Raw genomic sequence first — 219,235 nt, 5'->3', positions numbered from 1 at the left:
GAAGCGGCAAGTCAAGTGATGCCGGCATGACCCCGCAAATAGTGCTGTCCACAATTATATTATGCTAGAATATATTTTGAATATATTCGAATAAATATGATTATATTATGCCCTTTGCATATTCAGACCCATTGAATATGAGTGATTATGAATATGAATATATTATGAATATAATATATTATACCTTGGCCATAATTAATTATATTCAAATACACCAGCAAGCCCTTCAGCCAGAGGTACTAGCTCTGTAGCAGGCTACTAGCAGCAGTAGCAACATCTTCAAACTCAGTCTTTACCATATCAATGGCTTTTGGCAGTAAATCAGCCCGGACAATATCCATATCCAGCCCTGACAGAAGGCTGAAGTTGACCTTTATATTGCTACCCTGGACTTTGATGATACTCTTCGCTGGTGAAGGTATCATACTTGACCTAGGCTAGAGTTTTGTTCAGCTTAATATCTTGTTGTAGAATATCCAGGCTATGTTACCAATCCTGGTTATGGCTGCAAAGAGCATCTCTGTAGGGCACCTGGTCTCCAGACTCCAGCATCAAGCATAGGATGACAGATATGCATGCCTCAATGACTGCAAAATTGGCCACAGAAACAACCATAACCAAGGAGTGGTTCAATAAACCATGAGATAAGGTGGATTATATGCACTATGTGCAGACTTGTGAAGCTTGAATATAATTGAATATATTCATAATATATTCATATTCTGAGCCCAATTATGATTATGAATATGAATACAATTATAATATGCTCCAGCAGAGAGAATATATTATGAATATGAATAAATTATGAAAATTTCGTATTCATAATCATAATTGGACAGCACTACCCGCAAATTTCTGAGCTATTTATGGTTCCGGTGTTGTTGGCGCGAAAGCAGTCATGCCACGTCTGCGTGCGCCGTCTCTTGGGCTCTCGTCAAGATATAGTCTGCCGGCAATCGATGTTCTGGACACAGTGAGAAAATGGAAAATCCTGGATTGCAGCATGTATGGCGCTCGACAAGGGGGTGTCACGTGTCAAAAAGTGACAACCGGGATGGTCGGTCGGTCCCCCCTCCGGACCCTTAAAAAAATTTTTTGGTAGAAACTTTTTGGCTGAAATGGTAAGTCAAAATTGTCTTAGGATGGGTTACAAGTACTGTTTGGTGCACTATACATCCATAATTAAGTATCAACAATCTCACAAGTGGTTATTTTTCAGTATCTCATCATCAGATGGAACATTGTGACAAATCAGAACATATGGGGATGGATATCTGTACTCTGGAGTGAGATTTGTAAGACAATGACTATATCAGGACTTTGTCTACAAGATATATATATAGCTAGAAGTCTATGTTTCTATCAATGTTCTTGGAAATTCAGAGGACTGACTGAGTTTGATGCTATCAGATCACATGACTGTGTGAATTACCTTCCTAATATGGTAATGTCACGTCACAGTCACGGTCGGTGGTTCCCCTGGAAGGGCTTAAACAAAAAGTCCAACGTATGTTCCATTATTTTTTTTCTGATACCCCCTTGGCGCTCGAACTTGAAACGGGGAAAAATTCTCCCAGGAGAGACACCTGCATCCAAGAACTCACCTGTCACACTTTGTGTACATCCGAGAACCTTGGTCATTTTATGCTACTGGTCTTTGTCCATAATCATATCATTGTAAGGGCAACCCCGGAGGCCTGAGATCAAGGTCCTAGCAGGGGAGGATCCAAAGGCGTGAACATTGGTAAGCGAATACAAATGAAGCTGACCTAGCAGGGGAGGATCCAAAGAGAAGAAACTCTAAGGGTCCGCCTACTAGGTAGCTGACTATATACTGCTTGTCCGTAGCTGCCGCTGTCGGGCACAGAAGGCTTGGGCGGTGTCGCAGGCGAGGTCCCAGGGCGACCGTCGGGAGGGCGTTGACGGATCGGTGATTGTGCGGGCGAGATGGAGGGCCGGACCGGAGACGGAACCGGAGTCGGACCGGAATCGGAGGCGTCTCCGAGGGGCCGAAAGGGAGGTTCCCCTGACATCACCCCCCTTTGAATGCGGCGTCCCGACGCATAGACCGGAACGGAATCGAGTCGAAGGTCGCGGAGGCGATGTGTCGTGGCTTGCCAGGGTACTTACGATAGAACTCCGCAATTTTCTCCGGGCGAAGACGCGGTCGAAGCGGACCCATTGGTCGTGCGATGCGTCGTAGCCTTTCCATCTGACGAAGTAGTTCAGCCGTTTATACCTCACCCTTGCGTCCAGGATTTCCTCTACTTCCCACTCCGGGACTCCGTCCTCGAGGTCCGGAGGGGGCTGGTCGTAGCCGGGGCGTCCGTCGAAGGGGTCGTCCTGAGCGAGCTCGAGCTTGACGACGGGGAAGACCGGGTGGAGCTTCGAGTAGCGCGGAGGGAGGTCGAGCTTGTAGGCACCTTTGCTGATCTCCTGACTATCTTGAACGGTCCAAGGCGGCGATGGGAGAACTTTTCCGAGGGGCGAGTCGTCCTGATGTCAGAGGCATCCAGCCAAACACGGTCGCCAACCTTAAACTCCGGAGACGGAGTCCGTCTCCGGTCGTAGTAGCGCTTGTACTCCTCTTTGGCCTTAGTGAGCGCGGCCTTGGCTTCAGCAACACCAGTGGCGATCCGGTCGCGGAACTCGTTCACTGACTCCATGGCGGAACGGACTCCGGGTTCGAAGCCCATGCGCGGGAGCCGTCCCGTGTCCGTCATGAAGGGGACCTGCTGTGTGGAGGAGTGAACGTGGTTGTTGTAGGCGAACTCCGCAGCCGGAATCAGCTCATCCCAGTCGTCCTGCTGGTAGTTGGTGAAGATCCGCAAGTACTGCTCCAGCTCCTGGTTGACGCGCTCTGTCTGACCGTCTGTCTGCGGGTGGTACGCGGTGGACGTGGCGGGCTTGATGCCGATTAGACGCCAAAGTTCTCGGGTGAAGTCCGCGATGAACTGCGAGCCGCGGTCGGAGACGTACTTCTCCGGAGTCCCATGGTGCCGCCAGACATTCCGGTAGTATAGGCGGGCTGCTCCTACTGCATCGACCGTCGTATGACACTCTGAGAAGTGGGCGCGCTTTCCGAGGGTGTGTTAAGTGCCGTGTCGACCAGAGGGACGGAGACGGAGACGGAGACGGAGTCGAAGTCGGAGACGGAATCGAAGTCGTAGAGCACTTGGGGCGGAACACCACAGAAGGATGATTGGGTGACCGGGGCTTCCAGTTGACCAAGACAAGACAAGAGGAGAAGAGCGGAGTCGAGACGACGCTGGGAGATAGAGACCAGCAACGTTAATTTACAAACTGAAGTACGTGATAATACATCAAAGTATTTATAGTACGAGAAGTAACGGAAACGGAATAAGGTATAACAAAGTAAGTAACAAGATTAGAACAAAGTCAAGTAAAGTAGAAGAGGAGTTGCATACGAGGAACAAGGCATAGATGATTGCATAGATCATAAGTCGGAGTAATTGGAAACGCTCAGTAAATCTTCATTGCGTAAAAACCAAATACCGGAGACGAATATCGGAGACGGATGCCGGAGTCGGCACGGATATAACAGTATCCCCCTCTTGCGTTTCTTGCCCACAAGAAACAGGAGCAATGGTCGTAGAGGTTGGAGTCGGAATCAGAGAGATTCGGAGTCAGAGTTGGACTTGTGAAAATTTTGAGTCGAAAACCGGAGAGGCCGAGATCACCGAGGAAGCCGGTGAGAACGTGATAATAGCAAGGAGGACGAAAAAGGAAAGGGGTGACAAGAAGCACGTCACCAATTGACATCAATCTTTTCATCTTTACCCACACCCACCATGTCGCCAAAACGCCACTCCAAGAAGAACCCCAAGAACCTGTTCGAGTCCGAGGTGGAGCGGGTAGATGAGCTGTCGGAGACGGAAAGGGTTGAAGGCTGGGTTGGGGAATCGGATAGGGACCCCTTGGCTGACGCGTTACCGTCGGGTAACAACCGACGCGTAGACATGCGGAGGGAGTTGGAGGAGCTGGAGCGCAGGGCGCAAGAGTTGCGCGCGCGACTGGCGGAAACGGCTCCGCGAGCACCGTCACCGGGTGGTCGGTCGGAGTCGTACGACCCTGACGACCCGATCGACAACGAGCCGATCAACGAGGAGGAGTCGGAGCACGGGTCCGCGGTGGCTCCGATGGTGTGGACACCAGCGGATCACGACGCGCTGCTAGCGATGGCAGCCGAACAACAGCGGCGTCGCGCAATCGACCAGCAGGCGGCTCTGGACCAACGCCAGAGAGTCGAGGCCGAGGGCAAGAGAAGAGAGGCCGAAAAAGCCGAAAACCAGAAACAACGGCGCCGAGCCCAAGCCGAAAAAGCCAGAGAGCGGGTCAACGCACGCCGCGAGCGCGGACTCGCGCCGCTGACGCGTGCCGAGGAAGCCGAGGCAGATGCCCGAATCGGTCGCCGAATCACGAGGCGTATTGATTCGCCCGTGGAGCCCGATTCGGCCGATGTCGCCGAAGAAACCCAGAAGGTGGCGGATATAACCGAAGCCGCCGAGAACGCCGACAAGGCCCAGACCGAGGAGCCCGATGAAGACGGCGATGCAGAAGAAGAAAGTAAGTGCAAGAATTATTCTCGGTTATGAACCTGACCCGTTTTGGCAGAAAAATGCGCCAAATGTATCAAGACGGGGAAACCCTGTGTGTGGAGCGAACCCAAGCCCAACACGACTTGGCGCGGGCGGCTTTCCTGCGACAATTGCCGCAAACTCAAGGTCCGTTGCGAGGACGGAAACCCGCCTCTTCGCTATCGCAAGGACGAGAAGGAGGCAGGGATGGCCAAGAAGGGCAAAAAGAAGGCGGTTGCGGGAACACGAATTGTGGTGCCCAGAGCGGTTGAGACGAGGGGTCCTGCGGAGACGTCAGCGGAGACGCCAGCGGAAACGCCAGCGGAGTCGTCAGATCCGACGCTCAGCAACGCGGGCGTTGTCGCCATGATCGGCAATCTGCTGATGCGTCAGCGAACTGATCACCGGCAACTCAACCGCGTGATCATGGGGCTGCAGAACCTTGGTCGCGAGTTGCGATTCAATGTCGGCGCGATCAGCTCGGCGACCACACCCGAACAGCTGGACGAGCGCATCCAGGGTATCGACAAGACCCTGGAGCACTGGGATGTTTTCATCCAGCGAGAAGGCCAGAAGTGCCGGGATGCAGACGAGTCGGAGTCGGAGGACGCAGAGGGCGAGCCTTACGAGGAAGAGCAGGAGGAGCAAGAAGAGGTCGAAGAAGAAGACGCGATGGATGTGGACGAGGAGCCCCGGCAGGGTCGACAAAGGGAAGGGTAGAGCCGAGTAGCGGAACGGAGACGCCTCGGAGACGAAATCGAGAAAACGACAGAATTAGAGTCGTAAATGTAAAATAGAATTAATTTTCCTTATCTCTGCAAATCCGGTGTGACGTTAATCCAGTTTGGGTTTGTTGGGGTATTGACGATGGAAGGATTCGATGTATTCTTCAGCTTCCAAGTCAGGTGCACCAACCCAAGTGAATTGTTCATCAGTGTTTTCGTAACCCAGCCATTCGACCAGGTAGCGGAGTCGAGCCGGACCCTTGAAACGGCGATCAATCTTGGAGTCAACAATCTGTTTGATTTCGAAGTGTTCTTCTCCATCGACTTCAATTGCCGCAGGTGGTGGCTCTTCGCGACCAGGGAACTTGTTGGGTGTGTGGATTTCGATTTGGGAAACGTGAAAGACGGGATGAACTTGAGAAAGGGATTTCGGGAGACGGACTTGATAGGACGCAGCACTGGGCTTTCCGATGACCTCGAAGGGACCAAAGTGCGTTTCCGAGAACTTCGGAGTCGGACGCTTGGTCTTGATGTACTTGGTCGAAATAAAGACTTCATCACCAATAGACGGAGACGGATCCGGAATGCGTTTCCGGTCCGCAGTCTCTTTGTATTGCTCCTGAGCGTACTTGATCTGTTCCTTGAGGAACTCGTGCAGCTCTTGGAGATCGACGACATAGTCCTTAGCATAAACATTAGCCACATCACGCTCTGGATGAATCGTAATAGAGGGATCGTAGCCTTTGTTCGCGAAGAAGGGTGATATGCCAGTAGAAGCGTTAGGAGCATTATTGAGTGCGAACTCTGCGATCGGCAATAGCTCGTGCCAATCATCCTGTTGGTAAGAACAATAGATGCGAATATATTGCTCAACAGTTTGGTTCATGCGCTCCGTTTGCCCATCAGCAGAAGGATGATAACCCGAAGTGTAATGGAGTTCCATGTTGAGTAGTTCTCCAAGGGAACGGAAGAAAGAGGACACGAATTCCTTTCCGCGGTCAGAAGTGACGTGGGATGGGACTCCGTGTTTCGAGAAGACGTGAATGAGGAAAAGTCGAGCGAGCTCCGGAGACGAAATGTGAGTGTCGCACGGAATCAAAATGACCTGTTTGGAGGCACGATCAACGATGACTAGAATGGTATCGAATTCACCGGATGTGGGGAGCTGCTCAATGAAGTCCATAGAGATAGAATCCCAAGGACGGAGAGGAACGGGGAGAGGCTTTAGCAGACCATAAGGTCGATGCCTTGGCTTCTTGTTGCGCTTGCACGTGATACAAGATGCACAGTAGTCCTTGACGAAGGTTCTGAGTTCTGGCCAGGTGTATTCGCGTCGGACAAGAGCGAGAGTACGATTTTGGCCAAAGTGACCGGAGAGGATATGGTCGTGATGGTGTCGGAGTACAGTAAGTCGCAACTCCGGAGACGTACCGGAGACGAGTGGTACCCAGATTCGATCGTCATAGCGTAAGAGACCAGTGTCATCGAGTTTCCAGCGGATGAGTTGCCAGATTTCGCGGCGGAAAGGCCGGAGACGGCAGCGGGATCGTCATTGATATGAGCGCGGATGTCGTCGTGAAGCTTCTTGACATCCAGAATGACGGAGGCGCGAAGCACAGGTTCTTCAAGGAAGGTAGCGGAGAGAGGCGTTGAGTTGTTCAGACGTGAAAATAGGGCGAAAATTTTGCGGATTCAATTTTCCATAGGACTTATCCCCCTCTTTTGGGTAGACGTCCCATCGTCTAGTTAACGCATCAGGCTTACCCCCAAGTTTACCTGGGCGGAATCGGATTGTCATGTTGAAACGACAAAGATACTCGGACCAGCGGACCTGGCGCCGAAGTTAGAACCTTGGTAGTAGAGAAATACTCAAGGTTCTTGTGATCAGTGACCACATCGACCGGAATCGGGCGCCTTCAAGATATTGACGCCAGTGAGTAAACGCATCGAAGATAGCGAGTAATTCCTTATCGTGTGTGTCATAGTTGAGCTCTGATGGCCCCAGAGAGCGACTCCGGAAAGCCACAGGATGGATTTCACCATCATCGCCGGAGACGGAAAGGATAGCGGCGATAGCATAGTCGGAGGCGTCCGTTTCTAGGGTGATTTGGCGGTCTGGGACCCAGTGATGAAGGATCGGAGCCTCGACAAAGGCCTTCTTGAGGTAATCGAAAGCCTCTTGACACTCAGTGGACCAGTTCCAGCGGACGTTGGCACGAGTGAGACGAGTGAGCGGAATCGTGATGTCGGAGTAGTTGAAGATAAAACGTCGATAGAAGTTACAGAAACCGAGGAAGGATTGAATATCCTTAACCTTTCTAGGCGAAGGCCAGTCCGTGATCGCGGAGACCTTCTCCGGAGACATGCGAAAACCGTCAGGGGAGAGAATGTAGCCCAGATACTCGGTAGTCGTGACGCCAAATTCGCACTTTGGCAACTTACAGTAGAGTCCGGCCTCGCGGAGACGCCGTAGGACTTCCCGAACATGCTCGACATGCTTCGACTTGTCGTCTGAATAGACTAGGATGTCGTCAAGATAGACGATAACTGTAACATCCAGTAAGTCGGCGAAAAGACTATTGAGAAATCTTTGAAACGCAGCAGGAGCATTGGTAAGACCTTCAGGTACAACCCTGAACTCGTAAGAGCCGTAGCGAAGTGCGGAATGCCGTTTTGGTTCGTCTCCGGGTGCGATGCGGAGAAGATGATAGGCGTGACGCAGATCGAAGTTTCGTATAGATACGTGCCTTTCCCGGTCGTCAAAGCAAGTCCGAGATCAGCGGAAGCGGGTAGCGGTCCTTCTTCGTGATGCGATTGAGTCCGCGATAGTCAACACAAAGGCGAAGGCTGCCATCTTTCTTCTTGGCGAAGAGAATAGGCGCACCATGACTAGAGCGCGAAGGATAAATGAACCCGGAGCGGAGATTCTCGTCGATGAACTTGCGGAGAGCTTCCAGCTCGTTCTGAGACAGAGAATAGACGTGTCCGATGGGTGGTTCTTCACCATCAACGGTCTCGATCTTGAGATCAAACTCGCGATGGGGCGGAAGGTTGAAGGCTTCCGTTTCCGAGAACACATCGGCATAGTCTTGGTACTCGGGTGGGAGACGATTAACCTCAGGCTCGGCTTGAGCTGCTCGAGCAAAGGCTTCGTCAGAAGGGACTGCACGAAGAGTGTACTGATACGTATCTTTATCCGCAATAACACAGCGATAAGCCGCAGCAGAAACAAGAGAGATTTGGGGCGCGACAAGAGGAGTCTTGCGCGTGAGAGTTATGGCCGGAGACGGAGTGTCAACCGGAGACGGATCGTCCAATACAGGACCAAGATTTGTTGGCGAAGGGGGCGATATAGGAGCAACCGGAGAGGGCGGAATCGATTCCGATTCCCGGAATGTCCTCGCTCGTAGAGGAGCTGATCGCAACAGGAGCAGGCGTGATAGTAGCCAGTTTTGTCGACAAAGACTCCCTAGACGTGTTGGAACGGAAAGAGACGGTGGCTTCAGACCAGTTAATCAACGGATTAAAGCGGTTGAGCCAACTATATCCAAGAACCATTTCGCAAGGAGAGTCCAGATGGGTAACATAGAATTCCACAAGGTGGACTTCGCCAGACGGAAAGCGGATGAGAAGACGGATTTGTTGGTTGATGGTTGATGAGGAGCCGTCGAGGTACCGTAGCTTGACAGGCGAAACAGCATAGGGCAAAAGATTCTTCATTTTACAGATAGAGGCAGATATAAAACAATGAGATGATCCAGAGTCGATAAGAGTCCTCAAGCGGGAGTTGAATCCCGCCGCTATGCGTTGTACGACGGAAAGAGTTGGGGTTGAACCAGACTCTATTCCTGACAGGATCGAGTCCGGGACCCCCGGAGACGGGACGAGAGCGGAAACATGAAGATCGAGAAAGAGGGCATGAGAAGAAAGAGCGGACGCGTTGAGACGTACCTCCGGTAGCAACCTGGAGTCAACGCGGCTCGGTTCGGCTGCAAGAGGGACCGAGTCGCTGACTATTTTTTTGACTCAGTGTTGTCGACCGGAGTGGCGACCGCCGGAGACGCAGCCACCGGAGTGATGGTAGTGGCGCGTCGTCCAACATAGCCTTCTTCTTTCGACATTCGTTGGCCATATGCCCAGACTTGCCACAGAAGAGGCAAAGCTTGTTCTTGATTCTGAATTCGCGTATTTCTGGCTTCAACTTCCCATCAGGACCAAGAAGGGAAGCGTGCGCTTTGGCTGTCTTCGTCTTGTCGTTATTGTTGGAAGACGACGAGGAAGCCTGTTGCTGAGAGCTGTTGGAGCCCTTGTTGCCAGAATTGAATTACCACCGGAGACGTTTCCGTTTCCGGAGTTGTTGCCAGAGGAGCCAGAAGAGCCAGACGATTTTTTCGAAGAGGAGTCCTTTTTAGAACCCCCAGACCCAGAATTCGAGCCACCGGAATGGCCACCGGAATGGCCAGAGCCCGAACCAGAACCAGATCCACCACCATGAGAATCTCTTAACTCCCGCTCCCTCTGCTTCTCCGCTTCACGCTTCCAATACTTGCCGTCGATGAGACGGGCAGTTTGCTTGACTCCGTCCAGCGTATTAGCGTGAGACGTAGTGCATCATGTCGTCCTTGATACGTTTAGGAAGACCGGAATAGAAGGTGTGTCGGAGAGCGGAATCACCCCAATTGGTGATGAGAGCGAGGGTGTCGAATGGATAATGTAAGTGGTGATCTTATCACCGGACTTCATCGTCACATTCCGGATTTTGTCCTCCGCGTCGCCAACCGGGTCCTGAGGACCAAAGTTGTCCTGGAGTTCCTTGATGAACAAAGGAAAATTGCCGTCCCAAGCCGGAATCGCAATAGCCTGGCCCTGATTCATGGCATACAGGTTAGGCGTAAAATACGCCAATGCGTTTCCGCGCAGATACGAGGTGATGTAGATTATTTTCTCGTCATCAGTAGAGAAATCTTGCTCACGCTCGGCAAAGTGCATATAGCACTGGGTGAGGAAAGGGACGAGCCACGGGATCGGAACCGTCGAACGTGTCCGGTGCCCGGAGAAGACTCCGATTGGAACGGGGCGCAGTATTGTTGCGCTGAGGAAAGTTGGTGAGGAAATGTTGGAAATTTTGGAGAGCGCCAATCATAGCGGTTGAAGATCACGGCCCGGAGAGCCAGCTCGAGGTACTCCGGCACCACCACCTCCACCAGGTGGCCCACCACCTCCACCTCCACCTCCTCCGCCTCCTCCGCCACCACCACCTCTAGGGGGACCCCAGAATGGATTTCCAGATCCACCAGGGCCGCCACCAGGACCACCAGGTCCACCACCACCAGGTCCGCCAGGTCCACCACCACCAGGAGGTCCGCCTCTGGGAGAGCCAGGAGGGGAGTCAGAGGGCGAAGTCAAGAATGGACTCGGCTTGCCGCTAAAAGTCGGAGAGGGGTTGCGGTTTGGTTGACCTTGACCGGAATCGTTTCCGTTTCGGGAGCGACCTTGAGCAGGGCTCATGGGCCTGCTAAAAGCGTGCCGATACATCGGAACTGGCTCGCTTTCTTCTTCGATGTCGTGAAGGCGTGTGGGAGTGAGGGGTCGGTAACGCAAAGTAGGAGAGACGGGAGGGGAACTGACGTTAGAAAAACGACCCGTGTTTGGATGCGGAGTCGTTGGCATAGGGATAGTACTTGGATCAGGATCCTGCGGAGACATGACAAAACCAGGTCGGAAAGGGTTGGTCGTGCCAGTAGGTGTCCGAGGAACGGGAACAGGAACCGAAGTGACAGGAGCGCCAGCGTTGTAGGTGAAGTTCGCCATAGGCGAAGTGAGAGGAACCATTTGTTCGTAGAAGCGGGATGAACGCCGTTGACCAGTATTGGCGGGGTCTATGTTGCCAGAAGAGAGGCGACGTTTGACATGGTCAAAAGGAAGTGAGTTTGTAAATACTGTTAAGTGCCGTGTCGACCAGAGGGACGGAGACGGAGACGGAGACGGAGTCGAAGTCGGAGACGGAATCGAAGTCGTAGAGCACTTGGGGCGGAACACCACAGAAGGATGATTGGGTGACCGGGGCTTCCAGTTGACCAAGACAAGACAAGAGGAGAAGAGCGGAGTCGAGACGACGCTGGGAGATAGAGACCAGCAACGTTAATTTACAAACTGAAGTACGTGATAATACATCAAAGTATTTATAGTACGAGAAGTAACGGAAACGGAATAAGGTATAACAAAGTAAGTAACAAGATTAGAACAAAGTCAAGTAAAGTAGAAGAGGAGTTGCATACGAGGAACAAGGCATAGATGATTGCATAGATCATAAGTCGGAGTAATTGGAAACGCTCAGTAAATCTTCATTGCGTAAAAACCAAATACCGGAGACGAATATCGGAGACGGATGCCGGAGTCGGCACGGATATAACAGGGTGTCAACGACGACCATGATCGCGTCGTACCCATGGGCTTTGGGAAGCTCTACGATGAAGTCGACAGAGACGGTATGCCAGTGTTCCGGGGGCGTTTCCGTGGGGTGCAGTTCTCCGTGGGGCAGTCTCCGGAGTGCCTTGGTGCGACAGCACAAGTCACAGGTCGCAACGTACCGGCCGATATGGCGAGACATCTGAGGCCACCAGTAGTTCCGGGAGACCAACTCCAGGGTCTTGAAACGACCTGCGTGTCCGGCGACTCGGGTGTCATGGCAGAGCTCGATGATGCGTCTCCGGAGGTCCTTGTCTTTTGGTACGACGATCTTTCCTCGGAAATGGAGAAGACCGCCGGAGACGGCCCATTCGTCAGAACGTGAGGAGCGGGGGGCCTCGAGCTTGACCTTGAACCTTAAGAAGTTGCCGGGCCGCTAGTGCGACGGGCTCCTCCAGGTCAGGCTCACCGGAGAGGGCATCACGGATGTCACGGAGGAGTTCAGAGCCGGGACCGGAGACGGAAACGCCCTCGAGTGCGCGGACGTGGAAGAGTTCAGGCCGCAGAAGGACGACATCGGAGTTGTCGGAATCGACTCCGTGGTCGGGTCTCCGGGAGAGGGCGTCAGGCCGACCCATATCGCGGCCAGGCTTGTGGTGCAGCGTGAAGTCGAACCGGGAGAGGTACAGAGACCACCGGGCCTGTCTCCGGTTGAGGTGTTGCGTCTTCCTGAAGTACTCCAAATTCTTATGGTCAGTCCAAATCTCGACAGGGTGCGCGGCGCCCTCGAGGAAGTGTCTATACTCCTTGAGTGCGCGGATGATCGCGAGCATCTCCTTGTCGTGGATTTCGTAGTTGCGCTGGACATCATTTAAGCTTTTGGAATAGAATGCTACAGGGTGCCACTTCCCGTCCGGGGCGGATTGTGAAAGAACCGCCCCCGTCGCATAATCAGAGCTGTCCGCCTCGAGTCGGAAAGGCCGTGCGTCGTCCGGAATCGCCAGGACCGGTTCCGAGGTGACCGCGTCCTTGATCGCTTGGAACGCGGAGGCCTCCGCGTCGCCCCAAGTCCATTGCTGGTCCTTCTTGGTGAGCACGAAAAGAGGGCGCGCAAGGGTCGAGAAGTCCCGAATGAACCTGCGGTAGAAGTTAGCGAACCCAAGGAACTGCTGAATGTCCTTCTTGTTTTCCGGAGTCGGCCAAGCGGAGACGCCTGCGACCTTGACGGGGTCCATTTCGACGTGGTTGTGGGAGATGATGACTCCGAGGTACTCGATTGACGATTTTTCAAAGTCGCACTTCTCCGCTCGAAGGTACAACTTGTGCTCCCGGAGTCGCCGTAAGACCTCCTGGACAATCTGCCGGTGTTTGCGGAGGTCGGAATGGGCGATCAGGATGTCGTCAAGGTAGATCATGACGTCTCCGGAGAGGATGAGATCCTGGAAAATGTCATTCATCATCGTTTGGAACGTCGCGGGAGAGTTTGTCAGGCCGAAATACATCACCAAGGGCTCGAACAGGCCTCGGTTAGTCCGGAAAGCCGCTTTCCACTCGTCACCTTCCTTGATCCGGACGTTGTTGAAGCCCCAACGGACGTCGAGTTTGGTGAAGTAACGAGCGCCTTTGAGCCGGTTGATGAGGTCGTTGATCAGCGGAAGGGGGTACCGGTTTTTGACAGTCATCGCGTTGAGAGCACGGTAGTCCTGGACGAAGCGGAGTCCGCCGTCCTTCTTCTTGACGAAGAAGACCGGAGACGCCATCGGAGACTTGGAGGGCGAATCCGGCCCGTCGAAAGCCCTTCCTCGATGAACGCGTCGAGCTCGCGTTGCTCGAGGGGCGAGATGGGGTACACCTTGCAGTTGGTGGGCTTAGCGTCGGGGACGAGTTCAATGGCGTGGTCCCAGGCTCTCCGCTCCGGTAGCGTGTCGAAGGACTCCTTGTTGAAGACGTCCCTGAAACTCCTTAGCCCAGTCCGGGATCTCGGAGGGCGCAGGGGCGGAGTTCCTGGCGAAGGCTTCGGCCAGGCGCTGTGAGACAGTACTGCCAGCGCGTATCTCCTCCGAGGGGCGGAACGAGGTGTAGAAGATGCGGTCACCATCTTCAAGCTGACCATCGTCATCGTCGTCGTCGGAGTCCGGCGTCAGATCAGGCAGGCCGGAGTCGTCACCGGAGACGGAATCGTCTCCGTCATCAGACCCAGAAAGGTCCATGGCGCAGACCGAGGGGAACGGGCCGGAGCGGAGATGCTTCTGAAGCGACCGGAGTCGCCGCAACTCGGTCCGTTCGACCCGCTCTTCCTCACGGCAGGTCGAGCAATTGCGGGGGGCACCGTGTCATCTTGACCTCCTTGGTTTCCCAATTGATCTCTGGGTTATGTTTCCGCAACCAGGAATACCCCAGGATGAGGTCTTGCTTGCCAAGATGGGTGACGGCCAGCTGAACTCGTTCGGCATGGCCCTTGTAGCGCAGGACCAAGTCCGCGATCTGTTTGATGGAGCCAGCGTCATTGGGGGTGCCATCGACATTGAAAACCGGAATCGGCTGATCGAGGGTGCGGACCGGAATGCCATTCCGAGCAACATAGTTCGTGTCAATGAAGTCGGAGGTGGCACCACAGTCGACAAGCCCAGAGAGTGAGAGCTTCAGCGCCTGGTGGTGGACTCGAGCTCTAACGGGAGGTGGAGGGAGTTCGCCCCAGGGGCAGCGGCAACGGTGTACTGCTTGGGCAGTTTCTTTTCCCAGGCAGTGAGGTGGCGGAGGACGATGACCGGAGTCGCGGGCGGAGTCGGAGACGGAGTCGAGCGGGGGCAGGAGAGGGTGTGTCTTTCGTTTCGGGCTCATTGTAGGGCAAGGAACTGCATTCATCATACAAAGAGGCAAAACGATTTATAGACGCGAACGAGGGCACACCAGTCACTCGTCGTGGGGGACAAAATCCTCTCCGGCCATCGACTCCGCTGCCGTCTCCGGCAGGGCAGCTGTGTCCGTGTAGCGGGCGATCAACTCCGCTAACATCTCGTCACCGAGTTGTTGGATCACCTCGTCGAGGATGTCCATCGAGCGGACATCGGCGGGGAGGGGCAATCCCGGGCGAGATGGTTTGGGTCGCCGCACCTGAAGCAGGCGCGGCGAGGGGCACCCCGAGCCCTGGTGCGATCCAACTCCATAGGGACGGGAGCTGGAGGCGCCGGGCGGGGCGCGGGCCGCGGGTGGCACGACCGGAGCCACCGGGCGGAAAGGGGCCGGAGCCGGGATGCGGTTGACCGGAAACGGAGTCCGAATCAAACCGCCAGGCGTCTTGGGGGCGGCTGACTTGATCAGCTTGGCCCGGACCAGGGCCTCGTATTGACGGAAGGCCCGGGTGCGCCAGCTAAGGTAATCCCGGAGGTCCGGGGGGTTGTTCGAGGACGTGATTCCGTTATTGATCAGGGGGTCAAGTCCGTGGCGGAACTTGGTCACCTTGACCAGCGCGTCTTCGAATCCGGCAAGGTCCATCAGGTCCTCGAAGTCGTCGGTGTACTGGTAGACATCCTTTGTACCCATGTGATAGGCGGAAGTCTCCAGCTTGGAGAGAGCGTGATCTTGCTCATTCTCCTCGACGAACCGGAGTCGAAACTCGGAACGAACAAGCCCCAGGACGGAAACGGAAACGGGGCTTTGCTTCCGTGGCGCTCCGCCCATTGCTGAGCGGGTCCTTCTGCCATAAACGACATGGCATAGCGGACAGCCTTTTCCTCGCTCGCCTCTCCGTTGACCACGAAGGCCTCAGGGGCAAGGCGGGCGTAGGTGCGGACCGCGTAAAGGAACGCGCGGCCGCGTTTCCGGTCGCCGTTGAAGGTGAACGGGGGGTTTGGTCGCAAGACCAATTTTGAGGCGAGGTTGATGTCGCCAAAAAGGGCTTCGGAGTCGCCCTGGACCGGAGTCGGAGTCGGAATCGACGTCTCCGGCGATGGTGTTTGGGGTCCGCCAGCATTATTAGCGGCGGCAGCGGCAGCGGAAGCCTGGTTGGTGAGTAAAGCAAGGGCCTCAGTTAGGCTATCGATTTTCGCCTCGAGTGAGTCCAGCCGGGCGTCTGCGGTAGGAGTGACTCCGGACGGCATGACGGGTGCGGGGACCACAGGAGTAGAGGAGGAGGGGACAAGTGGCAGGGGCGGTGACGAGGGCGGAACGGACTCGTACTCCGAGCCTGAGTCAGCGCCGAACCTGGCAATCTTGTCCGGTTGATCCCGTAGAGAGTTTCTTCTGCTGTAAGGGCAACCCCGGAGGCCTGAGATCAAGGTCCTAGCAGGGGAGGATCCAAAGGCGTGAACATTGGTAAGCGAATACAAATGAAGCTGACCTAGCAGGGGAGGATCCAAAGAGAAGAAACTCTAAGGGTCCGCCTGCTAGGTAGCTGACTATATACTGCTTGTCCGTAGCTGCCGCTGTCGGGCACAGAAGGCTTGGGCGGCGTCGCAGGCGAGGTCCCAGGGCGACCGTCGGGAGGGCGTTGACGGATCGGTGATTGTGCGGGCGAGATGGAGGGCCGGACCGGAGACGGAACCGGAGTCGGACCGGAATCGGAGGCGTCTCCGAGGGGCCGAAAGGGAGGTTCCCCTGACAATCATACTCATAATCATTGAGTATATATTTGATGATACTCAGAATATAATTGATTATTTTAGGCCCACTTGTAACACTAGAAATGCATGTCAATTAGCTGAGATTAGACTTTTTACCTATCCATGATATTTTACAATGGCTGGTATTCATAAACACTGCAGGAGTTCGGGAATAAATGGTGCCCCTTTCGATCCATTATACACCTAAAATCAGTGTACCAAAAAAAGAAAAATTTTTATACCTCTATTTGCACCCAAAAGAAATTGTTCCAAATTTGCCTGCTTATATGAGAGATAGATGCTATAAACAGACTCAGTTTTGTCCCCCGGTTTGGGGGCAGATCAAACAGCCTTTTCTAGACCAGTTTTTGTATCAAAACATAAACCTAAAAATATGGTCCAGGGCCCTGATATATATCATATAAGTGAATATGTGTGAATATTTTTGGTTCATGTTTTGATACAAAAACTGGTCTAGAAAAGGCTGTTTAATCTGCCCCAAAACCAGTTGACAAAACTGAGTCCGTTTATAGTATCTATTTCTCATATAAGCAGGCATATTTGGAACAATTTCTTTTGGGTGCAAATAGAGGTATAAAAAAATTCTTTTTTTGGTGCATTGATTTTAGGTGTATAATGGATCGAAAGGGGCACTGTTTATTCCCAAACTCCCGCAGTGAAAAGGTTCATATAAGATGATGTGTCATTGAACTATATTAATCACATGATCTGATTAAATCCTGCCAACTTGACCAAATTTACTTCTCACTGCTTCTAACTGACTGGAGAATATCAACAGTTTTTATTCTCACATCTTGAATTTCTTGTGAAAAATACTGAAAATGGTTGATTTGTGCACCTGTGGATTCCACATATCCTCTCTAATTAGAATGACCATTACCCCCCCACTGGTCATTCTAATTAGAGAGGATGGCTCTGAAACCCCTACGCTGTGATAAATACTCCAATAAAGCTGCTATAAAGTGCATAAATCCTAAGCTTTAAGGTAACTTGGGTTCTATAGTATAAGACTCGGGCTTGAAATTTGATACTGGTATGTGACGTCGCAAAGGGGTTTTCTTACAAACTCTAATATGAGTGTATTGTGCTATAGATAATTACACCCTTAGGTAACTTGTGCTTATTTCAGCGCCAGAGTCACAATGTTACATAGTGACACCTAGTGTGACCAAAAAAGGAAATTTCTGCCATCTTATACTATAATCATCAGAAAATGTCACACATCGTCACACAATCAAAGTTGTATATTTTGTCTATATGAACAACTTTTATTGAGTAACATAGAGTAGTAGCTAAATAGTTGTGCCAGCACTAGCCAATCACTAGCTGATTACAACTCATAAGATGATATCTTAGTAACTGGACAGGCTACAGAGCTGATTGAAGTACTACTCAAGAAATATCCCTATCAATATAATATTATCTGTGTGCTGCACTACCTAATAGATATCTATCAGATGTCTTGATCTCGCCATATCTCCACGAGTTCTCGATGGATTCAGATGATTGTCTTACTAGGAGGTAGGCAGTTACCTAGCCTTTATATGTTCTGAAGTGATCATAGTCCCATAGCTTTAGACTATCCTAGTATACCACTTATCTGTAGTTTTTTCTGTTTCAACTTTAATCAAGCACAATAATGTCTTGATAGCTGGGTCAAGAATGCATGGATAATCATGATCCAAGTTGGGTTATACATTAATGAATGTCTATCATAGCTCTGAGAAACCCATTCATTTTTAGACATCCCATACGTCTATATATGTGTCATGCACTCTATAGGGTCAATCTCCTAATAACTCTATGGATTTAAGGTAGGAAGTATACAGGGGGGTCCTCTGATGAGATAATATCCCTCAAATCATCTTGTATGCATGTGTAAGGGCAACCCTGGAGACTCCGACGAAAGCCTAGCAGGGGAGGATCCAAAGCGTGAATAAGACTACAGGAAATACACGGAGGGACCGACCTAGCAGGGGAGGATCCAAAGAGAAGAAACTCTAAGGGTCCGCCTGCTAGGGCGCCAACTATATACTGGTCGTCCGTAACTGCCGACGTAGAGCGCAGAAGGCCTGAGCGGCGTCGCAGGCTCTGTCCCAAGGTGATCGTTGGGAGGGTCTTGACGGATCGGTGATTGTGCGGGCGAAGGAGGCCGTGGACGATGGTCGGGGTGGGTCGGAGCGTCCGAGGGGGCGCCGGTCGGATGCGCCTCGGATGCGTTCGGAGGGTCCGAAGGAGGCCGAAGCGGGGGTTCCCCTGACAGCATGTAATCTGCTGTTATTGCCCAATATCCCCATGAATTGTATTGCACATCATATTGACAATACAGCTATCACCTTGGTAGTTGATCATAGATCCAAATATCTAGAATTCAGTCACTGAGGAGTTTAGACCTTCCCACATACATTGATTGATCTCTGAATGCCTGTGGAGGATGAATTGGGGTCAACAATCAAAGATAGGTTGGGTTCAGAACTAGTTTACATGAATAGTAGGGCCTCTAAACTGAGTACTGGACATTGAGGTGGGTGTGAGGATATTTGGATATCTACTAGGACCCTGTACTATAATCAGTTGTGGTTCTAGCATGCGCCACTGAAGGTACCTGAAGAGAGGGTAGGTACCTATAGAGCAAAAGAGTGTGTCTTCGCTATTACAACTGGTCAGAAAATAATTTCAAGTATGATCCAAGACTTGAATGTAGGATGGTATAGACCTTCAAATTAACCCGTCCAGCACTTAAATTAACTTTATAGGTATTGTGGATCTCTCACAGTACCATTATCAGTGTTATCTAGCCCAAAAATGATGAGTTCACGATGGCATGACCTTTATGAATCTGGGGGATCTGAGTATACCTATCAGTAGGGATGTAGTCCACCTCCCAGACAGTGGTGCCCTTGCCCCTATAGCATATCTCTATCCTGGGCTATATAGCACCTAAGGTCTCTAAGAATTGAATGACCCTAGCACTGACTGTGTGGTCAAAGGTGGGTAGAGGTGTAGTGGACTATCATATGTCACTATATTAACTTGAATCATGAGATTCCATGGATGCAGTCCCAAAATATCAGCAAAATGCTCCCTAACTCAGTATTTAATTATACTTGGCAGTCCATAGGTCAATGTAATCGTACTAGATGAGATGGCTAGATAGATGGGATAATGGTATAATGATATACCTTTCAAATGAGCACTCTCCCAGCTTTCTCTGCCCTGACTAGCTTGAGATCCATAGTTATCTTCCATGGTTGATGGAGATCAAATACTACTGATGTGTGGATACATTGCCTTGCTAGTATCATATTCACTCAGGTTCTGAAACTGAAATATCAGAGCCCTGGTGGGAAGTATCTGAACATATAAGTCAACTACCACACATTGGTTTAAGTACCAGATATTCCCTGTGTTATAACTAAGAGCCAAATACAGTCATCATATGGTATGATATTAATCAAATAGCATGATTTATTAATGGTACTGCTCAAGGGCTTCCTGGTAGTATTCAAATCATGTCTTTACCTCAAGTTGCTATGGAGATAGAGGCTCATCAGTTGTAGATCAGTTAGTGATTGGCTAGTGCTGGCATGACCATTTAACTGGCGCTATAGGTTACTTAATGAAAGTTGCTTGTATAGACAAAATATACAACTTTGGTTTTGTGACAATCTGTGACATCATCTGAGGATTGTGCTGTCAAATGGCAAAAAATTTCCTTTTTTGGAAATTTGTCACCCTTGTCACACTATATAATTCTGTAAGCTAGTGACCTCAACTAGCCTAAGTTCCTCGATGTTCTCATTAGCTAGTATTCTTCCTTATATAATAACCTTGTATTCTAGTTTCTAATTAATCCCCTTGTGATGATGTGATGTCACATAGTGTCTAAGCCCGAGGTTACCTTGTGAGGTTTCAGCCTGGGATTTATTCACTTTATAGCAGTTTTATTGCAGTATTTATCACAGCGTAGGGGCTTGAGAGCCATGCTCTCTAATTAGAATGACCAGTGGGGTGTACTGGTCATTCTAATTAGAGAGGTTATGTGGAATCCACAGGTGGATTTGTGAGGAGTTGATGGGCCAGATACCATCACAAATATGATATAAAATATGACCTTGGCATAATGTAATTATAATCATATTTAATCATAATCATATTTTCTTGAATGATTATAGAGAAAGCATATTATAATCATATTTAATTGATTATACTCAAAATATAATCTGGCATAATATAATTGTGGACAGCACTACGTTGGCCCACCCAAGGCACCGTGTGCCGCCCGCTTCACGCTCGACGGCGGCCCGCACGCAGCGCTCGTTCAGCACCCGTGAGACGTATGCCAGCACCAGGGGGTCCGCCAGGAGCGAGATCACGATATCCCAGAGCTCTAGCGGAAGCAGGTCGAGCGCGGGGCGTGGGGATTGCATGGGCAATGATGTCCCATTGGGACAGTCACCCTGACAACTGAGAAGAAAACTGGAGGATCTTTTTAAATTTTAATGAAGGTAATAATGGTTGAAAAAATGGTGACCTTTATTGATTAGAAAAAAAGGTTGAAATAATGTCAACTAGATAGGTATGGCGGTCAAAGTGGGTAAGTATTAATTTTACACACACTTTGTAAAAATTCCAATTTTCCGCAACATTTCGAGCAAAAAACTACTTTCCGCAACTTTATTTTCTAAACTTGACAAAAAGTTGCGGATCACAACCGTTCCCAAAATCCGCGAAATATTTTCAAAAGTCCATATTTTCCGCAACTTTTATTTCTTGCAACATTATTAATAATCAATCCGCAACTCTTCAATACCAGTCATTCCCACTATCTGCTTCAAGTTCTCGCAAGAACAGCCAAATATTATTCCATATATATTAATAGCTAAGTTAAGTCCTATAGCCACCGCTGCTCATCTCCTCGCCGGGCGGGGGGGCATCTGGGACAATGCCAGTGACCGGCCGGTCGGCGATCGCTTTTCGGCCACTTGCAGACAGCACCGCGATATAGATGGTTTGGGCGTGCTGCAGCGCCCGGGACTCCCCACGTCGACCGCTGAGGCGGGCAAGGTGGGCCGGATGCCGATGGTGGGGCCGGACATAATAGGTTGGACATACGTGAACTGCCTCCGCTGCCGGAGGCCGTCGAGCCGTCGCCCCGTGTGCCACTGCTAGTAGCACCACCACTCTAGGCACATTCGCAGCCCCCCCGCCCCTCCCCCCCCATATCGGAATCGGCGTTCGCGACGGCCCGGGAGCCTGCGCGGCCGCAGTGCAAGTCGGCAGGGACATGAGAGCAGAGAGTACTGCCACGGTGGACCCGTGGGGCCAGCCGAGGCCGCTGAGAAAGCAGGACCAAGGACCGAGGCCAGAACAACAACGTGTTCGCAGTGGCCACACTCCTCTCTCACTCTCTTGCGTTCGTCTTTGAGAGGGCAAGCAGTCCTCTCGTCTTTGAAGCAGAAGAGAGCCGCTGGCGGAGGACAAGGCTGTTGCTGGCTGGTTACACGCTCCTGCATATCCCAACTCCAGAACGGCAAGGCGGCCTTTTTTCCGTCTGAGATGGTGCTGGAGGGGAACAGGGGGTCATAGATGGCGAATTGGTTGGTCCTCAGTCGAGTGAAGCAATAGAGAGGGGGACGGAGATGCTCTTGAGGAAAGCCAGACCGGTTGGGTGTGCGCGGAGAGTGCGTAGAGACTAAGTAGAGTGAGAGAAAACGATCGCCGGGTGTCATGTGCAATCGATCCGGAGCAACGCCGTGGCTAGGGCGCGCGAGGTTGGCTGAGTTGGCACAAAGCCACCACTCGTCGCCAGCGGGTCGGAGCTGACCAGACAGAGCCACCCGAGTCGCCGGCGGAGTTTCGGAGGAAAATGTTGTGCCGAGGCAAAGTCGCGAAAAGTGTTGCGAGAAATAAAAGCTGCGGAAAATATGGACTTTTGAAAATGTTTTGCAGATTTTGGGAATGGGTGTGATCCGCAACTTTCTGACAGTTTTAGGAAATAAAGTTGTGGAAAACAGTTTTTTGTTCAAAATGTTGCGGAAAACTCCATTTTCTACAAAGTGTGTGCAAAATTAATACTTCCCCACTTTGACCGCCATAAGATAGGAAGAAAATCTGACCAGAAAAAATGTTTCTCAGATTGTAAGAGAAAAAGGGTGCATATGTGGGAAAAATGGAAGATATCTGGGCATAAGAGGCTTTTTTGTATAACAATGTTGATTCCTTTTTTTCTGATAAGATTGCTGTTCTACTTATTTGGTCTTTTTAAATCCATTTTTCCCAACAAATAAAGGTGTCCCTTTTTGGGGTCATTATTACCTTAATTAAGATCAATATCTCTTTGTGGTGTGACACAGTCACCCTAATTACATACCGAATCATCGGCCTGAAGAAAAGGATTTTTATCTTAATGAATATATTATTATATCTGTCATATTTGATGTTTTTGACTTCTTTTTTAGGACAGCTCTATTCTATGCAAAAGATTCCTGGACTCAGGCCCATATTCTATGTGAAATCTTGGGTATAGAGGGTGGCAATCCATACCGGGTTTTATACTTGCTGCAACAGAGAAATACCCACAGGAAACGTCAGCAACAATAGACAATCGGACGTCTTTTTGCCTTCTTTTGTGGGAGATACATGGTCTTGTCGCAAGGGATGGCACCGCGGGTTGGAACAGCAGCCAAGAACAGATTTGTGAGCGGTTTTGCGGGGTCCAACGTCGGATTGTCCATAAGCATAGGCAAAATGTGCTGATGAGAGACAGTCAGTGGAGATGAGACCAGTGGCGCTGTAGTAGATGGTCTCAAAGGGAGTGGGTGTTGTTTTGACACAGTGTAGGTGAAGATGTATTATCAATGAAGCAATGATGGAGGCCGCTCGAGCATGGTCGTCAAAAGTAGGCCACGTCACGACTTAGTCATATGTGATGACCACATGTTGGCCAAATCTTCCCTCGATGCATTCCGGTGTTACGGGCATCGCAGGCAGCATCAAATACAGTGCACAGACAAGACCAGCAATGGCAGCAACCCATATATATGGCCGTCACGGCTGTAATTCTACGGCATCAACAGGCTAGACCCGGACCGTAACCATCCTGTTGGCGGGGCAGCCAAACACCTCATCGGTACGGTAACACATAGCTGTAAGCCGTGGCCGTCAACCCGTGGGGACGGCAACGGGCGGTACTGTAGTATTTTACTCATTTCGAATGTCACATGTCACACTGCTGAAATTATACGAAATTTTTTTGTATGTCACAGTGGTGCCCAAATTCATGCGGAACTTTTGGGCTGCAGCCAAAACATGTCCCATGACAGCCTTAAAAAAGTAAAAATGGAATTTTTGTTTAGCTATTTAAATTACGCCAATATAAAAGTCACTTGTCGCTGACATCAGAGTCATCCCCGTCAAAATGCCGATAAAAGAACTTGTCCTGATATCGCGTGTTCTGACGCCGCTTCCGTCTTCCCCTGCCTTCTCCATCTCCCTCTTGCTCTTCACTCTGCATGAGCTCGGACACAGCATCTGACGACAGGCCACCACTGGCTTTCCTCCCCACCCGCGCCTTTTTCTTTCCCGCAATATCTGCCGCAACATGGGCTGGTAGGACGTCGCTGTCGTCGATCCCATCGCATTCATCAAGGCTGACGTCAGGGAGGATATCTTCGACAACCTCCACATCGTCACTCGGAAGTCCAACCTCATGGCCACGTTTTGACTGCAGCTCCTGCCAAAAGCTGGAGTTCTTGTCACGCTCGTCCCGCAGACGAGCCCTGATTTGCGGTGATGTTAAGGTTGAATATGATAGGTTCCAGTTGCGAACCTCACAGCGTCGGAATGCCTACGTTATATGATAAAACCTTTCAAGACTAAAGCATAATCACATACATTCTTGACGAGTTCCGGTTTTTGGATGAACTCAAAGGCGTTAAAAAGCCACGCAACACTTGACTTGCGGAGAGGGCCAATTTTGGTGTCGAAATGGACATCCTCGTTGCGTTCCAGTTGCCCGAGTAAGTCGTCGACCACCGCAGGCTGGTAGGATGCCTTCATCGACTGCTTAAACGGGCGGTTGATCCCCACGTCAAGAGGCTCTGCATCGGTGGGCTTCTGCGAAGAGAAGTAAGTGTCGATGTCTGTATGGTGAGTCGAAGCGCGTTGGAATGGCAGCTTGGATGCCAAGAAGGTCTTGACATTCACATTGTTGTCGAGAAAGAGCTGTTGATAGATGGTGGAGTGTAACCGGAGTGATTTGAGACGCTGGCTTGTCAGCGGCATCTCGTCTTGGGCTGGAGGATGCCACGTATCGATGGTGGAATGTGGTGGGAAAATTACGAAAATTTTCGCATGTCACGTCAAGATGTCGGATCATACGAATAGATATTTTCGTATCAAATGTCACGCTAAAATTGGCATTCGAAACGAGTAAAATACTACAGTATCCCTAATCTGAGTCCATACCCCCATCATCACTATCAGTTGAGTGTTCAGTCTCTTGTGACCTAGATACTGTCAGACAAGCAGTTTCACAGGTATTTCTCTTGGTTCTGCCAGCTGCTAAGCTTGTATTGCCAGTGAGAGCAAGAGAGACAGTAGGAAGGGTGCTGGAGGCCTTTTTGGGTCTTGGACGACCCCATTTTCAAGGAGGTGCATCATCAGCAGAGGTTGGTGAGTGTCAGTGTTTGGTTGACCATGATGAGTAAGTAAGATGCAGGTCCACTGCTACGACTATGTTTGTAAGTGGCACCACGACCACATCCTGACCTGGCATGTGTGAAGCCCTGGTATCATCATTAGCCTCAGTGTTGTCCCTACCTATCCCATGGCCTGGCAGCTTCTTGCTTCCACCCTTTGATTCCCGCAAATGCAGGGCAAGTTCATCATGTTTCAAGGAAAACATGATGGGATGGTTTTTCGGGCTCCAGCGTGATGTTTGAGCCCTGTGCAGCAGGCAGCTGAGCTTGCAGACGTGCAATGATTATGTCCTTGTCGCCGTCCGCGTTGGACGCGGACATGGCGTCAGCAGAGGGAAGCTTTCAGTGTGTGACGTGCCGCATCAGTCACTAAGCTTAGGTAATAACTTTTGCCTGCCCATTGAATAAAACTTGCCCACTGAATTCCAGTGTGCAGGGCAGAAAGATATGTATATTTATAATTTCTTAATGTTTTGCCCGCTGGTTTGCCCACCCTACCGTGAACTCCCCTAATGCACCGGCACTGCAGCCTGCCAATTGCCCACCATTCCAATACGTTTTCCCTACAAAAACAATTGGGTTAATCTTTGCTATAGCATGCGGCATTCAGTCATGGACCGAACACCGGGGCTGAATGCTGCACCAATATGGGCTCCAAGCGGCCAGCGCCCTTGCTCATGCAGAATGATAATACACAAGCAAAAATATAAAATCGACTGCGCTCATTTCTGAACACTACACCAAATAGTGTTTGCATGCTGGGATGGAGCTTAGAATACATCCTCCCCACCTAAAATTTAAAAAAATCCTCCACTTTTGTTCCCATTCCTCGAGGTGAGTATTTAACCGCCGCTAGGTTGGCGGGTCTCCATAGCAGCAGCCATCACTGTCGGCCTATTAATATTTAGGTATTTGGCGCCGGCTAAGCCATTCAGGCCCATTCTTAGCAAGAAACCTGGCCCAGATTCTACCGTGTGGCGCGCACTGAGCCCGAGGGCACAATCTTCCTGCGTTCATCCCAATCATCCATCCTCTCCAAACACACCTCAGGCTACCCCCCCCCTAATGTCTGGTAGGGCTAAAGTACCCCCCCTGTCCCGGACCCTAAGAGGTACCTTCTCCATGGGGTTACTCCATGCAGGCAGGGTTTACCCAGAGCCTGGGCAAACCCAGGGTATGTCACGTCACACCAAACAACGCATTTCGACCCGGGCTCGGTGCAGCGCGGGCGCGGGAAACGCGTCGTCCGCAAGGAACGCCAGGAGGCGGCACACCCACGCGTGCACCTCCATGCCCATCGGCCCGGAGCGCGGCGGCCACGGGCCACCGCATCGCCGGCCGCGCCTTGCGGGAAGCAACGCACCTCGCGCACACAAGACGGCGGGCCGGTTCTGACGAATTGCACGAAAGACGAGTTGAACCAGATTAGAGCGGTGGCGGTAATTCGAGATAGGAAGGATAGGTACTAGTAAGTAACAATTTATAAGAAAAAAGGCCCGAGTCCACACAACGAAACCCACACTGCCGTCAGTCCCGGCTATACCCCGGCGGCAGCTCCTCCACTACGACGGCCACCTCCGGGGACACCCCCGGACGGTAGCGCACGCCGCTGTCCTGATGCTGCTGGACGACGGTGACCACAGGGGGCGACGCCGCGCGCTGCGGCTCGAGCTTCGTATTCCCGGCGGACGACAGGCGTGAGGCCGAGGGCGTAGCATCGGAGCGGCCGCTCTCGCTTCCAAATGGAGGAGAGGAGTAGCCTCTGGCCGGGCCGTCGTACAGCCGGCTTGGCGTGCCGGCACTGCGCACGCTCGGGCCGCTTCCGTATCCGCTGGCCCGCGCGCCGGCGTCGCTCATCACCCACGGTTGGGGCTCCATCTTGTCCCTCTCTTCTCTGGCAACGTGGCGTCTACGTCGCCAGCACACAGTACCCAAGAGGAACAACAGAAGGGCGCCTACACCGCCCGCGACGCCGCCGGCGATCGCGCCGACTGGACTGGCTTTGTGTAAAGCGGGCCCGGGCGTGGCCGTCGCCCGGGCGCCGGCGCCGGATGAAGACGACGACGGGCTGGAGACGACCGCGTTGGTGACGTAAAACGCGCCGACGGGGAGCGGCGCGTGGCCCGCGTCGCCCTTGTACGTGACGACGAGGTTGTGGACGGCGGGTGTGAGCCCCGTGGCGGACAGTATGACAGCATTGGCACTGGCATTGCTGGCCGCGAGCGCAAACGTCTGTGGTGGGGAATCGTCGATGGTGTACGTGCCCGTCGTGGGGGTGCGAGCGAGCTCGTTGGGGATGTAGCCCATGAGCACGACCTCCGTTCCTTGCCTTAGTCAGTCTTAGTAAGCGTTGAAGGGAGCAGCACACACCGTGGAAATTGATTGCCACCTGCGCGCCCTTTGTCGTTGTGAGCTGCTGCGCGCCCCACGCCTGCCAGCCCGTCCCGAAGCTCACACTCGCGTCCGTATTTGGATACTCCACCACCGCGCCGTCCACGTCCCACGCCCCGTCCGCTGGCGCGTACAACACGCTATCCACATAAACCGGCGTGCCCCGCGTGTGCACCGTCAGCGCGAGGCTGTGCGGGCCGGGGCCGCCGACGACGTCGACGCTGCACAGCGTCCACCCGTTCTCGACCGCCGGCGTGCCCGAGGCGATCGCGATCCCGTCGACGGTGCACGCCCAGCTCGGGTCACGCGTCCCATCCGCCAGCGTCGTCACTTTCGTAGGCCCAGCCACCGCCACCGACGTGCCTGTCTTACACGTCAGACGACAAAACAGGCAGGCAGGGCACGCACCGTTGAACACAAAACTCAGCCTGCTCCCGTCCGTCGTCGTCACATGCGTCGTGTTCCTATACACCGGCCCAAAGCCCCCCTTCGCGACGTTCGCGGCCGCCCAGGTCGCGGCATATTCGATAGCGGCCGAGGCATCGTCCACTACTATGCGGCGCGCCATTACAGGTGCATCGAGGTGGGGAGGAGAGAAATAGTCGATGAATGGGCCGTGTCGTGTGATGTCGTGCCGCGTGGACGTGGGCGCCGTTCGACATCTCAGCAACCCTCCAGGCCCAGCCCGTCGGCGCGTCCCATCGCCCGTCCCGTCGCCGGATCGCCAAGCACCGCGCAGCCCGAGGCTTCGCGGTTGGCCATCGCGCGGGGAGGCAGTGACGGCGGGAGGCAACCCGCTTCAGAGCACGTGCATCAAGGATGGTCCGTGCGGCTGAGGACGAAAAACTGGATTTGTCACATAAACTTACACAGCTCATGAATATGACATCACGCATAGCCTCAGCTAGCAGCCTGCAATGTCTGATAAAAAGGAACCACCACGCATACGTATTGGCCGAATGACAATGACAGGGAACGCCAACAAAGCCAGCAGAGCCATCTAGCCTCATTTGAACAGAGCACCTATTACCCGTACCCACGTGCCTGGGCCTAAGTACCCGCGCCACCTATATATACACTCCAGAGTTTACTGTCAATTCAGCTTCCGAAAGTTGATAAGAAAATTACTAGTTCTTGCACAAATTTTTATTTTGCAGAAAACAAGTGGTTTCCGCAAAGCGAAAACTGTATGTAAACTGGTTTCTATAAGTTTGCAGAAACCACTTGTTTTCTGTAAAAATGAAATTTATACAAAAACTAATATTTTTAGATCAACTTCCAGGAACTAAATTCATGGTAAACTCCGGAGTGTATATGCATCAGATACCACAGCGCAAATGGTTCATTTTGCACAGCTGCAGTCAGAGCTTGATGATGAAACATCAGAAATAAACAATCCAGAGGTGTAGTCTCGAACCAGACGTTTATGGAAATCGGATCACCTAATGTCAGTAATTTGATGGACGGTGACCTCACCAGAACGTCTGGGGCAATCTAATTGATGACACCCCCCATCGAGTCACACCCTGCAAAATCACACTTGGAATTTGAGCTCACATTGGGGGGGTGGCCATCCAAAAGTTCATAGAGAGGTAGCTAATTGTGAACCAAAGTGTTGTCCATAAAAAAATGTATCATGCAATGTTTTGGGGGGGGGTGAAAACCTAATGGTTGTGATCAAACTGTGACTTGATGGGGGGTCTTGTGATCGAACTGCCCCAGGCGTTCTCAGAGAGGTTTCATCCATCAATTTTTACTGATTTTGTGATCTAGCTACCAAATATGGACGAAGGTCACGCTCTCTGAGAACGCCTGGTTCGAGGCTACAGAGGTGTGTACTAGTAGAGCGAGTATAGAGACTAACAAATACACTGATAATAATTTCCTTTCCCAGACACTACTAAGCCCCAAGGCCATAGAGTGCTTGTTCTGACAGTGATGGACCCAAGGTCTCTAGGGTCCTATCTGGTAAGGGCCCTAGAGGCCCTAGAATAGGGCCCTGCACACCAGCCAGTCATAGCTAGGGCCCTAGGTATGGCCCTATCCCTTATCTTATCTAATAAATAAATCAAATGAATCCTATCAAAATTATTTAGTGCTCTCAAAATAAGACAGTCCTATTGCTATATAGCTTCCCAGTCCAAACAAAGAGCTATATAAGCTTTACAAATTGTGTTTTACTCAGCTGATGTGTCTAGAAATGGCTCTCAACCATGACTATACTATGATATTCAATTATTTTTGAGCCATCAAAGTGTTTCCTTTTTGGGGGATAGGGCCCTAGCAGAGGCCCTATTTCTAAGGTGATAGGGCCAGTAAGGGCCCTGCAGGGTCTGAGGTACCCAAATAGGGCCCCTAGGGCCATCACTGTGTTCTGAGGGTTGTCAGTAAGGGCTCCAAGCCTTCACTGTCAATCCGACCGCTTGTGCCATCTTATCTTATAAGTTATATTATATTTGTAACTTTGTTGCCAGTCTAAATTATTGGATATATATCCAGAAAGTTTTTGTCTGGCCCTGGGAGCCCCTCCCCCCATCTCATGGGAAATTCAAAGCGAGAGTAATGGGACTGGGACTGGGACAATCTTACCAAGCAACCATGAGGCCCTCATTCAAATGATCTGGAATTTCTCTCGACAACTCACTGACGATTCCCGAGACAAGGTCGCTACTAGGACGACTGGGCAAGCACCCGCACGAACACCTCCTCGGTATGCTTCACAATCGCCCGCACCGCCACGTCCGACGGGCTGTACCCCTTCATCTGCGTCCCGTTCAGCACGCCCTACGCCAATCTCTATCAGCTCTCCGTCCTAAGAGAGCAATTTGCACGCACCTTCTTGTCTCCCTCCCCAATACCCTCGCCCTCCATAAACGTCTTGCGACTGAGCACATCGCCGTACCGGTCGCGCAGCTCGAAACCCAGCTTCGCGTCAAACAGCGCCCAGACCATGTGCTCGCCCGGCCTCGGCGGGCGGGACGGCGTTGATGAGGCACGGATGCCGCCGGACGAGGTAGTTTCCGAGCCAATTCAACGGCGCGCCAGGGAAGGTGGGGAGGTCGAACGTGAGCGCGGAGGTGAGGACGGTGCCCGGGTGCGCGTGGATGAAGGATATGGTGGGATGTTCTGCGGCGAGATGCTAAAGTAGCTTTAGAATCTGGTAATGAAAGAAGGGGACAGACACACAGCGAACCAAGCGTCGGTGTATGCATGACTCGCCATCATGCCCTTCCAACACGTGCTAAACGCGCCCTTGCGCGGCTTGACCGTGTTGCCCAGGTCGGCGAGGTCGACGGTGGCGGTGAACCCCGCCCCGAGAATCGAGATCACGCGTGCAGGCTGGGCCGCCGCTTTTCGAGGAGGGGCATAAGCGTCGGTCGTCGCGATCAGCGCGCGGTAGTAGTATCTGCATTAAAACTCAGCAAAAGGTTCGGTATGAATGGACAAAGACCACACACCGCACAAGGGGGGTTCAAGATCCGAATCACGGATATAGGGTCGGAAAGTTTTTTTCCGACCCTCCGGGGACCCCCCCCTCCCCCCCTCCTGCCATATAGGGTAATATGTTCCCACGATTAGCATCATGTGACCACTGATGCGATCAAAAATTGGCATAAAAATTTAATCTTTGTGAAACTTTTTTTTTTTCAAAAAAATTTATGTATTTGTATATGTATATGTGTAGGTATCTATATACCTGGAACCCTTAAATACATATGGCAGGCCATATCACTGTTCAATATGTTCACCTCTCATCCATTACCTGATGATGGGCCTGTGATAGGGTGTGCTATCCAGGCTCATGGGCCCGAAAGTATATAGATATAAGTATGGGGGTTGTGAACTATAGAAATGAGAGTGTATGCACTATATTTTCAGTGTCTTTACACCCATATAAGGCCCAAATCTTTTATATATAAAAAGTTTTTTTTACCCCCTGGGGACCCCCCCCCCTCCCCCCTACCCCATGTGCCTGATAAGGATCTTGAACCCCCCTTGACACCGCATGTGCAAATGCAGATCCAGCCCCTCGCTCGTGACCCCCGCCTGCGACAGCGAGTTGTACCCCGCATTGAGCACCAGGTACTCGATCCTCTCCAGGCCCCTTTCCCTCAGGAGCGCCGCCACCGCCTCGCACGCACGCTTCGTGCCCGCCAGCCGCGAGACGTCGCCCTTCACAAACTCCCGCAGCGGCTGCGGGTCAACATCTCTCGGGCGAGTCAAGCCGGCAAGCACACCCTTGTCGTCGCGGCCGACGATGATGACGTGTACCCGCCCGGCCAGCCGCGCGCAGAGCACCTCCGCGATGCCCTGCCCGATGCCGGACTCCGAAGACGACCGCTACCGGTGATGAGCTGTCAATATGACAACTGGTGAATAATGCCAGGAGGGCTCTATAAATTCATTTTGAAGCACAATAATCATGCCATATATATAGAACTTCCAGTAGAATTGTTCTAGACTTTAGATCTATTCCAGAAGGGACCAGCCGAGCGGTCTACACAGTTCTAGACCTATTCTAGACATAGACCTGGTCTAGAAACTGAACCGAATAGGTGGTAACATGTCTATATTTGGCAACTCTGAACCAGGACCTATATTAGAACATTCCAGAAGTCAGGACTAGAACATTCTAGAGGCGGATCAGCGGATCAGGTCACGGTGTCACACATTACATAATTATTTCCAGAGCAGTATATAAGGAGCCCTGTAAATTAGATAGAATAACAAGGAAACCTCTGGCGGACCTCCTGATTGTGACGGCTACCAGTGTCACATCAGTTAGGTTTAGAGGGGAAAGTTTCAAACCAATACAATCAGTGTCTCCTGATTGTGACACCACCACCGTCACATCAGTTGGATTTCTTTAAGTGCAAGTGCAAGTGCAAGTGCAAGTGCAAGTGCAAAGTGCAAAGTGCAAGTTCAGGTTTAAGTGCAAAGTGCAAGTTCAAGTTCAAGTGCAAAGTGCAAGTGCTAGGAGAGTAGAGCCATATTGCTCCTCTCAAATATCAACTCCTCACCCAACAACTGCTATTGTTCTGTTCATCACAGTGAAAACCTCAATACAAGCTTTTACAACATCCAATTACAACTGATATCAATAAGAACATCTGAATCTGTTAGCCGTTTCCTGCGGCTCGAACCCCGAACACAAACCGCACAAAATTAGGATTTGATTAGTTAAGTTGAAGGTCCTGGTGATCTCCTTGATTGCTCATTTTCTACGTGTATTATCTGGAGCCCACCGCGAGGGGTTCATTCAGATAACTACCATTGAATCAGTTCCCAATTGTTGTCAACTTGTTGTTTTCACTTGCTTCTGAGTATCTACTCAGAAGTCCTATCCATAGCTCAGTCAAATATCAGTGGGCTATCAAACATGTGTAACAGATCTATTGATACGCAAGTTAACACTGGAGAGACCAACATCTCCATGTCCGCAACAGAGGCTGAAATAGCTCAAGAATCTGCTTTTGCCCAAGTTGCATCAGTACCAGTTTCAAATGATTCACGAAGTCAAGAACCTGAAGCATCTGAAACCATCTCAATTGATTCAGATAGAGTCAAAGATGACTTGAAGATCAAGGCATTTCATCTTCTAGCTGAATCTAGTCAATTAGGTTTTCCACCTACCCTAGTCCCAGCTTTGGTTCAACCCAAAGCAAATATGAGAAAACTTCAGGCCCAAAAGTTTACACAAAGATGTTATTATTGTGAGCACATAGGTCACTTTACTAGAGAATGCCCTCAGAAGATTCAACATATCCATAATTCCTGGATTAGATTGGATCACAGAGGAAAGCTTCAGCTTGGTGATGGTCAGTACTTACCATCTGGAAATGAACCACTGGCTTGGAGAGTCCAACATTACTGGACTGCTCACTGAAATATGCCTATCTTGACCCTTCTTGAATATTTAATTTATTTCATTTATTCTTTACTGATTTAGATGATTTATGTATGTTTCCCACTTTTAGTGTCTTCTTGACCCTATGCAATTGTAACTTACTATGGACATATGCTTCTCTTTTCCTATGACATACTTATGTCTCACTACAAAGTTTTGAATGGAAGCAAGGAGATAGGTGAAAAATGTCTTAGCCACTGGCACCACACAATTTGTTTAACAAACTAGTTGAGTTAGATGCATTAGATTTCAGAACTCCGGGCAATATAAAGTGACCACATCACAGTTTTGTACACTTTAAACAACAAAGATGCATGATCCCTACTTGAACTCAAACATCAATCAAGCAACCCAATTGCTTGGATGAAATGAGTATGATCGTCTAGTTGTGACTTCAGAGTCAATTGCATCTAAAGTCCTGGCAAGACAGTAGACAATGTAACAAGTTGTCCGTGTCTGAAAAGAAAAGGTATATATATGGTCCCAAGGGGTTGATGGGAACGGCACTGAACGTAGAGGAAAGTTGGCCCTTATATAGGGCAAGCGAATGTGCTGACTAACAAGCACGGGACTCGCGACATGAGTCAGACAGAAGGGTCTAGAACAAGGCCCCGAGCTTCGGAGAAGAACTCGTGGGAAGACAGGTCGGAATTCGGAGCGACCGCCCGGACTAGTCCAGAGACAAACTGGACAACGAACGTCCGCGATGGCAGCCACTGTAGCACCAATATATTGAAAATGTTGATGTACACAGCGTAGCTATGACCTGTCGTCCGTGACGCGCCCGCGAGTGCAAACGGTAGTTTGTGCACAACCGTCAACGGCCAGCATATTGGGATCGACCTGCGACCACGGTCCATCCCGCCCTCAACCCCACAAGCCTCGCAGCGAACCAACCGAGAACCAGCCGGATCGCGAGTGGCTAGTCAATTGAAGAGAGCTGCCCAGAACGGCGGAAATCGCAAGAAATCTTGCGCGTCACGGCCGAGCGATGACGAGGCCATCCAGCCACGAGGAGCGCCGGAAGCGAGACGCACCACAACCAATGAGTGGGGCCACCGGTAACAGACAGCCGAACGAGCGACACGAGGCTCGTGCTAGTGGTACAGGGACAGGGACAACGAAACTCACCTGAATCCCCGCCACAAGCTACACCAAACAGCGAGGAACCGCCGTTCCCCGTTCCCCGCCTCCAGCTCCTCCCATCCCACCCTTCAAAGTGCACCCATTCAATAGATAGGAAGCTTGGACGATGAAGCACCGTCAGGACGACAAAATACACGAGTAGTCACGCGCGCTTCAAGCGATGACGCGTCGAACAATGACGCGTCACCCAAGTGCCGAGTGGAGTGGGCCAGCGAGAAGCGCTGCCCGACGCGCCAAGAGAGGCGCGAGGTCGTCGCCAGAAGAGCCCAGAACTAGCACACGAGGCTCGTCGAGTCGCAGGGCAGGGGAGAGGTCCTCGAAGAACAGTGTGGTGGTGGTCAAAGAAGCAAGTGTGAGAACGTTGATCGCAAACGGACCGAGTCCGCCCGGTGACCGACGATCCGGTCGGATTAAACCGAGATCGCCGACGAGATTAGATAGACTGCTGTATGGCAGACGAGGCAAGCCGATAACGACGATCTCTGGCTTAGCCCCAACGAGATAATGACGATTCAGCAACAATTGAGCTTAGATAAGGAAGATAAGGCTCAGATAAGCGAGAACAATAGAAATAAAAGGGTAATAAGCCAACAATGGCAGCGGGGAACGTGATCAAGCATGGCTGATAAGTCGGACTTAAGTCAGAAAAGGACGATAAAATTCAAGAAAACTGTGGATAAAATTCAGAAAAATCCAGGAAAGTTCTACAAGCTTGGTATACACAGAAAATATATATAAGTCCAAGGAATTCAGACTCTATTAAAGAACATATGGTTGTGAAGAATTATAGATCTGGAGAGAAGAAGGAACACAGATAGTCAATCATCACTGTAGGGGACTGGAACTCAAATGTTCTTGCATGGCATAAAACAAACCCAGTGAAAAATGTAGCTGGAAGTGAAAAAAAATGTAGTCAAAATATTATTGCTTCAGATGACCGAGGACGGTCAATATTTATAAAAAGGGGAGATGATGAGCTGTCAATATGACAACTGGTGAATAATGCCAGGAGGGCTCTATAAATTCATTTTGAAGCACAATAATCATGCCATATATATAGAACTTCCAGTAGAATTGTTCTAGACTTTAGATCTATTCCAGAAGGGACCAGCCGAGCGGTCTACACAGTTCTAGACCTATTCTAGACATAGACCTGGTCTAGAAACTGAACCGAATAGGTGGTAACATGTCTATATTTGGCAACTCTGAACCAGGACCTATATTAGAACATTCCAGAAGTCAGGACTAGAACATTCTAGAGGCGGATCAGCGGATCAGGTCACGGTGTCACACATTACATAATTATTTCCAGAGCAGTATATAAGGAGCCCTGTAAATTAGATAGAATAACAAGGAAACCTCTGGCGGACCTCCTGATTGTGACGGCTACCAGTGTCACATCAGTTAGGTTTAGAGGGGAAAGTTTCAAACCAATACAATCAGTGTCTCCTGATTGTGACACCACCACCGTCACATCAGTTGGATTTCTTTAAGTGCAAGTGCAAGTGCAAGTGCAAGGCGTGCAAGTGCAAAGTGCAAAGTGCAAGTTCAGGTTTAAGTGCAAAGTGCAAGTTCAAGTTCAAGTGCAAAGTGCAAGTGCTAGGAGAGTAGAGCCATATTGCTCCTCTCAAATATCAACTCCTCACCCAACAACTGCTATTGTTCTGTTCATCACAGTGAAAACCTCAATACAAGCTTTTACAACATCCAATTACAACTGATATCAATAAGAACATCTGAATCTGTTAGCCGTTTCCTGCGGCTCGAACCCCGAACACAAACCGCACAAAATTAGGATTTGATTAGTTAAGTTGAAGGTCCTGGTGATCTCCTTGATTGCTCATTTTCTACGTGTATTACCGGGATTGGGGAGTCCGCGGGAGCGCTGGTGTGGGTGGAGTTGAGGGTCTTGGCTTGCGCAAAGGAAGGCATAACAGCATAGATGCACTGCGCATAATTATACGAGACGCGCGGAAGGCAGCCGACAGGATGGACGGAGGAAGCAAACGCTGATTGGGGGATTGGTAATACGATCATGCCAAATCATGATCACTGCATACCGCGACGGGCGAACGCAGTGCGTGGCAGTAATCTCCCCTGAATCTGGTACTTACTCAGTCACACTCATCTCCATGATTCTGCCAGCTGGGTAGCAAATGTGGGAGAGTGGTAGCGGTACCACTCGTAATAACCTTGTCATAACTAGTCACATGGATCTCAATACCCCGAGAAACTCGTCTGCGCATCCCACACCCGCCCAGCCACCTCCGACCACTCCACCCTCCCCGGGCCCGCCCCAGACGGGAAGCGCGCCCAAACCGCGGTGACCCACGTCTTCTCGAGCCCCACCGCCCCAACAAACACGTCCGCGCCGAGCTCGAGCCGGTCCAACTGCGGGAACGCGGCCATCAGCGCGTCCCCGAGCTTGCGCCGGTCGCCGGGCCGGGTGAGCTTGAGCGGCGCCGGGGGCGGGGCCGGCGCGGGTGCGTTGCGCGCGCTGCGCCGGGTGGGCTCGGCCCGGGCGGGCGGGTCGGGGTCTTCAAAGAACGTGATCTGCGTGCGGTGAAATTGGAGCACGAGTTTGCGCAAGCTGGGGAAGCGTGACATAATATGGTGGAGGGACGGCTCGTCGCGCCGTGGCTGGCTCTGTCACGATAAATCAGACGAAGGTTACGGTAAAATGTCGACCACGCACGGTGCCAGTCTCGGTGATACACAGCCGCTCAATCCCGGGCACCCACTTCGCGATTGCGGTCATCATGTCGGCGGTCGGCACGGCCGAGCCGGGGTCGCGCACCAGCGACAGGCTCGTCAATGTCGCCACGTGCTGCGCTAGGAAGCGCAGGCGCTGGACGTCGTTGAACGTCATGTATAGCTGCACGTTCTGCAGCTTCCACCCCTTCACGGCCGGCTGCACCGCCTCGAAAGCTTTCGCCGTTATGGACAGCGAGACGACGCTGGGCAGACAAGACAAGTCCGGAGGGTGTTTTACGCTGCAGTTCGGGAGGGATATCGCGGTCAGATTTTGTGTGGCGAAGAAGCGCACAGCGGCGACGGCAATGTTGTGGGAGGTAAACGGCGCGACGACGGTGAAGTGGGTCAGGCGGCAGGAGAGCGCGGTGAGGAGGGGCCATAGCTGTGGGTCGTCCTTCACCGTGATCACTATAGTATAACAAGGTCAGTCCCATTCACGAGCGATGCAAACGACGCACGGTAATCCCCAGCTTGCAACACGTGCAGTTGCCTCAGATTCCCGCATCGCTCCAGCGCTGACTGGAGTCGTGCCGCATTCGAGGCCGGAATCTGTCCGTTCGGCAGCGCGATAGTCAGAACACGCGCCTCCTTCCCCTTTTCCGAGCCTATAATGGCACTGCACCACCCCTTTAGTCCCTCTGCCCCAACCGACGCGCTCCGGTACAGCGCCGCCTCGGCCACGCCGCGCAGCGCCTTGGACAGGCTGCACAGCGCCACCAGCGTGCGCTGCGGGACCTGGGAGAGGATGAGCAGCGCGACTTCGGGCGGGAACACGTCCATGGTGGTGGTTGAAAAAAGAAGGTCGGCTGACGTTGTCGATCATTGTGATCCGCCGATTAAAAGCGTGATCGCTGACGCATTTGTCAGCGCCGCGCCACGCCGTGAGGGATCGGCGGGGCGCTCAGGCGTAAGCTTGTTACGGCGACGAATCAGAAAGGCATTCCAGCGCTAGCGCTGCTGCACGTTGGCTGCGCGCTGCCCGCCGCATGCATTGCTTTGAGTTAAGCTTTGAGTATGCTGCACAAGCTCCTAATAATAAAACCGACTTCGGCCCACAATATCAGGCTTATGAACTAGAGAAGTCCGTCTGCGCATCCCACACCCGCCCGTCCACCTCCCAATTCTCCAGGATTGCCCCCGACGAGAAACGTGTCCACACAGCCGTGATCCACCTCTTCTCCAAGCCGCCGGATACGTCCGCGCCGAGCTCGAAGCGCCGCAGTTGCGGGCCCGCGGCCATCAGTAAGTCGCCGAGCTTACGCCGGCTCGGCCCGATCCTCGAAATAGGTGTGTTGAGAGCGGTCGAACTGGAGTACGAGCTCGCGCAGGTTCGGGAAGAGTGGGAGAGCGGCGATAAAGGCCGGCTCTTCGCGCTGTAGTTGAAAAAATGGAGGACCGTTCACGCACCGCACCGACATCGGCGACACACAGCCTCTTGCAAGATGCCGGGGACGAACTTGGCGAGCATGTCGGCGGTCCGGACCGCCGAGCCGTAGTGATGTACGATCGAAAGGGATGCGAGCGTGTCGGCGTGCGTCGCGAGGAAACGCAAGCGCTCCACATCGCCGACCACGCTCATATGCAGCTGTACATCCCGTAGTTTCCACGCCGCCGGCGCGGGCTGCACCGCCTCGAAACCTTGCGCTGTAATTGCGAGCGAGGTAATGTTCGGCAAGGACTGCCATTAAGATCTTTGGGCTAGTGAACAAGGAGCTGAACGGCGCGACGGTGGTGAAGTGTGTGAGCTGAAAACTTGAGGGAAGCGCAGCGAGGAGCGGCCACAGCTCCGGGTCGTCCTTGACCGTGTCCACTTGGGAGTAAGGATAAGTAAGAAATCCGCCGGCGGGTGACGAGTGACGCACGATATTCCCCGGCATGCAGCACGTGCAGCTGCTTGAGGTTCGCGCAGTGCTCCAACGCCTGCTGTAGACGGTCTACGCTTCGCAGCGGTATCCGGCCATACGGAAGTGAGAGCGTTAGGGCATGCGTCTCCTTTCCCCGGTCCGAATCGGTAATCGCGCTGGCACCACCCATTTAGCGCTTCCGGCCCGACGATTACCGGCGCGTGGTACAGCGCCGCCTCCACGATACCCCGTAGCGCCTTCGAGAGGCCACATAGCGTCACTAGTGTGTGTTGTGGCACCTGGTAGAGGATGAGCAGGGTGACTTCCGGTGGAAATGCGTCCATGTCAAGTGGTGGTGTCAGGAAAAGAACGTGAAGTGTTGATCATTGATTCATTCTGATCCGCCTTTCGTAGCCGCTGCCTCAAGGCAATTGTCACACGGGCAAATACAGCTTCGCTTCTACCATTGCATCTCCTTTCCCCTGCCTCATGGATACCCAGCCACTCAGCTTATCCGCGCCAGCTACCATCCTTCCGCCGCCGGAGCCAGCGCTAGCGCCGTCTGAATCGATACCGGCCTCCGAGTCGTCGGCGCAAATCTTCTCGCACGCGAGCAACTTCACCGTGACCGGCGGGAGCTTTCACGCCGTTAGCAACACATCGTACCACACCCATATTTCAACGGCGGATCTTGACGACGGCGACGAAGGTGCGCACCGTTTGCCTCTGATCGCCAGCGATCGTTCCCGACGCACCTTACAGATTATCGGCGGATCCGATGGGGCGATATCAATCTGCGACACCTTCTCCTGCGGTTCACCCCAGACACTGACTCTGAGTCCGTGGCGAGTGTTACCAGGTCCGGCCCGACGACACGCTCAATGTACGCGGCCAAGGTGTACGGCTCAACCTCGGATATGTCCGTCGCTATCTACGAGGGTGGCGACGCACAGCAGGTGTGTGGACCTGGGCTTTTCCTCTCACAGACAATACTCAGGCAAGAAAATATGTCAGAGGTGGATCAAGGCTATTAAAGAACACAGTGCTATTTGGTATGACTTGCCCTTGTTACCCCTCCCATTTTTCATAGCCTTCCAGTCACCCAGCTGTCTTGCAGTTGTTTGCAGTATCGAGTCGCAAATATGGGGCTATCTATGCAGCAGTGTTCCATGATGGTATGGAGAATGCAAATTATGCAGCTGGAAAATATGTGATTTTGTTCTTAGATCTTGTAGCCCCAGAGCATATGTTTCATCTTGCAGGATCATCTATTTGTGCCATGGTTTACTACCAGTGCTATCTGGTAGGTTATGTCTGCCATAATTCTATCATTGCTTTCTTAATTTACAACATAGATAAGGGAATCCCAAGTAAGTTTATTATATAATACTTTTTCTTCTAAGACTAATATATAGAAACTTCTACATTATATATATCCAGAGCCCAACTACTACCGCAGAATATTCAGGGAGATAGTATGTATACCCTTTTTCTTGTCATGTACTTAGTCAAAGTGCTATTGTTTAGCCGTCAACCTGGTTTACCTATTGGATACGTCTCTCAACACAATGTCTAACAATCGAACTATTTCCCACAAAGCCCACCAAGTTGATGCCATGTCGTTACATGTCATATCCTGCTTCAACAGCTTACCCAGTAGTTTATCCAGTTGCCCTCAATCTCCCAGACATGGTCCAAACAATATCTATTGAATCTTTTTTGCGTAACATGATGTGGAGACTTAACCAAATTGAACAGCCACTTGATATATCTCAACTAAGCAATCTGCCTTGGCCCCCTGCACAGCTTGTGGTGTTAGAGGCTAGTACCAATAAATACAGAGCTATAGCAAAATTACCCTGTGTATATCAGCAGGGGGAATGGATTAAGGGCTCCTTCAGATGCCCATGTTGGCAACCCCTTGACAAAAGAGTGGGATGGTTACAGTTAGTATGGCATATGGTCCCTGGTATTCATTTCTAATTTATATTAAATCAGGTTTGAAACAAGTAGCCCATGGCAGCATGACATACCTTTTAAAGTGAACTTTGGTACTGAAACTACACGGATTAACTGGTTTGATGAGGAATCTTTCACATGGCTACCCCAGGCACTCTATATTTTTAAGGAGCTTGGAGTATCCAAAAACCGACATGAATACAGTATGTAACATTACTTGACAAGATTATATATACTTATGCTAACAAAGTGGTTTGGATATGTGTCACATGTACAGTGGAACTCAAATTTGATGTTGAGAATCCAGGAATCAGAAGAGAGGACAAAGCATATTTGAATCTTTGTCCATACTCGGCATTCCTTGATGGTTCCAAATTCCAGATGCCTGAGTGCATTGCTTATTGGTCTCTTGATCCTGACGGAGAGCAGCCAGTAGATACAGCTACAGGGGGGCTCCCTGCACTTGAGATTACATTTTCTTCTACAACCATCTCTTGGGATGATGAGATATATGATACCCTTACCCAGTTTTTCACTTTAAAAGGATTTGATCCTTATTCATTGGAGGTAGCAAACCACCTTGGGATAGAGCAGTGTATAATAGTGGATCAGCCCCAAAGAGAGTCTAGTCTCATCTAGTATCAAGCAAATAGCAAGGATATCAGTGAAACAGAGCTATAGTATGTTATTATAAGCACAGGAAGCCAACTGGGATTATATAATCATGTTGGAGAAAGGGAACAAATTGACAGTATTTACCAATTTCCATGATTTGTCTATCACTTTTGTTTAAAGTAGAAAGAAATACTTTAAAACAAGAGTGTTCTTGATTACAGCCATATTGCCAATATGATGTGTTATAGTTGTGTGTATAATGGAGAATTCTTAAGTGCTGTTGATAAGCTATAGTCTGGGACAGACTAGGAAACAACCAATTTTGTTGATTTTATTGCTCAGCATATGTCTCGGAGTTGACATGAGTCCTGAATGGTCAACTAGGGAAAGAACCAGTTGAAGTATATTAGATCATACTCTGTGATTGTGAAGTCTAGATTAAGAAAAGTTTGCAGAGCCTGTTTCTCGCTAGGAACTATCCAATCCTATGCAAAATACCTAAAGGTAGTGTATGACAAAAGGCATATTTGGTTTGGCACATGTTAGGGACTTGAAATTTACTTTTCTCAGATAAGGGAAACCCTATCTTCACTGTTATTGGCGACCGACATCATTGGAATACTGTAGTGATAGTATTTAGCCTAAAACTAGGAGATATACTTAGGAAATATATTTCATAGTGCTTCTTGCTTGCCTTCACTCGCCAACTGGCATCCTCTGAATTGGTGTTGTTTATGACACCTAGGCTACTAGGTATAGCCAGGAGGCTATGTACACCTAGAACTTTGGCCTAGCACTTCTCCCTAGGCTAAAGCATTATTTTTATAAATATATACAGAAAACCACTTTTTTGCTCGTTTCATGGGTACAGCACACATCTAAGAACTGGCATAAGTCCCAAATGGCCGGTTAGGGAGATATCTGCGAGGAGGCATTTCGACTCAACCGTTGTTGATAGCAACTGGCTATTTAGAATGATCCCTAGAACAACCAAAACAACAGCAGAGCCCAAGCAAACATAGAGGATCTATCCAATCCTTTATATATACTAAAAGGGAGTATAAACCAAAAAGGCATATTTGGTTTGGCGCGCCTTGGGACTCGAACTCAGAACGCTCCAACAAAGGTTCAACCAGGCTTCGAATGGATCAATCCCTGACAGTATTGGAACACGGTTTTGGAGCTTATGCAAGGATAAGAGCATGTGGAGGTGCGGTTAAACGGGAAACATGACTCAGTGGAAACGAGGGGCTTGGCTGCAGATTGCGGCGACCTTAACCCGCAATCGTCCAACCAAATGACTCAACAATAGATTGTGATTCTCTTGTTGTAGGAGTTGCCCAGTGGTGTCTAGTGGTTAGCCTCAAGTTATGGGTATCAATGGAAAGCTAGGAGGTGGAGCAACACGATGATAACAACAATGGTTAGCAGACCGTTCATAAAAACGCATAGACGGTTGCAAGAAAGGAGGATTTACAAAGGTCATTGACACCAAACACATGTTACCGGTCATCTAGACCTGGATTTTCGACTCTAGGCCTTATGACGAAACGAAACCTTACAAATTATGCATATGGACCATCATTCTGTTGTGGCGATTTACCTGATCTTATCATTTTCTGTTTAGTATTTATATCTCTGTCCTGTATTGGAGTGATTCACGGATTGCCCCGCATTACTAGGTGCATCTGGAGATCTAGCTTGTCAATATCATCTTGCTAGCTCTTTCATTCAGTAAAAAGGCATTGTGATTGAAGGGTTAAGGGTTCCGGTTGCCGTATAAAAGAGTTTTGGTTAGCGTACACTTGGTTTCGGTTGGCGGTCGAGAGTTTAAGGCAGTTTGTTGCTGATCCAAATGAGTATAAACAGTTCTGGGCATCGTATTAGCGTTTTCCTATTGTGGGATTTCGTCTATAGTACACTTAAGAACAACCACAAAATGAATGTTTAACAAGATTTCATTTGATCTACCCTACAACCTTGCACATCCGTGTACAGGCTCTGTTCCCAGGGTTCTGCACTTGTATTAGGAGACGGTTATTGGTGGTTATCGGAATGGTGTTGCGCAGTTATAGCTTGAGCAGAACGGCTGTTCGTCTTTTTGTTTTTGGGTTTTAGTTGTGTAGTGTTGGTCTCATCTTTGGCCTCCCACCTGTCATCCACCCTCATCAACGTGTCACACCAGCCCTCTGGCACCGAAATATTTCGGTGTGTCACAACATATTATTCAAATGCCAAATGTCAGATGGCCATCAGAGTATCAAAATTTTTCTAGTGGCCGCTGAATATACCAAATTTCTTCAGCAGTCACACAGATTACCAGGCAGCGCTGAAATTTTCATTTCAGCACCAATATCACACAGTTTTTCACCACCGAATTGAATAAATTATTACAGTATCATCTGTTTTAGGCTGCTGGAGTATATTATCCCCCTTATTGACTCTCACACCTTCAAGTGTTCACTTATCCATGGGTATCATGGATATAGAAAGTTCTATCTGTATCTGTATCTATACGGATAAAATCCGTGTATCCGCATGGATTGCACCTATCCGTGCCATTCCCTAATTATTATTAATATTATATTATGTATTACATAACAGTTTATCACATCATTGATGCTATATTAATCTAGATAATGTCATGGTTTGGGTCAGGCTGATCGGGTTGCGGGCCGCGCGCCCGCGTGGGGCTATTCAGGCCTGACGCCCCCCCACGCTCCTCGAACTCCCCATTCCTCCAACCCCTTCCTTTCACCCCTATAAGTCCTACGTAGTGCCCATCCAATCCGCCCTGGGACCTGGCACCCATCCGATCTTATCCCTAACATTACAGTGTATAAAGTTGTACCTACAAGCTGTAGTTGCTAGGCTAATATTGTCTATTGTCTGGGCTAAAACCCACTCTTTTGTGCTCCTCAAACCTCTTTGAAGTTAAACAACCCAACGACCCGATATGGCCCGAGCCCAACACTGACAGATAAGATGATTCTAGTCTAGATTACTGGGTACACCTAGGCTAGCTACATTTACTATCCTAAGCAATACATTTCCTAGGTGCACCTAAGCCAGGAGGCTAGTTCTTATAGCTATAGGTGATAGATAATCAGTGGCAACTCAAAAGCACTACCAAGGAACTGGGAATCTGAACACTTGATTTGTGCCAGGAGAGTTGGGACAACCACTGCTGATGCTAATTAAATGCACAAGATACAAGTTATGAGTGTCATTATAAGGGCAACCCCGGAGGCTCCCACAAGAGTCCTAGCAGGCTAATAATTGTATTCTCAAGTGGCAAAAATTTCCCTTTATGGAAATCTGGCATCACTCCATATTACAGTATATACAGTATGGCATGGGTACTGAACAGTGGCTATTGATAAAAGTTCCTTATTGGAATCCATATTATTCACCTTTATTCAACCTCTACCTATTTGACTTAGCAGAAATTTGCCTTGAAGTTCAGAATTATTCACCCCCCCCCTTTTCCATACATCATTCACCACTTAGGTAATTCTGAGAACACTGGAACTAAATTTTTCGATACATTCTTCCTAATTTGGACCAAAGGAAACCCCAAGTACTACTGCAGAGTTATACAATCATATGCTTGATGCATACTCCATCTGAAAAGTTTCTCTAGGAAAAAAATTGACTTTTGGATATCATATTGAACTCTTCTGGACCCTGCAGTTAGACACCTATTTATGATTCAATCCGATGATTCGATCAAAATGACGTTGACCGTCGGCCTTCTTTTTTCACCACCATGTCTGCGTCGCCGCGTTTCCCGCAAGAGGTCGTCCGGCTCATCCTCTGCCACCTCCCACAACAAGAGCTCGCGACGATGTGCACGCTGTCAAAGACACTGCGCGTAGTCGTGGAAGCGGCGCTGTATAGGACGGCGGTGGTTGGTCCGAAAGCGCTCGCGGGCTGGTGTGGTGCGATTCTCGATTCAGAGCCGGACTCGGGGCGGGCACGGGAGACGCGCGTGCTGACGCTGGCGATGGCGGACTGGCTGTTCACGGGGAGCGCGAAAGAGCAGCTGCAGCGCGCGCTGGGGGCGTGTGTGAATTTGAGACAGCTGCACGTGGTGTTGCAGGCGGGGCAGTATTGTGCGTGCGTGGCCAGTCTAGCAGATTCATAGATACTCACCGTCGCAGTCATCACGGCCAAGGACGACCCGCAGCTGTGGCTACTCTTCGCTACTCTGCCTTGTCAACTCACACACTTCACCGCCGTCGCGCCATTCATGTCCCAAGCCATTTCCGTCGCCAGCACGCGTTTTTTCGCGTCTCCCGCCGCGCAAACCCTCACCGCGCTCTCCCTACCCAACTGCTGCCCGGAAAACACTCCCGACTTATCCTGCCTACCCAACATCGTCTCGCTGACCATGACGGCGAAAGGCTTCGAGGCCGCGCGGCCTTCAGAGAAGGGGTGGGAGTTGCAGAGTGTCCAGCTGTATCTGACGTTCAATGACGTCGCCCGCTTGCGTCTCCTCGCGCCACATGCCGCGACACTGACCAGCCTAGCACTCGTGCGTGACGCGGGCACCCCCGTGCCGACCACCGACATGCTGGTCGCCATCGCACAATGGGTGCCGGGCATACAGCGGCTATGCATTACGGAGACAGGCACCGTGAGTGCTAACTTGCCAACCAGCCTATTCTCACTCATTCTTGCCAGATCCAGCCCCGGCGCGATGAGCCGGTACTGCACACCGCCCTGCCACTACTCCCTCAACTCCGCGAGCTCGTGCTCCAATTCCACCGTGCCCAAGCCACCTTCTTCGTGGACCCCGACCCACCGGTGCCTCGCCGGCCCCGCGCTCTCCCAATCCGGCGCAGCACCCGGCATACCTCCGCGCCGCCCGATGCTCCGGGCCCGTCCGGTCCGGCGCCGCTCAGGCTCACGCGGCCTGCGGACCGGCGAAAGCTCGGGGCCCTGTTGATGGCCGCGGCCCCGGGCCTGCGCCGCTTCGAGCTCGGCGCAGACGTATTCATCGGCCCGGTCGACCCGCGGCTCGCGCAGAAGTGGCTTACGGCGGTGTGGGCGCGATTTCCGTCCGAGGAGGAGAGTGTGCAGCACTGGGAGGTGCGCGGGCGGGTGTGGGATGCGCAGAGCAGTTTTTCGGTGTCTTGATGTAGATGCAAGTCCAATGGCTAGTTTCTTTTGGGATAGTGGTAGTGCTTATATTTATGCCCTAGTATCCAAATCAAGACCTTAGCGAGATGATGCTCAGTCACCATCGGTCCCATGGTGCAGGCGTGGATGTCTTGTTCACGACTGATCAAGCCATTACGCCTTACCAGCTTCTTTGCAGCTGCGGCAGCACGACGCGTCGCCTCAAGTCTTCTCGTATGCGAGGGGGCATCACGATAATTGGCGGGACCTTTCAGGCGGTAAGCACGTCGTGCAATATGCACGTTTTCACGCAGCTCATGTAAAGGTCGCAAACACAAATTTCCCCATCTGCTGACTCAAGACTCGCCCGGGGTAAGTGCAGCTGCCATCCCTCATGGCGAGGGTTCTCTCCCTGGGTTTATTGAGAGCTACTGGTAGTAGCGCCCGGGCGTCACCGGAAGAGGATAGTGTCAGACAGGCAGTGAAGAGTACCCGAACGGCGTTGAGGCCCGCGTCAAACCCAAGTATTTTAATATTTATCAACTACAGTAGTTAGTGGTATTGTATGTACTTGCTTCAACTTGGAGTTGAAGTGACTTCTATGTGTTCGACAGTTCAAGTGCCAGGGTTTGAAGTTTCCGGCGCAGTTCAAGTTGCAATTGAATCACTCGATCGAAAAGACAGCACTGATCGGCGAGGAGGCGTCATCCCTTCAAAGGCCGGTTCTTCAGTAGGTTCTTCTTCATCGTCAAGGGTTAGCCCTACAAATTGACTATATTTGTAGGACTTCTGCCCAAAATCCTCGTTTTAGCCTATATGCGGCAATCACTGTTACGTGACCACACTTGTTTCCCTTGCTTCCTCCGCCCATCATAGCTGGCTATTCGAGTATCTTGTCGACTGTGGCAGCGTCCTGTCGCCTTCCCGTTCCGCAGCAATATCATACGATGCCCGTGTCCGATTTAAACGTTCGCGTTTCTCAAGGTCCGACGAGACTGCTACACTAAGAAAACGTCAAATCGAAGCTGTAGACTCGGAACCACAACTCGCGCGCCCACGGCCGGTCCAAACGGCCTTTAGACTCCTACCAAGCTGCGCAGAAGCGAATAAAAAGTGTGGGCGGAGTTGGGCGGAGGTCGAACGCCTGAGCTGGACATGGTCTCCGACAACTTGAAGTTGCACCTGTCGGCCTTTTTGTTAGCCTTTTGTGGGGTTTCTACTGCCCAGGACACGTTTAACTGGTCGAAGGTGAGTTTTATTGTGCTCATTCCTTGCCAGCAACGCTAATAAATGTTTTTTTCTTTTATCCAGCTCACACCCAGCACGAATCTCTCTTGGGTGCCCTGCGACTCTGGCTTTGAATGTGCGCGCCTGTCCGTCCCGCTGGACTACTCCTCGCCGTCCGCGGGCACCGCAGCCATCGCGGTCATCCGCTTTCCTGCCCAGGTCGCACCTACCGACCCCGCATACCGGGGACCTGTCTTGTTCAACCCGGGCGGCCCGGGAGGGAGCGGCGTGGACGGTCTTCTCAAGATTGCGCCAGCTTTTGCGAGCATCGTAGGCCCGAACTTCGATTTCGTCAGCTTCGACCCGCGAGGTAATTCTCCTCCCCATTTTTTCTTCTCCTTGAATTTCTACTAAAATCCACAGGCGTCGGCGTCTCCACTCCCGCTGTATCCTTCTTCAAGTCCGGCGTCGAAAATGCATTGTGGACCGCTGGGGAGCTGCCGGCCTCGCTCAATTCTTCCTCCGACTCGACGGCGCTTGCGCGGGCTTGGGGGCTGGCGCAGATCCAGGGCCAGGTCGCCGCTGACAGAGATTCTTCGGGAATTCTGAAGCACCTCACGACGGACAACGTTGCGCGCGATATGCTGCTGATGACGCAGAAGATGGGCTTCGACAAGCTCAAATTTTACGGACTCTCGTATGTGACTTGTCTGTCTCCTCAGGCAGACTCAAACTTATTCAATGCGGTTGCTTTAGGTATGGTAGTGTCATCGGCGCAACCTTTGCGGCACTCTTTCCGGTAAGCATCTTCGAGAAAACCAAGTTTTTTGATACTTAATTTGGAGGACTCGGACAGGATAAAATCGAGCGCATGATTCTAGATGGCAAGTATTATTTTTTTTCTACTCTCCTTCCTATCCTGACCACGGACGGTTTTGCAGGCGTTCTTGATGTAGACAGCTGGTATCAAGGTACTTACTTCAATCCCCGTTGTACTCTAACCAATACCTAACTTGCATGTAGCCAATCTTACCATTCAATCGACTTCCACCGATGCCGTCCTGGAGACTTTCTTTGTCGGGTGCGCCGCCGCTGGTCCCGCTGGCTGCGCCTTTGCCCCCCTCATCAGCCAGCACGTCCCAGCAAATTTCCGACCGACTAACAGCACTGACCAACGCGATCCGCAAGCGGCCCGTTCCGGTCGTGACGCCTGCGGGCTACGGGCTCGTCGACTACTCCCTTCTCCGAGCGACGATCTTCAACACGCTCTATACGCCTTACGACTCGTTCTCTGTGCTCGCGCAAGCCCTTGCCGACCTCGAGAAGGGGAACGGCGCCCCGCTGTTCGCGATGCTGGCACAGCCGGTATTCCAGTGCGGCGACGATACGAGCGCCGCGGAGTCTGAGACGGGTGTGGACGTGGCTGTACAGTGTGGCGATGCGGTGGAGGTGACGGATACGTTGGAGGAGCTGGAGGCGTTCTACGCGAACGCGGCGAAGGTGTCGCAGTTTTCGGAGTTCTTGATTGGGCAGAGCAGGGTCACATGCAGGTTCGGTGTATCCTCATCTTGATTTGCTAACTTTAATTCATTCAGTGGGTGGAAAGTATATCGAGAAGACCGGTTTAAAGGACCGGCCAGAGCCGCAAATACAAGTTCGCCGATTTTGTTTGTCTCGAACACAGCCGGTATGCAGCCATGAAACAAGATAAGCTATACTGATGCATTTTGAATCTAGATCCAGTAACGCCAAAGGCGGGGTAAGCCTCCTCTTTCCTGATAAATCATTCTTGCCGATCTGCTTAATAGGGCGCTCAAAACACTGGCCAACTTTCCCGGTTCGGCGATACTGACTCAAGACTCGCCTGGAGTAAGCACTCTTCCTTCGAAACCCAACACAACTTGAAAATACTAATAGCATACCTCGCTGACCGCGACGTCCTTTTGCACGCTGGGCTACCTTGCTGCATACATGGTCAACGGTACCCTCCCGCCGCCAGGAACGACGTGTTCCGTAGACGAGACACTCTTTGGAGACAACTCTGATGCGGGGATTGGAGAGAACGCTGTCAGCGGAGGAGCAACAACTCGTGCGGTTGCTACTGCGCAACAGGAAGATCTTCGAAATATAATCAGGGATGCTCGGGAGGCGTTGTGGCCAATGTCCCCTCGCAGGAGGTTCTAGTAATAAGACTACACAATGTCCGTGTAATATGTACATTGTACATGTGCTTCAAGATACTAGTACTTGTACCGAAGTCAGCGCTAGCCTGCTTCAAACATCTTAAGGGCCATAACGCATTCCTGATGATACTTGTCGACGGTCTGCTACGAATTGGCAGAAGATATTCAGTGCTAAGAAAACACCGACAACGCCAATGCTTAAGAAACATTCAGTAAAGCAGAATGAAATCGGAAAGTGGACCCACGTTCAACGTCTCCCCTCGCCTTTCTTTCCACAAACACATCGGCCTTGTCCCAGTATGTTTTCCTCCCTGCAGCTGGGAGCATCGCCCCCTCGAACCACCAGCCATAGTCAACCAGCACGAGACGCCGATCGCGCAGCGGGCTGGTGCTAGGCGGCGAAGGGTATTTGAGCTCGAGAAGCATTGCCAGCGCGCGAACCTCGGTTTCGCCCGGAGAGATGCAGCACAGCACGCGCAGCTGCGGACACGTGCGCCGATTAAGCAGCGCAGTAAGAAGGGCATCTTCGGCAGCCGGGGAGTGGTGGTTGAGCGCCAGATGAGTCAGCGCCGGGAACCCACCAACAAACGCCGCAAGGCGGGTTGTCTGGGTGGGGGCCAGCTCGTCAAGGAGTTCTAAATGTGTCACATGTGGGAGGTGCGGATACGCCTCCGATTCGTCTGGGAACGCGTGGGTGAAGGATAACACCAGTCGCTGGAGCCGTGGGAGCTTCTGAAGTAGGAGAGGAAGCCCCTGTCCATACCCACTTCCAACTGGTGTGATTGCTACGTGCGTCACACGGACACAGCAAGACAGGAAGGAGGCTAAGTCGAGTATGGCGTCGGGCTCGTAGACGATTATTTGGCGCACTGCAGCGATACATGGCGGGGGGCGGGTGTGTTGGAGGTTGTGCAAGACTACCGCGGAGGGTTTGTTGATTTCGATGGATGTATAGAGTAGCGGCTCTATCCTGTGAGCATTGTGAGCAGAGCCCACATAAGAAGGATTGTCCAGACCAGTCGCAAACGTGGTGCGCAACGCGCAGCAAAGCCGGGATGTCCCGACGATTTGCCAGCGCTGCTAGCTCGAATATCTCGCGCTCAAGCTCCAGTGGTAGACGCGGGTTGCCGATTATTGTGCCCTGCCCTGCTGGGCGGAAGAAGGTCTGCACGAAGCTGCCCAGGTACATCATGGTCACAACCAGAGTCAGAAACGGTCAGGTGACGAAACCAAATTTTATCACATCAAACTTTAAATCAGTACAGTATTTCAGGGCGCCGGCGTGCGCGTCGCGTTCAACGACGCCGCGACATCCTCAGTAAACGTCTCCGGCTGATGTGGGTCCCCGCCAACGTTCCACACCTGCATTGCGGGTCAGCTCAGCGTTAAACGGTGATCATAATCAGTGAAGGACTGACGCAGTATATCTTAGCTTGCGCTGAGAACCCATTAGCACCACGAAATGTAAAGCTCCTCGCGCTCACTATCTGTGTGCAGCCCGTGGTAGTCGCCGGGCTGCACGTTGAAGCCCTGGAAAGTCAAGCCGGCGGCCACGGCGGGCGCCCACTTGGCACATGTGTTGCCAAAGCTGGCGGGGTCAGTGAGCTTGCGCAACGTCGGAGGACTTGAGGCCATACTGAACGATGAACGTGACCATGTCCATGTCGGCAGGGAGCGTGTATAACAGGCGAAAGTCGTATGCCTGTACGCTGGCGATGGAGGCGGCGAGGAGAGCGGTATGTGTGAAACCAGGGAGACGCATTGGCAATTGCGATTGGGATTTGTGTTTTTGAGCAATGGAATGCGCGTTTATATGTGCCCCACATTGGCAAAGGTCACCTGCCCGGTGCGGGCACCATATGCCGCGCTGCAGTTCCCAACTGTCCGCGAAAGAATAGTGAGTGCGCAAGCGCGGCAGCGCTTCAGGGCCAGACGCAGGTTTGGTATTCGGGTGGCAGGCGATGGCAGATTCTGGCCCAGGAAGTGATATACGATGAAGTCATGAGCTCCAGTTCTCAGGTACTAGTACTGGTCAAGCAGACGCCTAAGGAAATCAGGCACCGGGAGACTATGAACACAATGAAGGACCAGGAACTTGAAGATGCCACGTAGCGACACTGTGCAGAGGCGTCTGTGCGTCGAGGGGAGAGCGAACGGGACGCGTGCTGAGAGTCGTGGAGGTGGTTTTTCGACAGCAGATCGATCGAAAAACTCACTGGTGACCCGACTGATGGCGCATCTGTCCCAAATTCCTCCTCTCTCCATCGACTGTTACCACGCCTATGATAGTCTCCCGCAAACCCACTGGCAGCTCGCGCCGTGTCAAATATTGCCGAAGATGAGGACCACGATGCGGCCCGGGCGCACCGCCCGAGCAATCCAACTCAAAAACCCCGAAACTCGATCCAAGGCCATTGAGCTTCGACATATGATGCAGGAAAAGGGAGGGTTTGAGTGAGGCGACTTGAGCAATATCTCACGACAGAACACAGGTTTGAGAAGGCCCGGGATACCGCTCGCTTTCTGCAGGCATGTATCTCTTGTTCCTCACGTCGCGCCGTTTTCACTGAAATTAACTATTAGGACTTATGCTAGCCCTTGGTTTCAAGTCGCAACTCGCCTTGTCGTTGTTGGTGTGTTTTAACACTATATTATATGCTTAACTGCTGAGCACAATACAGTGTCTAATAGTACACTCGCATGGCTTTACCCTGAAACGGATGATATATATCCCTCCCATTTCACTGTCCCCAGAAGTCACCTCCAGCGCCCCATCTCGCTCCATGCGTCTTCCAATGCCTGTGCAAGCCTCTCGTCGCGCTCACTCTTCACCACCGTTCCTCCTTGCCGAATCGAATATCGTTCCTCGAACTCCTCATTTCCCAGCGGCAAGTCAGCGCTTACGGACTTTTTTGCTTCTTCCTGAGCAAGGGCACTATGAGTCCCTTCGAATCTGCAAGGGAATGTGTTTGGTGCATCTTCCGCATTCAACCTCTGCGTCAGGAGGGTCGGCAGGCGGCGTTGACCATGCAAGGGCGTTTGCAATGCGTCGTAGCCGGGAGGGAAGGCCCATACATATTCCCCATACCACGGACCATGTAGTTCGGTGAAAGCGACGCCGAATGCATCCAATCTCAGGACAAATTCGGGTGAGGCCAGAGGATATACGGGTCCGAGTGGTGGGTAATCCGGGACGTGAGGAGGTATAGCCTCCAGCTCCATGTGCTGAGGGTTCTAGCGGGGAGGACGTTCGGAGGTGCGAATGCTCTCTCTTGCCAGACAAACTCAGCAGGGAATTTCGATTCAGCAATGGGGGCAGAGACAAAATCCAAGGCGGGGGTGGCTTTGGAATAACTTGAAGTCGCTGCAGCTGTTTCAAGCTTGCCACTCTCCACCGGCAGGTCCGATTCGTCTGGATCAAACATCCAGCTTGGGATAAACGCGCGCCCGGCGTCTAAATCGTCCATCGTGACCTGTGGTTCATTTGCCGGTGGGGATGGGCACTAGACAGCAAACTGAGACGATCGGCCATCGAAATGAAGCAGCACACGCACCAGCCAAGTATCAGGGCGCCCGACGTATAACCCCTGCGAAAAAGCACCTTTGTGGAGGATTCCCGTGGAGCCGGGACGATGCACTAGCGGCGGCGCGTTCGGAGGCCAACGCTGTTTGGATGTCAGTTCCAACCAAGAAACCGCAAAGTATCACCTACTATGAGGCTGATAAGGTTCTCCATATGGGGATTCATAACCTGAGCACGGTGGCAAGACGAAAAGAGGGTAGTTGGAAGAGGTGTCTGGTTACCACCCTCTTATAGCTCGTCTTCACAGACCTGCACAATGCGTCGATACCCGGCCACGAGGGAAAATTGCGACAAAGCTCTCTGGCACGCGCTTGGTCCGGTGCGATTGCGATGTCGGTTCCGCATAGTAGCTAAGTTCTGCGAACTTCTATCCAATTCTCTATGGTTAAAATGATATGTAGTCTATTTACTGAATGCTATCTAAAACGATTTGGATTGACTAGAAATGTCAGAGAACTTGCAACACGGATCGCAGGCCGAAAACTCACTGGTTCCGGTGGCCCGCGCGCGTTCATCCAGAACATCTAAATATTCACATAATATTCCCGCCTTTGTGCAGCGCTGGCAAGATGCGTCTCCGGACTTCTTGCTCTCGGCGGGTGTGCACTATTAAAGGTGCGTAAGCTACCAGTCTTGCTCAAAGAAACTTGGAGATCAAACCTTCACATGACGCCGACGACATTCGACGCATGCCATGTAAGCTCTTTCCGGCTGACAGTGGTGCGCTGTGCCGTTTTGGACCTGGGCTTCAAGCTGGGATTGGTGCGACATTCCGGTCCGCGCTCGATTGAGCTATTGGGAGATGACTCAAGTGCAGAACCCTCATTGACCACACAACATTTATGGGCTCCAACCTGGTCATGGTAAGCAACTCAAGCTCGCCAGGCAGTAGTGAGACACTTGGTCTCCTGCACGACCTTGACGGCGCATATACTTACTTCAAACCTCAGGCTTACTACCCACTAAATTGCGTATTTGCTTCTCAATGTGGGAAGATATTAACATCGGGGCAGGGCCAAGCAGCACTAGCAGATGCGACTCGTCCGATCGCGGGCCATGACCGTTGATATAATATTTGTCACAAAGTCGACGAAATTTAAACGTTGGCCCTTCCAGTTCCGGTTCAAATTGGCATGCACGAATGAGCAACTTGAAATCAATCCATCATGTGAATGGCGACCAGCGCAGCCGGACGCGATCTCTTTCCTTTGCGAGCCGAATCCCGCGAGCTTACTTTTCCTCAAACGTGTGCGTGGCTGGGACACCGTGGATGAAACTGTTTCCAAGCTCCAACTTCAAGTTGTCATTTGCTATAACAACGAGAATCAGGAACGTCCGAGTACATGGACGCAACAACATCTCACGATGCTGCGCGATCGTCGCCTGCCAGTGGGATGACAGGAGCCTTGGAGTTGGAGGAGCTTCGAAATATTGTCATCTCTCACCATCCAGTGGCATTCACAAACCATGCGACAACTTGGAGATGAACCATTGAGTCGGATTGACAACACGTCGGCGAAAGGGTTCCCGGAGATTGTCGAGTTTCTGGGGATCCTGGCCGGAAATCACTGAGTAGATAGATGATTTGCATCCACTCGCAGCAATCTAATCAATTTCGGCTTGATTAGGCTTGATCCTTCCGGATCTGTGACTTGCCGTCACAGCACCATGTTTCCGAGTTTCTCTCTCATCCAGAACGGGTTCGTCCAATATCGACTCAGAGCTCTGCCTCAGGAGTCTGAACTCCGTAGATTCATCAAGAGTCGACCTTCCATTCCAGAGCTGCCTAAGACTGGCCTCGCGGCAGCGCCTATCATCATGCCAACAACTTAAGTAACAGCGTTTATATTCAATGAGGCATTCTTGTTGTTCTCCACTCCCTCTCTCTTCTCATTCCTCACTTACATGTCCACAGAAGACCAGCTTTCAACTCCACCGCCCTTTGACGGCGCCACAACACTGGACTTACAAGCCTCTGTCGCCAGCAAGATTGCATCAGTCAGCCTCTATTCGTCGCGAGCGGAAATAACACGCGTCTTCCGGCTTGCGGTCAAAACAGGCCTGAATCAAGTCAACATCTCGGGCTTGCCAACTGTTCTCGAGCCGGAGTCACTCAGGTGTGTCCTTGATGTTCCTAAAGGATACCCAAGTATTCTGAAACCTCTTGAAAGAATTGAGGGCCAAGGCTCAGTTGTCATACAAGATGTGTCCATTACCACTGCGAAGCAAGAACGCCAACAACGCCGCGATGGCTCACGTAGTACCTCGGCCGCCCCTACTCCGGAGCTCGAGGCGCTTTTTGCGAAACTTGCATTGGCAGAGCAGGCGCGCCAGCGTGTGAAGACATCCATGACCGCAGTCCTGAACTATATCAACACCCTCAATGTCAAGGATATCGGTGCATCGAAACTATCCGAGGTGGTTGGGGAATACGATAAGACGACCGAAAAGCTGGAAGCCCGAAAGACAGAGCTGGAGTCGCAGATTCAAGTGCTCGATGCCGAAATCCTCCACGAGACCGAGAAGGTTGACCTTGCCAATAAAGGCAAAGGTGTGGAAGCGCAGCTACAAAAGCGGGTTTCTCTCGGCGTCTTTGCGGAGAGTGAGGGCGAGGTCGAAATTTCTCTGATCTACGGTGAGTGGGCATCAGAGTCATTAGAAGGGGGTGAAACTGACCGTATCCATTTAGCCGTACCACGCGCAACTTGGAAGGCCATATATGATCTCCGTGTTGATATGTCTGCAAAGGAGCAAGCAATGACACTTGTCTACAAAGCGGAGGTCCAGCAAGACACGGGAGAGGTAAACTCGCTGACCATACCGTTGCAAACATGCCTCTGATACGATCCACAAGTCCTGGAACGACGCTCTTCTGACTTTGGAGACTACTACACCTACATTTGGAGTCAATATTCCGGAACTTGGACCTTGGCACCTACAGGTTCATCATCCACGGCCTCCATATCAGCCTACACCCATAGTACCAGCAAGCTATGCTGGTATTCCGGTCATGTTCCAACGAGCACCGGCACCCGTCATAATCCAAGCAGATCGCTCGCGCGAATACTCGCGCTCCAGGTCTCGATCTAGTAGTCCCCTTTCTCGTCGGCGTCGGCGGTCGCGGTCGCGGTCGCCACAAGCCATCCGATTTCCTACGGCCCAGGTAACGTCCAAAGGGAACGTGAGCGCGACTTTTCGAGTTCCGGGCACTGTCACCATTCCTAGCGATGGCGAGCTTCATAGCTTTACGATTGTTAAGCTGGCCTTGGAGGCGGAATTGGAATGGGTATGTGTTCCGAAAGTGGATACCCGGGCCCATATTACTGTGCGTTCTACTCCCTGCCCTCGAGATCAGTACTGAATCAATATTGAAGGCAAAGATTGTTAACAACTCTGAGTATATGCTGCTTGACGGAATGGCGAACATGTATCTGGACGGCAGTTTCGTCGCCCGATCTCGGATTCCCTCCGTCAGCCCTCAAGAAACCTTCAAGTGTCCCCTTGGGTGGGTTTGGTTCATCAACCGTTTCCACCACTGACGCAGGCGGTTGTAGTGTCGATGCTTCCTTACGTATAACCTACCACCCAGTCCTCAAGAAAAAATCGCAATCTGGATTCTACACCAAATCCGCGAACCACGTTTTCACTCAGCGAATCTCGGTCCATAATACCAAACGCGCGATTATTCCACGACTCAAAATCATCGACCAGATTCCCACATCAAGAGATTCTCGAATCGAAGTCAAGTTGGTGAACCCCGCGCTCAAGGTCCCTGAAATACAACAGACCGCACCCACGAATACTGCTTCGACTGACAAACGTAGCAGTGGGAGTAGCAGCACTCTTCTCGGGAGTGTCGCAGGGAAATCGAAGGCGATTGCCGGCATCTCGATCCCTGGCAGTAGCAACTCCAACTCGGTGCCAACCAAGCTACAGCGAATAGAAGTCACCCGTGGTATTGTGGCACAATGGGATGGCGCGGATGATCCCGAGCGGGTTGCGGCCGGAGAGACGTTGGGTCTAGATCGCAAGCTGAATTGGATCTGTTCTGTCCCACCCCAAGAGAAGATTAACTTGCAGTTGGATTGGGAGGTGGTGTCTCCGGCAGATGTCGAAGTGATGGGGTTATGAAAGCACGGAAATGAGTCGGTACAATGTATCCCGCAAACTGCGGGTTACAGTAAACGCGTACCAGGTGGCTAATTTTGAAGATAACGAGCGGGAGAAGTTGTGCGTCATCCATAACGTAGATCATCAGAATCCAAACTCGGAAATTGCACGTGGGCTGTCAGACTCGTTCGACTCCGACAACCGACTGATTGTATTTTCCCTGCCTAATGACCGCCGTGCGCCAAGGCCAGCGTATGGCTTATTCGTCAGCTCAATAATTCTCGTGAACGAATCAACGAGGCATCGAAGGCGGATAGACGGAATTGAATGCACAGCCATCGGTTGACTAGGATCATCACATCTGTCAAAACGTGACGCCGCGCGCGCGTGAGGGACCAGTGAAAAGTGAATGGTGGTACAAAAGTAGACCTCGGGAGAGTGGGTTCCTAGCCAACCACCAAAGCGCAGCTTTGGCCACGTACCCCTTCGGTTTTCGTAGCTCCCGACAATTCCTCAGTGTTAGAAGGGCGTCACCTCAATCACGTCCGTGTCAAGTCACAAAAAAGTCTACCACTCTCTCTCCACCTCCCGTCACCTATCTTGTCCAAAAATTGCCGCTGGGGTTAGTCTTGCTTATATACGGACCACCACAATGCTGCAAGCGCCGAACAACGAGCTATCCTTGCCTCCCCTCCCACTCTCGCTACCTGTCGTTGTGAAGAGAGAAGAAGACGACCGATTGGGTGCCGAACAAAACTTGTCTTCGATTTCAATGCCGCCACCGCCAGCCCCGACCCTGTTCGCGCCACGGGAGGAGATGCCGCCGTCATTGCCCTCGATGCCCATCCTGAGAGGCTACTGGAATGACTCGCATGGTGCGTTCTTTTGTCCGCCTTGCACAATGACATCTGACCAGTGCTATTGTAGAGCGGTCACCGTACGGTAGAATGGACGGGATGCCCGCTTCTCCCGTGGCGGGCCTTGTTGGGTTACCGAACGGCCACGGCAACGGGCGGTATTCTCCTCCCAGTGGCCACCATCGCGCTCCCATTGGCAACCCCAGACCCCATTCAAACTCGGCAGCTGCCACCTCCTCCCCAAACGTTGATTTTTCTGGTCTTCTTACGATGCACGACCTGACGTCAGCCTCGGGCACTACTCCCGCTCATGGGAATCCCTCATCGTCGTCTGCCGGCCGGCATTTCCGCCCTTCAGACGATTGGCTCACGAATGGTGGCCCCCACGGGTCGCATGGCTGGCCGGGACCAAACCCTAGTTTATACGATGACAAGTGGTCGCGTTATGAACGCTCTTCTTCTTCGACGACAACGCCCTCCGATTCTGCCTCGCCATCCTCCTACTTCATGTCGCCTATGAATGGAACTCCGACCCTGCCCCCAATGATCATGCCCCCTCATCCAAATCCTCCTGCTCCCCGTCGCCAGAGCCAGAATGGCCAGACAAAAAAAGAGTGTTTCCATTGTCACGCGACCTCGACTCCCCTCTGGCGACGAGAGCCACAAACTCAGCGACCGCTATGTAATGCGTGTGGTCTCTACCTCCAGCAACGAAACAAGCTTCGCCCTCAAGAACTTATTGACGCTGACAGAGACGACTATGAAGATAATCCCGTTAACCGCATCCCAGATGAGGAATATACGGGGCCCAAATGCAGTCATTGTGGCACTAGACAGACGAGTGTTTGGAGGCGGAGTAAAACAGGACAGCAGGTTTGCAATGCCTGTGGAGTGTACCAACGTCTCAAGGCGAGCACCCTTTGCTTTCTGGTGCTCTTTTCGTTAGTTTCTGATCTGGAAAACAGGGCAAGGAGCGGCCGCTTAGCCTGCGGAGGAACAAGGTCCGGCCGAGAACCAAGCACACTACGCCTAGTTCATGAGATTGAGAGGTGTGTAGGTAGAAATATATACTTAATTATCGTTTTCGTGTTTGCAGTCTCTTCGCTCTGATATTCATCTTGTTAACTAGCATCTTGGACCCACATCCTTGAAGAGATCGTCAGTGAACGTCCTCCGAGTCGGAGGTTTCTTTTTCCTTTCGTCCCCCCACTCAGGGTCGGTCTGCTGCGGATGCTATACCTGGCCCAGTATAGTCTCATCCATTCATGCATTCATTCAGGCCCATCTTCTCACATTACCGCCGTCAGTGCAAGTATCACGCGTCCCGCCACGGCCGTCAGCGCCAAATGACGCCAGAAGCTCTAACCTGAAAGACAGCAAGGACAATCTGCCAAATGCGAATCCCGAGTCCCGCGGCTTCGAACTCGGACGGTAAAAATCTCCGTGGCTTCCATCTACCAAATATAGGTTCCGCTGGTTGCACTCGACGCGATGGCGCGTTTATCTGAGTAGCTGAGCCTGTGCGCGACCGAGTTATGATTAGCATGGGCGCTGTTAAGCTTGCAACGTCAATATTAATGGCAGCACAACTTGAAATTCTTGAAACTGGCATGAAGAGTCACTCGTCAGAACTGACGGAAACACAGGAATCCAGACCCCGGTCCGCTGAGTCAATCCAACCCGAAGGCTGGCCGACCTACTGTACTCGCGGAGCTAACTGTCCGCACCGAGTATTAATAGGAAAGTGCATTGACTCCTGTTCCATACTTCTGAATCGTCCGCCTCGAATGGATCTTTGGAGTTTGACAATCGATAGAAGTTGAACTGGTTGACCTCTGACGGCAACAAGTATTCTTGAAGCTACTACTGGGCGCCCAAGGGCAATGCCGACTCCACTGTCTCTTCTGAAGCCAGTAGTTGTGTCGCTCGTTTCGTCCCAGCGTCCGGCGCCACCGCTTGCAACAGCGTGTGGCAGACTGGGATCCGTATTGATTCTCTCCCTTTACCCATTACATAGCTGAATACTTGAAACCTTGTAAGTCTGTTTCGCCGCCTGATTGCACATGGGCTCAGACTCTGCCTCGCAACCATTGAACCATGCCAGGGTATCAGCATAGTTGGCATGACATAACCTCCCGCGCTGGACAATATCATCCCGAGATGAAACCACAACACCGCGTTTAAGTCACCGGCCCGAGGAATTCTCCAGCTTCAGGTGGGAAAACTTTACAGCCAAATCATAGACATAACTGTAACCCATATTCGGTTTCCGTAGCCAAGGTTGCATAATTGTACATATGAATGTTAATCTGGTCTCATAAGGGGAACGGAGCCAACGACCACAGAGAAGAAACGAGTGGTGAAAAGAACAAGACCACCGTCCTTGGTAGGTCATAAGTGGAAGCACATAACAAGCAGAACCTCCTTTCCCGAGCCATCAGGCTCCGCGAAACCCTCCATCGCCGCCACCGATGCCGACACCGCGGCCAGCAATCAGTGTTCGATATAGCGCATTCGCCTCTTCGAATCGCGCATGAACAAGACTGAAGTGGGTCATCGCCGCAGTCTCGACATCGTTGGTAACATCGACAAGGTTGAGCTTGCAGAGAGAGTGATAGAACCGGCAGAGCTGGACGAGCAATCAGTTGACAAGAACAACAGGATGGGAATACACACATGCTGAACGCCTTGAGCGAACAAGTCGATGCTGACCCTGCCTTCCCTCTCCGCGCGCTCTGCCATCTCGAGGGTGTTGATGCTCTGAGCTATGAACACCCCAAGCACTTCGGTCGTCACCAAGGCACCGACAGTGAAAAACGCTGGGCCAGGGCCATCAGCACTGAGAGGAGTTTCGTCCCGAAGGAGTCGACCAAACAAATCAAAAGTGGGTAATGTCGGTGGGAGGTCACATAGGGCAGTCAATGCAGCATGAGTTCCGGAAGCCGGACCGGAGAGAAAAGCTGCGAATAGTGGCGCAGCTATATTGGGATTGTGGGCGGACAAGGAGGCAAGGTCGGATTGTGTGATGAGCGGGGTTGCGACGAGGGTGGTGAGGTGGGGGACGAGTTGCTAGGAGTGGTCAGATTTGACGAGGGGTGTTATCAGACGATCGCATACTCGTTGTTCAGAGAGAGTAAGTACACGATTACGTGCTGCGAGTAAAAGTCGCATGGCCTGGGCTATTGCCGCATTTTCAGCGTCCTTTTCGGTCGAGATGAAGGGTGCTGGTGTTCCTGGGATTGGCGTCATTCGGTGCATTTGAGTGTCGTACAAGTTATCTCTGTTCGTCCAGATCAGCAAGAGCGAATGAGAACAACAAACACGCAACATGTCATTGGTAGAATACAGGCTTTCGTCCAGAATTAAGTTACTTGCCCGGAGGTCGGGAGGGAGAAGAGAGTGAGCTAGAGCACTCGGAGAGTAAGGGCCGATCTATAACTCGGTCAGATATCATACTTGAGTGTCGAATTACGCACATCATCGCCGTCGCCTTTCAAAATCTTCCAAAGAACCCATACGAGGGGCTCATTGTCGGCCACAGAGCCAGTGTTGGATTGGACAAGAGACTTGTCTCGCTCGACAACAAAGGTTGCGATGAGGGCAGACTTGAAGGGATTGATTGCGATTGGATGTGGCGCGTAAAGCGCGAAGAGGATGAACGAGACTAGAATCCTGTCAGAGACCTATATGAGCTGTTGAGAGCTGTAGAAAGCAGTATGAGAGAGCCAAACCTCGCCCTTCTGAGTGTCGAGAATGGGGAGCAAGGCATCGAGTGCGAGTTGGAAAGTGGATGAAGTGTTCTGGGCGAGACGAGAAAAGGCGGCGGGTGCCGCAGAGCAGGGATAGGTACTCGCCCTAGTGATGAGGTGAGCAACCGCACCCCGCGCGTCGTTACCCGCAGGCGCCCCGACCGACGGTGAGGTCGACATGGTGGCAGCGGCCATACGCGAGACCGGCTGACGCGTCACAAATTGATTGATAGTCACCGCCACTGTCACGGCTCACACCTTTTTCTCGTTCAGTCAACTTGGCAAACAACTTGGTTCAAAACACAGAGCAATAAGAATAAGTTACGGAATATGTGAGTATATTTATTTGCTACGAATATGAACGTGGCAGCTCGGACAGACGACGACACCACTTTCCGCCATAGGAACCGGCTCATCTCCCCGCAAAGCGTCTTCGATAAGGTCCAACACGTCAGCCGCGCAACCAAATGACAAACTCCAACCCGATCCTCCGTGCCCGTAGTTGTGCACTATCCTGCTGGACTTGTCTGCTCCCGGTCGGCGGCGTATCTCCCGCTCAACCCGAACATTTTTACCGCGGCATGGTCGCAAACCTTGCGCTAAGGGGTAATCCTCGTCGAGCCGGGCATTTTTAAGGGCGGGCAGGAACTTTTCTGCGCGCTGTCGCATGCGAACGATTGCTGGGTCGTCGAGGGTCATGTCAAGGGTGCCCTTGTGGGGTTGCGCAACACCGCCGATGAGGAGAATGTTGTCGTTGCGAGGAACAAGGAAAATGATCTCTCCGTCGAGAGCAGCATCAGCAGAAATAGTCAGAGCAGCCTCGACCTTGGGGAAATCTTGGCCGTCGTTAATCACGCGGATCAATGCTCCACGTAGAGGATAGCATGTTTTGTCTCCAGCAACGGTGCTTCCGCTCAGGCCAGTCGCGTTGACAATCGCATCCGCCCCGAACCGCTCCAATAAACCCTCCTCCAAATCCAGTAAATCATCCGCAATGTTCTCTGTCACTGTCGAAGCGCCCTTCCCGAGTACCAGGCTTGTCAGCCATAGCATGGCCTGGTCAGTGTCGATGATTGGCGACAACACCTCATACGCGTCTCCGACCTGATAGCTCTTTTCCACATCCCGCTCGCCAACAAGTCCGGTTCCAACATGTCGGAAGCCACGAACTCCGCTGTCTCTGATCTCCTCCATCTTAGAGAGTTGGGTCGGATCTGATGCAAGCGGCACGGGGAAGAAAAAAATCGGCCGGGACCATTCGGACTCCAGCGGCTTGGCCGACAATCGGGTCGGCGGCAATTTTGTCCCAAGCGTGATATGCCGTCATGCACCAACGTTTCGAGTGCGCCAAAGAAACTGTGTCCGTATGCGATCCGCAAACCGCTGGAGGGTACTCCCATAACGCCCCCGCAATTTGCGAAGTCAGGCGCTGTTTTCCGAAATTGGCAAAGCCATTTGAGAGGATCGTAACCTTGAGGTTTGTTTCAGTTGATGATGAACACCGTTAAATTCCGTCATACAGACACACCTTGTATCCTCGATCGAGCAAAACCCATGCAGTGACAAGTCCAGTGACGCCTGCGCCAACGATGAGGACGTGTGGTGAGTTGGGAGTCGATTTAACGAGGCGTTCAGGGTATGGAGTAAGGTCTCTCCCCATAACAAGTTTGTCTACGGCATCGCGAGTTGCTACCATGATGATGGTGGAAGAGAGATGGCGTTGGGGTGTGTAAGTTGGTTGCGGGGCGGGGTCGCTCGGTGAGACTCTGCTCTATTTTCACCCTCGCTCTCAACTCTCTGCTTTTAAAGCAGATCCTGGCCGGCGCTTCCGTGGATCCAGGCAAAGTACGCACATGACGAGATTATGTATCCCCGGGAGGCACATGATTTTATTGGTAAGTAAAAACCAACAAACATATTGATTTCTCAAAATCGGGAACAAGGAACGACGGCGACAGGGCGACGGACTGACCCACGTCGCATGGGGAAGAAAGATGCGATGGAGATGCACGACCGGGTGCGGGCCAGACTAGTTGTGTGTGTAGGTATCTGTCCACCCCATTCATTCCTTTCTATTCCATTGTCACAAGTTCATTGAATACAGCTGCCAGCGACCTCACGTCGAAGATCGAGAATAGGTCAGAGTTATTCAGCACTCATTCAAAAACAAGCAGAGTTCGATGTGGGGTGGGTATTTGTTGGTACGGAATTCTTTACCGTTTTGGCGTTGTTGTAGCTTAATGTAGGCATGGTCTCAAGATGCCACTAGGAATCGCATCTTGAAGATCTCCAGCTTGTCGTAAGTTTAACCAAGATTGCCGAACAATCACAGAGAGATTTATCCAAGACGGCCGCGGTATGCTCAAGTATTGTGCATGGGAAGAATGGAGCGTTGCGCGCGGAAGTGCACTCAATTTACCCGGGACCAACGGAAACTTTTAGCTACCCATGCACTCCTACCGATGGGTATGGACTAGCCAAATACGTTTTAAGAGACCCAAGCTATCAGGGCCAAGACCCGAGAAGAATCATAAGTCGCAGTGATCGCGTTCCGTGGACACCGTGAAAACTTTGCGCTCAGAATTGCTCGCAGCGCTTCAGGTACATGTCAGTTATCATGAACATCTAGACATCCGATCATTGTTCAATTCAACAAACTGTTTCCGTTTCAACAGCCGTCTGTGTTGTTCCGGCGAAGCTCAATCCATTTATTGACGTGCCATTGACAGTGAAACTGCGATTAGATTCAAGTTGGACAAGATTAGATTAGATATAGATTTTCTAAGTCCTTCAGTCGCACTGGCAGTAAGTCGTGTGAAGCCCAATTTTGGCCATGGATACGGTATCTGGGGAGGCCTGGACTGGTGGCTTTCTCGTTTCATCCGAGAAAATTCTGTAGTAAACACATGAGGAGGCGGGCACTCAAATCGCGACCCATCATCTACACTGACCACATGTCTCAGCGCTGCCTCGGAATATTTATTCCCTCAATCACGCAAGTAGTGCATTAGATGGTCGGTCATTTCAAAAGTGATTTTTCCGCCAATGCTGCTATCACCGCCGATACAGACGCGTCAAGCATGGCCCTCCCAAAAAAAACAAAAGCAAATCACATCTGTCTGAAGCCACCCGAAAATCACTTTGTTCATCAGCGGCTCTGCGCGGCGAGATCTCGGCCTTGTACGGCGTTCTCGAAGGGACCGAAACGGATTCCGATACTTGTTGGAGAATATCTCGGCATTTGTTTCCTGCCCGAGATCAACAACCCATAAGAACCGATTGCGATCGAGGACTCACGACAACGCACCTATGAATTCTGCGGCAACAGGCGAATGCCGTTTCCTCACTGATCTTCAGCGATGAGATCAATGATGCTGATGAAACGTCAAGGCAATGTGGAGATATTCGGGGTCGGAGCTCGCAGGTAAACACCGCCGACGTGGCGAATATCAAGAGCGTCCCGGCGGTGATTGCCCTGTCACGTTCGGCGTCAGCCTTGAACCTGGTCCTAATTCAGGCCTGGGCATGGTCCACCCCTGTCTCTTGTCTGCAGTGCCCAAGAAGATGATGTCAAATGTACAGCCTGACGCAAGTCGCAAGGAGAATTGCGCGCGCGATGCAGATGGTGACGGCAGAAGACCAAGAGGCCAATTGAAAGTGAGCACTCAGCAGTTCAGAGCATCAGCAGTGATTCACTGTTGAAACCCAGCGCTCCACTAGGATTAGAAAATGACACGGCGGAGTTTAGTGTTAGTTAGCCTGAAACGACGCGTTGACATTCACGTGACCGTGTACCTAATCTTATCTAGTTATCAGAGCAGTCAGGTGTATCACGATGATTGTCTGATTCGTACAAGATAAAGTCTATTTAATTGCGATCATTGAAGTGCTATCCATCCAAGTTCATATCGTCAGTTGACATTGAAACCAACTGGAATTATAATATCTGGGATATTTGGTTGTCCATAAAATACCAATAATAATACTAATAAGCGGACTCGAATCCGAGTCATCGTTGAGTTCACCGCTTTCGTGAGCTACCTCCCATTCAACTTGAAGTTGGCGGAGGCATTAGTCCACGACTAGCGCTCCAAAACCATCCGGTACTTGGATTTCTCCAAACTCCAGGAAAATTTGAATGCCTCTCAGTGAACCCAGAGGGGACCACAACAGGCTGGGTGGAGAGGGTGTTGTAGTAGGATACGGCGTTGGGGGCTGAGTGTGGATTGCCGTACACGCTCGTGTTTGGTCCCGATGTTGCGTAGAGCGTGGTGAACGTTCCTGGTGCCGCAGGCGCGTCGTGATAACTAGACGGCGCGGGGCTCGAGGTTCCTGACAATGGAGGAGCAACTGGATCGCTACTAAGCTGTCGCCATCGAAGGTAATTTTGACGATGAGTCCAATAACTTTGCAGGTTAGCCGCTGCAATGGGATTGATGCTAAACGATGTGTCCCTGTGCGCTAATTGAAAGAAGTCAGTCATTGTAGGTAGGTGTACATGGTCTCGACTCGACTCGACTCGAATACTTACGGTGCATTAGTCTGGAGTCGTTGAGAATCATCTTTGTCATGCCTGGCTTGCCGACCCATATCCAGCCGTCGGAAACCCTCCAGGTGATGGCTGGCGGAGAATCGAGCCGAACCCACTTGCGCGTATCCCTTGGCTACGGGCGAGTGAGTCAGGCGAGAACAGGGAGTACAAACTGACCGTGGATGCGTTCATTCGAGCGACTTGCAACATGCCTTGTTCGTGATCGACAGCGACGACGAGACAAGGCTTCGGCGCGCGCGCTGTTCGACGGTCGTACTCCTCTCCAGTGGGTAATGTTGAGATTTCCGCATCGTAGCTGGACGGATCGCACCAGACGATCAGACCAGCATAGAACTGTGTGTAGCTAGTAAATGGTGGAAACATGGGCCTGAAGAAGTGGAGGATTTGCATGACTCTTTATACGATAACGTAGACGCTCGACAGCGACTCTGAGTCACTTGAAAATCTCTTGATGGCGAACGTACGCGTGTGCCATTGAAAGCCGGTCTTCGAGACGTGGGACAAGAGTCATTGAAGTTATGGATGCTACGAGTACCAGTGGGCGGGAACTGTCGGTGTTTTATATTGACGCAACGGGACCGTCTAGCAAAAAGCTGTAAAGAAGGCTGGCAAGATGTACATCCTCCTCCATAAAAGGCAAGCGGGTCCCAAAAATAACGGATTCGTCTGAGTCATACCTCTTCGGCAGGCTTCGGATCAGCAGAACTTTGTGAGGAAATGACCTTGTTCTCGAGTGCGAACGGGCGGCAGTGCTGCATTTGAGTCAGGGAATAAAGCATTAGACCGCAGTCTATGATGATGGGAGTCGAGCGCAAAGAGTGTCACACAGTGACTACTTTCTAATCAACCAATGATCAGCAATCAAAAGTGCTTTCTCGGCCGGGCTAGGCTTTCTTGAAATCTAAAAACGCTACTTTCAAGAAGTTTTCTCGCTGCCTGCAAGCGGTAATGCAACAGGAAGATAAACCCGATTTTCAAATGGGATTATTACAACCACAACTTTTTCGTCGCAGAGCATACAGTACAAGTACTTATGTCACAAATATAAAAGTACACAAATCTCATAGAAGTCGTGGTTGTGGCGTTAGGAAACTTGCATGGTGATGGCTTGTTTGTGTCAAGAGTCGAAGACTTGAAACAAGCCACAAAACTTTGATCAAGGGCGTCGATCATCTTGTCTTATCTTGTCGCCGATCAACCACGTGTCGTCCATGTGGAATATTTTCTCATTGCAAACGATGACGACGGGTCGGTTCGACCGTTGTCCGGGTCCCGTACTCATCCCTTGTCGTCTACCACCATGAATAGCTGTAACCCACTCGACGCTCCCCCCCAGCCCACCCTTCGGGTTCGAGATTTGTGGTTCCCTGATGCTACATTGGTCTTCCAAGCCGAGAACACCCAATACCGGGTCTATGCTGGTCTGCTTGCCGCCAGAAGCTCGGTCTTCGCCGACATGCTCTCATTTCCGCAGCCTACCGACACGATGGAGGACGATAGAGTGGACGGTTGTCCCCGCATCATTCTTCAAGATTCAGCCCACGACGTGACATGTTTTTTCCGCGCTATCTTCGACTCTAGGTGCGTCGCTGAGCCGTCTGTTTCCCTCTACTTAAGCCGTCGTTCCAGCTTCTTCGTGCCCTCGTTCAGCTCACCACCGCCCTTGGCTACTCTTGCGGCCATTCTCCGTCTCTCGCAGAAATACGATGTTGAGTATCTCCGCCAACGCTGCCTGGCTCATCTTTCGTCGCTTTACCCCACTTCGCTGGACGCGTGGGACTCTCTCAACTACGCCAAACACATTCTTGGCCTCCATTGCCGCCAATCACCCCCAACTGGGACCTACCCGATTCTCCCCGTCCTCGAGTTAGCGAAGGAGGCCATGGCCCCATGGATAGCCCCCGCCATAATGTATCTCGGTCTTTGCGCTGGGGTGGAGGGTATCTTGGACGGGACCGCATTAAACTGCCATCCTGGTCTCCAGTCTGGAATGTCCCCAGTGCCGGCGTCCGCGATCACGTTGACAACGGAGCAGCGGATGCTTATCGTCGCCTATCCTGCTCTTCTCTCAGCGACAGCCGAGAGCGTCTCGTTTCTCCTCTCCCCCCCCCCCAGCCACATGTGCTTCGCCGACAAAGTGTACCAACGAGTGCTTGTCACTGAAACGTTGGGTAGACTCCTCTTGGTCTGCTTGCCATTTCCCGCTGGAAATATGGGAGGAGCAGGACTGGGATGCCGTCCGAGAAGACGTCTGCGATGTTTGTGTCAAGCAGGCAAGGAGGCTTCACGCAGAATCGCGAGAGAAATTTTGGGACGCCTTGCCCAAGCTGGTTGGCGTGGGTCACTCGTGGAGCGAGCTGGAAAAGCTGAAAGAGACGGCGTTCAGCTAGAAGGTGCTCTTATTTCGATTCTGTATCATGTTCGTTGTCTCGTCCCCGTTTCTAATAATAGCAAGGCTGCATTCATCAGCAGACATACTGTGGTTCCCAGTGATTGGGTAATTTCCCGATGACTGGGTAATCGCAACTTTCCTCCATCCCGTCTCATATTTTGACTCCGGTATCATCCGGATTTCACTCACACTACTCTCATATGTATATGTACTCAAAATTGGAATATTCTGTTCAGAGACGATGGAAAATCTTGGCTACCGGCACATCAAGTTGGGTAATCTCAGGTATGGTTGGCCGTTTTCCATCGTTTATGACCTCGGTCGAGCCCGAAAAAGGCTGGGGCATTTCAAGAAACATTACCCAAGTATACCTACATCTTCAGATTTTGTTCCCGGGGAAAAATGAAGGAGCATCCAGCGGATTTGCGAAAAGGTCACAATCCGTCACATTTTGCCGTTGATGGCCTTTGCGGGACGGTGATTTGCACTCGGCATCCAACAAATGGCTGATTATAGGATTATATACTGAACAAAAGGGAGTGTATGTACATTAGACTGTGTTGTAGCTATGAGCGAAGTAATTTGCATTATAATACTGTGTCTGATTAGTGTTATCGAACAACTCGGAAGCACCATACGTGGCATCAAATTGGGATGGGTAGCCAAAGTCGTGGTTGTGGGAGGGGTATGTTGGGGCATTTATATGAGGTATGGGCGGAAAATTAGGCAGGTATAGATCTTGTTGAGCGGGCAATGGGTGGTTGGTGTGACCGACAAGCTGTGACCAAGAAGTCAGGCACAATGACGATGAACACTTGCGAAACTCACTTGATTCTCCAATCCTGGAGCAAGACGCGAAGGCCCTGCTATAGCATTAGTGCTTGGCGCAAGGACAGCAGCTGCACGGCGCCCTCGTCCACCAAATAAGCCCGAGTATCGCACATTTTCTTTTTGTCCTTCGTCCCAGCTTCTGTCGCAAAATGGGCCGTAATTGAGTCCAAGAGTACTTCCTTGGTCGCTTTAGTGTCGACTTTGAGCTTCAGTGCATGCACCAAATCCCATAGATCGTCCTTGTTCTTAGAATTGAGTGAGCCAGTGAATGGAGCGTCCGGATTCTGTGCACGACGTTGGTCCCGTTCCTTCTGCTTTTCCGCACGGAGACGAGCGGTTTCAGCCTTCTTCTGTCTCTTTTCCTCTCGTGAATCCTCCTCTGCTTGCGCCAATGCACGACCTTCGGCTGATGTCAGAACTCTCGCTCCGGTTTTGATTCGTCGGGCGTTTGTTTGGGCGGGTTGCAGTATTGATTTTCCGTTGGTAAGTAAAGAGTTGGTCTTCTAACAGCCGCATATGGCTGCAGACAGTTTGTAGCTGAGCTTCGAGCCGGTTGATCTGGCTGTAAACACGTGGATCATAATAGAATTGTTGTGCGCTACCGGTGGCGGGTGATGTTTGGAGGCCTAGCTCAGACACCGGAGTGGAGGCGGGAAGAGACGCTACAGCAGGAGTTGATGCACAAGACGATGCACATATGATGCGGTTGCTTGCGCGCGTTGGCAGAGGTCTGATAGGCCGAACGGTAAGCTCCCCTTGGTCACTTGCGTCAGCATCCGACTGTGTGTCCGAATCATCTGGATTGCTGTCGTCATCGTCGTCATCTGAACTACTGGAGTCCTCGTCATCATCACCATTTGCCATTGCTCGGAATGTTCGAAGGGCTTCGGAATTGGGAGGGAGAATGTCATCAATGGAAATGTTGGGGCGGTCCGGGGTCTCAGTTGAATATGGAATACTTGGTGCGAAATCTTCATCAGTGAAGATGGTGCGGTCAACAGGCCACAGGCCACTCTTCTTGAATGCAGCTTTGATGACGTCCGGTTGGAAAGTCTTTTCTCGCACCGCCATGTACTCTTTGACGAAGTCTGCAATATCCATCGTTCCACCCGTCTCCTGCGCAATTTCATCACACCGTTTAAGCCAGGCATGGGAGAAGGGGCCGAAAACACCAACATCGGCAGGTTGAAGATGGTCGGTGGTTTTGGAAGGGAGGATGATAACATAGCAATTATGGCTTTCTGCATAGTCGAGGATTAATATTGTTTCGTGCGACCCATGCCCATCCATGACCAAGAGGATTTTCTTGCCGCTTATATTCCATTTTGTTGCTTGCGGAATGAAACATTTGACAAACCAGTGGTATCCGATCTCATTGTCAGTCCAGCCTGTCGCAGATGTCCCAATACTATGCAACTCTGGTCAGAAATGCCAAGAAAACAATGGAGCAATGTTACCAAATCTCATCGTGAACCGAGAACCAGTCCGGAAAGCAGCCTTCTCCTGGAAAGACAAAGGTGGGATACATCGCCTGACCGGGCGGCATTGAATGTCTCCAACATTGTGATGAGTTGGAGACTGTCGCTACTACGTGACAAGACGATATCAGAACTGTGTGAATAACAACAGGACTTGATTGAGTATATACCTGACAAGACGATATCTACATAGAGTCATAAGCATATGTAAGATAGAGGAAAGCATGTAAGTAACTCACCAGAACTGTGTGAATAACAACAGGACTGGAGAGACGACGAGCTAGACTACTCAGTATATATACTCAGGCTAGCTATGCTGACTACACTACGTTGACTACGATTTATAAGTACGATGAGTAAGTAAAGGTAGAGGATGACTGAGCGAGTATTCAGTCCTTACCAAGCGCATTGGTTATTACCAAGCAGTCATGTGCAAGTATGGTAAGCGGATATGACTTCAACTTCAACACACCCCCCAGAAGACATATACGTCTTCAACCAGTATACTCAACGATCCCGAGCAAAGGAACAAACTTTGAGAACTTGTCATAACTCAAAGACTTTGTCAGGATGTCAGCAACTTGATCCTCTGACGGAATATGATAGAGCTCGATAACACCGTCTTCGACTTTTTCACGAATGAAATGATAGCGCATGTCGATGTGTTTGGTACGGCGATCATGAGTAGGATTCGAGGCCAAGAATATAGCACCCTGATTATCCACGCACAGCGGGATAGGTGGAGGCTCGAACCCAAGCTCTGTCAAAAACATCTGCTGCCAACAGAGATGACGAGAAGCGTCACTCTCAGACATGTATTCCGCTTCAGTAGAGGAGAGGGCCACAGTGGCCTGGCGGCGGGAGACCCAAGTAACTGCACCATTGGCAAGGAGTGTAACATAACCGGTTATAGAGCGTCTATCGTCTTTATTTTCCGCCCAGTCTGCATCGGAGAAACCAATCAAACCACTTTTGGATTTCCCATCATACTTGATATTGTAATCAAGTGTGCCTCGGAGATACCGCATTATATCCCGGGCTAACTTTAAATGATGTTCAGACGGATTTGAGCTATATCTAGCTAGACGTATGACGTAATAGGCGATGTCTGGTCGCGAGCCAAGCATGCCATATAGAAGAGAACCGATCATCTGTTGAAACAGAGTGCGTGTTTCCGGATCACAAGTTTCCTTGTTCTCCGTAATAACAACTCCTGGTGCAAAGGGTGTATCTATGGGGATGCTATCCATCATATCAAAGCGTTCTAGGACACTGACTAGGTAGCGACGCTGATTGATGAGAATTGAGCCAGACTCTTTATCTTGGACAATATCCAAACCAAAGGAAGTCAAGTTCCTGGCCTAAGTCAGTCATTTTAAAACGACTCTTGAGCTCTGACTTCAATGTAGCGATAGATTTCGAGTTATTCCCCATAATAAGCATGTCGTCGACATATAGCAACAAAACAACACAGTGATGCTTATATCTCCCTCCTGTCGACGATATACGTAGACACCCCCATCAGAGTATGTCCTGAGGAAACCAAGTTCAAGCAACGCCTCATGAATCTTCTTGTTCCACACACGTGCGGCTTGATGAAGACCATATAAATGACTTTTTGAGACGAGCGACTTGATCGGGTAAACTGAGGAAAGGACGGTGGTAGTTCAGGCAATTCCATGTAGATCTCCTCGTCTAAGTCTCCATGGAGGAAAGCGGACTTGACGTCCATGCCATGAATTTCCCAACCTTCAAGTGCAGCAATAGCTAAGAGTACGCGAACAGCCTCAAAGCTAACAACAGGAGCGAAGACTTCGTTAAAATCAACGCCGTGAATTTGTGTATACCCCTTGACAACTAACCGAGCCTTATAGCGACCATCCCGTTTCTTCGTAAATACCCAACGACATTTGACAGTGGAGCGACCCTTTGGAATATCTTTGCGATTTACAACTACCCAAGTGTTATTGTCCTCGAGTGCATAGAACTCTTCGCCAACCGCAATGATCCACTCAGGGGCCTCATCACTATCCAATGCGTCTTTAAGATGTTCGGGTATTCCATCTGCCCTCATTTTATTAAGATAATCAGACAGATTAAAATCGGGAGGAATGACTTTTCGCATAAGCTCGTCAATTGAATCAACTTTCCCTTCAGCACGACGACGACGTGTCTGTGCGTCCGGGTACTCGGGCCATTCCTTTTCAACAACTGTCCTCTCCCTATTGCTACGACGCAAAGGCGGAGCAGGAGGAGGAGGTTGAGGAGGTGGCGGAGCATCATTATCAAGGGGAGGAGCACCCCCATCAGGCTGTGCCGGGGGTTGCTCATGCTGCGGAACTGTCCAATCCATGTAAACAGGCTCAGGGACATACCCTCCTTGAGATTGTATCCGCTCTTTGGCTGGGAATACTCCTTCATCAAAGACAACATTTGAAGAAGTAACAACCCGTTGTTTAAACGGATCCCAAAAACGATATACACTTCCTTCGGAATTATCGTAACCAATAAAGATGACGAAATTATTGTGAGCGTCACCCTTAGTAGCATATTGGTTCTGATTAACGATGGAAGCTTTACAGCCAAATACGCGGAAATATTTGATCGATGGTTTATTACCGACCCAAATCTCATAGGGGGTACGCCAACCAATCCTCGCCATTGGTTGACGATTGTATATGTGGGTTGCGCATTCTAATGCCAACTGCCAAAAGCGCTTAGAGAGGCCTGCGTCTAGACGCATTGACTCGGCCTTCTCTTGTAAAGTCCGGTTGATCCGTTCTGCCCGACCATTCTGCTGGGGTTCGTATGCAGCAGAAAGATTGTGCGTAATGCCATGCTCAGCCAAAAAGGCTTCAAATTCCTCGGAGATAAACTCCTGAGCACGGTCAGAACGGAGAGCTTTGATCTTTCTCCCAGTTTCAAGTTCAACTCGCGCCTTAAAACGTTTGAAGGCCTGCAGAGCTTCACTCTTATGGGCTAGGTAGTCTTGGTTGGCGACCGAAGAATGATCATCCAAGAAGGTAATAGCGTAAGCCTTCCCTCCTTTTCCACTACCATATTTGAGAGATTCAACCGGAAATGGTCCCATGATGTCCATATGTATGAGGTCTAATACATCCTCACTACGAGACGTGGACTCAGGGTAGTGGCGCTTATGCTGCTTCCCGAGCAGGCAACCATCACAAATGGGATGACCTTTGTCTTTAAACAGAGGAGGGACGCCATCGACCTGTGTAGGCAGGCGACGAACAGCCCTCTCAGACGCGTGGCCAAGACGCTTATGCCAAAGATAAGTAGACTCTGGCTTGGATGCAACATGGAGAGAAGGTGGTTTGATGATCTCATCTGGTATAAACCAGTAGAGTCCGTGAATATTACGACCCTCCATAAAAACTTTGCCCGAACGGCCACCAGAAGTAAAATACTTTGCATCCGTAATCTGGCATAAACCGTTCCTAATAACCCAAGTATAGCCAGGCGTGGTCCATGGGCGATGCGGATAAATAGCGACCTTTGACATGAGGATTGTATATAACATCCTTAAATTCAAGGACTTCACCATGGTTTCGGACTTTTATGGTACCTACGCCAAGACTGGCATGTCTCGAACCATCGGCTACGGTGATATGTCCACGCATTGGGTGATCATAGTCGATCTCGTAAAAATCCTCAGGATAACTAGACACATTGTTCGTACATCCAGAATCCTGAAGGAAACCTCTCTCTGATATAGCCACAAGATCATCAATATGATCGTGGTTTGCTACTGCTTCACTTGCGCTCACTCTGATATAAGCGGAGAAAACAGGTGTATTGGTACCGGAACCAGAAGCAACAGCATTGTTTACATTTGAACTACCCCCATTGGCCTTTCCTTTGCCCTTGCCTTTACCCTTTCCTTTGCCCTTATGATGCTTAGGGCGCTTCTCAGGGTACTTGACCCAGCATTGGTTCGAAGGATGATTACCCCCACAAGTTTCACACTTCTTCTTGCCAGGAAGACGAGTGACTGTGGAAATATTATGGGCTGATCCTTCACCCTGGGAAGTGTTGAATTTGACTGTGGTCAAGATCGTCTGCTTGACCACACCAGGCTTGAGCTTGTCGGCTGCAGTGTTAGCAAGGTAGGAAGTTACCCAGCCTTCAGAAGCAGGGAGTGCCGACAAAAGCATGAGAGAATATTGAGTATCAGTCCATGCCAGCCAGCTCATTCACTCAGAATTGCTAGCAAAATCTAGGCTACTGGTCAAGGGTGTTACTCACAAAACCTGGGGGACTGCCCAAGGGTCACAAATGTCACACTTTTTGAAAACTTATTTTATTCATATTTAGGTGTTAGATCATGATATTGATGATGGAATTGATGGCATCTAGATAAAGTAATTGATGTGGAACGATTTTTGATTGACATCAGTGCTTTTGATGGCTCTGTCAAGATACATCAATTTCAACCCAATTAGGATGTATACCTTTGCCCTGCATTACAAGCCTACCTAGATGTTTATCCGGGTCTTCGGCCTGAAGAAATGGTGATTTGCCTTTCCATATCTGGTAATAGCTTAGTCATAGCTATCAAACTCATTGACATATTCACAATTGATTGAATGTCACATTTTCCTGTCACAGCATCCCGTTTGGGCTTGCCCAGTTTTGTGAGTAACACCCTTGACCAGTAGCCCAGGTTTTGCTAGCAAAACTGACTGCCTATCCTGTGCCAGCAGTGATAGCAGAGTTACGAAGGGTGTCCATCTGGTCGATTTGCTTCTCCAGAGTCTCCCCCGCAACAAACTTGTAGGAGTTGAGCAGCTTCCAATGCAAAAAGCCTTCTACTGCAGCTGTTTTGCTAAAAGGCTTCTGCTAGAGCATCCCAAAGCTCCTTGGCATTTCGCTTGACCTTGGTAGTGCCGCTGACCTTGGAGCCGTATTCTCTCTGCAAGGTATTGGTCATATGGGCCTTCATGAGACCAACAGCGACCCAATTGGCTTCGTCCCCATTTGGCTAGGGCTTCTACCTGGTCATCTGCAGGGCGATGAATGGTTCCTTCAGTATGCCCCCACACTTTCTGGATCATAAGGAGGTTCAAATACTCTCCTCCCAGACCTGATAATTGGTGCCATCCAACTTTGGGATGACAGTTGAAACAGTACCAGTAAGCGACATTTCTAGCGCAACTAGTTCCTGGAGGGTTGGTGGGATTGGATAGTAAGGAGTACCAAAGAGTCGATGAAGTTCAGGAGAGTAATTTTCGGCGTAATCGTCGAAATCTGGATTTTCGTGGTCTCCTACAGCGTAAAGCTCAGCAGAGTTATATCCTCCACTGGTGTTCAAAGAGTTGTAGTAAGAGTGTTCTTCGTCGTAATCACCGGGTACCAGTAAAGAATTGGTGTGGACGATGGATCCAGTTTAATCTGATACTTCAAAGGAAGTCAGATCGGTTGTAAACAATAGAGAGAGGTGGATAGTGCTCTGTGACCCTACAGTCAACAGAGTGCCAAGTACTAAAGGCCTAGCATAGTGTGCCCCAAATATGTAATGCCCCAGAAGAAGAGTAAAATCTATCTATCCAAGGGAACCCAGATGCCCCATGCACGCAGTTGTATTGCCCACATGGTCCAGTTCGTCCAAGAACTGTTTTAGGTGGCTTGTCCCAAGGACTACGTAATTATCTAAGTATAGTATATGCCGCCGAAGGGTGTTTATGACGACCACAATGGGCAATCATTCCCTTTTGACACATCTGCCACACGAGGACAGAGGTCCACCCTTTTCTGTTCAGGACAGCATCTCACAGCCTCGCAACTCCCTAAGGAGATGTCCCCAACAATCCCTTCTGTGCAGAGGTCTGATCGAGTTTGACATGCACTGACAGGGCCTGGTCGCTAGCCAGAATGATCGGTGTTGAACCGTCATATTGCTGTTATGAATTTACCCCACTGGGGAAGGACTGGCTATGCGCTTGAACCTGAAGTGAGAGCAGGGCCGGCAATGGCAATACTAGGTTAAGAAATGATAGGTAAAAAGAGGGGGCTTTGTGTAGGTAAAGGGGCAACACTAGCCTTGACACAGAGTGCCATGCCATGTCCAATAAAGGACAGTACAATAGAGGCAGCACCGATCCGAGCAAGAAGGACTTGCCTTATGCAGGAGAAGGGGCGGGGCCCATAACCTGACAAGACGATATCAGAACTGTGTGAATAACAACAGGACTTGATTGAGTATATACCTGACAAGACGATATCTACATAGAGTCATAAGCATATGTAAGATAGAGGAAAGCATGTAAGTACTCACCAGAACTGTGTGAATAACAACAGGACTGGAGAGACGACGAGCTAGACTACTCAGTATATATACTCAGGCTAGCTATGCTGACTACACTACGTTGACTACGATTTATAAGTACGATGAGTAAGTAAAGGTAGAGGATGACTGAGCGAGTATTCAGTCCTTACCAAGCGCATTGGTTATTACCAAGCAGTCATGTGCAAGTATGGTAAGCGGATATGACTTCAACTTCAACACTACGCTTAAGCTTGCGAGTTTGGGTCCGCGAGAAGAAGTATTTCTCTTGACTAATCTTCCGACCACCGCCCAGCTGGCACCCTTTCTCATCCATGTTATAGATGTTCTCGGGCGGTATGTCGTACTCGCGAATGGCATTCTCCAGCTTGTCGAAGTATTCCATGACATTGGCACGATGGAAAGCACGTTGTCGTTGAGGAGCGATGGGAGCGGATTTCACCAGGTTAATCTCAGGATGTCTATTAAGAAAGGCATAGCAGTAGTTCTTCCCAGGTTGCTTCCCATCTGACCGAAGCATGCCTGCACGAAACTTCAGCCCTTTCTTAGAGACTGGGTCGCCAGTAATGCCCTTGTGTACAATCCACTTTGCCAAAACATCTTCCGTCGCAGGATTGAGGAATTGCTTCTGTATTTGGGCCTCTTCAAATGCGACGCGCTTGTTGCGAAAGCGGTTGTTGAGTGTATTGTATGGCAACTTGAATTGACGGGCTGCTTCCGCAACGTTTGGCTTAACTGAGTTGCTGGCCTGCCGAGAAAGATAGGCACATGCTTCCCTAATCTTGACCTCCTGTGCTGCCAGCCGCTTGGTCTTTGCGGAAGGCCCCGCCATCCGCGACCGCGGTTTGTTGACTCGAGATGCGCAGCACGTGGTCTCTGGTTTCAAAGAACACAATCAGCGGAGTATGAAATGTCACGCTGCAACTTCGGCGGCCTCAGGCAGATTCATTTTTCCCCGGGAACAAAATCTGAAGATGTAGGTATACTTGGGTAATGTTTCTTGAAATGCCCCAGCCTTTTTCGGGCTCGACCGAGGTCATAATCGATGGAAAACGGCCAACCATACCTGAGATTACCCAACTTGATGTGCCGGTAGCCAAGATTTTCCATCGTCTCTGAACAGAATATTCCAATTTTGAGTACATATACATATGAGAGTAGTGTGAGTGAAATCCGGATGATACCGGAGTCAAAATATGAGACGGGATGGAGGAAAGTTGTGATTACCCAGTCATCGGGAAATTACCCAATCACTGGGAACCACAGTACCTGAGATTACCCAACTTGATGTGCCGGTAGCCAAGATTTTCCATCGTCTCTGAACAGAATATTCCAATTTTGAGTACATATACATATGAGAGTAGTGTGAGTGAAATCCGGATGATACCGGAGTCAAAATATGAGACGGGATGGAGGAAAGTTGCGATTACCCAGTCATCGGGAAATTACCCAATCACTGGGAACCACAGTATGGACACGACAGGATTCGAAGATGATCGATGATACTCGATCAACTCATTGAACGCTGTTCTAAAAATATCCGCCTTAAACACTCATTTGTCGATGAACAGAGGAGCCATTTCCCTTGATTTTCGTTTCGACTCGCACCCGCAACGCTATCGCACGACATCGATGCCCAATTTGACACCTTTATACATACGAACCGGCCACCAAGCGCACCAACACAAGTACCTCGGTAGTATCATCACCCTGCCGCCAAACAAGCGCCAAATCTATCAACAACAAGGGCTCTTCACATAAGGATCGTTGTTGCCCACGCCCGTCGTGCTTGCTTTCCCCCACCATCCCTTCACGTCTCGCTCGTTTCACCCCTTACATTATGCGGAGCTCAGTCTTCGTCCTCCTCGCCGGCATAGCGGTTGTTGCTAATGCTGCCGCTCCCACCACCGAACAGGAAATGGCAGGAGTCCTGGGCCATGGTGAGTTACAGCGTCGTTCGTAAGAAAAAAAAAGTTGATCAACTAACTGCAGACGCCGAATGTGTGGCCTATGGTCTTCCCCTCACAAGCAACCTCGGCACCGCGTTCCCAGCGACGGACGCCCCTAGGACAATCACGGATGTTCGCAACGACACGGAGGGCCTGAAAAAGTTCCAGTCCATACAAGGAAGCATCCCAAATATCCCGATTAAGACACCCGGCATCGCATACGACAGCGCGAAAGATCCTGACTGCTGGTGGACGACCTCGAACTGCGTCACGCCCAAGCTGGCCGGCTTGAAGCCTGACATTTATCAGGCGCCGGAGGTCAGCGCTCCGTTTGTCAAGACTGCGGATTTGAAGTTCTGACTTGTTTGCCCCTGCTAGCCCCGGACCCTTGGGTATGGATTTGACGACGGCCCGGCTTGCGACCACAACGAGTTCTACAACTTTTTGGGCAGCAAGAACCAGAAAGCGAGTAAGTGCCCGATCTGACTGCTATCATCTTGTGCGCGGTATGGTATTGACGTCCTGCTCAAAGCCATGTTCTATATCGGCATCTACGTCATCTGGTTCCCGCTGCAAGCCCAACGCGCTGCCGCCGACGGACACGAAATCTGCGTCCGTGAGTGCCTTCATTGTTTTCTCCGATGTGGCCCACTTATCTTGCTCTAAGATACTTGGTCGCATGGAAACATGACCCAATTGTCGAATGAATCCGCGTTCGCTGAGCTCTGGTACACCATCAAGGCCATCAAGCTTGTGACTGGACTGACCCCGACTTGCTGGCGGGTAAGTATCCTGTCAAAATTATACAAGTTCAGTTCAATTAAGACCTTTCCAAGCCTCCCCACGGAGACGTGGATGACAGGATCCGGTTCATTGCCCAGTCGCTCAACCTCGACACAATCATGTGGCGATACGACTCGTTCGACTGGGCCAATGGCCAGCTGGGCCAGACTCCTCAGACAATCCAGGGCAATTACGACAAGCTTATCAACGATGCGAAGAGCGGGGTGCTCAACAACGTTGGTTACCTTTGTCAGGGCAGTTCGTGATCTGACATGGCTCGTTCCAGAACGGCGCGATCATTCTCACCCACGAGCTTAGCAACTTCACCATGCAGTTAGCCATCGACAACTACCCCAAGTTCGTTGACGCGTTCGACGTATGTCATGCCGCTCTCTGTCTTCGCGATAAAATTTTTTAATTGGTTACTAGCACATCGTTCCAGTCGGCATCGCGATGAACAAGACCCAGCCCTACGCCGAAACAACTGTAACGTTCCCGTCCTTCAACGACTGTGCGGTCCTTTTCCCCCTTGACAACTACGACTTTCTGACTTGGGCTTCCTTTCCAGATGTTGCCCAACGTGGCGGCAAGACCACGTCGACCAACTCTACGGGAACCCCCAGCGGCAACACGTCCAACAATACCGGCAACAAGTCGGGGGGCAGCGCTTCCCAATCCGGTGGCGCCAACCCGACAAAGCCGTCCGGCGCAAGCGCCGGCCTCGCCCTCCGCCCCAGCCTCGGGCTGGCTCTCTTCGGAGCTATCATCGCGGGTGTCTTCTCCTGCTAGTGCAGGGCCTTCCCGCCCTCTACATACCCTTCCCGCGCGTTTGCGCAGCAGCCGTGCCTTTTGAGTGCTGCCGTGGGCACCGGAGCCTGCGTCGGAAAAAACTCAATAACGATGGACTTCATTACCGCACGTTAGTGCAAAAGTACGACCGTTTGGTTACCGGATTATACCTACATGTAGAGTCAACTAAAAACTTGGGTTTATGTCCTCGGGTTCAATGAAGACTGTGATATCAGTTTTCAACGCTTAAATACACAAGTAGTAATAAGTACACGACAGTTGCCCAGGCTACAGAATGTCCAAATAACAAATGCTTTTTACAAGACAAGTCGTGCTCCCGCACCAGCAGCAAGTACAGAAACCCATCCACGTTCAATGCCTTCTTCCGTCAGGTACACCGAACCAGTGACAAGTTCTTCTTCATGGTCGTCAGTGTCCTGATCTTCCTCTCTTGTCCCCTCGACTGCTTGTGAATCTCCTTCTGCCGCCGTTGCGACCAATGCAGGCCCATGATAATGATATTCCACCTTCCGTAAATCTCCTTGACGCTTAGGCTCCCGCACCCTTGCGCTTGCGCCTGACAACCTGAAATGGCCTTCATATTCAACGGGCAAACGCACAGTTGCAGCACCATCAGTGGTGACCGCTCGCAACCGAAGATAGAGTGGCGGGTCGTCGTTGGTGTTGCTCGTTAACGATGATATGTTAAGCGAGAGCGAGGAATTCGACGTGTAAGCGTCAACGCCGCCGAAACCAGGCGCAAGGGATACGTCGGCATTTATGGGGGCATTGCCCGTTATGAGACGCAGGTTGTTGCTCTCGTATCTGCCAGAAATGCTGGCATTTACGTGGGATGAAAAATGGTCTGAACCAGTTGAGACATCGAGGGCGGATGAACGCGCCAGCTGCAAGACGTAAGCTTTGGTTCAAGGGATGGGTCAATCAATGTCCACATACACCGACGGACACGCTAGCATTCCAGGTCGATAGCAAAAGTCGACTGGGAGCCGAAATGGACTTGAAATGGGGGTGTCAGGCTATGCGCATGAGGGAGATATGCATGGCGCACCTTGACCATTATGGGTTTCTCGCCACCCGTGATGAAGGCAGCACCAACAAAGTCAACCCCAGCACCAATCAGGTCGTCAATATTGTATGCGAAATTAGGCAGTGTCGTCTGCAGCCCCGCGAGATTCGTCGATGCGGGGAGAATGAGGGTCATGTTAACGTGCTCCGAAGCCGCATCTTCAGGGCCAGTCGCCTAGACAGTGAAATGTGGATTAGTAGCGAAAGGGGAGGACATCCCAGTCACTCACGAAGACGCCAAACGCGGCTGTGCTCGTGTCGCTGCCCCTCTTCGGCGCCAGCGAACACACCGTCGCATAGCCCAATGAGGCTGGCACGACCACAATGCGGGCAGAGTTGGACGGAAGCTTAGTCGATGTCGTTATCCGCAAAGTGCCGCCGACAACTCCTTGGGGCCCAGAGAGGTGGTATCGGGAAACGCTGATGACCGTGTTTGCCTGCAGCGGCAGCGCGAACTGGTAGCTCCGTATCGTGGACGGCTGGTCTGGGTTGCCTGTCAGACAGCTTTTCACCTGGAATGCTTTTGGAATGGCCTCGTTTATCTAGAGAGCGTGAACAAAAAGTAACAACACGACAAAGTAATGCACGCACCCTATCAGTTAATGTCGGAGGAGTCGGCCATAAAAATGCCACGACGACCAGAGCGGCAAACGCGAATACGAGAAAGAGCAGGACTGCGCAACAACAGCGACAGCAAGAACATCGGGATGGTTGGCGTCTGGAGCGAGGAACGTAAACAGCGTAAGGGGCAAGCGTCTCTGTAGCGCTGTATTGCGGAGGTGATGATGAAGAAAGCAGAGGTTGCTGCTGCGCCCCCCCTCCATGATGGTGGTTGGAAGGAATGCAGTATGATTAGCGCCGTCGCGACATTCAGCCCCATCAGTCATTAGACCAATACTTTGCTCAATTACAATCGTACAGTTATTCTATTTGTTCTACGCTTTGCTCTGCTCGATCACAAGACAACTATCTGTAGCACCATAGGTAAGTTTTTAGGTATCTGCATGCAAGGGTCATCATACCTTGCCCTCTCCCATAAGGCGCCGCCCTTCGACAAGCTCGTGTGCGGCTTCTTCCCAATCTGTCCTCAGAATCCGCCCAACCCGCTCCTCGATAGAGGGCATGCGCATGGTTTCGGGGACAAAGCTACGAAGAAAATTTCAGCGACTGCAAGGAATCGGATGGGCGAACCCACCTCTCTATAGGATCATCTATTGCGCTTTTCAGCGCATCGACAAAGCCATGTGTATCTCCGACGAAGATGTTGTAGACATATGGCGGGTCAAGAAATTTCAACGTTTCGTGCTGGGCAGCCCAGCCCAAGCGGTTGGATGGGTCAGCGTGGTCCCACTGTTAAAGCGTCAGTGAAAAACTTGGTCCATGCAAGAATAATATCGTACAATGTGGATGGGGTTAATGAACGGGACTCCAAGACAGAGTGCATCATATGGCGTCGGGGAACTGGTGGCGGTAAGTTATCACAATGGCATTTGCATGAGGGGACCCACGTTCCCGGCGCACCCATGCCCACCAACGCGACAGACTTCGCAAGCGTGTCGTAAAATTTAGTCGGGGTCAAATGTCCTAAATTTCGCATTATCCATTCTGAGCCCCCATTCTCGCCACGGATAAAGTCGTCAGGCAATTCGTCCTCCCGTAAACCAGCCAGGAAAAGCACTTGACGCGCGTCTTCCTGAGCTTCAGGCGAAACGATGCTTCGCTGTTGGATAGCTGCAGCGGCGAGTTCAAGCTCTTGGGGTTCCCAGGCACGGTGGCCTGCCGTGAAATATCGTCCATTCTTGCCCATTACATATATTTGGGGATGTGCACGGCGGTCTTCATGCGGAACAAATGTTCGAGTCTCACAAGACGTTTCAACGCTATAGCCAAAGTAGGTGTGGTTTTCACCGAGACCACGGTACTTAAAACCATAGTGAGCTACAATTAGGCGTCAAAACTGGAAACAGCTTACCTTCTCTGGGCTCAAAATCCATCTTTCATCCAGTAGATGAGAACCAACCGTCCACCAATTGAAGCTGAAAATCTTCCAGGCGGGTATGCCTTCAGGATTATTTGTTGTCTTGTGGCACATGATGTTGGGGGAGTTGAAGCAGCGGTCAACATCGTCGGGATTGAGAATGACCATTATTATAAGGGTCGGAAAGGTACGATAGAGTTGGATAGTGCGCTGGAGGTCGACAGCGGAATACAAGATGCTGTAACTAAGGGAATTGAGAGCGAGGACCTGCGAGCGTAAGTCTCAAACGAAGAGTCGGCAATAGAAGACACACTGTAGACCGCGCCCAAAGGTCTTCTCCACCATCCCAGCCAAGAAGGGCTCCGCGAAAGTGAAATGAGTCCAACAGTACAACTGCAAAAGTCTCAACCAGAAGAAGTATGCCCGTGGTATACTCACCCTTAGTCTGGTTCTCTGCGCAGTTGGATTCTTCCAAGCACGTAAAAAGCGCTTGCACTGTTCGTCGGTTCTCTAGCTCCCATATATCCGCATGCTCTGGGTCGTTAACAGGAAAGAGGTAGTGGGCGAAGGAAGCCCGGGATTCGTTGAGATGTCGGTCGTGGCCGGGTAGCTCTGGTGACAATAGTGCCTCAGTCTTGTCCCTCCCCGGTAAAAGTGTTCGTTCAGCACGATCAATCCAAAGGAGCGAGAACAGAACAACGCCAACGACGAGGGTGGTCAAGGACGTGCGCCCTCGTGGCGACATGGTGGGCAAACAAAAGGATTAAGCTGCCGTACTATGTCAGGCTGTCGTTGGAGTGGGTCAAATTCTGGTGGAGCTTCAGAACATGATGATTGCAAAGTTGAAGGAAATCCACTTGAGCTGTGTGTGATATTACATCTCCAGCCATCCTGTACCAGTTTTGTGATATCGATATACCGACCGCTGCTGGACATGCTTGGACGATAGTCGGTAGCCTGAGCGGGCCCGGGGCAAATGGAAAGATGGACAAGTGTGACAAAAATGTGACACATTTGATCATGGACCAACTCGAACCTAGTTTGCCACCTGAACTGGAACGCGAAGTGTTCAAAATAGCGGCCTGGACATACCCATCGACGATACCCGCCCTGCTCCTTGTCTCAAAACGCGTGTTTGCTTGGTTATTTTGCCGTGTTTCTTCTAGACGCTCCACTGAAAACAAAATACGACACAGGACAGAGGCCCTCCTCTTCCACACTGTTGCCGCCACAGATGAAGCGCAAATACTTGCTCTCAAAACTAAATCACTGGAAATTCTCCGTACCTCGATTCGCAACCTCTGTTTGGACGATGGCCCAAGCCAGTGGTCCCAGTCAGAAATCTTGACCACCCTTGAAACTTGTGTTCAAGTCCGGCGGATCGCGCTGGGCTCCATGTACTGCGGGCCCCAGATTCTCCCTTACCTTTCACAGATGCGACTAGACCACCTTGCCGTATGCCTGCATGCATTATTCGGTGGACATGATCTGCCCTACTGGGACGTTGATTCTGCTCTATTTGCAACCGTGACGCATCTGGACATTTCCGACGACATTAATGTCTGCTCGGCCGCTTCGTCAACCTGTGGATCTCACCTCGTTCAGCATCTCGTCGCTCTCCCCAGCCTGACTCATCTGCGTCTACCAGGGATCCTTCCTGACGACATAGCGGAATGCTTCAGGACATGGTCTCAACTTCAAGTCCTTCTCATCTCACATTCGAACTCTATCCGTCGCAGGATACGCCTTGCGCGCTGGCTTCGACAGTCGTGTTTATATGATGACTCCCGTGTGGTTCTGGTGGTCCGGGCGTCTGGACGGAACGATTGGGAGGATGGCACTCGTGGACTCAGAGACCAATGGGCAAGAGCAGATGAACTTGTCGCGCATCGAACAAAGTGGAAAATAGAATGTATGTCTTTCTGCTGAAGCTCACGTTTGTCCAATAACTCTCTTGGCAGGGAAGAGGTTTTGCCTCGATTTTATAGGCTAGGTATCACGTAGAAACTTGCCAATAAAACGTTTTTAGGGTACACGTCCAGGCAAGGATACTCGCCACCGACGACTCGTGTCGAATACGTTTTCTTCATGCCTCACGACTCTACCGGGCCCTTATCTTTGCCCATGCGTCCCGCATCCTTTTGCTGACATGGGTTTATCTTCACTCGTCCACTCAAAAATCATACCGAAAGCCAGTAGCTCACGTTGAAAATGCCCCGACGCACAAGACAAAATTGGCGCGGAGTCAAGTACGTATTTACATGTGGCTTTCATTTCGCTTGCTAGAAATGACACTTGACAATGCAGACTTCCGCCTTATCGCATTGTCCTTCGAAGAATCGACTGTACTTGCTCTAATCTCCATGCCAAACGCGGTCCATACTTGGAAGAAAGTTATGACGCGACTGTCCCTGCCCTGTAGCACCTCCTCAAATGGCCGGGGCCGACAAGCGGGTACTTGCGTTGGATTTTACTCCGGTTTTTCGGACCGTCATCAAGTTGCCACAATACATTTTTGAAGCTTTGCCGCGGCCAACAACCCCCAGCATAATGACATCCGATTCCGCGATTCTTTCCTCGACAAACCCAAACTTGACCCAAACCCAAACCCACCGACAACAGTCAGAAGTTAGAAGTCGGCTGGAGCGTTAGATCAACCTGAGGTATGATGTGCATCTTCAAGTTTACGATTCCAGCCAAATACTGACTGACAATGATTGGGTTCCGCAGAATGATATTGAACAGGGAACAACTATACTTATTATGCTGCTGTTGCCCACGGCACTTATCTGGTGTATGCCAGACACCAAGTTTGTGCCTAGTCGAAAATACCTTTCCCGTCTAATCCTCATGCAGCGTGGGAGTAGATTCATTTTGAGACGTCCCAAGACAAAGACCGAACTTGTGGATCACGACGTACGAGAAGTCGGGATGTGCAAACTAGCCACGCACAACACATGCGGTTGTCTTAGCCGAAGGTAAACTTCATATCGCATCGTAATGTTCTCTTCTTACTTCGGGAGATACTAATCCAACAGCCCACAACGACCAGACCTTCAATCACTGGCAGTACAATCTCCGAACTGAATTGAAGCAGACATGGTGTACGGTTTCATTTTCGCTTCGACGGTCTTGTTGACCAGAAGCATCTATCCAATCTCGTCAAGAGCGCATTCAAATTTTCTCTCCTCCTCTAGTCACCTTCGGCAAATTCTAAACTTGAACGCAAGAAAGGCATTGAATGAGTAGTACATTGCAAAAAGACATAACTTATGGTATCAATTCTCATCTACTTGTGGGTGCTTCTAAACAAACCTCTCTCAGCGGACTTGCGAGCCACGCGCAGCGCGCTCTTGGGATGCTCTGCAGGCCCAGCAAAACTCGTCCACCCTATCCACGTCGCGTTGAATCTCGGGACCGAAGTTCTGCAGGAGAAGTTAAACGGCATTACGGGACTCCGGATCGGTGATAACGCACTCTTGCACAGCTGGTGGATCGACACCCTCGTGGGTGGTACACCGACCTCTCGCATCGTGTTGTGTTGCAGTCTACAATGGCAATGACCAGGTGGCGTTGAAAGTGCTGCAGCCAGTGCACGTGAGTCTACTGCGACACCCTTGGAACTGATAAACTGACACCGCATCGCGCCCATCTCGTTCCTTCGCTAGAAGCCCCTATCAGTATAGGACAAGAAAAAGCAAAAGAGCACGACGACGTACGCAATTCGACGACACATTCGCGCAAAAAACAATGAAAACTAGGTGCTGGCGACTCGCGAGGTTCCAACGAGCAGGGGTGGACAACTACTATAGACTGAGATGCAGAGACGTCCGGTATTTAAAGGCCCGAATGGGTCCAGGCATCCGGGATGACGAATGCTTTGAACCCTTTCATAAAATTAATAGATAGAAGTCTGCGCTTCAAATACAGAGATTACGGAAGAGATTAAGGAAGCAAGAAGTCAAGAAGCGGCCCAAACTTGACCTTATCGCCGTTCGCTGAGCCAACTTGAAGTGCCTGACGCGCAACCATCAGAGCATCGCATTTCTGCGCCAACTAGTTGACTCGGAACAGAGATAACAAGATAAGATGCTACACGTGTCATACCACTGGTATAACAACGCAAGAGGGAACGAACAATGGTGTGGACGAAGGCTCAAACTCTGACAATTTATTATTTACTGATTCTGCGGTAATTAATTGGTGCAGACGCGATCACGTGATCGTGTCGGCGTTTCAAATAACGAATTTCTCATCGAGAATCTCTTCGGTAATGTTCCAAAGCTTGTTCGCGGTGACCTTTTGTGCTGTCTTACGCCGAGTTGCGGACCAAAATTGGCAACTCACTGGGTCTGTCGCATATGGTGTGGTCTTGTGCGGCGCTACAACGCAGTCGAACAAGTAGGCGCTAGGTTGATCTAGGCACCAATGTGACCATGGAGCTTCCGCCGCTTTATACCGGACTAATGCTTACCGTTGAGCTTGGGATCGAAAGCTGCAACGAGTGTCCTAACGCAAACATTGGGTACTGTTGGGAGCCGTCTATTGGTTAGGTTGAACTCACGTCGCAGCGCCTTGCTCGATGGTTTTCCAATTGAGAGCGGGATTGTTCTCGTTGAACTTCCCGTCAGCGGTCAAGATATCTGAAGAAGGGTGATCATGGTCAGCAGGGAGACCAGTCAGAACAACGCATGCAACCTACTGAGCTGCTTCATCAGTGGCTGTAAAAAAATCATTTTCGAACCCTTTAGTCTTGACAGCTACCGAGTCGAGTCAGAAATAGACGTTTGACGAAGGAGAGTGCATACTGCCTGGATGCAAACTATACGCATTCAGCCTTCCGCCAGCCCTCCGCGAAAGTTCGATGCCCATCAGGACTTGTGCGGTTTTCACCTCCGCATAGCGCTTGAATATGCCCGGACCCGTTTTGGCCTCATCAGTTCCGTCTCCGAGGCGAAGCTTGTCGACGGTGAGATCAATGCCTTGGCTCTGCATGTGAGCATTACTCCCGACAAAGACAACACGAGGGACGAAATGCTCGGTCGCGGTCGCGAGCAGTTTGGCAGAAATGAGTTTGGTGAGCAGGAATGGTGCGAAATGGGCTGTAGATATCTGGGCCTCGAATCCGTCTTGAGTGACCGAGTATCCTCCTAGCGCGGCTGCGTTGTGGATGAGGACCTTGTTTCTCAGTGTCAAAACAACCAGAAAATTCAAATTCAGGCATAGGGACAAAGGCTTACATGGATTGGCTCTGACCAGCTGTTGACCTCCGCCGCAGCCCGCCGGACGGAATCGAGCGAGGTAAGATCAAGCAATAGCGTCCTCACAGATGCTGACGGAAATTCTGTCTCGATTGTCTCCTTGGATAACTTGAGTCTACCATATCAAGGGGTCAGCAACCACTCGAAGTTGGAAAACTTGAAGATATGACGAGCCTCTCTGCGTTATAGCCAGTAATGACAGTCAAGTTCGCGTTCCCCACGCCAGCGATGACGCGTGCTGCCTCGAATCCGATACCACCGATAGATGTTCCCGTTATCAGCACTATCATTCGGATCAACTGAAATTGGCCATCGCAAAATCCAAGTCCGCACCGTTTTTCCCGGTAATCTCGTTCTTCAGACTGTGTGCGACCTCCGTCGCTGTTGTAGAAGAGCCGAAGGTCGTCATTCTATGTGCCAGGATAGGTGTTCATGATTCACTGGCGGTATTTTATACCTCATATTTTCCGAATTCATCGGCATATCGAGCTTGTATCGTCTGCAGTTCCGATCTCGAACGGGAATTGCCTGCTGAAGACTTGACAGCAGTGGAGCATGCACCAAACTCAAGGAACTCTTGCCATGACGGACTATGAGATAATGTCATGAAAATGATTGTTAACTCGAGCCAACTTGAAACAACAAATCCAAGTATTGGACCCAGTTATACCGCAAGAGATGTAAGACTTGTCGAACTTGAAATTTGCTTCAGCATCAACCCTTCCCGCTCCTTTTCAGCACTGAGAAGAAGACCAGGATGCGCGATGTTGATCGTCCAGATCGCCACAATAACCATCCCACCATCAAACATATCTAGCATCCAATAAGCAAAAAATCAAGAAACCATGAAAAGGCTTACTGAACCAAAATTCCGTCGTAATTACCTCCCCCGTCCAGCCATCTGCGAGTTCAATTGTGCGGTACACGCCACGAATAAGTAACACCGAAGTCGAGACGGTCAAGGCCCAAAGCATTAACCGAACCCGTTGCGTGAGTATTCCTCGCTCAGCAGAAGAAATCATCGGTCGAACAGGACGAGATGCGCGGTAGTTTCGGATGAACTGGACACCTAAGAAGCTATACACGCAAAGTGCGACGAGTTGGAAGATGATGCCGACAAGCATGATATGTCCGCCCAACTCTTGGGTTTTGGTGGAACCTGTTTTCCTGGGGTTGCTCGAAGCAGCAATGCCGCCTCCGGCACCTTGTATTAGCAGAGCAACAAGATCCTATTGGATTTGAGACCAAAACGATTGGACAAGAGAGAACTGGACATACACAGGAGAGGAAGATCCGCGTATAGTTGCGTGGACTAAGGCGAGAGTAGCAAGGACCAAGGCGGCGAATGATATGTCCGAGTACAATGAAGTTGACCGCGATTAGTGGAGTCGGCGAAATGATAGTTGTCGTTATTCTAGAGGGACAATGAGCCACATAGATAGTTCCTCCTCATGAGAACGGGACGTACTGCATCATATATGGATTGGCCTCGCGTGGAGAGATGCTACTCCACAACCTCCCGCTCCATCCGGTGAGCTCGCCCAGGCCACACAAAAAAGCGGTGGGAAAGAGCCACCACATGCGGTACATTATTGCTTGCCCCAGATGAGCAGCTGGAATGGTTGGTACTCGGATGGATATATGAATAGGTGGACTTACCCGTGCTAAGACCAAAAAGGATGAGAAAGATGACTGCAACGCCCCTGGATGGCACGTAGCCATAGGGAGAACTAATAGGATGGTCAGAGTCTAGAATAATAAGTGAGAATCTAGCATGCCCAGGCAACTTCAAGAGTGAACTCACGAATGGTGCTATTGGACATCGAGTCCGAATTTAGGATTTCGTGTTGGGAAGAAAAGAAGAAAAGAGGCGCGAGACAGAAAGGTGATAGAGTCCTGCTGCTAAATAGCAACGCTTTTAAAGCCCCGACGAACTGTTTGGGATGAGATTGAACGTCTGTCGGTTGTGTCATTATCGCTCACGTTGTCCGCCGTTTGGGCTGTGTAGCTACGAGATCTGCGCGGAAAACGACGCAAAGGGCACATATTGCGACACGAGTGATCCCAGCAAGCGGCACAAAACAGTCTGAGGTAACTGGAGCGTCAAGCAACGTGAGTGGTGGTATCCGACTGCTTACATAGCCTCAGTGTCGATACATTGTCACAATTATGAGGAAAAGGACGATCTTCTGCACGACGCCAAATAGAACGCCGTCTGTCGGTGTCTCCTGCTCTTCGGGAAGATAAACCAAGTGTCGAAGCTGAGGTTGGTCGAGGTCAACATGGAAAAGACATCATGTGGCGAGTCTGATCTGCGTCAATTCCCAAATTTCTGCTACAATTCAGTCCAAATCCGGAACCGGTCAGTACAATAAGTATTAAACAATCGTACTACGTTATATTAAGTCGTCCTTGATATATAGGAAGAACTGCAGGTAGCTGCAGTTCACATGTTATAGTAATTTCGCCAATTGTTGACCGCTCGTCGGGCGGCTTCACCGGTCAAAGCCTCGACTTGAATGCCCATGGACCGGATCCTGTGAGCAGCACCTCTCAGTTTGACGAGGTTTCCGTAGACACTAAAGCTCTTGAGATAAGCACATCTGCCCTCGATAACATACGGCGCTCCCTCCATACTGCGGGTTCGCACCATCTCAACGAGTGCAGAACGGAGCTTGACTTCGACGAGCAAGTCGCCAAAGTCGCCCAGCGAAAGCGAAGTAAGGAGAGGACAGAGAATGTCGCTCTCGGGAGGGCTTGCGACCAGAGCCGCGATGAGATCCTTCATGGAGAACATGGCCTCATCGTCCCCGAAACCATCGACCGCGAGTGTGCATAGATTAGGAAAATGTCGGAGAAACGGGACGAGCTGTAACAAGGTTGACCGGATGTAGCGGATGACCTTGAAGCTGGTGAGGTTGAATCCCGAGCGATTGAAGAAGGAAGTCAAGGGATTGAATGACTGGAAATGCCCGATGCACAGTTCAGTCAACGCAGGTGTTTGGAAACAGCCCAATAGCTGCTCATCCATAATGACCAAACGGCGAAGGTGTGGAAATTGGATTACTGCACCCGTGTAATTGTGGTATGCAGGAGGTCGCCTAAAACTGAGGTCAAGTTCAACCAATGAGCCGGCCATATCTTGGAGCCGCTGGTGGGGGACACAATCGTAATGGAAGGCCTTGTAAGTTTTGAACTGATTCAACTGAGGCCGGGGTAGGTCAATTTGTGGTGCAAAATTCGAAGGTCCTGGGCCGGGGTCACCGAGTATTGCCTGTCGAAGTCGAACGGCTCTACGTGCGAACATCCGCCAAGGACTGTCAATGCCGTTCTCGATGAACTGGGCGCCTTGTCCAACTAACACCAACTGTTCAAGGAGTGGCAGGGTCCCGGTACTTACAGCCGTTTTCAAAATAGTTGGCCACGGCCCGATTTTTCGTCACACATCAAAATTTGCACAAAATTTGTGTCCGAGATTGTGGAGGCTCGTTCTCATTCAAAACTATGTATTTCTCTGTAAAATTTAGTATATTCGGAATCTACTCGACGAGCTGGACCCAATGGTGTGGCATACACAAGGATATGGTGAGACACGACTGATCTCTTGCCTTGCCTGATTTTCAGCATGCTTTTTTTCATTGCTCTATAACACAATAGCTTTTGACCTAGAAAAGGCTGATATATTGTTTATGAGTGAGCTTGGAGTTTCTCCCACCAATTGTGAGCAGTAGGCTGGCCTTATCCAGTCTCCAAGAACAGCGCTGCTGTCCCTCCTCTTGAGCTTGATCCATTTCGACACCTTTCTCACCTGTCCATGGCGGCCAACATCCTTGAAGCTCTCAATTCACGCACTAGAATCTCCTGATTTGCTGTTTGGGCTGCCAGTCACCCTGGTTTTGGATAATACAAGTATTTGGTCCCAGCATCGATACTGGTCAAACCTCCTCAATTTCCACATAAAATCCTCATATAGGCCACACCATTGGGTCCAGCTCGTCGAGTAGATTCCGAATATACTAAATTTTACAGAGAAATACATAGTTTTGAATGAGAACGAGCCTCCACAATCTCGGACACAAATTTTGTGCAAATTTTGATGTGTGACGAAAAATCGGGCCGTGGCCAACTATTTTGAAAACGGCTGTAAGCAATTTCCAGCGAGCGCAGCATAGTGTAATTTGTGCGATAAATTTGTTGAATGCATCTGGCGGAAGGCGGCATCCTTCCACGAACCAAACCATTACACTAAGGGGCGCCTCCCGGGTCCACCTTAGCTGGCGTTCCAGGAGCGCAAGGTCGGCAGAATGCATGGATGTCGAGACAACGAAGGAAGACCACAGAAGCGGATAACCAACAGCAAGATCCCGCCACTGACGAGAGACTTGTGTCAGAGACCAAGGACTGTCGGGGATCTTGTCTTTACTTGGATATGACCAGCGACTGTCTGGTGCAATGAGTGGTATCGGTGCAATCTCGGCTTGGGCCATTAGGGGCTGGCGTGTGTGCATGAATATTTCGAGTAAGAGTTCGGGAGGAAGAATGTGGATGCCTTCAGAAGGCGAAAGTGGACTCGAAGACCGATCTTGGAGCATAGCAAATAATGTGGGTTGGCCGCTGAAGGCAAAAACAGTTGACCGTGACGATTTGTCTTCCTAACCATGATGATCTCTCCATCTTCAATTCTGCTGTCTTCAAGTTCTGCAAGGATGGGTATACAAGCACTCACTCGTGGTTCAAATTCAATTGGGAGGAGAAGTGCGTGTTCATGCGAAGCCCTCATTGCCTCCCAAAGTTTTCCTTCGTTGACATGACATTGGAAAGGCCTAAACACCTCTTCTTCTAAACACGTCCAACAACTTGAAGAACAAGCCAAGGAAATGCAACGAGAAACTCTCTCCACTCTGTTGGTCAGATAATGATTGTCATTTCCGCCGAAAACGCTCGCCATTATCTACGTTCCACCAAGAGTGATGCGATTTCGACAACGTGAAGAGAGCAAACTGGCCAGACTTGGACGAGCTCGCAGACGGGTATCAATCGCATACTTTTCCGGTCGCCTCTCTCAACCTCGATCCACTTTCCTACTCAGTAACTCCACGGTCCAGACCGCAAGATCCTTGCAATTGCTACACGGTCAATGGGCGGCCCTACCGGTGAGAGTGCAGTCCAAATTGTTCTTCGACATTTCACATAACTCTAGTGATTTCTTCCAAAGTCTCCGATTAAATCAAGCATCAAGTAGTTAAGATTGCGTAGCATTCGCGGGACTTCAATATATCTAGGATTCAAATCAATAGTGCCGCCAATCGTCGACCGCCTGCCGAGCAGCCCGACCTGTCGAAGTTTCCACTCGAATACCCATAGAACGAATCTTATAGGCTGCAGCTCCTAGTCCAACGCGTTTTCCGTAAACGTCGATTCTCTGCAAAGAAGCACATCTACCGTCCCGAACACACACACCCTCGGGGCTGCGGCTCCTTGCCATCTCGACAAAGGCCGGACGGAGCCCACCCTCGATAAGCAAGCCCTGCAAGTCGCCCAGCGACACCGAAGTGAGCAGGGGGCAGAGAATCCTATCATCGTGCGGTTGTGCGACCAGTGCCGGGATAAGTTCTGTCATTGAAAACAGCGGCTCGTAGTCCTCATCGTCGTCCTCAAATGTTACCTTATAACAATGAAGAGCGAGTGTGCGCAGATTAGGAAGTTGCTTGAGGAGGGAGATCAGGAGTGGAACTGTCGTCATGTATTCGATAAGCTTCAATGTTTCGAGAGTAAACCGTTCAGAGCGACGAAGGAAAGACAGTATGTCCTCAATCGTCTCGAGATATCCAGCATGTGCAATGCAGAGCTCAGCTAAATTGGGGGCTGTGAATGAGTCCAAAAGCCCTTGATCCATGACGACAAGACGGCGGAGGCATGGGAAATGAATTGCTGTGTTTCCATAGATGGATTCTTGGTAAAAGCTGAGGTCAACTTCGACTAATGAGGGAGCCATAGCATGTAGCCAGTTGAATTTTAACTTATGGTTGGCTTTGTACATCGTAAGCTGAGGCCAAGGGAGGGAAACTTGAATTTGTGGGTCACTAATGGTTGGTTCGCCAAGTACGACCCGCGTAAGCCGAGGGGCCTTTTGTGCAAAAGCGTGGTTATTGTCAGTAGTAATACACGATGCTCCTGGTCCGACCAGCATCAGCTGCTCGAGGAGTGGCATGTCTGTCGAGCTGAGGCTGGCGATGAATTGACCAGCTACCTCTTGTGGGCTGTCCTCCCACCCAGACCTAGAGTCCGAGTCGCAGCCAACAACGATCTTGAGAAGTCTCCAACGGGAGGCGGAGAGTGATATTTGTGGGAGAAGCTTCTGTAAATGTTCCCAGTCGCTGCGCCACGTCCTCGAGAACCACAGCATCACGCTGAGAGGCGCATTTTGAGACCACTCCATCTGGCATCGCAGAAGTGGAACGTCGGCAGCATGAATGAGCGGCGAGAGGACCACAGAGGACCACAGAGGCGGATATTCAACAGCAAGCGTCCGCCATTCGTGACACACTCGTATCAATGACCAAGGACTGCCCCGACTCAATCCTTCCCAAAATCCTGCTCGGTAATACCGGTAGCGGCGGCGATAGTTCTTGGGCACGATGACTGGAACAGGTCGAGTGCTGGAGTCCGCAATCAGGGGTTGGCGCGTAAGCATGAATATCTGCAGTAAAACTTCAGGTGGAAGCTTGTAGATGCCTTGAGGAGACGGAGCAGAACTCGAATCGAGGAAATGAGATATGTGCATATTGTGGTTGGAGTTCAACTGTTGTGTGTGCGTGTGTGTGCCATGTGACAGTGACACGACGCTTCCGAGTCTGACTATAGATGAAAGGGCTACTGTGAGTGGTATCTCAGCCTCATTCGCCGAACGATACTGATTACAATACTGTACAGTGTACATTCTATTCCAACCTCAAGATGCAGTAAAAATACATGACGCCCTACGAGCTTCCCTTCTTCATTGTGCCGCTCGACACCTCAAAGCACCATTATCTCCGAGTGAACCCAAATTCCCCAAGTCTCCTCCAACACCTGAGCAAGTTTTTCGTCCTCAGGCCCCTCCGGATAGTCGCTACTCATCGGAGTAATCGTTCCTTCATAACGATTCGCGTATCGCTTCTCGAACTCCTTATTTCCCAAAGGCAAACTGCCCCAACCATGGCTTTCTGGGCGGGTCAGACGGGCCGTCAGCGCCTGGACGAAAGCAGCTTCTTCTGTCTTTTCTCCTAGCTGCCGCATCCTGTTATTGTCGCAAGTCCAGTCGTCATCGTCGTCGCCCAGCTCACGGGTCTCCCACGTAGCCCAATCATCATCGTCACGGTATACCCCGCAGCCTTCGTCATCGGACTCGTCATCCTCGTCGAATCTGGTGCTGCTAAGATTTTCAATTTCCGCGACGCTACAGTCCCCGTTGCGTAGGCGTGGAAATCGCTCGAGAATGGAGGGGATGATGCGGAACGGCTCGTTTTGGTCATCGTTAATTCCAGATGCATATTTGGATGTGGTTGGCCGTTGGCCAAGCTGGTGGCCAATAGGTGGCGGACGAAATACTCGTGGACGGGTTTCAAGTAGTTTTGGTCCAGGAGACAGGGTCCATCGGTCCGTATTTTCGTGACGGACTTGGTTATCGGACCGAGGAGGCGGCGCATAGAGTGGCATCTCTATGTCCGTGGCGACTGGTGCAGCCGGGGCGCAATGAGGCCAGGGAGGAGTGATTCCATTTGGGACCGCGTTTCGTTGGGTCATCCGCAGGACGGGAGGGTGATTCTGCCACGCAGGGGCAAGTTCTTGTGCTTGCTTGTCATGAATGGGCGACGATCCAATCGCCACACTCCTCTGTTTGACCAGCTTGTGTTTTTCACTGGTAGCTGCCGCTTGGGCTTCGAAAACAGAGGGAGGAACGAATTTAAATGGAACTGTCTGCATCGCAGCAAGTCGCGCAATGCGTTGGCTGGGCTGAGCAAGCCGTCCTGAAGAGATCGCGCTGGAGCCTGGGAGGCCAATGGGTGGCAAATGCAAGCCAAGCGGAAAGTTGTTGAGCTCGAGGTCTAACGGTTCCAACCCCGCGTTTGTGGTCGCAGTCTGGAGGGGCACGTTAGAGAATGCACCGGAGTCAACGGAACACGCACCAGCCAGCGATGGGGTGGCCCAGCATATAAACGTTGTCCAAAGCCAGCGTCAATCATGCTGGAACGGTAGTTTTGTCGTCGTTGTGATGACCAGAGCTGTGGGATGTTAGTCGCGTATTCAATATTGTAAGGCCCGGCCCAGGAATGGACGCACTTGGAACTCCAAGTTGTTAATCGCGTTGGGCAGCATCGTGGTCGTGGTTGATCAAGAGAGAGAAGGTCACGAGAGAGTCGTGTGTGGTTGTTTGTGTTTATATCATGCTGCCACAGCGGACAATGGGATATCAATATGATCAACCCAAGATCAATCTAACAAGGCGCGGTCACGGGATTCGTCGCGCTTTGAATTAGCAAACACATCTAAGAACATTAATTAATTAATATTATAACGCCTATGTTTCCAAATGACACAGTACTGCAATAGTCCACGTCAACTATAGACCATAGTCCCATTAAATGTAATCGTCTCTATCCTCGGAGCATGCTCCGCGATAGCGAGACCCAATGTCACCCAGTCCAAAGGTGATGCCAAGAACCAAAAATTCACCTTTTTGTACATGTTCATCCGTCGCAGCGAAGGCAGTCGCGCGACGACGGCCAACACAACACGCGTCCGGAGCTGATTGTCGGCATTACTGTTGACCCCGCGTTCCGTCAGGTCGAGAGACTCGATCGGAGGAAAGTCACGATCCCGGTCAGTGGAAAAGCCGCCGATGCGGTCCCACCACGCAAACGTCTCTTGTAGTGTCGAGTAAGCGACATCAAGGACGATGTTCAGCTGCTTGTGAGGCTGATCGATTGGGGGAGTCCGATGGGTAACCGCGCTTAAGATTCCTGCGGCGCTCCAGCCTTCCGGAAACGGATGCCATTCGCTGAGGACAAGCACAAGCGTCTCCAAGACCGGCAGCGGCGCGTTAGCCGGGGGCTGCCGGGGCGAGTGTCCAAGTAGATGGAGAACCACTGATGGTGGAGCGCTAAGATGCTTCAGGTGAGCGAGTTCTGGCGCTGGGAGCCCAGTTGCATCGTCAATAGCGGGCCATGCTCGAGGAAGGACAAGTTTTTCCAACAAGGGAAGGACATTGAGCAGGTTAAGTAACGTCGCGGGGAAGTAATCGCCGCCATGGGTGATCGTGAGTTCTGATAAATTCGGCAGGAGGGCGCCAACAAGTGTAAGCAGCTCTGACTCCGAGTCCCGTGGGGCGGAAATAGTGAGTGCGCTTATATTTGACCGGCGGAGAGCAGAGAACATCCAACGCAAGCCAAACCGCGAAAGTCGGCTGGTATGTGAGAAAGAAAACGAAGAAAGGCTGTTCGTCTCGTTCGAAAGGTGCATCTCTTGAGTTTCTGATGACCATATCGGTTCGGCACCGCCTGGACGGGCTAGTGGCGCGCCACGAATTGACAGGTCAACACAACCCTTGGAAAGAATAGTGTCGATAAGGTGGCCGATCTGCTGGCGATACAAATCCCGCATTTTGTCATTCACTGCTGCGGCCTCAAGGTGCTCCAGGTCGACGAGGGTAAGTGCAACAGCAGAAACACTGGGAAACCGCGCAATGAAAGATCTAAGTCGCTCGATGTCGTGCAAGTACCAAGCCATCGACTGGCTGAGCTTGAAATTGCACGTGATGTCGCGGATGGATGTGATAAATAACGCTGAGTTTAGGGCTGAGAGCATATCGGCGCCATTTCTGGGATTCCGCAGGTGGAATGACATACCAAGGCTGGGTTGGCTTATCCCGTGCCTTGCGAAATACTCAGGCAAAGCCAGAAAGTGTAGCCGTTTCGACAAGCGGGACAACGAATATAATTCGGAGTTGAGATATGGGAAAATGAGGAGCAGAAGCTCGTCGGGAAAATCCAAAAGGTGGGGTTGCTGTTTGCTCTGGTTCACGTCTCTCTTCCACAATGCCTGCCCAAAGTAGATGTTTTCCACGTGAGACCCATGCAGAATCTCTGTCGCGAGGCGGCTTTTAAATCCGAACGGCAGATTGTCGTGATCCACAAAGACCACTCTCGTCAGCCTAGAGAAGAGCGCCAGCCATTTAGCCAATGCGGTCGCACCTTGCGATGTGATATCCATTTGCCGAATGCGGCATTCTCTGAACCTTGCAACTGCGCTATCCCAAAGAGGTCGGTCCATAACCGCAAGGTCAAGTGATTTGCACATCATCTGAGCGGCTTGCCAATGCGGTTTTGATGGTGAATTTACGGAAATCGAGGGATGAACATCTGGGTGTGATTTGAGGGCAGCCATCAAGCTAGAGAGGGGCAAGATTGAATATGCATCACATAGTTCATGGAGATGAACACAGACATCGACCTCCAATAATGCAGGCAGAAGCACCCGCCCGAGCAGCGCCGCTAGATGCTCCAGACGCGCCGAGATAGCCGTCAAGTGGCTTAGCTTGCGCGAGGCGGAAGGTAAAAGTTGGGAAAGTTTTGGCCAGTTGCTTGGACTGGGAGGAGCTAAGCTTCTCTCCCTTTCGTGCGTGAGTTTCACGTGCGCCATTGATAGCTCTAAGAACCCGAGGTCCGTTTTCAGCGTCCGGAGCATCCGAAAACGTGAGATAACGGCCGTAAACTGGGTCTTAGTGACGTTGACGCCAATGAGAGTGAGTTCAGGAAGTTGTGGGAGTATGTTGGCAATCTCCTGGAGGAGGAACGACCAATCCGACGGAGATAGGGTCATTTCAATGTGCAAGGAAGAAATCGCGCGCGAGGAGAGAAACGCTAACGTGGATTTGAAGTATGCGGGTAAGACGACAATCGCCGAGTTCATGCGATAGTCCAAGGGCTGCGTAATCGGGTTGTTTCTGGTGAATAGCGATTTGGCCGCATGCGGGATCGCGGGACCAAGTCTGGCTGGGCCCAATGAAACAGGTACATTAATCGGAGTGTTAATCTCGAGAGACTGGAGATGGGGCAGTCTTGCAATCACAGAGAGTAGCTCGTTGAAGGCAGCCGAGAAGGCTTCGTCTCCAAAGTGTTGCACGTTGCCAGTGTGGTCGGATGAGCACGACTGCCACGACTGAATGTCCAAAGTCAGGGAAAGGACGCGAATGCTGGGAGTTTTTTCGAGGACATGTGTAAGCCTCCGGGTGTTCGTCCCTAGGCTGGCCATTTCTTCGGCGGTCGTCAAAGAAAACTGGACCGTAAGAGAGGACAACCAGCTCGTATCTATCGAGGATTGAAGCGCCGCCAGGACACCAAAGTGTCCATGTACTCCACGGTCGTCGTCGTGAATGGTGCAGTTTCCGGCCGAGTCAACCGCCCCGCTCTCCGTGAGTATGCTTGAGATAAGCCTGCCATTCAGACCACGCGAAACCCTGAGCAAAGAACGCAGGTCGTCAACCGACAGCTGAGGGATCAAGCATGAACAGACGGTGAGAGGAAGTTTTTCGAGGACTTCTTCTGTTGCACTACTCAGAGCCTGAGGTATCGCAAGACGCGCAACAGGCATACGCACGAAGACCCATAGTTGGGGGTTGTGTGGAACATATGGCAACAGCCTCTGGACTGTCCGGATTTTTGATGTCCGAGGCTTGATAGCTGATCGGCCATCAATTTGGACCCCAGAAACTAGATCAAATGAGCGCACTTGCCTTTCTGTCTCTCAGTAGACCTCTCTATATACAAACCTGTAAAGCTTTTAGACTGAGAGATTATATATGTCTTGTGGGTGTTGCAGAGTGTGGAAAGGGCAGAGTAATATGAGCAAGAGCATTGAATTCATCGAGACTGTCTCTCAAACCCTTGCCCTGGTCACGTGACCTTGCCAGCGATGCATAATTTCACTGTCTACTGCACAGGGAGTGGAAGGGAGAGGGTATGGACATATGAGGAGGGTATAAATGAGAGGATAGGAGAGATGTCCAGTGAGGATGATGATAGAGCAGGAGAGGGTGAGTGTAGGGAAGAGATTTGGAGCAGAGTGTGTCGCTACAAACAGAAAGAGCCCATTGGATAACTATGGTAGGAGAAACACCATGCGACCACACACTGGAGGTGGGTCCTCATAGTCTTCTTGGTGTAGCGACCACATACAAAGATGGGTCCTCCACATCAAGGATATGTATAAAAGGCCAGAAAATTATAGAAAAAGGGTACTAAGCGACCACACACAACGGTGGGTCCTCATAGTCTTCTTGGGACAGTGACCACATGCAAAAATGGGTCCTCTGCACCAAGGATATGTAGAAAGGAAGGGAGAAAGGGTAGAAAGTGTTGGAGTGCCTTGTTGATGTGACCGCTCTCACAAGACTTGTCATTAACCATGGATGCAACCACATCCAGCTCTGCTCCCTCTGATGCTCAGAAGGTTTTTGCTTGTAATGGGGCATAGCTTCCACTAATCACAGCTTATCTAGAGGAGAAATAAAGACAATCGTCAAGCATTCAAGCAACGGCAGCGAGAAAAACCAACGACAGCAGCTTGAAGCAGAGCGAGCCGCTAAAGAGCTACACGAGAAGGAAGAGAAGTTGAAACAGGAACGAGATGCGATAATAGCTGCAGCTTTGAAGGAGGCAATGGCTGAGGTAGAGAAGATTCGTGAGCAAGCAAATCAGCGCTCGAAAGAGGATCATATCCAGCTGCTCAAACAGGTCTGTGTGTTCAATTTCTCACTGGAGTATCTGAATTCTTTGCCTAATAGGCAATCTCACTTCTTACTGGATTGCCTATGGACGAAATTCATCTTCATTTCCTTTCTGCTGATGAAGAGTTCTTTGCAAAACTAGAGAAGCGTCAGCAGGAGAAAGGAGCACCCTTAGAGCGATGTGATATTGACGAACATGGCCCCGGCTTCGTCTGGATTACAGAGACTGGGCTCCATCTTGGATTCAATATTGACAATCCGACTGAACTTATACTCGCTGTTCGTATAACGTGCGCTCTTCTTTTCTATTTGGTCTCTCAAGCTTACTCTATTGGCTTCTAGTCCATGGACAGATTTTCCTGTCGAAACTCGCCGTCATATTCAAGAGCCTCTCGAAACTCTCATGCGTCTTCCTGAGATTCAATACAAGATTCTCAATAATGCGGTAACTTCTCTTTTGATCTATATACTGATCTTATCGTTTTGAGTATAGATATTGGTATTGCGCTGAGGACCCAATTGCGGAACACGGAAAGAGGTCGAAATTGAATTGCTCTGTGTTGTTTTCTGGGTGCTTATGCTGCTAGTCTTAGCAGTATAGGTTTTTGCCACTATGTGTGAGGTCAACACAAGAAACACTACTTGGAAACTATCACATACCTTGCGAGTCACGTAACATCTGGCTTTTTTGCTTATAATAGACGTAACAGGATGGGCACAACATAGGACCATTTGCTTTGAGTTGTCGGATTGGTGTATCTGGAGGATAGTTCCCATGACCAGGACCTTTGCACTGAGAGCCACGGTCGCATCTGACAGAATCTGTCATTGAGAAGCTGGACTATAATCAGCTTCTTTAGCTTGGAATCCAGCGTGTAACACTACCACTGAGTCTAAATATCATGTAAGATGAAAGGAATGAACTTCATGAGCACTCAACCACGTACTTGAACGAAGATAATGCAAGCTGGGCCTTAAAACCTCTTCTCTGTTGTTGTGAGCACAGAACTCAGAATGTCACAATTTGGTCACACCTTTGATTTCAAGGTGACTGGTGCTAAACTTTAGACTACCTCGTTACATATCGTCTTCGTCATCAGTAAATAACTGAGTTAGCAGGTTTTCCGTTTCCTCCTCACTGTTTCCTTCCCCATCACTAAACAAAAGATCATCCGACATTCCATCATCGAGCTCGTCGTTAATTTCACCCTCCAACTCAATATTTTGCTCGAAGACCTGTTGCCCTGACTCAAAGGCTGTTCGAAACTGCTGGTGTACAGGTTGCCCAACTCGGTTAAACTGAGTTTTCAGTGCATTGAATGTTGGCCAGAATGTAGTAGTCGAAACAATAGGTGAGCCCAGTGCCTCATAAAATGGGCGAACAAAGTCTTCGAATGGAGGGCAGGTTAACTGGAAGACAGGATGAGTGGGAGGGGACCAGATTTGTTCCATCTCATCAAACAGTTCCCCAGGAACATGAACCTATTTGCATCATAGGTCAATAACTCGAAATCAAGAAGTAGTCATACCATATAGTTCCTTGCATTGAATCGTTCAGGGTTTCGATGAATCTGACTCGGAATTCCCTGTGGTAAAATTTTGTGTCGGTTTGAGCGACGAGGACTGTTATTGAATCGGTCAACCCAAGCATTGAGCTCTGCCTGCAGCCAAGGAATAGCAAGCCATCGAAAGAGATATCTATAATAAGCAGATATTAGACGTATTCAAAATGTAGACAATCATACGTTTCAACTGGAGTCGGTGTCTTGAAATCGATATATCCCAACGCTTCACCTTGGTTCATAAGTGACTCGAATCCTGGAGCAAAATTTTGTCGTATTATAGACCAGCCAATCTCAGATTTGATGTTCATTTTGTCAAAAAACCACTTGTGCTGAACCGTTCCTTCAAGTGACGGATCAAGACGCTGGCGAATTGTTGAGTGCACATTGGCAATGCCATTATTCTCCCGTCCTGGATCACTAAAAGTGAGGAGTGGAACACCTAAAGAGAAGATAAGTTTCGATAACATCAAGAATTAACAGTACCTCTATCCTTTCGCATAGCCTCAAGATAATAGCTTGTAATTAGGACTGGGTTGCGATTTGTCCACCATATCTTGACCCAAAGAAACTCGCCAGTGAAGGGATCAAGACCCAGATGAAGAAATAGACCATAGTACCGCCACTTATCATGTTGGTCGAAGCTAACAATCTCGCGAGGTCCAGCACTATAAAACCGTCCACGGACAAATTTAGCACGATGTTTGCGTGATTTGACTGCAGCTGGCTCAAATTCATGCAGATATGCCAGAATGGTACGCCTTCAAGTCTGGTTAGACCTGTAATTATCCACAATCAGAATACGTACTCAGCAACCTTGACTTTATGTTCACGACGGAGTGTGACGACAAGTGTGCGAGCACCCATATGAGGGTAAGATACACGAATGCTTCGGACAAGTGCTTTAAACTCATCCCCCAGCCCAGCTGCCTCTCGTTGCGGACGTTCAGTAGTTGTAGTTTATTGCGTGCGCGAGAGACACTTTTGTAGCTGTTGAAGACTTAGTCTCAGGTGTTCTCCAAGTTCACATCTCTTACTCACCTCACACTATACTTTTCACAATCAAGCTGAAGTTCCTTGACCATATCCAGCTCAATCTCCTTTGCAATCTGAACGTCATTCCAGTTGAATAGCCAGTAGTACTCGACTTTCTTATGGAACCAGTCTTCTGGGGCTAAACAGGCTAAGAACAATATATTGAGGGTGGTCCACATACGTAGCTTGGTTTTGGGCATCTTCGTACACAAGTGTTACAGGCTAAGATGTAGGTAGCTGGGGTCCCTGATCACACCGCATCAATGTTCCGACGTCAAAATTTTGATAGTCCAGAGGCTGTTGCCATAGGAACAAGTGTTTGGTGACAGGAGATGATGTCAGCTGTTGACCAGTTGTAGCCTGTCGACCAACTGTAGCCAGCTGTCCACCATTTTTTTCACCTCAGCAACTCAACCAGTAGTAGTATGAGCCACTACTTATGCAGTAATGCAAAGGAGCAAATGATTCAAAGTTTGTTAATGTGCACTTATGAGTGATATCCTGCCATGCAATACTTCAATGTCCTCGAGTAAGCAGAATCTGCATTTTAGCAACCTACTACTCGAGGCCGCCAAACTTCAATAGCTCTCGTATTTGCGCCACCGTCTTACTGCATTCCTCCCGGCCTTCCCCCTTAAATTCTCTGTCCTTAAAACACCCAATTTCGCCATGCGAAACGCAGCGCTCCCCAGTCGAACACGTTTGCCATAAACGTTGACCTCCCTCAATGCAGCACACGTCCCCCGTTCGGCAGCCTCTGCGCGGGAGCGGACGATGTCCACCAGCCACTCGCGGAGGTCCGTTGAATCAGTCTTGTAGCAGATGAGCGCGTCGGTCCGATCTCCGAGAGCAAAGCAGACAAGTGAGGGGCAGAGGATCGCCACGGCCTCAGGCTGGCGGGTTGAGTCGACGATGAGCGCGCGGACCAGCATCGACAGCAAACGCCCGCTTTTATCCGAGTTGTAGTCGATCGCAAAATACCTGAGTGCCGGGGTATGTTCTAGGAAGCTCGGGATATCGGCTGCTTTGGAATTGGAGCCTGCAAGTATCAGGCCTGTGAGGGTACAGCGGGAACGATGCAAGAAGGGAACGACATAGTTGTATTCGGCATAGGGCAGGAATAGTTCGACCAGCACTGGCGCGGTGAGAGTATCGAGGAACTTGTTGTTGGTGACGACCAATCGGCGAAGTTTAGGTAGAACAACTGCAGTTGAAGCTTTGACCCGGTTCAAGCCATCATTACTTGTGCCAAAGTCGATATCTGCGTCAACGAGCGATGCGGCAGCCTGAGTGAGGAACGCCAAGTGTGTTGCGCCCCGCACGTAACAAGCTTTATAGGTGGTGATTTGGTGCCAGGGCAGCATAGGGACCCGGGAAATGGCCGTTGACGACATATCACCCAGCACAACGCACGTCAAACGCGGTGCATTCTCAACCAGGAAGCTCTTCTCCGAGAGCCCACCTCCGCTAAACACAATCTCCTCAAGCAACGGCATGTCCTGGATCGCATCATCCAAAACGGTTCCCTTCAACACGTCCAGCCTGACCGCCAGCCGCTTCCACCGCGAACGCTCTCCGATGAGCCGCGCCATGAACTTTTCAAACTGCGGCCGTTCCGAGTCCGAGTAATGTGTGCTGGGCGTGTACCAGACGAAGATGCTCAGCGGAGCAACGCCAGAACGCGTCAATTGGAGCCGGAGGAGCGGGATGTCGCGGTCCATCACAGAAGTGGTAATGACAAATGAAGACCACAGCGGTGGGTAGTTCAAAGCCAGCGACCGCCAGCTGCGACAGACTTGCGCCAGCGACCACGGACAATCGAGATCCCACTGATCGCGCCGGGACCAAGACCGCCATCCAATAACGGGTATTGGTGTTGTGTATATATTGCGCAGGGGAACAGTATGCATGAAGATGTCCAGCAGAATCTCAGGCGGGAGCGAAGAGAGGGATGTTGCTGCCATAGTGGCGGGAGTCAAAGAGTCCGAGTCCACGTGATCAAACGCTTGCTACATAGTTACTACTAAGTTAGCAGTCATTGGGACTCAAATCGCCATTGGATTCATTCACCATTTTTTTTACATGTAGCTGAACTCTTACTTCTACACACTTGTTGTTATTATTCTCTTCGTCCTCCAATAAATACGTCGCCAAATAATTTACTAGTCAGTGCCAATAACCCCAAAGGAGAAAAGAAGGAAACTACAGCTCCGAAGCCGGCAACGCGTTGTAGATGGGGCACAAGTCGTTCCACGCCTTCGGGATGGACTCTTTGCGGATGGTGGGAGCATCCTCAACCAAAACCACAGCAAGTCCACTGTGAAGTACGCGTTAGTGAGCCGTTTTCCGCCGAGCAAGGAGACCTACGCGTTCAAATGGAAATCGACATGGCAGTGCAAAATCCCTAAACACACGAATCAGTGCTGCCACATTTAGCAAAAGGAGAACAAACATGGTCCGTCGTTGTCCGTGGCAAATCGGATCGTGACATTATCCTTCGCGGCCCCGGTTCCGATGTTGACAACGTCTCGGACTGGCGGGTTGATAAAGTTGTAGTTAGTGGTACCCGCACTACGGATAACATGGAAGTTGTGCTGGAAGATTGAGCAGGGTGAACAAGGAGGCGCAACAGGTCAACGACTTACCCCGTGGAGATGGAATGGATGTTGAGAAGCCGCTGGGTCAGAGGCTCCTGGAATGGAGATTTCGATGACCTTGTTCTTGGGCAATGTGTAGAAGCTGCCTTTGGGCAACAGTTGTTGAGCGGTTTGAGCTCCAGAGAGGATCTGCAACAAAACCGGGACGCTCGGCGGAGTGAATGTCTATTATTATTGAGAAAGCGGCGATGCACAACAGTGAATCTGGCTTACAGCGCCGCCGATCGTGTAAAGTTGCGCAACCACATCGACATCAATGGCAAGGTTCAACGAGACGTCTGCAGCGCCGAGTTTACGCACGCCAGGCACAGGCGTGGGGATGAATGGAGCGAGATCCGCTTCCTTGAGTGGCTTATTTGAAGGGAGGAGAAGATTTGGGTTGGCAGGGTCCTTAACGGGGGGCGCCAGCATCTAACGCAAAAAAGACTATTAGCCAATGGATCAGCAAAGAAAACAAAAACACCAACAACGAAGGATAGCACTATTTGTGCCATTGACGACGCCGGTATTACCATAGTTGGGGATAGCGCGAATCCAGTAGTTATCGATCTTCTGGTCGGCATTGAGGACAAATGAGTACCGCTGTCCAACGTGGATGTGGATGGAATCGACAACGCGGGCTTGGGTAAGAACACCGTCCGCTTCGATGACGGTCATACTATGACCCTGGATGCCGAACACAAAATCGGGGTCGCAGGCGATATTGAGTAGCCGGAACCTGTACCGAAGCCCCTTCTTTACGCTGATGACTGCCAAGGGAGAAAGAGGTCCCCCAGCGAAGCGACCAAGACCGTTAACGAGAGTGGTGTCGAAGATGGGTGGGAAGGGTAAGTTGCGCGATGTGAAATGGAGCCAATCGCCCAGGGTGACAACGGTGCTCTCTACCCCATGATCAGAAAACGATTAGCATATCCCACAACAAGCTCACCATCGTCAACATCGTATAGACCTTGGTAAGGATCCCGAGGATCGTAGACTAAACTCAGTTCAGCATCGAGCAGGATAATAAACAACAAGACATACTAATAAGTGGTCCGCGAAGACCATCGCAGTACTAGGTAACAGGTTAGTTTCACTCGATTTAAGAACCAGGGTCTGACCTGAAGTTCTGCGAATGAGCGAGTATGTGAGCAGAAGAAGGTTTGGGGGGGCGTACTTACGCAAATGAGAATGATACCAAAAGGTTCCTGCCTGACCCTTGGGGGTGAAATCGTATGAAAAGGAATGGCTGGGTGAGATGGGGCACTCTGGACAAGAAACATCAGATCATGGTGATGAAGCAAGCGGGTCATACGAGTAACGAATGCTGCGCCGTCCGCCCAGCTCGTCTGGTCCTGTGTACACTTTGAGCCTCGAAGATCGGAAGCCGAAAGGATATCCTTTACCATGAACAGTCCGTGAAAGTGCTAGAATCTTTCAATGAAGATGAATCCAAAAGCAATAAGCACGCACAACACTGGTTGCCCGAGGTATGTTCTTGTCGGTGAGCTTGTTCACGACGTTTATTTGGAAGTTGTCTCCCTAAAATTTTTCAGCGGACGCTTAACAGCAACTTGAAGCTCTAGGACCTTGTTCGCCGAAATAATGGGAGAAGGGAATTTGCCGTTGACGGTGACAGCGCTGTGGAAATGGGTGAGTAGCGGATAGCGCGAAGAACAACAACCACGAACACCCTAGAAAATCCATCCGGACTAACGACCTTGTTTTCAAGAACGAGGGAGCTCCGGCTTTGAGAAGGAACGATGAATGCTGCTCGCGTACTCGATACCGCCAGAAGAACCGCCGAGAAAAGTGGGAAAAACGGCATGATAGAAAGAGAAACCAAGGGACGACAAAAGATGCCGGTGCTCAAAACTGGGTTGGGGAGAAGAGCAGCAGAAACTGGTTCTCTGCACCATCTGCAGGGTTTTATTTTGTGTCCGACGCCGAGACGGTTACTTGACGTGCGAAATTGGTGCGAAACATGATGAAGACGTGGGCCACGCCGTTCGCTCAATCACTTTGATCGAGGCGTTTTCGCGGCCGTCCGAGTCTCGGATTCTAGTGAGATTCTGGGCATCTCGTCATTCAGTGGTTTGAAGCAACAAAGTGGTTTTGCTGTACCTCTCGTCAGTCATACCATATGCCTCCCCGAGCGACTCAATGTGCTTCCCCCACCCCCGTCCACTGGACCAGTTGCAAACCTAATGAAAACCCACTAGCATCACGACACACAGCTGACAACCATCGCCGGCGGGGTCGTTGTATGTCTTCGAAAGATCAAGAAAGATGGTGAATGTGGTTGCAATTGATCTGCAATCGATCCATCTCCCTTTCCAAGTGGGTCATGAGGGAGTATCTTGCCACTGCCAGCGTTCCGCTGTAGGGGGGAGGCATATTGACATTGCTCCCATAGGTGGGCAACTTGACAGGGTAGCGAAGGGTAGCAACCAGACTTTCTTCCTGCTTGGTACTGTCTGCCGACTTAGAACAGGAGTCAGAAGACTCAAGAGCACGAGAGGATGGGGAAGTACTTCGAGGTGGAACAGATTCGACAGATTCAAGATTGTGGTTCTTGGCTGACGCGGACAACAGTCACAGTCACGGGCCGACGTCCTCTTCCATTTGGGTTCTTCCAAAATTTGTGCAGCTTCAAACCAGACATATTGAATGTATATTGAATCTGGCTACCTCTCATTAGAGCATTAATCAATACCTACGATGCCTCCGAGTCGGTTCTGAACTCTGCTGAGTCTGCTTAACCTTAACCAGTCTACACTACGAGAGCCTCAGGCTGCAGGGCGCCGCCGCATCTTCGGGTTTATCCGCAGATTTGCCGCTGCACTTCAAGTTCTTGAAACTCCGGGTGCCTTTACACTTTCGAAAGTTTCATCTGAATCAAGGCCATGCTTAGAAAATCCTTGGAAAATCCGTCCCGCCTTCGGCGCCGCTACTTCTCGTCGCAGCCCGTCAAAAGAAATCCTATTGATCCCAACAAGCCAGCCGTATGGTGCCTGTTTCGGTTCGCGCGATTGCGACTCGGAGTACTCGGATAGGCTTCATTACTTATTCGATATTTTCAAGTTCTTGTGGACTTGATTCCACCTCGCAGATCTGTGCAAGAGGCAGCACAAAATACCTCTCGTCGACTGATCACCTCTCCCGCGGGAAAGGGAGGCAAAGCTTCTCCGGGAGATCTGCATGAGATGGAGATGTCATTGATCTTTTGCGATTACGGAGTTGACAAGCCGTTCATGAGCCAAGGTGTTTGACCATGATCGCCCTGACAAGCAAGATGCGCGTAACCGCGTTCCAAAGAGCTAGGCTCGACTTCAGTCGTGCAACAAAAGTATATATTCACCCAGTATTAGAGGCAGTAGTAGTATAATCACGTGATCGCGTCAAGACTCAAGTGCCTCCATAATCATCTCTTTCGCCTGAGCGATCCGGGGCTCTATGACACAGGAGAATGCTACAGGATGACTAAATGTTCATGAGCACTATGATCGACCGTCTGAGTGAGTGAACGAACCTTAGCAACCCATAATGCATCTTGTTCTCAGGGACGATTTCCCTCCCCCGCCAAGTCTCGGGCTCGTTTGATACGACATGTCGACAAGACGGTCACGACTGCTATCCAAACGCTGCTGTCGGCGAGATGCTGGCCCGTGCAGATACTAGCACAAAGCTGAGGACCAGTTAGACAGTTGAAGGAAATAACCCACCGTCGTCCAAATCCGTATTTTCCGGTAAAGAAAGGCTCCCCACGTCCTTCGGGGGCAGGCAAGTATCGGGTAGGATCGAATAAAGTTGGGGTTCGATAGATTCTCTCGTCGTGGGACATGGCCCTGATGAATACAATCGTCAACTACTAGTAGAAAGTTCGCCAATAAAAAATACCTTATGTTAGGAAGAATCGTAGTTCCTTTCGGTATAAACATTCCACGATAAATGTCGTCGCTGATAGATCGATGAGGTATGCCTGACCAGTCAAATCCTGAAACTAATCCATTGAAGAACATACCGAGAGGAGCCCCCGTATTCCATCTGAGAACGGGGTCAGACGATGAATCATCTGCTGCCAGAACAAGCCGAACTGACCGGAAAACTTCGTTGTACAAACACTCGACATACGGCAGCGATTCACGATCCTGGAATTCAGGGAGACGATTCCCAATAACAGCATCGATTTCTGTCTGAGCTCGAGCCTGACATTGGGGATATAAGGTCATGGCCAAGAGGAAAACCGACAGCGCGCTCCAAGTCTGATGAACGGTGGTCAAACATGAAGCACCACTGAGCTCAACTTACTGTTGCTTCACCAGCGGCAAACATGCTCGCAGCATTTGCTTCTAGCTCGCCAACCAAGTCCACCCCCTCCTCCGTCTTTGGCGTAGATTCAATAAACTCTAGTTGCTCAAGTAGGAATGACGGCATAGCGCTTCCGTCCTTCTAATGATTGGGTGAATAAAAATAGCAGGGACCACTCCACGGTTGCTCACCCTTTGTTGTTTGACGGTCTCGAGCGGGAAGGTATATAGTTCGCGTGCAACTGGCCTCCACTGTCGGGCAAAACCGGCGTAGTGTGCGCCAGGGAACCACCCCGGGAAATGCTTCACTGTAAGGGTTTCGTGAGATCAAGCTCATTCCTAGTTTAAGAGTTTTTACTCACGGAAGGGAAGGAAATCCAATGGGGTGACTGCAGGTACTTGTTCCATCAATGTCGACACATGGAGAACCATCTTCGACATTCTCAGATAATTATCCTCTGCAGAGACGATGCGATGCCCAGAAACAACTTGAGCGATGACACCCGTCGAAAAACTGGACAGGAATGAATGGAGGGTTTGGCGGAAGGTACTACTGAGCTACTTACCGGTTGAGCATAAGCTCATGCTCCCCTTCTTTACACTCCAACAAGTTCTTGCCCAGCGTTCGTGCCTCCACTGTCAACATGGGTCGAAGATCGGAGGTCTTCGTCTTATTCAAATAGGAGTGGTGGGCTTGGCGCAGACGCATTAGTTGTTTCCCGTATGGTACAGCAGAGAGAGCGTTCTTGAAACCGAATCTAGTAAAACTCGTCAGTGGCGATAGGGCAGAAGGTGCTAACGACACACAGTTCATAGAGGGTGAAAACGGGCCGGTCGCTGTGAATGGCGCTATGCTTGTCTAAAAGTTCTTCTGCGGCTTGCAGCGAATTCAACACGACGATGGTGCTTCCAAGAACGCGAAGACATATGACATCCCCTTAGAATAGTGTAAGAGAGGTCCGTCGTTTGGACAAGTAGACCAACGCACCGAATTTTTTCCCCATTTCCTCAAAAACGATCGCCGCATCGTGGCCCGGCAATTGACGGAGGTTTCCTATAATCGGATCACCGAGTGGACCGGGAGGGTAAGGGGTGCATGACGAGCGCCGGCGAATGAGGAATATGGCGACGACGAGCCCAGCAACGAGAATTGCAGCCACCACTAGAAGAGAGAGTGGCATGGAGGGAGATTCCAAAGGAAGGTATTTGGAAATAAGCCGCCCACCACGGCTCAATCGCATGGATGAATAATAAGTAGGCCATTGGGCCAATGTAATCATGGCATCCGGTCTTCCTTCTCAGATGATGAAGATATATCACCTGCGCATAACAAGCACAGTCCACGCTAGCTCAATCTCTGCCTCGATAGACAAAAAATAGCATCGTGGCATCGCCTCCCGGGAGCTCATTGAAGTCGTTGACGGGTCTAAGACTAGCTGCAAGCTGGGCCAGGAACGGTCCTAGCCTCACATACGCCGGATTGGGTCTCTACCGCAGCCTTATTGCAGCCTTAGGTACCGAAGCAATTTGCATGATAGAAGGATTCGAGTTGGGTGAAGAAGAGGAAAAAAAGAAGATCATCAGGTTGTGACGTCACGCGCGTGATCCGAGTTCGGGTCGTTCCACAAGTTTTTACCGATCGACCGATGTGATGAACGCTGCTATTGGACCATCTAAAACCTAAGTACTCCGAGCGTGAGCCGAGTGAATCCGAGTGCTATGCGCCTACTGATATGGAACGCGTCGAAGCGCTTGGGTCAAGCTTGGGTTTGCCAGTGCATTTCGATTCAGGTCCGAATCGGGAAAGCATTACACATTGCAGAAACGCCTCCAGGTACTTACGTACGGGCCTAAACATATACGCGTAGAATGACACAGAATTGAACTGGCAAGTAACATTCGAATACCTCATTATACAGCTAGTTTTACACTAAACAATCGACAAGACCTGGCTAACACTAGGCTTGGCACCTGCAGTGGCAATTCTGATCAGAGCCAGAGCAAACGATGCTAGAATGAGTAAACTCACAAGTCAATATATTCCTGGTGGCCATCTTTCAACTCAAAGTCAGTCTTCAAGTTGATATCCCAGCTGTGTCGTGAACTGGAGTAAGGGTCTGCATCTCGGTCCCACAAGCGTAGGTTCATAGTGAACGAAGAATCCGAGTCATCGCTGAAGCTACTCGCCGTATCCGACCGAAGAGAGAATTCATCATGATTGTCTGGAGGCGGAAAGTACGGGAGGTAGTGCAGCGCTGGCTCAGGCACCTGGTGCTGAAACGGAGGAAGATGGTAGGAGCCTCGCGGTCCATATTTCTCCTGATAGACTGAGTAGTCGAATTGTGGTTGGTGAATGCCAGGGTTTTGAAGGAGGAGCAAGGGAGGGGTCTGTCGAGGGGAACTATGTGCCGAGTTTGCGGCGTCTAAGTCGCGTTGGTCGTTGATGGTGGTGTAGCGACACTTGAGCCCGCGTTCCTCGCATCTCTCGCAAGGATTTTCGGGGAAATCTTCAGTACTGAAGCACTAAAGTGAATAGCATCAGCGACATACGCCTCAATGTATAATAGTACTCAACTCACCCGAGTCTTTCGTTTGCGGCAATTAGTGCATGCAATGATTGATCGGCGGCGAGTGGTGAAAACGGAGGGTAGGTCAAAGGTCGAGCGATCTGGAGAGCGGTGGGGACCCATTTTGAGTGTGAAAGTTGCGGATGAGGTGAAGGAGGGGCGAGGAAGGAGGTCTTTATATGTGTGCATACCTTGGATGACATCGAAGTTCTCGTGAGATATGCAGGCGACAAGTTTAGAACTTCTGCAACCGTGATGATTGAGCACTGGAGAGGTTGTCCGTAACAGCTCAGCATCACTTGCCTTGGTTACTTCGAGCGCTCGTTTGGACATGATTCCACGCCATTTCCGGAGCGACTTGTCCTGTATACGACCCTCTAGACGAAAAAGCATTTGGAAAGCATGTCTCAGTAGTCAACCAGATGGATAAATGACTCTGTGGAGCTTTAAGTATGAATCACGTAGGCGAAACGGCCCGGGCAATTGGCTACCATACATTAAGGTACCGCACCGCAAATCGTGTCCACATAGAAACCCGTGTCATAAACCGACTGAAGCCCAACTAAGCCGAAGAACTGCATTATTCTGCATGGCAGTAGCACTCTTCTGCGGAGCGAAGTACTACTACCTGGAGAATAGACAAGCTAAAACATGAGTGAAAGCCGCCGTCGAGGGAGTTTCCAGGGATGAAGTCGAGAGCCTATTCTTGCGTCGCCTCGTGTAAGTCCTTTGCGGGAGAACAGGCTGTCGATCGAGACATTGAGTTAAAGCGCTGTTGCTGTGCCGATCAACCGAAGACAAGAAGGCAGGAAAGACGCTGCACAATTAAAACCAGACTTGCAGCCATAGTTCACGCGCCGCCAGCCTGAATACGAAGGTCAGCGTTTCGGCAGCAGCATATGCATATGGACATGTTTTGCTACATACAACCACGACAGCGCTCGATGCTCAGCGGGGTCCAGCAGCATTACTTAGTCCACGGGCTCGGGCATCTTGGTCAGGCCCAGAATTTTGATCGGGAAGCGATCCGCTTCCACTGGAGCCGAAACGGCGTCAAGTGCCGCAAAGACAGGTGGAGCAGGAAAGGGTCTGATTGGACGGATTTTGTCGTTCTGGCACTGGCATGTACTTGAGTTGTATTAAATTTAAAACACTACGTGGTTGGAAGGTTGATTGCTATTCAAGTTCCCAGTGGCCCAGACGTGGCATCCGAGGTATCGGTCGACAGCGTCGCTGAGTACTGAGCACTGGATACGGGGGCGATCAAGAGTAAGTTGTTGCCAGTGAAGTGAAGGCAAAATACTATATTTGTCTTGTCTAGCACGAGATTCACTGGCACTTGACGAGCTTGGTTGAGAAAGCTGTCGCCCTTGGAAGGGGTGGTAGATAGAATCCAGCAATTTCGCGTGCGCGAGCGGTGGTGCTTTCTAGCCGTGGCCGCAGTGGTCGTTGTGGTTGAGGTGATGACATAATCACTTGTCACAGTGACCGTGACTTCAGGGATTCTGCCAGAACGACGATTCAATGGCTTGTTCGAGAACAAAGTCATGTTTGTGGGTATAGAAACTAAGCTAATCTCTGATTTACCCAGGTCCGCAATGTCCGCTGTTTGCTTGTTTGCTTGTTTGTTTGTAATACAGTGAATGCATCCATCGGAGCTACTGTTGCCGCGTGTGTTGCGGTGACGCTTGTGGAGCTGCAAAAATTAGGCAAAAAACATTCTTATGCTAGTGGAGTTTGGAGCACTGAACAGATATCACCGACATCCCCGCATTCCTCAATACCTCCAACGCGTCTCTCAAAATCCACGTTTAAATGCGTCAATTCAATGCGTAGCAAGAGCGCCGTTCCCTCCCTCCCGAGCGCCCGCACAAACGTGGCCGACGATCAACAAATTTGGCCCCTCTCTGACTCCCTCCAACAACTACCGCCTTTTGCTCACTACGGCGCTTAACAACTTGAACGACAATATGCGCAGGATTTACACACTGGCAATCGTTCGGTCTTGCCCTTGATAAGTAATTTGAATGTCATTATCCGTCATTGTCAAGTCCTACCGCATTTAGTTGACCATGCATAGATTCAGAGTCTTGTACTGGTACTGCAAAGCCTCAGACTAAATCAGTCCCCAATTTCCGCTCTGTTACATATGCATTACGTACCAAGGATGATCGCTGCTCAAGGCAAGTCTGCGTCTGTGCGACCTTGATGATTATTGGGACTCGAAGGGGTCATCACGGAGACTTGAAGTGACTCGGAGCCTTGCTGGAGGAGTATTCTCAGCATGGCGCACGATGTAGGAGAAACTGCGGCGGTACAGTGAGAAAAAGCTGTGCGAGCCAGCGACGGCTTTTTTGCCAGTGGTCCACTGTACGATCATCGGTATTGTGTCAAGGGTGAGTAGTGAGGACGGGAGGATGTGCATGAGATTGATGAGAAGCTGGCGCGGGACGCTCGCGAGACGCCACGAGCGATTTGGGAGTTGCTCTACTTAACGTCAATCTGATTCCATGACTGTAGAGAAAATTTCAACTCAGCAGTCGTCTAGAAAAGGCCTATTTACTGGGACCGCTGTTTCCTCCAAGGGCAGGCAAGACCGGTAGCTGCCGCGGCAGTGCTGTCGCTACCAGCGATGCTGTTGGAGCTAGTGGTTGCACGGCGGCTTGCGGTCTTGAGACTTGAAGCCGCACCGGTAAAGTAAAGGTTAGGTCGTAGTATCTTGAGCACTTTGAACTTATGGCGGTTTTTGGTCGCCGTCGTGTCGGTTGAAGGCGTTCGCAAGGGTGGGACATAGAGTGCAGCTCTTTGCGGTATGAAGCCGGGGATCTGAACAATTGAGCGCATGTAGTTCTTCTACCGTATATTGAGTTCATGAGAGAGAAGGAAAATATTGGGTACATACCCGAAATAGTCCTGATTTGAGGGTGAAATCATAATTTGATTGCGTCGGGACGGCGCCACCGTTTCGCTCTTTCTGCGACATCTCAACATCTCCTTTTCCCTCTCGAATTCGGCGCGTACCTCCTTGAAGACGCGGGCAGATATCGGAAACATGTTTTAACCAACTTGCGCCCACTCAGCGGTCATGGATGGGCCTGACTGGCTGCCAAGGCCGTTGTCACCGTTCTACCATCCAAACTTCGTAGTGGCGCAAGATGGACTTGCTGAAGAGAAGGCCTTCGTTGAGCACATGCTCTTTTTCGTGGTGAGCAATTCAGTTTTGAGTATGGATGATCTTGACCAGTAGTAGCTGCCACTGCAACGCAATCCACGTCGACCATCCAGTGAGATCCAGTGCATAAAAGTCTTCAAGTCGTTTTCAGCCTTAGACTGAGCACCGGTTCATCGAGATTGTCGCATCTAGCCCTCTGTTGATCCGGATGTCCTTAGACCCACAAAACATCTCCTTGCAAGTGCAAACTCTTGGGCTTGGCGGTCTGGGGTAGCTCGACAACGAAGTCGCCAAATGAAGCAGACTCGAACTAGACTCCTCGAGACTTGTTGCGCTAGTCCACTGTCCCAATCACTTTCGTATAACACAACCCGGGCCGTCTCAAGGCGACAACTTGAACCTCCCGTCTAAAGGTTATCCAGATGGGATAGTATTTTTAGCATGGAATTGAAGTTACGAATTTCAAGACCCATCGTGCGCCTCGTTGTATCCTCCTCTGCGCTACTCGAGTATCCCTCCACAACGACATTCTCCTCATGTTGAAGTTTCGAAAGCTTGTCAGCTTCAACGGTCAACAAGCTCAGGCTCGGTTTTCTAGCCTAGCTCGCATCCACGGGAGGACGGAGACGGGTTTGACGCGTGCCGTGATCTTCCAGAAGTCAAGAGAACAAACAGAGCACCGAATAGAGGGACACACTACTACTTAGCGGTCACGTGAGTCACATGGTCCTCCAACCGCTCTCCTCCTCTCAACCTCTTCCAGCCCAAAATCCCGATATTCAAATAGCTACCATTCGCCTCAACAATGCAGGCTCAACGACGCGGACATAGTTTGCCCATCCAGGCAGGCATTGGCCCTATTGTCAACGTTATGGCCAGCGCGACTGGTCCACGTGCGGGCTTGGGCCGCGACGCGACTAACAATCGTGTGAACGCTTTGGACGCATCCAGGAATCATGCCACCCCTTCGAATACCAAGAAAGACGAGGAAGACGACATGCGAGGGCTTTTTGGCAGTGACGACCTCACCCTTGACGCGCTTGACCAGGCCGATGATGATGATGAGGGCTCAATCCAGGAGAACGCGCAATGCGCTCCAAGAGAGCCCAATGACGGCGACTTCAACTTCGAAGAGTTTGAACTTGCCAAGGACGACCAGGCCAACGAACGCGAAACAAGAGAACTGGACAGCGATGATTTTGACTTTGAAGACCTTGTAGATGCTGAAGGGGAGGAAAACGAGGAAAACGAATGTTTCAAAGGCGATGGCGCTACCACACACCCACCTGCTTTCGTTTCTGGCGACACTTTTCCGTCAGCCATTTCTGCGGTCCAAAACCATACATCGGTCATGACGGGCCCCAACCTCACAGACCCAGTTTCGTCAGCCAACAACAGTGTTTCATATGAAGACCACGAGGCTCAAAGGCAAATGTTGGCGATTCTGGGCGGTCAACGACTTTTCCAATCTCAGCCTAACGGCGACCATCTCCTGCGCGGACAGTTGTCGGGCTTTGGCACTCCAGTCAACGAGACCCCACAATACTCCGCGCGACAGGCCTCGATAAATGGCGGTTTTCTTTCGCACCAACTGCCGGACTATGGCCGGCCAGTGGACAACTCCCAACAATACGCAATTCATCAGCAGTCTGTTGGTGTGGCCGCACCTAATCAATACGCTGTTTTCAACCATCCTGGCCTTAATCTAGCGGCGCCACAAAATTACAACTCTGCCTCCCTCTATAATCCTTTCGCTATGCCTCCCCCAACTGCCTATTTCCAACCATGGGCCGCGGCCAATGCATATCAGCCGTATCCGTATCCTGCCCCGTTGGCGGCTAGAGGGCAGTATGCTGCACATGCTCCGGCCGCTGGTTCGTCTTACCGATACAACAATGCAGCTCTTCCGACCTCCTATCCTATGCATGCCCCCTCTTTTCCCAACAACGGCCTCCATCAAACGAACGAAAATTTGTATCGACATCATCAGCCGCAGCAGCAGAATGGTTCCGGCTCCTCAAGGAGTGCGATACCTCTCCAAGAACCATCCCGGAATGCGAATACTCGAGGATACCGCTTCAAGCAGCATCAGCTCAAGCCTAATGTCCGCTATTCTCCATATCCAGCTCAGTCCTCGACTGCCGCAAAAAGTGGGGATCACAGGTAAATGTTTTTCTTCATTGACCTTGTGACTTACATAGTGCTGACTTTTTCTAGCTCTGTCAACCGTGAAAAAATGCCAACGGTTACCCCGCAACCAAAAAATGCCCTGGAGCTGTAAGTCCAATCCCGCTTTTAATCCTGACCCTTGCTAATAGTCGACCCCTAGTCATTGGGTCGTTAATGGCACCCCCCAGCCAGCAAGGGCTGAGGCCGGTCCGTCCTCCCAGGCTTCCGGAGAACGGTAAAGTCTTCGGTTTTCACGCTCAATGCGAATACTGACGACTTCCCAGTCACGTGCCACGCGAGACGGAGACGCCGATACCCGAGATGGCGGTACAGGTGCCACAACCACGCGCGCCGCGTAAAAAGCCAGTGCAGCAGCCCCGGAGAGTCAAAACTTTGAAGTTATCCCCTTTGATGGTGGCCGCCGCGCGCGCGAAGTTGTCTGCTCAAACAGTGGCAGCCCTCGACACTGTGGTCTCGCTCGGGGATTGTAATGAGTCTGCCGACTGCCGGATCCCAATTATCGGCGCTAATGGCGAGGGGGAGCTATGCGGGCATACATTTGCGGACGGGCAGCACAGCAATAACGCGACGGCCAAGACAGTTCGCGACCACCTGATCGCGGTGCACGGATTTACGGACAACCGGCGCGGGGGGCGGCGCGGAACCGGGCCAGAGGCGCCCCGGACGATGGAGTGCGGGTGGGCGATGGAGGACGACGGGGAACCATGTGATGTCACGTACGATGATGTTGGGAAGACCTCGGACCATATGTGCCGTGCGCATGTCCGTCGGGATTCCTATTTTCGGTGCGTAGGCGATTCGACCTGCCGGCGGATCTTTCGCACCAAAGACGAGCTGACAGTGCATCTCGTCGACTGCGAGGCGGAGGCCAGACGCAAGCAACAAGCGGGGTGGGGGCACGTGCTCGCGGCAGCAGAGGCGTGATGGGGTGGCCATAAACTGTATTATTATTCCTGGTGTATCGATATCTTTTGGACAGTATTTGTAGTTAGGTATTTCTGATCTGTACAAGCCAAGACTCTGTTTATACCATCTAGATGTTTTTTTGAGAACACTATATCCTCGTTGGTCGAAAGCTGAATCGTGATGCTATTTGAGAAATGCACGTGCTTGTGACCCAACGCGTCAGTGTCACTGTGACTTAACGTGTCTGCTCACACCATATGGTCGAGATCCAAGTTACAAAGGTACTTCTACACGAATCCCCTTTCTCTTAGGCCTAATTACTTAGTTGGACTCGCTACCTCAGCCTCCAAGCAAGCTGCCAGCGCCACTCCCACCTTTGGAAGATGAAGCAGCTTCGAGAGCATTTTTGGTTGCATGGGTACGTTTTCATGTTTGTTCGACTCAACGACTGCTTAGGGGGGTCAGGATCCTATATTGGATTATGCTTCTGCAACTTTGGCTTCCCAGATGAACATTCCCACTTTGGCCAGTGAAGTGCGAGAACAGCTCCGCAGCTTCGATCTTGAACAGCTCAAAGTGCAAGCATTCCATATCAAGGGCGTGTCAGTCACGGGAGTCCACCTTCTCGCTGTTGGTGGTGGTAACTTTGTGAGTGATGATTCTTATATTATTAACATGCAGTGTCGACTTTCTTCAAGGTGTTCCTCGTTGCGCTAACCGACAAAACAGATTTCATCGCTCGCCTCCGGATACCCACCGCCGGACTATCTGCTGAGAGTGTATCTGCCGAACTCTTATCCGAGGTTGCAACAATGCAATTCGTTGCCAAGCATACAACTATTCCTGTTCCCGCCATCTTGGGCTGGAATGACACCTCTCAACCGGTCGGGACACCTTATATCTTCATGGAACGAGCTTTGGGCGTGCCCCTCGCGCAGGTCTCTCCTCTCTTTACGACTGAATCCTGGCGCAGACTTACTGCGGAGGTTGCCGATTTCGAGCAGCAGCTTGTTGACCATCCTCTGGAAGCCATCGGGGTGCTGACTGATGCTGACGGTACCGTCGGTCCGCCGCTACACCACTACATGCTCCTTCCGCCGAACTCTCCTCGTTTCACGTCCTCCCGCGACTACCTCATGGCCCGTCTGCGTGGCGCACAAGAACGCATTCCCGACCCTGTCGAGTGGCAAAAGACGCGGGCGCTCTATTCTGAAGACAGCGGGGGCAATGACGCAAATTTTCTCACCAGGGACGAGTTTTATAACTACCTTGAGCGACTACATGCCCACGCAACGACGATGAAATCCATACCCGAACTTTTCCGTCTCGCCCACAATGATTGGCACTCACTCAATGTCCTCGTTCGATCCGCCGAAGACCCTACGATCGTGGCCGTCATCGACTGGCAAGGATCTCACGTCCGACCCTTCTGGGATCATCTTTACCAGTGTTTTATGTCCCCACTTTTCCAGCGCGACAACTACGACGTGGCCATTCCCGAGGAGGAACTTAGCAAACTGTGGATCTCTCTTCGGAACAACATGCCGTTCCCGGAATCGTGGTTTTGGGTGGATGCTCTTCGTCTCATCAATAGTGATCCCTTTGAATTGACAAAAACGGCCGTAGAAAAGGTTCTGGCTAAATATGAATCAGAAAACCAGTAATATTTACCGCGCTAGAAATGCTGTTGTCTTCTGTGAAGATACACTAGAGTGGGATCTCAACTCAGCAGTCCCGCATAGAGAACGCTTGAAAGACTCACTGGGACCCGCGGACCGTGACCTGTTTTCTCCAAGGGCTCAGCCTGAGACAAGACCGGTATCTGCTGCGGCTTGAGGTCTTGAAAGCCGCAAAGTGGAATTAGGTCGTGAAAGAAAAGAAAGAAAGAAAGTGTATTCCCCGCTGAAGTCGTCGTTTCTTGAGCACTCTAATTTGTTGTGGTTTTGAGCTGAGGTCGAGTCAGTGTCCAAGTCAGATTCAAGTTGTAGGTCAAGGTGTTCGAACTTCGCAAGAGTAGGTCGCGACGTCGACGTCATAGAGCGGGGCCCTTTGCGCTATGAAACCGAGGACATGAGAAATCCAGCGCATGAAGAGTTTTTCTACATAGTTCACGGAAGCGGGCAAGAAGCGGGAAGGAAAAAGAAGTCGCGCTCCCGAAATGGGCGTGATTTGAGGGTGAAATCATAATTTGATTGCGCAGGGACTTACCGTTTCTGCGACATGTCAACATCTTCTCTTCCCTTGCCTCTTCCCTCCTTCTCGAATCCGGCGCATACCTCCTTAGAAGCGGGCGGAGAAAGATGTTTTGCAACGAGCTTGCGCCCACTCGGCGGCTAATACTCTGTGCGCGAGCAATCTGAAGTTGCGCTGTAGCCTGTCCAGGTGCCCAGAATTGGCTCAGATTCGCTGAATGGTCGTCGTTGAGCACATGCTGGTTTTTCGCAGTGAGCAATCCGGTTTAATGACATTTTTGTTCCAAGATTCACTCACAGTATACGTAGTAGTCGGCACTGCAACGCAACCTGCGTTCTCTAGAGAAGGCATGAAGACCTCCTCCACATCCACGCTACTCGAGGTTATCGCACCCGAATTCTTGTCTAAGAGGATGTCTCAAAACCTCACAACACCCCCTTTCCTCGCGCGAATCATTTGACTGGGCGACATGGAGTTCAAGAGCTGGCTTGATGGGGGAGTATCCCAACAAAGTCGACAAACGAAGCAGACTTGGACTGGAACCTTACGCGGCATACTTGTCACTGTACTGATCGCTGTCGCGCAGCACAACCATCCTACTGCGACAATGTTTCGCGTCCAAAGCTATCATGATGCGATATTATTATAGCGCATTATAGACCAAAAGTTGCAAGACTCATCCTGTCTTCGCTGCTTCTTCTCCTATCGCACCACTTGGCTATCTCACTACACCGACGTCCTCCTCAGGACGTGGTTTGCTTGCCAACCTCAACGATCAACGCGTCAACAAGCTTAAACCCGTCCTTCCAGCCTACCCTGCATCCATGCAACCGGAGGAACGGGTTCCAGCAAGTCCTCGACGCGTGCGGTGGCCTTGCGGAAGCGGACAGACCAAACAGAGCATCACACAGAGGACCGCTCGACTATTTAGCGGTCACGTGAGTCACATGATCCAGGAAACGCTCTCTCTCTCAACCCTCTGTCGACCACAGCCCAAATCCACAAACCCCCAGCCAGTATAATCAACTACAACTATGCAGTCGCAACAACACTACCACAGCTTGCCCATCCAAGCCGGCTTGGGCCCGATTGTCAACGTGAGGGCCAACGCGACTGCCCCACGTGCGGGCTTGGGCCGCGACACGACGACCGATCGTGTGAAGCCTTTGGACGCGTCTGGGCGTTTTGCCACCCCCTCCAATTCCCACCCCAACTGTCCTTCTGACGAGGAGGACGATGTGGACGATACGAGAGGGCTTTTCAGTGACGCTTTCGACATGAACGAGCTCGAGGAGGCGGATAACGAGGAGGGTACGAGCGGGAAGAGTACGAGCGTCGAGCCGGGGAAGCTTCAGCCCGAAGACTTCGATTTCGAGGAGCTCGAGCGTCAGCTGAATGAGGAACTCGGGGGCGAAGGCGAAACGAGGGAGTTAAGTGGCGACGATTCTGAATGGGGAGATCTCGAAGATGCTGAAGGAGAGGACGACGATGACATGAGTCCCGATGGTGCTGGCGCCGCCACCGCCCAACCTCAGGCTGATGTCGTTCCCATTTCTGGCGGCACCTTCCCCTCACCCGCCACTATCACTTCGCTCGCGGTCCATACACCACCCACAACTCGGACAGACGACTCTGCACAACTACTCGTAGAGCCACTTCAACTGGCTGCCACACAAAATGGACTCGGGCCTCAAGAAGACGAGGAGGTCCACAACTTCGACAGGCACTCGGAGCCCAACTACGAGTATGTCCCAATCCCGCAACAAACAGGCTATGGCGATCTGGAGACTGGCAGCAGCCAGCCGCAACAGCACAATCAATATGCTCACTGGCCACAGCCTGGACCAGTACCCTGGGCAGCGCCATCGCAACACGCGCCACTGCCGACTTATGGATGTTATGCTTCTTCTCAGCCAAACTATTATGCTATGCCGACTTCTTATGACGCTTATTACGGACAACCCCCGCTTCCTGCTGCCCACGGAGCGGTTAACCCACACCAACAACAGTATCCCTATCCCGCCTACTATCAGCACCAGCAGCCGCTTCCAGTTGCTGCCGGACCACAGTATGCCCATGCTGCCTCAAACTATCCGCCTCCGCCGCCTCAGCGTTACGGATACAGCCACAACAATGCGGTCGTTCCGAATGCGGGTCCTCAAAATATTTACCCCATGCCTCCCCCCTCGCACGCGTACGCGCACGATGCCTACCCACCGAACCAGCGATTATATCCCCACCAACAGCAAGCTGCTTGGGCCGCAACACCGAGAGCTGCGCTCCACGTTCCTTCGCGAAACGCGAACACCAATACGGTCTTTAAGCATTACCAGCCGAAGCACGCTGGTAATGTCCGGTTCGCTCCGTATCCGGCCCAGGCCGAGACCGCGAAGAAAAGTGGGCATCGCAGGTAGATTTGTTTTATCGCTCGGTTTGGTATTTCGCGCTTACTGGTCATACTAGCCCCGTCAAGTCCAACCAAGGACAGGGCTCGACTATGCCACAGGAGAACAACGCTCCGGATCTGTAAGTCCTGTTGCGTTGTTAATGTTGACCAGTGCTGACCGCTCGTTTAGTCTATGGGTGAATACTGTGGCCATGAACGCCGAGGCAGGCCCGTCCTCCCGGCCCGCTGTCACCAGAGAACAGTAAGTCGTCCTTTTTCTTGTCTGATATAAATGCTCATGAAATCGCTAGTCGCGGTCATGTGACGCCGGTGCCGGTGTCGGTTCCCAGACTCAATACGATTACCACCCAGCATCCGCCCGCTGCTGTACCACGGAGGCGGCAGCAGCGCCGGCGCGCAGACCCCGCAGACTCCGTAGTGGAGGCTGCACGTGCCCAGCTCTCGCGCGAGATACTGCTGGCCGTGGAGCGCACGGAGACGCTCGACATGCGCGGGGACGCAGCCGAATGCCGAATGCCCGCCGGGGCCGGGGCCGGTGGGGTCACGTGCGACGCGGCGTTCAGGGTCGGGAAGATGAAGGAGAAGGTGACGCCCGAGTCGATCCGGGACCACCTCGTGCAGTTCCACGGGTACCCGAAGACGCGGGGCCGGGCCGGCGCGGGCGCGGACCTGCTGTGCCGGTGGGTGATGGAGGACGGGAGCACGTGCAACGGGCCATTCAAGAACGCGCTCGCACTGGGGACGCACGTGCTCAAGATGCACGGGAAGCAGGACTGGGTGCGCTGTGTGGGCGACCCAGAGTGCGGCCGGCTGTTCCATTCGAAGAAGGCGCTGATCGTGCATCTCGTCGAGTGCGAGGAAGAGTTTAAGCGCAAGGCGCAAGCGTGTTGGGGGCACGTGCAGCCGGAGACCCAGGAATAACGATGGGGCATGTACCTGGAAAGTGTAGCTTTTTTGGATGTATCGTTAGGACATGGACTGTATCAGTAGTTACTTACAAGACGAATTTTGTATAATATAATCACCTACTTCTGCTAGAAACGATGTCTGTCGCCGGCCCGCCGTGTCTCTCCACAGCTGCAGCATGTCTTTTGTCGATGTGGATCCGCTTCAAGTTAACAGCGGGCGGACACTGGAAGGCCAGTCTCACTTATTTTTGCTTGCCAGTCAGAGCTTCTGTGCTTGCATGCAACCTAGTTCGGGTGGAGAAAACTGCCAGTTGGAGCTTTTCAAGTTCTGCCCTGCTTGATACTTGTTTTGCAGATGCACGTGCACGTGCTTGTGACGCGACGCGACTTCGACCCGGTTGCCGCGTCGATCGTGTGCTCCCTCGGGGCAGCAGGAGAGAAGGAGGGGCGCGCTGGGGACCGGGGTGCAGACTACTAGCACGGTCCTGCATATCCTTTGTCGATGTGGATCCGCGTCAAGTTGGCCGCGTGGAGGAAGGCCGCGGCGATCAGTCGTATTTATGGCAAACCTCAGGCAGGCTCTGCGCTTAAATACGACCTGGTCCACGGGCTTCGTTCTGCTCCAACTCTTCTTCAGCAAGCATGGACTCGGACCAACCGCCCGCTCAGGCTGGCGAACACACGTTACATCATCATCATGACTCGGAATCCTCCGCGTCGTCAGACACAGGGGCGAGTCGCGTGAGGACCGAGCACGGAAGTTTGTTAGCGGACGAGGAAGCAGACGAGCAGGGGCACACCGCTTTCCTGCGCCGCTCCCCTTTCATCCTCATCGCGACTCTCCTCTACACCGTTCTGGCGCTGTACGCCTGGGTCCTGATCTGCATCCTGGCGCACCGGCCGATCGGCGTCAAGCAATACGGCGTGAATATACGCAACAAGGACAACAGCGGCTGGGGGTGGCTCAGCGCCCAAGCGTATCACGGGCTCTATGTCCGAAGCGAGCGGTATTTCGAATCTGCGCGTCTAGTGCAGGCCGTCGTCTCCCTGCTGACGATCCCGCTGACGACGGCGGTCTGCAAGCGCGCCGCGGTCACGTTTTTGCAGTCGCACCGCCACCGTCCCACGATGCGGCAGGCGATGGCCCTCGCGGACGGCGCGTGGACCGATATTGCGGTTGTAGGCCGGCTGGCAGTGCCCGGCGCGGGCGGCTGGAGGCGCTACGGCTCTTGGCTGTTGCTCTACGCCATCTTCTTGCATGCACTAGGTAAGCAACCATCAATCTCATGTCGAGCGGAGGCTGAATACCATTTAGGCATTGTTATCTCGCCGCTGCGCGAGGCATACCTGACGACAAAAACCATCCGCACACCGACTTCTCCCCAAATGATCGAATTTCTCGTCGACATCCCGGATCAGTTCGACCCGGTCACGGGCCGGAGCGCCGTCGACGACGGGTACATCGCCGCCCTGCTGCGCTCGCGCCTGGCGTCCACGACGAACGCCCAGGCGCAGATCAACCTGTGGTCACGCGCGCCGGACTGCAGCCCCGTGACCCAGCCAAACAACTCGCTGCTGTGTCTAGTGGACGGCAGCCAGCACATCCTCGCGAACATGTCGCTGCTGCAGGACCCGTTCTTTGCGCAGCTGCCCACCGGCTTCTCGACCGGGCTCATCAGGCAGTTCGCCCCGCGGATCAACTCCACGGCACAGCGGGAGAACATCTCCGCGGCGGCGTTCCCCGCCGGCTGCGCCGAGATGCCCGACGCCCTCTGGCTCCGCTACGCGAACGGCCCGGCCTCGCCCGGCGTCTACGCCGTCGAAGTCTGCATGCCGGGTAACATGACCGCGTCCCCCTGGCAGCCCACGCGCGCGCGCCAGGACTTCCGGGAAGAGCTGTACCTCAACATCACGTTCTCCGCGTTCGACTGGCTTGACCACGGCCCCGCAAATGGCTCGTATTACACCAAGATCACGCTGGACACCACGGCGGGGTACTTCGAGCTGCCGAACGACATGAACGGCGGCGTGGGCGGCCCGCTGATCGATGGCGACCCGAGCGATTACTGCGACGACAGCTGCGCGAGCCAAGGCCCGGGGGCATCGGGCCCGGGGGGCCAGCCAGACCCCATCGCAGACTACAACCTCACCCGTCGTGCGCCGCAGACCGGCTTACCAATCGACGCCGCCCAGCAGCTCCGCCACACGCGCAACAAGGGCCCGCTCCTTTTCGTGGCCCTGGCCCTCTTCGGGATGGGCTCCTTCATCGACAAGGCCCAGAGCTACGAGTCCTACTTCGCCACGGCGAAGGACAACAACGGCACGGGATCGATCTGCCTCGACGCCGTCCCGTTCATGCCGCTGCTCCACGACTGGCTCGACCAGCGCAACATCGACAACGCGCTGGACCCCTGTCTCACGCTGTACGGCCCGAACCTCACCGCCAACCCGATGCCGAGCCAAGTCGTGTACTACCTCTCCGCGTTCCTCGAGAGCCCGGCGGACAGCCATCCGGGCGAGCGGGTGCAGAACGCGTTCGCCGCGGCGGCCTTCCTCGCGAGCCAGACGTGGATGTCGTCCATCACGACGGGCAGCCTCTGGGTGTCGTACGATTCCGGCGCGGACACCCCGGTGCCGGCCATCTCGGACGCGGCGATCCGCTTCCTGTCCGTGCTGCTCGGCGTCTACCTCGGCGGCCTGCTCGCGCTCGCGGTCTACAGCACGCTGTCGCCCCACTGGACGCCCCGCCTCGACGCGTTCGCCATGATGCGCATCGGCGCGGCACTCGCCGACCGCTTCCCGTTGGCGCTCGTAGAGGACACCGCGGCGCTCAGGGCTCTTGACAAGACGCCGGGCTGGATCGGGGATGCAAGCGGGGGAATGGGCAGCGTCGGGGAGCTTGGGGTCGGCGCGGAAGCGCCCCTGGTGGCGCGACGGAGGTATCGGTGTCTGGAACCCGACCGTGACGATGCAGCGAGCACACAGACTGGTAAGCCTGAGGCGAATAACCGATTAAACGACACACCTTGACTACCCTTTGTCCACCACAAATTGCATCAATCCAAAAGTAAGTATTATCAAGTCGGCCTACATGTTGTACAGTACTAGTAATTTGTTAAAATATATCCAGCACTTACTTGGTACGCTGAGGTTACATCCTGTATGGGTAGGATGAGTTGCTTTTGCCCCACGCCTTAGCTCCGGTACGGAGAAACAGTGGGCCTGCGAGTGTCGAGAAAAGTTGAGGAAGTCCCGTCGCGTTGCGTCACAGGCACGTGCCAGCCTGACGCTATGCTAGTCATTCAAGTTCCTGATTTGAATTCTGCTGGACATTTGTCGCGTCTTGCACCCAACAGACATTCCAAATGTTAAGCCTAGTGTGCAACAGAAACAGAGTGTTGGTTTACGTCCGGGTCCGCGTCGAAGCCGGCATACTTGAAACTGGTCCGGCTCGCCCCGGCCTTAGCAACCTCCGAGCCGATCAGTCGTGACGCCGCTCTCTAAAATCTTGTCTCCTACTCCCATGTCCTCCTCTCTCGCACATCTCCCGCCGGAGCTGCTGCTCTCCATCTTCACGCACGTGCTCCCCGCGCATACCGTCGACGCGGCGCCGGTGCCGGTGATCGGGCGGCGGACGGGGCGGAAGGGGCAGAAGCACGTGTACGCGCTCGTCGGCGTGTGGGCCATCGCCCAAGTCTGCCGCAGCTGGCGGTCTCTGGCGATCGGCTACGGCCCGCTGTGGGCCGCGTTTGTGCTGCCGACGAGCCTGACGAAGAACGCCGTCCCGCTGCTGGCGGCGCAGCTGGACCGGGCCGGCCCGGAGGCGCCGCTGGACGTGCTGCTGTGGTTCACGGGCGGGTATCATTCGAATGACCAGATGTCGTGGTTCGCGCAAGCTCTGGCGCGGCTTACGGAGCAGCGCGCTAGATGGCGGAGACTGGTGATCGTCGTTGCATCGCTTGCGCAAGTCCCGGACGGCTTTTTTGAGGCGGGGATACGGGATGTGCCGCTGCTGGAGGAGCTGGTGTTTAGTGGCGAAGGCGTTGCGTATGTGGACCCGGAGCTGGTCGTCGAGAACGCGCCACGGCTGTCACGTGTTCTCCTCGGCGACGCGTGGTCCGCGCCGATGACGAATATATCCCTTCCCTGGCACCAGGTCACGCGTTACAAGGCGTGCGAGGTCGTCCTCCCCATCGAGCCCGTGAAGCACCGCGAATTTCTGCACGCGGCGGCCGGGGCGCTAGTCGATGCGGACATTGGCTTCGATGAGGTGGACCCGGAAGTGCTTGCTGCCAAGGCCGGCGGTGAGCCGATTGTGTTGCCGCGGCTGCAGCGGCTGGCAATCGCCAATACAGGATTCCTCGCAGCGCTGACGACGCCTTCATTGACGGAACTGTACGTAATCCAGGACATCGACCCCGTTGCGCCCTTCCTTCTCCGCTCACAATGCACCCTCACCTATTTAACCCTTGAGTCCCTCACAAAATACACGGACCCAGCTGACATCATCAGCCTCCTCGAGCACGCCCCCGCGCTGACTCACTTGGCCATCGACTACACAGCCGACTGGGAAGAAATGCAGGCCCTGCTCGCCGCTTTGACCGTGCACCCCGCCGACCCGCTCCTCTGCCCCCCGCCTCTCCACGTTCTCCCTCGCGGACCCCGCCGGCACACTCGGCCCGCAGCGGACCGGCGACCTCCGCGCCGACCTCGTCGATTTCGTCCGCTCCCGGTCCGCCGCGGCCGACAAAGGCTTCTGCGCCAAGGTGGTCGAGGTGAACGTGTATGGGAAACGTTTGCGCCTGCGCACCGCCGCGCACCGCATGCGCCAGCACGGCGTGCTCCGGATTGACAACCGGATGGGGAAGGAGGGGCGGAGGGCCGTCGAGCGGTGGCGGCGGTACAGGGAGGAATACTAATTACATATCTGTACATGTGCCGTTTACTGAAGAGGATTTATGTCACGGCGCTGGCCGAAGTCGCGTCGCGTCACGCGCACGTGCAGCATGCCACGCGCATGGAAGTAAGCAAGTGGTCACATTCGTCTCCTCGTAAGCCCAGAAACTGCACCCCAAGGCCAGCGGGAGACGAAAATGACGTGCGGAGCCACGGCCGCCGGTTTCTGTGTATGTATACAAAGACTCTTGTAAGGCGGCCTAATACTATCGCGCGTCTTTTTGTGCTTTTCACGGTCATTTGGAATATGAGTAGCTGCCCTTTCATAGCCCTCTCAAAGACAATTGTCGTGTCACCATTGGTCTCGTCTTTCGCGTGCACTGAAAGAAAGACAAACAGACAAAGATGCTGTTTCACTGCAGAAAGAGGTGATTATTCAATACAAGCCCAGAGTTCCGAGTCACTATAAATACACGTCCCCCCAAAAAATACGCAACGATCACCCCTCCCCCCTCAGGCTCACTGCTCTACCCGCGCATTCCCCCACTCCACCTCCCTCTTCCTCCCCGCAGTTCACTAACTTGAAATGCTTCACCATCTCGTGCTTGGTGCGGAACACCGCCCGACACTCCGCGTCCCCTGTGTACGGCTGCGAGCTGCGAAGTCTGATGACTTTGTCGTTGGCATTCGACGGCCGCTGGCGCCGGCTCTCGGGCCGGGGCCGGAGGTGGACTCTGGAGTTGGAGTTAAAATTGGTCTTGCGGGACTGTCAGAGCGGCCCCGCACAACGCGACTTCAGATTCTCTGGGTTGTTGTTCTGTGGCACGGTGGCCGCCGGGCCTTGTATTTGGTGGGCAGAGCTGGAAACGGGTCAGCGCAAAGTAGCGAGCGCAATGGGAAACGAAACCTACCTGCGATGCCCGGTCGGCGGTCATCTGGGCGGCAGCAGTCGACGGCTGCGACGGGTACGGCGAATACCGAAACTGGTTCTCCCTGCCCGCGACCGCGACGGGGATGGTGTTAGCATTCGCATTTCGCGAAGGAACTTGGAGCGCAGTTCGAGGCGTTGCGGCCCAAGCAGCTTGCTGTTGCTGGGGATATAATTGCTGGTCTGGTTGGTAGGCACTGTGCGCGTCCGCGTGCAAGGGGGGAGGCATGGGGTAAAAATTTTGAGGACCCGCATTTGGAAAGACCGCATTGTTGTGGCTGTAACCGTAACGCTGAGGCGGCGGAGGTGGATAGTTTGAGGCAGCTTGCGCATACTGTGGTCCGGCAGCAAGCGCCTGCAGATATTGCGGAGCGGGATATCGGTACTGCTGGTGCGGGTTAACCGCTACGTTAGCAGTATTTGGGAGTTGCGGTCGGTAATAAGCGTCGTAGGAACGCGGCATAGGCATAGGAGGTGGTGGAGCATAATAACTTTGCTGAGAAGCATAGTTGGAGTCGTAATGCGGTGGCGCAGCCGGATGATGTCCCCCAGAAGGGAAAGCATATTGCGCGGGTGCTGCCGGCGCAGGCTGCGGCCAGTGGGAATATTGCTCGTTGAATGGCGGACCAGTGGGAGGAGCATAACCCGCCATGAGTTCGGGTGAGACATATTCGTAGTTGGGCATTGACTGACCATGCCCAGCGAATGATTCGACCTCGTCGTCTTCTCGAGGCCCGCCTATATCGTCTGTCGCGGCCAGTTGGAGTGGCTCGACCAATAGTTGGCCTGAGTAGTCTAAGTTTGTTGTTGGGGGTATCATGATATCGAGCTGGGAAGAAGGGGGTGCGGGTGGTAAAGCATCATCAGAGGGACTGGGTTGGGGAAAATCGGGCCCGATGTCTTTGTCGTTCTCCCCTTCAGCATCCAACAGATCCCCACAGTCAAAATCGTTGCAATTCAACTCCCTCGTTTCGCCTTCGCCTCCGAGTTCCTCGTTAAGGCGACGCTCGAACTCCTCGAAATCCAACTCGTCGTGCTGTAGCTCCCTCGTCTCGACGCTCGTGGTCTCCTCGCCCGTACCCTCCTCGTTATCCACCTCCTCGAGCTCGTCCATGTCGAAATCGTCGCTAAACAGCCCTCTCGTATCGTCCACATCGTCCTCCTCGTCAGAAGAACGATTGAAGTGCGAATTAGAGGGAGTGGCAAGACCCCCAGACGCGTCCAAAGCCTTCACACGATCGGTCGTCGTGTCGCGGCCCAAGCCCGCACGTGGGGCAGTCGCGTTGGCCCTCACGTTGACAATCGGGCCCAAGCCTGCTTGGATGGGCAAGCCGTGGTCGTATTGTTGCGACTGCATAGTTGTAGTTGATTATACTGGCTGGGGTTTGTGGAGTTGGGCTGGGATCAACAGAGGGTTGAGAGAGAGAGAGCGCGTTTCCTGGACCATGTGTATCACGTGACCGCTAAATAGTCGAGCGGTCCACTCGTTGGATGGTGCTCTGTTTGTCCTTTCCGCCGCTTGTGGAAGGTCACGGCGCGCGTCAAGGAGCCTGTTTCGGGCTGGGCTGGAAGGTGAATTTGCCTCTTCGTCGGGGGATGTAGTCAGGATGGGTTTGTTTACTAGTAATCGAGTGGCGCAACGGCTAAGCAAGGCATGATAAGTCTTGAAGCTTGGGACTCAAATCAGGCCAACGCCGCATCCAAATCAGGGCCACAAGCTCCATCAAAATAGCCCTGAGGTCGAATGTCGTCGGTTGTGCTGCACCACGGGCCAGTGAAGACCACAACGACTCTGGAAGATTGCTTGTTGACCTCGTTATCGAGCGACTGGGCATCAATTCAGCTTTCGGAGTTCGTGCCGCTGAGCCATCTAGCTGATGTGAAGCAAAAAGACACGGACATCCTGGATAACTTCGAGGAACAGGGACGGAGACGGCAAGAGCTTCATGTTTTTTCTGGAGAACGCGGATTGTGTTACGGCTGCAGCTACCACGAACATAATCAAGACTCGAAAACGGGATTGCTCCCACCGAAAAACCAGCATGCGCGCTAACCGAACGTTACTGCTGCTCATGAGAGATAGAGAGACAAAACGCGCGGTTGCTTACGGCGACAATAGTCACGACAAATTGCAGTGAACAACACGAGTGCGAGGGGATGAATATGTTGCTGCTAAAGCCTGAGAAGCCTGAGCGGAAGGGCAAGGAGGCCAGCAAGTCTAACCTGGGCTATTGGAGTTTGGACTCTCGAGCTTGTCTTGAGCTATCTACGACAAAGTTCTTGCGTTATGTGGTCCGCTTTCGAGGAGGTACGCGGCGAACTCGAGAGGGAGGAAAGAAGGGAGATGTTGACATGGCGCAGAAACGGCCAACTCCCTGCGCAATCAAATTCTGATTTCATCCCCAAATCACGCCCATTTCGGGAGCGCGTTAATTTTCCCTCCCTCTCCCGTGGACTGAATATAGAAGAACTCTTTCATGGTTTACTCAGATCCCTGATTTCATAGCGATGCGATAACCGCGCTCTATGACCCACTCTTACGAACGCCGCCTGCGACCCCACACTGACTCGCTCAGGCTCAGGCTGACAACTACCGACGATGCATGACAAATGTGCTACTGCGACCTAGCCCTGCTTTGCGGCCTTTGCCACCTCGAGCTGATGCGCGACGGCCAGCTCCCGCAGCATCGCGGGTGGCGGCGGCAGATACCGGTCCTGCATCGAGAAAAAGGGCGCTCCCGGTGGGTCTTTTTGGCTATCTCGGGAAGGCAGGCCCGGGGTATATCTTGCTGGCGGGCCTGGCGATAGGCCCAGCATAGCGTGCGGCGGCCGCAATCCAGGAGAAACAGAGGGTGTTGTCGCGGCGGAGTTTGAAACGGGGTTCAAATGCCCCTCAGCGAATTGAAGGGGCTGTGGATGTGGATCTGCCCAATACCTAACCGCGCCACGAGGGTATATTGCGCTCTTTGGCGGAGAGGGCGTCCGATGTGCTTCCGCCATTGGCGACTCGTCTGCGACATTGATGTATTCACAAACCAGGCCCTTTTTCTGGCAGCGCTCGCACGGGTTCACTGGTGGGTCTTCGGAGACGTTGCACTATGGAGAAATCCTGACCATGATGGTTTCCAATAACAAGAGCTATGTCGGCTTACGCGGACTTTGCGGCGGCGGCACGTTCGACACGCGATTGCGACCCTGTAAAAAAAAACTGGGTCAGCAGAGTCGTACGAATTTAAACGGTGTTGACCTCGTTCTTTGGGATGTGGACATCGCAGACACCGCCTTTTTTATCAATTTCTTCTCGAGCTTTATATACGCAAATCTTCTCGGATCAGATCTAAAGGTACTCCCGCACCAAATGTCCACGGGCGCTAACAGACGGGAGGTCATCACGACGCGAAGACCACTCAATCATAACGCTCTCAGTTGCGTCGTTGCAACATGCGTCGAAGCCTACATGAAACGGGAGTTGGGGGGTCTTTTAAACGCAGTCTCGTTAATTTACCGGATAGATGGGCGGGAGAAGACAGTCGCTTTTAGCAAGTGCTGATCTTAGGAAACCCACACGGCCGAGTGCATATCATCAGCCTGTGAGGTCTGTCAATAGAGCGGTTGGGTACAACATGTTAGATTGTGTTGTTAGCACATAATTTGGCGAGCTCCATGAATGAGTCGACAACCACATCAACATCTCCGCCTTCAGCCTTGGACTTGACTTGGCCGACCTCTGCTGATTCTTCACCGGGACGACGGATATAAACAGTTCGCATTCCCAGTGCCGCTGCCGCTCGAAGATCGTAGATATGGGCCGCAACCATAGCACATTGTCGAGGTGCCAATGACAGATGGTGGGCTGCTCCAAGGTAGACCTTCGGGTTCCTGGAAAAGCAATTCAAAATTCCATTCGAGACAAAGTAAAGCTCATACGGTTTAAAGGAGCTGAAAAGTTCGGCAGAAAAGACGACATCCCAAGGAAGATCGGCGAACTTGGCCATGTCTGCGAGTAGACGAACGTTTCCATTTGAAAGCGTCGCAAGGATGAACCGCTTCTTGAGCGCATAGAGACCGGGGGTTGAATCAGGCCACCCTGGTTGTTGTTAATGAACGCGTCCCGAAGGTAGTATCGAAGTAGTACCGTGGAGACGGTGCCACGCGAGGTTGAGCTGGTCGCGGCCACTGCCATCAAGTTTCGCAGCAAGGCCGTCCCATTCCGGCTCAGAGAGGATGGTTTCGAGGATCTTACTCGTATAAGCGATAGAACCAGTATAAGGCGGAAAATACAATACACCTGGCGGTGCATCTCGTCAACACTTGCTGGGCCGACCCCGCCCTGTGCGACTTGTCGCCTTCCAAAACGAGTTAACCGTCTGCCAGGGCTGCTTCACGGTGAACAAACGTGGTGTCAAGGTATCCTTTGCGCCATGTCTGGGCAAAAGACGACCAGTCTCCATCTGTATAGTACGCATTAATCAGCGGTGTGGAACTCCTCCTGATTCACACTCACCAACTCCATGAGTCTTTCCCAACTCCCCAAGCTCCGCCGTCACCGATCCATGCCAGTCGACCACCGTTCCAAACACATCGAAGAGAAGGGCTTGCACATCAGGCAACGGGTTCTCCGTCATGGTGGAAGAAAGCGTGGAAGGGGCTCCGACGCATGTGAGAGGGGAGAAAGAAGAAAATAGTCCAGGTCACGTTCCGCAAAGTGAGCCGCTTTTGCCGATCAGGTCCTTGCAGGTAACTGAACTTGGAAAAAGTATCGTATCGTTGATTGGAGAGGACTGTAGGCTACTCCAACATATTAGCTACTTATTCTAAGGCTTTCAAGTTTCGAGAAATGTGCTCCAGTCTAGAACCATCATCTCTGGTAGCAGAGACACTGGATCGCTCGCGAACTGACCACCAACGTTTGGTTGAACGTAGGGATCCGGTATCAAATGACTATGCAAACGCATGTCCAGCGGCTGCTGCATCCAGCCCAAGTTGTTGTGGATATGGGGCATTGTCTCGGTTACTAAAGACAATTTGGCGGGCTCAACAACAGTTCTGGGCCGAAGGACAGCGCGAGATCCTGCCAACAGCTCGAAATCATTTTCATCTGCCAGATCCCCAACATCTAAATGAGCCTGGCTCGGTAGTCCGCTATCTTGCATGTCTAAGGTAAGAGCAGCGGTGTTGCGCAGTCGTTGAAGAGAAGGCTGGAATATATCAATGGAAAATATGAGAGTGCGTCGCATTCTTACCAAGAAACCCTTGACCAGAAATGACTGTCTCGCTCCAATCTCTAGATTTGCCAGGGCCTGGTCCAAGGAGCGCAGTGCGGTCGATGCAAAGTCCATTTTTGGTGCTTTACACGCAATGGACCCGAGAATAAACTGAATTTAGATTATGAACTGCTGCCCCCGGTGATGCGAATGTTGACCTACTGCGGCATTGCTAACTGGTGAAGAGCATAAGATATACGGTGGATGGTATCATCAATGACGACTTACGACTCTTGTATATAACCCACCAGCGGTGAAATCTGGCAGGAAAAATCTCGAAGCTGAGCGAATCAGACTTGACGATCATCAACGCGCCGCGATAAGCAGCAAGAAACGAGCTGGCAAATGGACTGTCAAGGGGATTGTCGGGGTTGTCCTTCAGTGCCTGCACAAATGCAGTCCGATGAATGTAAAGCAGCACTAGTAGAGTCTGAAACTGCGACCAGCCAGTCAAATGGAGTCACTCACAATTACCGCAAAATCTGGGAATCAGATTCACTCGAATATATGTGCGAAAATAAAGCGGTCGGTTGGACTGTGAAGGTTGTGTTGGCGAAGCCTCGGTCGCATAATGCATCATGGTCTCGCGGGTGACTTCAATGAATCGACGAAGCTTGCGGTCCATTTCCATCACTTGCTCATATTTTGGACTTGAAGCTTTAGAATAAGTCATTGCGATTGGCGCTGTAATCTGCAGGAATGCCTTCAGGACAATATTCGCTCGATGGCGAGAAATCCACCTCTTTCGTGAATCGCCATTTGGTTTGATAGACTGTTGGGAAACAAAGCGTCAACTTGAAAAGATATGGCCAGTAAATAACCCACAACCAGGTACAGTTTGACCATCTGACGATACACTTGATTCCTTGTCCTTTGGGAATTCACAATCAACTTCACTTGCGGAGATGCTGAGTGGCCGGGAAAACGACAAGGCCTATGGATTGATTTCAGTAATTTATTTGAGACGGGCAGGTTTGAATGGACCTGATAGGTATCCAAAGAGTACAGCTCCCAGAATAGTGCCTAGCAGTCTCATCTGGGTCAATTTATACTTGAATTCGCGCATACTTACTCTCCGCATGTCCCCAAACTCTAACTCTGATTCCTGGTGTGTGTTTTCCCGATCTAGGGCTTATATCAGTTCCGATTCGACTAGAGATAAATCATGATGCAGCCTACGAAGTTTCAAACGCATAGCTATAAGCATCGCCATAGATGTCATTGTCCACGAGCTGTCGGTGCTATATCGGGGTCCGCCAGTCGCGTGGTAGAGGCCGGCGAGCGCGAGCGCTTGTGCTGTGCGCACATCAGCACCCTCAAATATGGATTCAAGTGCCAAGGCAACCCGTCCCGCGTCGAAGAAGGCATCGGCCAATGTGTTGTAAGCCGGTAAAGCAAGATCCACCAGTGCTGCATGGGCAAATACAAAGAAAAGCACGGCAATTGCGTGGGGCGAGCGATTTTGTGAGGAGTAAATGGCAGCAAGAAGGATTTGCAGGTCTTGGGGCATTACAATTGCGGCGTAGAAAGACGCGTCAGCGATGTATATGTCACAGAGCTCCTTCGCTTGGTTGACATCAGGAAGGGAAGACAGCAGTGTTTGGAGGGAAGAGTCGATACCCCATTGGATTCCATACGTTGGGAAGGGTATTGAGTGTACTAGATGGTCGAAATAATGTGCATACTCAGCACGGTCACTGCCACTGCTGCCCTGAGACAGAATGCGCCCAATCCTGTGCACATGCCCATGGGCATTTTCCCATGGTAATTTGATGTGGGCATAACCTACAGGATGGCTCTATATATCCTATAGGATAGGTGGACTTATCCTACAGGATGCTTGAACATCTATCCTACAGGTTAACCAACCAGTCCTGTAGAAACGGTTCTCTATAGGATATGTAGCAGATATCTGTCCTGTAGTATGAATATGTCCTGTAGAATACTTATACCAATCCTATAGGATAGCTATCCTATCTGTCCTGCAGGATAGTAATATACCTATCCTACAGGATAGATACACCTATCCTACAGGATAAAGGAGACCCATCCTGCAGGATACATGAAAGGACCATCCTGCAGGATAATTGAAACAGCTATCCTGCAGGATGGTTGGCTCTCATTTATCCTGCAGGATAGAATTATGCATCCTACAGGTTACATTATGTGACAATCTGATCAGAGAGACCGCTACCATCTTGATCTTATCCACCATCTTTCCCTTCATTCTTACAACTATGGCCAGCCCACTTGCTGACATAGCCAGAAATACCGTGGCTACTCCAGTACTCCAGCATACTGTGCTGCTCTATATCTCAGTTGTTCGGCGTCTCTGGGACTACATTAAGCTGATGCATGTTCCGTGCTACCATGGAGAGCCTTTACCCTTACCACAAAACGTCATTTCCTTTCTTGCCTTGCATATTCTCCCTGCAGATGGTCTCAACAAGGAAGCTGAAGTTCAACAACTCTGGGAGATACTCAGAGACCATATTATGGAGTGGAAGGGGGTTAATCTGGATACAGAGATTAATGAGCTCTTAAGACAAAATGGCCCTGAGCATGACTTAGGTACATTATATATCCCTTCATTGATATGATAACTAAACTTTTCAGGTGCTTATATGCTATTACCCCCATATCGAACGTGCCAAAATCCAGTTTGCGATCATCAAGGTGCCAAATTAGGAAATACCTACAAGGTCCTTTGCCGGTTGTATACACTTCACAACGGAGTTCTTCCTGTCTATGATGTTGCCCTCTACTGTAGATGTAGGTATTCTATCCAACTATAGTCATATTTCTAAACCAACCTATAGACTGTCATACGCGCTACAGATATGCATACTCAGTCTCTCAGGCAATAGATGGCAGCTCTCAGAGAAACTATTATGAAGACTACAAACCCTATATCCATTCTCAAACCACCTCATTTGTTGAAGATAAGCTCTGTGTCTTCTTTGAAGATCTTATGTGCTCCTCCCAGTGAGTCTAATAAATTTATATATTTTTATATCACTACTCAACTCTATACAGTGTCTCTACGACTAATCTGGCAAGATCTTATAACTCTAGCCTTGGAATTACAGACACTGTTCTCCAAACCCGTCTGTCTCCATAAATACTTCAAAGTGCAGTATTAGATGCCTTCTACCTTCATGCTCTTCTGAGAAGAGCCCGTATGAATGGAATCCAATTGGTGACCTCACACCATGGAGAGCAAGATCATCGCTTTGATGATACACTGCATAGCTTTAATACTCTAATGGCAGCAACTGGTCAGCCCCAGCGTCATCATGGATGTCATGGGTGTTTCAAAATCATCCCACCAGAGGACTCTGCCAATGGCACTGCTCGTATGTCTGTTATCTTAGCTATCTATCAGTTCTCTTATTATCTTTCTAGAGTGTATTCATGGTGTGGTTACTGATGGCGTTACCATTGGTTATCCTCCTTGTTGCCGTGTTGTCAAGTGTCAAGTTCCTCTGGCATCAATCAAAGATAAATTCTGTCCAGATCATGCTGATCTGATTGATCGGTGTCTTGTGCGGACATGTACTGATAAAGCAGAAGTTGGTCATATTACGTGTGGTAATCCCTCTCATCGTGCAAAGGAGGAGGAGCATAGCAAATCTATGGAACCTGCACTGTTGGATCTGCAACGCCGCCTTGTGAAGGGCGGTGTATCAACACACTCCCCACGCAAGCAAGCAACATCATTGTCTAGTTTACACAGAAATAACGACAAGAAAACGGGAGGTGGTCTCAAGCTTGACCTGACACGCTAACAATACCCACCATGACCAACTTGCTGTCCTGCCCTGCGGTATTATTGTCGCCCCCAAACTATGTTTCACAGTGAAGGAGTATCTACTGTCAAGGTGCGTAGACAAAGTCTATATGATATCTTTTTATATTTAAGAGTTTGTAGGATTTCTTAAAAGGGATCTTTCCTCACCCATGGCTGCAGCCTTCTCACATCTTCTATGATCATGCATGTGGTCTACTTCAGCATATACAAGCTCAGAATGACCACTCATTTGATCATGTTCGGTTTGTTGTAGATGTTTTCCATGCACGTCATCATCATCAAGAAGACGGAGATACCTTTTGCAACCAGAACACCAATCCAGCACTCTGTCCTGAACTGCGTTTAACTGATGGTTCATGGATGCTCAATTCATCTATAGCAGAGCAAACCAATGTCTGGTATGGAGCATTCCAGGCAATTACTAGAGAGATGTCTATGGCAAGGTAAGTATTTTTTTTCTCTTATTATTCAGAACTTCATTATCATGACTAGATTCAATTTTTTCCTAGATGAAATGGTCTACCTGCGCAACGAATGGTTTCTTAGAGAACTGGAGCGCAAAGGCAACCAGCCTTTTGTAATTGATGTGGAGCATGCAAAGGCTATGTGGTTAGCTTCACATACAGAACCATCTCAGTAGCTCCATAAAGATAGTTGATCTATTAACTAAGTGTATTCCAATACTGTGTGCGTGAAACATAACTTCTACGTGCCGACTCCCGCATCTTGGCCGCATTGAAGTCCTTTGTCCGAATAGTTGTATGGATTCCTCGAGAGCGACACTTAGCATAGGTAGATGCTCTAGGAAGTACTGTCCCATGAAGCTCGTCAGGTCGGAATATCCTACAGACCATTTCAGTATCAGCCATCATTCAGACAAAACGAACCAGAAAGCATTTTCCTCCGTTCGGATGATAACACCCCAGATAGCATAAGCAAAATTAAACTCGTCATCTGCTGCTTGCTTTTTGAGTTGACAACATAGAGACCAGGTAGCATCGCTATCTGGGTGCAGTGGCGCTCCATATTCCCAGCAGTAAAAAGCATTCATACTGCTTTTACCGAATGAGTTTAAATCCTTACCTACCGCATTTATTTCCCTGACTATATGTGGTGCTATACCTTTTGGCGGCAGCTAGCATATAGTCGTTTACCTAGTATGGAAATTTCAGAACAGGTATAAAACAAATGTGAAACAAACCCGAGCAGCGTTCAAATATGTTGTTGCAGCCTGAGGAGTTCTGGCACTCTGGCAGGCATAGCTGCCATAACCCTCACCAGGTGCACCACCAGATGCGAGGCGATTACCGAGTAGCTTCATATTTCCAACGGCCTGTGTCTTGCTCCCTCTCTTCTTCGCATTTGCATACTCTCCAACCTCTGCATGATTTACACAGAGCTCCTCATACACATCTGGAGTAAAGGCCTGATACTGAACTGCGAAGCGCTTAAATGTGTTGTTAGATTGAGTGGTTTGGAAAAGGCCCACTCACAAAGGTACCGTCCGATGTCTGAAACTTTGTAATGTCCCGCCCACATGATTCGAAGACCTCAGGACGGCTACCGTACTCGGCAAAGTTTTCGATATGTGGGTTGCGAATCTTCTTCTATAAGGTAGGTGAGACTTGACCACAATATCAAGATAACGTCCTACCCCTGCCTCATAGCCCACCACATCCTTTTCACTTCCATAAGTAAAAAGTGCACCTTGAAGTCTGTCGACTTGGGCTTGTGTCCGCTTGTTGACAGTGATAGTACGGATACACTTTTGGTCAGCGTCCTTGAATTGACATCCAGGGCAAACTCCCCGATTCTCTGAATGCTCAGTGTCTGCAGCCTCCCCGTACGAGAGATCTTCCCGATTCTTCCTTTGCTTCTTCTTTGGTGGCTGAGATGATGGTCCGTCACGTTCAGGATGGTGTACACGTCGGTTGAAAGCATTAAGGGACTGGCGCGATTGGCGAGAGACAACAAAGATGGCATAGAGAACTCCAGTTCGTTCAATGTTGAGCTCAGCAGGGTTGAGTTGGTTTAGATTTCGCCAAAGATCGACCAGATCCCAGTTATCATCAGCAGAAGGTATTCCTGCCAAGTTCTGAATCATCATTAGCACTTTCAAAGTAAGTAAGTAAATGCCTACCAAGGCCCGGACTGTCGACTGAACCCAATCGATCCAACCACTGCGAAAGTTATCCCACGACAAAAGAAGACAAGAGTTGCTGGGTGTCGACGTGAGCTGGTCTACAAAACGTTCATGACTCATGACGTTTTCGATAAACAGTTTTGCTGAAACTCTATGACCCTAGGAAAGAAGAATATAAGTCGAAAATACATAGGTAGGGCCAGCACCATACCGTATTCCAACTATAGATATCATCGTTTTCAACTAGGTGTGGCAAGCACCCACTGGCTGGCGGGCAGCCGGCGACGAGCCCAAGAGAGCCCGTGCCTGGGCCTGCAGCATTCCCCATCCCATCGGCCGTCCGCGAGCGCGAGGGGCCGGCAGCGGCCGGGCGAGCACGTGCTCCCTCGGCGAGACACGTGCTTCCGGGCCGGGCGCCGTGCCTGGGCGTGCAGGCGCTCCCCCAGCGCTGGCAGGCAAGCGCGAGGGTTTGGGGCGGGTGGCGGGTGGCTTTGCCAAGTGCCCCGCCAGCGGGCAGTGGCGAGCTTGCCAAGCGCTGGCGGGGCGAGTGGCCTCGCGCTGGGGCGCGCCACCGCCTCGCGCTGGCGGGCAAGCGGGGAGTGGGCAAGCGGGCGTGGGTGTTGCGCTGGCGGGCGAGTGGCTGTGGCAGGCGGGCGCAAGCGGGCAAGCGGGGAGTTGTTCGCGGGCGTGCTCGCGTGTTCGCGGGCGTGGGTGTTCGCGGGCGTGTTCGCGGGCAGGGGAAGACGCGCAGAGGCTGGTGGTGGTGTTGGATGGTGGGAGAACTGGCGGCTGTGCTATGAGTCACATCGCTCACACGCGATCGTGCGGGGCCGCCATCTATCGAACGGGAGGAAGTGGCGGGGGGGGAAAGAGGGGCTGTGGGCTGTCGTGTGAGGTGGCGGCATGGCGGGGTGGGAAAGAGGCGGCTGTGGGCCACATCAGGCGCTGGGGTGATTCAAGAGTGGTGGTCTGGGGGAGGGTGGGGGTGTGGCTGGGCGAAGAGGGTTGAAGCGAGGTGGTGGTGGTGGTGGTTGGGGAAACAAAAACAGGTGATGACGTCCGCACGCTGCTCCCCTTTGCCCTGTACCAATCGCGGTAGGTGGCAGCAGAAAGCAAAGCATCAACAAACTCACCTTTGGCCTTTTAAACAGACACGACCTGTAACGCGTTTGTAACGCGTTGTTGACGCGAAAACGTTGCTGGTGAACGTTTGTTGACCGAGTGACTAGCGTGACGCTCCGTGTGACACGAAGTGACGACAGGCAATCCAAGCAACACCCACACCAGCTGCAAGTCTAAACCCACCCCACCGCAAGTCATGACATGTTTGTCGGGCCTTTCCTCTAGTTCAATGGCTGACTGCCTCTTTTTGCAGGGCACGAGCACAGGCGACGCAACGACGTCTAGTAGAAAGGAACCAGCGACTAACCCAGCGCATTCGCCACCTGCGCCGCAACTTGCAGGATATGGAGCAAGAGGAGCATGCAATGCTCAAATGCATATTCAACTTGCGAGTGCAGTTGTCTGAAGCATTGGTTGTACCATATGACCGCCTGTTTGTGCGTGTTTCTTCATATTTGATGTTTATGCTTAGAGAATACCTAGGGCTCTGGCACCAAATTCGAGCTTGACGAACCCACTTCGGACAGTGATGAGATCGAGGAGCGGCAGCATGCTATCTACGACCAATACATGGCCAAACTGAAAGCAGAGGGAATCGTATGTGTCATTCGACTTATTCTCTCCACTTTTCCTTATATACTTCTTTAGATGGATTCAGTGCCTCTCTACCAGTGTCTACCCCGTGTAAAGTAGTCAGTTCTAGCGTATTTCTGCATTGTTTTTTGGTTTCTTTTCCTAACACCTGCGTGTGACATTTATGTGACATCATCTCTTGGCTCCGTCCGACTTCATGTCTGTGCGTCGACCACAACTAGACCCTCAAGAGAGAGAGAGACTTGTAGAAGCTGCCAAGGAAAGACCTCTAGTCACCTGGGAAAGCTTCTGGCCTGGCACAATGTCTACTGAAATGGTCAAGTCAAGCGGTACAGCCCACACTCAGGCGGCCAGGTTCTGAAAACCCCAGTCCCACCCGTAAGTTGCTGGCACAATGTAAGCTTAATCGACATATATTGTTTCTTACTGATATTCTACATAGGCCGCGAGTCCGCAACTTGTTGCATATGTTACGACGTTGCTCGACAGCCTATATCCGCATGGTGAGACGATCTGCAAGCTACTTCTTACTCTGACATATATTTCAGTACAGAGTGCCGAAACTGTTTACTATGCACTCCATGTTTGACAGAGTATCTGCAAACTCTGTACCGCATGGCCCTGCAACGGGATTATGGTCAACATATTTATGCTACGTTCACATGTCCCTACTGCAAGGAGGACGTTGCGGTGGATTCAATTCAGCCTCCGGATCGACGTCTATGCGAAATTGCTCAGCTTTTGGGGGAGACGGTTTGTGGTGACTGTGCAAAAGTCTTGGGAAGAAGAGTTGAACATAGCTATAGAGCGCTACAAGCAGGTTATGTTGAACGGCTTTATGGACATTGACGACCCAAACGATAGTGATTATGTTGATGATATGTAGACCGTTACAAAATGCTATGCTTTATTTTTGCCTTTGCCTTTGCCTTTCACCGCTGTCCTTCGCTTTAAGATAGGCAGGTCTAAATCCTTGGCAACACGCTCGTCGACATCCGACATTTCATCCAACGAAGGCTCTCCAAACTTTGCATACAGAGCCTCCAGTGTCAAGTCGACAGAGACAGATGTCTTGCCTGAATCTTTCTTGAGTGTTCCTTTGCTACGCTCCAGGTTAAGCGTGTCACGGAGATAATCTGCATAGTCTTTCATGAACTGGGAAAGGTTAGGCACTTCCGCGTTACTGATGATTTCGCGTTGAATGACTAAGCCTATACTTCGCAGAGTGCCAATCCACTCGCTTTGCCGTTTCATCACATATTGCCATGCAGCTAAAGGGAAAGGTTCTGGAGAATAGTCAGTGAAGAAAAGGATATAACAATTCCATAAGTTACCGTGTTCCGACTGTGGTCTTTTGTCCCGAATTTCTATTCCAGCATGGTACAATGCATGACCCAGGAGTAAGCTCTTCTCCAGATTAGGGTTGACTGGTTTAGTTTGTTTACCACCACACATCTCTTCCCACAGCGCATTTCCCTGGAAGTATACCTTAATAAGCTTCTCGGCATGCTGATATGTCGCAGCGTCCCCAGCCCGCAAGGGTAACTCATAGCGCCCGCGTGATCTCCTGGACCGTGACGCCGAGCTCTGTGTCTCGTCTAGCGTTTCACCCTCCCTGTCAGTGTCCTCTTTCTCTGACTTCTCTGACTTCTCCAACGTCTCCTCCTCTTCATTGTCCAACCTCTCTGCCTTGCGAAACACAGGATGAGGTGTATTGCGTAGAACAATAACCTCCACGGTAGCCGTATAGGTAACTGTGCCGTCCTTCATAGCATCTGGTGTATTGCTGATAATGGCGATTTGAGGATCAGAGTCTAAGGTCGAGCCTTCCTTTGTAGACGGGGTGTGAACAGAATGCCAACGGAATTCGCCGTAGCGTGCGTTTGAGTTCTCGAACATAGTTGTGGGATAGAAAGATGTAGGGGCATCTTCCGGAACAATTCTGCCTGTACAGTTGGGACTACAGTTCCGAGAGCATCGGTCAGCAAATCCTTGAATACTCTGAAGAGCTTCAGCAAGATTTGGTGATTGCATGAGAGTGAGGTTGTCGATGACATGATGATGCTTGTAAAGGGTAACAGTTTCTAGCCCTGTAGTATTGTGTGTCAGTACTATTCAAAAGTGTGGTGAACAGAAAAATACCAAGAGTAATTGGTGCCTCGGTCCGGATAGATTCAAAGGCCGCGTAAGTAAAATCATAGGGCACATTGAGTACTCCACTCTCAACAGCGGGAGTCCAATCTGGATCACGCTGTTGCTTGCCACCATGGAATATGACAGGTTCACTAAGGCCATTAGACTCGGCATACTCAAAAACAAAGTCAACTGTTCATATTAATCAGAGCATTTGTAAAACCGGAAACAGAGTATTACTTGTGATGAATACACGCTTGATTTCTTCTTGGAGCATATTTGACTCGTTGTCTGATAAAATCGAAAAGCTTCGCTGATGAGGTGGTTTCTCTGAGTCGGTTGAGCCTTGTGAGGTTGTCTGATATAATCAATAAGATATAAGAGTAGATGGAGAAGGCACACCGTATGGCGACGTTTGCGTTTAATGTTTTCCTGTTCAACAGAGCCTTTATCCTCATCTCTCCCGCCGTCTGTGCTCTAGGGGCAGGTTTAAGTCAAGTTATAGATCTAAATACTAGCTTCTTACAGGCAGTGTATCCTTCAAATGATCGTCCTTTTTTGGCTGGTCGCCAACGATTTCAGGCTTATCAGATGTAACAACCTAGTCATAGTTTTAGCATCTTCTAAAACTTGAGAAGAGCAGAAGTACTCACCAGAGGAGCCTCAGGCATCTTGATGAGAGAATGCTTAATGGCCTCCCAGATAACCTGCTCGACATGGCTCATCTTGCTGTAACCTTCTGTACCAAGAGCCAAGATATCGTAGTTGTATGGAAACTCCTGGCCTTTGAGCTGTGCAACAAGACGTTTCATCTTAGCATCTCGGGTTTCTGTATTTCCTGCTGCGCGACGTCGTCCCGATCGACCAAGATTGGCCACAAGGGTCTCTAGATGATTCATCGGCAGCTTTTCACTAGTACTTCATATTAGTGTTATGAAGGGCTGACTGTAACATCAAGCACTTACAGAACATCTTGAGAAAAGGTAAGGGTAGGTAGGGACGGAGTCATAGGGATGTCGACTTGGCTTTTCGAGAGAAAGTCACACTGGTGTGACATTACAAGAAGCTAACTAATTTTATGTCCTATAGGATAGTAGAGTATATAGTATCTATTTGCGGGCAGCCTTGGGGAGATGCTTAATGCCCTGTGAGTATACTATATTCCACCGTCCTGTCTCACTATGACCTGCATCCAAACTTGCCTGAAAGAGCCGTTTGATTTCGTCAATATTTTCGCGTGCGCATTATAGGTTGTAGTGACGATAGAATGTCGTATCTGAAACGGCGTATCCAAAAACGTCCTTAACGACAGCTAGGCGCGACTTGATAGCAAGCTTCTGAGTGTATTGTGTAAATTTTGTGTGAACGTCGAAGGTATATTTGCCCGGAAATCTACAATTATTTCAGGTCATATTGACGAACTAGCAAATACTTACTTCAAGTCAGTTTTTATCTTGGGAGCACTGAAGATATCTTCATCTTCGAATCGGTAATAACAATTATATCCCTATATATTGAAAATTAACTGTTTTTTTCAAAAATAGTTTTGTTATTACGCACGAGTGTTCAGCCTTGATTTTTTTAGAAGGTGACTCCTCCAATACCATAGGAGGGGCAGAACGTTTGTTACGTGTGCTTGAGAAGTCTAGTCGCATTGCCACGCTGCCACACCGTTTACCCGAAAACTTGAATGGTCCAAGAATAACTTTCTGACCGGATGACAGCCCAGTAAGCGGCATATCACGACCCACCCAGATATTATTAGTCAGAACAGCGTACGCCACCAGCTCTTCAGCAGAGAGATCGGACATAAGACGAACAGATATAGACTCTGCTGGGTTGAAGCTGGGAAGGTTTGGTGCGGCAGCCGTACAGAATATAGGTGCATTTGCCTCGTCTAATTCCTAAGGATAATATTAGACAATGTATTCAAAAAAGGAAAGCGTAAATAAGCTACCTTGCACCATGCGACTTCAAGTTGTGGTGCCTTGGCTGTGGTAGGCTTCGCTATATCTTTCGTTCTTGAGACTGAATTCTCGACAAAGCCTGGGGGCAAGCTACGCCAGTATGGAGAAAGATTATGGCCATGGAGAGGAAGCGACCGTGGCTGTTCAATTTGTATTTCAGATGCTGAAAGAACATTCAGTATTGGAATATATTAAAAGGGAAAAGCTTGACCTGGAGCTTCCAGGATACGCGTTTGAGAGGATATAGAAGGTGCAGAAGGAGTCAATGTAAGTGTAGGTTCAGAGGAAGGAGTCCAGAAGGGCATGGTAGCAGTATGACTTGGTGTATTTCCTAGGGCTAGTTTTAGCACGTTGAAAAATATACAGAATAAATCATACCTAGTAGGCCCGAGTTTTTTTCTTCTTAGGAGTGGTCACTGTTGCTGTAGTACGGTGTGTGGCAAGGTTACAGCAATGGTAGTCGACCCCATACAGTCCCATATAGCCTGTGCAGCATAACTTACATAGCCAATGAGTACAATTGGCATTGCGATCACCGTCGGCAGCGCAATAAGGTCCTTGACACTTGGTGGAACCATTGGGCTAGAGTTTACTTATAGTCAGCCAAAAATTTACTTCAGGAAGGTCGACGCACCTTGGCATGAACGCCATTTGCTACCCACCAGAAGCCACCACACTTGCCCTCTACTGCCGTTGTTGTGAGCCAAGATGGCAGGTGTCCTCCACCATAGTCATAATAGTTATTTGAGCACTAAGAAACTCAGTATTGCTCGTGCCAACAGAAACTACATTATACCTTGACGAACAGAAGGCCTTTGTGGTCTGGATGATGCCGTCCAGATGACCTCTTGCTAAATAGGATAGTTCCCCGTTGACAGCTTAGGCATGTAGAACCAAGAGGAGGTAGAGGAGTGGTAGTATCTGTGTCCATAGTCTTTCCTCGGAGGTTATGGTAGCAAAGGAAAAAAATGTGACACCATTTGGTTTGGTCGACGCGTGTCTCAGACGCGTCCTGTGAGGACATCAATATAACCACGTGATGGTGCCATACCTACAGTATACATTGGCGGCTACCTATAGGATAGATATGATATCCTATAGGTTGCTTAGAGAGAACAAACATCCTACAGGATATTCTCATATAAAAATATGTAAATCTATCCTATAGGTTGGGTTTATCTATCCTGCAGGACAGTCTACGCTACAGGATGGATTTTGCCCTATCTATCCTACAGGATAGTCTATCCTGCAGGGTAGGTCGATTCATCCTACAGGACAGGATAGGTCTGACCTATCCTGCAGGACAAGATAGGTCTATCTATCCTGCAGGATAGGCCCATCCTGCAGGATGGGTATATGGTCTATCCATCCTGCAGGATAGGTACATATCCTGCAGGATAGACCCATCCTGCAGGATAGATAGACCCATCCTGCAGGACATGCCCATGGGCATATGCCCACCCGCGATACCCATGGGAACCCGCACAGGATTGGGTCCGCTCTCCCCTGAGACTGTGGAGATGAATTGAGATTTCAAGCGGAGCTTGATCGCGCACAGAAAGGAATGCCTGGGGGGACATAAGAAAAGAATTGGAAAAGTAAGCATGTTATAGTTCGACTTACAGAATGCCCAGCCGTTGGTCCAAAGTATCTTGAAGAGCCCGTCGTGCTGATAGCCAACACACCAAATGAATCCGCAAGTTCAGAAGCTGTGTCCGCGTCGTTGCCAGCGCCGCCGTACGAAAGTTGGCTATATTCTTTGATTTTTACAAGGTCTTGGCGAAGAAGAGGATGTGCTTGTCCGGAAGGGTGTGCCTTCTCCAGGGCTTCCTCCAGCTCTCGAATGCGAGCCCCCATGTTATGAATGATGGTGCCCTGTTCCAAAGAGCCATAACGTTGTACGCTGTGAGTAGAGGAGAAGTAGACTTAAGATATGCAAGTCGAATAAAGCGTACCGTCTTCCCCTACTCAACGGGCCCGCGTCACCTGAAAATTTCCAGTACAAACCAAAAAAAAACTTGAAAACCAACGAACCTGTGGGACAAACGTGTGCCTTGCCTCTGCGAACTAGTCATGACGCGTCAATACATGAAGCGAGAGTCGATGAACCAAGTGCTTGCCACACGAAGAACACGGGAACTTCTTGTCGCACTTGAGCTTCCGCCTGGCCAACGACATGAAAGAAGGTCCCGAATCAGCGTGGCAAGCATCCTTGCCTTTGGCATTCAGCACAAGCGACCTTCAGAGTGGTCAGTTTGACTAACCATTCTGCCTAGGACACAACACACACCAGTCCACGAGAGCGTTTCATGTTTAACTGCTCCTGCTCTGAATACACGGAGAAGATTGAAGTCCATGACATTGTCGCGGTCTCGAGTTATGGGAGACGTATCAAAAATGAGCTTATGAGTTGCAGAAGTGGCCAGTGGCAGCTCAGCAGCCAGACAGCGAAAAATTGAAGTTGGTGGAAAGAGAATGAGTCCAAAGCCCGATCATTGATCCGTATCGACAGATCCGCAAGCAAAAGTCGATCCTCGACCTTCATGAGTACGGTAACGCAGGGTTCTACTTACACACTTGCTTCCCCAAATTCTCTAAAATGGCACAAAATATGTCGGAGCCACTGGCAGTCCATAATCGTGACACATAGGCGATTCAGACACAACTCATTGTGGAGGTTACAGAAGTGGTCTGTTGATTTATACGCGTCGCCACAACGGAGAAGAGACCTGATAGGTGGTTATAGTCGGTAGTAGAGCAAAGAATCCAAATCCACCGCTCTTAGAATGCAAGCCTTACCACGGACTCTTCATCGAAACGGCGACGCTGTCGTAGAGTCTAGCGAAATCATGATGGTGAAAGGGGATAGCGAGTCGGATTGCTAGGCGGACCAGGAAAGTGGAGCGAGGGACGTCCGTTGAAGCCAAGTTTCAAAGTTTGCAGTCGGGACTTGGGGCGTTTGTCGATTGGATTGGCGCCAATGACCTACGTGAATCCCGTGAGCGGGTAACTTTGAAGAAGCTCGGCACGCGAGTAAGTAGTCCATTAGATACCAGCACCCTGTCGTACAAGATCATGTTTTCAAACACTGAGTAGCTGATTCTCTGCCGAAGTATTTAGTCCCACTGTTTGGTAGTTGAAGCCTTGAAGAAGCGTGATAAACACACAATTTGAACGATGGCATGGCCCGTTCCGCTGACCGCCACACCTCAGCAAACTCGATCACCTCAATGCGATCCAAACCTTCGCCGTAGAATCAGGAGCCTTCTCTGGGAATCGTGCTCTTTGGCGTCCTTTGGTAAGAGCAGCTTCAAGTGCGTAGTCCATCCGATCTATTAAGTATTTCTGCCCGTTGGTAATCTGAATGTCGTGTTCAGGCAGAACTGAGAAAACCGACTTGAAAGTTGGGTTGAAGCAGGTGAGCTTGAACAAGCATCGTGAGTGTGCAGTGTCACCCTCCCTCAGCCTGCATTTGAGTGTACCAGAAAGAGAGACGCGCTATGTCGGCAGGTCGTCCGACTACGCATTATCGTCTCAGAGGGAGATCTTGCTTGTGGTGGTTTGATGACCAAGTGATTATTACGTCACTCTATGGCTTGTCTCCAACCAGCATCAGGAACATGCCTCGGAGAAACGGGCCAGCCTATATCTTGGTTGACTCTCACGAGAACGCTACTTTCCCCCCCGCCGATGGACGTCGGGATCGTGCCGTGGTGCTTCTTCAGCCGGAGCCGTCGAAAATCTGAAAATGATGCGGTTCTGTTACCAGAGATTTCTGCATCGTCCCGGTCCTGAGGGGTGGACCATGATGAAAGTCAAAGAATAGGACTGACACAGTTATAAACCTGTCCTCATCGGTCCCCTTCTCTCAAAACTTTTGCCCACTCGACAATGAACACGACCAGCTACCAAAACTGCTGCATCACTCATCCTGCTCTTCGTAAGCCTCTCCTCTTCGTTGTGAGCAATGCATTTGACGCTTTGCAGATATTAGAGATATCAACGATGCTCATCGCGTTCTTCAAGCCGTTCGATTGAACATTCTCCCACTCGTGAAACGACGTTTGTCCCCTTCAGAACGTATGGGCCTCCAGAGCGGCAATGTATTCGTTTGGGAGGAATCTGACACCGACGACGGTCTTGTGCGGTGGACAGAGGGAAAGAGATGGTACAGTGCTTTAGGGGAAATGCTGGGTCGTTCACCTCTTGTCCAGGTCTCAGAGTCGGATGCGAGGAGACTGCCTGATTTATGAGGAGAAGATCGATACGACAGAAGATGAGAGGCGAGAGAAAGCGACACGAAGGTATAGCAAAAACTGTGTGTTTGAAATTCAAGGCTAATCTCCATCCCAAGAGCTTTCAAATGTTTTGAATCGCCGGAACAGATGGTCCCACCTCCACCAAAACGCAAGGACCGACCCTCAAAAGTAGATGGTCTCACCAAACATGCCTACTCTGTTACTGTCAAGCTACCAAACCACACCACAACGAGAAAATGGCATCTCGTAGCCTACTTTTCGGTAATTCTTTTTCCGATTCTGTGATGGACAAAACTCTTATACGTACTTGAAATAGGCTCGAGAATCAGCGCTCCTTCCTGTTGTGGAAGACTACCCTTATCTGCGTGCTATCGAAATACCGCGGGGAGTTTTCGGTGGACACAACGGCAGATCATACGGCGGGTGTATCGACCTCTTTCCTCGTCCGATCGAGCCACCAGATGCGTTTGCCCATCATACGATCTCGCCCAGCCAGCCGCGCGAAAACTACGGGCCTCCGTTGGCACTACAATCACCGCCAACTCAGCTTTCTTCCACAACGGCCAACACCCTTCCCCCGATATCGCCTAACGTCTATTCGGTGCCGCTTCCGCCGCTCTCCTCACTGGGCCACTTCTTCCCTAAGGCACCTGATCACTACGTCGCGTCAGCCGCGCTGTCCCAGGATGACCGTCGTGTCCTTGAAAAATTCCGTGTTATTCTTTGAACTTGGAACGATAGTCAAGTGCTCATTGTATCATGCGTTATCGATCCAGACATCTGGGATATGGTGCATTTATTTCTACGCGTGAGCCTGAGAAACCCGCAAGATTCGACCAACATACGGTGGTTCGCAAGGTCGAAGGCTCCGAGTCGGTACCGGCGAAGTTTAAGCCTCAAGGAGGGAATAATCTTTCACGCAACTGGCTGTTGTGTGGGAAATGACATGTTCGATGGACGGTGGTGTGAATCTGTCGCTCTGAGCCCAACCCCTCAGGAACAAGCTCATTTCGCCGCGAAGTCACGCATCGGGAGTGCGGTTCAGGCGCCACTAGTCAACTCTTGTCGAGCTTAACTGCCCAATAACGATGCGAGTGATATCACCACTTGCCGGGGCCGTTGGGCATTCAATTGTCTCATTGTGGCTGGTGTACTGTGCTTCTTGACATGGGACATCTTCTCTGCGCACCCATGCATACGGATGCGCGACCCAGTGTCTCGAAATTCGGGCACTAAAAATCATTTTGCTGGCTAAAACACCCCGAAACTCGAGTTTGCCTCATTTAAAGCCTGAGCCGGCCCTGAGGTGTTCAGTAGCAGAACATTTGCAGTTGTAACACCCCTGCTGACCAGCGTCGTGCACGAGTATTCAGAGGGCTTGAAAGCTCTAGACACTGGCGGCATCTTACAAAGAGCCCGCCGAACAGCACACCAACCCAACGCCCGCCGATATGACACGCTTTTTGAGCTCCACAATTTCTACCCACCGAAGCATGAGTTCGAAAAACAGATGACCTCCCAAACTGAGTGTAATCAGAACTCCTCGCAACTTCCTGACGATCCCAATGTCAGCGGAAAAACATTTCTTCCTTGCCAGACCTGGGGTGAAATGCGATCTTCTATGCGTGGGGAGAGCCTTAAAGTGTAGCGGGACATCGTTGACGCGTTGAGACGTGCGTTTTTGGTGTCGCCTCTAGTCACGTGGTCGTGTTATGATTCTGCTAAAATTATCTTACAAACGGCTCCGTGCTGCATATCCAACTCGTTTAGGAACCACCCCATACGCAGGGCCATTTCTTCCAAACATCTTGCGCAGATCATCAGCCAACAGCGCAGGAGCTTCATATGCCCCAAAATGCCCGCCCATCGGGTGTGCCGATTCGAATACGACGTTCCCGGTGCGACGAACCCAGCTAAAAAATTGAGAATATATTTGCTTAGTGAATGACCAAAAACTAAGAGGAGTAACTCGCTTGCGCGGCAGACCGAATATCTCGCCGGGGAAGTAGGTGATACCCATAGGAATGCTTGGTTGTGTCGTGGGGTCGTAAACAGAGGGAATAAGTCCGCGTTCCTGGGCGATTTCGTAGTAGATGCGGAGCGAGGCCGCTGGACCGGCACGGGAGAACCAATAAATCGATATCCATGTTAGGACTGCAGAAAATAATTGCTAAGCGAGTCATGATAACAAGAATGGAACTCACCCTCATCGTCGTCCCAGGGATACTTATCCGTCCAGCGGACGAGTTTCTCGTAAATCCAAGCGAGCAGGCCAACAGGTGAGTCAGCAAGAGAGTACCCCAGCGTCTGAGGTTTCGTAGTTTGCATCTGGAAGTACCCCAGTTCGTGGCGCTGTGTGCTCTGTGCCTGTTGAAGCCCTGCTTTTTCTTCTGGTGTCATCCAGAGAAGGGCAAACAGCATCGATGCAGAGGTGAAAACCTGAAACGGGTTCCAGCTGAATCGCGGAGGGCCAACACTAGGCCTGCGTCAAAATCAAGACTCAAAGCAGTTTGAAGCTCACACAGGGAAGTTCGTATGCCACGCTTTGGCGTGTTCGCCGCCATATTCAACAGCGAGTTTGCGAGTAATCCAGAGAATCTATCAGCTTTGGTAGTGCATATGAGGGGAAAGCTCACAATGCCGCCCCAATCTCCGCCTTGGGTGACTGAAGTTCTCTCAGTCGCCGGACATCGGACGACAAACAAAAAAGGGGAGGTAACATACCGTATTCGTTGTAACCCAGTGCAAGCATTAGTTTGTGGCAGACCTCAGCATACTGCTTGCTATTGAAGCCTTTCTTCTTTGGTGCCTCAGAGAATCCATAGCCCGGCAGACTGATCGCAACTACATGGAAGCTGGGGTGGTCGGGATGGACTTGTGCAAGAAGTGGCCCCATTTTGCGTATTTCGAAAAAGCTGCCTGGCCCTAAAAGCCATTGTTAACTCATGAAATGCTGAGTTGTATAGCATACGCACATCCATGGACAAACAACAACGGAATAGCATCCTCCAACCCGCTGCGAATATGGACATAGTGGATATTGAGCGACCCAAACCCATCCACCTCAATGTCCCGTGTGAATTGGGGTAGCTCGTCGTTCAACGCCTTCTCGTGTTTGCGCCAGTCATAGCCGTCCTTCCACCGCTTCACCAGTCGCTTCAGGTCCGTCAGTGGTGCGCCATACGCCCAGCCTGCCTCGTCAAGCTCATCAGGAAACGCAGACAAGTCGAGTTTCGCCTTGAGGAGAGTGAGGTGCTCGTCGCTAACGTTGATTTGAAAGGGTTGTTCTCCCATGGTCGGGGTTGGGAGAGAACATTAACCGGTCGTTTAAGTAAGCTCAACCCGGCTTGATCGTGACGCGGCGTGACGACACGCGAAAATCCGTCTCAAGTTTTCCTTCAAGCTATGCTTGATGTGAGTGAATGGTCTATCTAGTTGTGATTATTGGAGTTGAATATTCATCGGTATTCCGACTCGATAGATGCTATCTCATTCGACAGCAGCAAGTTGACAATCTACCAACACGATTCATGTGCGCTAATGATATCATTCCACGGCAGCGTCAGCACGATGGCAAAGCAATTTTCTGATTCGAGCACTCGTTTGTACAGTAACACGACAGGTCGAAGCCTCTATTTCCTTCAGGCTCAGGTTGTAAAACCATGTCTACGTCCAAGTTGAAGTTGTTATGTGCGTTTGCCTTTCTTTCCACTGGCATCACCCTCCAGATTCAAGCAAACGAAGGGTTTCATTGGTCGAAAGATCAAGTATTCAGTCGAGAACTTGAAAGGACTCAGGACTCGATCAATTCTGTGAAGCATTCATTAGCTCAGGTCTGCATCAAAGACAACGCAGCAATTCTGACATTCGTATCTTGCGCCGTTCCGTTTTCAGTCATTTCCTGCTTGACACTTTCTCGAATTCCAACCGCCTCTCCCGCTGCATCACCGGCATACCCATCTTCAACCCATCCGCGAATACATTGAACGCGGTCTCGTTCGCGTGCTCCCATTGACAGTGCGCTGTGATGAGATTTAAAACCCAGCGGAGGCGGGGCCGGACCGGATGCCGGGACAAGACGGCGTCAAGGAGAGGGAGAAGGTGGTCCCGCGCGATGTAGGGCGGGCAAGAGAATGGAGTGTAGGTCGGAATATATGCGATTGTGGCGTGTCTAAGTGACGGTGCTGTACTTGGAGAGAGAATGGCAGTGGCAGTTTCTTGGAACCAGGACGAGCCGCGATCTTGAAAGCGGAGGAAGAAAGTCACATGAAGTAGCGTAGGGAGGATGGGAAGGGGACGGGGAGGTATGTGGGTTCCTGAAGCTGGGAATGCATGAAATGAGAATTCAAAACAAAATTGAGAGATAAAACTCACCAGGAGAGTACATGAACGTGAGGCTCTGTAGCGTCTCTGCACAGTTCTCAACAAGCTTAAATGCATCCACATTGATGTCTGCATTCACATCGAGTCTCAAACGCACGAGCTGCGGCAACCTGGCGTTCGCGAAAAACCGACAAATGGGATCGGTTAACGTCCACAAATTGAGTTGCTCCACGTCATACTCCTTCTCCGACGCACGGTGATCAGCCAGCAAGGCGGTGGAGAATGATAGTCGTGGCGCGATTCTAGCCAAACGCTGGAAAAGGCTGCTGGGGATATTGCGTAGTCGGTGAATGTGGAGTTCTTGTGGACAGAGTCGTTCTAGCTGCGACAATATGAAGGGGTTGTCAACCAGCAGTGTCGGTACATCGAATGAGCCGTCAAGGTAGCATTGGCGGACCGACCCGAATCGCGAGAGGATATGTGTTAGCTGCTTGCCATATGTTTTGGTATCCTCCAATGACAGATCGATGACACGGAGCTCAATGCGGAGGCTCGTTATGTAGCCCACAATATGTGGTGCGTCCCGCAGAAAGTCATCGCAAGCGGCAGCTCGCAAGGTAGGTATTTTGAAGTCGGTGAATAGAGCTTGTTGGGCTGGAATACGGAGGTGGGAGGAGGCAAGGGAGCATGATTGGAGCGACTGGATGTCCTCAATCTGGTGCAGGATTGCCCAAACGAGCTCGGTTGGTAATGACATGGGGGAAGGTCATGAGAGGTATCGGCGGGTGACAAGTGATGGTCGAAGATTTCAAGTTCTCACCATTTTGCCATCACCACCCCACTCGCTCGTCCCTCTGTGGCTGCCCAATCGCAATCAAATACGGCCTCAAGGAGTCGATAACGGTAATTCTATCGCTGCCTATGATTGCAGCACTATCTGCTGCTCTAAATTGCTATCAAGCTGAGAACTTTCTCCGCCATCATCCAGAAATCTATGTCTTGTAGCCCACATTGCGCACCCAAATCCATCTGACGTCTCCTTCGAATCTCTGTCAACACCCCTCGCCTTCTTCCCATTCGGGCCATCCGTTTATTGCCTCTGACGCGCACCTTCCCCATCCGGCCATGCCCTTCAAAGTAATTCCCAAAACGGCAGTGCCCTTATGCTGACGCCTGGGCAGCCTGAATATAAGGACGAAGATGACGAGAGATGCTCTCCATTGAGCCCTCGAGCCCGCCCACACAGACCGGCCTAAATCCAAAAAGCCAATCTCCGCGACACCTCTCACCCAATTAAAATGCGCTGCTCATTCGTCTCTGTTGTCGCTTTCTGTATGTCCTTTTTTTTTTCCTTCTGCTATTCACTGATGTAAATCAGGCGCTCTCCTCGTTGCTGCTGCTCCTATGCCAGCGCCAGAGCCCGTCGCTCGCGAGATTGTGCGTCGTTCACTTCCATTTTCATTCCCTCGATGCTTATAATGGTGCAGGAACACGCCCCATTCGTCGGCATCCAGGATGTCGCTCGCGCTGTACCTGCCCTCCAGCCAAAAGCTGTCGAGGCTGAAGTAGAGACGGAGGAGGCCCGTTCATGCAGGATGTACTCGTGCATCTGGTTAGTAGCCATCTGCTTTCTTTTGTTTTATTGGTTGCCTAACAAATGGTCTCAGATGCCCCACACTGCCTGTTTATTCTTCGTCGTTTGGCTGCGCCGTTGGTCGCGCTCGTGTATCCCTAGCCTTCGCCTTCGTCTTCTTCGTGTCTATAGATCTAGACGACTTGTACCTCATCTTGGATTGTACCACTATTGTACCAACACAACAAAAATTACTTAATAATTACCCCACCCGCCTGATGGATTTCCCCACCCAACCGGCGAATAGCGCGACCCCCGCAACACCGGCGGCGCGTTCTCTGCTTCCCTCTGCCTCAATGCCTTCAGCTCCGCTTCCCGGGCCGTGACATCCGCCGCCCACGTGCCGACGTCCCGAACCGCGCCGGCTGGATCCTGCTTGAACCCGAGCAGAAAGCCCTGTATCTGCGCAAGCGAGTATTTGCCCTGCGGAATTGCCTGTGCAAACGCTTCCGCCAAGGCATCGACATCTATCCCCGGGCCGGGCCGGAACGCCATCTTGGGCAGGTCGGGGCCCGTTTTGTCCGCGCTGGGGTAGAACCGGTGGAAAACGTCTTGCAGCTGCTCAGCAGTGGCGAGGTTGTATTTGATCTGAAACAATTCAGTGGTGCAACGATGATGGGCCCAATCTGGACACACTTGCATGTCTATTCGCCCGGGACGGATAAGCGCAGGGTCGAGCTGCTCGATGTGATTTGTCTAGGCAAGTCAAGTCAAGATGCAGAAAGCAACGAAGAGGAAAGAGCGTACGGTGGTGATTAGCACTCTGCCCTCCTGGCTTGCGACCGAGTCCAGAATGTTCAGAAGACCTGAAAGCGTCACAAGTGAACGCGGCTTGAGCACCTCTGTCGGTTGGCCGTGCTCATCAAGTTGGGTGCTGTCGAGGATACGCGACGGAAACGCGCAGTCGATGTCTTCGATGAGCAGGATGCTATGCGGCGGTGTCGAGTGGAAGAGCTCGCCGAGGGTGTGATTATCGATACTGACAAGCGAGAACCAGATGGTTATTATAAATTACCAAGTTTGTAGAATTCAGCTTACCCGGGGGACGCAAGGGAGATGAAGTAAATCTCCATACCTAATTCTCCCGCCTAGAGGAATATTAGTCAGCTTAGAAATTGGCCGTCAGAAATATAGGCAGCTACCAGAGCATGCACAGTCGTACTCTTCCCAGTCCCAGGTTCGCCATACAAAAGATACCCACGGCGATGTGGATGTTGAATTAGGTACGTGCGCGGAGGCTCAAGCTCTCAAAGCTGGAACGACGGGTGAGGCAAGACGGATTGTATTCACTACGACATACCTGGAACGACGGGTGAGGCAAGACGGATTGCCTCACGTGGTCGTCCCAGTAACAACTTGTACTACGCTACGTCGCTAGTTCCAACAGTGGAACCCCAGCAAAAGTATACCACTCTTCATTATCCAGAAACTCTCTCACGTCAGCAAGTAGATTCTCCTTGATGCCTTCAGGGAGAATCAACGTCGAATATGCGCGGCGGCTTTTGGTGACGACACGTCCCCAGTTGCCAAAGTTAGTCAAATGCACGTTCACACGGGACATAGAGGCTGCAGCGTAGTGCGCCCGTGCAGCCTCGATGAATTCGAAGATGACAGACTTGTCTGATGTGTGAATGAGGATGGTGATTTGTGGGCCCTGACAATGATTAGATTAGATCAGTCAAGTAAAAAGATGTTAACTTACTCCAGCGATGAGGTTAGCTTGCACCCAGTAGTTGCGCCATCGGAATCTAACAATGAATCAAACTTGAAAATTAAAAGATATCGTTTTGACCGACCTATGAGCACTCCCAGCACGCATTGGTAACGCGTGAATCTGGTTTGCAGTGCTTGGCGTTGAGTTCCTTGCACGGCGGGACCATCCTGCATCTGGCTGCCTCGTCGATATACAGAATTGGGCATTCTCGCTCATGATGCCGTCTTGCGCTTGAAGGTACTCGAGAATCCACGTGTAGCTGAAGTCCCCACCTTCAAACCACGCGGTTACCAGCGATCCAGACTAAACAAACTAGGGTTATAAGATCAAAATATTGCTTTGAGACACCTACGGTATCGTTCAATACGATAGGCGGAGGAACCGTGCGGGACTGATAGAAATTCCGTGCCTCCTGAATGAGCTCATCGAGAACGCCGCGTTTGAGGCTCCAGACCTGCAACGTCAGTCCGTTGTCGTCGACATACACCGTAATCCAGCGGCGGCGCCAGAAGAAGAGCTCTGGATCCCATGCCTGCGTATAGACTGCATCGAGGTAGCCGTCGTGACTCCGGAAGGGCACCTCCCGGTCCGTGATCCGAGTGGTGTCTTTGGCAACAACGGTAAAGGTGCGGAAGCGAGACCCCCGCCAGACGTTGTGGTGCTCGATATATGTCGAAATCTGGCGAAATATTGGTGAGATGGAGGGCACATAGCAGATGGTTGTCACTTGCCCATTCATGTGAGATATCTGCACGAGGAAAGTGGGCCTGCGACGTTCACAACTCCATAAGCAACCTGTCTGAGTCTTGGATCATGACACTTACATTGACCTGGAAGACTGCAGGCCGGTTAAGTGAGAAGGAGAAGGGAAGAGTTGTCACGAACAGCTTTTGACGAATTCAGGCACTTTGAGAGCCAACGCGCGTCCACTTATTATCAGTTAGCCTCCATTCTGTTCCACACTGGAGAGCCAAACCACACGTTTCCATGACGGTCCCGAGGAAAACAAAGCGCAGCAGCTCCCCGCCTTGTGGATGGCTGAGGACATACTCGAAGAATCGTTTGAGGGACAACGACGAGCGGACTAGCAGTCGGAGGAGGAAAGTCAGCCGGTTGTGTTGGTGGGCGATGGTCGTCGTGGGCATAGCAGTTTAAGCACCCGAGTCATGCCAACACGAGGATGCGTTCAATAACTTGAATAAGCGCATCGAGCGCTGGTCTCTGACATACAGGCGCTTCTACTACCAGCGCTTTGCCAGCGCTTAAGTTACCTTTCGCGTTCCGTCACACCCGTGTCACGCCGGCAGTTGTTTTTTTACACCGAAAAAACAGACACCGGCTAATGCACTCTCTGCCCTGACCATGGGAGAACAACCTTTCCGAATCCAAGTCAGCGACGAGGATCTCGCTCTCCTCAAGGCAAAACTCGACCTGTCCGCGTTTCCTGACGAGCTTGACGAAGCAGGCTGGGCATATGGTGCCCCACTAGCAGACGTGAAGCGACTGGTGAAACGGTGGAAAGACGGCTATGACTGGCGCAAACACGAGAAGGCGCTGAACGACGAGCTACCTCAATTTACACGGGACATTGAGGTGGATGGGTTTGGGTCGCTCAACATTCACTATGTGCATATTCGCAGCGAGTTAGCGGATGCTATCCCGCTGTTGTTTGTCCATGGGTGTGCGTGGTATACATCCTCTATAAAAACATCTGACGAGTATGATTTAGGGCCAGGCAGTTTCTTTGAGATACGCAAACTGGGACCGCTTCTGGCAGAAGTTCAACCCGACCACCCTAGCTTCCATGTCGTTGCGCTCAGTCTGCCGGGTTATGGATTCTCTGAGGCGCCAAAGAAGAGAGGCTTCAAAAATAAGCAGTACGCAGAGGTCTGCAACAAGTTGATGCTTGCCCTGGGTTATGATGAATATGGTGTGTCATTTCCTCCTCTCACGTTCGGCCGCTCACAGAATTGTAGTCACTCAAGGCGGAGACTGGGGCAGTATTGTAAGCTTCCTTCTGCTTTACAATCCATAACGCATTCTCTAGATTACTCGCAAAGTCGCCGTCGAATATGGCGGCAAACACACCAAAGCGTGGCATACCAATATGCCAGTGTATGCGTTGCTGCAATTCGGCTTCATTATTTTCCCTCTCATGCAATTTCAGTGTTGGTCCACCGGAACTCAGCTGGAACCCATTCCACCTGTTCACCTCCGCGTCGATGTTGTTTGCTCTTTTCTCGATGACAGCAGAAGAGAAAGCTGGTTTACAACGGGCACAGGAAATGCAGCGTAGTGGTATGGGATATTTCCATATGCAGAGCACGAAACCACAGACGCTGGGGTACTCTCTTGCTGACTCACCTGTTGGGTTGCTTGCATGGATATACGAGAAGCTTGTAGGCTGGACAGACAAGTACCCTTGGGATGACGACGAGGGTAAGCTATCATTACATTCTCGAATTTCACTGACTTGTACATGGCAGTTTTAACCTGGATATCGATTTACTGGTTCTCTCGCGCAGGACCAGCCGCGTCGATCCGCATCTACTACGAAATTCATGAAGAACGCGGGCTCATTCCCTCTGTTTACGACCCCACAATACATCCGAGCATCCTGATGGGCGTTACCTACTTCCCGGGCGAATTGGTCGGCCTGCCTCGCAAGTATGCTGTTTCTTCCTTGTCTTTCCTCAATACTGATTCTGTCTCAGCTGGATCCGTCGTACGGGCAAGATCGTGTTTGAGTCGTCTCATCCAATGGGAGGGCATTTTGCTGCCCATGAAGTGCCCGCGCTTTTGGCGAGTGATTTGCGCAAGATGTTTGGAAAGACTGGGCCCGCATTCGGCGTGGTTCCCAAACGAGTGGGATACCCATCCTGAAGTCGTCCTTGAAATATGAAAGCCATTCGTACGATATTCATCTGAGTGAACCAACGCGACCACGTGATTGCAGCGCCTGAAGAATCGCGCGTCACGGATAAATGCACCCTCAAGTTTATCCGTGTGCGAGATTTCTCGCATGTCTAACGGTTTTCCTAGCGGCGTCGACCGATTGCCAAGTGCGTCATTCGACGCGGGTCCGAAGCCGCAACGGAGTTCTGATAGTCTGGCACGGTATCTGCTTTTATGATCTCACATGATCTCACGGTTCAGCGAGTCAGCTTTAAGTTCTCAAGCCGTATTTTGAAATTTCGTCTCATGCTCACATGTTGCTCGATCCAGGACGACCCAACCTGCTGGGCTCGTCGGCGGGATGCCGCAATTATGCACAGGCACGAAAAAACGAGTTTCAATGTGTGTTGAGGTTTTCAATTGTGATCAACTTCATCGACATCATCTAGCTAAGGGTCAATTTGGTCTCTCTGGGATTCCCACAAACCTACTTGAAGCAAGTTTCAATCAACTTGAATGCGATTTCGCTTGGCCATAAATCCATATGTATTGGGGCATGAAGAAAATGACCCATGTCGCGGACAAGCGTGGGTGGTCGAGCATTCGACGGCCCCGGCAACTATGCCCCGGCCAGACTGAACAATAGTTTGCCATGCATATGGTCCAGGCTCAGAACACTGGTTTCTGAGTAACGCGCGTTTGATGTCTTCCCGTTTTATATCCACACTGCCGTTGGCGAACGTGCCCTTTCCCCACACAACAGCCATTTTCGTGGGCAAAACATGCTTGCTTGAGGTTTAATTAAGCCACCGGCACCGACTCGGGGCCTTCGAATTGTGAACTCGTGAATAAACATGGGAACTAACACTGCCAGACCGTCCGCTTCTCCTATGTTAGCGTGTTGGGATTTCTCAGGCTTCCGCCCACAAGTCTAGGCGACGATCCTCCATTCCAGATGTTTGGAATCAAGAGCGCACGCCAGCGGTTGCTTAAGCTCAGATAACAACTCGAAATTTCTCGAGGACACGACGGTCGTCTTGAGACAGACCGGGAACTGATGCGATAGAACAATCTCGTGGCTTAGGGAGGAAGCAGCCTAGTGAGGAGAGTGGTGGCAGTGGCACCTTGAATGTTATGGTGGGCGACATCGGGGGAAGGGTGATGGAGTCTGTGGTGTTATAGACTCGCGTTGGAGGTGATTGAGGAGACCGTGACAACGGAGGCCCGCAACTGTCGCGCGAGACCGCGCGGTAGTGAAATGCATTTGGATGCTCGGTGGGACGGGGAAAGACGTCCAGGCACCCGCCGCCGGCGTATGATCTGCTATTGTGTCCCCCAAAAACGTTCCGCGGTATTTCGATCGCGCGCAGATAATTATAGTCCTCCACAACTGGAAGCAATGACGCCTCGTGGGCCTATTGCGAGAGTTAGTACTCTCCGGTCGCATTGAATCTTGGGCGGTACCGAGAAATAAGCAACAAGATGCCATTTCTTTATCGCAGTCTGGTTTGGCAGCTTGACTGTGACTGAGTAGGCATGTTTGGTGAGCCCATCTATTTTCGTGGGTCTGTCTTTACGCTTTGGCGGAGGTGGGATTGCCTGAGATAGGTCGGAATACTTGAAAGCCCTTTACAACGTCAAATTAAGATGAATTTGAAAAACATGGTTTTACTGATCATTTGTACAAACCTTCGTGTGGCTTTCTCTCGCCTCTCTGCCTCAGTTGTTTGGACCTTCTCTTCATAAATGAGACAGTCTCCTCTCATTCGACTCTGCGACCTGAAATATATTTAGCGCGTTGTAGGCCTGGTGTGCTGCCATGAAACTTGCCATCGTCGACCTTCTGTCCATCGCAACAGACCCTCCTCAGAGTCCGATTCCTCCCAGACAAATACGTTGCCGCTGCGCAGACCCATGCGCTCTGAAATTGACAGACGCCGTTTCACAATAGGTAGTATGTTCATTCGAACAGCTTGCAAAACGCGATGAGCGTCGTTGATGTCTCTGATGTCTGTAATGCGTGAACTTCCTTCTCACAAAATCAAGAGGATGCCACCTACGAAGACACGGATGAGTGACGCTCATGTTGCTGGCGCCTATTTCCCAGATAGATTTCTGAGCGAGTTCGGTCAGCGAGGACTAATATCACTGAGCTGGATGAACTTACTTATATCCGAACCTTCTATTTTTGTGTCAAGTTGGTCGGGCTTGCATCATGGACGCCGCTCCTTAGAATTGGGACTACGGATAAATCTTCGGTAGCCATATGAATTCCTGCGGCTCCGTTTGGAGAAGCTTCTACGGCGCGATGGCACCGAACGGTGAGGAAAGTAGCAACTGCGTGAGAAATCAATGCATTTTAGGGACTGAGCTTTGTCCGAGGAGTGTCGTTCCTGGTTCAATTTGCGGGTGACTGGGTCGCTGCTCATTGGCATGCAAATTGGCGTGCCTGGGATGGTTTGGGAAGGAAGACCATCCGCTGACATAACACAGCTTTGTCAGCACACTGTTTGACGATGATGATCATGATCATGAACCTATGAGGACCCGAAGTACTTAAACGAGACACAACTGGCTTCATGCCCAACGACAGTAATCGACAGGCCACGGCATCCGATGCAAGACAGGTTTTGGCCAACAACAAAAGTGTTGTTTGCTCAAGAGCCGCCTTCTATGGGCCTTCTCGCTCTTTCGGATTTCTCAAGCTGATGGCTCTTCAAGTGTGCTTTTGAATATACCAAGGTTTCTCAGGCGCTAGTGGGAAAGACTTCGCTGTTGATGCATCGAATGCGAGGGCGGAAGTTGTGTATAGAACAACTTGAAGGGAAGAGAAGAAACATAGCTGCGTTCATATCTTTTTCCGCCTTTCCGGGTCTCTCAAGTTCTGACTATACTTACAACCCTGGGTTATATCTAATCTGCGAAGAAAATTCATACAGTCGATTTGGCTGCTACTTGAGGTTTTCGTACCACACCACCCAGCATTCATTTCTACCCACTAGTCGCGCCTGGTCGTCTGTTGTCTCTGTCTTGAATGCGTTGGTTCAGCTCCAAGAATTGAGCTAGTTGGCAAGTCAACTGTCCTGTGTCAACCTTCTACCGGATTCCTTCTTGCTAGTGGCATCTCTTGAAATGGCCGCAAGCCCAGAGCTCAACGACAAGTGGGACTCCTTCCTCCAGAAAATACCACAACAATCACCCACATATATTGTCGACTCTGCCTCTAGTCTCACGGCTCCACGCATTCTAGATATATGCAGTCAGGACAGTAATCCTTGCACCTCCGACACTCTACGAGTTCTCCTGCTTTAGCTAACCGGATTTACTTAGTCTACAAGGGTATTCAAGCGAGGGACCCAGTCACCTTCCGTCTGACGACGAACAGAGCCAGAATCACACGGTTTCACTCTTTCTGTGTTTTGATGTCTTTTTCTCGGATGGCATGATACGGCATTGTACCACTGACTATCTGGGTAGCATTTTATCATTTGCGCTAATGCCTTCAATTTCGACCTCGTCAGGACCATAGTCACTTTTCAATATTTCTCCTCTGGACTAGCATTCAACCACCGATCGACTACATAGATGCGTGTTACAGCATGTGCACTAGGAGAAGACTTTTTCGAAGACGAATGTATATATTTAGGCTAAATCTATGTTTTGCGAATCAAACTACGGTGATTTTGAGTGGGCTGGCAACAGGCTACGACACTCCTTGCTACGCTAACTCAGCAGAATCTTTCTTCATCTTAGTCACACATCAGTCACGCCTCACTTTTTTTCCTCCCCCATATCGTTGTCAACATTCACTGTGACTGTTTCGTGCATGCTGTCTTTTCAGGGGAGCCCGGGAGTACAAGTCTCCGCAGATGCAGTTCATGAGACTTGAATGTGTCAGCAGAGCCAAACTTCTGAAAGGCGTGGCTTCGGCGTGTTCATGTACTTAGTGCGATCGCAAAATCGTGTCTCCACCGGCACGCCTCCAGGCCCCAGGTCGCACTTATACCAGCCCCCCTGGCCGCAGCGCCGGTCATTCCTTCGCTCCCACCTTCTTCGATGTCCTGCGATTGCTGCAACGCATTGGACCTCCCGCAATTCGGCTTCCAGTCCGACTCGGTGGAATTCCGCCGACTGGTCGAGCGGAATCCCTTTATCTTCCGGGTGCATAGTCCCAAGACCGACATATCGCCTCTGGAAGACGCATTTATCGCTCCAAAATTTGACGCCCGCTACTCTGATATCAAAGAAGAGCAACTCCGCGATCCACCGGCTGCGACATATGTTGAGGTCGCCAAACATCTAGAATGGACAACACGACATGCCTCAGAGTACATATCGACGTCGTTCAGCTTCATGTGGGCTATCTGGGAGGCCTTGCGCCGTTATCATTTTGGCGTCAAGCACGATGTAGAGATTGCCATCATCGACGCGACTGCTTCGGTTATTTCTCAACGGGCCATAACCGCGGTCGAGGTTCTTCGTTCGGTATCACCTGCTGTGTGAGTCTTTCTGTTTTGATTCTTGCTGATATTGACCACAAAGATAGACGACATCCTGACCACTGGAAATGGTACCATCACGCAGAGGAATCGCAAAGCGTCCTCGTCTACGGTTCTATTCCTCAATATGCAGTTCTCGCATCGGTTCCTCTGCTAAAACTGCTTGACGCTCTCCCATCCTATTGTCTTCGTCCTTTCCCGCTTTCTCCTCCGACATTTCCCATTCCCATCGCACGTGTTGCCTGGTTCTATCCCCGTCCACCGAGCAAGGCCAGCTACCATAACTTCTGCGCCGTTCAGGCCACTTTCTTCGCTGCTCTTTCTGAGGATGCTCGGAAAGATGATGCTACTCGTGGTGCTGTTGGGCTAGCCATGGCTTTCCTTGGTGGATGGGCTGCTTGGATGGTGAAACTTCTTGCCGTTTCCGAAGATGTGCAGACTGGACTGGAAAATGCTGAAGATCGGAACATGTTTTCTAATGCGGCGCTGACAAAGGTCCTCGAACTTGCCAAGGCAATAGCGCGGTGGCCATATTCTTCAGACATAGCCGAGAAACAGCACGAGCAGTGGACTACCATTGTGCACGAACTGGGTCGGCTGGTTACTGAAGAGATTAGAAACATGGAAACAAGCGGCAAGGTCAAATTGACACCGGTCCCAGTACGAAGCGAGAACAAAAACAATGGTCTTGTGTTACAAAGCGGATTCGATCTCCCTTCGCCGCCATTGGAGTCGCCTGTCGACAAGAATACAACTCCCTGGCTTGAACGAAAGACCCTCTATCCATCTGATCTTCCCCTCTGCTCACCGATCCAACGCGATTACTCCCACCTGCCTACACCACCCCCAACACCACCTCCCTCGCTTGTTTCAAGGTCTCCTTCCAGTGTCGCTCCTGTGCCACCAAGGCCAGGCAATGCTGACAAGTGCCTTGAATGCGGTCTCCGTACCCCCACACAAGCATCTCACCGCAAAAACTCTGAGCCACTGGTGGAACAAGTCGATGCGGCGCTGGAGAAATATATCTATTCGGAACCCGAAGGGCATCAGACCCAAGCACCGTTGACACCACCGTCTTCCCCTGTCTTGCGGCCAACGATACCGCATCATTCGGAGTCGCCATCGTCGGAACCTCTTGTTCTTGCGCCGTCGGAAGCAGACACGCGTGTGGAGCCCGTGAAGGAACAGAAGTCAGAATCGGATGCCCACTCTGATATGCCAGCAGCTGAAGTTGAGCAATTGGAAGCAACACCGGTCAACCCATTCTCGTATTCGCTCGCCGAAACAGCGTCCTGTCTCATCACGGGGTTCATCTTCGGTGCCCTCCTTGTCGCGGTCTTCTCGCAGCGTCAGCCCGCTAGGTTGTACGTGAGCTGAAGGTGTGGGTTGTCCTGGTGACAGTCGGTGTAGATATATGTCTATTTGTGGGTACAATTAGCGGGGTCTAGTGGCTGGTTCCAACCATGTATGCGTCTATGGTCTTGTACTTCTATGCGACATATGCACTTCCTTCTCTTATTTGATTTGCTATTTATAAACAGTAGTTGGCTGCTTGAGAGCAGAGTATCACGAATGTCCGATGTTCAGTGTCCAAATGTCGACGCTGACAATGTCGTCGGTCCCAGTGAGAACAATGAAGAGCATGTCAACCTTGAATGAGGCTTTGACTATATATCATTACTCGTATCCTTCAGACGACTAATAGAAATTTTCATTGAAATGGCTGACTTTGCAACTCAGACCCAGGTTTCATGATCAATGGTTCAATAAACCAGTCCTTACTACACATGCTGTTAACCTCTAGGGCATAGCAGAGCCTCTATAACTCCAGTGAGAAAGAATATTGCCGAATTGCCGGCCCACATAATCACTGTACTTGGATTTGGTCCGTGTCGCACCGACAGGCCCCTCTCCATGTGGTACCAACACTGGGTTGGTGTCGTCTGTCAAGGCGCGGGATTGCCTAAATATCGGGCCACCATGGAGCACTCTAAACCGCAATGCCTTCGGCCCCACCCGAAATCTGGCGACTCATATTCCGCTTCGTAGCTAGATCGGATGAGTCTTTTCACGCTGGATATCGGCCATTCGAGAAGACACAGGAATTATCTGACACGGCGAGGGTGCGGGAGAACGAAAGGACACGGCGCAGCGCTTGTCGGTCACTTGTAGTGGTGTCTCGAGCTTTCCGGGCACTGGCGACCGAGTTGCTTTATCAAGACGTACGCGTGGGGGATGCTACAGCGTTGGAAAGCTTGATGTGCGGTCTGACACGGTCAGCAAAAGAGGACGGCGAAATTACACTGGGCTCTTACATTCTGCGCCTTGAGCTGCCTACTTGTTGCAGCGCTGGGTATGTCAAGTCAACTGGCCCACTAGAACCGTCGCAACTTCTATCACCCTCTCAGCCTGCTGGTGGTTCCGACTGGATCCAGTTGGCGAATCTTCTCTCCTATTGCACACATCTGCAGGTTTTCGTTCGACCATCGCTTCCACTAGATGGGGCCAGTATCGCGTTTTGGGCAAGCCTTGTCCAACGACCTATTTCCCAGCCACTCAAGCACCTTCAACGACTCGAATGGCACGAAACAGAACTAGACCCGCGGTTCTATGGGGCAAATAACAGTGCTCGCCTCCGCGACATTATCTCCCAGGCACCCCAGCTGCGTTACCTGTTCCTCTCCTCAGACCGGGCAGGTGCGCTAGACGAGCTCGCTCTGCCGAGTAGTGTCCGCACCATCCATCTCCATCGCTCTCATTTCCACGCGATCACGCCCCATCACCCACCGAGTTTCAGCCGGGCTATTCGGGCGGTGAGTCGTTCGCCAACGCGAGAAAAGGTCGCAATCCCGCAAACCTTGCGTGTCCGCCATTTGGTGCTTCACTCAACCCTGCCGACAGCACTCCTGGATTTTGTCGCAAAGGTTGGCGAACATCTTCGCGTGCTTGAACTGGCGTTCGCTCCCCAAATGACCTTCTCCTCTGGCCAGCTACAGCGGATATTATCCCGTACCCCTGTTCTTGGAGAGCTGGCGTATTATCTTGCCGCACCAGAGATAGCCCCGCTGGGAAAGGGCATACAAGCAGCTAGCATCAGACGGATAAGACTCAAAGTCAACCCAGACGACTGGAGCCCTTCAAAGCCGGCGTTGCGCAGTCAGCTAGAGATACTCCTGGGCGATTCATTTCCAGGCCTGAAGGAGGTCGTTCTACATGGGCCTGCAGAGTGGTTTTTGAAGCGAGAGGTCGTAAGGCAGATGCTGAGTCGTTTGCACGTTCGAGGTTGTACCGTAGTGGGCGAGGATGGTACAGCGTTGTGACTTTGTAATTGTTGCGCATAATCAGAACCTCGTTGTGATTCAGAGTCACGTGTGTTTCCCTCCTTCTCCTATCCCTTCCGCCAGGGTACACCATCTTTTACAGGTACAATTTTTAAATTACACGCAAATTCTTTTCCTAGTTCGGCAGTGCGACAATATGGCTCAGCTGCGAGCCCGTGGTGTGGTGGACGGAAGTGACCTTCCAACCACCAGCGGCAAGAACATCAACAAACCCGGCAAGCGTGCGCTCTCCGCCTCCAAGCATAGTGTGGACCTACGAGCAAAGTAATCAGCTACCAAACTAGCGTTAAGCAACAGCACACACCGCCATGTCGTACAGATAGAACTCAGCCGTGCCAACACCCCAGTTAGGCAATAAGGGAGCCGGTGCGGAAGGTTTCTGGGCTCCGGGAATGTCGGTGGCGGGGGCAGCAGATGCAAGGGAGAGGATCTTCTCGATGATGATGAGTTTGGTGGTCGGTTTAGCTGAGTCACGCAGGTTCTTCAAGATTTTGGTGAACAGGCCATCATTCCAGTTATGGGCGATGTAGCGGAGCATGAAAACGTCGGCATCCTTGACGGGTTGCGGGTTGAAGAAGTCGTAGGCTGAGGAGAGTCAGTATAGCGATTACGACAAGAACAAACTGCAAGTTACCTTGGAATTCGACCAAGTTCTTCTCGACGTGGGCTGGGAAGCTATCCTTCCAGAGCTGTGTATGCGTGAGCTACAAGAATTCCTTCAGATCCTTCAAATCAACTTACCGTCTTGGCTCCCTCAACATCGAGGTCCTGCACAATCACCTTAATCTTGGGGTGCTTTTGGGCAATGGTCAAAGCTGTGAAACCGTTTCCTCCGCCGACATCGATCAGGACGCCGCCCTCTGGCAACGAGCCCCACTCGAAACCTATGCATTCTCAGATCCCGATACTCCCGGATCCACAGCAGAACGACTGACCAGTGAAGATGGCGTCTGGAGATTCGGTCGCCGCCGTTCCTTGCATGCCGAGGCCGAAACGCTGTAGCCTGTACAGGTTCTCTGGCTTCTGCATATAGTAATACAGTGGCAAGTCCGTTCCGAACGCCTTGTTGTACGGAAGTTGGCCTTCCTTGGGCTCGAGAATGGTATCAGCGAGCCATGCGGAGCTCTTGAAAATGTCTTCGGAGCTGGGCGGTGGTGTCAGTTTGGTTAAGATGGGCTTGCGATTGGGACTGACAAGAACTCTGCGAGCGCCGCAACACCGTTTGTACCAAGAAGCCGCTCTGGCCGGTTGGCGTAGAGCGCTTCTGATGTCTTGCCCTTATCGAGCGCGGACGACACTCGGTTGTTGGCAAAAACATTTGGCGACACTTCACGGAAAATGTTGTGTGTTGCTAGCAAACGTAGAAAACGTGCTGTAAAGGTACGTCAACAGGCGCTCGCCGGTTTGATATGCGACTCACCGAGCAGGGCAGGATCAGCTTTACTGGGAGCCGCGATATCTTTGACGTTGAGGCCCTGGAATGACAAACGTTTTCTCCCGCGCCAATCTCGCGCAACAACAAACGTACCTGCGATCCGCCCTCGCGAAGAATCTCAACTACGTTAAGCTCCGATGCGACGCGAAGGCAAGCGGAAAGATGGAACTGGTGAAGATCGCGTGAGATCGGAAATTGTCATAGAGAAATTGGGCTGCTTACAGCTTGAGAAGCATCGAGAACGGAGGCGGCTGGGGCGCGAACGGTGGCAGCCATTTGCGATGTTGCCGCCATGATGTTCAGGATCGCTGTGGCCACTGCGGGCTCATCGCGGACTTTCTCGGCCGGGTTGCTCGGGTCAAACGGGGCGTCGAGCGGGGGCAACGGCTGGCCAGCTTTGGTATACGCGGTCTCAAGAGTGTCTACGGACTCGTTGATAATTTTTGCGAGAGCGCGCAACGTTTTCAGTCCATCGGTGGTCATCGTACGGTCGTGGAGGAGGCGGGAAGAGAGAAGTCAAGTTTACCACACCTCGCGATTATCTGTGTGTTATAGGGCTGGAGCTTACGACGCCACGCGACGAAGGGGGGTACTTCTACAAGTTGGTTGCACAAGGAATTGTTGGCCCAGGAGATGGGGATGCCGTTATCGTGTGCGAGATTCTGATTTTCGATCGCGGCAGAAACTGTCCTTTTGTTTTTAGTCTCGTCCAGACTCTTTCCGACGAGCGTGGGTCGCTCTTTTTCTCCTCAACAGTTCAAACGCAATTGCCGAACTGGTTTGCATCTCCTCGGAAGAAAACTCGCAGACAACCATGACGAATTTCAACTAGGATAACGTTGCCGCTCTTTCCCAGCAGACTCTCTCCGGCCACGCTGATGCAGGCTGTGGCGACCCTCCCGCGTGGCGGCTTTGACAATCCGGCGTCGTTGGTGGCTTTCGTGGGCAGCCCGGAGTTTAGCTTTCAGGACGCCGCAGGATACCATTTTTTGATCTTATCATGGAATCAGATCGTCTTCGCTTAGCCCTACCCGCTGTCATGGGAAATGTGGACTTGACGCTCGCGACAAGAGGGACGAGTACTCAGTTGGCGACGAGGCTCCCATGGAACAGAATTATCGTAACAGGAAAGTTCCGACCATACGCAAAGAAGAGCGACGGCAACCCCGTTGCCACTCGGGCTGGCTTCCCATCGGTCAAAACGACTCCAATATTTTTCTCTCCTTGTTTGCCACCAACTCCAGCGGAGACGGAGTGTGGCGCACTGCCTGAACAATTTGGTCTAAACTTGACCCAAAACGGTTCACACAAGAAGCAATCATCGAAGGTACCCGGCAACTATAAGCGAAGACTAGCGTGATCTCCGCACGACAGGCTTCTCAAGGGTCTCGTTACTGCTCCAAATGTCCCATCACAGGTCTGAAGGAGATTTCCAGGAGATATAAACACGTCGCCTCGGCAGCCGCTAAAAAAACCCTTCCCCCCTCTTTCTATCTATCTCGTCGTTCTCTCCAGCATGCCGACCACTTTCGACAAGACATTCGGAATCTGGTTGGTCGCCCAACTCTTCCAGGCCATGTTCGTTCTCCGCCGCCCGCCCCCTTCTGCCGCTCGGCTAATTCATTCCCTTGCAGTCTGTACGGAATGGGGCTCCTCCAGGCTTACCTGTAGGCTTCAATTCCTCCTTTCATGATTATATTCGTGTCTGAACTAGGGTTTCACAGCTACTTCTTCTGGTATCCTAAGGATGGCTGGTGGACTAAGGGCACGGTAAGTCTTTGGGCGTCTGTTTTGGTATCGGACCTGACGATTTCCTCTTCAGGTTACACTCATCACGTCCGTCTCTCCCGGCTTGCGAACTCGGTCCGAACGCTGACGCCCTGTTTCGCATTGCAGTGTCCTGGAGACTCTTCAGACGGGCTTCTTCTTCGCTGCCACATACAGGCTCTTCATTACCGACTTCGGTAACTTCGAGGCCCTGAGTGACTTCCCCTGGTTTGTCGCCCTTTTTTGGATGCGAACTTGCTCTAATATTTTCCAGGCAAGCATTAGCTCAATTGCTTACCTTGTATGCCTCGACTTTCGTCGCTCAATGGTCCGTCTTGTGTTTTAAGAAAGTTCTCCAAAATGTTCAACTACCACCAGCTACTTCGCGTTCTGTATCTATCAACGTATGTTTCTCTTCTGTGGCTTCGATGTGTTTCCGTTGACGCGCGCCTACAGTTTATAAACGCAATTGGTGGTATCCCTCGATCGTTTTCGTTCTTTCCTTAGTTGGATTCGGCGGAGGTGTTGGTACGTCCGCATTTGGCTCTTGCTAAACTGTCCGCTCACTCCAAACCAGCTCAAATTTTCCTCGCGTTCGTCATTGAATTGCTGCAGCCGGTCCCGCTATTGATACTCTGCACAGTGTTAGGATCCAGAAGTTCGCCGAGCTCCCGTCTACTTCGGTGTGTAGCAACCGTTGACCATACGCGGAAGTGCTAACTTGTTTCAGGCTGCCTCCAACACCCAGGCCGCTCTGTCTCTCGCCGCCGACATCATGATCACGGTCGGACTGATCTGGCGTCTGCACGAGACGAGGACTGGCATTCAATCGTATGGCAGATTGTGTGCTTCTCTTGACGACCAAACTGACTTCTGTGCCTTCCAGGACCAACAAGCTTCTCAACTTCCTCATCATGACTGCCATCAATCGTGGTGTGTTGACGATGATCACTGCTCTGCTCAACATGGTCCTGGTAGGCCTGGTCCTTTCTCCTCTTGTCCTATTCTGATGAGATCCGCCCTAGTTCTTGACCCAACCCGGAACCTTCTACTTCATGCTTATGATTCTCATCAGTGGAAAGTGTGAGTTGCAACCATGGAAGCGCATTGCCTTGTGCTGACGGGCTTGGCAGTCTACATGAACTCAATGCTGGCGATGTAGGACCCACCCCATTGAGTGTGCTTCCAGCGGATACTGATGCCGATTCTTCACAGGTTGAACACGCGCCAACACGCCCATTCAATAGGTGCTGTCGCGGTCAACACCAGTACAGTGGATCATATCTCAATGCCCCACTTCAATACGCGGACACCCAACGACGCTCTCAATGTTAACATCTCGGTAGCGCGGGAGATGCACAACGATCGGTATGTTTTCGCTCATGCACCGACTCGTTTCTGACTAAGGCAGTGGCAGCGTCAATGACCACGACGGCAAAGGCATGTTCTGAGGCACTCCCAAAAACTCACCATCGCCGGCCCCACCCCCCCTGGCACGGCCGACCAACGCTCGTTTGAAACCCAACAGACTGGCGCAGAGTCCTTAATCTTATTCCTATCCTTCCCTTATTTTCGCCATCGTACATATCGAGACGGATTATAGATTTTGCGCCATCGTCTTTATTTTTTACGAGCTCGATTGTCGTGTTCGTGTTGGATTTTTCTTTTTGTGTTTTTGTATCGCTATCGCCTAGACTCGGAAGAACGGAATATTTGGACTAACACGATTGCCACACGGCCCGTCCCTCGTTGAGTTGCCTGGAGGAGATTAACTGAATGGCTCGGGATGCCTGTGAATCTTCTCAACACAACGTAGCTACCCGCTGGGAAGTTCGGAACTGTGTACGATTCTCGCGACGGCGACAATAATGCATTGGCAAACACTGGCAGGAACCGATAATAATCTGAGTTATCTGAATCGAAACCTGAGCTACAAGTTCGAATTGGTTTCGCTTTCCTGTGACTGCCGTAGTCACACTATCCCTTTTTCCTCATCGTCGTGGACCTCTCCAAGGCCTCGTCGTTCCCGCCGTCACCTCCGTCCCACAAGCCATCAGTCGGTGTACCTGCCGAGATACGTATCCTTACGTTACTCTTTCGCAGAAGCTCTCGAGACACTCGGATCAATAGGGCAAGAAACGGACTTTGACGAGCCTCAGCCTGTACCTAATAATCGCGGCGCGCTGTTGCGCCACCCGCCGCCCACCGGATCTGGCGCTTTTCATTATGACTGCCAGTCGCCCGTCGCGGCAGAGAAAGAAACTGCAGAGCGAAACGAAAAAGTGCCATCTTGATCCCAAGACGGGTGAAACCCCGGTAACCGTCCTTTCGGGAGTGTGATTCTGGATACTTACCCCCCCCCAGCAGCGCGCCGGCATGATTGAACGTGTTTTCGCGTCGACGAAGAAGAGAAGAGAAGGCCGTCGTGCAAACCTTGTTTTCGTCGTTTTAAGCAGCCTTCTCGAGCTCTTCCATCTCTTCTCAGCAGAGTCTTCGTTGCGCGCTTTCAAGTTGAAAAAATATTGTACCGAAGAATATTGCGATTTCCAATTCGGTTAGTTGGGGGTTCCATTCCAGCGGCCCTGAGCGAAACATGGCGACCGTCGACGAAAGAGTAGTAAATAATTAACTCGACCCCCCCACGACGCGGCGCATTTTTACAATAGGGGCGCCTCAGCGCTGATGGACAAGGATTTTCCATAATTGGTCCCGCGCCGTCGGGACGGCTGTATACCCCCGTGGAGAAATAAGTACCACTCTTTCACCATTTTATAACTACCACCTGGACATTCTCTCTTAACTCCACTCCCTTTCCTTCCTTCCCGCTCACTGCAAATGGTCGCCGCCGCGTTGCCTGCCGCCAACTTCACGCCTTTGGGGGCGTATGCCTCGATCCACAAGCCCCAACGCAAGGCACCTTCATCGCCCACCGACCCGACGTATGTCGTTTCCCAGCGAAAGCTTCCCTTGTTTTGGTACAAGCTTACCCTTTTAGCGTTGTGCTCATCTTCGGTTGGATGTCGGCCTACCCAGTCCACCTTCACAAGTACTGCTCAATGTACGCTCAAATCTACCCTGGCGCGACCATTATCCTCGTTCCGAGTCACCTCTCGATATTCTGGACGCCATACGCCGCTTTGGTCTGCATCCGCGTTGTTTTTTAATATAACAAAGAAGGCTGATTGGGTTTTTGCCTTTTGTTGTTATAGCGTAACCGGTATGCGGACCTCATCGATGTCCTGGCGGCACATGGCTACAGGGAGGGCAAGGCGAGAATTCTAGCGCATACGTTCTCCAATGGTGCGTGATCAGCTTCTTGATGTCGCCCAGATACTGATAGATTTATCATTACAGGCGGTGCATTCCATCTTGTCGCGCTGAACCGCGCATTAGAACTGGCCTTCCCGTCCTCCAAACCCATCCCGCGCTCCCCGTCGCTGTTGGTGCTCGACTCGAATCCTGCCGCGGAGCGCTTCGACCGGATCTTCGGCGCGATCACCTCGCCGATCAAAAACCCGATCACCCGGCTCCTTGTCGGTGGGTTTGTCAGCACCGTGTTTGGCTACATTTGGCTGCAGAAACACGTCCTCCGCCGACCGACGATTGTCGACAACATGATGGACGCGCTCAGACTCGCTAGGGCGATGCCCTGGATGGATAAGAAGACCCCGCGGCTATATATCTACTCCAAGGCGGACAGCGTGATGCCATGGACCGACGTTGATGCTCATGCCCAGCGAACGGAGCGAGATGGGATTGATGTTAGGTCCGTGTGCTTCGAAGACAGCGCGCATGTCTCACATGCTCGGACCCATCCCGAGGAGTACTGGGCCGCCATCCAGAACGTATGGAAGGAGGTTTAAGGAGGAAAGTTTCTAGTTGAAATGGACAATTATTTAGTCATTGACACGTAAAATACCTTAGCACATATATGCGCCGTACCCCGCCGCTAAATTAAAGCTTTCAAAAAGTTATCGCATCGAAGATGTCTGCCAGTGTCTGAATAAGGAACATTCAAGAAAGTCCACACGAGGCATGGCCAGGTACGCGAAAGTCGTGGAGGATTACAAGTTCACAAATGCAGTATGTCAACCAAGTAGGCAAAGATATGTAGATGAGACAAAGACCGAGCAAAGCGACGAGATCCGTGGAATCAAGATTAGACTTCACTTTGGGGGAGGCGTCATGCGACCTAACCAAATGCGTATGAGGAGAGAAATAAATGATGGATTAAACACGCACCAAATATGCCTGGTCTCTGTGGGGGAGGCACAACAGTGTGTGCTGGCGGCCCGGCGGCCGTGCCTGGCGCAAGGAGTGGGTTTGCTGTTGTAAGGCATGATCAAATAATGTGCTGACGATTAGATAAACATACGTCTCCACTGGGCCCAAGCAGGCATATTTGCCGCAGGAGGGGCGGGGGTCGGCGCCGGGGCGGGTGTTGGGGCAGCAGGCAATGCAAGTTTCTGCTTGCGCGGCTTGGGCACGTGAGGAGCATGGATTACCCTCCAGCCACCTGGTGCAGGCGGGGGTGGCGGGGCGGGTTCTGCAGGTGGCGGAGGCTCAATAGCTGCGGGTGGCTAACGATGACGATACTCAGTTGTAGAAAAAGTGAGATCAAGGGAAGCACGCAACTGGTGGTCTCCAACCGGTATACATCCCCTCTGCACTGCTGTGTTTCGCCTTGATGCTCATGAGCTCCGCGATTTCGCTGTCCCTCGGTTCAACAAACAGAAAAACGGACGAAAAAGCAGATTGGACACACAATTGCAACGCCCGTTTCTCATCTCTCAACTTTCCAACTTCTGCCAGCAAGATTTTTACTTCGTTTGCGAGCGCCTTGCTGAAGTCATTGATGTATCTGCGATTGGCTGCTTTTCAGTTTTTGTGGTCCCGTTCGAGGGAGTCCCAGATACATACTTGGGTGGCTGGGACTGGCCACCGCCGCGCCCGGGCGGAGTGGATGTCATGGATTCGCTTTCGAGGTGAAGGAGGGCTGGAAGCCGCGTGCAGCACGGGACCGGGCCGAGTAAATGATGTTATCACGGCAGTGATGATCCGCTAGATAAGATACGCGGAGATACCACAGACTGCACAAGTCCGAAGATTTAGAGTGCTCTGGATGGGGATTTTTCAATTGTAGGTGCCACCATATAAATTTAGATACTCCACGTCGTCGCTTACAAGATTATCGAGCTGTGAAGAACTGCGGCCGCAAACAACTGCGCCTTGCTGAAAGACTCGAATAACCTCAAGTTCGAGAATCGCTCGGACATCGGAGTCTGACCTGCTTCAGGGCTGGATTGCTCGCTAGATTGGTCAGATGAACGGAATGGCCATAACTGACTTCTTTCGGTTTATGTGCTTCCGCCGCTAGTCTGAGCTGACAAGAGCTGACTGCCAGTGGCTCCAGCGCAAAGGAGAAGATTGCTGTTCAAGCTTATAGCCAAACTGCGACTGAAACTGTATAGAGTGGGTTTAGGTAGGTATGCTCGGTCTGCTTCTGAAGTAATCTCGTTCCACTGATGATGGAGGGACAGGGACGATTGTTTTGAGTTCTTATTTCTGGATGCTGTCGGCAAATATGACGAGCACTAGCATCATCCGAGTCGGTCTACGGACGGCAAGAAACATGCATCTGGGGTATTGGGGGACAAAGTGTGACCCGTGACCCCAGTAGTCACCGCCCTTCTCCGCGAGATTCGAAAACGGCATCACATAAGTAACATGTCAGACCACTGTTTTCCAACCCAGCTCTGACCATGTTGACTTCGCTTCTCGATCTCCCCAACGAACTCATACTCCATATCTCCGACTCTTTGCCCGATAATGCACTGCTGGCGCTCGCCACAAGCTGTAGCCGGACCAACCAACTCTTAATCGCCACGCTCTTCCAACGAGCTTACCTCCCCGGAGAATACCTCGACTCCGGACATGTTGGGTCCATCTCGTTCAAAGGGGACGATATTCTGGGCCTCCAAGCCCTCGCCGCAGCCCGATGCATCACATCCGTCCAGCATATAAGCTGTGACCTGTATTCTTCGCGGGTCATTAGCACCTGGCAAAACTACCTCCTGGCCATCGAGGCGCTTACAACGCTGGCTACCCGCCTCGGGCACCTCGGAGAGGTCGAATTCAATCCCTATTTCATCAATTCCCGTTCCGAGGAGGAGATTAAGCAATGCGTGCATTCGTTGACGCGGTTCGTCAATACCATCGTTCGGAGAGAAGAATCCGCCTTGACAATGTTTGGGACGAACGATGACCGGACGGGTGGCGGAGGCCCATTCGTGCATATGATTCGTCAGGTGGTGCAGGGCGAAAGCGTTGTTGTCTTCAGCAACTTCGACACTCCAGTGCCATATCATCTACGCAAGAAAACACCGCCGGCATCAGCCCCAAGCCATAAATTCACGCTGCGCCCGCTGCTCAAGTCGTTGGTCAATACTCTCACCAACCTACTTTCCCTTCCACGACGCCTTCTCTATACCCCGCCACCGACACCCCGTTTTAATTCACCAAGATTGCCTCCCCCACAAACGGAAACGACATTCACCTCTTCCCCGCGTGTTAGTCCGCATTCCACGTCCCTTTCGACGACTCTACCACCTTCGTCTCTCCTCAGACTTACCACTCTCAACCTGCACTCATCATACCTTCTACGAGCCCACTTCCTACCATATACCACCGAACTTATCAACACTGCCCCTCTCCATACCCTCTCCCTGGGCGGCGGCCTCTCTCCCGAGAAAATGACAGTTCGGGAGCTGGGATTGGCCCATTACGACTGGTCCCTGATCTTGCCGGCCTTTTCGTTGCACCAACTTTCGACCTTGCGCATTGGTGCAGGTGTTGATGTCGCTGTTCCCGACCTAATGTCGTTCATCACGCGCCATGAAATGACGCTCCGGACACTAGACCTTGCCTGGCACTACCCTCGCGGTGCGCTCAATGCGTGCTCTGCCCCATTGCTCCCTGTCCTCAGTCATATTCGAGCCACACCGGAATATATCCTTCATCTACTGGCCTCCCATGAACAGGAGCATGCGCATGAACATCTACAAGCCGTCACTATAACCTCGGACGACGTCACAGCCTACGGCCAGGCGACGTTTGCGCGCCTGATAGCGTTCCTCGAGACGCAGTACATTTCGAGAGTAACTCTGCCGACTGTTGATGCATTTGGGAAGATGCGGGTGTTGGTGAAGGAGGGCAATGCCAAGATGCCGGTTTGGCAGCAGGCGGAGTAGCACTTGCCTTCGTACGGAGACATCGTCTTTCATACCTCAATGCAACAACATATTTGCTCCAGAAGTCAAGTCGACATCCATCATAATCCTTGCTCGAATCAACCACAGAGAGGGTCTATTTTTTCCTTGGACGATGGGATAATTGATAAGATGAGATTGATCGCGCAATGAATCACGTCATCTGTCCTCTCTTTCAATCATGGCGGAATGGCTCGAAAATTCCGCATAAAATAGTGAGCTGTTTATCTTCTCCAGGAGAGCTGTGAACCTGAAACTCTCGTAGATGGCATGGATGCTTTGCAGACGGGTACCTTGGGTGGTGGTAAGTCAAATGCTGATGGTATTCTGAACGATATACATACTGATTGACCCATGATCAGGAAAGAGTATTTGACGCACCTCCATCTCTATGGGTGCTTTCCAGAGTAATGAAACCAGGCTTCAGGATCGATAGTGGGAACCTGGCTTTTGAATTGACTCTTCCTCCAATGGGTATTTTGGTATCGGATGACTGATTGGCAGGCGATTGACTTTCAAGACACCAGACATGTGCTGTGTCTTCTTCCCGGCTCCGCTTTGCTGCTAGACTACAAGGACATTTGCTTTCGCTGTTTTACTTTCGAACGACCCCGCTTGAACGATATGGCCGCTGTGGACATGCTACTGCTGCTAGTGTGACCCCGACCTACGCAGCAATTTTGGTTCGGAGCCCTCTGTACTAATGACCTCATTTGAGTTTCTTCACGGATGTCAGCGCTTTTGGACTCAGCAACCATCAACAGTTTCGACCACCAAAACGGCTTATGACACCGAGCTTGCTTTTGCGAATCCAGACATGTCATCTCATGCCGGATTGTCTCCACCAAAGACCCGCATGGAACCTCTTTCCTAGTGGCGGAGGTGTCGTCCGTGACGTGCATCTGACCGCGATAGGCAGCGTTGAGCAGATATGCCCACCACTTATATACGGCGATTAAGGAACCTGTGCGAGGAGGCTGCGTCCCTCGTTGCCACGCTTCTTTATGGCCACATTTTCTTTGCAGGGTTTCGCGCCGCTGGACGCTGAAAGTCAATGTAAGTAGGGATTTACCGCTGGTTCGGGTTGACCGGGTTATCAGTGGCTTTCGCGATCACCTCTTCGACGGCCTTTGCGCTCGTTCTTTGGGAGTTGTACGTGTCATTAATACTCAGTCTCTGGGTCTACTTACTGTGATCCAGCATCATACTCCTCCCCCAGGAGATACAGTTGTACCGCAAGGCCGTTTGGGCGACGGTGCCACCCTACGCGTATGTCCCTCGATTTTTCCTATCGTTCATGATTGTGATATTTTCCAGGTTTATTTTCCTTCGTTATAGCAGCATCCTAGCGACGCTCCCCAATGTTTTCCTCGGCGCTGTTTCTAATATTTCCTGCCAAACGGCAGCGTCACTTTCCCAAGCTGGCATGATTTTGGTCGTAGTATCCACCGCAATAATTTTTACATTCCGGACAGCCCAGCTGTGGGCTCATAATGGGAAACGCAACACGTTGTTGATGTCATTGGGTGGACTGATTCTGGTGGTCATAGGCTGCTGTGTGCGCTTTCATGATTTAACTTTAGGTCAGCAGTGTTTGAAGTTTTTGATAGGTCGCACCCGCCATCCAATATCGCGTCGCATCGGTATCCTCGACACGCAGCACATTCTCGCCATCTAGTTGTCGCGTCCTCCCCACTCCACCCTACCTTCCGCTTGCGCCGGGCGCCGCTCTCGCCTTCCTTTTGGCCGTCCTCATTCTCAGTCTCCTTCAAATCAAAGCCCACGACCCCCGCGAGGTGTCCCAGATGACCTACCGCCTCTATCGGGCCCATGTTCTTTATGTCTTCGGCGCAACGGTCGCTTGCGCAGCGACCCTCATCATTCTTTGCATGGCACCTCCAGCTAGTGGGCTCGCCATGTGTGTCCAACCGCTATTTGTCTTCTTCACGAGTGCGTTCGGGACCCGTGATTTCAGGAATTACATGCTGGCCAGGGTGTTGGGCGGAGACAGTTCGGGAAGAGGCTCACCCGTACTATATCCCAGCTCCTCGCCCATCATTTCCCCCGCAAACGAGGCCCGATATGGATATACTTATGCTGACACCCAAAAGCCGCCGCCATCGTCGTTCACACCTGCCCCGAATAGAACCCAACAACCGCCAGGGCGTCCCAAAAAAGACGCCATCCAGGCGCGACACCAGCCCTCGGGGTCCACCGCCCCGCTCATAAACGTCGCAGGCAACACGAAACTCAGCCCGAACCCTTACACGTCTTTCCCGTCGCCCCCCGCCTCCTACGACGGACACTCGAGCCTGTCCGTCGCTTCAGCAGCACTGAACCACCCTGCCAATCGATCGGCAATAAGTGTCAATGCCAGTACGCCGTCGAGCTCTCCACACTCCCCTCACACCGCTGCGGCGGGGAATGGTGCGACATCACATGCCCGATGCTGCGAAATCAGGCTGGTCGGACTCGTAGTATTATTTACAGACCTATTGTGGACTAAGTATGTCAGGCACAATTTTTACAGGACGTTTTTGTAATTATTTGAATATGAAAGCCTTTGTAGTAAATATCGCGATTTGCAGGTCGCTGATCATGATTAGAACTTTTAAACACGTGATCGTGTCGCTGACAAAATGTGGACTTATGTGCTCAGACCAGTTACAAAGCACATTCAATGGACACGAGCTAAAGTTCTAGCATGGACACCTTCGGCCTCCCTCGATAGCAGAGGCACTTCCTTATATTGACCCAGCGTGGCAGTGCTGGTGCCCACATTCCTGCCATCCAGCAGGTCCTCCGGCTTTGCGAAGGCATAGCGTCCGTCGTAACCTCTCAGCATTCCATACTTTAGTCTCACTCTCTGCCGCGAATCGACTTCGCGGAGCTCCGAGTAGCGTGTTGCCGCAAGGAAATCACTGAACCCATCCGTCGCGCCAAACCCGTTCTCCATCAGTGCCAATGCACCAACAATATTGCAGAGCAATGCAACCGCCAGCGCAGGGCCGTACACAAGCCACAAGCGATAAGCATCATACGTAAAATGTTGCTCTGACGAAAATGTCATACAACTTGTTTTCGTCGTCTGTGTGCGGTCCAGCGTAAGGATGGACAGAGTGATGTTCTGGAGGAGGGATTCGAGGACTGTCGGAAGATCGGCCCAGGTTATGTTTCCGCCTCCGCTAGCCGCGACAAGTTGTGTTTGGGTAGCAGCAAGATTCGCGGGTTGAGGAGTAAATTGTAACGAGTTTCCCGTCAAAGAAGCTGATATATTCCCAGCCAGATAAGTGTAAAGACTCGCGAGAACGGCATAGTAATTTGTAGTCACATTGAACAGGGAAGAGTGGATCGAGGAGCTGCCGTCAATGAATGTGTTGGTTCCAATCGATAGCTGGGTTCCGGACTGGTTTTGTTCAATTCGTTCAATAACAACAGATGGTGTAGAGCCGAAGAAGGTATAATTGATGTGGTAGGTCGAATCATATGCCACGCAACTGACGTCCTTTCCCTGACGTGTTGGGTCGACGGGAATTCGATGCGAATAATCCAGATAGTGGGCCTGAAAATCCCATCCCTTGTACTGGATGGAAGGTGTTGCATCGAAAGCTGCAGCGACATATGGTGGGGGAGCGAGTTGGTGGGAGGGGTCTCCGCTGGATGGGAGGGCGGAAGTGTTTTTGAGAGAACTGGTGCAGTTAAAGGAAGGTGCGTTGATTTCTACATTGTAATTGCAATTTCCGGTACACGGGGATGTCGGTGAAAAGGGTTTCCCTGCAAGAATGGTAGCACCAACAGTTCGGAGAGCGAGTGAGGAGGGTTGAGAATATGGTGTGGCCGCACTGTTGAGAGCTAATGGTTATTTCAGGTTCGCTTCAATTGTGCTCCACAAGATGCACTTACTCTCAAAAAGGAGTCCATTCGATCCGAAATTGAAGCTCGGAACATCGCAGGGAGTCATTGTACTCTTCAGGACATTGTGGACGGTCAAAGTTCCGGGCGCAAACGTGACCACTAGTGGAAAGGCTCGCATAAGGATGGCCACCAGAACGACACCTCTCGCTGTTCGCCAGAAATCCCATTCAAAGAACGACCAATACGAATATGGCGCAGACCATAGCGCATCTAATCCTCCGACGGTGAGGGCACGAGCTCGAACCAGCTTCCATGCACATTGGATGAATGCAATCCCAACGCTGGTAGAAAGGGCTGCTGAAACAAGGTAGGCGATGGTGGTCCCCACAGCAGACGCGCCAGGTTGGGATTGGAAGATCTGGGTTGCAGTTGGTTTTTCGGTCAGGAAATGGACGGTGCGGTTGTTCAGCTGAGACCCGTATATGTGATGAGCAATTACAAGGGCGACACCAAAGAGCCAAATGAGCAGAATTTTGAGGAGTGGAGTTATGGAGGGGCCGTGTACTTCAGAAAGACGCATGAATGGAGGGGACTGGGTGCCTTTTCGAGGATTGAGAGCATAATATTTGCGAGGCGAATGTTGTCATCGAACGGCAATCAAGTATGCCAGATATCGGGTCGATTGAAACACTGTGTTTCGTCTGTGGGCGGCGTCTCTTGGCAGTTTGAGCGGTCAAGTGAAAAAAACATGCATATATTCGTCGACAAGACGTGTCCATAGCCGAACTGCGCGTTATGTTGCTCGTTTTCGCGAAAACTCGTTTGTGAAAAGCAAATTGAACTGAAAAGCCACTAAATTCACCCGAGAAATGAACGAAAACGAACCCTCAAACAGCGCGCAAGCATCCGTGGCGATTCGATCCATAGCTTTCACGGAATGTGAAGATTGGGAGCCCGGCCCTCAAGCAGACTGGACCATCGTGATCCAGCTGGCTGTTTGACGCATGGCGGTCCTGTTCATTTTGTTCATTGAGGGAAAGATCAACAGCGCCTGGGTGACTTGCTAGTGCCGGTCAAGTCAACGATCCCCGCGTTCATCGCGCGATGAGAGTTGGATGAGGGAGCTCCTCAGAGGAGAATGGTCACCAGTCACGCCATGTGTTCCTCTCCAAATTCTGAACTCACCCTCCCACCTCAATGAGGACCTGACAACTACTCGGGCGGCGAATCTCCAGGCTTCTGAGCCCAATTTTACCTCATCTCTTCCCGACCTTCGAGCTCGAACCCCGGTCCCGGTGTTCAATGCACTTTTGCCAGTCACCTCAACCTTGAGTTTCATACCACCGCGGACTTTTTCATACTACTTGTAGGCCGAACTCGCATCCCAAGTCTCCGCCTAGCCTGTCTTTAGGAGGGATCGCTATAGCGGCGCTTCCTGCACCGGCGTTTCCTAATCTAAGCGCAACGACTAGTGCTCCCGCTCCCATTTTTACCCACCTAATTCATTGGGCTATGCAGCCTCTAGCTATTGGACGCCTAACACAGAGCCGGCGCTTATGCTCAAACATAAGAGAGAACGCGCCCGTGGATAGCGGTCTACAACTTCCCTTCGTTTGATACCTATGGCTCTCTTTAATTTCAGCAGGAAGAAAAGCCCCAAGTCCATTGATTCCGACGCTACGCAGGAGACAGGTAGCACAAGGTCTGCTTTACTTATATCCTTCATCCGTCCCCCGCTCACTCGCATCAAGTCGACTCGGTTGGCCAATTTTCATTATTCTTGGACAACTATGTCTATTAGCGCTTACTTTCGGCTTCCTCGGCGCTGTTCACGCTCGAGGGCAAATTCCTCTCTCGTTGGATACCGCCGACTTCTTCCAAACTTTTCCGGGAGTAAACAACTATGTTTTCACGACGTTCGCAAATATTTTGGCGCTTGCATCCTCTTTGTTCGTCTTATTTACTACAATTTGACCATGAACTAAATTTATCTCAGTCTTTTTGCACAAGCCGTCCGCCATGCTCTTCTAGTCATGCTTGCAACTCGACCATTGCCCATCCCAATTTTAGGCTATGGAGTCAAAATCTCAAACAAGTCACTTGTTTGGAGAGGACAGTACAGATGGATGGCGGCTGGCGCAGCTATCTTCCTGCTGAACTTGGGATTAACATCGGGGTAAATTTCCTTATTTTCTCGCACCTCCGCAATTTATATTCCCCTCTAGATGGTCTTCGTTGTTCAAACCCAATCCTATCACCTATCCAGTGCATATCAACGGCAAAGAATTTGATCTCAACAGCCAGCCTTTCCAGAACGGATTTTCTCAACTGTGGAACGAAACTCTTGCCCCGCTTTGTGAGAACATCCAACATCGGAAGCACCGTACACTTGACTCATCTTTCCTCGCCAGTTGATACATCATTTTTGTCGTTCATTGATCAAGCAGGCGCGGCCAGTGCAACTGCCCAAGCTGGTTATCATGCTGTCGTTGACTTCAATAGATATTCGTATGTAAACTCGACATGTTAGTGGAGTTTATATTTTCGTGTTCATTTTAAAGTTACTCATTGCTAAGTCCAGATGGCATCTTTCCCATCCAGTTCTCAGAGTCTTCAACAACTCCGACTAATGGTTCCAATAACACCAAGACTCAGCTCATCACCTCGAATACAGAACCCTTCCCGCCTTCTACCGCTGTCTCCGATGTTTCGTACTCTATGCACCAACAAGGGATGACTGCTGCAGTCTCTTGCACAGCGAGAACATTAGACGAAACTACATCTCCTTCGCTCATTCGCCGTTCACAAGCTATTGCTGCAGATGGATTCACTTTCACTCTCTGGAACACCTCCACAACCTGTGGAGTCTCTGGCAATGAGACGGTTGATTGGTCTAGTCCGCGCCATTCATCTTCATACTTTTCTTTGCTCATTACTCACAGCGGCCATAACAAGGTCAAATAACACGCTGGCCATGGTCGGTTGCTACACTGTTGACAATCTCAACCAAGATACATTCAGTCCGTAAATTAGCCTCGAAGCTAGCTGAAGTTGAGCATGCACAGGTGTTATCTTTGACAACCGAGGAGACAACTCATGGACTTACATTTGCGACATTCAACCTCAGATCTGGAATGTGGTTGTCGAACAGACCAATACAGATTTCTACATTGCTTCCCACTTCAAGGGCAATTCATCCGTTGACGTTATCGGGCCAATGGGCTTCGCCGGAGCGTATGCACTTGGAAGCGCCGTTGGGTATGGTCAAAGCGAGCTGCGAAACGCTGTTGCCGATTCCATGTGGGCAATTCATGTAGACTCCGGGATAAATGACTTTACTCCGACATTGGTGAGTATCTGAACTGAAGGCTTGATTGGACTTGCTCAATATATACTCGCAGGAGGCATATATCCGGGGTGTTTTTGAGTTCACTGCAACAGTAAATTCTCAGTATCTTGTGCTCGAGCCCTAACGCTGAGCCAAAAACAGGCTTTCAAGACTCTGTTATCCGACAATGAAGGCCCCTTTAAGGGTACCCCGCCAGCAGATATGACCCGTTCCATCAACGGAACAGCTTTCGTCCACACCATTGGCTGGGAATACACATCTGTGTACACCGAAATTGTGCTCATCCCGATCATCATCTTCAGTCTCGGGACGATTACGATCGCGCTTGTTGCCCAGCTATACAACCCGGGCATTCCTCGCACGGAAGCCGGCTTCGACCCGAGAGATCCGTTGATGTTGGTGGCCGCTGCCTCGACGGGGGGAATCAACGGGGTTTTTCCTGGCATCGACGGAAAGAACGTGGAAGAGGTTAAGACCAAAGTGAGGTTGGGTCAGACGGATGGGCGTGACGGATTTGTTCAGGCAGTTTAGTTATATGATACAACAAGTTTCCTCTAATGTGCACATTCATTTTCATAACCTGGACGCGTCGTGACGTCGTGACGTGTGACATCTAACACACCTATTTCTGCAACAATGGCGGCGTTGACTGGAGGCGTCGAGATGTGCATGTTTCTTTTGACACAAACGGAATCTTTCGAGGTATCGCCTCCCATTGTCGAATCTTAGGGGCTTTCAACTCAATCCAGGGCAGGAGATTCGGATGAATGATTACCTTACTGCATACCGCGCAACTGGCCGTCCGCCTCAACCCGTTCCAGCCTATCCAACCGATCCAGCCAGCCGTGCAGCCCAAGGTCTCCCGCCTCTATTTGTCCCTTCACCGCTCCCTGGAAGCGCCTCATCAACAAGTGGCGCGCCGACATCGTCGACGCCATTCTCAGCCCCCCGCGATGGGATCGGCACTCAGTACCACCCCTACGAACACTGACCCTACAAAACTACCCATTTCACAGGTATTTACACCTCCAGTAGTGCCGGGGAGCTCCGCCGGAGAGAAGGAAACCTATATGAGCATTGTTCTCGTGCCAGAATATGCACATTGGAGTCCAGATGTGCGTGGCAATTTGACCGCATAGCGCGTTTTACTTATCATGGTTTTTAGGAGCTGCGTTATTACGCGTATGCAAGAGGGACACGGCTGCCTCCACCAGGGACAACTATGATTCCATTTACAGTCGCGCAAGCGTCAACATCTTCGGGAAGCGCGCTATTACCACCGACTACTGATGGAGAGCAGTTCCAGAGTATCTCAGCTCGACCAGAATATGCAGGTCATAGTTTCGAGGTGCGTTGTCATTCTTCTTGTTTATATTTGCCGGAACAAATACAGGAACATCGTATTGCCTTCCTAAAAGCTGGGAGCGAGCTTACTTCTGCACAAATCGCCGCCACCTTTGGCCTTGGGACGGCAGTCGTAGACCAAGGAATGGACATGAATCCTCCACAAAATCCACTCACCAATACCACGCCTGTCGTGTCGCCCTTTACTGTCCCGCAACAACCAACCCCTGCTGTCCCATCGTTATTTGGTCAACCAGCTCCACCAGTAGCGGCACCGGCAGCATTCTCGTTCGGTGCTCCATCTCAACCACCTGCACCAGTGCAAGCTGCAACTGGATTCAGTTTTGGAGCTCCAGCAGCGCCATCACAGCCTTCTGGATTCAGCTTTGGCACCCAGCCAGCAGCGCCAGCTCAACCAACAGGAGGATTCTCGTTTGGCCAACCTCAGCAGACGCAACCGCCAGCCCAGGGTGGCTTCTCGTTTGGAACTCGGAGGTTCTAATATCTGGCATCGAAGTTGAGAGAAATTGTAATACTCGGACGGCGACGGGCCTGTCAGAACTTGTCTGTGTGTGTAGTGCAACATCTGGCTGAAGTTATCTGTTCTTGTGGGGTAACATCATCAATGATACCAAAGATCTACACGTGCCAGTTTCAGCAAGTCCATCTTCGTTCTCGAGTCTACGTGCTTGCTCCCTGGATCCAATACTGTGTAAACCCCTGACCGACTGGCACATTAGCGGGACTGGATTGACTGTCTGATAATGCCGAAACCACTTTTCTTGACTGCCCCCAGCGCTCGCATTGGTCCGGTTTTCGAAAGTGTCACATTTGTAGAATCCACACCAAACGTTTCAACGTTTTGCTTTTGCCTCAATCAAGCTCAGTTACGATACTGTTGGGACTCAGTCTGATTTAATTGTCAATTCGTTGCAGCTGGCCGGCCCGCAGCCCCGCTTGTGGGCTCGAATTGTTTATTTGCCGTCAATGCAGTGGTTTGTGATTCAGAACGGAGGAACCTCATCACAGAGTGTGTCGTATTCTTACAACCCCGGAAGATTTGCGAACATGATGCTATTTCCGCCCCATATATCTGGGGCAGTGGACAAGTACATGCACGGTTATCGGACATCCTGGGTCATTTTGCTATGAGGGACTATCGATGATTCATGATCAGAAGGAGGGAATAGTAGCGCACCTCCAACCTCCGATTCGGTGTGATGATAAAGTAATGGTTGCCTTCCTTCTGGCTGTTGACCCATTATTCTCAGTTGTTCATCTTGACTCAAGTGATTGTTCTCTTCTTGTTCTGAGAAGCAGCCTAAGTATTGTGGGCGTCAATCAGTGAAGAAATGTGAATGGAGAAGGAGTCACAACAGCAAAGTGATGAGCAGGGTGCGGTGTCGCTGGGGCTCCAACAGGCAACAAGAGCTAAAGATTCAAAGATAACTTCACAGAGCTCGGCCATTGAAGAGGAGAAATGGAGCGGTGGCGCGACATTGTCCGAATGTCATAAATATGCTTTAGGCCTGCTGTTGCGGTAGGCATCTCGCCAATGAGCACAGGTTTACCGGAGGAACAGCCTCCAGCTGGGCGCCAAACACGGGCCGGTGAACCCTGGCAGTTATTGGAAGAGAGATAAATGCTGTTGCACCCTCCCAGTCACTGGCCGCGGCGGGCTGATAGAGAATTGGAAGAGGTGGTTCTCGTGGGAAATTAGCGTCAAGTCAAAACGCGATAACGTCACACACGGTCTTTGCTGCAATCGCAGTACATCATGTACTGACTCGTTTCTCTTCTTTCGCTCCCCCGCTCGATGTCGGGCGACAACTCTGCCGCGGCCAAGGCAGACCAAATCGTGTCTCACATCTACAGCAAACTGTGGCAGGTGGTTGAGAATGCACGGATACCAGACCAGGAGAAGGCGAAGGTCGACAAGTGGTTTAACCTCGAGACGCCCATAACGACAACCATTCCCAATGCTGAGCTAGATGCTTACAAGTCGCTATCCACAATGCGGGAGGTTCGGCCGTTGGTCATCCAAGTCGTGCTTGCAGTGCCTCCGTCGCCTGGAACAGCGTTGGTCCATACCCCAACGCGTACAAAGATCGACCCAGAGCCTCGTTACGTGCTCTTGGAAGAATGGAGACTCTCATGCTTACCACTCCACTCCCATTCAAGTTCATCGTCTTCCAGCAGCAGTAGCAGTGTGGATGACTCGGACATTCAGCCCTCCACTATATACAAGAACACTATCCCCCTCTTCCGCGCCCTCTTCTCGTTTCTGCGAATAACGCCAGCATGGAAAACGGTCATTAAGCTCGGTAGAAGGCGAGGCACAAGCAACTCGCTCCGCGCTATGGTCCGGTTGCAACCAGAAATGGATGACAACAACGTGCTGCGCTTTGGCCAGTCTCCATCGGTGGAAATGGGTGCAGTGCCACTTTCGACGGCGAGCCATACGTTTCCGGGTGTCGCCCACCATGTTGGTGCGTGTTTCCACTTGCCCCCTGTCTAAGCTAACCTAACCAGGAACACTCTCTCTTTCGGCGACATACCTCACCGCCCCGACCTTCACACTCGAATCCATCGAGACGTTACTGTCCTCCCGCTTTGCTGTTCTCGATGCAGGTCCACCTAATCGTGTGGACGATAGATCATCATCATATATCCCTTCACCCACAAGTGGGGCCACCCGAATGCCCCTTGGGTCTCGGCCTGCCAACCCTACACCAGTGGGAGATGACCATGATGAAGAGGATAACGAAGGCTTTGTCCCGACCCTAGCCAGACGGTCGATTTCAGTCTCCACGACTTCAGTCAATGCCGTTCCGTCTTCTCCCGGTCGGTACGGCGCTCCGATTCCATTGCCAGGAACCGCGGGGTCTCCAAGTCGCTACACGAGTGTCTTGCATGCGAGACAGCGAACAGAATCGACGCTTTCTCAGGGCCACCGGCCGACAGGCAGCGATCCCACGTCTGCCTCGACATCATACTCCAACCGAATGGGTGTACATATAGCCGGAGGATATAAACGCGAAACAACCACCACTGATATCGACCGATTTGTGCTGCCCGCTGGGAGTAGTAGCGCATCACCGCCGTTATCTTCATTGCGAACGGCCGCTGGAGATAGCAGTACAGAGTTGAGTGGCGGATATGGACGTGGCGGTGGGGCGATGCCTAGCGAACGAGAACGGGAAAGGGAAAGGGAGAAGGGTGTTCCCATTGGTGGTCCTGGACTCGGTGGAATAGGGAGTCTACCAGGCAGCGCACCAAGTCCCAGTCCAATAAACCCAAGTATGATCAATCCCTTCAAGAGTAACACGCTCTCGCGGAGTTCACTCACCGGCTCTCTGTTACGAGGCGTTTCTGGTAGTCCTGGCCGAGCAGGGGTCGCGTTTCCTCAGCCAGCTCCACAGCCAGAGAGTTCGACTGGGATTGGAATGGGCTTACCAAGTTCGTCGTCGTCATCTGGCATCGGTGCAGTTCCGGTACCATCACAACGGAAACGATATTCAAGTAGCTTTTCTCATCGGTATGGTGCTGCGGCGGGCAGTAGTGTCGGTAGTGGTGGAAGTGGAGAAAGCGGAAGTCAGAGTGGCGGAGGCAGTTTTGTTGCAGCAATCGCAGCGAGGGAAAAGGAACGGGAAAGAGAACGGCGTTCTAGCGCTGGTGCTGGTAGTGGGTCCGCACAAGGCAGTTTGGTGAGTCGCGTTGCTTTATATATGCTATCTATTATAATTGTACTCATTGATGACTCGATAGCTTAAGGACCCACAGCAACAGGACGATATCACGGCGTTTGTCAAGGACCTTGATGCCCCACCTTTATTGGGTCGTTATCGCAGGGGAGAAGAGAGTCCGGTCGACCAGACAGAAGTCAAAGATGTTGCCCTCAGTGATTCAAGCTCACCTAGCACAAGTCGTGGCGGTACCATCAGAGTGAGCGGGAGTACGTACCCCGGCGGCAGTCAGTCACGGGCAAGTACGTTGGGTCCAATGGGCAGCAGCACCGCTCCGGCCTCTTCATCGACAATGGCCGAACGAGCTACCATTCCAACAAGCGTCTCAGAAGTCGATGAACAGCTGCGGCGAATGAATGAAGAGTTTCGGAAATCACTTGCCGGACTGGGTGGTGGTAGAAATGCTGCACAGCGATCTCCCGTCGGCGCAGTCTTTCCTGGCGGCAGTGGGAGTGGAAGCGGCAGTGGAAGCGGGAGTGCAAGTGGAGTTGGGGATGTGGGCCAAGGGTCAGATGAGGTTATCGGCAAGATGGAGTTCGACTTCACAGCTGAGTCACGGAGGCGGATTAACAGGTAATTTTTCTTCTCTGATTACGAGTGGAAAGTTTCCTTTTTTTTCTTTTTTTTGCATGCATGCTACTTACGCCATTATTTTTCTGTATTTCTATCTCGTCTTGTGTTCGTTGGCTGTCTTACTACATACCATGTCTCGCTGCATTAGTCCTTATTCCCATGAGCATATATCCACATTATCTACTAAACTATCTTGCAATTATCGCGTCTATTTTTGCTTTCTCTTCCAGGCCATACATATCATGTGATCCTTAGTCTTTTCCCTTTGACCCTGAACACAACCACCAGCAGACCCAAGAAGACAACGACTCGACACTCCTGAGGGTTAGAGTAATAGCGTAATGCTCACGATGCCAACAGCTTGCAATTGAAAGTCGGCGCCGCTATGCCGTTGGGGTTGTAAACAGTTGTTCTTTTCCCTCTCGCGCGGCCTCATGAATGCAGGATGCTGGTCAACTTGCGGTGGACAGTATATCTCTCAATACTGACGAGGTTCTCCCATTTTCCTCCCCCTCCACTCTTTCTGATGTGTCGAAATTTCCAGTGGTACCGTCGACGCGTTGATCTTCACTATTCCTTCGAAAACGACAACGCCAGGCACATTCGAGGTCACCTATGTCAGTGAGGCCTCCGACCCTGCTGGCGTTATGGCCTTCTGGCTTGGGCATCAGACTGGTGCGGGAGGGTTTTTCAATGCAGGATTCAACATCTCCCATGTTTCAAGTCCGACGAAGTATGGCGTGTTCATACCCGATAGTGCGGGCGATGGGTGCGTTCTGTTTTCTCTCTTTTCTGTGAGATTCGAGAATTGACTTTGTTCTGGATTTTACAAGGCAGCTCTGGGCGGTGTCGGCCGGGCCGGGTGATAGCAGTTTGTGAGCTTTACTGGTTTGTTTTGTCCAAGCTTTTGCTGAACAAATGCTAGACCACACGGTTTCTTTGCGGAATCTGATGTTTTTACGATTAACCCGACGGACGACATTGCGAATACACCGACTCTGACTTGGGCCCTGACATCTCAAAAATCACCAACAGAGACAAAGACACAGGCACCGAGCTCCACGACAACAAGCCAAGCTGATGAGCCTTCCTCAATCACCATTGGTGGCATGTCTTCAAGTCAAGCAGCAAGCTCAACATTATCGAGCTCTGGCCCAATCGGCCCTATTTTCACCAGCGCTCTATTTAGCTCGACAACTGTATCAATCTTACCCAAGTCTTCAGACGGAAGTTTGGTCGGCGCCTCTCACTCCCGGTGAGCATTCCCTTGCTGTTTTCACGTCTGTTGACGTGTAGCCCTATTAGTGCCAGCTCCTCTCGTTTCGCCGGCCTTATTGCAGGTGTTACCATTGGTGCCCTCTCATTTATTCTGGTCACCAGTCTGCTTTTCTACCTTCGCCGACGTCGACGATCCAAACAGGACCATGAGCCGAGAGCATTTGACCTTGAGCCGGCCTTGACCTCCGTGCCGTACTCGGATGCCTCGCCTGTCAGAGCAACTTTGGGCTTTGACACGCTCAGTCCCAATCGTCGCGGCAAATCCGACTCCCAACCGACAATCCCGACAAGATCGGTTTCTCGTTCGCCCAGTTATGCGACCACGTTGACGTCGACTCCCTCGATTGGCTCTCGTGCCGCTGTCCTGCGGCAGGCATATCTCTCGAACCAGCTGGCGGCAGTCCAAGCGCAATTAGCTGCTCTGCAAACCGCTCCTAATGATAACCCTGTCCAAACGGCAACCTCAACTTCGGACTCAGTCTTACTCCGACAGCAAAACGTAGCGTTACATGCGCGGATACAGGTGTTAGAAACGCAACTGCAGTCTCAATGGGCGTTGGGTCTTTCAGACGAGCCGCCGCCCGGCTACATGGAATAATTAAGTTAGTCCGGCCTTCTTCCTTCAGACTCTACCCTGACCGTCACGCCGCAGACAAATTGTTTTTATCCTTTAGTGGGAAAAATGCCCCTTCTAAGAATTCATCGTTCATGTTTCAAGTCGTAGCATGTTTACATCCAAATCCACAAACACTCAGTTGAGCTTTCTGATCCCTGACCGGTTTAACTGGTATCGTCGTCGAGTGCGGGGTCATAGCAAGATCCTGAATGGATATCGCGGTTCAGATGGGAGTTGGGTCCAATCTTGCTACTTTTGTCATCTTGTGATGCGCCATAATTGTTCAAGGCTTTAGAGCGAGTAATCCCAACGCAATTAATAATGCTATAGTTGGAGCAACAAGTTGCAGAGCCCATCGCTGATATATGCCCCAGATTTGTTTCCGTGAACCATCCATGATAGACTTGGTGTCATTACGGTGGGGAAAAGCAACGTTAGGGGTGCTTTTACCCAGAAATTCGCACAAGGGAGCCCAATTGTCGACTCCGACTCGATATTCCAGCAATCTTTCTGGAGGTACGAGTCGCCGAATAGTGTCATTGTAAGCGACGAATTTCTCTTTTGCCGCCACTGCGTCAATCGAATGGAGTGGTCCGAGGATAATCTCGAGAGTCCTTCGTGCAAAGGGAACGAAGGTTCCCAAGCCCCACGGGTCTAAAATATAGGCAATCCGAGTGAAAAACGAGAACGGCGATGGGGCCAACATCGGGATGAGGGTTGCTTGAAGCGACGTAAACCACTGCTCAGGATCACGAAGAGTGAGGATAACCCGCGCATCTGGGTACGACTCTATCAGCTCTTGCGCAAATAGCAGACCGGGAACATCCGCCACGACCTTGTAGTATTGAATAAGAAACAAGTTGGCAGATAACAACTTGAATAACAAACGCGAGACTGGCCCAATAATTCATCGAGCTTCTCCAGCTTCAGACACTCTTTCCTGATATATTTGTCGTCAATGGCCGCACTCCATAAGTCAATTTCACGGGGATTGTTCATAACGCGTCCGATGTGGTGTGCATTTCCATATCCCAGCATGGCGAGGGCCGATCTCATTGCTATTAGACGGGCTTAAGTGGCACTGATCAGTACGTTGAGAGTTTTCCTACATGCAGTACCCGTGCGGCAGAATCCAAGCACAAGAATTTCAAGAGGCACTTCCCGCGACGGCATGGATTGAAGGAAAGTTCAAGAGAGTGTCACCCAACGTGACAATGGCAGTTGTTTTCGAAGAGCTACTAGTAAAGGAGGAATATCAGCTACTAGTAGTAGTACCAGTTACGGTTTTCTCTTCATGGCCAGTTAGGGGTCGTATTTCCCCAAATCGGTTTCTTCACGTGCTCCACCGTTGACTCCGAATTGACGACCACCATGAAATACGAGGTCAGCATCCTCTCAGCAGCTAATCAACTCTACTACCTAGTCGATCCAGGCTATCGGCGGCTTCTTCACACAAGATGATCCTGCTGCAGACTCGACGGAGATCGGCGCCGTGGGTTTACTCGTCTAATGAGCGCAAGGAGCTTCACATCTTCGGGCAGGTCCCGCCCCGCTTCGGTCTGTTAGACGCTTCAGAAAATAGATGGACAACGCTTCAAGCACAGCTTCGCCAGCTCAATGTGTCTGCTGGTACCGCAATCTACAAACTGTTCATTTTCGGACGCCATGGACAAGGGTTTCGTGCGTTCCTTGCCCCCTAAGGCATTCCTGGTCGGCTTAACCTTGGAAAGATAATGTCGCGGAGGATAAGTACGGTACGGTGGCCTGGGACGAGTATGTTTTTCCCGTTTGTGTTCAAAAATCTGACATTTCTCGGGAAGCTACTGGTCTAAGCTCGACGGCGATGGAGATCTGGTATGGGGACGTGAGTATCATACTAGTATTGTGGTTGTTTTCGACTGCTGAACCTCTTGAAAAATCGGTGCAGCTGATCCAGAATTGACCACTATCGGGAAAGAACAAGCTGTTGCTGTAAACGAACTATGGAAAACCGAAAGGAATGCCGGAATTCCTCTGCCAGAGAGTCTATACTGCAGTCCCATGACACGTGCTATCCAAACACAGCAAATCACTTTCGCTTCTGTTGGTTCTCCTCCGCGGGCATTGATCATGGAGGTATGTCATGGGCTTTATGTTTTTTTACTCTCTAATAATATCTTAGAACTGTAGGGAGGAATACGGCGAACATACCTGTGATAAACGCCACCCCAAAACGCACATTCAACAACGTTTCCCTCAGTTTGACATCGAAGATGGATTTTCAGAAGAGGACGAACTATGGGAACCCGACATGCGTGAGACCGCTGATCACGCGGCTGAGCGAGCACGGCTTGTGCTCGAACATGTTTTTGCCCAGGACAGGGATTCGTTATGTGTGTGACTTGCACTGGCGCAATCACTGAACTCATCTCTGCAGTTATTTCTGTTACTGCTCACAGCGGAATTATTAACGGATTCTTGCGAGCCTTGGGACGCCCACGATATGTGCTACCAACAGGCGGTGATAGATTCTTACTGGTTCGACCCGTGTTTTGCTTATGGTTGGCAGGCGTCTTGCCAATAGTCATCAAAGCCACAGACGATTTGGTTTTGTCGTCCACGACACTCGAATAGAGACGGAAACCGCATCTTCATCCTCAACTTGCCATGATGGGCAGGTAAAGGTACACGAGTTTACCCGTATCATAGAACGGACACCGCGGAGGTCAAGTATCTCAGATATAAGTGAATGATTTAGAACAATTGCCCCTTCCCATATGCCCAAATCGACGCCATCCCTTCCTCTTGAACTGGAGCGCGAAATCGCGTGGGTCACCGCATTCAGCTACCCATGGATGCTTCCAACTCTTATGTTAACCGCTCGTCGCTTTTCTAAGTGGCTCGAGCCTCTACTCTACCATGTCGTGCCTGTTGACCACTCGCCTGCAGCCTATGCGTTTATGCGGGCCGCTGAATCTAAGCCGCCGACTTTCCTCAGGCATGCGGTCCGCCATGTCTACCTCGACAGCTGCTGGGAGGAAGCACACGTAGCTAAAGCACTGAAAATGTGCACCGGCGTCCAAGACTTGGCTGTAACTGCGAATTACACCGAAACACCGCTCTTGTCCATTCTATGTGGAATGCAGCTTCGGCGGTTCTCGGGTTTCCTCGTTTCGGTGTTTGGTAGCCCCCAAAGCATTAATGTTCATCATTCGCTTTTGGGAAGGTTGACCCATCTGGACCTCTACGACGATCCAATACCCACAGAGCTCTTTCGACTTTTGCCTGCCCTCCCCTCACTCACGCATCTTGCGTTGAACCACTCTGTCCATCTTTCGGTTCTCCGATATCTCCTGGAGTCAGTTCCGGCACTTGTTGTTCTTATCGTCCTGTGGGACATCGACTTGCGCGACTCAGCTGTTGAATACGGCGTGGACTTGTTGAAGCATGCCCCAACAGTGCTTAACGAGCCCAGATTTGTTATGATCGTGTACAATGATACAAGGTCTGAATGGGAAGCTGGAGCATGGGGTGGTGACAATTTTTGGGTTCGTGCTGAACGGTGGTCTAAGAAGAGAAGGAATGGGGAAATGAATCCAGAGGCGTGTTTGTGTCTCGATATATGACCCAAAAGAAAATCCAAACGAGTTCCCGACTATTGTGTAGACTGAGGATTCTAAACGAGTTCGAACAGCAAAGCCAGCGCACCTTGGGCGTCAACAGGAGAGACGTGATCCTGCTTCGTTACGGACAGTGATGCTTGGAAGCGGTCCATGGGGCGGTAATGCCGAGCTCCGCCTAATACGAATCGATCCTTGGCGCTCAATGACCAAGCCATGCTTCAGCCCAGTTTCCTTCTCCTCCAGAGCGGCCTCGTCCGCAAGCCGCGTTAGCAACATCGCGAAGGTCGGTAGGTGAATGGCGCGGTCTAATACGGATGTGGAATGCAGGGTTGTGGCAGTCGGGATTGTGCGAATCGTGACGATATGTGGGATCGTGTGAATTGTGGAAAGGAAGACACGGGCGTCGAGGATGGGAGGTGCGGCCATGAGCTGGTTAGGACAAGAACATGTTGGCTCGATGGCTTTGGTTATATAGCGATGATCATAGGAGAAAACCTGTGTTGCTAAGAACTACAAATTGCAAGTCTGCGGCTCCTGTACGGATGCCGAAGAGGAGTTTGATGCGTCATTGACGGTGGTCCAAAGCCGTCCAAGCTTGGGCAAAGTCCGAATTGGTGATAATTGAGCCGACTATCCCTTGTCTCCAACTCCGCTCATTCCTCCAAAGCCAAGCGAACTATATTGTTGCCCGCTGGAGGAGCTTACCGCTCCATTCGTCATAAAACTGGACTCGCCAGGATTGGTAACGCGAAATTTGGCTGGAGTAGTGGAACCCTTGACATCACCGGGCCAAGCCTCTGGGGCCGAATGGACAGACATCGGGCTAGAAGAGGACGCCGAAGCCAACGAGGGCCATTGTGATGGTGAAGCAGGGGTGTACGAGTAGGGACGGTCGCCTGAGTTGGTGGGATTACGCACAAATTGTTGGTGGAGAGTGGGCAATGAATGTGACTGGGATGATGAGATGGAGGGTGAGGAAGGCCGACTGGCCATGAGTGCATATGCGGGTGGGGCCTCCGTCTCGACAGTGGTTGTTATTTGGGGGGTAGCCTGGGTTGCATAACCTGAAGACGAAGTGCTATTCTCCGTGTGGTTTGAAGGTGCAGAGATGACAGAGGAGACAGGCGAGATCGGCCGGGGCTCGTTAACTGTGGTAGGCGAAGATAATCTTGGAGCTGTCCCACCCGTCGATACATTGAAGAGACTGGCTGGAGGGGAGCTCATCTCGATGGGCTTGATTTCGCGACTGACGCTGGTGACATCTGATGTCCAAGCGGAAGGTATATTCCACTTTGCGGAGGCGTCCCCGAAGACCAGATAAAATTCGCCTGGAACGTGTGGGTTGAGGGATAGGTACTAATATTCAGCTTGAGTTCCCATTAATTTGAACAAAAAAGAAGAAAAAAAACATACGAGAATGCCCTTTCGACGGGTTGCCTCTTGCGTGTCGCGAATGATAGCGTCGACAAGTGGGTACAGTCCACGCAGATCGAAATTGACGGTTCCATCGTTGTAGAGTGCGACATATGCGCCGTGAGCACCTAATGCAATGCTAGTTGGTCGCCGGATTCGTAACGAGGTTTGCAAGTCTTCTTCGAGGGGGTGGGGAAGATTTTGCCACGAATAACCGCGCTGAGACATGGAGAAGAAGGATGCATTGGGTCCAAATACCGTGCGGGTAGTCGGGACATTGTAGGTGGTGGTGGAGGTACGGAGGAATCGTGTTATTCGGCTGTATTGAGAAGCCAATTGCGAAGCTAATAGGCAGTCCTCAGTCTGACTCGCAAAAACAGATAGTCAAGCACACCCTCTGAACACAATTCGCCTCTTGTTGTTCTCCAACACAAACTGTACGCGTCAGGTTCCATCGGAAATGCGACATCGTATGGCGTGGCCATTGCTTGAGGATGCCGGTGATCCTGAAGAATTCGCTGAAGACTCGTTGGGATGCTTCCTTGGCTCCTATACACGACAATTGGTTCTCATTTGACTATCAGAACTTCAGCAAACGCACCAGACATAGTAGCTATCGGCGCTACAGAAGTACGACCTGTTTGGACCGAATGTGAACTGGCAGTTCATACGTAGCAAGGAGGCAAATGATAGTGATCTGCGCCAACCTTTTCAGGGAGAGGATGCTGAGCGCATCAGTATTTCCGGGCCGAAGCCGACGGCGTCACGGACGTTGACCAGCGTTGACCAATAGACCAGGATCACATCGATGACCGCACTGGCCGCACTTGACGACTTCGATAATACATATTAGCAAATCCACACTGAGGGATTCACAATGCAACACCAATCTCCAAGTCGCGATGCCAACGTTCTGTTCGACGTTTTTTACCACACCGTCATGGGTATTCTTAGTCTGAGTCTAACAGCGCCCTTTGACCTTCTTCTTTCTGGAGCGACGGCTTCGCGACCCCGCAAGGATGCTGGCTGGCTTGCGGTGGTCTCTTTATCTTTTCTTTTCGACGAGGTCAGCCAAATCCATCGCTATTGCAATTTACTCAGCGAATTGCAGCGCCAATGCCCTCATCTTCAGCATTCCTTCCACAACGATAAGTCCGGGCACGTTTCAGGTCACCTACACGAGCGAGGCATCCGACCCAGTTGGCATCATGCAATTCTGGCTTGGGCATGACAATGGCGCTGGTGGTTTCTTCCATGGAGCGAGCAACATTCCACAGTCTCAGACCCCCATAAAGGTCGAGGTGACGATACCTAGTACAGCCGTCGATGGGTGCGTGCGCTCATTCATTCTCATTGTCATTCTGTAATGACTGAACCTATATGAAGAAATAAATGGGCGGTCTATGCTGGCCCGGGCAATACCAACTTGTAAACCCTCTGCTGCTGTCCTGTTCTGCCTCCACTGACTTGAAATCGTCTTCAGTCCACAAGGGCTGTTTGGAAAGTCAGACCTATTCAATATTGTGGATCCAGCGAGTTCTGCTCCAGCGTCGAGTAGTGCCCCGATTAGCAGTTCTTCGCAACCGCCATTAACACCTTCAAATCCCAACCCGTCAGGGTCGACCTCGATCTTACCTAGCATATCACCTTTGAACAGCTCAACCGGGTCTTTGATCGCCAAATCTTCTGATGTTAGTAGTACTGGTAGCTCACGGTGCGTAATCCAACTCATCGTTGACGTATATAAAGCTCATTTTCAATTAGAACCTCTGCGCCCTCTCCTGGACTTATCGCCGGTGTCCTCGTTGGAGTTCTTATATTCCTTCTCATCATAATTCTTCTTCTTCTCTATATCCGCCGTCTCCGTCGACGCTCAGTTATACCCGGCCTCGATGGTCGCGCCGAACTCGATCCGGAGCCCGGCTTCACTCCTTATTCTTCGCCTATATCCACAACCAGCCGTGGGCCCGTCTCTTTCTCTACAAGCCTCCCGCCCGGCGGACCAAGAGCACGCAGCAACACTACAACGACAAGCACCACCGAGCTACCGTTGGGATCGAAGGCCGCAACCGCCCGTCAAGAATACCTCACTAACCAGCTTGCCACGGTTCAAGCCCAACTCGCAGCTTTACAACGCAGCGGGTCCGATTCCGATCCATCTTATTCGGGCTCAAGAGGTTTGTATCCTCGCAACCCCGACCCAGGCACTCAATTGAGGGAGCAAAACGCCGCTCTTTATGCTCGTATACAAATGCTAGAGAGCCAGTTACAATCGCAATGGGCGTTGGGACTTTCGGATGAGGCTCCCCCAGGCTATATGGAATGACGAAATTGTGTGTAGTGTAAGTGAATCCAGTCTGTTTCACTTGTTCATAATGCTCAGGTCGTTTTAGAGTATCCTTTGTACATTTTGGCACGCTCGGGTGTTATTTTCTTCTCCCCTCGAGATCTCGTTCCACACAATCGATGTCCTCTCGCAGCAAAACTTGCCCATTCGATTCGTCTGGTGACGCGTTTGATATCACATGACCGCGTCGAGCCCCGCAGAAAATAGGACGTTGCTGAACCTCAACGACTTTGGTGGCCTAACATGGCAGCCTGACTACCATTGTCTAGCATAGACGTGTTCAAATCTTCGTGCTGCAGCCGGGACTGTTGCGGGCGCACTCCAATTCTGTGTCTTGAAGTCTCCGCTCGTGTGCATGGCCATCGGCGTACTCGCAGTTGGGCGAGGCTGTTGTTGCTGGTAATACAAGTCCAGCATGTTTGATTGTGATGGCCCCGAATGAGTGATACTCTCGATCTCCATGCTACGCTGCGCGAGCGATCCGTGGCCAGTGAATGAGTACGGAAGGCCCATACTACGACTTCCGGGGCCTTCTGATTGTCCAGCATTGGAACTGGGCGAGTTTCTATGATTTCGGCGGGCGTTCAGCATGGCAAGGAATGAATTGACGTATACTGGTGAAGGAGTTGAGCCCTCACAAATAAAAATGGTGAAGCAAACATACAGCGCGTGAGGAGAAATGTGAGGGCGAGGAATATCAGATTATTGGGCATGAGAATGAACTGCGCAGAGAGTTAGCACGGGCTTTGAGCCGGGATAGGACACAAAATTCACCGCAATTAGCGTCGAGATGGAGCAGGCGCTGGTGAACACACCACAGGACAGCGAATATTGCATGAGGAGCGAAATGCGCGAATTGAGGACGCTGCCGATGCCTTTGCTTTTGCTCAGGTAGTAGCACATCGCTGCAGCAATAAGGAAGTCGATGGTGGTTGACGCAGCGAGCGAAGCCTCGACTGCCCACGAGATCGTTGTCGTATCAGCAAATGTTTCGAGCGTATAGGTCTCTGCGGCAGTAACGAGACCAATAGCAAACCCCCCGAGCACAACAGCAGCCTTCATAGATGAGCTCATTGTCAACAGTAAGCTACCGGTTTACACACCACGAGATAGCGGAGAACTCCGTTATGAAATCCGCTGACTAGCACAAGAGTTAAAGGGGTCAGCAGCAAGCTAGAACATTCATTCACGTACGCCTCCATACCCGGTAAGCATACAAGCTAATCAGGTCATTCAGTGCGAAGCCGGGTAGATTTATGGGACGCACGCCTGGACTATCATGACGATGACAACCTTGATAAGATGTGAGCAATCGCAAGATAAAGAGTACTAGGCGCGCACATTGATCAGAACGAGTAGCTGCGAAGAAATTTCTCAATGTTATTATCCTAGACGCTCGAGGTAAACTAACCTTCACAGACCTTTAAACAATTAAGCACAAAATAGAGTCAAGTTATAATGGAACCAAACACACCAGAGTACTCGTCGTAAACCGAAGAAGTTCCCAAAGCCGCGCACACTGTAATGGTAAAGGGCGGATATCGTCAAGCCAATGTGGAAGCCATCAAGTATCCAGAGCAAGGCAACTGCGATCTTCTGAAGAGGGCTGTCGTGTGGGTAGTAGTGGTAGTAATAGTAAACATGTTGTGTGGTCGAACCAAACAGCCTGTTCAAGTCTTGTTCAGCGTTTGCTATGAAAAAACGGAATGCAACGGACATTGCAGACACGACCACGCCTAGCAGAATAGCGCCCAAAGAATTGTCCAATGCCGGTGGGTGGGCCTGCGTAATAGGTGGGACGCCGGCCATTGGCCGAGAAAATCCGGGACCTGAGGGAAAAAGGGACGGAGCGCTGATCTCAAGCAACTTTTAAATAAGGGCCCGGGTTCGGGGATTGCATGGGTGCAATTATACCCACATGTTCCGGCGGTGTGTGTATATACGAAAGATTCATTGCTTCCCTTGGCATACGGAGTGCCGGCTGTTCCCGGTCTGGTGGCCACATAGTATAGTACCTCAGCTGAGGGCCATAGGACCTCTTCAAGCTGGCTGTCCAATAGCTGTCAGTTGGTTCAGCACATGTTAACGCATGATCAACTCATGTGAGGACGAAAATCACCTGTGGCAGCGGAACCAGTAAGTACGGGCTGAAGTTACATATGGTAGTAACATCGACGGCTGGATAGAAACAGCCAGAAAGGGCTAGTCGTAGTTCAAGAGTCCTGCATTTATCACACGATTATGGTGGGGAGAGGCTGAGAGGCAAATCAATGTTCCCATCACGCCATCAGAAAAGCTCAAGTGCTCAAGGACACAAAACGGCATTCGTGAATGCATTGGTAACGATACTCTGAATATGTAATTGAGTGGGACTAAAGGCGATCCAAATAAGTGTCGAGAGGAGGTACGCTTGGCTAAACGGAGAATTTCAGTTTGAGGACCATAAAAGGGAGCAGCAAGTCAACTCACATTCAGACCTTTGCGCGTCCTTATCTTGGTGACTATCTCTTCGGCACGGCTTCCCTTGTCCAGCGCAGCTGTTGTGAACTGATAAGTCATAATGTAAACGGGAAGTCTATGGCTTACACCCTGGTACCGCTGCCCAATGGTCGAATATACTCTGAGGGAAGGCTTGACCTCCTGTTGCTTGACGGAGAGCCGAACTAAGCCCAAACGACTCGCTCACTGGTACGTGGGCTTTTATCGTGCATAAGGCAGATGTCCCACGCTGCTCCTCGCTGAACACTTGGGCACGCCGCATACTCAAAACGCTGTACACGCCACCGATAGCGGTATTCGGACATTGGATCTCGACTGAAAAGATAGTGATTAAGTTGACTCTGCGGTTCGAGAAGTATGTCTTACCGAGGAAGATAGGCTCGTGAAGGACTGGTTGTGCGAGAAGCGAGGCTGCGTTGACCACACGTCTCATTGTCTGCAGTATCTGACCACTACCACGATGGATTGCATCTGGATGGAGCTAATAGAAAATGGATATTTTGTGAGAAGAACAATCGAGAAGTCACTTACCATGACATCGACAACATTGAGTCTTGTTCCTCGCATCGGTTCTTCAGCCAACACCCCGGCTTTGGTCGCCCACTGTAGACCTGCAACACACGAATCTTTGATCTCGTTCATGTATTGAACGCCTTTCGTTGTGTCCACAAGCACATTAGCACCATTGCCCTCTGGGCCAAACGCCCAAATGCGGCGGGCTTCGGTGACATCCCATCCATGCTCATCGGCAAGTATACGAGCACGTGACTTGGGATCGTCTTGCGCGCTAATGGTGCCGTTTTCAATCGCGGAAGTAAGAGTCTCGCCCAGTGGTGCGGCGGTGAGGTACAAGCGATTGTGTTTGTTGGGGGATTTGGCTAGAGCGGGCGACGAAGAGACGGCGCTGACACTCTCGCGGTAAGGAACAATCGGTTGAGAGACCTTGAGAGGAACGCCTGCGAGGTCACCGAGATCCTGAAGAAGTATCAGTAACAGACAACTGTTTATAGAGGCAGAACCAACTTTGATCACAATCTCGAGATGAAGCTCCCCAGCAGCTGCTACAATATGTTCCCCAGATTCCGAAAGCCTTGTCTGGGCGACCGAGTCAACTTTTGAAAGTCGTTTCAAACCCTCGACAAGTCTGGGTAAGTCTGCAGGGCTCTGAACCTCGACGGCAACTTCAACCACCGGCGCCACATCGAACCGCATGCCTCGGATATTGTGGGCGGTTAGGGAAGTTGTCAGGGTGGCGCTCTTCAGCACGTACTCGTCGATACCCACAAGACCTACGATGTTGCCCGCCGGACAATCGGCAAGAGGCTGAATATGGCGGCCCATCATCAAGACAACCCGTTGGATTGACTTGCCGACAAACAAGTCTTCCTTGTCCTTCTTCCCGCCTCCACCAGAGCCAGGTATGTAGTGAGGTCCTTGAATGCGGACTGTCTGACCCGTTCGGACTGTCCCAGAGAAAACACGGCCAAACGCGTAGAATCGACCGCGCTCTGACGTTGGGACCATCTTGGAAACAAAGAGCACTAATGGACCCGATGCATCACAATCGCGGATACCCAATGCGGATTCGTCATCAGGGGGGCCTTCGTAGAGCATTGGCGCTCGATAGCGTTGGGCGACAACGGGGGAAGGTAGATGCAGCACGATCATACTGAGGAGAGCATCGCCTGCAGGCAGATACTTTTGCATTACTGTTTTCAGAAGATCTTTGCCAAAGAGTTGGCGCTCTTTTGTCGAAAGAGTGATCTCAAGACGGTCGAGTATTGGGCCAATTCCAGAAGGGTCTTGAGTGCCTCCGGCGCCGAGAATAGCGTCGAAGATTTTGTATATCGGATCCAGCACAAGTCGGTTGAACACACGCTCCAGGGGTGCCCCATCTGCATCCGTCGATTTGCTGGTGAACTTGTTTGTTGTCGGGTTATAATAGTTGTCGCCCCACAGGCGGGAAAGCATCTTGTTCTCGTCAACACCGAACTTGCGCGCATAACGAGCGGCTAATTGTCGAAGCGTGAAACCCCATCCCTGCAATCCTGACGCAAAAGCTACCGTTCCTTGTTCGGGTGATACTTGAACATCTCCCAGAGCAGGATCGTTGTACATAGCGATGACAGCATTGACGGACTCGATGGTCCGGCAGAAAGACTGGTAAAGCTCTTCCTTAGAGAGCTTCAGCTCTTGAAGCGCGCGGTCGACTTTGTTGATCACCACAACGGGTTTGATACGCTCGGTGAGGGCTTGTCGGAGAACGGTCTCGGTTTGAACGCAGACTCCATCGATGGTGTCGACAACAACAAGAGCGCCGTCGGTAACACGAAGAGCGGCGGTGACTTCAGAAGAGAAGTCGACATGACCAGGACTCTGTGGATAAAAATTGAGCGCCAGGAACCCCGGGTTCAACTAACACACACATCGATAAGATTGATGAGAAACTCGGATCCAGCAGTTTGTTGCGCCACAGCCTTGAGCTCTGCCTCGGGCAGCTGGAAATAGCTGAGGACAGGGTGAGTAATATTACCACTATGCGAAAGAAAACCAACATTGATATGGCTGTGGACTTTATAGTTATACCCCTTTCTTGTTCATCGGGACGGGTGTCCATTTGACGAGAAGCCTGAGAGGTAATGCCACCCTTGTTCAAGAGGGTATCAGTAAGAGTAGTTTTTCCATGGTCGACTGTATTTCTCTGAGTACCAATGTCAAAGCAGCGAAACATGGTGTACCGTGCGCAATAACAGTGATATTTCTGAGATTTGTAGCCTTGTCCATCAAGGCACGCATTTGTTCAGCGGTAAATTTTCTGCATAGTGTTTTAGCAAGATTACGCGAGTTGCGCTGCACTAAACTTACACCATCTCGAAAATTTCGCAGTGCGAATAGGGCTCTCAGGAGAAGCCTGTTGCTTATATGCAATCCCTAGGAGGGGCGGAGCCGATCCAACTGAGGCACTGTTCGGTGCCGCCAAAGGTGACCTGAGTCAAATGACAAGCAGCGGCAACGAGTAGATTTCACAATGGGAGGGTCGCTTGAACACGGTCACGGATGGCCTTGTCGAGGAACTGGCGTGGGAAGGAGGTAGTTTCCTACAGTAAGAGGCATATCTGTCGGAGACAAAATGAACGGCGACTTGAGAGGAATTGTGGGTTTGATGACTAACTCCATCAACCGTGGTTACTCAATTTGAAACCTAATGTCAGCCTAATTCGATCTGCTTCTTGTTTGAAAGCCTTTGAACGCTCATCGTGAAATCCATCTCTTTCTTCCATGCCTCATCTACAACCAAGGCTTGAATTTGAACAGTAGCCACCGACCGATACACATAGGAGTTTCTATCACCGTAACGCAGCAACACAAATCTGCTTCCGCAATGCTACATAACGACCGAGGAAAGTTGGGCTTGGATCTTTTACGGCTTCTTCTTTACTCAAGGAAGCCGCCCTCCTCCCACTCTCACTTCAAGTCTCTACATTCATTTTTTCGGCCTATTCATTCTCGTAGAATTGCGTCGGGCCCGGCTTCCCGCCAATGTCGACCCCTGATACTGGCCAGCTTCAGCCTGGACTTACCCAGTCCCTCGCTGCCATCTCGCGACCAGTCGTAACAACCATGATGGCGGTAGTGGTGCTTGAAACATTGTTGTTTGGGATCTTTGTGGTTTTGCTAGTCACGCACACGTGGCTGCGTCTTCAATATCGTTCCAAGGAGGGAAGCCCTGGATGGAGAGCGTCGCCGCTTATGCTCACGTCGCTGGCGATATTTTCTCTGTGCGCATTGGTATGTCCACAACGAACTTGTCTCGTTGCTTTTGATGATTTTTCTGGATTTCGAAAGCATTGGTCTTTGACTATTGTCGCGTTCTTCTTTGGATTTCTCAACGGAACGGGTAGCTTAGGTCTACTCGGCTTGATGCTTTTCTACTTCCAAAAGATGAAGATGGTCGTAGCAGTGCGAGGTGTCCTCACTGTTTTGACGATTCTCGTTGGATACATCGCCCTCGTGAGCCCATACTCACACAAACTCGACTCGATCCGAGCTTTCCATGCAGATTTATCGAACTTGGGTTATCTGGAATCGTGACATCCGGGTAGCAGTGTTTCCTATCGCATTATGGCTTGGCCAGCTAGGTGTGTTGTCGCATTTCGCTTGTTATCTATTCCAAATGCACCCACGCAGGAATGGGTGCGGCAATAGCGGTCCTGACCTTCCGCAATAGGGATAACATACTCACGCTTTTCAACAACTCCGTCTTCACTGCCAATTGGGTTCTCATGCTTTGGTGAGTTTGCAGTTGGCACACAGAAGTTGATGATAATTGGTGTCAAGCACGAATCTATATTGCACCCTTTTCACTGCATGGAAAATATGGATCACCTGTCGACCGATAGGTGGTTCAAGAGCCAAGATGTTTATGGTTGGTCCAGTCTTGAAAATGCAACGATTGTTCACACACTCCAGGCCGTCCTTGCGGTTTTGCTCGAGAGTTACGCGATCCTGGCGTATGTTCTACCGTTCATGTTGTGAGAAACGCATCTGAATCCTTGGCAGGGCATGGCTTGTGCTTTTTATCGTAACACACCAAACTCGTTCTGTTATCGAGCTCGCAGCCGTCAATCTGACCCCACAGATTATTGGGATCGTGAACACTCTCATTCTTATCCGTGTAGGCCTTCAACGCCCTCCTCCGCAAGCAACAACCAGAGAATTGGTGTTAACCACCATGGCATCGATGGGGGAGGTAGATAGTAGAGTTACAGTGCTGGAAAGTAAATGGCTCTGAACAAACTTGAACCGATTGAAACATCGGAACAACCAATATCCAATTATTTGAAAAGCATGCGAATCTCGCCGAACTCACGGAGGGCGGGTTCCTCCTAACGTTGGCTCAAAATGGTTTAGCGGACGGTTGAATGGGAGTCGGGGATAGAACGTGTCATGTGCTTGACATCCCACCACCATTATCATCGTCTAGACTTTCGTTCGTAGGGGAACGGCTCGAGGGGTTGATCGCTGTCGAAATGGGCGGCAGTCCGTTGAGCGGAGTAAACCGGGGTTAATGCGGGGCTCGTTCTAGATTCTGGGGTAAAATATAACGCTGTCAACGCTAGTTTCTTGGTCTATATAAAGGGAAGCCTTGTGACCTGCGCCCTCGCTCTTGTTTTCTGTCATCCACCATGTCTACAGAAGAAACTCCGGCCGTGAAAACGTACCCCGTTGCCCCACGTTTGCAGGCGACACCAACTCCCCATATTGGTCCCGATCTTGACGCCTATCGTGCTGCCCACAAGGGATCAGTTGGCGAAGGCAGCGATGAGTGGTGGGGAGAGGTTCGTCTTCCCTTCTCCCCACATATCTGAATCGAACTGACGATCTCCTTTCTTCTCTTCTCTTTCGACGCGCTCATTATCGCATCGTCACGTCACATCCCTCTTTCTCCTCTTACCTCTATCGATGTCTCCAGAAAGCACGCGAGCTTCTCTATTGGGACCGCCCATTCAAGACGATTCGTAGTGGTGGATTTGCAACAGGAGACATTGCTTGGTTCCCCGAGGGTGGATTGAATGTTTCTTACAACGCCGTTGACCGTTGGGCATTCGAGGATCCAGACCGTGTAAGTTGACTATAGTATCTATTGATTCACCTCGCTTAGTAAAGTGAACAGATTGCCATTATCTATGAAGCGGACGAGCCAGATGGTGGTTGCTCTATCACCTACGGAGAACTGCTTCGCCAAGTTTCCAGCCTCGCAAATGTTCTTTCCACTACTTTTGGTGTGAGACCAGGGGACACAGTATCAATCTATCTTCCCACCACTTGGCATGCAGCTGTCGCCCTTTTGGCTTGCGCTCGCATCGGGGCCATTCATTCCGTTGTCTTCGCTGGTTTCTCGGCTGAGGCTTTGAGAGACCGTATCAATGACTGTCAAAGTCGCGTTCTCATCACCTGCGATGAAGGTCGCCGTGGAGGAAAAGCAATCGCGACCAAGGCCATCGCAGATGCCGCTCTGGAGGCTTGTCATGGTATTGTTGAGCACGTTTTGGTGTTGAAGCGAACGGGCGGCAAGATCAATTGGACCGAGGGCCGTGATCGTTGGTGGGACGAAGAAATGGCCAAAGTACCGAAATACTGCCCTCCTCGGGTGATGAGTGCAGAGGACCCACTCTTCATTCTATATGTACGTCAATCGCTCGTCATAAAATCTCCAACTGAATCATCGTATTAATAGACTTCTGGTTCAACCGGAAAGCCCAAGGGTGTCGTCCACACTTCCGGTGGATATGCTCTTTGCGCGGCACTTACTGTCAAATACGTCTTCGACGTTCACAAGGGTGATCGCTTTGCCTGCATGGCTGATGTTGGTTGGATTACTGGCCACACGTCCGTCTTCCCTCTTCCTTTCCTGATTGCTCTAACAACCCGACAGATATATTGTTTATGGGCCACTACTAAACGGTGTCACGACTCTGATGTTTGAGAGCACGCCCGTTTATCCTACTCCGGCCCGCTACTGGGAAGTCGTTGCGAAGCACAAGCTCACGCAGTTCTACAATTCTCCAACTGCTATTCGGTTGCTTCGACGGTACCCCTGTCTTTCATCCTTCTCTTCCATTCTCACATGTACTTTTTTTAGTCTCGGCGCCCACCACGTCGAGCCCCATGACCTCTCTTCTCTTCGGGTTCTCGGATCCGTTGGCGAGCCAATCAATCCCGAAGCCTGGGAGTGGTATCACGAACACGCTGGCCGCGGGCAGTGCGCGATTGTCGACACATTTTGGTACATTCACTCTATCACTCGCAGACTATGATGACAACTTTTTCAGGCAAACAGAGACGGGCTCCATTGTCCTCACTCCTTTCCCCGGCGCCGTACCCACCAAACCTGGAAGTGCTACTGTCGCCTTCTTTGGGCATGAACCCGTTATTCTCGATGCGATGAGCGGCACGGTGTGTTGATGATGCTCTGTTTTGTCGCAACGCTCAACTTTGCACAGCCACTGGAAGGCAACAATGTGGAAGGTGTTCTCGCATTAGGAACGCCGTGGCCTTCGATTGCTCGCACGATCTGGCGTGACCATGCTCGTTACCTCGACACGTACATGAAGCCATATCCTGGTCTGTTCTACACAGGCGATGGTGCTGCTCGTGATGAGGACGGTTACATTTGGATCAAGGGCCGTGTTGATGGTGGGTCTCTCTCTTACTTTCACAACCGTGCAAACCGACCGCTTCTGCTCTGCAGATGTTATCAATGTCTCTGGCCACCGATTATCGACTGCCGAGATAGAAAGTGCTCTCATCATGCACAAGGGCGTCGCTGAAACCGCTGGTGTGTTGATTCCGTTGATGGCACACCTGTCCGAACAACTCAACTTCTCACAGTCATTGGTACTGCGGATGAATTGACGGGTCAAGCTGTTTATTCTTTTGTTACGCTCAAACCGTGCGTATCTAGAGATCATCTTTTTGTAGGATCTTCTGACATGTCTGGACAGAGAATTCAGCTACGATTCTGGTAACGAGGCCGGTCTCGTTAAGGAACTTGTCCTCCAGGTCCGCAAGGTCATCGGACCATTTGCTGCACCAAAGAAGATCTACATTGTCCCAGACTTGCCCAAAACGCGTTCGGGAAAGGTACACAATTTGCTGCCTTGTGGACAATCACTGACCATTCAGATTATGCGTCGTATCATGCGCAAAATTGTCGCAGGCGAGGGCGACCAACTTGGGGATCTCAGTACCATCGCTGAACCCAGCACGGTGGACGCGATCAAGCAGAAGGTTGCAGAAGGCAACGCTTGAATGGAAATTGGTATCATAAGGGAATAAAGGATCTTATTGTATGAATACGCTATGGCTGGACTCCTTGCTGCTAGTAGTATTTATCTATGTACCTTGTAGACTTGAACTGAATGTATATACGCTGGCATTTCTCGGGCCGACGGGCCGAAGTGATTCGATCAATGATGAAGGAACTTCATTCATGTATAGTTGACCAAATATCAACAAAACAGTGTTATTATTGCCAGTTCTTTCCTTTCCCTATCGCGAAAATAAGTTACTGTCCGCCCAGCTGATCTGGAGTGAGTGCATCATAAGTGGGACAGAGTTGGTCCCAGGCAGCTATATAGTTCACAATCAATCAGTTTGTGACTGATATGGTAGTGCAATTCTACGTACCGGGGTGCACCGAGTGCTGGATTGTGTTGGTATCTTCGGCAAATACGATTGCAAGACCACTGAAAAAATCACATTCAAATATGGTCTGGAGAAGAGAAACAACAACACACATTTCGAGGTGGAAGTCGATGTGGCAGTGGAGGAACCATCTAAGAAAATGTTGAGAGCTTGACAATCTAAGCAACGGCAGGTACGAACGGTCCAGCATTGTCGGTTTGCTATATGACATACGGCTGTTAGTTCAACGTCGCTACTTTGGGAGTTGGGCACTGACAAAGCGGATTGTGGTGTTGTCCGTCGTGGAAAGACCCGTGCTCACGACATCACGAACGACGGGGTTGTTGTAATTGTAATCGCTGCTACCCGCACTACGCACGACCCAGAAGTTATGGCCGTGCAAATGGAAGGGGTGGGGGGCGCCCGTTGTACCCCCAGGAATCGATACCTCGATAACTGAATTGGGAGGGAGTGGATAGACACTACCCGTAGGTAGCAGCTCCTGCGCTGTATGCGCGCCGCTGAGGATTTGCAAAAGCACTGGAGCGGTGGGTGGGATAAACTCGGCGCCATTAATAGTGAACTTGAGCGACGTGAAGTTCAGAGCGATGACCAAGTTCATAGCGACATCAGCACCACCAGCAAACGGATTGCCGGGCACAGGAGAGGGTACGCTCGGATGGAGATCGGTTTCGACGAGAGGGATGATCGATGTGGTCACAGGGGTAGACGGGTCTTCAATCGGGGCCCCAGAATAGCGCAAGATTGCACTGTTGATACCGTTGTCGAAGCCTGCAGTGCCTGCATTGGCGACAGTGCGAATCCAGTAATTGCTGATATTTTGATTCGCGTTGAGAACGAATGAGTACCGTTGTCCAGCGTCTATAACATCATGAGGAACTTGTAACTTCCAAGGTAAGAAAAAATCTACATATTTGAATTGAGTCGACGACCAACGGAGCATGGTTTACACCATCGACCTCAATGACAGTCATGTTATGGCCGTCGATGGAGAAGATAAAGTTTGGATCTTAAGGGAAGGCAAGTCAATAGAGCAGCTACAGAAATCGGCCGACTGACCGCATGATACAGACACAAGCCGGAAACGGTAGCGTTGGCCGTGTGTCACAGAAATGACGGCCAATTGGGAGGTGGGCTTCAATGAACGGGGTCAGTATCAGGTGGTGAAGCCTTCTTGAGCCTTACTCCGCCAGCATATCGTCCCAGGCCATTGATCAGTGTCGAGACCAGTGTCTAGCAGGAATTTAGCGGATGCACAGTGTGGATCACTCGTGCGACGTGCCGGAACGAGACCGAGGGTGTGAACCGGTGCGTGGTACCTGTCTCAAATCAGTTTTATCTCAACGGAGAAGGCTTCAACAAGTACCAGTCTTGGAGAGTAATAACGGTGTCCTCTGTGGTGCAGTGAGTTAGAGTTAAGCAAAACAGGACTAAGTAGCAAACCATTGTCGACGTCTGATTGATTTGAGCAATACCAATACCAAATAAATTACTGCAAGGTCCCAACCTGGAACGGCAGCTCCCGTAACTACTTACATAGAGTACCAATGTAAGCTACGGATGTCAACGACTTCCACCGTTGTGAACAGGCAGTCATACCAGTTCGCATTCTGCCGTCTCGCAGTTTCCGTTCGAAGACACGAAAAGCAATAATATGAAATTTTACCAGGCGCCACGCATACACCTGCCAGACTATGCACCATAAGACTATCATCTGAGTACCCCTCCCCCAAAATCCGCTACATACGCGGGAGGTAGCCACAGTGGTGTCTCTCCATACAAATCCATGACCTGTTTGGTGAAGCGCGCCACACGAGAGATGATTTCCCACCTCTTCTCAATCATTTGACTGTGCAGCAGTGCACGCAACACCTCCACCGCGGGGCCTTTGGACAACTCTCGGAAATCGGGCCAGTTGGTCATGATATCATGCAAGAACTCCGCTCGCATCTCGACTAGCTCAGCACTCCCCTGACACACGAGCAGGGCGTGAGCCTCATCTTCCACAGCTTGTAGGCAAAGTCGGCACAGTCGCCAGTGGCGGGACACAGTCTTCCACGGTCCCCCTCCTCGGCGCAACCTCTCCACCGCCAACTCATGATCTGAGAGCATAAGACGGACCAGCGCTGTGCGACTCTCGGCGTTCACAATACGCAAGTAATCCCGCCGAAGCAGCACCACTTCCATACTCCTTCCGCGTGACACCATTTCCCGCCGACCCTTCAGGAAGTCAGTCTTCACCAGGCCGTAAATTTCGCCTTGGAGCCACAAGTTGCAGAGCGACGTGACGTTTGCTATCACCCTGTCCAGCGTCTTCTCGGATAGCAGGTCCTCCCATTCCAACTCCAACCCCATCGGCAGGCTCCGTAGCACGTCACGTAGGTCTCCTGCCCAGCCTGAGTAGCCGTCCCGAGCAAGAGCAATCGAATCTTGATATGCCCGGCCAGCCAAGCTGATATCCTCTGACTCTGACCACTTCACAAGATATTTGGCATATCCGAGCGCAAGCAGAACCCGACGGTAGCGGATAGGCATCACCCCAGTCTCTGTGAATAACCCTGCCACCACTGAGCGTGCAGACAAGCGCAGGAGGCGACGGAGGAAGTGAACCTGAACCTTCTCTAGATGCTCATAGTCTGTTCTTCCCACATCCAAGACCACGTCACACCCCGAGATGAGATGAGGGTCAACCCTGGCCATGTACAACCGCAACCCTGTCGCCGGGTTCCATTTTCCGACATGACGTTCAGCTGCAAACGACACACGCGTCATCATTAAGGCTTTCGATGCTTTTAAACAATACTGTTTTCGAAAGATTTGACGTTCAGTGGATTCGAAGTAGACACCGATGAACTTGTATTCCGTGACAAACTTGATTCGTTCGCTGCCAATGTACAGCGGCGGGAAGGCCCGAACCGGAGCACCCAAGGACATAGCTGCAGTCTTCAAGACACTGATAGTTGCAAAGCTAAAGCCCGACCACTTCTTCACAAAGTCCAAGCGACGTTGACCTCCCGAACCTGTTGTGGATGAAAGGGCCAAGTCATCCGCATGCGCAATAAAGCAGATAGGCACCCCATCGAGTTCAATGTCGTCGTCATCCGGTGGGAAAACCAGATCTGCAAAGTAACGGTTCCACATTCCCGGGGACCCCGTGTCTCCAGTAAGCACACCAATTAACGATTTGAACCTCTCAGAGAACACTCCTCCGTGTCGACACACATACTCCATGCGTGCATACAGCATGCGCAACCAGTCAAAAAGAGGGCCGCCTGCGCCAGCTCGCCACAATTTCAGCCAGAGGGTCGGCAGGTCTGTAGCCGGGAAGGCATTCTTGAGGTCTACAAAGACAACAAACAGCGGTTTATTGATTGCGCGCGCCCTCTCGACTCGGATCATGCATCGAAGGATGAAAGGGTTATTGCTAGTTCGGCGTCCTTTCCGGAAGCCATTCTGGTTCGGGGGTATGAGATTAATATCTGTTGACCATTCCTCGAAGCGAGCGTCCATGAGATCTGTGGCCACCTTTAGCAGACAACACTCCAGTCCAATCAGGCGATATGATGCAGGATCAGTAGCCGATTTGCCTTGTTTCAAAACCCCAATGAGGATTGTTGTTAGCCAATCTCGCGGCATACCCAGTCCATCGACGCAAGCCTAGGTGAGTTTAGTCAGGCGCACCCAACTATGAGTGTCAACATGCCTGAAATAATGTCACCAGGACGTCATTTGGGATGTCCAGCAACTGGGAATACTTTATTCCATCGACACTGACGAGCCTCGGAGGCTCATCAGCATCGATTAGTCAGCATTGATCCGGATAGGCCGTCCTTCCGGACTCCTTTAGTTCATC

At 51.2% G+C, this 219,235-nt stretch overlaps 53 protein-coding genes across 53 annotated transcripts; 22 read left to right on the top strand and 31 right to left on the bottom strand.

Annotated features, from left to right (window-relative positions):
* Positions 1-26,582: 26,582 nt before the first annotated feature.
* MIND_00630400 (uncharacterized protein) lies at positions 26,583-28,014 on the bottom strand (the record flags this gene model as incomplete). Its single annotated transcript, XM_037363043.1, has 3 exons — positions 26,583-27,379; positions 27,426-27,809; positions 27,855-28,014. The coding sequence occupies 3 exons, from the start codon at positions 28,012-28,014 to the stop codon at positions 26,583-26,585; spliced, it is 1,341 nt and encodes a 446-aa protein (XP_037220964.1).
* Positions 28,015-36,717: 8,703 nt separating this feature from the next.
* MIND_00630300 (uncharacterized protein) lies at positions 36,718-38,034 on the bottom strand (the record flags this gene model as incomplete). Its single annotated transcript, XM_037363042.1, has 3 exons — positions 36,718-37,146; positions 37,196-37,662; positions 37,713-38,034. The coding sequence occupies 3 exons, from the start codon at positions 38,032-38,034 to the stop codon at positions 36,718-36,720; spliced, it is 1,218 nt and encodes a 405-aa protein (XP_037220963.1).
* Positions 38,035-45,441: 7,407 nt separating this feature from the next.
* Positions 45,442-46,814, top strand: MIND_00630100 (uncharacterized protein; the record flags this gene model as incomplete). The annotated part of the gene is made up of 3 exons (XM_037363041.1): positions 45,442-45,787; positions 45,836-46,311; positions 46,359-46,814. 3 exons carry the CDS (start codon positions 45,442-45,444, stop codon positions 46,812-46,814), a joined length of 1,278 nt encoding a protein of 425 aa, XP_037220962.1.
* A 3,563-nt stretch (positions 46,815-50,377) lies between these two features.
* MIND_00629900 (uncharacterized protein) lies at positions 50,378-51,398 on the bottom strand (the record flags this gene model as incomplete). Its single annotated transcript, XM_037363040.1, has 3 exons — positions 50,378-50,403; positions 50,452-51,176; positions 51,223-51,398. The coding sequence occupies 3 exons, from the start codon at positions 51,396-51,398 to the stop codon at positions 50,378-50,380; spliced, it is 927 nt and encodes a 308-aa protein (XP_037220961.1).
* A 4,296-nt stretch (positions 51,399-55,694) lies between these two features.
* MIND_00629800 (uncharacterized protein) lies at positions 55,695-57,920 on the top strand (the record flags this gene model as incomplete). The annotated part of the gene is made up of 6 exons (XM_037363039.1): positions 55,695-55,906; positions 55,961-56,424; positions 56,479-56,591; positions 56,644-57,114; positions 57,164-57,294; positions 57,344-57,920. The coding sequence occupies 6 exons, from the start codon at positions 55,695-55,697 to the stop codon at positions 57,918-57,920; spliced, it is 1,968 nt and encodes a 655-aa protein (XP_037220960.1).
* A 631-nt stretch (positions 57,921-58,551) lies between these two features.
* MIND_00629700 (GATA zinc finger domain-containing protein) lies at positions 58,552-59,796 on the top strand (the record flags this gene model as incomplete). Its single annotated transcript, XM_037363038.1, has 3 exons — positions 58,552-58,774; positions 58,827-59,665; positions 59,722-59,796. 3 exons carry the CDS (start codon positions 58,552-58,554, stop codon positions 59,794-59,796), a joined length of 1,137 nt encoding a protein of 378 aa, XP_037220959.1.
* Positions 59,797-61,193: 1,397 nt separating this feature from the next.
* On the bottom strand, positions 61,194-62,703 carry MIND_00629600 (uncharacterized protein; the record flags this gene model as incomplete). Its single annotated transcript, XM_037363037.1, has 6 exons — positions 62,488-62,703; positions 62,233-62,439; positions 62,085-62,188; positions 61,874-62,036; positions 61,433-61,825; positions 61,194-61,385 (listed from the first exon to the last, which is right to left on the bottom strand). The coding sequence occupies exons 1-6, from the start codon at positions 62,698-62,700 to the stop codon at positions 61,194-61,196; spliced, it is 1,272 nt and encodes a 423-aa protein (XP_037220958.1). The 5' UTR covers positions 62,701-62,703.
* Positions 62,704-62,847: 144 nt separating this feature from the next.
* On the bottom strand, positions 62,848-64,201 carry MIND_00629500 (FAD-dependent oxidoreductase; the record flags this gene model as incomplete). The annotated part of the gene is made up of 3 exons (XM_037363036.1): positions 62,848-63,699; positions 63,761-63,976; positions 64,034-64,201. The coding sequence occupies 3 exons, from the start codon at positions 64,199-64,201 to the stop codon at positions 62,848-62,850; spliced, it is 1,236 nt and encodes a 411-aa protein (XP_037220957.1).
* Positions 64,202-66,553: 2,352 nt separating this feature from the next.
* MIND_00629400 (uncharacterized protein) lies at positions 66,554-67,447 on the bottom strand (the record flags this gene model as incomplete). The annotated part of the gene is made up of 3 exons (XM_037363035.1): positions 66,554-66,966; positions 67,037-67,169; positions 67,214-67,447. The coding sequence occupies 3 exons, from the start codon at positions 67,445-67,447 to the stop codon at positions 66,554-66,556; spliced, it is 780 nt and encodes a 259-aa protein (XP_037220956.1).
* Positions 67,448-68,426: 979 nt separating this feature from the next.
* MIND_00629300 (uncharacterized protein) lies at positions 68,427-69,447 on the top strand (the record flags this gene model as incomplete). Its single annotated transcript, XM_037363034.1, has 3 exons — positions 68,427-68,638; positions 68,687-69,242; positions 69,283-69,447. The coding sequence occupies exons 1-3, from the start codon at positions 68,514-68,516 to the stop codon at positions 69,445-69,447; spliced, it is 846 nt and encodes a 281-aa protein (XP_037220955.1). The 5' UTR covers positions 68,427-68,513.
* Positions 69,448-79,902: 10,455 nt separating this feature from the next.
* On the top strand, positions 79,903-81,583 carry MIND_00629200 (Carbohydrate esterase family 4 protein; the record flags this gene model as incomplete). Its single annotated transcript, XM_037363033.1, has 9 exons — positions 79,903-80,002; positions 80,055-80,329; positions 80,390-80,480; positions 80,544-80,627; positions 80,679-80,794; positions 80,848-81,030; positions 81,081-81,170; positions 81,224-81,305; positions 81,363-81,583. 9 exons carry the CDS (start codon positions 79,903-79,905, stop codon positions 81,581-81,583), a joined length of 1,242 nt encoding a protein of 413 aa, XP_037220954.1.
* A 317-nt stretch (positions 81,584-81,900) lies between these two features.
* Positions 81,901-85,392, bottom strand: MIND_00629100 (uncharacterized protein; the record flags this gene model as incomplete). The annotated part of the gene is made up of 11 exons (XM_037363032.1): positions 81,901-82,488; positions 82,541-82,600; positions 82,653-82,844; positions 82,900-83,211; positions 83,692-83,815; positions 83,865-84,019; positions 84,070-84,130; positions 84,178-84,590; positions 84,642-84,914; positions 84,961-85,040; positions 85,086-85,392. The coding sequence occupies 11 exons, from the start codon at positions 85,390-85,392 to the stop codon at positions 81,901-81,903; spliced, it is 2,565 nt and encodes an 854-aa protein (XP_037220953.1).
* Positions 85,393-85,667: 275 nt separating this feature from the next.
* MIND_00629000 (F-box domain-containing protein) lies at positions 85,668-86,640 on the top strand (the record flags this gene model as incomplete). The annotated part of the gene is made up of 3 exons (XM_037363031.1): positions 85,668-85,789; positions 85,844-86,559; positions 86,609-86,640. The coding sequence occupies 3 exons, from the start codon at positions 85,668-85,670 to the stop codon at positions 86,638-86,640; spliced, it is 870 nt and encodes a 289-aa protein (XP_037220952.1).
* A 2,243-nt stretch (positions 86,641-88,883) lies between these two features.
* On the bottom strand, positions 88,884-89,935 carry MIND_00628800 (Short-chain dehydrogenase/reductase family protein; the record flags this gene model as incomplete). The annotated part of the gene is made up of 6 exons (XM_037363030.1): positions 89,456-89,935; positions 89,350-89,407; positions 89,212-89,290; positions 89,122-89,156; positions 88,995-89,065; positions 88,884-88,946 (listed from the first exon to the last, which is right to left on the bottom strand). Exons 1-6 carry the CDS (start codon positions 89,477-89,479, stop codon positions 88,884-88,886), a joined length of 330 nt encoding a protein of 109 aa, XP_037220951.1. The 5' UTR covers positions 89,480-89,935.
* Positions 89,936-90,572: 637 nt separating this feature from the next.
* On the bottom strand, positions 90,573-91,954 carry MIND_00628700 (RTA1-like protein; the record flags this gene model as incomplete). Its single annotated transcript, XM_037363029.1, has 7 exons — positions 90,573-90,721; positions 90,768-91,137; positions 91,187-91,322; positions 91,377-91,521; positions 91,568-91,657; positions 91,713-91,842; positions 91,892-91,954. 7 exons carry the CDS (start codon positions 91,952-91,954, stop codon positions 90,573-90,575), a joined length of 1,083 nt encoding a protein of 360 aa, XP_037220950.1.
* A 400-nt stretch (positions 91,955-92,354) lies between these two features.
* MIND_00628600 (uncharacterized protein) lies at positions 92,355-93,302 on the bottom strand (the record flags this gene model as incomplete). The annotated part of the gene is made up of 1 exon (XM_037363028.1): positions 92,355-93,302. The coding sequence occupies exon 1, from the start codon at positions 93,213-93,215 to the stop codon at positions 92,355-92,357; it is 861 nt and encodes a 286-aa protein (XP_037220949.1). The 5' UTR covers positions 93,216-93,302.
* A 5,204-nt stretch (positions 93,303-98,506) lies between these two features.
* MIND_00628500 (Ribonuclease H-like protein) lies at positions 98,507-101,574 on the bottom strand (the record flags this gene model as incomplete). Its single annotated transcript, XM_037363027.1, has 6 exons — positions 101,546-101,574; positions 101,462-101,498; positions 100,394-101,405; positions 100,307-100,337; positions 99,796-100,257; positions 98,507-99,744 (listed from the first exon to the last, which is right to left on the bottom strand). The coding sequence occupies exons 1-6, from the start codon at positions 101,553-101,555 to the stop codon at positions 98,507-98,509; spliced, it is 2,790 nt and encodes a 929-aa protein (XP_037220948.1). The 5' UTR covers positions 101,556-101,574.
* A 4,275-nt stretch (positions 101,575-105,849) lies between these two features.
* Positions 105,850-107,241, bottom strand: MIND_00628400 (uncharacterized protein; the record flags this gene model as incomplete). Its single annotated transcript, XM_037363026.1, has 1 exon — positions 105,850-107,241. The coding sequence occupies exon 1, from the start codon at positions 107,233-107,235 to the stop codon at positions 105,850-105,852; it is 1,386 nt and encodes a 461-aa protein (XP_037220947.1). The 5' UTR covers positions 107,236-107,241.
* Positions 107,242-107,473: 232 nt separating this feature from the next.
* On the bottom strand, positions 107,474-109,735 carry MIND_00628300 (Laccase I; the record flags this gene model as incomplete). The annotated part of the gene is made up of 15 exons (XM_037363025.1): positions 107,474-107,588; positions 107,639-107,675; positions 107,724-107,865; positions 107,917-108,093; positions 108,142-108,339; positions 108,396-108,409; positions 108,441-108,809; positions 108,857-108,904; positions 108,952-108,982; positions 109,029-109,036; positions 109,089-109,175; positions 109,223-109,334; positions 109,381-109,449; positions 109,497-109,548; positions 109,599-109,735. 15 exons carry the CDS (start codon positions 109,733-109,735, stop codon positions 107,474-107,476), a joined length of 1,596 nt encoding a protein of 531 aa, XP_037220946.1.
* Positions 109,736-111,440: 1,705 nt separating this feature from the next.
* On the bottom strand, positions 111,441-113,398 carry MIND_00628200 (Cytochrome P450; the record flags this gene model as incomplete). The annotated part of the gene is made up of 10 exons (XM_037363024.1): positions 111,441-111,584; positions 111,629-111,755; positions 111,808-111,954; positions 112,009-112,172; positions 112,219-112,359; positions 112,410-112,525; positions 112,580-112,731; positions 112,784-112,975; positions 113,025-113,154; positions 113,206-113,398. 10 exons carry the CDS (start codon positions 113,396-113,398, stop codon positions 111,441-111,443), a joined length of 1,506 nt encoding a protein of 501 aa, XP_037220945.1.
* A 749-nt stretch (positions 113,399-114,147) lies between these two features.
* Positions 114,148-115,117, bottom strand: MIND_00628100 (Zn(2)-C6 fungal-type domain-containing protein; the record flags this gene model as incomplete). The annotated part of the gene is made up of 3 exons (XM_037363023.1): positions 114,148-114,202; positions 114,247-114,740; positions 114,797-115,117. The coding sequence occupies 3 exons, from the start codon at positions 115,115-115,117 to the stop codon at positions 114,148-114,150; spliced, it is 870 nt and encodes a 289-aa protein (XP_037220944.1).
* A 2,057-nt stretch (positions 115,118-117,174) lies between these two features.
* MIND_00628000 (uncharacterized protein) lies at positions 117,175-117,838 on the bottom strand (the record flags this gene model as incomplete). The annotated part of the gene is made up of 4 exons (XM_037363022.1): positions 117,175-117,298; positions 117,348-117,637; positions 117,687-117,758; positions 117,806-117,838. 4 exons carry the CDS (start codon positions 117,836-117,838, stop codon positions 117,175-117,177), a joined length of 519 nt encoding a protein of 172 aa, XP_037220943.1.
* Positions 117,839-118,761: 923 nt separating this feature from the next.
* Positions 118,762-121,070, top strand: MIND_00627900 (uncharacterized protein; the record flags this gene model as incomplete). Its single annotated transcript, XM_037363021.1, has 4 exons — positions 118,762-120,119; positions 120,174-120,233; positions 120,286-120,360; positions 120,410-121,070. 4 exons carry the CDS (start codon positions 118,762-118,764, stop codon positions 121,068-121,070), a joined length of 2,154 nt encoding a protein of 717 aa, XP_037220942.1.
* Positions 121,071-121,300: 230 nt separating this feature from the next.
* MIND_00627800 (Altered inheritance of mitochondria protein 9, mitochondrial) lies at positions 121,301-122,716 on the top strand (the record flags this gene model as incomplete). The annotated part of the gene is made up of 4 exons (XM_037363020.1): positions 121,301-121,333; positions 121,396-121,470; positions 121,518-121,700; positions 121,751-122,716. The coding sequence occupies exons 1-4, from the start codon at positions 121,310-121,312 to the stop codon at positions 122,714-122,716; spliced, it is 1,248 nt and encodes a 415-aa protein (XP_037220941.1). The 5' UTR covers positions 121,301-121,309.
* A 1,563-nt stretch (positions 122,717-124,279) lies between these two features.
* Positions 124,280-126,573, top strand: MIND_00627700 (uncharacterized protein; the record flags this gene model as incomplete). The annotated part of the gene is made up of 4 exons (XM_037363019.1): positions 124,280-125,655; positions 125,709-125,771; positions 125,822-125,893; positions 125,943-126,573. The coding sequence occupies 4 exons, from the start codon at positions 124,280-124,282 to the stop codon at positions 126,571-126,573; spliced, it is 2,142 nt and encodes a 713-aa protein (XP_037220940.1).
* Positions 126,574-131,955: 5,382 nt separating this feature from the next.
* MIND_00627500 (uncharacterized protein) lies at positions 131,956-133,741 on the bottom strand (the record flags this gene model as incomplete). The annotated part of the gene is made up of 3 exons (XM_037363018.1): positions 131,956-132,190; positions 132,243-132,316; positions 132,368-133,741. The coding sequence occupies 3 exons, from the start codon at positions 133,739-133,741 to the stop codon at positions 131,956-131,958; spliced, it is 1,683 nt and encodes a 560-aa protein (XP_037220939.1).
* A 2,269-nt stretch (positions 133,742-136,010) lies between these two features.
* Positions 136,011-137,009, bottom strand: MIND_00627400 (Haloacid type II; the record flags this gene model as incomplete). The annotated part of the gene is made up of 6 exons (XM_037363017.1): positions 136,011-136,263; positions 136,312-136,471; positions 136,520-136,622; positions 136,673-136,730; positions 136,781-136,835; positions 136,889-137,009. The coding sequence occupies 6 exons, from the start codon at positions 137,007-137,009 to the stop codon at positions 136,011-136,013; spliced, it is 750 nt and encodes a 249-aa protein (XP_037220938.1).
* Positions 137,010-137,207: 198 nt separating this feature from the next.
* Positions 137,208-139,158, bottom strand: MIND_00627300 (Zn(2)-C6 fungal-type domain-containing protein; the record flags this gene model as incomplete). Its single annotated transcript, XM_037363016.1, has 10 exons — positions 137,208-137,582; positions 137,628-137,759; positions 137,811-137,824; positions 137,877-138,068; positions 138,117-138,339; positions 138,389-138,420; positions 138,474-138,582; positions 138,633-138,671; positions 138,721-138,773; positions 138,828-139,158. The coding sequence occupies 10 exons, from the start codon at positions 139,156-139,158 to the stop codon at positions 137,208-137,210; spliced, it is 1,500 nt and encodes a 499-aa protein (XP_037220937.1).
* A 14,151-nt stretch (positions 139,159-153,309) lies between these two features.
* On the top strand, positions 153,310-154,404 carry MIND_00627200 (uncharacterized protein; the record flags this gene model as incomplete). The annotated part of the gene is made up of 5 exons (XM_037363015.1): positions 153,310-153,358; positions 153,406-153,586; positions 153,633-153,722; positions 153,773-153,938; positions 153,994-154,404. The coding sequence occupies 5 exons, from the start codon at positions 153,310-153,312 to the stop codon at positions 154,402-154,404; spliced, it is 897 nt and encodes a 298-aa protein (XP_037220936.1).
* A 1,005-nt stretch (positions 154,405-155,409) lies between these two features.
* Positions 155,410-156,971, bottom strand: MIND_00627100 (EHN domain-containing protein; the record flags this gene model as incomplete). Its single annotated transcript, XM_037363014.1, has 6 exons — positions 155,410-155,831; positions 155,882-156,153; positions 156,199-156,275; positions 156,314-156,342; positions 156,402-156,602; positions 156,653-156,971. The coding sequence occupies 6 exons, from the start codon at positions 156,969-156,971 to the stop codon at positions 155,410-155,412; spliced, it is 1,320 nt and encodes a 439-aa protein (XP_037220935.1).
* Positions 156,972-157,571: 600 nt separating this feature from the next.
* On the bottom strand, positions 157,572-158,757 carry MIND_00627000 (uncharacterized protein; the record flags this gene model as incomplete). Its single annotated transcript, XM_037363013.1, has 2 exons — positions 157,572-157,999; positions 158,052-158,757. The coding sequence occupies 2 exons, from the start codon at positions 158,755-158,757 to the stop codon at positions 157,572-157,574; spliced, it is 1,134 nt and encodes a 377-aa protein (XP_037220934.1).
* A 541-nt stretch (positions 158,758-159,298) lies between these two features.
* On the top strand, positions 159,299-159,832 carry MIND_00626900 (uncharacterized protein; the record flags this gene model as incomplete). Its single annotated transcript, XM_037363012.1, has 3 exons — positions 159,299-159,332; positions 159,379-159,437; positions 159,488-159,832. 3 exons carry the CDS (start codon positions 159,299-159,301, stop codon positions 159,830-159,832), a joined length of 438 nt encoding a protein of 145 aa, XP_037220933.1.
* Positions 159,829-162,492, bottom strand: MIND_00626800 (Mitochondrial chaperone BCS1; the record flags this gene model as incomplete). Its single annotated transcript, XM_037363011.1, has 14 exons — positions 159,829-160,221; positions 160,270-160,329; positions 160,381-160,612; positions 160,672-160,721; positions 160,776-160,877; positions 160,934-160,994; positions 161,043-161,287; positions 161,336-161,381; positions 161,430-161,650; positions 161,700-162,026; positions 162,079-162,114; positions 162,172-162,185; positions 162,233-162,276; positions 162,329-162,492. The coding sequence occupies 14 exons, from the start codon at positions 162,490-162,492 to the stop codon at positions 159,829-159,831; spliced, it is 1,995 nt and encodes a 664-aa protein (XP_037220932.1).
* A 2,745-nt stretch (positions 162,493-165,237) lies between these two features.
* Positions 165,238-166,327, bottom strand: MIND_00626600 (uncharacterized protein; the record flags this gene model as incomplete). Its single annotated transcript, XM_037363010.1, has 5 exons — positions 165,238-165,657; positions 165,707-165,869; positions 165,932-166,021; positions 166,073-166,253; positions 166,303-166,327. 5 exons carry the CDS (start codon positions 166,325-166,327, stop codon positions 165,238-165,240), a joined length of 879 nt encoding a protein of 292 aa, XP_037220931.1.
* A 1,971-nt stretch (positions 166,328-168,298) lies between these two features.
* Positions 168,299-170,118, top strand: MIND_00626500 (uncharacterized protein; the record flags this gene model as incomplete). Its single annotated transcript, XM_037363009.1, has 2 exons — positions 168,299-168,741; positions 168,789-170,118. The coding sequence occupies 2 exons, from the start codon at positions 168,299-168,301 to the stop codon at positions 170,116-170,118; spliced, it is 1,773 nt and encodes a 590-aa protein (XP_037220930.1).
* Positions 170,119-172,197: 2,079 nt separating this feature from the next.
* On the bottom strand, positions 172,198-174,000 carry MIND_00626400 (uncharacterized protein; the record flags this gene model as incomplete). The annotated part of the gene is made up of 9 exons (XM_037363008.1): positions 172,198-172,335; positions 172,387-172,667; positions 172,717-172,771; positions 172,824-172,966; positions 173,018-173,226; positions 173,277-173,454; positions 173,503-173,557; positions 173,611-173,685; positions 173,740-174,000. 9 exons carry the CDS (start codon positions 173,998-174,000, stop codon positions 172,198-172,200), a joined length of 1,395 nt encoding a protein of 464 aa, XP_037220929.1.
* Positions 174,001-175,033: 1,033 nt separating this feature from the next.
* On the top strand, positions 175,034-176,735 carry MIND_00626300 (uncharacterized protein; the record flags this gene model as incomplete). Its single annotated transcript, XM_037363007.1, has 16 exons — positions 175,034-175,095; positions 175,152-175,184; positions 175,242-175,287; positions 175,340-175,353; positions 175,414-175,512; positions 175,559-175,612; positions 175,663-175,688; positions 175,741-175,812; positions 175,862-175,877; positions 175,928-175,967; positions 176,015-176,115; positions 176,171-176,258; positions 176,310-176,367; positions 176,418-176,442; positions 176,500-176,652; positions 176,696-176,735. The coding sequence occupies 16 exons, from the start codon at positions 175,034-175,036 to the stop codon at positions 176,733-176,735; spliced, it is 927 nt and encodes a 308-aa protein (XP_037220928.1).
* Positions 176,736-178,119: 1,384 nt separating this feature from the next.
* MIND_00626200 (uncharacterized protein) lies at positions 178,120-179,147 on the top strand (the record flags this gene model as incomplete). The annotated part of the gene is made up of 4 exons (XM_037363006.1): positions 178,120-178,223; positions 178,280-178,424; positions 178,494-178,584; positions 178,639-179,147. 4 exons carry the CDS (start codon positions 178,120-178,122, stop codon positions 179,145-179,147), a joined length of 849 nt encoding a protein of 282 aa, XP_037220927.1.
* A 303-nt stretch (positions 179,148-179,450) lies between these two features.
* On the bottom strand, positions 179,451-180,281 carry MIND_00626100 (uncharacterized protein; the record flags this gene model as incomplete). The annotated part of the gene is made up of 6 exons (XM_037363005.1): positions 180,205-180,281; positions 180,050-180,145; positions 179,920-179,995; positions 179,660-179,864; positions 179,527-179,610; positions 179,451-179,476 (listed from the first exon to the last, which is right to left on the bottom strand). The coding sequence occupies exons 1-6, from the start codon at positions 180,252-180,254 to the stop codon at positions 179,451-179,453; spliced, it is 537 nt and encodes a 178-aa protein (XP_037220926.1). The 5' UTR covers positions 180,255-180,281.
* A 3,257-nt stretch (positions 180,282-183,538) lies between these two features.
* MIND_00626000 (uncharacterized protein) lies at positions 183,539-185,095 on the top strand (the record flags this gene model as incomplete). The annotated part of the gene is made up of 5 exons (XM_037363004.1): positions 183,539-183,608; positions 183,653-183,704; positions 183,753-183,821; positions 183,870-184,110; positions 184,163-185,095. Exons 1-5 carry the CDS (start codon positions 183,557-183,559, stop codon positions 185,093-185,095), a joined length of 1,347 nt encoding a protein of 448 aa, XP_037220925.1. The 5' UTR covers positions 183,539-183,556.
* A 134-nt stretch (positions 185,096-185,229) lies between these two features.
* MIND_00625900 (uncharacterized protein) lies at positions 185,230-186,987 on the bottom strand (the record flags this gene model as incomplete). The annotated part of the gene is made up of 2 exons (XM_037363003.1): positions 185,230-186,404; positions 186,456-186,987. 2 exons carry the CDS (start codon positions 186,985-186,987, stop codon positions 185,230-185,232), a joined length of 1,707 nt encoding a protein of 568 aa, XP_037220924.1.
* A 1,042-nt stretch (positions 186,988-188,029) lies between these two features.
* On the top strand, positions 188,030-191,602 carry MIND_00625800 (uncharacterized protein; the record flags this gene model as incomplete). Its single annotated transcript, XM_037363002.1, has 13 exons — positions 188,030-188,109; positions 188,159-188,356; positions 188,404-188,583; positions 188,633-188,763; positions 188,819-188,932; positions 188,989-189,303; positions 189,350-189,427; positions 189,473-189,756; positions 189,809-189,847; positions 189,898-190,236; positions 190,578-190,871; positions 190,922-191,104; positions 191,150-191,602. The coding sequence occupies 13 exons, from the start codon at positions 188,030-188,032 to the stop codon at positions 191,600-191,602; spliced, it is 2,688 nt and encodes an 895-aa protein (XP_037220923.1).
* Positions 191,603-192,916: 1,314 nt separating this feature from the next.
* MIND_00625700 (Autophagy-related protein 13) lies at positions 192,917-197,295 on the top strand (the record flags this gene model as incomplete). The annotated part of the gene is made up of 9 exons (XM_037363001.1): positions 192,917-193,589; positions 193,633-194,807; positions 194,869-195,419; positions 195,780-195,818; positions 195,864-195,911; positions 195,964-196,188; positions 196,253-196,294; positions 196,345-196,674; positions 196,725-197,295. 9 exons carry the CDS (start codon positions 192,917-192,919, stop codon positions 197,293-197,295), a joined length of 3,654 nt encoding a protein of 1,217 aa, XP_037220922.1.
* A 301-nt stretch (positions 197,296-197,596) lies between these two features.
* MIND_00625600 (uncharacterized protein) lies at positions 197,597-198,486 on the bottom strand (the record flags this gene model as incomplete). Its single annotated transcript, XM_037363000.1, has 3 exons — positions 197,597-198,148; positions 198,202-198,371; positions 198,423-198,486. The coding sequence occupies 3 exons, from the start codon at positions 198,484-198,486 to the stop codon at positions 197,597-197,599; spliced, it is 786 nt and encodes a 261-aa protein (XP_037220921.1).
* Positions 198,487-198,684: 198 nt separating this feature from the next.
* On the top strand, positions 198,685-199,926 carry MIND_00625500 (F-box domain-containing protein; the record flags this gene model as incomplete). The annotated part of the gene is made up of 8 exons (XM_037362999.1): positions 198,685-198,696; positions 198,737-198,805; positions 198,855-198,993; positions 199,044-199,086; positions 199,134-199,177; positions 199,241-199,428; positions 199,475-199,685; positions 199,730-199,926. The coding sequence occupies 8 exons, from the start codon at positions 198,685-198,687 to the stop codon at positions 199,924-199,926; spliced, it is 903 nt and encodes a 300-aa protein (XP_037220920.1).
* Positions 199,927-200,069: 143 nt separating this feature from the next.
* Positions 200,070-200,918, top strand: MIND_00625400 (F-box domain-containing protein; the record flags this gene model as incomplete). Its single annotated transcript, XM_037362998.1, has 1 exon — positions 200,070-200,918. One exon carries the CDS (start codon positions 200,070-200,072, stop codon positions 200,916-200,918), a length of 849 nt encoding a protein of 282 aa, XP_037220919.1.
* A 627-nt stretch (positions 200,919-201,545) lies between these two features.
* On the bottom strand, positions 201,546-202,997 carry MIND_00625300 (uncharacterized protein; the record flags this gene model as incomplete). Its single annotated transcript, XM_037362997.1, has 4 exons — positions 201,546-202,271; positions 202,329-202,672; positions 202,723-202,877; positions 202,930-202,997. 4 exons carry the CDS (start codon positions 202,995-202,997, stop codon positions 201,546-201,548), a joined length of 1,293 nt encoding a protein of 430 aa, XP_037220918.1.
* Positions 202,998-203,207: 210 nt separating this feature from the next.
* MIND_00625200 (uncharacterized protein) lies at positions 203,208-204,654 on the top strand (the record flags this gene model as incomplete). The annotated part of the gene is made up of 5 exons (XM_037362996.1): positions 203,208-203,394; positions 203,440-203,658; positions 203,715-203,756; positions 203,812-204,042; positions 204,093-204,654. Exons 1-5 carry the CDS (start codon positions 203,348-203,350, stop codon positions 204,652-204,654), a joined length of 1,101 nt encoding a protein of 366 aa, XP_037220917.1. The 5' UTR covers positions 203,208-203,347.
* Positions 204,655-204,930: 276 nt separating this feature from the next.
* MIND_00625100 (NAD(P)-binding protein) lies at positions 204,931-206,484 on the bottom strand (the record flags this gene model as incomplete). Its single annotated transcript, XM_037362995.1, has 9 exons — positions 204,931-205,289; positions 205,340-205,397; positions 205,450-205,731; positions 205,779-205,816; positions 205,870-205,895; positions 205,943-205,968; positions 206,017-206,034; positions 206,087-206,096; positions 206,141-206,484. The coding sequence occupies 9 exons, from the start codon at positions 206,482-206,484 to the stop codon at positions 204,931-204,933; spliced, it is 1,161 nt and encodes a 386-aa protein (XP_037220916.1).
* Positions 206,485-207,047: 563 nt separating this feature from the next.
* MIND_00625000 (Elongation factor) lies at positions 207,048-210,044 on the bottom strand (the record flags this gene model as incomplete). Its single annotated transcript, XM_037362994.1, has 10 exons — positions 207,048-207,089; positions 207,145-207,212; positions 207,262-207,489; positions 207,541-207,655; positions 207,706-208,149; positions 208,198-209,550; positions 209,601-209,682; positions 209,730-209,865; positions 209,913-209,989; positions 210,040-210,044. 10 exons carry the CDS (start codon positions 210,042-210,044, stop codon positions 207,048-207,050), a joined length of 2,550 nt encoding a protein of 849 aa, XP_037220915.1.
* A 670-nt stretch (positions 210,045-210,714) lies between these two features.
* On the top strand, positions 210,715-211,966 carry MIND_00624900 (uncharacterized protein; the record flags this gene model as incomplete). Its single annotated transcript, XM_037362993.1, has 7 exons — positions 210,715-210,963; positions 211,021-211,185; positions 211,235-211,313; positions 211,363-211,465; positions 211,513-211,600; positions 211,645-211,685; positions 211,735-211,966. 7 exons carry the CDS (start codon positions 210,715-210,717, stop codon positions 211,964-211,966), a joined length of 957 nt encoding a protein of 318 aa, XP_037220914.1.
* A 394-nt stretch (positions 211,967-212,360) lies between these two features.
* MIND_00624800 (Acetyl-coenzyme A synthetase) lies at positions 212,361-214,986 on the top strand (the record flags this gene model as incomplete). The annotated part of the gene is made up of 12 exons (XM_037362992.1): positions 212,361-212,513; positions 212,648-212,797; positions 212,849-213,361; positions 213,413-213,564; positions 213,611-213,766; positions 213,818-213,961; positions 214,008-214,131; positions 214,179-214,371; positions 214,427-214,513; positions 214,567-214,627; positions 214,680-214,818; positions 214,861-214,986. The coding sequence occupies 12 exons, from the start codon at positions 212,361-212,363 to the stop codon at positions 214,984-214,986; spliced, it is 1,998 nt and encodes a 665-aa protein (XP_037220913.1).
* A 256-nt stretch (positions 214,987-215,242) lies between these two features.
* Positions 215,243-216,828, bottom strand: MIND_00624700 (Multicopper oxidase; the record flags this gene model as incomplete). The annotated part of the gene is made up of 11 exons (XM_037362991.1): positions 215,243-215,307; positions 215,365-215,423; positions 215,475-215,513; positions 215,563-215,582; positions 215,639-216,243; positions 216,293-216,391; positions 216,442-216,517; positions 216,568-216,615; positions 216,661-216,701; positions 216,749-216,776; positions 216,826-216,828. 11 exons carry the CDS (start codon positions 216,826-216,828, stop codon positions 215,243-215,245), a joined length of 1,083 nt encoding a protein of 360 aa, XP_037220912.1.
* Between the last annotated feature and the right edge of the window lie 2,407 nt (positions 216,829-219,235).

This window comes from Mycena indigotica, assembly GCF_014461135.1.
Source record: "Mycena indigotica strain 171206Taipei chromosome Unknown Mind.scaff0005, whole genome shotgun sequence".
In the NCBI taxonomy this organism is placed as follows: domain Eukaryota; kingdom Fungi; phylum Basidiomycota; class Agaricomycetes; order Agaricales; family Mycenaceae; genus Mycena; species Mycena indigotica.
The sequence above is the reverse complement of the archived record's forward strand: the minus strand, read 5'-3'. Positions and strand labels throughout refer to the sequence as shown.